The sequence below is a fragment of the Eptesicus fuscus genome, chromosome 15, assembly GCF_027574615.1.
Source record: "Eptesicus fuscus isolate TK198812 chromosome 15, DD_ASM_mEF_20220401, whole genome shotgun sequence".
Classification (NCBI taxonomy): Eukaryota; Metazoa; Chordata; class Mammalia; order Chiroptera; family Vespertilionidae; genus Eptesicus; species Eptesicus fuscus.
The window spans coordinates 73404189-73672396 of NC_072487.1; the positions used below are offsets into that span (position 1 = coordinate 73404189).

General features: G+C 53.5%; 9 protein-coding genes, 2 long non-coding RNA genes, 6 other non-coding genes and 3 pseudogenes across 22 annotated transcripts; 9 read left to right on the plus strand and 11 right to left on the minus strand.

The window, feature by feature from the left end:
- The first annotated feature begins 1405 nt into the window (after positions 1-1405).
- On the plus strand, positions 1406-1524 carry LOC129151799 (5S ribosomal RNA). The gene has a single exon (XR_008558433.1). It is a non-coding gene; the product is annotated as a 5S ribosomal RNA (ribosomal RNA).
- Positions 1525-3380: 1856 nt separating this feature from the next.
- On the plus strand, positions 3381-3499 carry LOC129151801 (5S ribosomal RNA). The gene has a single exon (XR_008558434.1). It is a non-coding gene; the product is annotated as a 5S ribosomal RNA (ribosomal RNA).
- Positions 3500-8348: 4849 nt separating this feature from the next.
- LOC114229853 (uncharacterized) lies at positions 8349-9281 on the minus strand. The gene is made up of 2 exons (XR_008558314.1): positions 9048-9281; positions 8349-8916 (listed from the first exon to the last, which is right to left on the minus strand). It is a non-coding gene; the product is annotated as an uncharacterized LOC114229853 (long non-coding RNA).
- A 4888-nt stretch (positions 9282-14169) lies between these two features.
- On the minus strand, positions 14170-14298 carry LOC129151791 (small nucleolar RNA SNORA65). The gene has a single exon (XR_008558426.1). It is a non-coding gene; the product is annotated as a small nucleolar RNA SNORA65 (small nucleolar RNA).
- Positions 14299-14839: 541 nt separating this feature from the next.
- On the plus strand, positions 14840-18630 carry LOC129151591 (60S ribosomal protein L12-like; annotated as a pseudogene).
- Positions 17496-17624, plus strand: LOC114229854 (small nucleolar RNA SNORA65). The gene has a single exon (XR_003615755.2). It is a non-coding gene; the product is annotated as a small nucleolar RNA SNORA65 (small nucleolar RNA).
- Positions 18631-23232: 4602 nt separating the features above from the next.
- LOC129151804 (5S ribosomal RNA) lies at positions 23233-23351 on the minus strand. The gene has a single exon (XR_008558437.1). It is a non-coding gene; the product is annotated as a 5S ribosomal RNA (ribosomal RNA).
- Positions 23352-34258: 10907 nt separating this feature from the next.
- LOC129151605 (probable ATP-dependent RNA helicase DDX41) lies at positions 34259-36191 on the plus strand (annotated as a pseudogene).
- A 2584-nt stretch (positions 36192-38775) lies between these two features.
- Positions 38776-42924, minus strand: LOC103296193 (60S ribosomal protein L12). Of its 4 annotated transcripts, XM_054726996.1 has the most exons (8): positions 42787-42826; positions 42522-42590; positions 42158-42231; positions 40666-40764; positions 40235-40316; positions 39618-39704; positions 39125-39237; positions 38776-38993 (listed from the first exon to the last, which is right to left on the minus strand). In XM_054726996.1, the coding sequence occupies exons 3-8, from the start codon at positions 42194-42196 to the stop codon at positions 38988-38990; spliced, it is 426 nt and encodes a 141-aa protein (XP_054582971.1). In that variant the 5' UTR covers positions 42197-42231; positions 42522-42590; positions 42787-42826; the 3' UTR covers positions 38776-38987. The 4 variants fall into 4 exon arrangements, with proteins under 4 accessions (XP_054582971.1, XP_054582972.1, XP_054582969.1 ...); XM_054726997.1 differs by lacking the exon at positions 42522-42590 and having other exon boundaries at positions 42787-42924; XM_054726994.1 differs by having other exon boundaries at positions 42522-42856.
- Positions 39788-39916, minus strand: LOC129151790 (small nucleolar RNA SNORA65). Its single transcript, XR_008558425.1, has one exon. It is a non-coding gene; the product is annotated as a small nucleolar RNA SNORA65 (small nucleolar RNA).
- Positions 42925-43027: 103 nt separating the features above from the next.
- On the plus strand, positions 43028-77682 carry LRSAM1 (leucine rich repeat and sterile alpha motif containing 1). Its single transcript, XM_054727285.1, has 26 exons — positions 43028-43088; positions 43469-43623; positions 45308-45411; positions 45830-45886; positions 46616-46660; positions 47512-47589; positions 48683-48751; positions 50823-50907; positions 51846-51967; positions 54096-54186; positions 55821-55951; positions 57068-57097; positions 57468-57590; positions 57842-57981; positions 58827-58871; positions 61832-61902; positions 63086-63185; positions 65079-65166; positions 65606-65680; positions 66943-67023; positions 68550-68645; positions 70705-70803; positions 71475-71606; positions 71836-71917; positions 74183-74328; positions 76912-77682. The coding sequence occupies exons 3-26, from the start codon at positions 45340-45342 to the stop codon at positions 77035-77037; spliced, it is 2184 nt and encodes a 727-aa protein (XP_054583260.1). The 5' UTR covers positions 43028-43088; positions 43469-43623; positions 45308-45339; the 3' UTR covers positions 77038-77682.
- Positions 77683-79470: 1788 nt separating this feature from the next.
- Positions 79471-127790, minus strand: NIBAN2 (niban apoptosis regulator 2). The gene is made up of 14 exons (XM_054726953.1): positions 127585-127790; positions 98645-98775; positions 94498-94626; positions 92610-92715; positions 91234-91401; positions 86476-86591; positions 85790-85894; positions 85544-85706; positions 84239-84426; positions 83308-83463; positions 82693-82809; positions 82369-82476; positions 82098-82209; positions 79471-81598 (listed from the first exon to the last, which is right to left on the minus strand). The coding sequence occupies exons 1-14, from the start codon at positions 127637-127639 to the stop codon at positions 80958-80960; spliced, it is 2295 nt and encodes a 764-aa protein (XP_054582928.1). The 5' UTR covers positions 127640-127790; the 3' UTR covers positions 79471-80957.
- Positions 127791-130061: 2271 nt separating this feature from the next.
- LOC114226769 (iron-sulfur cluster assembly 1 homolog, mitochondrial-like) lies at positions 130062-130517 on the minus strand (annotated as a pseudogene).
- Positions 130518-154551: 24034 nt separating this feature from the next.
- Positions 154552-204001, plus strand: STXBP1 (syntaxin binding protein 1). Its single transcript, XM_008152612.2, has 19 exons — positions 154552-154741; positions 174136-174185; positions 175750-175831; positions 177964-178040; positions 178890-178968; positions 180133-180236; positions 181953-182101; positions 183676-183760; positions 184570-184700; positions 185676-185783; positions 187096-187156; positions 188726-188791; positions 189392-189472; positions 190922-191060; positions 191717-191826; positions 193755-193856; positions 195653-195738; positions 196299-196453; positions 202074-204001. Exons 1-19 carry the CDS (start codon positions 154705-154707, stop codon positions 202154-202156), a joined length of 1785 nt encoding a protein of 594 aa, XP_008150834.1. The 5' UTR covers positions 154552-154704; the 3' UTR covers positions 202157-204001.
- A 3218-nt stretch (positions 204002-207219) lies between these two features.
- Positions 207220-213082, plus strand: CFAP157 (cilia and flagella associated protein 157). Its single transcript, XM_028127351.2, has 9 exons — positions 207220-207420; positions 208829-209100; positions 209776-209929; positions 210614-210881; positions 211259-211389; positions 211579-211729; positions 212105-212262; positions 212419-212605; positions 212896-213082. Exons 1-9 carry the CDS (start codon positions 207257-207259, stop codon positions 212965-212967), a joined length of 1557 nt encoding a protein of 518 aa, XP_027983152.1. The 5' UTR covers positions 207220-207256; the 3' UTR covers positions 212968-213082.
- On the minus strand, positions 212919-214927 carry PTRH1 (peptidyl-tRNA hydrolase 1 homolog). The gene is made up of 5 exons (XM_008152730.3): positions 214521-214927; positions 213934-214153; positions 213611-213710; positions 213420-213465; positions 212919-213323 (listed from the first exon to the last, which is right to left on the minus strand). The coding sequence occupies exons 1-5, from the start codon at positions 214629-214631 to the stop codon at positions 213141-213143; spliced, it is 660 nt and encodes a 219-aa protein (XP_008150952.3). The 5' UTR covers positions 214632-214927; the 3' UTR covers positions 212919-213140.
- A 101-nt stretch (positions 214928-215028) lies between these two features.
- On the plus strand, positions 215029-228811 carry TTC16 (tetratricopeptide repeat domain 16). Of its 2 annotated transcripts, none has more exons than XM_054726718.1 (14): positions 215029-215110; positions 215827-215972; positions 216275-216365; positions 216508-216651; positions 217756-217856; positions 218418-218547; positions 220612-220826; positions 221417-221661; positions 221930-222071; positions 223788-223953; positions 224485-224627; positions 224784-224949; positions 226813-226879; positions 227884-228811. In XM_054726718.1, exons 1-14 carry the CDS (start codon positions 215093-215095, stop codon positions 228654-228656), a joined length of 2547 nt encoding a protein of 848 aa, XP_054582693.1. In that variant the 5' UTR covers positions 215029-215092; the 3' UTR covers positions 228657-228811. The 2 variants fall into 2 exon arrangements, with proteins under 2 accessions (XP_054582693.1, XP_054582694.1); XM_054726719.1 differs by having other exon boundaries at positions 226819-226879.
- LOC129151557 (uncharacterized) lies at positions 219712-221493 on the minus strand. The gene is made up of 3 exons (XR_008558207.1): positions 221430-221493; positions 221103-221215; positions 219712-220511 (listed from the first exon to the last, which is right to left on the minus strand). It is a non-coding gene; the product is annotated as an uncharacterized LOC129151557 (long non-coding RNA).
- On the minus strand, positions 228744-232998 carry TOR2A (torsin family 2 member A). Of its 2 annotated transcripts, none has more exons than XM_008152609.3 (5): positions 232796-232998; positions 231976-232241; positions 230558-230733; positions 229767-229894; positions 228744-229506 (listed from the first exon to the last, which is right to left on the minus strand). In XM_008152609.3, the coding sequence occupies exons 1-5, from the start codon at positions 232953-232955 to the stop codon at positions 229262-229264; spliced, it is 975 nt and encodes a 324-aa protein (XP_008150831.2). In that variant the 5' UTR covers positions 232956-232998; the 3' UTR covers positions 228744-229261. The 2 variants fall into 2 exon arrangements, with proteins under 2 accessions (XP_008150831.2, XP_054582695.1); XM_054726720.1 differs by lacking the exon at positions 232796-232998 and adding an exon at positions 232675-232754.
- Positions 232999-234560: 1562 nt separating this feature from the next.
- SH2D3C (SH2 domain containing 3C) lies at positions 234561-258269 on the minus strand. Its single transcript, XM_008152606.3, has 11 exons — positions 258220-258269; positions 249976-250015; positions 244183-244311; positions 242485-242939; positions 241169-241293; positions 239470-240005; positions 238141-238256; positions 237578-237749; positions 236705-236816; positions 236129-236335; positions 234561-235193 (listed from the first exon to the last, which is right to left on the minus strand). Exons 1-11 carry the CDS (start codon positions 258261-258263, stop codon positions 235018-235020), a joined length of 2112 nt encoding a protein of 703 aa, XP_008150828.1. The 5' UTR covers positions 258264-258269; the 3' UTR covers positions 234561-235017.
- Positions 258270-268208: the final 9939 nt, after the last annotated feature.

Here is a 268208-nt window from a genome sequence, read left to right on the forward strand (position 1 = left end):
TATTAAATTTAAAAAAACAGTATGTTTCTATCACTGCATATTCTTTAAAGCAAGGTTTTTCTAACTTGTATCATAAAATACTGTTATTGGAGAACATTAGAAAATACAGATAAGCACTAGGAAACAAAAAGTGTCCAATCCCACAACCAAAGACAATACAGCTTATACTCACATATCTTCCCAGCGCCTTTCTACAAAAGGAATCATAGTGCAGATTTCAAACATGACTTGCAATTGCTAAGTGTCCCTTGGTTGGCTGTGCTATGGTCATCCCCTCATTACTCAACATTTTCATGTTTGCTTTTCATTTGACAGCTCTGTGTACTCTCAATGGTTCTTTAGGATAAACTCAAATACATTTCGGATATCAAGATTTTCAAGACTCTTGGCACATGCAACCATATTGTGTTCCAGAAAGGTTCCCATTTATGCAGCCCAACCGTGTATGAGATATCCTAGTGCTAAATTCTTCCAATGCTAGGATTACATTTTTTTTAATCTTAATTTTAAAAGGTGAAAAAATTCATGTTGCTGCATTGTTATCAGCTTTTTGGTTGTTTTTTGTTAATCCTCACCCAAGGATATTTTTCCATTGATTTTTTTTTAGGAAGAGAGAGGGGAAGACAAAAACATCAATGTGAGAGAAGCACATCAATTGGTTGCCTCCTGCACAAGCCCTGATCAGGGCCTGGGCGGGGAGCAGCCTGCAACCGAGATATGTGCCCTTGGACCAGAATCGGGACCCTGTGGTCCTCAGGTCAATACTATCCACTGAGCCAAACCGGTTGGGCTGTTATCAGCTTTTTAAACCAGGTAAGCAGAGTGCCCAAAGCCACACTGAGAACTGTGAGACTAGGACAGCTTGAGACTACTACCTACCTAGTAGTATTTGGCAAAAACAGATCATGAGCAGAGAGAAAGAAAAATCACATCTGAGGTAGAGGATTCGGGTCAACTCACCCCTTGGCAGTTAAAGAAAGGGGAGTCCTTTCAGGGAAGCATCTTTACCTGATGGATCATGGACACATCCCCCAGCAGTTCCTTGAGGAGCTGCTGGGGACAGCATGGCACTCGAGGCTGAACAGGTGCAGAGAATGAACCAGCACCCCACCTGAGCTGGGACATGGAGCAGCTGTCAGAAGCCGCCAGCCGTATCCTAGAGTTGGAAAAAGAAAAGCAGATCCTCCAGGGCACAGGCCAGGAGTGGTGGGGTGCTGCCGTGGCCCTGCAGGAACGCAGCGTCAAGTGCACGGAGCTATAGGAGGAGAACCAGCAGCTCTGGATGCAGATAGAAAACTTGGAGATGCAATCCAGAAGGAAGAGGACAACAGTCAGCACTGGGAGACCATCCATAAAGTGCAGTACCAGCCCCTCATGGATGAGCACAGCCGCTACAATGGTTCTAGTCTACGGCCATACCACCCTGAACGCGCCTGATCTCGTCTGATCTCGGAAGCTAAGCAGGGTCGGGCCTGGTTCCTACTTGGATGGGAGACCGCCTGGGAATACCAGGTGCTATAGGGTTAACACACACACACACACACACACACACACACACACACACACACACACACAACACAACACAAAAAGAACACAGCGGTTCTAGAGCACCAGCGAAGCTGACCCCAGACAGCTCTCCGGAGCCACTGGAGGCCACCCCAATCATGCTCGTTCTGGGTGCAAGAGAGAGAGGCCCCCAGCGGGCCACCTCCAAAAGGCTATCTATCTGGGGATAACCATTTAGCCGCTTGGTGCAAAAAGAACAAAAGGAAGAACAAACACAACTCTCGGCGGCCGGCCCGGCATTGTTGAAACGCTTTCAGTCCTGGTCTTCCTTGAACATCTCACCCGCTTCTAAATAGGCTCTCCCTTTTCCAGACACTGGACATTCCTTTCCCGTTACCAGTGCCTCCATCAGATACCCTCCCTCATTTATGAAAAACAACAAAAAAATCCAAAAAGAAAACACATTCTTCTAATCAGTTACACTTGAAAAGGGGTGAAAATTCACCGAGTTACCAGCTGTTAAAGTGTGTGCGCATTTCCTGGAACTCTACATTCTGATCCACTGGGAGTCATTCTCTTCCACCAGAGTCTCATCTGTGTGTACATTTGGGGGTGGTTGGGTGCCCTATACTTATGTTATCAGCTTTTTAAACCAGGTAAGCAGAGTGCCCAAAACCACACTAAGAACTTGCGAGACTAGGACAGCTTGAGACTACTACCTACCTAGTAGTATTTGGCAAAAACAGATCATGAGCAGAGAGAAAGAAAAATCACATCTGAGGTAGAGGATTAGGGTCGACTCACCCCTTGGCAGTTAAAGGCCTTTCAGGGAAGCATCTTTACCTGATGGATCGTGGACACATCACCCTGCAGTTCCTTGAGGAGCTGCTGGGGGACAGCATGGCACTCGAGGCTGAACAGGTGCAGAGAATGAACCAGCACACACACCTGAGCTGGGACATGGAGCAGCTATCAGAAGCCGCCAGCTGTATCCTAGAGTTGGAAAAAGAAAAGCAGACCCTCCAGGGCACAGGCCAGGAGTGGTGGGGTGCCCCCGTGGCCCTGCAGGAATGCAGCGTCAAGTGCAGCATCAAGTTCAGGAGGAGAACCAGCAGCTCTGGATGCAGATAGAAAACTTGGAGATGCAATCCAGAAGGAAGAGGACAACAGTCAGCACTGGGAGACCATCCACAAAGTGCAGTACCAGCCCCTCATGGATGAGCACAGCCGCTACAGACCCTGCTGCGTCGCTCCCTGGAAATGGAGAGCAAAGCATTCAGGCGTAGGGAGCAGGACCAGCTCCAACATGAGGCAGCACTGCGGGAGCTGAGGAAGGAGCTGCGGGAGCTGAACACTGAGAGGGAGGCTCTGAAGCAGGCACAGGAGGCGAATGCCCTGGCCGCCCAAGAGAAGGAGAGGCTGCCACAGGAGGGAGACAGAGTCAGCTTCTGGAATCAGCTGATGAAGGGGCAGCAACAGGAGCTCTTCACCCAGAGCAAAGAGATGCAAACCTCCCTGAGGCTCCTGCAGCGGGAAGCGAGGCTTTGCAGGCGCAGTACGAAGGGGCCAGGGAGGACCAGCAGAGCATGGAAATCTCGCTGAAGAAGCTGGGCAGCCAGTGTGAGGTGCTCTCCCGTGAGAAGGAGAACTTCGAAGAGGAAAATCATAACGTCAGAAGGCAGAGTCAGACGTTGGCCAAGAAGAACAGGCAGCTTCTAAAAGAGAATGTAGAAAAGTAAATTTCTTATGGATTATAAAAGAAGAGGAGGAGGAAACAGTCATGGATTCCTGCGAGTCCCAGGTTCCTGTTCCTAGGAAGGAAAAGTGGTGGATTCGAGGCACAGCCTTCATCAAATGTAAAAACAATGGTTCTAGTCTACGGCCATACCACCCTGAACGCGCCTGATCTCGTCTGATCTCGGAAGCTAAGCAGGGTCGGGCCTGGTTCCTACTTGGATGGGAGACCGCCTGGGAATACCAGGTGCTATAGGGTTAACACACACACACACACACACACACACACACACACAACACAAAAAGAACACAGCGGTTCTAGAGCACCAGCGAAGCTGACCCCAGACAGCTCTCCCGAGCCACTGGAGGCCACCCCAATCATGCTCGTATGGGTGCAAGAGAGAGAGGCCCCCAACGGGCCACCTCCAAAAGGCTATCTATCTGGGGATAACCATTTAGCCGCTTGGTGCAAAAAGAACAAAAGGAAGAACAAACACAACTCTCGGCGGCCGGCCCGGCATTGTTGAAACGCTTTCAGTCCTGGTCTTCCTTGAACATCTCACCCGCTTCTAAATAGGCTCTCCCTTTTCCAGACACTGGACATTCCTTTCCCGTTACCAGTGCCTCCACCAAATACCCTCCCTCATTTATGAAAAACGACAAAAAATCCAAAAAGAAAACACATTCTTCGAATCAGTTACACTTGAAAAGGGGTGAAAATTCACCGAGTTATCAGCTGTTAAAGTGTGTGCGCATTTCCTGGAACTCTACATTCTGTCCCACTGGGAGTCATTCTCTTCCACCAGAGTCTCATCTGTGTGTACATTTGGGGGTGGTTGGGTGCCCTATATTTATGTTCAAAAGGCAGTCACTCTTTTCCTACGACAGTTGATTTATTATTTGTTTCCACTGCGTGCCCATTTTTTGGACCACCTTATGTTTACATTCCATAGGGAGTCATTCAATTTTATCAGAAGTCTGGCCTCTTTTACCTTTCTTGGGGGACACTCTGTGTTTATATTCTATTGGAAGTCGTTCATGTTTATGGAGAGTCTGACCTCTGTGTACCTTTCTTAGGGGACACACTGTGTTTATGTTCTATGGGAAGTCATTTGCTTGCATCGGGGGTCTCACCTGCTGCTGTGTGTATTTGGCCAGGTTCCTGGCACATTGCTTCCTCTTGCTTACTAAAGGTGCTCATTGTGGGATGTACTAAACCTGATGCTTTGGGTTCTATAAAGAAGTCCTCTGCTTGAGCTAATGTACTGAGAAAGAAATGTTAACATGGTCGATTTTCTGAGTGCATTGATTTTGTGTATTAAGTAGCCATTGATTCTGGAACACAAGGACAGGTTTGTAATAAAATGAGATATTGTTAAATTTTTTAAAAAAGAAAGAAAGGGGAGGCTAATGTGAGCTAAGGTCCCTGAGAAGCCATCTTGGTCATTATTCGTGGTTTAGAACAGAAACACTAAGGTTCTGGGTGAAAAGAAGTGAAGCATCAAACCTGCCTGCATTCGAGTTCAGCCAAACTCCTCCAGTCTTTTGTATTTCAGTATTCTCTCTTCTTCTACCAAAGGAACTTATTTAAATTGCCTTTCTATGTCTTTTTCAGACTGGAAGACTGTATGTGTAGAATCATTCCAAAACACAAGGGTAGAGATACCCCCCAGGGAATCAGATCATAGGAACTGTGGACAGGGGAAGAGCTTCCATCTGCGACCAGTCCTTTTCCGGCAACAGAGAGTTTCTAAAGAAGTGAGACTTCATAAATGTGAAATACAAATGAAGAGCCTCAGGAGGAATTCAGACATAATTGAGTCTCCCTGGAAATGGAGAGCAAAGCATTCAGGCGTAGGGAGCAGGACCAGCTCCAACATGAGGCAGCACTGAGGCAGCTGAGGAAGGAGCTGCGGGAGCTGAACACTGAGAGGGAGGCTCTGAAGCAGGCACAGGAGGCGAATGCCCTGGCCGCCCAAGAGAAGGAGAGGCTGCCACAGGAGGGAGACAGAGTCAGCTTCTGGAATCAGCTGATGAAGGGGCAGCAAAAGGAGCTCTTCACCCAGAGCAAAGAGATGCAAACCTCCCTGGAGCTCCTGCAGCGGGAAGTGAAGCTCTTGCAGGCGCAGTACGAAGGGGCCAGGGAGGACCAGCAGAGCATGGAAATCTCGCTGAAGAAGCTGAGCAGCCAGTGTGAGGTGCTCTCCCGTGAGAAGGAGAACTTCGAAGAGGAAAATCATAACGTCAGAAGGCAGAGTCAGACGTTGGCCAAGAAGAACAGGCAGCTTCTAAAAGAGAATGTAGAAAAAATAAGTTTCTTATCGATTATAAAAGAAGAGGAGGAGGAAAAGTCAAAGTACAAATCTTATAACCCACCAAAAGACCCACACTCGGGAGAAGCCACACAGTAACGACTGTGGGAAATTGCTCCGTGAGAGCTCAGCCCTCATTAGACATCACATAATCCACACTAGAGAGAAGCCCTATGAATGCAATGTGTAGCAAAGCATTTAACCAGAGTTCATGCCTTACCATCAGAGTGCATTGATTTGTATATTAAATAGCCATCAATTCTGGAACACAAGGACAGGTTTGTAATAAAATGAGATATTGTTAAATTTATTTATTTTTTAAAAAGGAGAGGCCAATGTGAGCTAATGTCCCTGAGAAGCCATCTTGGTCATTATTCATGGTTTAGAACAGAAACATAAACCACTAAGGTTCTGGGTGAAAAGAAGTGAAGCATCAAACCTGTCTGCATTCGAGTTCAGCCAAACTCCTCCAGCCTTTTGTATTTCAGTATTCTCTCTTCCTCTACCAAAGGAACTTATTTTAAATTGCCTTTCTAAATCTTTTTCAGACTGGAAGACTGTATGTGTAGAATCATTGCAAAACACAAGGGTAGAGATACCCCCCGGGGAATCAGATCATAGGAACTGTGGACAGGGGAAGAGCTTCCATCTGCGACCAGTCCTTTTCCCACAACAGAGAGTTCCTAAAGAAGTGAGACTTCATAAACGTGAAATACAAATGAAATAGAAATGAAAGAAGGCCTTCAGCCAAAGTACAAATCTTATAACCCACCAAAAGACCCACACTTGGGAGAAGCCATAGATATGTAACGACTATGGAAAATTTCTCCGTGAGAGCTCAGCCCTCATTAGACATCATGGCATTCACACTGGAGAGAAGCCCTACGAATGCAATGTGTAGCAAAGCATTTAACCAGAGTTCATGCCTTAGCATCAGAGAATTCATACTGGTGTGACACCCCACCAATGTAGTGTGTGGGAAGGCCTTCAGATGTAGGTCAGCTTTCATTCGACACCAGAGCCTCCATGCTAGAGAGTAACTGTGAACAGGACCAATGTGGATGGGGACCTGATGGCTTGAAAGCCTCTGGAAACATGATTTGTACCTTTAATAAAATGACTATTTCATGTGGAAGGTCTCAGGAACTTTTTTCTCTTTAACATCATCTGTCAACTGCATGACCCAACTCAAATTACTAGTTACCTATATTCATTGGGCCTAAGTGCTTTTTTGTGTATCACGCACTCCAGAAACCTTAGTTTATAAAGCTATGATCAAATCAATGGAAGACCTGGTTTCTACTTAAATGCTAGGTATTTCAGCAATGGTTATCCCTCCTTGAATGGCTTGCAAGAAACCAAAAGAACCAAGAATTCTGGCCAGGAAAAAGATTTGTCTATAATGGGATCAAAGTGTCTGATTTGAGGAACTAAATTCAAGTGGAGAAGACTCTAGGGCCAACTATTTAATGCTACAATTTCATTGAGGGTAGGTGATGAAGGATTCATGCCTTAATGCCAAATATATGAAAACCTATAGCCTTGGCTGGTTTGGTCCAGTGGAGAGAGTGTCAGCCTGTGGGCTGAGTGGTCCCAGGTTTGATTTCGGTCAAGGGCACATGCCCATTTTATGGGCTCGATCCCCAGTGTGGGGCGTGCAGTAGGCAGCCAGTCAAGGATTCTCTCTCATCATTGATGTTTCTCTTTCTCCCACTCCCTTCCTCTCTGAAATCAATTTAAAAAAATTATATATATCCAATATAAAAAAGGCTAATATGCAAATTGACTGAACAGCAGAACGACTGGTTGCTATGATGCGTACTGACCACCAGGGGGTAGACACTCAACACAGGGGGAACACCGCTCAGCCAGAAGCTGGGCTCACAGCTGGTGAGCGCAGCAGCGGTGGCTGGAACATTTCAGCGCTAAGGACCCCTCAGGGGATGTCCACCTGCCAGCTAAGGCTTGCTCCCTGCCGGCAGGCGGACATCCCTCCAGGGGTCCTGGACTGAGAAAGGGCTCAGGCTGGGCTGAGGTACTCCCCCCCCCCCCACCCACAGTGCACAAATGTTGTGCACTGGGCCTCTAATATATATATAAAGGAAACCTATGTACACCCAGGTGCAAGTTAAGTAACACTGCTATACCCAATGTCCACTCTATGAACTGACCTAGTGCTTGTTTCAGCTGTTAAGCCTTGGAAAGGTAGAAGCTGAGGGTGTCTGGGGGCTGAGTTCCTGAAATCTCTCCAGGAGGCACACCCTCACAGGGAGGGACAACCTGAAGAAGCCATGCTCTCCCTGGGCCAGAGGCAGGGGGGTTATCCCTGCTTTCCCCACTGGAGGGCAGTTCCCTTTGCTTTTCCACTTTGCACTGACCTGGGTCCTATTGCTGCCATTTCCACCAACTGGGGTCATCTCATCTCAGCAGTTACAAACCACTGTGTGCTTGCCCTGGTTTTGGTTAGGTATGCGTTTGACTTCAGGGACAGGTTTCCCAGTACTGGCTGCCTGCTATAAAGAAGCTTGTGTCAACTATTCTCACCCCTTATTTTTCCCTCACCTTCCACTAAAGATAGTGTCTTCTCCAACCCTGATTGCACCCGGAGTGACTAAAAACCACCTACTAAAAGGCCTGTTGACAAAAGTTCTTGGGTTAATCATCCCCAAGTGGTGTTTCAAGCTACTCAAGTGTAGCTTATCTCAGTGCCCAGGTGGCCATCCGTTGCATGTCTAATAAAGGAAAAGGGAGTGGTAAGCTCTAATGGTGATTAAAAGAAACAGAGAGATGATGAGGGAAAATGTGAAAACATTATAATCTGTTACTGGCTTAAAGCCAAGAGAATGTTAGGACTAGGCTGTAGCTAAACTTTAGAAGTATACTTGACCCTCACTTTCACATAAACTCAGATCAATCAAGGACACAGGTCAGGTTTCTTTGTTATCCAATCAGTGAACCCCAGCTGTGTGCTGGAATGGATACCACAGTCTGGAATTGCAGGCCCTGGGCCCCAACCCACCAAATGATTTGGTCTAGGATGAAGAACTTCATCACCCATGTAGTTAGGCTGCACTACAAGCTTTCCTTCTGGCCAAGAACTATTTCTTATGAAGAGCTCCAGGAATGTCTACAAAACCTGCTGAGACGTCTTTTCTAGATGTCTTTCATGAGCTGCTGCCATAGAGGGCAGAAATCTGTTACTGGTAAGATAACAGATGCCCAGAATGGTGCTTCCACAGGTTCCCACCTTGGTCCCACCAACCACCTGACCACAAAGAACCAGCTCCCCAAGGAGAAGGCCACATCAAAAAGTCCACTGCTTGTCAACTGATCTTTGAGTCCTTTTCCTTTGTAGTTCTTAACTCTGTAGGAAAGAAGAAAGAAATCCTATCAGTGATATGGAAAGAAGTCTTCTCAACCCCACTACTGACCAATTCTAAAACTCTCCAGCTTTCACCCTGATTTTAAGCAATGAAAAATACAGAAGTCACTTACAGCCGGACATTCCACTGCACCACTGTTGATATCATCTATGATGTCATGAGGGTGGCGGCCATCAACATTGCACCCCACAGACTGGGCAGTCCCCAGGATCTCTTTAATGGTTCCTATAATTAAAGAAAATGTGGCATTAGGTGGGAAACGCCAGCCCCTCACAATCCTCAGACACCACTGGGAACATCCATTTGAGTTCCACAGCAGACAGTGTCATAAAATATCAGAAATAAACACCCCCAACTTCCCTACTTGAGAGCTCTCATTTAGTTATGCAAGGCCTGGATGCCAAGTCTCCAGGGGACCCTTGATACCCAGATTAAATACATCTGGCCCCAAATCACCATGATCAAGCCACATTTTTCAAACCCAGAAAAGATTATACCCCAAATTTTGGGTCTTAAAGAATTAATTTTCGGAGAAACCAAGATGGCGGCATAGGTGAAACACCTAACCTGCAGCCGGGCACAACAATTTCAAAGGCACAACTAGAGGTCAGAACGGACATCGTCCAGAACCACAGGAGAGCTGGCGGACTGAAATGCCCACAGATGGGGGGAAGGAGAAGGCCATGGGGACAATCGGGGGAGCCGTAAAAGCCTGAGGTATGGAGAAACTGGCGGAGACACGAGCACGCGCGCCTGCGGGGAGGATGGAGCCGGAGAGGAAGGGGCAGCTGACGGCCTGGCCGGCGTTCACTGGCAGGAAGGAGATAAAGGCTCCGGAGTGTGCTAAGCGCCGGCTCCGACTGCACTGAGCGCCAGTTCCGGGCGAAACCCTGGGAAGCCAGGCGCAGGCTGGGGGAATGAATCTGGGCTGTGGGGCGCAGGCACAGAGGAGCGGCGGAAGGCAGAGTTCCAGAGGCGCGCACGGGAAGGGGCGCAAAGGACGGACTGTTGCCTGCGCCACTGAACTGCCCTAGCGGGAAGGAGACATAAGCTCAGGACCGTGCTGAACCCCAGTTCCGACTGCACTGAACCCCAGTTCCGGGCGAATCCCTGGGAAGCCAGGCGCACGCTGGGGGAATGAATTTGGGCTGTGGTGGCGGAGGCACAGAGAAGCGGCGGCTCCAGACGCGCGCACTGGAAGGTGCGCAGAGGACGAACTTTTGCCTGCGCCACTGGGTGGCCCTGCTGGGAAGGAGACAGGGACGCCAGCCTGCGCTGAGACCCAGTTCCAACTGCACTGAAGCCCAGTTCCAGGCGAGAATCTGGGAGTCCAGATTCATTAGGGGAGGGACTGGACTGTTTGGCAGTGGGCGAAACTCCAGGGCGCGTTTCTCTCAGAGGTGTTTGCAAGGAATACAGAGGGACACAGACACAGGAGCCTCATAGGGCGGGGCTGACAGGAAGCCAAGGTTGTAGGCTCCACCCTGTAGCTCCGCCCCAGCCAAGCTGAGCAGAAGCTTTTTCCTGCTGAGTGCCTCAGGTAGTGGCTGACCCACACTGCATTGGAGACCCAGAAACGAGGGCATCTAGTGGTTGGTGGGAGATGACACCAGATTTCAATCACTTGCATAAGGGAGGCATTCTAGAGGCAGACTCAGTGAGCGCCAAGGCATTGCTGCATCAAGACCCGGCCCACAAACATGTCTCCTGCACAGCAACTCTTCCTATATGGACAAAGAGGGTCCTCACGGCCAATTGGCCTGGAGGACAATTCCTCCCAGTGACACCAACAACAATCAAGACTTAACTGTACAAAGGAGGACCAAGATGGAGACATAGGGCGGCAGCCTGATCGTTGCCTACCACAACAATATTGAGACTACGACGGGAGAGCAGAGCAGACACCAGCCAGAAAGACCGGGGGGCTGGCTGAGCAGATGCTCTACAACTAGAATAAAAGAGAGGGGTACGCAGGATGATGCTGATGCCGGTGACCCAAAGTCCACACTTTAAGAACTATGGCTCAGGCGACACAATGGTGGCCAGGAACGTGCTCGGCGCAGTTCCCCCGGCGGTCTCCGGCTGAGGGGACGGCTCCACTCGCTGCCGAGCACGGACAGACGAGCCCCTGGGAGACATGGGGTGGGAGACTCCGTGCTTGCTGACCTCCGAGTCCTTCAAGAATCTCAATGCCCCGAAGTGGCCAGGTGCGCACGCTCAGCGACTGGCCACCGTTGCAGACCCAAGGGCCGACGCAGCGACACCGGACCAGCCCACCGCCGGGCACCGGGCACACCGGAGCCTTGCCGAGCCCGCCGCCCAACGAGTTCTGCGGCAGTCGCCCTGGAGCTCGGAGAAAATGACCGAAGGAATTGCTGAGAGGGAATTGACCAACAGGAATTGGGATCAAGAAGACGAAACCCCGCTGAGACCCGAGTCCAGGCGAGCCTGCGAGCCTCTGGGCTCAGATGTGGTCACACGCCTCTGGGTCTAGGTGAGGCCTCACGCCCCTGGGTTTGGGTGAGGCCACGCGCCCCTGGGTCCAGGTGAAGCTGGATTCCGGGTTCGGGTGAGGCCATGTGCCCCTGGGTCCGGGCGAATCTGAACCCTGGGTCCGGGTGAGGCCGTGGGCCCCTGGATCCGGGTAAGGCTGGGTCCCGAGTACAGGTGAGGCCGTGAGCCCCTGGATCCGGGTGAGACCACGCGACCAGGGGTCTGAGAGAGGTAACGCGCCCCTGGGTCCGGGTGGCTTCGTGCACCTAGGTCCAGGTGAGGCCACGTGCCCCTGGGTCTGAGAGAGGCCACGCTCCCCTAGGTCCGGGCGAGACCATGTGTCCCTGGATCCGGGTGGGGCCTCGTGCACCTAGGTCCGGGTGGGGCCGCGTGCCCCTGGATCTGGGGGAGGCCAGGCGTCCCTGGGTCCGGGTGAGACCGTGTGTCCCTGGATCCGGGTGAGGCCTCGTGCGCCTAGGCCCGGGTGAGGCCACGTGCCCCTGGGTCTGGGGGAGGCCAGGTGTCCCTGGGTCTGGGTGAGACCGTGTGTCCCTGGATCCGGGTGAGACCTCGTGCACCTAGGCATGGGTGAGGTCACGTGCCCCGGGGTCTGAGAGGCCAAGCGTCCCTGGGTCCGGGTGCGACCATGTGTCCCTGGATCCGGGTGAGGCCGCGTGCACCTAGGCCCGGGTGAGCCCAAGTGGCCCTGGGTCTGGGAGAGGCCAAGCATCCCTGGGTCCGGGTGAGACCATGTGTCCCTGGATCCGGGTGAGGCCGCGTGCACCTAGGCCCGGGTGAGCCCAAGTGGCCCTGGGTCTGGGAGAGGCCAAGTGTCCCTGGGTCCGGGTGCGACCATGTGTCCCTGGATCCGGGTGAGGCCTCGTGCACCTAGGCCCGGGTGAGCCCAAGTGGCCCTGGGTCTGGGAGAGGCCAAGCGTCCCTGGGTCCGGGTGCGACCATGTGTCCCTGGATCCGGGTGAGGCCTCGTGCACCTAGGCCCGGGTGAGCCCAAGTGGCCCTGGGTCTGGGAGAGGCCAAGCGTCCCTCGGTCCGGGTGAGACCATGTGTCCCTGGATCCGGGTGAGGCCGCATGCACCTAGGCCCGGGTGAGCCCAAGTGGCCCTGGGTCTGGGAGAGGCCAAGCGTCCCTGGGTCCGGGTGCGACCATGTGTCCCTGGATCCGGATGAGGCCTCGTGCACCTAGGCCCGGGTGAGCCCAAGTGGCCCTGGGTCTGGGAGAGGCCAAGCGTCCCTCGGTCCGGGTGAGACCATGTTTCCCTGGATCCGGGTGAGGCCTCGTGCACCTAGGCCCGGGTGAGCCCAAGTGGCCCTGGATCTGGGAGAGGCCAAGCATCCCTGGGTCCGGGTGAGACCATGTGTCCCTGGATCCGGGTGAGGCCGCGTGCACCTAGGCCCGGGTGAGCCCAAGTGGCCCTGGGTCTGGGAGAGGCCAAGCGTCCCTGGGTCCGGGTGCGACCATGTGTCCCTGGATCCGGATGAGGCCTCGTGCACCTAGGCCCGGGTGAGCCCAAGTGGCCCTGGGTCTGGGAGAGGCCAAGCGTCCCTGGGTCCGGGTGAGATCATGTGTCCCTGGATCCGGGTGAGGCCTCGTACACCTAGGCCCGGGTGAGCCCAAGTGGCCCTGGGTCTGGGAGAGGCCATGCGTCCCTGGGTCCGGGTGCGACCATGTGTCCCTGGATCCGAATGAGGCCTCGTGCACCTAGGCCCGGGTGAGGCCACGTGCCCCTGGGTCTGGGAGAGGCCAAGCGTCCCTGGGTACGGGTGAAGCCAGATCCTGGGTCCGGGTGAGGCCGTGTGCCCCTGGATCCATCCGGGTGAGGCTGGGTCCCAGGCCCGGGTGTGACCACGCGCCCCTTGGGTAAGGGTGAGGCCACGTGCCCCTTAGTCTGGGTGACGCCGTGCCCCTGGGTTCGGCCGAGACCAAACCAGAGGGAGTCGGACCTCCATTACCACCATTTGTCCACCATCCAGAGCTGAGGGGTCAGTGCTGACATGTACACATAAGGAACTACTGGACATTGAAATTGGGTCTCAAAAGAACTGTTGGTCCAGGGCGAAGCTCGCTACAGATTGATTCATTTGCCTGTCAGCATAACTATTATTGCTCGTCTCACATTCAGTTCTTATTAGTATATATCTAGTGACATATGATCTCGCTCATCTAGGGGAAATGATGAACAACATAGACTGAGGAACAAGAATAGAACCAGAAGCAAGGAGGCATCGATCGGACTATCGGGCCTCAGCGGGAGGATAGGGGAGGGTAGGGGGAGGGTGGGGGGAGGGGGAGAGTTCAACCAAAGGACCTGTATGCATGCATATAAGCCTATCCAACGGTTAAGTTCAACAGGGGATTGGGGCATGCGTGGGGAGAGGGGTGGGATGGGAATGGGGGGATGAGGACAAATATGTGACACCTTAATCAATAAAGAAATTTAAAAAAAAAAAAAAAAAAAATAAAGAATTAATTTTCCTTTAAAATGGGAAAAAGCTACTACTCAGTGAATATGGCACATATTCCAAGTTGGTTCCATGTTGTCCTGCTCTTACCAGAGAGTTCTCTAGCTAAAGATCGGTGCCGCATCTGTCGGGCAATGCTGACAATCTCATCGAATGTGATATTTCCACTGTGCTTAACTGCAGAAAAAAGAAAACACAGCAAAAACTTTGTCACAACCCAAAGCCAGAGCAGACCACAATGTCCTCCCTCAGCCATTCCTCGTTGTTCCCATGCTTTCGGCACAGAGTCCTCCACATGAAGAAGAACCCGGTTTCCTAAGCTGGGGTTCAGCTTCAGCTCACCACTGGAATGCACCAGCCAACAGGAAGTGGTCAGGTGCAGTGGCGGGTGGCTCATGGCAAAATCAAATCTTCACCAATCTTCACGTGTGACTGTTTCAGAGATGAGAAAAGGCAAGCTTAAGTTACTGGGGTTAATCTATTCAGAGTGTCACCCAGCTGAGAAGGGCTCTCTTAATTCATCATTCTCAGTTGTTTCACCCCGAAAGGCATTCATGATACTGCCTGGCTATATAGCAGCCTGCCATCAAGTCCCCATGCCATCAAATCTCTACTTCTCCTTAAAAAGAAAAGCATGCAGCTAAGTATCAGGCGTTGTGCAGACACCACCACTCACAAACTGCTCAGGGACAGAAAGGCCACTCACTCGTTTTTTTGTTTGTTTGTTTGTTTGTTTTTTGCTTCTTTCTGTCTCTCGGCCCCTCCGCAATTCCTACTTTTACCGCGTCGCGCTTTTAAGCTGCTGCCTAGAGGCCTTTCTGGTGCTGCGTTCGGGACGCCGTGAAGTCCTAGCCAAGCCTCTTCCTCTGTCTGGGCCTCAGCTTCCCCACGTGCAAACGGGGAGGGAGGACCGGAGCACCTGTGGCGGCGATGCAGCCCGCACGCGTAGGGTAAGGTTTGTCTCCGGCGCTTTTGTCTCCGGCGCTTCCCCCGTAGACTGGGTGGGCTGCCAGTCCGGCTGCCTCCACGCCGGCCCGGGGTGGGCCTCGTTAGCCGTTGCCCAACCGAAGACCACGGGGTCCTCGTGGCAGTTGGAACCGTCCACGCCCAAGGAGGGGGTGGCCCGCCGCGCTCCTCCCCGAGGTTCCTGGTGCTGTTTGGAGAAGAGGCGGAGTGTGGCGTGGCCAGCCCGGAGCGATGGGGAGAGGGCTGCGGCTGGGACTCTGCAGAAGGACTTACCGGTTTTTTCCTCCCAGTATACCTGAGGTGCACCGGTGGGGAAGTGGGTGCCACGTCTGCCCTGGCCCCCAAGATCGGCCCCCTGGGCCTGGTAAGTCATTCTCGCGGTGGGTTGTTTCTTACCTGGGAGCAGGTAGGCGCTGCCTGGTCAAGCACAGCTGTGCCTGAGGTGCCATTGGCGCTGGCGGTTTCCATCCCCAGTAAACCTCTGGTGCACTGAACTGCCAGGAGGTGCGTTAGAAAGGTTATCGATGAGCATAGAACCCAGTCCCTGGAAGCGGTGACTTCCAATCCACTGCCTCCTGACCGCTGTGTGAGTGAACCTGAGGGAGAGGCTGGGAGGGCCATGGGGGGTGGGGGGGGGTTTTGAAGTTAGGTGGCTTAGTGACTTTCAGCCTATGTTTTCTTTTTATTGATTTCAGAGAGGAAGGTCTAAGGAGAGAGAAATATCAATGATGAGAGAGAATCGTTGATTGGCTGCCTCCTGCACGCCCCATGCTGGGGACTGAGCCCACAACCCAGGCATGTGCCCTTGACCTGAATGGAACCCAGGACTTTTTAGGCCACAGGCTGACGCTCTGTCTGCTGAGCCAAACCAGTTGAGGCTTAGCCTGTTTTCTAGTGCGGGAGGTGGGGATAATCACTGTTTGGAGGCTTAACTGGGATGTTGGGGGAAGATTCTGGTGAACATGGTAATCGCTTGTGTTTCCTATTCTGCTCCAAACCGACTGGCTAATGTGACCAGCTTTACTTACGACCAGTCTTATTTCCCTCGTAACCCATTTTACTGAAGTTGGATTTCCCCAAATATCATGAGACCTTTGTTCCTTGCACAGTGGTCTCTTGCCCAAGTGTTCTCCCACGTTGGTCTTGCTTAACCAGTGTTTTCTTTCTTTAATTCTTTACTGTTGAAAGTATTACATGTGTTCCCTTTTCCCCCATTGTCCTCTTCCAGCCTTCCCCCCTCCCTCATTGTCTGTGTCCATAGGTTATGCGTATATGCACACATTAACCAGTGTCTTAATACCGTTCTGGGCCCGTAGCTCTGCTGGCACTAACGGGACATGTTTCCTAGAGGTCACTGGGAAATTCTAAAGTAGCAAATGCCCAGACCTCCATTCCCCATAGAGTGACTTGGGTTGGCCTGACACAGGAACCTGATACCTTGAAAGGTCTCCAGATGATCTGAATGTAACCAGTGTGGGAATTTTCTCCCTACGTTATCACATAGGTCCTTCTGAGAGGGTAGGTAGGTAATTTTGGCCCATTATGGCCCTTGGCCTGCAGCTTACAACCCTGAACAAGCCTCACCCCAGCTTAATGTTTCCAGGTTATACTATGCTGAGAGCCTTGCCTTGATTGGGTAAGTACAGTTGTGTGTTCAGTTTCCTGTGTGCTCTATAGGAGGATTTGGGGTATTGGCAAGTGAGTGAGACAGGATAGGATTTCAGGACCCTTAAACTTGAGACACAATATGAGTTCATAACCTTTATTTCCACAGTCTCCAAAAAAGGTTGGTGATGACATCGCCAAAGCAACTGGTGATTGGAAGGGTCTGAGGATTACAGTGAAACTGACCATTCAGAACAGACAGGCCCAGGTAATTGGTGTGAGGGTGGGCAGGGTAGCTACCCTCTGGGATTCCTGGGGGGAAGGTTTTGCTGACGTGGCCACCTACCATTAGTGGTGAGAGCAATGTTATGTGTGGGGAAAGCTTTCCCCGAGAGCAAGGTCAGACGTGCTCAAATAGTAACTCCTGTCACTGTGTGTCCCTGGGCAAACAGCTTAATGTCTCCTTGGCCAGGATGTGGTTTGGATTTTGAAGATTCCTTGAGAATGGACCACAAGTCCAGTGTCTGCCCCATGGTCTGGAAGAAACCAGCTGTGTGGCAGTATCGTCTTCACTGGAGGTTGGGGGAGGGCTTACTCATTGAGAATCTCTTCTGCAGATTGAAGTAGTGCCTTCTGCCTCTGCCCTGATCATCAAAGCCTCAAAGAACTGCCAAGAGACAGAAAGAAGCAAAAAAACAGTGAGTGGCCTTTCTGTCACTGAGCAGCTTGTAAGTGGTGGTGTCTGCATAACGCCTGATACTTAGCTGCATACTTTCTTTTTAAGGAGAACTAGAGATTTGATGGCATGGGGACTTGATGGCAGGCTGCTATATAGCCAGGCAGTATCATGAAGTGCCATTCGGGGTGAAACAACTGAGAATGATGAATTAAGAGAGCCCTTCTCAGCTGGGTGACACTCTGTATAGATTGACCCCAGTAACTTAAGCTTGCCTTTTCTCATCTCTGAAACAGTCACACGTGAAGATTGGTGAAGATTTGATTTTGCCATTAGCCACCCGCCACTGCACCTGACCACTTCCTGTTGGCTGGTGCATTCCAGTGGTGAGCTGAAGCTGAACCCCAGCTTAGGAAACAGGGTTCTTCTTCATGTGGAGGACTCTGTGCCGAAAGCATGGGAACAACGAGAAATGGCTGAGGGAGGACATTGTGGTCTGCTCTCGCTTTGGGTTGTGACAAAGCTTTTGCTGTGTTTTCTTTTTTCTGCAGTTAAGCACAGTGGAAATATCACATTCGATGAGATTGTCAGCATTGCCCGACAGATGCGGCACCGATCTTTAGCTAGAGAACTCTCTGGTAAGAGCAGGTCAACATGGAACCACCTTGGAATATGTGGCATATTCACCGAGTGGTAGCTTTTTCCCATTTTAAAGGAAACTTAATTCTTTAAGAACCAACATTTGGGGTATAATCTTTCCTGGGTTTGAAAAATGTGGCTTGATCATGGTGATTTGGGGCCAGATGTGTTTAATCTGGGTATCAAGGGTCCATGGAGACTTGGCATCCAGGCCTTGCATAACTAAATGAGAGCTCTCAAGTAGGGGAGTCGGGGTGTTTATTTCTGATATTTTATGACACTGTCTGCTGTGGAACTCAAATGGATGTCCCCAGTGGTGTCTGAGGATTGTGAGGGGCTGGCGTTTCCCACCTAATGCCACATTTTCTTTAATTATAGGAACCATTAAAGAGATCCTGGGGACTGCCCAGTCTGTGGGGTGCAATGTTGATGGCCGCCACCCTCATGACATCATAGATGATATCAACAGTGGTGCAGTGGAATGTCCGGCTGTAAGTGACTTCTGTATTTTTCATTGCTTAAAATCAGGGTGAAAGCTGGAGAGTTTTAGAATTGGTCAGTAGTGGGGTTGAGAAGACCTTTTTCCATATCACTGATAGGATTTCTTTCTTCTTTCCTACAGAGTTAAGAACTACAAAGGAAAAGGACTCAAAGATCATTTGACAAGCAGTGGACTTTTTGATGTGGCTTTCTCCTTGGGGAGCTGGTTCTTTGTGGTCAGGTGGTTGGTGGGACCAAGGTGGGAACCTGTGGAAGCACCATTCTGGGCATCTGTTATCTTACCAGTAACAGATTTCTGCCCTCTGTGGCAGCAGCTCATGAAAGACATCTAGAAGAGACGTCTCAGCAGGTTTTGTAGACATTCCTGGAGCTCTTCATAAGAAATAGTTCTTGGCCAGAAGGAAAGCTTGTAGTGCAGCCTAACTACATGGGTGATGAAGTTCTTCATCCTAGACCAAATCATTTGGTGGGTTGGGGCCCAGGGCCTGCAATTCCAGACTGTGGTATCCATTCCAGCACAGAGCTGGGGTTCACTGATTGGATAACAAAGAAACCTGACCTGTGTCCTTGATTGATCTGAGTTTATGTGAAAGTGAGGGTCAAGTATACTTCTAAAGTTTAGCTACAGCCTAGTCCTAACATTTTCTTGGCTTTAAGCCAGTAACAGATTATAATGTTTTCACCTTTTTCCTCATCATCCCTCTGTTTCTTTTAATCACCGTTAGAGCTTACCACTCCCTTTTCCTTTATTAGACATGCAACGGATGGCCACCTGGGCACTGAGATAAGCTACACTTGAGTAGCTTGAAACACCACTTGGGAATGATTAACCCCAGAAATTTTGTCAACAGGCCTTTTAGTAGGTGGTTTTTAGTTACTCCGGGTGCAATCAGGGTTGGAGAAGACACTTTCTTTAGTGGAAGGTGAGGGAAAAATAAGGGGTGAGAATAGTTGACACAAGCTTCCCTTATAGCAGGCAGCCAGTACTGGGAAACCTGCCCCTGAAGTCAAACGCATACCTAACCAAAACCAGGGCAAGCACACAGTGGTTTGTAACTGCTGAGATGAGATCACCCCAGTTGGTGGAAATGGCAGCAATAGGACACAGGTCAGTGCAACGTGGAAAAGCAAAGGGAACTGCCCTCCCCTGGGGAAAGCAGGGATAACCCCCCTGCCTCTGGCCCAGGGAGAGCATGACTTCTTCAGGTTGTCCCGCCCTGTGAGGGTGTGCCTCCTGGAGAGATTTCAGGAACTCAGCCCCCAGACACCCTCAGCTTCTATCTTTCCAAGGCCTAACAGCTGAAACAAGAACTAGGTCAGTTCATAGTGGACATTGGGTATAGCAGTGTTACTTTACTTGCACCTGTGTGTGTGTGTGTGTGTGTGTGTGTGTGTGTATATATATATATATATATATATATATATATATATATATATTTGATTTCAGAGAGGAAGGGAGAGGGAGAGAAAGAAACATCAATGATGAGAGAGAATCATTGACTGGCTGCCTCCTGCACGCCCCCCACTGGGAATCGAGCCCACAATCTGGGCATGTGCCCGTGACTGAAATCGAACCTGGGACCATGCAGCCCACAGGCTGATGCTCTATCCACTGGGCAAAACCAGCCAGGGCTGTAGGTTTTCATATATTTGGCATTAAGGCATGAATCCTTCTTCAACTACCCTCAATGAAATTGTAGCATTAAATAGTTGGCCCTAGAGTCTTGCCTACTTGAATTTAGTTCCTCAAATCAGATACTTTGACCCCATTATAGAGAAATGCTCTTTCCTGGCCAGAATTCTTGGTTCTTTTGGTTTCTTGCAAGTCATTCAAGGAGGGATAACCATTGCTGAAATACTTAGCATTTAAGTAGAAACCAGGTCTTCCATTGAGTTGATCATACCTTTATAAACCAAGGTTTCTGGAGTGCTTGGTACACAAAAAGGCACTTAGGCCCACAGAATATAGGTAACTAGTAATTTCAGTTGGGTCATATAGTTGACAGATGATGTTAAAGAGAAAAAAGCTCCTGAGACCTTCCACATGAAATAGTCATTTTATTAAAGGTACAAAAGCATGTTTCCAAAGGCTTTCAAACCACCAGGTCCCCATCCACATTGGTCATGTTCGCAGTTACTCTCTAGCATGGAGGCTCTGGTGTCAAATGAAAGCTGACCTACACATGAAGGCCTTCCCACACGCTACATTGATGGGTGTCACACCAGTATGAATTCTCTGATGCTAAGGCATGAACTCTGGTTAAATGCTTTGCTACACATTGCATTCGTAGGGCTTGTCTCCAGTATGCATGCCATGATGTCTAATGAGGGCTGAGCTCTCACAGAGGAATTTCCCACAGTCGTTACATATCTATGGCTTCTCCCGAGTGTGGGTCTTTTGGTGGGTTATAAGATTTGTACTTTGGCTGAAGGCCTTCCTTCATTTGTATTTCGTTTGTATTTCACGTTTATGGAGTCTCACTTTAGGAACTCTCTGTTGTGGAGAAAGGACTGGTCGCAGATGGAAGCTGTTTCCCTGTCCACGGTTCCTATGATCTGATTCCCCGGGGGGTATCTCTACCCTTGTGTTTTGGAATGATTCTACACATACAGTCTTCCAGTCTGAAAAAAATTTAGAAAGGCAATTTAAAATAAGTTCCTTTGGTAGAGGAAGAGAAAATACTGAAATACAAAAGGCTGGAGGAGTTTGGCTGAACTCGAATGCAGACAGGTTTGATGCTTCACTTCTTTTCACCCAGAACCTTAGTGTTTCTGTTCTAAACCATGAATAATGACCAAGATGCTTCTCAGGAATCTTAGCTCGCATTAGCCCCCCCCCCCCCCGCTTTTCTTTTAAATTAACATCTCATTTTATTATAAACCTGTCCTTGAGTTCCAGAATCGAAGGCTATTTAATATAAAAATCAATGCACTCTGATGGTAAGGCATGAACTCTAGTTAAATGCTTTGCTACACATTGCATTTGTAGGGCTTCCCTCCAGTGTGGATTACATGATGTCTAATGAGGGCTGAGCTCTCACGGAGCAATTTCCCACAGTCGTTACTGTGTGGCTTCTCCCGAATGTGGGTTATAAGATTTGTATTTTTCCTCCTCCTCTTCTTTTATAATCCATAAGAAATTTACTTTTTCTACATTCTCTTTTAGAAGCTGCCTGTTCTTCTTGGCCAACGTCTGACTCTGCCTTCTGACGTTATGATTTTCCTCTTCGAAGTTCTCCTTCTCACGGGAGAGCACCTCACACTGGCTGCCCAGCTTCTTCAGCGAGATTTCCATGCTCTGCTGGTCCTCCCTGGCCCCTTCGTACTGCGCCTGCAAAGCCTCGCTTCCCGCTGCAGGAGCTCCAGGGAGGTTTGCATCTCTTTGCTCTGGGTGAAGAGTTCCTTTTGCTGCCCCTTCATCAGCTGATTCCAGAAGCTGACTCTGTCTCCTCCTTTGGCAGCCTCTCCTTCTCTTGGGCGGCCAGGGCATTCTCCTCCTGTGCGTGCTTCAGAGCCTCCCTCTCAGTGTTCAGCTCCCGCAGCTCCTTCCTCAGCTGCCTCAGTGCTGCCTCATGTTGGAGCTGGTCCTGCTCCCTACGCCTGAATGCTTTGCTCTCCATTTCCAGGGAGCGACGCAGCAGGGTCTGTAGCGGCTGTGCTCATCCCGACCCTGCTTAGCTTCCGAGATCAGACGAGATGTGCTCAGGGTCTGTAGCCGCTCAACCAGCGGCTGTGTGTAGCGGCTGGTACTGCACTTTATGGATGGTCTCCCAGTGTTGACTGTTGTCCTCTTCCTTCTGGATTGCATCTCCAAGTTTTCTATCTGCATCCAGAGCTGCTGGTTCTCCTCCTGCAGCTCCGTGCACTTGCTCCATTCCTGCAGGGCCACGGCGGCACCCCACCACTCCTGGCCTGTGCCCTGGAGGGTCTGCTTTTCTTTTTCCAACTCTAGGATACGGTTGGCGGCTTCTGACAGCTGCTCCATGTCCCAGCTCAGGTGGGGGTGCTGGTTCATTTTCTGGACCTGTTCAGCCTCGAGTGCCATGCTGTCCCCCAGCAGCTCCTCAAGGAACTGCAGGGGGATGTGTCCACGATCCATCAGGTAAAGATGCTTCCCTGAAAGGACTCCCCTTTCTTTAACTGCCAAGGGGTGAGTCGACCCTAATCCTCTACCTCAGATGTGATTTTTCTTTCTCTCTGCTCATGATCTGTTTTTGCCAAATACTACTAGGTAGGTAGTAGTCTCAAGCTGTCCTGGTCTCACAGTTCTCAGTGTGGTTTTGGGCACTCTGCTTACCTGGTTTAAAAGCTGATAACATAAGTATAGGGCACCCAACCACCCCCAAATGTACACACAGATGAGACTCTGGTGGAAGAGAATGACTCCCAGTGGGACAGAATGTAGAGTTCCAGGAAATGCGCACACACTTTAACAGCTGGTAACTCGGTGAATTTTCACCCCTTTTCAAGTGTAACTGATTCGAAGGATGTGTTTTCTTTTTGGATTTTTTGTCGTTTTTCATAAATGATGGAGGGCATCTGATGGAGGCACTGGTAACGGGAAAGGAATGTCCAGTGTCTGGAAAAGGGAGAGACTATTTAGAAGCGGGTGAGATGTTCAAGGAAGACCAGGACTGAAAGCGTTTCAACAATGCCGGGCCGGCCGCCGAGAGTTGTGTTTGTTCTTCCTTTTGTTCTTTTTGCACCAAGCGGCTAAATGGTTATCCCCAGATAGATAGCCTTTTGGAGGTGGCCCGGTGGGGGCCTCTCTCTCTCACACCCAGAACGAGCATGATTGGGGTGGCCTCCAGTGGCTCGGGAGAGCTGTCTGGGGTCAGCTTCGCTGGTGCTCTAGAACCGCTGTGTTCTTTTTGTGTTGTGTGTGTGTGTGTGTGTGTGTGTGTGTGTGTGTGTGTGTCTGTGTGTGTGTGTGTTAACCCTATAGCACCTGGTATTCCCAGGCGGTCTCCCATCCAAGTAGGAACCAGGCCCGACCCTGCTTAGCTTCCGAGATCAGACGAGATCAGGCGCGTTCAGGGTGGTATGGCCGTAGACTAGAACCATTGTTTTTACATTTGATGAAGGCTGTGCCTCGAATCCACCACTTTTCCTTCCTAGGAACAGGAACCTGGGACTCGCAGGAATCCATGACTGTTTCCTCCTCCTCTTCTTTTATTATCCATAAGAAACTTACTTTTCTACATTCTCTTTTAGAAGCTGCCTGTTCTTCTTGGCCAACGTCTGACTCTGCCTTCTGACGTTATGATTTTCCTCTTCGAAGTTCTCCTTCTCACGGGAGAGCACCTCACACTGGCTGCCCAGCTTCTTCAGCGAGATTTCCATGCTCTGCTGGTCCTCCCTGGCCCCTTCGTACTGCGCCTGCAAAGCCTCGCTTCCCGCTGCAGGAGCCTCAGGGAGGTTTGCATCTCTTTGCTCTGGGTGAAGAGCTCCTTTTGCTGCCCCTTCATCAGCTGATTCCAGAAGCTGACTCTGTCTCCCTCCCGTGGCAGCCTCTCCTTCTCTTGGGCGGCCAGGGCATTCTCCTCCTGTGCCTGCTTCAGAGCCTCCCTCTCAGTGTTCAGCTCCCGCAGCTCCTTCCTCAGCTCCCGCAGTGCTGCCTCATGTTGGAGCTGGTCCTGCTCCCTACGCCTGAATGCTTTGCTCTCCATTTCCAGGGAGCGACGCAGCAGGGTCTGTAGCGGCTGTGCTCATCCATGAGGGGCTGGTACTGCACTTTGTGGATGGTCTCCCAGTGCTGACTGTTGTCCTTTTCCTTCTGGATTGCATCTCCAAGTTTTCTATCTGCATCCAGAGCTGCTGGTTCTCCTCCTGAACTTGACGCTGCGTTCCTGCAGGGCCACGGCGGCACCCCACCACTCCTGGCCTGTGCCCTGGAGGGTCTGCTTTTCTTTTTCCAACTCTAGGATACAGCTGGCGGCTTCTGACAGCTGCTCCATGTCCCAGCTCAGGTGGGTGTGCTGGTTCATTCTCTGCACCTGTTCAGCCTCGAGTGCCATGCTGTCCCCCAGCAGCTCCTCAAGGAACTGCAGGGGGATGTGTCCTCCATCCATCAGGTAAAGATGCTTCCCTGAAAGGACTCCCCTTTCTTTAACTGCCAAGGGGTGAGTTGACCCTAATCCTCTACCTCAGATGTGATTTTTCTTTCTCTCTGCTCATGATCTGTTTTTGCCAAATACTACTAGGTAGGTAGTAGTCTCAAGCTGTCCTAGTCTCACAGTTCTCAGTGTGGTTTTGGGCACTCTGCTTACCTGGTTTAAAAAGCTGATAACAGCCCAACCGGTTTGGCTCAGTGGATAGTATTGACCTGAGGACCACAGGGTCCCGATTCTGGTCCAAGGGCACATATCTCGGTTGCAGGCTGCTCCCCGCCCAGGCCCGGATCAAGGCTTGTGCAGGAGGCAACCAATTGATGTGCTTCTCTCACATTGATGTTTTTGTCTTCCCCTCTCTCTTCCTAAAAAAAAAAAAAAAAAAAATCAATGGAAAAATATCCTTGGGTGAGGATTAACAAAAAACAAAACAAAACAAAAACTGATAATAATGCAGCAACATGAATTTTTTCACTTATTAAAATTAAGATTTTAAAAAATGTAATCCTAGCATCGGAAGAATTTAGCACTAGGATATCTCATACACGGTGGGGCTGCATAAATGGGAACCTTTCTGGAACACAATATGGTTGCATGTGCCAAGAGTCTTGAAAATCTTGATATCAGAAATGTATTTGAGTTTATCCTAAAGAACCATTGAGAATACACAGAGCTGTCAAATGAAAAGCAAACATGTAAATGTTGAGTAATGAGGGGATGACCATAGCACAGCCAACCAAGGGACACTTAGCAATTGCAAGTCATGTTTGAAATCTGCACTATGATTCCTTTTGTAAAAAGGCGCTGGGAAGATATGTGAGTATAAGCTGTATTGTCTTTGGTTGTGGGATTGGACACTTTTTGTTTCCTAGTGCTTATCTGTATTTTCTAATGTTCTCCAATAACAGTATTTTATGATACAAGTTAGAAAAACCTTGCTTTAAAGAACATGCAGTGATAGAAACATACTGTTGAGTGAAAAAAGACTATGTAAGGTTACATGTTACTGAATTTTGTGATATAAACACTGAATGTTTACTTTTGTGTGGTGGGATGATCAGGGATCCTGAAAGTTTGTACTCCTTAATTCCCTTTTTCTGCCCAACACTGACCTTCCTCCCCTCTAAACATGAGCTTGTGCTCTGTTTCATTTTGTTTGTTCATTTCTTTTTTTAGATTCCATATATATGTGAAATTAACTGATATCTGTCTTCCTCTGTCTAACATTTTTCACTTAATGTAATACTTTTTAGAAGTACTTTTTAGCAACATTAATATCGTTGCTAATAGCTAGGTTTTGTTTTTCAGGGCTGAGTAATATTCCATTACATAATATGTATTATATCTTTATTCATCATGGATAATTTTGTTGGATATAGTCTTGGCTGGTAGTTTCTTTCAATGTTTTGAATACATCATTCCACTCACCTGGCCTGTAGGGTTACTGAGAAATCCTATCTAATGAAGAGGGAATATGCTAATTGCCCCTCACTCCATCACAAAGATGGCTGCCCCAAGCTGAGGCCAGGTTCCCACAAGGAGCCTTAAGGAGCAATCAGCAGGGACCTGAGGCTATGCCCTCCCCTGCCGCTGTGGGGCTTGAAGGGACCTCAGGCCGCATCCCTCACCCAGCAGGGCTTGACAGGGGACCTCAGGCCACGACCCCGCCCTGGCATCAGGCTGAGGGGACCTCAGGCCGTGCCCCCCACCCCGGCGCCAGGCCACGGGACCCGAGGTCATGCCTCCCCACCCAGCAGGGCTTGACGGGGGAACCTCAATCAGTCCACATAATACACCATATTAATACAAAGAAAACCCCGCATGATCCTCTCTAAACCAAAAAGATCATTTTACAAAATATGACACCATTTTATGATAAACTAGGAACAGAAGAGAACTTAATTGCATTTGAGATGCTTTTCCCACAAGATGTCTGCCTTGCCACTTCCATTCAGTATTTTACTGGAAGTTCTAGTCAGGCCACTTAGGCAAGGGAAAAGAAAGAGGTATCCAGATTGGAAAGGAATGAAAACTTCATGATTTTTGTATGCATCAAGTCTTCAGGAATCCACAAGCTATCAAATATAAGTTCGAGGTTGCAGGATACAAGAAGAATGTAAAGGGACAACCTCTTTAAAATGGGCAAAAGATTGGAATAGCTATCTCTCCAAGTGTATTTCTAGATGTTAGTAATGAACAATCAAACAATGAAATTTAAAGCAATTCCATTTACAAGAGTATTGAAAGAATGAAATGCCTGGTAATAAAAACAGGAAGTGTAGGCATGTACACTTAAAACTACCATTGTTAAGTTGTTGCAATCCCTATCAAAATCCTAGCTGGCTTTCTTACAGAAAACCAATCTAAAATTTTATGGAAATGCAAGAGACCCAGAACAGTCAATCTGGAAAATGAACTAAGTTGAAGGACTCCTTTGCAATATCAAAACTTTATACAAAAACCATAAAAATATTGCTGTACTGGTACAAGGGCAGACATAAAGATAATAGAAAAGAACTGAGTCCAGAAATGAGCACATTTTATGAACAACTGATTTTCAAGAGTACTAGGAAATTAAATGGGGAAAATATTTTCTTCAAAAAATGGTGCTGGGGCAACTGGACATCCACAAAAAATGTAGAGGCTCTGACTGAGTAGCTCAGTTGGTTAGAGCAGCCGGCACCAACCATTTAGACCCTGAGGACCACTGTTTGGGGACTGCTGGGTTAGAGCATCATCTCTGTATGCCAGGTTTGCAAGTTTGATTCCCGGTCAGGGAATCAACCAATGAATGCATAAATAAGTGGAACAACAAATGGATGTTCCTCCCTCTCTGAAAATCAATAAAAGAATGAAGTTAGACCCCTATCTTGTACTGCTAATGAACTCAAAATGGACCAAAGAACTAATGTAAAAGCTAAAACTCCCAGAAGAAAATATAGTTTCTTAGATATGGCACCAAAAGCACAAACAACAACAACAACAAAAAATGGATTCCATCAAAATTAAAAACTGTGCTTCAAAGGACACTACAAAAAAATGTCAAAAGAGCCCTAGCTGGTTTGGCCTGTGGACTGAAGGGTCCCAGGTTCAATTCCAGTCAAGGGCCCAGGCCTGGGTTGTGGGCTTGATCCCCAGTGTGTGTAGTGTGCAGGAGGCAGCTGATCAATGATTCTCATCATTGATGTTTCTATCTCCTCCTTCCTCTCTGAAATCAATAAAAATATATATTAAAAAAAGTCAAAAGATAATCACAGAATGGGGAAAAATAGGTGCAAAATCATAAATTTAAGCGTCCAATATCCAGAATATATAAAGAATATATAAACAACAAAAAGATAACCCCTCCCCCCCAAAAAAAGAAGATAACCCAATATCAAAATGAGCAGAGGATTTGTATATTTCTCCAAGGGAGAGATATACTAATAGCCAAAAAGTACATGAAAAGAGGCTTAAGCCCTAACCAGTTTGGCTCAGTTGATAGAGCGTCGGTCAAGGGCATGAACCTTTGTTGCGGGCACATCCCCAGTAGGAGGTATGCAGGAGGCAGCTGATGTTTCTGTCTCATTGATGTTTCTAACTCTCTATCCCTCTCCCTTCCTCTCTGTAAAAAACCAATAAAATATATTAACCCTTTGCACTCGCTTGCTTTTTTCTCGATTCCTTTATTCTACTCGGGATTTAATTTTTTAAATACCCCAGATTTTACAAAGCATGGCAGTAGAATAAAAAACTGGAGTTTCTTTTCATACAAACTTATTTATTTTTTTTTTTATATTTCAAATTATTGATACATTCAAAGAGTGATTTTAATCTCGACATCCGAGTGCAAAAGGTTAAAACAAAAAGATGCTCAACATGGCTGATCATTGGAGAAATGCATATGAAACCGTAATGTACCACTTCACACACTAGATGGCTGAAATTTACAGGTGGAAAATAAGTTTTGATGTAGAAAAATTGGAACACTCATACATTGCTACTGGAAATGTAAAATGGTGCAGCCACAGTGGAAAAGTTTGGCAGCTCCTTAGAAAGTTATACCACACAGCAATCCCTTTCCAGGCATACACCTGAGAGTAATGAAAACGTGTCCACACAAAAACGTTTGCACACATGTTCACAGTATTATTTACATACATAAAAGCCTAGGTAACCGTCCGACCAGTACCTATGACACACAATAACCACCAGAGGGCAGATGCTCAACACAGGAGCTGCCAAGCTGTGGTGACTTGGGGAGCAGGCCAGGAACAGGGGAGCTGAAGTAACCTGGCCTTAACTTAATGCTGGCTCCGGGTCATCAGGCGATGCAGGCGTATGGCTTCAGGTTTTCCTAAAAAACCGTTGGGAGGAGGGGGCGTGTGGAGCTCTCACCACGAGTCCTGCTGAGTGGGGCTCCGTGCGGGACCTGCCTCGCAGGGGGCTTCCTGCATCCGTGGGCTGCCAGCAGGTGTCCCTTCTCTGCAGTCAGGCGGACCCATGTTCTCCCACGTGGGACTGCTGAGACTTCGGACCACCTGCGAGGTGTACCGGTTAAGAATGGCAGATTTTGCCCTAGCCAGATTGGCTCAGTGGGTACAGCGTCGGCCTGCAGACTCAAGGGTCTCAGGTTCGATTCCAGTCAAGGGCATGTACCTTAGTTGCAGGCACATCCCCAGTAGGGGGTGTGCAGGAGGCACCTGAATCGATGTTTCTAACTCTCTATCCTTCTCCCTTCCTCTCTGTAAAAAATCAATAAATATATAAAACTAATAATAATAATGGCTGATTTTGTAATCAAAGAAAACACGATAATTTCAAGAGAAACATCAAAAGTGCTTTATTCAAAGTAATGTCCATGGCTAGCTACACATTTCCCCCCTCTTTCAGGTAAATTTGTGGATACCCTCACAATAGAACTTTTCTTGTTTTGAGACAAACCATTCAGAGACCAAATTTTCTACTTCTTTGTATGTTTTGAAGTGCTGATCAGGAAGTGCGTGTGCCATCCATCAGAACAAGTGGTAATCTGAAGGAGCAAGGTCTGGTGAATACGGCGGGTGGTTTAATACTTCCCAGGAAAGATCTTTTAACGTGTCTTTAACTGGTTTTGAAGTGTGTGATGGTGCGTTATCTTGAAGCAAAATTACTTTGCCATGTCTTCTGGCACATTCTGGTCATTTCACAATTAAAGCGTGGTTCATATTATTTGTTGTCAGTAGGGATCAGTATTAACAGTTTCACCTGGTTTTAGAAGCTCATAATACACCACACCTTCCTGATCCCACCAAATGCAGAGCATTGTCTTCTTTCCGAAGCGATTTGGCCTTGCAGTCGATGTTGATGGTTGACCTGGATCAACCCATGATTTTGTGCATTTGGGATTCTCAAAATAAATCCACTTTTCATCGCCAGTCACAATTCGATGCAAAAAAGACTTTCTTTCGTGCCGTTGAAACAACATTTTACTGATGATTTTCGGTTTTCCATTTGTCTTTCGTTCAGTTGATGTGGCACCCCTTTTCCTTCCTTTAAGATCTTTCCCATTGCTTGTAAACAATCTGAAATTGTTTGCTGAGCAACTTTTAATCTTTCTGCAAGTTGTTTTTGAGTTTGACATGCATCTTCATCCAATAATGCTTGTAATTGTTGGTCTTCAAACTTTTTCAGTTGACCTGGGCATTCTTTGTCTTTCACATCGATATCATCACTTTTAAAGCATTTAAAGCAGCATTCAGAAGTATCTTGAGTGGAGCATGTTCACCATAAGCTTCCCGAAGTATTCAGCAGCACTTTTCTTCAAAATATTGAATTAAAACTTCCCGCAAATGCTATTTTTTTTGGCATGAAATTCAACATTTTTAAGCGTAAAAATATCTATGATGTTAACACCTTCAGCAAATTTGACATGTGAAGTTGTGAAGCTGCTGTCAATGAAGATGAGACAGAGGCCGGAAACCAGGACTCCAGGCTTTAGTAGAGGAGAAGGACCCTGCCGGGCTGCCTCCCAAAGGAAGAGAGCACACATGCAGGGGTGAAGACCCCTTTTGAGGGGAGGAATGGGAAGGGATGGGGCTTAGGGCACTCGGCACACGCTGATTGGTGGTTTCATATAAGGCACATGATTAGGCACTTAGGTACTTAGGAATCGGGGGCTTAGGGTATTTGGCAGGTGCTGATTGGTGGTTCAATGTACAGTCCATATAAGGTGCCTGGTTAGGTGCTCAGGAATGTCCAGGCCGCAGGTGCAGTTTACATCATACTCCATCCATCAGTTGGGGGAAGGGAGGATCTATCAGTCAATACAACACAATAGCATACATATCAAATCGAATATATATCAACATATGTGTAACTCCATCTATTGAAAAAAATCTGCATTATTAACTGGTACCCCTAGTACTTCACCTCTCCTCGCCTCAATTTTCTCCTCTGTAAAATGGGCGCAATAATAGCATCCACTTCAGAGGACCATACAGATCCAGTGGGGTAGTGTTTTCAAAGCTCAGAGCCTGGCTCCTGGTAAAGTCTCCCAAAGTGGCAGCTGTGGTTACTGCAGTGCTGCCCCTGGGAATCTGGCCTCGGGACAATATTCGCACCACGCATTTGGGGCGCTATTCCTGTCGTCTGCTTTTCATGTATCTAATCACAGTCATCTAAGTATTGTCTCTAACGATAATGAGTCGCTATTGTTTCCTTGCAGACAGTTGCATCTATAAAAAAGTGTGTCCGTTTAATGGGGGCTCTTTTTTGGTTCAACCGTCTGCGTCCGATTTCCAGTTCTGTTGGAACCAGGCTCCTTACGCGGTTGGTAAGCAAGTCTCTACCTGCATCTTCCCCTTCATGCATCCCCGGACCTGTCCAGGCCTGCGTCACAGACTCGCAGCTTCCGGCTAAATTGCCATCAGTTCTGTGAGGATGGTTCTCAGGTGTTTCTGTTGTTCCCCTTTTAGGACTATTGTCTCCACGTTCCTCCCAGTTCTGAGCACATGATCCTTTGAGGTCAGGTAAATCTCAGCTTTTAGCATCCTTTCGTTTCTGGGCCCCACTCACCTTTTTCTAACCTGCAAGGGCGAGATCCAGACCTGACACCCTGGCTGACGTGAGGGAGGGGAAGCCCCTGCTTCTGGCTCCGTTCCCATAGTTTCGAAGCTTGAAAGTCTAGAACCACAGAAACTCGGGGACTTTGTCCGTCACTGGGATGTCACACACGCATGGCGGTGCCTTGTGTACGTGGTTCAAGATCCACAGCTGGGCACCTGCCCGGTAACAGTCAGATCTGAGCCAAGTTAGTCCTGTTCCTCCGAACAGAAGCATTTATTGAGAGGCGGGCACTGTAGGGACTGCAGGACAGCAGGGGAGCCGGGCCAGACACCAGAGGACCTGGCTGGCCAATGACAGATCAGTGTGGTAAAAAGGCAGGGACGCTGGCCAATGACAGGTCGGTGTGGTAAAAAGGCAGGAGCGCTGGCCAATGACAGGTCGGTGTGTTAAGGAGGCAGGGACAGGGACGCTGGCCAATGACAGGTCGGTGTGGTAAAAAGGCAGGGACACTGGCCAATGACAGGTCGGTGTAGTAAAAAGGCAGGGAGGGCTGAGCTGGCTCTCAGGTTCTGAGCCACACACTGGAGGTCACCTGAGAGGTGGAGGTGAGAGGCCATGTGTGGTAGAACGTGTCTGGGTGAGCCAGGAAAGTGCAGGGGTCCCAAGCAGAGTGCAAAGGGAGGGGCCAAGGTGGAGGGGAAAGGGCAGGAGGGGCCAGTACAAAGGCAAGACTGGGATCCCTGGGCACCAGGGCAGTAGTGGTGTGTGGGAGCCATAAAGTATAAGAAAAACGATGTCAAGAAGAGGGGCGATCTCAAACCCACCGGACCCAGGGACGAGGTGAGGAACAGTGAGGGGTAAGGCCTGGCCCCCGCCCAGGCACACAGGACAGAAGAGGATGGAGCTGACTGATGACAGGGGCTGGAGAGGAGGAAGGCCAGGGAGGGCTGGGCCAGCTGTGGTGTGGACAGTAGGGGGGTCTCCCAGGGCCTGGGCAGAGCCTCTGGAAGATGGGGTTCCAGGACTGCAGGAGGGAAGACGGTAAGGAGACGGAGACAGCGCGCCCCTATCAGAGGCACAGCGTGGCCACCGAGGGAGGCTCTCTCAGAATGGGGGCACAGGCCCCATGCAGTAGGAGAGGCAGCGGGGCACTGGGAGAGGCGGGAGCTTCCGAGAAGTGAGGAGGAATGGGAGACAGCCACGGGGGGGGGGGGGGGGGGGAAGGGGGGGGGGGCTGGAGCTGACGCCCCGCTGCCTTGCAGTGTGTGCTTTCCCGTACCTCCTGGCCTTCACCCCCGACTCCATGGAGATCCGCCTGGTGGTGAATGGGAACCTGGTCCACACAGCGGTTGTGCCTCAGCTGCAGCTCGTGGCCTCCAGGGTGAGCAGATCCCCGTTTGTTTCCATACGCGGGGCTGGGGGGTCAGGCGCCAGGAGGGGGCAGGCGGGCAGGGACTCTCCCAGCCGTCAGGTGGGAATGGCACAGCCGCAGTGTCAGGACGCCAGGGGGATGCGGAGGCTGGAAACGCGTTCCCCCTCCCTCCTCCCGCCATGGGGTCTTCCTGTGCAGCCCGTGGGCTTCAGAGCCTCCTCTTAGTCCCCCGAGCAGTTGTTTGGTGCAGGTGAGGGGGCTGAGCGGGCCTCTCCCGCAGCACCAGGCACAGTGCTGGCCTGGGATGCGCTGACGGAGGAGCTGAGTGAGGACCGAGGCCCCAGCATCCGTGTCTTGTCTCTTCCCTCCCAGTCGGATATCTACTTCACAGCAGCCACGGCCAAGAGCGAGGTCCTGTCTGGAGGCAGCTCCAAGGGGGCCAGTGCCCAAAACTCGCCTCAGACACCCCCGGGCGGAGAGGCTCCCGTGTTCCCTGGGGGAAGGTGAGTCCCGTTTTTACTGTCTTGTTCAGAGGCATCTCGGTCCGTTCATCATCAAATCAGCACGTGACTACCTCCCAAGGAAGTCACTCTTTAAAGCCCTAAGAACTTGTATTCTGAATGCACTGGTTGCATTCTTAAGAAACTTGGGGCAACAGCCCAAGTGCCCATCATTGGACGAGTGGGTAAAAAGCCGGGGTGCGTGTACACCAGGGAATACTATGCAGCAGTAAAAAAGAAGGCTCTCTTACCCCTGAGACAGCATGGAGGGCCCTGGAGAGTATCATGCTGAGTGAAATCAGTCAGGCAGAGAAAGACAAGAATCACATGACCTCACTCATATGTGGAAGCTAATGAACAATAAAAACTGATGAACGCAGTGGATCCAGGGACATTGATTCTGGAACACAAGGACAGGTTTGTAATAAAATGAGATATTGTTAAATTTATTTTTTTAAAAAGAAAGGGGAGGCTAATGTGAGCTAATGTCCCTGAGAAGCCATCTTGGTCATTATTCATGGTTTAGAACAGAAACATAAACCACTAAGGTTCTGGGTGAAAAGAAGTGAAGCATCAAACCTGTCTGCATTCGAGTTCAGCCAAACTCCTCCAGCCTTTTGTATTTCAGTATTCTCTCTTCTTCTACCAAAGGAACTTATTTTAAATTGCCTTTCTAAATCTTTTTCAGACTGGAAGACTGTATGTGTAGAATCATTCCAAAACACAAGGGTAGAGATACCCCCCGGGGAATCAGATCATAGGACCTGTGGACAGGGGAAGAGCTTCCATCTGCGACCACTCCTTTCTCCACAACAGAGAGTTCCTAAAGAAGTGAGACTCCATAAACGTGAAATACAAATGAAGAGCCTCAGGAGGAATTCAGACATAATTGAGTCTCACAGAGCAAAACCATACACATGTAATGACTGGCAAAGCCTTCGGTTACTGCTCTTCCCTTTCACAGCATCAGAGGAGCCACACTGGATGCGTGCAGAAAAGGATGGAGGATTCGGAACCGGAACGGAAGCGGGCTCGTACCAGAGAGGCGACTGCCTCCGGAAGCTGTTCAGAGGCGGAGGAAGAGGATGACGAGGACTATGTACCCTACGTGCCATTGCGACAGCGCCGACAGCTGCTGCTCCAGCGAAGACGCAGGGAGCTGTGGAGGAGGAGCAGCAGGACAGTGGCAGTGACCATCAGGGAGATGAGGACGACATCCCTCTGGGCCTTCAGTCCCATGTCAGCCTCCTGGATCAACACCAGCGCCTCAAAGAGAAGGCTGAAGCCCGCAAGGAGTCGGCCAAGGAAAAGCAGCTGAAGGAAGAGCAGAAGATCCTGGAGAGTGTGGCTGAGGGCAGAGCCTTGATGTCAGTGAAGGAGATGGCCAAGGGAATCACATATGAGGATCCAATCAAAACCAGTTGGACACCTCCCCGTTACGTCCTGAGTATGTCTGAACAGCGGCATGAACGTGTACGGACAAAATACCACATCCTGGTGGAAGGAGATGGAGTCCCACCACCCATCAAGAGCTTCAAGAAAATAAAATTCCCTGCAGCCATCCTGAGAGGCCTGAAGAAGCAAGGCATCCACCACCCAACGCCTATTCAGGTCCAGGGTATCCCCACCATTCTATCCGGCCACATGATAGGCATCGCCTTCAGGGGCTCAGGAAAGACGCTGGTGTTCACTTTGCCCGTCATCATGTTCTGCCTGGAACAAGAAAAGAGATTACCTTCCTCCAAGCATGAAGGGCCCTATGGACTCATTATCTGTCCCTCACGAGAGCTGGCTCGGCAGACCCACGGCGTCCTGGAGTATTATTGCCGCTTGCTGCAGGAGGACAGCGCGCCACTCCTGCGCTGCGCGCTTTGCATCGGGGGCACGTCTGTCAAAGAGCAGATGGAGGCCATCCGACAGGGTGTGCACATGATGGTGGCCACCCCTGGGCGCCTCATGGATCTACTGCAAAAGAAGATGGTCAGCCTAGACATCTGTCGCTACCTGGCCCTAGACGAGGCTGACCGCATGATTGACATGGGTTTCGAGAGTGACATCCGCACCATCTTCTCCTACTTCAAGGGCCAGCGACAGACCCTACTCTTCAGTGCCACCATGCCTAAGAAGATACAGAACTTTGCCAAGAGTGCCCTGGTGAAGCCTGTCACCATCAATGTGGGGCGTGCTGGGGCCGCCAGCCTGGATGTCATACAGGAGGTGGAATATGTGAAGGAGGAGGCCAAGATGGTGTATCTGCTCCAGAAGACACCCCCGCCCGTGCTCATCTTTGCAGAGAAGAAAGCAGATGTGGATGCCATCCATGAGTACCTGCTGCTCAAGGGGGTCGAGGCTGTGGCCATCCACGGGGCAAAGACCAGGAGGAACGGACCAAGGCCATCGAGGCATTCCGGGAGGGCGAGAAGGATGTTCTAGTGGCCACAGACGTAGCCTCCAAGGGCCTGGACTTCCCTGCCATCCAGCACGTCATCAATTACGACATGCCTGAGGAGATTGAGAACTACGTGCACAGAATAGGCCGCACCGGGCGCTCAGGAAACACTGGCATCGCCAGCACCTTCATCAACAAGGCCTGCGATGAGTCAGTGCTGATGGACCTCAAAGCCCTGCTGCTGGAGGCCAAGCAGAAGGTGCCACCTGTGCTGCAAGTGCTGCACTGTGGGGACGAGTCCATGCTGGAGATTGGAGGGGAACGAGGCTGTGCTTTCTGCGGGGGCCTGGGCCATCGCATCACCGACTGCCCCAAACTTGAGGCCATGCAGACCAAACAGGTCAGCAACATCGGCCGCAAGGACTACCTGGCCCACAGCTCCATGGACTTCTAGCCGTCGGTCATCCCTCTCCAAGAGGCCTCATTCTCTGGGTTCCAGTTGCCTCCAACACCAGACCCTGGACAAGAAGCCTGCATCCTTGGCCCAGCTGGCTTGGGCTAGGCTGGGCCTGGCTGCCTGCACTCTGTGCCTCTGGAATGACTATTGCTCCCCTTTATCCCAGTTGTCATTAAAGCACAAGCCTCTCTAGTCTCAAGAAAATAAGAGCCACAATTCAGAGAAGCCCCGAGTGCAGTCAGTGTGGGAAAGCCTTTAGCCAGAGCTCCTCTTATGCAGCACCAGAGGATTCACACTGGAGAGTAACCCTACAAGTGCCAGTGTGGGATGGCCTTCAGACAAAGTATAAATCTTATAACCAACCAGAAGACCTACTCAGGAGAAGCCATATCAATGTAAACAATGTTGGAAATTTGTGAGAGCTCAGCCCGCATTAGACATCATGGAATTCACACTGGAGAGAAGCCCTATGTGTAGGAAAGCTTTTTAACAGAGTTCATCCCTTAGCATCAGAAAATTCATACTGGTGTGACACCCCACCAATGTAGCATGTGGGAAGGCCTGCAGGGGTAGGTCAGCTTTCATTCGACACCAGAGCCTCCATGCTAGAGAGTAACTGCGAACATGACCAATGTGGATGGTTTGAAGGCCTCTGGAAACACGCTTTTTACCTTTAATAGAATGACTATTTCTTGTGGAAGGTCTCAGGAACTTTTTTCTCTTTAACATCATCTGTCAACTATATAACCCAACTGAAATTACTAGTTACCTATATTCAGTGGGCTTAAGTGCTTTTTTGTGTACCAAGCACTCCAGAAACCTGGTTTAATAAAGGTATGATCAACTCAATGGAAGACCTGGTTCCTATTTAAATGCTAGGTATTTCAGCAATGGTTATCCCTCCTTGAATGGCTTGCAAGAAACTAAAAGATCCAAGAATTCTGGCCAGGAAAGACCATCTTACCTTAAAATGGACAAATATGCAAATTGACCACACCTTTGCTACACCCACCAGGAAACGGCGGAGCCCAAGGCTAGGAAAGCCTAGGGCACCAGCGGGGAGACCAGGGGGGGGGGGGTTGCTCCTGTGATGGGTAGCAGGGAGGCTGGGTGCGGTCGAGCCCAAGGCCACCACCCAGGGCCAAGCCCCAACCATGAAAGAAGGCAGAAGGCGGTGGCCACAGCCAAGGACTGGGTGCCCGGTGCCAGCAGAAAACTGGTGCAGGCAGCCAGGTGAATGAAGGTCTACTAGTTTCTCTATAATGGGGTCAAATTATCTGATTTGAGGATGTAAATTCAAGTAGGGAAGACTCCAGGGCCAACCATTTAATGCTATCATTTCATCAAGGGTAGGTGAAGGATTCATGCCTCAATGCCAAATATATGAAAACCTACAGCCCTAGCTGGTGTGGCGCAGTGGATAGAGCGTCAGCATGTGGGCTAAAGAGTCTGAGGTAAGATTCCGGTCAAGGGCACATGCCCGGATTGTGGCCTCGATCCGCACTGGGTGGCGAGCAGGAGGCAGTCAATGATTTTCTCTCATCATTGGTTTCTTTCTCCCTCCCCGTCTGAAATCAATAAAAAATCATATAAAAAAAAAAAAACCTATGTACACCCAGGTGCAAGTTAAGTAACACTGCTATACCCAATGTCCACTATGAACTGACCTAGTGCGTGTTTCAGCTGTTAAGCCTTGGAAAGATAGAAGCTGAGGGTGTCTGGGGGCTGAGTTCCTGAAATAACTCCAGGAGGCACACCCTCACAGGGAGGGACAACCTGAAGAAGCCATGCTCTCCCTGGGCCAGAGGCAGGGGGGTTATCCCTGCTTTCCCCACTGGAGGGCAGTTCCCTTTGCTTTTCCACTTTGCACTGACCTGGGTCCTATTGCTGCCATTTCCACCAACTGGGGTCATCTCATCTCAGCAGTTACAAACCACTGTGTGCTTGCCCTGGTTTTGGTTAGGTATGCGTTTGACTTCAGGGGCAGGTTTCCCAGTACTGGCTGCCTGCTATAAGGGAAGCTGGTGTCAACTACTCCCACCCCTTACTTTTCCCTCACTTTCTACTAGTGTCTTCTCCAACCCCGATTGCACCTGGAGTGACTAAAAACCACCTACTAAAAGGCCTGTTGACAAAAGTTCTTGGGTTAATCATCCCCAAGTGGTGTTTCAAGCTACTCAAGTGTAGCTTATCTCAGTGCCCAGGTGGCCATCCGTTGCATGTCTAATAAAGGAAAAGGGAGTGGTAAGCTCTAATGGTGATTAAAAGAAACAGAGGGATGATGAGGAAAAAGGTGAAAACATTATAATCTGTTACTGGCTTAAAGCCAAGAGAATGTTAGGACTAGGCTGTAGCTAAACTTTAGAAGTATACTTGACCCTCACTTTCACATAAACTCAGATCAATCAAGGACACAGGTCAGGTTTCTTTGTTATCCAATCAGTGAGCCCCAGCTGTGTGCTGGAATGGATACCACAGTCTGGAATTGCAGGCCCTGGGCCCCAACCCACCAAATGATTTGGTCTAGGATGAAGAACTTCATCACCCATGTAGTTAGGCTGCACTACAAGCTTTCCTTCTGGCCAAGAACTATGGGAATGTCTACAAAACCTGCTGAGACGTCTCTTCTAGATGTCTTTTATGAGCTGCTGCCACAGAGGGCAGAAATCTGTTACTGGTAAGATAACAGATGCCCAGAATGGTGCTTCCACAGGTTCCCACCTTGGTCCCACCAACCACCTGACCACAAAGAACCTAGCTCCCCAAGGAGAAGGCCACATCAAAAAGTCCGCTGCTTGTCAAATGATTTTTAATTGAGTCCTTTTCCTTTGTAGTTCTTAACTCTGTAGGAAAGAAGAAAGAAATCCTATCAGTGATATGGAAAGAAGTCTTCTCAACCCCACTACTGACCAATTCTAAAACTCTCCAGCTTTCACCCTGATTTTAAGCAATGAAAAATACAGAAGTCACTTACAGCCGGACATTCCACTGCACCACTGTTGATATCATCTATGATGTCATGAGGGTGGCGGCCATCAACATTGCACCCCACAGACTGGGCAGTCCCCAGGATCTCTTTAATGGTTCCTATAATTAAAGAAAATGTGGCATTAGGTGGGAAACGCCAGCCCCTCACAATCCTCAGACACCACTGGGAACATCCATTTGAGTTCCACAGCAGACAGTGTCATAAAATATCAGAAATAAACACCCCGACTCCCCTACTTGAGAGCTCTCATTTAGTTATGCAAGGCCTGGATGCCAAGTCTCCATGGGACCCTTGATACCCAGATTAAATACATCTGGCCCCAAATCACCATGATCAAGCCACATTTTTCAAACCCAGAAAAGATTATACCCCAAATTTTGGGTCTTAAAGAATTACGTTTCCTTTAAAATGGGAAAAAGCTACTACTCAGTGAATATGCCCCATATTCCAAGGTGGTTCCATGTTGTCCTGCTCTTACCAGAGAGTTCTCTAGCTAAAGATCGGTGCCGCATCTGTCGGGCAATGCTGACAATCTCATCGAATGTGATATTTCCACTGTGCTTAACTGCAGAAAAAAGAAAACACAGCTAAAGCTTTGTCACAACCCAAAGCCAGAGCAGACCACAATGTCCTCCCTCAGCCATTTCTCGTTGTTCCCATGCTTTCGGCACAGAGTCCTCCACATGAAGAAGAACCCTGTTTCCTAAGCTGGGGTTCAGTTTCAGCTCACCACTGGAATGCACCAGCCAACAGGAAGTGGTCAGGTGCAGTGGCGGGTGGCTAATGGCAAAATGAAATCTTTACCAATCTTCACGTGTGACTGTTTCAGAGATGAGAAAAGGCAAGCTTAAGTTACTGGGGTTAATCTATTCAGAGTGTCACCCAGCTGAGAAGAGCTCTTTTATAATTCATCATTCTCAGTTGTTTCACCCTGAATGGTATTCATGATACTGCCTGGCTATATAACAGCCTGCCATCAAGTCCCCATGCCATCAAATCTCTAGTTCTCATTAAAAAGAAAGCATGCAGCTAAGTATCAGGCGTTGTGCAGACACCACCACTCACAAACTGCTCAGGGACAGAAAGGCCACTCACTGTTTTTTTGCTTCTTTCTGTCTCTTGGCGGTTCTTTGAGGGCTTTGATGATCAGGGCAGAGGCAGAAGGCACTACTTCAATCTGCAGAAGAGATTCTCAATGAGTAAGCCCTCCCCCAACCTCCAGTGAAGACGATACTGCCACACAGCTGGTTTCTTCCAGACCATGGGGCAGACACTGGACTTGTGGTCCATTCTCAAGGAATCTTCAAAATCCAAACCATGTCCTGGCCAAGGAGACATGAAGCTGTTTGCCCACGAACACACAGTGACAGGAGTTACTATTTGAGCACGTCTGACCTTGCTCTCGGGGAAAGCTTTCCCCACACATAACACTGCTCTCACCACTAATGGTAGGTGGCCATGTCAGCAAAACCTTCCCCCCAGGAACCCCAGAGGGTAGCTACCCTGCCCACCCTCAAACCAAGTACCTGGGCCTGTCTGTTCTGAATGGTCAGTTTCACTGTAATCCTCAGACCCTTCCAATCACCAGTTGCTTTGGCGATGTCATCACCAACCTTTTTTGGAGACTGTAGAAATAAAGGTTATAAAATTATATTGTGCCTCAAGTTAGAAATCCTATTCAGTCTTCCTCACTTGCCAATACCCCAAATCCTCCTATAGAGCACACAGGAAACTGAACACACAGCTGTACTTACCCAATCAAAGCAAGGCTCTCAACATAGTATAAACTGTAAACATTCAGCTAGGGGTGAGACTTGTTCAGGGTTATAAGCTGCAGGCCATGGGCCATTTTGGGCCAAAATTACCTACCTACCCTCTCAGAAGGACCTATGTGATAACGTAGGGAGAAAATTCCCACACTGGTTACATTCAGATCATCTGGAGACCTTTCAAGGTATCAGGATCCCGTGTCAGGCCAACCCAAGTCACTCTATGGGGATGGAGGTCTGGGCATTTGCTACTTTAGAATTTCCCAGTGACCACTAGGAAACATGTCCCGTTAGTGCCAGCAGAGCTACGGGCCCAGAACGGTATTAAGACACTGGTTAATGTGTGCATATAAGCATAACCTATGGACACAGACAATGGGGGAGGGGGGAAGGTTGGAAGAAGACAATGGGGGAAAAGGGGACACAGGTAATACTTTCAACAGTAAAGAATTAAAGAAAGACACTTGTTAAGCAAGACCAACGTGGGAGAACACTTGGGACAAGAGACCACTGTGCAAGGAACAAAGGTCTCATGATATTTGGGGAAATCCAACTTCAGTAAAATGGGTTACGAGGGAAATAAGACTGGTCGTAAGTAAAGCTGGTCACATTCACTATTCGGTTTGGAGCAGAACAGGAATCACAAGCGATTACCATGTTCACCAGAATCTTCACCCAACATCCCAGTTAAGCCTCCAAACAGTGATTATGCCCACCTCCCACACTAGAAAACATAGGCTAAACCTCAACTGGTTTGGCTCAGCAGACAGAGCGTCAGCCTGTGGTCTAAAAAGTCCTGGGTTCCATTCAGGTCAAGAGCACATGCCTGGGTTGTGGGCTCAATCCCCAGCATGGGGCGTGCAGGAGGCAGATTCTCTCTCATCACTGATGTTTTTCTCTCTCCCTCTACCTTCCTCTCTGAAATCAATAAAAAGAAAACATAGGCTGAAAGTCACTAAGCCACCTAACTTCAAAACCCCCCCCCACCCCCCATGGCCCTCCCAGCCTCTCCCTCAGGTTCACTCACACAGCGGTCAGGAGGCAGTGGACTGGAAGTCACCGCTTCCAGGAACTGGGTTCTATGCTCATCGATAACCTTTCTAACGCACCTCCAGGCAATTCAGTGCACCAGAGGTTTACTGGGGATGGAAATCGCCAGCGCCAATGGCACCTCAGGCACAGCTGTGCTTGACCAGGCAGCGCCTAACTGCTCCCAGGTAAGAAACAACCCACCGCGAGAATGACTTACCAGGCCCAGGGGTCCGATCTTGGGGGCCAGGGCAGACATGGCACCCACTTCCCCACCGGTGCACCTCAGGTATACTGGGAGGAAAAAACCGGTAAGTCCTTCTGCAGAGTCCCAGCCGCAGCCCCCTCCCCATCGCTCCGGGCTGGCCACGCCACACTCTGCCTCTTCTCCAAACAGCACCAGGAACCTCGGGGAGGAGCGAGGCGGGCCACCCCCTCCTTGGGCGTGAACAGCTCCAAGTGCCACCAGTACCCGTGGTCTTCGGTTGGGCAACGGCTAACGAGGCCCACCTCGGGCCGGCGTGGAGGAAGCCGGACTGGCAGCCCACCCAGTCTACGGGGGAAGCGCCGGAGACAAACCTTACCCTACGCGTGCGGGCTGCATCGCCGCCACAGGTGCTCCGGTCCTCCCTCCCCGTTTGCACGTGGGGAAGCTGAGGCCCAGAAAGAGTAAGAGGCTTGGCTAGGACTTCCCGGCGCCCTGAACACGGCACCGGAAAGGCCTCTAGTAGGCAGCAGCTTAATAGCGCGACGCGGTAAAAGTAGGAATTGCGGAGGGGCCGCAGGCCCGACGGGCTGCTGGGAAAACGGATGCCTTCCCGCAGCCCCGGCCACAGTTAAAACACGCACCGACTTTGATCTCGTTGGGGTCGAACTTCGGCGGCATGGCGGAGGCAGCTGGTGTCGGATGAACCCGGATTCGGGACGACCGAGGAAAGTTGCACCTGAGCCTCCTCCGAGCCGAAAGCCGAAAGACCGGAAGGCCTTTCAGCTGCGCCGGATATAGCCCGGAAAGCGCAGCTCTCGCGAGAACTGCCTTCTCCGCCCATTGCGAGAACCGCCCTCTCTGACCAATCTCCCAGCGACGCCCCTGCCGCCATGTTCCTTGTGGGCAGGCGCCAGAAGCTGACAAGTTGGGAACCTGGCACCGGGTAAGATGTGAATGGGTGCTTGGAAGGGGGTTCAGGGCAGTTCGCCCAAGGGAGGCAGACAAGAGAGGGCTGCTCCCAAGATCCCGGTCCTTTCTGTCCCCCATTTTCCCTTGTGATGAGGATCACCCCATGGTCCCTGTCTCCTAATCCCGAGCTCCGCCCCTCCGGAGAGGTCCGCTCATATTCTGGGACCCCAGGGCCACAGCGACCCCGGACCCCCTTTTAACTCCCTCGTGATGTGTGCATTTTAGTTATCAAAACAATTCCGTTCGCGTCCAGATCCGTTCGAACTCTTAATTCCAAAATGCTGCGGTTCTCGGAGTCTCAGACTTCGTCATCCTGGTCTGCATGACTTTCTGAGATTGAGTTTCGGTCCCCAGCTCCTGCGTTTGGGGGAGACCAGTCTCCCGATCCACCGGGGGCCCTGCCAGGTGGTCTGCGGCCCAGCGTCCATGACCAAACCCTACGAGTGATCGGCGTGGCTTCGGGTTTACCCGCGGAAGGAACGTCGGGACCTGTCCACCCACAAAGCCAGGTCGGGCACTCCCCACTGCAGCCAGGGCAAGATGGGTGTGGTTCTCCCGATCTCGACAGCACGTCGGGGGAGGGGATGGACGACGGATGGACATCGGGGAGCAGGTTGGGAAGAGCGGATCTGGAAGGGATGGTCATTGGGGAGGAGGTGGTGAAAGAGGTTTGTCTTTGGGGAGCATAAAGGGTAAGAGCTGGTCATCAGGGAAGGATGGGGGAGGGCTGTTTTTGGACTATTCCTCATCCCTGCAGGAAGATGGGGTGACAAGAGGGGCCTGAGCCAGCTCTGCAGTCTTGGCCGGCTCCCCAGACAGCCCACACCCCTGTGGGCAGAGACTGGTGATCTCTCCCCACCCCGCCACCCTCACTACCCCTAACCTCTGGGCTGGGTGTCTGTCTAGCTCCTTAAATTAAATTGTAGGAGGCCCTGAATAAATGTGGTGCTATGTGGCCAATATTTATTTATTGAGCACTCTTTATGTGGCAGGTACTGTGCTATGGGCTTTACATACATGAAATCACTGGATCCTCATAGAACCGGGTGTTGGTAACATCATTACACCTTACAAATGAGGAAACTGAGGCTCAGAGAGGTGAACCAAGGTGACATGGTTGGTGGGTGTTAGATCTGGGATTCCGACCCAGTTTTATTTCATCCCAAAGCCCAGGCTGTTAACCGTAAGCTTCCCTGAATGCTTGCTTCCGGACCCATCCACGTCCGTCATCAAGCACCGATATTTGCAGATCCTGGGCAGGCAGTGAGCTCCTGGCTTCTGAGTTCAGGACAGTGTACTTAGTGTGTGCTGAGTTATTCCAGCACCGAAGAGTTGGGCAAATCTGCAGGATCGGGACTCAAAAGAGCAGAATTCCAGACTGGTTTTGCTACAATCCAGGCTGTATAACCAGGTCACTGAACTCAATAATCATCAGTTTCATCACTATAAACAGGGCTGTGGTGAGAATCGAATGGAATAATAACAGAGAGTGGCAAGGTGCCTGAGAACTGCTTTCGAATTTCTATTTTAAAAATCTCTCTGGTGATGGTGTAGTTGCGCTCCCCAAGGTCGTGGCTGGCTGATGTCATGCCCTGTTTGATGTGCTGATGCCTCTCTCACAGTGTTTCTAGAAGGGATTCCTCAGGCCAATCTGTCAGAGTCCTCGGGGAGCGTCCTTAGAAGGGACCCGAGGAACCTTCTCTAGGCCACACCCTTGTGGAAAGGTGGGAATCTAGAATGGGGGCAAAAGCATGCCAGAGGCAAATGTGGGCCCAAACCCTGGCCACCCGGCTTGCCACGATGCTCTTTCCACCACATACTGCTGCTTATTGTCTAGTCCAGTGGTCGGCAAACTGCGGCTCTCGAGCCACGTGTGGCTCTTTGGCCCCTTGAGTGTGGCTCTTCCACAAAATACCACGGCCTGGGCGAGTCTATTTTGAAGAAGTGGCGTTAGAAGAAGTTTAAGTTTAAAAAATTTGGCTCTCAAAAGAAATTTCAATCATTGTACTGTTGATATTTGGCTCTGTTGACTCATGAGTTTGCCGACCACTGGGCTAGTCAACAGAGGGTATTGAGCGCCTGCCATGCCTGGCTCAGGACACAGAGTGATGGTGGAGAGGGGTACAGCCCCTGCCCTCAGGTACTGAGAGGCGGTGACAGACTCCCCAGGTCCTAGCTTTTCTCTTGCCCTAGTGCCGCGAAGCTTGCTCCAGGGGAAAGGAAGGATGCCGCTCTTCTTCCGGAAGCGGAAACCCAGTGAGGAGGCTCGGAAACGCCTGGAGTACCAGATGTGCCTGGTGAGGAAAAATGGGTTGCCTCTGAGTTCCTCCCCATCTCCGCCTCTGCCCCATGAAGCAGGGCTCTGCACTGCCCCCCAGACAAGCCGTGCTCCCTCCTCTCAGCCTCCCCCAGGCCCAGAGGAAACCTGTGACTTAGAGCAGACGGGTGAGGCTGCCTGTCAGGTGCTCAGGAGCGCCCTGTGCTTCCCGCCACCGACGGGTTACACCTGTCAGCACTTGTCCATTTGCTCTTCCCGCTGGCCCCGAAGCCCCTTTAAAGCAGGGAGCATTGGCCCACCTACAGACTGGACTGGACTAGTGGAACCATATGCTGTCCATGGGCCCTTGCAGATCCTTAATCCTGTGTTTCTTTGCCTGGTGTGTCCGCTCTGCAAGGATGTTTTGTTTGAAACATAAAAATTATTTTTATCCTTAGGCAAAAGAAGCTGGGGCAGATGACATTCTCGACATCTCTAAATGTGAGCTCTCCGAGGTAAATTGGGGTGGTGCTGTGGTTGTGAATTTGATCTGTCTTTTTTCCCTTGAACCACCTGTCCCTGGGAAAGACAGATGTGGACTGGGGCTTTCTCTTTTTTTTTAATTTTTTTCTTTTCTTTATTGATTAAGGTATTACATATGTGTCCTATCCCCCCATTGCCCCCCCCCCCGACTACCCCACACACACACCACACACACACACACTCATGCCCTCACCTCCCTGGTGTCTGTGTCCATTGGTCAGGCTTATATGCATGCATCCAAGTCCTTTGGTTGATCTCTCCCTGGACTGGGCTTTCAGAAGTCCGGAAGCCCTCGTGCAGAGATGTTTCCTTAGATGTTGTTCCTGTCCAAAAGAATGGAGGTGATCTTTGGCCTGAGCATAGTCTTCAAGAGTCAGAGCCTATTTAGAAAACGTACCACAGATTCCTAGGAGAACCTGGGTTTCTCCAGCCTCTGCAAAGCACCAGAGACCTTTGTTTTGCCCCTGATAGAGGTGAGGATGGGGATGGGGTCGGTGGGCCAGGCAGGGCAGTCTCCTGCCAGCTGATCTGGAGGGCTGACCGTACCCCGAGCCACACTCCTCACCAGCCTTTCCCTGGGCTGAGCCATTCCCATCGGCATTGTGCACTGTGTGTCTCCGGCCCCATCTCTCCCTCGCACTCAGAAAACAAATTAAAAACTGAGGGAGGGGAGGTACTAACTCGTCTTTATTTCATCTTAGATTCCATTTGGGGCTTTTGCAACGTGCAAAGTTCTACAGAAGAAGGTGAGCCAACCCGTTGTAGAGACTTTATTGCAATCCGGTGGGACTTTTAGGACCTCTCTTCCTGGCATCTCTCTTCTCTCAGATTCTCGCCCTTTCAGCCTACACAGGCCTGTTCACAGTTGGGAGAGTCGGCTTTGGCATTGGACAGCCCCAGGTCACACCCTGGCTTTGCCCCTCCGGACTTGGGCAACTTCCTTAAACTCTTCCCTCTCGGTTTCCTCACCTCTGAAGCGAACACATTCATAGCTTTACTCTCACAGAGCTTAGCGAGAATTGAATGAGTGACTGGTAGAGACAGAGATCCAAATGCACAGAGTGTGATGCCTGCCACGGGAAAACCCTGCGCGACCTCATTGTTATTAATAATGAAAACTACACTTGCTTCATTCTGGTCACTGGGGAGATTAAAAGTGTACTGAATGATTGTTCAGAAAGTCTTTGCAGCTTTGAATGCAGCTAGATCAGCGTAATCTAAGTAAATTATCTAGCTGAAGGTAGGTGAGAAGTGTTCCATACCAACAGAATAGTGAGCTCCTTGTCACTGGAAGCATCCACACAGGAGTCCATGCCTAACTAAGGTGACAGCCCGGGCCGAGTGTCCATTAGCTTGTTAGTCATCCTGGCAGCCCACGGAGATTAGGACAACAGCGCGGGCTCCCTTCCCAGAATGGAAGGTAGGTTTAGTCTTCTAAGGTCCCTTTTACCCTTGAAATTCCAGGTCTTGAGGTCATCTGATTCCACTTTGGAGATCCCATCCCATCCCCACCCTGCCCCGCCCAGCCCACCTGCCCTCAGCCTTCCCCACCTGATGCGCTTCAATCTAAGGAGCCATGCCGAAATCTTTCCCACAGGTGTTGATTGTCCACACGAATCACCTCACTTCCTTGCTTCCGAAATCCTGCAGCCTCCTAAGTCTTATAACCATCAAGGTAACGGGGCCCTTCTCCCAGGCATCAGGCTAGAACCACTATCGATGTTTTATTGCATGTCTAGAAGCCTGGAGTTCCAGGTGGCAGCCACGCGTCCCTCGTTCGAGTTTATGCCAGCCAGGCCCAATGTAGTATTCACTCTGGCGTTTGATCAGCATGGTTTACTGGGCGCCTTCCACGTGCTGGGTGTGGGGTGGGGTTACCCAGAGAACCAGCCACAGGCCCTGCCCTCGGGGAACTTGCCTGCTGGGTGGAAAGACAAACCACAGACTCATAGCAAGCGAACTAGCAGAAAGCAGGGAGACCGCTGGTCCCAGGCCATTGGCACAGGACGATGCCAGGCATCATGTGGTCAGTGTGTGAAAGCCTGGTGACTTGGGCGATGCCTCCTGACGGTCAGCACAGGAGGGGATGTGGTACTCACACAGTGCGTGAGGGGTGGCTGCAGGATTGACTGGGTATACACACCAGGAGAAGACCGGCAGCACAGGCTCCCAGGTGTCTTTACGGTTAACTGGTGTGCAGTCCGGGGTAGTTTCTGCTTCTCTTCATTGTCCAACGTGGTTATAGTCAGAAAGGGATAACATTAAATTTTTATGTTTATGTGTACTTACATTTCATATGTATTTCATATATATGTATAGTATAGATACATATGCATATGCATGCATACTGGTATATATATCTTTTATACTCATTTTCACTGTTAAGAAAATTAACAAATGCAGGTAGGCAGAAAATGAGGAAAAACATATTATTTCATACTCCAGAGAACCAACACTCAATATTTTATTGCATGTTTAGTAGTCACTTTCTTTGCAAATATATATTTATACTATGAAGATTTTTTCTCTTTAACATATAAATGTCTTTGCATACTTTTTTCACTCAATAGTAAAAATGAATATTTGACGGATGAAAGGATGAAAGGGGATAATACTTTGGAAGCGGAAATGAGGTGGGATGATTGCTTAGTTGGAGAGGAGAGGCTGGGCGCTGCTCCAACAGCCGCTCGCCTCTCCTCTCGGACCTGAGATGGAGGGGTGGCCTCCGTTGGTCACTGTCAGGTGCTGAGCCTGTCTTCCTTCCGCAGGTTCTGGATCTTCATGAGAACCAGCTGACGGCCCTCCCTGAGGATATAGGGCAGCTGACGGCCCTCCAAGTAAGGCCACAGAAACAGAAAACCCACCTCTGATGCCGAGGTGATCAATTGCAGCGTCACAGGCGGCACTCGGGCCATCCCCTGCCCCTTTGCTGTTAAGACCCCAGGAGGCCCTCGCTGTTGCAGTCTGGGCTGTGGGCATCCCCCACCATGTTTTGGGGCTTGTTCTTTTGGGGATTTCATCATGAGCTTCCACAACTTTGCAGAAAAAGAGGGCCTGTCGCGTGCACCTTTTAAAATGCTGAGCTCAGCCCTGACTCCGCCTCCGTTCCAGTCACTGTCAGTAGCCCTCCACGTGTTGAGTGCTCGCTGCGTCCAGCAAGCTGAGCATTTCCCTGTGTTATCCATCAGTCAGCCTCCCCGTGAGGCAGGTGTTGACTGATCCCATTTTACAGAGGAAGAAGCGGCTTCCTTCCCACTCAGATTAACATGCCTTCTCTGCACTGAGCCCAGTCAGACCCTGTGTGAGGGGTCCATGTCTGCAGCCTCCTCCCGGCTGCCTCCCCTTCGTTCCCTGCAGTCAGCTCCTGACACCCTCTGGCCTTCTGCGCCCACCTCTCCACAGGGCTTTTCCTTCTGCCTGAGCGGCTCATGCTCTCAGCCCCCCTACCCCCCGTGTCCCTGAGGGTCCTCCCCGACCTCCCATCTAAGGAGATCTACTTTAATCGCCTCTCTGCCAACCCCAGATTATTTCCCCGAGAGCGCCAATTGCAGTATAATTACTGATTATGTGTCTATTGGCTTGACCGTCTCCCCTACTAAAATGTAATCCTGTGGGGGCCACGCCCTCACCTCACCACTTGAATGAACAACCCTATGATGTGGGTGATGCCACCGCATTTTAGAGTAGAGAGAACTGTCCAGAGAAATGACTATAACTTGCCCAAAGTCACACAGAGAACACGTGGCAGAACAGAAGTAATTGCCACCACTTAGAGCCACGATGAATGCCTTGGTGTAGGGCAGTGATGGCGAACCTATGACACGCGTGTCAGCACTGACACGCGTAGCCATTTCTGATGACACGCGGCCGCATGCCGAGGATGAAACATTTGCTGCTCCTGAGGATGAAACATTTGCGACTAGAGTCTTGGAGTTAGTTTTTTCCTCAAAGTGACACACTACCCGAGTTATGCTCAGTTTTTTGGCGAAGTTTGACACACTAAGCTCAAAAGGTTGCCCATCACTGGTGTAGGGTCTTTGGGGACATTTTTAGTATGTTTGTTTTTATAGAATTGCTGCATTCACTCTTTTGTAACGTTTGGATACTTGACACTAACTCAACCATCCTTTGGTTCATCAAATATTCATCTGCCACATCATTTTCAATAGAGGCTTAGCTTTCCGTGGTATCTATGTTTAATGGCTACTTAGTGTGTCTTCCTGTTGGCCTTGCTCACCTCAGTAATGCATCCCGGAGGAAGCACGGCCTTCGGAATCCGACCAACCAGGTTCCGACCTGGCCAGCCGCTGCAGCCTTGGAAGCTGGGCAGACCCCACTGCTTGATGCAGCTCAGCTTCCTTTCCTGACCCTGGGGTAACGAGAGCCTTCTCACCAGCTGCCTCACCCAGATCCCTGAGCCTCTCAGTCCTCTCCTCCCTCCCTTCCTGATGGTGGGACTGTGGCTGTGCATTTTGTGGTCCGTGTAAATGATGGAACCTCAGCCAGAAATGCGTTCAGGGTCTGGCTTTGCTCTCTTGGGCACATGGATTCGCTGGTCTGAGCCTCAGTTTTCTCGTCTCTCTATTGGGATAATAATCACAAGGCTGTCGGGAGAAGGTAAAGGTGTGTGTGGAGCCCAGATGATTCCTGGCCCAAAGCAGGGGTGTCACTATTGTCCGTACGTGAGATCTCATCATTTTTTCACAATTATTATTTTTTTTTTATTTATTGATTTTTAGAGAGAGAAAAACACCAATTTGTTGGTCCTCTTATCCATGCATCCACTGGTTGACTCTTGTATGTGCCCTAACTGGCGATCAAACCCACAATCTTGGTGCAATCGGGATGATGCTTCAACCAACTGAACTACCCGGCCACGGTGGGTCTCATCGTTTTTTCCTTTCTTAGGTATTGAACCTGGAAAAGAATCAACTGACGTATCTCCCACGTTCCATTGGGAACCTGACCCAGCTCCAGACCCTCAATGTGAAAGGTAGGAGCCAAGAAGCCCTGTCCATGTGACCCTCAGTCAGCTCTGTCCCAGCCAGCAGCCTCCTGGAGCCATTGAGCATGAGGGCAGCCAGTCCGAGGTGTCACTGCACACTGGACGGACCTCCTTCTAGGTCGGTCTGTCTCCAGGGTAACCATAGATGGGACCTTATGGGAGGAGGACAGACAGCATTGACAGACAGGCCTCTGAGACACACACTTGTATTGATAACAACGAATATGGTGGTGAGAGTAGTGGACTGACAGTGAGAGCGAGTCAGGAGCCTCGGGAATGGTGCCGAGTAGAGCTTCACAATCAGTGAGCAGCGCTTCCACGTTCGGAGGTGCAGGGAGCCTCAGGACCAGTCCGCGAGGTCTGGAGAGGGAGGAGATGTTATCCCCAAGTTACAGATGAAGCAAGTGAGGCTCAGAGAGCGGGGGCTTGCTCAAGACCACCCAGTGTGATAATGACAGAACCAAGATTCCGATGAGTCAGTGGAGTGCCTGCCCCAGTCCTTTCCTTTCTCCTGCTGTAATGCCTCAGTCTACCTGAATGTGGCATGAATAACGATAAAAATAATGGCGCCCCATTTACTGATCCCTTACTATGTGATAGGCACTGTGCCGAGGACCTCACATACATAATCTCATGGAATCCCTCAATATTCCTACGAGGCCAAATGGTATTATAATCCCATTTTACAGATGAGAAGACTGTGCCCCAGGAAGGTAGAGCTGGTTTTCCAAAGTCACCCAGCTAGTAAGTTGTGCAGTGGGAACTTGAGCCCAGGTCGCTGAAACCCCACCGTCATGTTCTTCCTCACAGAGTCTCAGTCAGAGTCAGAGTGAGGCAACCCCTCCCCCCGAGTCCTGGTGGGTGTCAGCCAGGAAGCTGGTGAAGGGGTTTTGGGGTGTTGAGCTGTGCCATTGGGATCTCTCCAGACAACAAGCTGAAGGAGCTTCCAGACACCTTGGGGGAACTTCGAAGCCTACGCACTCTTGACATCCGTGACAATGAGCTGCAGAGGCTGCCGCAGATGCTGGCACACGTGCGGACCCTGGAGGTCAGTGGAGCCATTCCTCCCTGGGGTTCTCCTGCCGCCCACGGTGCTGAGGACCTGTCCTGGTCACAGGGTGCTGGGGTCACGGAGATCTCAACACGTGGTCCTTGGGAGTGACCAGTGTGTGAACAGTTGTAATTACGTGGCTTTGCTGTCATGATGGTGGCATAGGAACCTATTTCTGAAGTGAAGAGATAACATCAAATCCCGATGGGGTTAACACTGTGAAAGAGGTGATATTTGAGCCAGACCGTGAAAGAGAAAGAAGCTCTGAGGATGTAGACAAGGGTAGCAGGAGCATCCCAGGTGCTTACTAAGGCTCAGCACTTGACCTGCATTCGTTCTCTGAATCCTCACAGAAACCCTGTTGTGTCCCTTTGCAGATGAAGAGCCTGAGGCCTGGACCATTTAAGGAGCTTGCCCAAGGGCCACACAACTAGTAATAAATAGCAAAGATGGTTTCAAACCCAGGCAGTCTGAATCCAGGGCCTGGTTCCGCCCCTGGTGCAGGCACTTCTCCATTCACAATGACACTCACCTGACAGCACCCCAGACTCCCCTGATCGTCTGTCAGTGAACTGGCTCGCAAGCCAGACTGCTGACCAGTGGCATCTGGGTGAGGAGCACGGAGATAGCAAAGGGAGGTGACTGACCCCAGGGGCTGGTCCCCGCTGCCATGGTGGACAGCCTAAGGAAGGACAGGATGAGGCCGCTCGCCCTGCGCAAGCTGGAGAAATGGCCAGCACGTGGGCATTTATTCTCTGTGCTTCCAGCAATGATGGAAATGTTTAGTGACGTGTGGCTGGTATGACCAAGGAACCACATGCTTCATTTTATTGAATTTTATTCATCTATATTTAAATAGCTACCTGTGCTCAGTTGCCACCTTATCAGACAGCACAGCTCAGAGCAGTGTTCCTGATTCTAAAGCCATTCTAAGACAGAAAGAGCTCTGTGGTTTGTTTTATAGCGATTCTTTAAACAAAAATCTTTTGGGCTTCTTGGTGGCACCTTGGACAAACCTGTTTTCAGGATGAGACAACAACAGCAACCATTCTTAGTTGAGGCCAAAGTCTTTTTCACGTGTTATCTCCTATTACCCACCTAACGGCCTGCCAGGGGGGTGATATTGTGCCTATTAAGTCTGAGGGACCTTCGGCTCCAGGGAGGTCAAGTGGCCCGTTCCAGGACACACAGCTGGCCCCCTGGTGAGCTGGAGTCTAAAACCAGGGCTGTGTGACTCGGTGCTGTCCAATCGCTGCTCCTCCTGCCGATGACGGAAATGTTCCATAGTCTGTGCTGTCCAGTACAGTAGCTGCTGGCCACCTGTGGCTATAGAGCACTGAACATGTGGCTGGTGCAACTGGGGAACTGAGCTTGAAATTCTCTTTAATTTTAATCAGTTAGCCTTGGCCAAGTAGTTCAGTTGGTTAGAGCATTGTCTCAATACGCCAAGGTTGTGGGTTTGAACCCCAGTCAGGGCACAATTTAAAAAAATTTTTTTCCCAAAATATATATTTTTAGTTGATTTCAGAGAGGAAGGGAGAGGGAGAGGGAGATAGAAACATCAATGATGAGAATCATTGATCTGCTGCCTCCTGCACGCCCCCCAGTGGGGATCAAACCTGCAACCTGAGCATGTGCCCTGACCAGGAATTGAACCATGACCTCCTGGTTCATAGACCCACAGAGTCACACCGGCCAGCTAAAAAAATTGCACCTATTAAAATTTAAACATAAATGGCCACACGTGGCTTGTGGCCACACATGGCTCATGGCCACTTGGAGGCTGATATATACCGCTCCGAATTTTTTTCTATAAATATACTAATCTGAGACTATAGGAGTATTTTTTTTTTTTTTTACAAAAATGGAATCTTATTCTCTATGCTGTCCTATAACTTTCTTTGTTTTGCTCATTCATGTATTTACCCAAAAACATGAATTGAGTGTGTACTGCCTTCTAGTCACTGTTCTAGGAGCTGGGACTACAGATGGAACGAGGCAGGTGAGCTCTCCCTGCTAGGCAGAGGAGATAGTGAGCACGTATTCATAACTGCACCCAATGGTTTTTCATTGTGTTGAGCAGTGGCGTGAACAACATATAAAAAGGGTTCCCTTGTGTCTGCAGACTCTAAGCCTGGATGCCTCGTCCATGGTCTTCCCGCCGCCGGAGGTGTGTGGCGCAGGCACGGAGGCTATCCAGCAGTTCCTCTGCAAAGGTAAGGCCAGGCAGCCTCCTCCTCCACTCAGTGAGCACCCGTGGCCCTGGCAGCTGCCCTGTGCCAGCTCAGGTTGGGGAGGCGGCAGAAACCAAGGAGGTCAGTCTGGCAGGAGAGACGGGCCAAACATCACACAAGGAAGTATCTATATATATAAAAGCCTAAGCGATCGGCCAACTGGTGGACTGGTAGCTATGACATGCACTGACCACCAGGGGGCAGACGCTCAATGCAGGAGCAGAAACCACAGGCATGGAAACATGGAACAGACTGATGAATCTCAGAGGGAGGAGGTTGAGAGGAGAGGGCGGGAAGAGATTAACCAAAGATCTTATATGCATACTAGAGGCCCCGTGCACGGATTTGTGCACCAGTGGGGTCCCTTGGCCTGGCCTGTGCCCTCTCGCAATCCGGGACCCCTCAGGGGATGTCAGAGAGCCAGTTTCAGCCCGATCCCCGCAGGCCAGGTCAAGGGACCCCACCGGTGCACGAATCTGTGCACCGGGCCTCTAGTAATTACATATTGTGGTTATGAGAGTACAATGGTCAGGTGTCAGGTTTAGGGGCCTCAGTGAAACCTGAGGGATGATTAGGACTTAGACCAGAGTGAAGGGTGTTCCTGGCAGACAGAGGTGCATGTTGAAGGGCCATGGAGGGAAGGCTGGGATGGAGCCCACCACCTGGGCATATGCCCTGATCAGAAATGGAACCATGACCTCCTGGTTCATAGGTTGATGCTCAACCACTGAGCCATTCCGGCCAGGCTCTGCCTCATTTTAAATTGCTGTAGAGCATTTCACATGGTGGAGCCCTTGTTGTGAACTTGCAAGTTATTTCCAGTGTTCCGCTCCCAGGAACACTAACCACACCCCCTGGCACTGCAGGAGGTTCCTCTAGGGCAGGCACCAGTGGGGTTGACACAGGGTGGGGACAGGAACTCCACATGCCCTCTGAACAGGTTACCCGAGGTTACATTCCTGTGAGGAGTATCTGCACCACCCAGTTTTAGTATTTCTTGTGAACTGCCTACTTATATCCTTGGGGGGAGGGTAACTTTGACTACATTGAAATCTAAAACTATCTCAAAAGGATAGGATACCATCATCAAAGCTAAAAAGAAAAGTTGCCACCTGGAAGAAAATAGTGGCAGCATATAGGCCCAAGGTTATTAGCTATAATACGTAAAGAGCACCTACAAATCAGCAAAAATAGGGCAAACAACCAAATAAAAACGGATAAATTATGCAGTAGAAAACTGCAGGGCCAGAGAAGGCAAGCGTCTTGCCCAAGGTCTCAGACACAGGAAGTCATGGGTGCAGCTGGGTTTTGAACTCAGCCTTCAACTCCTCATCTCAGGCTTCCTTTTCATCTTATTTCTACTTGGATGTAAAGAGGCGGGTAGTGGTCTGTGTATGTACCAGCTGAAGGTTACGGAGCACTGGCCACATTCCGGGCCAGGCGTTAGGACTGGTGAGCAACATGAGGGCCCAGTCCAGGGCAGGGGAGCAGTGGCCTGACGTGGGGATGGGACAGGATGCCGAGGAGGAAGGAGGAAGGCAAGGGCAGCAGGCACTGGCCGCTCCAGGTAGCTGGGCTGCCTCCTCCCTCCTGGTCAGCTGTGTCATCTCTTGCAGAGTCAGGGCTGGAATACTACCCCCCTTCTCAGTACCTGCTGCCAGTCCTGGAGCAAGATGGAGCCCAGAACTCCCAGGACAGCCCTGACGGGCCCGCGGACAGACTCTCCAGGGAGGAGGTAGAGTGGCAGGTAAGGTGCGCCTGCCCGCTGGCACCTGGAGAGAGGGCCCTGGTTACTGGGGGGATGCTCAGAGCGGCCCATAGACTCCTCCATCAAACTAAAATTCGCCTCCATCAGACCGATGTGCTTGGCTAGATTGCTTTCACGAGGCCAGCCACAGCCCCTGTCCGCACCAGCTCACCAAGCGTCAGCCGCACCGTGCCCCGCTCTGCCGGTCCCTCTGTCTGGACCTCTCCCCACTCACCCTCCCCTGCTCACTCAGCCCGATCCTTCAGTTCTCTGTTTAAACATCACAGCCTCTGAGGAGCCCTCCCCACAAGCAGGCCAGCCCCCCGTCAGTGTTCTCAGAGGGCCCGTCCGTCTGTTTCTTGGGAGCACTTACCGCAGCTCTAAGTTAAATGAAGAACTGCATGGGGAGAGTTTGTTTCATGTCCGTCTGTCCTGCTGATGGAGCTTCGTGAGAGTGGCGACCAAGTCTGTAGTGTTCATTGTCTCTCTCAGCCAATCCTTCTTGCCTCAGTGCCACTCACCGTACAGGACACCTTCACGCTCTCAGTTTTGTGAGGGAGTCAGACAGGCACACGTGTCAGCACCAGCAGCAGGTGGCTTTCCCAGGTCCCTGTCACAGGCCCACATACGAATACAGACGCCCCTCGGAGAGACTGTGGGTTCGGTTCCAGAAACCGAAATAAAACAGAGATCGCAGCCGAGATATTGCTGCGCCACAGTTCACTGAAGAAATCATCTGTTAAGGGGCGTTTGCGTTGTTCCCAGGGCGTTCACTCTTTGCACACTCCAGCAGGAGTGTGTGCAGTCTGTGTTTTGGGGAGTGCGGTGGGCGAGAGCTGGGTGCTGCCGCTGTGTGTGCCGACATCCAAGGGCTCAGATATCCCAGTCTTGGTCTTTTCTGAGCACCAGGCCTTCTCAGAGCTGCATCCCACAACTGTCTTGAAGACCTTCCTACGGGGTGCTGCGTCCCTGGTTCTCAACCTTGGTGTCCCCTAGAACCACCCACCCCTCATCCTCACCCACCCCACCCTTCTGATGGGTACTCTGGGGTGGGCCAGGGAATCTGAATGGTGCCAGGCTGCCCACCTGCTCTGACCACTGTATTTTTCCCCCCAGAACAGGTTCTCAGACTATGAGAAGAGGAAGGTAAGAAAGTGCCTTTGCCCTCTGTCACTTTTCTTCTCATTAAAGATCTCAATAATTATAAAGACCTGAGGAAACAAGTCCTTCCTGCCTCTAAATTAGAGGGTAAAGCAGTGCTTTCCTCACAGCTTTGGTAGGTGGTAGAGTATCCCCACTTGACAGATGAGAAGACTGAGGCTCAGAGAGTTGGAGCTCAAGCTCCTAACCACTGGCCCCTGCCAGCAAACAGCCTATTCTAGTCAAGGGGGGCCCTGAGGGGTTACTCAGCATTACTACCTACAGCCTAAACTATTCAGAGTTTCGGGGTGGGTTCCCATGTCCTAAATGCCCGCAGAGCCTGGGCCAGCAGTCACCAGCCTCTCCATTCTTGCAGGAGCGGAAGATGCTGGAGAAGCTGGAGTTTGAGCGGCGCCTGGAGCTCGGGCAGCGCGAGCACGCCCAGCTCCTCCAGCAGAGCCACAGTCAGAAGGACGAGATCCTCCAGTCCGTCAGGAAGGTTCGTGAGCGCCAAGGGGGACGGGTTCTGTCTTTGCCCACTTCCATACTCCAGGGCCTGGGGGGCCTTTACAGCACCCGGTCCAGCCTCCTTGTGTGCAAGACCTAGCAAGGGGAGGACCCTGGTCCAACGTCGCACGGAAAGGGCTGGCCAGATGGGGACACTTCCTAACCCCACTCTGGGGCCCCTCACTGCACTAAGGCATCTGAAGGGGTCCCAGCTGCTCAGGACCTCTGCCTGCCCTGCCGCAGGAGCAGTCCCGGCTGGACCACGGCCTCAGTGAGCACCGGCGCTACCTCGATGCCGAGCGTCAGCGGCTGCAGGAGCAGCTGAAGCAGACGGAGCAGAACATCTCCAGGCGGATCCAGAAGCTTCTGCAGGACAATCAGAGGTCGGGCTCCCATCCTCCCAGACCCCCAGACCTCTCACATGATACCCTTGGAGGAGACAAAGAGGGGTCCACTTCTCCCTCACAGGCTCTACCCCTCCCCCAGGTTCCCATCATTGGCATCCAGTCTTGGTGCTGCATTTTGCACCAACTTAGAGAGGCTGATCTGACCCGCGTCTCCCAGTTGCCCGTCCGTAAATGAGGCTTTCACAGGATAGTTGAGATCACATCTCCAATATTTTGGGCTCCAGGTAACCTCTAGTGCTGAGGTCAACATTCACCCCAGGGGGAGCTCTGCTTTAACCCCTCCTGCCCAAGTAGGAGCTGCTGAGCGCAGGTCTTGACCGGACTTGGGAGAAAGGGGGCCGGACAGAGACCTCAGGGAGCCTGAGCAGTCTGGTTAGGGACCCTGAGGAGAGTCCAGAAACAGGTTTCCGCCACATCTGTCGCTCCCAGGCTTCCTTTTGCTTTTCACGGGCTCCTCTGCCGGCCTGGGTCAGCCGCTCCACGTGCTCGCCCCACCGGGGTGTCCGGGAAAGCCACCATCCGCCCAGGGCTTCTTAAGTGCCACGCACTGCATGTCCATGTTCTCACTCACTCTTTACCAATACTCCATGAAGTGTTTTGTTTTGTTTTTAATATTGTTTCCGAGGCACAGATGGGGAACTGGGGCTTGCAGTGGTTAACTGGCCCGAGACCTCAGCCCTCCCTCAGGGGTGGGGCTAAGAGCCCCCCTGCCCCCCAGTCACTAAGCCCCCTCTGCACCCCCGGTGAGGTGAGGGGGTGGTTATGTGGGAATCAGGCCTGCTGGTGACGGCTTCAGGGACCTTTCGTGGGTTTCTCTACAGGCAAAAGAAAAGTTCCGAGATTTTGAAGTCACTGGAAAATGAAAGGTACGTTTCTGCTCTGGCGCTTTCTCAGCAGGGCCTTCCTTCTGGGGCGGGGGCGGGGAAGGGGAGGGTGGCTTTGACTTTGGAGGTAGAATGTCTTATGATTCTCAAGGATTATGCCAGAAAGTTTTCCTAAAGCTATAAGGAGATTCAGCTCATTAGGAAACATTATGAAAAATAATCACTATCTGCAAGTTTGTTATAACACATTCCTGACAAAAATTTAGATGTGAATAAGAATGTATCCTATATAATAAAAGCCTAAGATGCATATCAACCGAATGGTGGAATGACTGGTCGAACGACCTGTTGCTATGACGCGTACTGACAACCAGGGGCAGATGCTCAATGCAGGAGCTGCCTCCGGCCCCCAGGCCCTAGGCCAACCAAGGCAGGTGCCAGCAAGGGCCCCCCTATTGCCCTGCCGGTCGCCCCGCAGAAGGAGACAACCGGTGGCGGCGGTGAGTGTCCGGGCTGGCCGGCGAGCTGGCTGGCGCCACCCCCCAATCACTCTGCCGGTTGCCTCCCGCAGAGAGAGGTGACCAGTGGTGGTGGTGGGGCAGGGCCAGCTGGTGAGTGGGCAGCGCCATCCCTCAGTCGCCCTGCCGGTCACCTCCAAGGTGGGTGCCAGCAGGGGCCCCCCCAATTGCCCCACCAGTCACCCCACAGATCGGCTCTGGTTGCTGGTGAGGCCTAGGGACCCTACCCGTGCATGAATTTCATGCACCGGATCTCTAGTATATTATGTTCAACTATATTCTTAGTATTAAAAAATTACCAAAAATCTACATTTCTGTGGGGAAAAAGAATTTGGTCACATGAATTATGTACAAAAGACTAATCAGTAGCTATTTAATATCATGTAGAAGAATATTCCTTATTAAAAGAAATACAGTATATTGCTAAGTGGAAAAGTAGGGTTTACAATCTATAATTTTTAAAATAATTTTTAATTTTTCAATTACAGTTGAGATATTTTTTAAAATATATTTTTATTGATTTCAGAGAGGAAGAGAGAGAGAGAGAGAGAAACATCAATGATGAGAGAGAATCATTGATCGGCTGCCTCCTGCACAGCCCCTACTGGGGATTGAGCCTGCAACCCAGGTATGTGCCCTGACCAGGAATCGAACCATGACTTCCTGGTTCATAGGTCAGTGCGCAACTATTGAGGCACCCCGGCTTGGCTGACATACATTTTTATATTAGTTTCAGGTGTACACCCCAATGATTAGACATTATGTAACTTACTAAGTGATCATCTGGATAAATCTCACACCCATTTGACACCATCCGCAGTTATTACAATGTTATTGACTGTATCGCCTGTGCTATATTTTACATCCCCATGACTATTCTGTAACCAATTTGCACTTCTTAACGCCTCCCCTTTCACCCATCCTCCCAGCCTGGCACCTATCTGGAGTCGTCAAAATGCTTGTTGTATCTAGAGTCCATTTCTGTTCTGCTTGTTTATTTTGTTTTTTAGATTCACTTGTTGATATGTATTTATTGCCATTTTATTGTTCATATTTTTATCTTTTTTTTCTATCATTTTTTTGAAGGCACTCTGTGTATTTTTGTGCTCAGAAAGCAAAAAAAAAACCCACCCCCAGTGGTTTACACTGAACATTTTTAAGAGGTGGGAATTAGAGGCAGTGATATTTTCTTTTTCTTTATGTTTCCAGTATGTTCCAAATTTACTGCATTGAGGTACACCCCTATAGTAATGAGGAAAGGTGACAGCTGGGAGGGGCCACCTCCTCCCCTTCTCCAGGTGTAATGGGATCCCTCCTGGTCCTCTGAGATCCCAAATAGGAGCGTGGACTTTGCTGCTGTTCTTCGCCCACCCAAGGGAAGACCTCCCTCCAGGTGGCACGGCCCCGTCACCCCACCCACTGAAGCTGTGGTACTTGCGGGAGCCAGGAGTGGTCAAGGCCAAGCTGAGCTGTGGGGGTGGCATCGTTTACCTGGCGCACACTCTCACCGCGGGGCCCGGGGTCCGCAGTGCACAGTGCAGCTTCCCTGAGCAGCCTGCGGTCCTGGGCAGGGCAGAGGGGCTCAGATGATACACGCTTCTCCAGTGAAGTAGGACTTACAGAAACGTGACGGATTATCCCTGCAAGCCACTCTAACCTGTTTAGCGTGTGTGTGTGTGGGGGGGGGGGATGCACACACTTGTAGCATGCACATACATGCATGTAATTACCTCTTATATTTTAATTTAATTTTAATTTTGTTTTTTTATTACAGTTTGCATTCGACACTTTAATTTTCATTTATTGTCTCATGGATGTATTTCCATGCCAACAACCATATCGTAATAACTATAGGGTAGTCCTCTATATGATTATAACATAATTTATTTAATTAGCCCTCTGTTCATGGGAATTTGTTTCCGGTTTTTCATAATTACAAATACTGTTACAGTGAATATCTCCTCAGTATCCCTATATGCATTTACGTGAATATTTTTGAAGGAAATATTCAAAGGACATTGGATAGGTATTGCCAAATTGCCTTCCAGAAAACATTTTGCCAGTTTATACTCTTCTCACCCGTCTAGGAAAGTGCCCATTTCGCCACCTTCATTGCCAGCACCTATGGTTATCAGTTTCCCTAATCCCAGCCGGTCTGCTCGTTGAAAAGATCTTACTTCTTCAGTTACCAGTGATGTTACGCATCTTCCCATGTGCTTATTGGTCACTTGTATTTAAGCATCAGTGAAATGGCTGTTTGTGTCCTTTGCCTATTTTTCTAAGGGAATGTCCACCTTTTTATACAGGAAACTCTAACTGTGAAGCTGAAGGTAAACAGGGCTCCGGGTAGAGGGGTGTGATGCAGCAGAGCACACCGAGGTTGGCGCATCAAAGAGGACTTCCTGAAGGAGGTGCTGTTCTTCTGATGGGATTTCCTCTTGGAAATGTGATGTTTGCTGAATAAATGGGTGGATTGTTTTCTAGGATAAGAATGGAACAGTTGATGTCCATAACCCAGGAGGAGACGGAGAACCTGCGAAGACGTGAGATTGCCTGTGAGTCTCAGGGTGGGGAGTGGGAGGGGTCCTGGGAACGGAGCCTGGCTGTTTGGGGGGACAGGGGTAGACAGCCCTGTCTATTGGTCACCTAGACAGGGTGTTGAGTGTTGACCCCTTGAGAGGGGAAGAATTCATGAGAAGTAAGAAGTGGTATATTTAGTGTGATAACATTTTAATTTTTTTGTGGTAAAATATATACAACATAAAAGTTACCATTGTAACCACTTTTAATTGTATAGCTCTGTAGTATTAAGTACATTAGAGTGCTGCCATTACCATCCCCATCTCCAGAACTCTTCATCTTGTAAGACTGAAACTGTACCCACTCAATAACAACTCATCATTTGCCCTCCCCTAGCCCCCGGCACCCACCATCCTGCTCTCTTCTCTCTGAGTCTGGTTACTCTAGGTGCCTCATATAAGTGGGATCATGGTATTTGTCTTTTTGTTGACTGGCTTCTGTCACTTAGCATGTCCTCAAGGTCTATTCATGTCACAGCTTCCCTCTGGATTTCCTTCCTCTTTTTTTTTAAATTTTTTTATTTTTATTGATTTTTCACAGAGAGGAAGGGAGAGGGATAGAGAGCCAGAAACATCGATGAGAGAGAGACATCGACCAGCTGCCTCCTGCACACCCCCCACCACCGGGGGATGTGCCCGCAACCAATGTACATGTCCCCGACCGGAATCGAACCTGGGACCTTCCAGTCCGCAGACCGATGCTCTATCCACTGAGCCAAACCGGTCTCGGCGATTTCCTTCCTCTTTAAGGCTGAATAATATTGTGTGGATCTACCACATTTTGTTAATCTGTTCATCCGCCAGTGGGCATTGGGGTGTTTCCACCTGTTGGCTATTGTGAATAATGCTGCTGTGAATGTGGCTGCACACATATCTATTCAAGTCTCTGCTTTCAGTGTTTTAATTTTCATTTTTTAAAATCTACAAATATGCATTTACATTTCACTGGAAGAATATGTATCAAAAGTGATAATATCTCTGGGTGACAGGATAGGAGATTCTGTGTGTGTTGTTCAGTGTTTTACAATTAGTCGATCTTTCAAACTTAGGTTACTTTTATGGTTTAAAAATAAGATTTCTTTGAAGGGTGACCATCAGGTGGGTGACTAGGTGAACCCTCCGAGGCCGCCCCTTCCTCAGCCCGTCCCCTGTCTCCCAGCCGCCATGCAGCAGATGCTGACCGAGAGCTGTAAGAACCGCTTCCTCCAGATGACCTACGAGTCTCAGAGGCAGAACTTGGTCCAGCAGGCCTGTTCCAGGTAAGGTAAGGAGGGGCGTCCAGAGGAAGGGATTTGGGGGAGCAGGCTCTGGGCCCAGGGAGTCCCCTGCCCGGCCACCCCAGCCTCGGCCATGCTATCAGAGGCAGGTGGGGGCTGGACTCCATGACTTTTCTAGCTGGACCTCATGCCATGTGATACAGTGACAATACCTCATTTCCTTGTACTTCACAGATACTGTGTTTTTTTTTTTACAAATTAAAGGTTTGTGGCAACCATGCCTCCAGCAAGTCTGTTGGCACCATTTTTCCTAAAGGCTCAGATGGTTAGCATGTTTTAGCAAGAAAGAATTTTTTAATTCAAGTATGTACATGGTTTTTTGAGACATAATGCTATTGTACGCTTAATAGATTACAGTTAGGCAAACATAACTCATATATATGCACCGGGAAACCCACAGTTCTTGTGACTCATTTCTTTTTATTTTTTTTTTTTTTATTTTTATTGATCTCAGAGAGGAAGGGAGAGGGAGAGATAGATAGAAATATCAATGATGAGAGAGAATCATTGACCAGCTGCCTTCTGCACGCCCTAACTGGGGGTTGAGCCCGTAACCTGAGCATGTTCCCTTGACCGGAATCGAACCTGGGACCCTTCAGTCTGCAGTCCGATGCTCTATCCACTGAGCCAAACCAGCCAGGGCTCTTGTGACTCATTTCATTGCAGCATGTCCTTTATTGTGGTGGTCTGCAGCCAAACCTGCACCATCTCTGAGGTGCCTGTAATCACCACCACGTCTCACGCCCTCCTGAGTGCCAGGCTCTCGGACACGTGACATGCATTAGCTTATGGGATGTCCAAGGGGCTCTACTGTTACTAGCCCCACTTTACAATCTCAGCTCGGGCTCAGGGATGCCATGTGACACACCCAAGGAAACACAGCTAGCGGCTGGCAGAGCCAGGATTCAAATCCAGGCGGAGTGGTGCACTCATCATCCGCAGAGGTCGGGGTCAGGGATGCACTGGGGGGACGGTGATGGGGTTGCCTTCGTGCTGATAGCCACTCTGGGTCTGACTCTCCAAGTTCCCCATGGCTCTGTGGGTGTGTCTGTTGGGGGAGGCACAGGGGTCTGGCAGAGCCAGGTGAGAAAAGCCCAGTCGATGCTCAGGAGCCCCAGACGGGGACAGGCAGTAGCCCTGGCTGCCCTGTGCGTCTCCTCCCATTGAGGGGGCGCAGCTGCCAGCCTCCCCTGCGTCCTCAGGTGCGGACTCCCGCCCTCTTTCCTGGTGTATGACGTTGTGCTTAGGAGCACGGCACTTCTCTTAGTAACTGTGATGTCTTGGGCACGTTGCTTTTCCTTTCTGAGTCCCAATTTTCATATCAGAAAAAAGGGGATAAAGCAGTACCTTCCCCTACATGGCTGGAGCCTTTAATGAGCATAACGTATGCCACGTAGGGTTCAATAAATAACAGCAGTTTTTATGAACAAACGAACTCAAAGCCAAGACGTACCCAAATATGGACATACATGAGGTTGCAAGTTTGGATTTTTGTGCCCAAATCGCTAGACTTGTTCTGGGAGCTGAGAGCAGACCCACTGCCAGGGTGAGAAACGCCGGCGTGGGGAGTGCAGATGCCAGTGCGGAGGAAGGACAGCCTCCTCAGGGCCTGAGCGGCTCACCTGGGAGGCGGTATTCCGGCAGAGGGGTGGGTGTCTCCCCGCTCCCAGACACAGACTCTGTCACCTCCTTCCAGGCCATGGGATTCAGACAAACTCTGTGTCTGCCCAACCTGGAGCATGACCCCCAGCAGGCGCTCCATAAGTACTGTTGAATGAATAAATGGTTTATCTTGATCTCCTCCAAGGTGCCTGGCACATAGTAGGTGCTCAGAAAATGTTGAGAGAGTAAATGAATGTGCTGTCTTTGTGGCAGCATGGCTGAAATGGATGAGCGGTTCCAGCAGATTCTGTCGTGGCAGCAGATGGATCAGAACAAAGCCATCAGCCAGATCCTGCAGGAGGTAAGCCCTTGCCCAGAATGTGTGTGTGTGTGTGGCGGGGGGAGGTGCATGAAGGGCACGCTGGGGCAGAATCCTGCATGAAGCCCTGTCTCAGATAGCGTGTGAGACCCCACATGCTTAGTACATTTAATACAAACCATCAGGAAGAGAGGGGCAGGGAGAGGCCTCTGGGTGGTGATCTGGTCACTGAAATCCAGAGAAGCACCCCCTTTCCCTGGTTGGCACCCACTCCCTGTGCTGTGGGGGCCCCATCATGAGGACTGAAAGGGCAGGGATTGTGGGGTGATAGCCACTCTGCAATCACACCTCGGAGGAGAAGCCCGCAGAGCGCAGCAGGACCTGGGCTCACCTCCGAGCCCGCCGCACCGTCCGCTCGACTGTGGTCTGCCGCCCACTGGGAAGCAAGGCAGGCCCTGCTCAGCAGCCTGTCTCGTTGCAGAGCGCCATGCAGAAGGCTGCATTTGAGGCTCTCCAGGTGAAGAAAGACCTGATGCATCGGCAGATCAGGAACCAGGTGAGTGGGGGTCGTGGACCCCCTTCTAGACCTGTCTTGTCAGCCTTCAGAGACATGCAGAGGTGGCTGGACAGGCCGCAGTTAAGGTGGAGTCCCGGCTCCTTCACAGGCAGCTCAGCAGGAGGCCTTCCGCAGAAGCTCCCTTTCCGCCCAGAACCTCGGTCAGGGGCTGTTGGGAGGTGCCCGAGGCAGCACTGTGGGTGCCCAGGGCTGAGGGGAAGGGCAGCCTGCGGCCTTGACCTCAGGGGCAGCCTCTGTGCTGAGCACTCCGCAGGCAGCCGGCTCAAGCCCCAGTGACCCCATCAGCTCTGAACTGGGACAGATTGGATTTCCCACCTGAGGGAGCGGGGAGGGCCTGACGTCAGCTGGGCCTCTGGGCTGTCTGGCTCTGGGCTTCCCGAGGGTGAGGTGTGCTCTGTGGGCTGGAGATGAAGTGAGCTTTCAGGCTGTGGGAACGCTCATCGCATCGTACTCAACACTCCTTGAATTTCACATTTTGCATGTGTTTTTTTTTTCTTTTTATTCTTTTCTTTTTTGGCCAAAACCAGCTTACCTTTTTATTTCCCTCTTTAATTTCAATCCCACATAGCCGGACATGAAGCTCATTCCTCTGACCAGGGGTTGGTGGGGACCTAGGAACTTAGGGACAAGGGTCATAGGGTCAGAGGCACAGGGTTAGAACGGGTCTGACCCCCAGGGTTAAAAGTCCCCAGTCACACCCTGGGGTGTGCAGTGACCCCTAGATATTCTCATTGTGAGTGGTTTTGACCCACCAGGCCAGCTGTTCTCCTTTAGACCCTGAGAAGGCACATCCAGGGAAAGGGCTCACTCACGTACCTGCTCTGTGTCATTAGGCAAGTTACTTAACCTCTCTGAGCCTCAGTTTCCTTGTCTGTAAAATGGAGGCAATAAAACCTCCTAATAGCCAGAGGAGAATTGACAAACGGATACATATAAAGTGCCCAGCACAGGCCTAGCATGCAGAATCCTCAATAAATATCTAATACTCCTATTATTATTATTCAGTCACTTCCATGACCCTCTGCTCCTGTCTGGGACAGCTGTGCAGAGGAAGCAAGAGAATTGGTCAACAGTATTGACCAGGAAGGCATGTCCACACCCCTGCCCAAAGCACTCAGAAAAGATTCTAGAGATGCCCAGAAAAGATTCTCAGACCCCATTTGGCCATCAGATAGCAGTGGCACAGAACTGAACTATGGTTAATGTAAATAAAAGAAAACCCTGTCTCATCTTCTGTTTAGATTAAGTTAATAGAAACTGAGTTATTGCAGCTGACACAGCTGGAGTTAAAGAGGAAATCCCTGGACACAGAGGCACTACAGGTATGTAGGGCTCCCTGGCCTGCCCGGTCCCTCCCCTGCGCCCCGTGAAACCCCCACCTGGTGCCCCACCGCCTCTCCAGCAAGCCGGACAGGTCTCCTCCGTGGCTGTGACCTTGGAGGGTGCCCCAATCCCAGAAGGCTGATGGGAGCACAGGCCAAGCCTAGGGGTCGGGTCAGCCTGTTGCCAGGCAGGAGGGTCAGAGGAAGGAGGGTTTCATTGCCAAGGCTCACCCAGGTGACATCTCCATCTCCACATTTTCTTTGTTTTGGAGCGGGGTTGCTGCTGAGCTCCCTGTCTCTTTAAGCCATGCTTCTGGGGCGCTGGTTCGACTCACGGGCTGACATCCTCTGGGGAAGGAGCTTTCTTGGTGTCGCAGGGATGTCTGGAGGAGAGGGCCCAGCCGTTGCTGCGTCGCTCCCTGCAGGCAGCTTCTCTGCGACCTTGGCCTGCTGTCCTGCTCACAGAGAAGGGGCCGCAGGGACTGGCCGGCGGCATCTGGACTGCAAGGCTGGGACCTGGGTTCTGTCCAGCGCAGTCCCAGTCCCGCTGTGTGACCTGGGTGGGAGGGAGAGGGGCGGCCCTTTCCCTTCTCTGCACCTCAGTGTGTCTGGTGGTCCACAGAGGGGCGTGTCGGTGGTGTGTGAGGACGTGTGCCCCATCCCAGGCCTTGAGAAGAGCCGTCTGTTCTCGGGGGCCGTCTGAGGTGGTCTCATGGGCTTCTCCGTGCAGGGAAAGAACACCAGGGTCTGGAGTCCTGGTCTGAGGTCTGCCACGGATGTGCTGTGTGACCTCAGGCAGGTCACTTCCCCTCCCTGGGCCTCCAGCTCTCCCCTCCATACAAGGGAAGTAATCTTCCGGCCCAGCCTGTGTCAGGGCCACGAGAGAGGGTGAGCTGCAAAGGGAAAGTGCAGTGTGAGCCGGAAAGGGTGTTCAGAGAGGAGGGGCTGAGCTCTCAGAGCAGGAGCCCTCGTCTCATGCCCGTTCGAGCTTGCGGGCTCCCATTTTTGGGGTCTCCATGAGATATCCAAGGAAAGAGATGAGTGGAACACGGACACAAGCAAGGGCTCTGCTCCAGTTTGCATGCACATCCATCCCTGTAGAGCCTTCCAGACTTGGGGTGACGGGGTGACACAGCCCTCCCTGCCACACACCTCCCCCACGCGCTGTGGGGTCAGTGAGAGGAGGTCAGGTACCCATGGCTTGTCATTTCCTTTGTTTGCTGTTTCTTACCACTCCACCGACATCAGTCACGAGATTCCATGCCTGGCCTTAGCCCCACAGGGGAGGGAGGTGCAGGCTTAGGAGCAGGTGGGGAGGGGATGCCCGGCATAGGGGCCCCTCGGCTCTGCCCCCTAATTCTCAGCCTGAGATCGTGGGCAGAGACTTGAACCGAGTCAGCCCTCCATGAGCCCCCGGCTGGCAGCTGAGAACTCAGTGCGGGGGATCCCGCCACTGTGACCTGGGACTTGTGGCGCCAGGGCTGCGGGGAGCTTCCAGCGGCACTGGGTGTGGTCTTGTGTTGCAGGAGATGATCGCAGAGCAGCGCTGGGCCCTCAGCTCCCTGCTCCAGCAGCTGCTCAAAGAGAAGACGCAGCGCGAGGAGGAGCTCCGGGCAATCCTGGTGCGTTGGGCTCCCGCGTCAGCACCGAACATGGGTTTGCTTGCCCTCCGCACGCTTGCCATTCTTAGAAACATTTCTGTTGTTCAAATCATTCTTGTTCATCGTAGAAAAATGGAAGTGCAAAGGAAAAGAATCTCACTCCTGAGAGTTGTCTGTGGCTAACAGTGTGATGTACATTTTCCAAATGCTGTGGTGCTTCTTTGTGGCTATGTGTGCACGTGCTTAAACGTAAAACAGTGCAGAACCCTGGGCCACCCGCTCGTTTTCACCCGTTCTTCCCGTGTCACTGAAATACTCCTCTGCGTTCTTTCCATGGCTGCGTTTGGATAGGCCATCATTTGGCCTGTCGAGCTTTTAGATTGCTTCCTGTCCTTTACTTTCATAAGCAGTGCTCTGTCCGTCTTTGCAGCTAAGTATGTGAGAACAGCTGAGCCCAGGAGAGGACTCGCTGTGTCCAGGGCAGGCCTTTAATAAGCCTTTGACAGGAATTACCCAATTGTCCCCTGTTCCCACATGGGTTTCACGCTGGCATGTCATTAGGATGGCAGAGCTGCATTTAGGTAGCAGCCAGGTCACGTCCTCCACATCCCAAGTGCACGTGAGTGGTGAGGACGGAGGCCAGCCCACCAGCTGGGGCTGGAGGACCGGTGACTCCCCTGGTGTCAGTACTGCTCCAGGCACCCTCTGAGCTCCAAGAGCAGGCCCTGGGCAGGGTACAGAGGAGACTGAGACCAGCTCCGAAATTTCCGAGCCCGGCGCAAGCCCCAGTGCCATGCTTGTGCCAATCAGAAGGTGCCTTCCCTCCAGATGCCCAGCTGCATGTGTACAAATTGCAGTAATGTGGGCATGGTGCAGGAGCAGCCATATACTTGGCCCTCGGTTCCTGCCCTCGAGGGGCGTCTAGGGACTCACTAGGGGAGGGAGCAGCACCTCAGCAGAACATGAGGTTCAGGGCCATGGGTTCCAGAAGAGAGGTACGGCCACAGCCCAGGCCAGGAGAGGGGAGCCAGCTAGGCAGGGCCCAGGAGTGACCACCAAAAGGCACTCAGGTCCCTAGAGGGACTGGGGAGGTGCCTGTGTTGAAACCCTGCTCCTATGTCACATCAGACCCCGTGTCCTGGATGGGCCGGCTCCACGGCTCAGACCCAGGCTCCAGAGCAGGACAGGCCCGGTTCTGGATCGTGGCCCTGACACTGGGCAGCGCCTCGACCTGGGGCTGCGAATCACTCTGACGCTCAGCTTCCTCACTGGCGAAGCGCAGCCCCTTTCAGCTGTGAGAATTAGTAAAGGGACGTCTCGTGCACAGCACAGTGGCACGCAGCGCTCTGAAAGGCAGCTGCCGCTCAGTGCCCTTTGTCACTGCTCTGTCCCCAGCACCTGGAACAGTGCCTGGCCCAGGCGGCTGTCGGGGAGTATTTGCTGGGTGACGGGAGGAAGGAATCGTTCCAATAGCATGTTCACGAGTCTCCAGCTTTGTCAGACCGCGGAGGCCACTCCAGAAGCGGAAGGTGTCCCTGGGCGCCTGTTTCCCTCCCTGCCTGGCACCGGAGGCCAGCCCGAGCCTGGGAGAAGGAGGTGGCTGCTCGGCGCTTCGCCATTCCCCAAGCAGATGAGAAAGTGCCCCTCCCAGACTAGCGGTGCACAAGCGAGTGCCAGGTGCCAGCAGCCCGGGGTCAGGCCCCCCCGCCAGGTGTGTGGGGGCGACCCTTCTCGGCGGTAAGCGGGGGTAGTGATGCTCCCTGCCCTTCCTGTCTGTAGTTCACGTGCCGTGATGTAGTGGACAGGGACGCTGTGAGACACCACGAGCCGTGATGCAGTGGACAGGGACGCTGTGAGACACCACGTGCCGTGATGTAGTGGACAGGGACGCTGTGAGACACCACGAGCCGTGATGCAGTGGACAGGGACACTGTGAGACACTACGTGCCGTGATGTAGTGGACAGGGACGCTGTGAGACACCACGTGCCGTCCCCGCGCTCAGAGGAGCACCGTTTAGTCATCATCATCGTCATTGTTTTTACCGATTTGTAATTAATAGCATCCACTTTGTTCTGGCAGACGGAGTTAGAAGCCAAAAGTGAAACCAAGCAGGAGAATTACTGGCTGATTCAGTACCAACGGCTATTGAACCAGAAACCCTTGTCCTTGAAGCTGCAGGTAAGGCCTGGTGGCGCCGCCCGCACCGGGGGCCTCGGGGATACGCTGCTGCGTGACCTTTCCGGCTTCATTCCGTTCGTGCTTCTGGTGGCCAGACCCCGGGGCGCAGAAGTGAGAGGGAGGGTTCACTCCGGTGAGGAGCAGACAGCTGCTGGCGCTCTGCATGCCAGCGCAGGTGGCGACAGTGCTGTCGCCGGGCACTTGCGTGGACAAGCCGGATGTGGTCCTCTCTCCCTGTCTCTGTCTCCTCCCTCCCCCCCCCCAACACTTTTTTTTAATGTTAAATAAGAAAGGAGTCTTTCTATACATACTATTCGGCAGCTTCTTTTTCCTCTTAGCAGTGACGGGCAGCTGTCCAGGCCTGGACGTGTAGAGTCCGCATTGTTTCCCGACAGCTGCATACCGGGGAGCATGTGGATGGCCCTCGTTTATTTAAGCAGTGCCCTCCCAATGGTACTTCAGTTGCTTACTGTTTTCAAGTTCACAAAGAGAGCGACAGTGACATCCTGCACATCTATCTCTGTGTGCTTACACATGCATTTTTGTAGGAAAAGTTCCAAGAATACATTTTACACTTCGGTTATATATATTCACACCCTTTGTTTGCTGCTGTAAATAATGGCTTCTTGCTTTTCTTCCCGTTCATGGTGCCCGCGCCTCTGCCGGTACAGGAAGAGGGCATGGAGCGCCCACTGGCGGCCCTGCTGGTGGAGCTGTCCGCCGAGCACTACCTGCCCATCTTTGCCCATCACCGCATCTCGCTGGACATGCTGAGCCGGATGAGCCCCGGGGACCTGGCCAAGGTGGGCAGCCTCTCGGGGGAGGTTGGCGCAGCGCTGGGCACGGGCCCAACCTGGCCAAGGGTCGCTCGCTCTTCTTGCCGTTCTCGGTGAGGTCTGCTTGAGCCAATGTCCCAGGGCGCCCTGGCTGAAGGTGCCAGCAGCCAGGAGTGAGGCGGCCGCCGTGGCTCTGTGCTGTGTGGCCGGCTCCGGCCCAGCCCAGGCCACAGTCTGCTCTCCTTGGACTCCGCAGGTGGGAGTCTCAGAAGCTGGCCTGCAACACGAGATCCTGCGGCGGGCCCAGGAGTTGCTGGACGCGGCCAGGATCCAGCCAGGTACCGACACCAGACTTGCGTGTGGACTGTGGTGGGGGGCAGTCATCTCTTTACTTTTCAGGTCGAGCCCTAAAGGCTGGATCTAGCCCTTGCCAGTCCTTAAGGTTCCTTCCTAAAGGAACAGGATTTACAAATGAGAAAAACAGGCACAAAAACGGGAGTTTACTTGCAGCATTTTAGGGCCCTCGGCTCCCTGTCCCGTGACCTTCCCTAAACCCACCCTACAGACACTGGGAACCACATACCCGGGTCCTTGGAATCGAGAGAGGAACCAGCTGTATCCAGGGCCCAGCACTGTGGCTGGGTGTCTGTGAGGGTGTTAGGGACGGGGTGTGAGGGTAAGTGCAGGTCATAAAGGCACTCCACCCGTCGGAGGCCAGGAGAGAGCAGGTACCGAGGGGGAGTAGGGGCTGGCATGGAAACCGGGTCTCCTGTGTGCCGAGCATGATGCAGGTGCCAGGCAGTTGCCAACCATATCACGTGTACCATGTGTGTCACCTGTTTCAACCCCATCAGGTGGGTATTGCTATCCTCAGTTGAGGGGTGAGGAAACAGGCGGAGAGAGGTTAACTCGCCTCTAACATCACACAGCCGGCAAATGGCCGAACCACTGGGCTTTGCTGCCCCACAGGAAAGGCCGAGGGGCCTTGACAAGTGGAAGGAAGCCTGGGGCCTAGGACAAAAGTGAGGGAGAGGGCGGGCTGCCAGGCTGGGCAAGCCCACGGGAGGGCAGCGTGGGCAGGATCTGTTTGGGGCAGAGGCTAAAGTGGAGGTGGCAGACCAGACCGAAGGGCTGAGGCAGGAGCTCAGGCTGCCTGGCTGGGTCCCCAGGTGGCAGGGCTGATGGCAGGGCCGTGCCATCTGCAGACGCCAGTTTTCCAGCCAATTTTACATCAGGGACTGACTCTACCTAGAAAAAGTCATTAAACTTCAGCCCGTTAGTATCAAGTATTGTGCAGAATAGCCCCTTCCAGATGTTTGTCCCCCAGCACGGCCCCATCGCTCTCGGAGTGGAGGACAGGAAGAGTTTGGCATCAGGACTTGGGGTCGCCCTAACATTGGCAAACATGCTAGGATGACAACAGTGCCCACCTGATGGGGTTGCAACAAAGGTGACACCCTCGCAGACACCTCCCTGGAGCAGGAGTTGCAAGTACCTTTCACTCCGAGCCCCTCCAGCATCCCAAACCTCTCACCATCTCCCTCCAACCGCCGAGCTAGCAGGAGCTGCTCCCTGCTCGGAGCTGATCCCCATCTCAGGACGTCCCTGCTGCCATGTGTGATGCCTCGGCTGTGCCCACCCCACAAGGAAGGGGGTTGTGGCGGGATGGTTCCTTCTTAGCTCCAGAAGGGACAGGAAATTCTCAGGCATTTTCCTACCAATTCTCTTATTGCTCCCAGGACTCCATATGTGTTATATTAAGTATAGAAGGGCCTCTTGACCATGATGGCTTGGGGCACCCTGATACCCTTAGCGTGTCTAGGGTTGTAATAACCTTTGAAAAATCGTCAGAATTTTTTTCCAATTATAAAAAAACACTATTTGTAAGTCAAACCATAGAATCAGTGAAACAGGAACTGAGATCAGGGTGGGGATCAGGGCTGAAGACAGACTCAGGGATGTTGTGCTGCCCACGGGGTGATGATCAGAAAGACTGCATGTGGAAGGGCCATTCTGACGTCTGGCTTCAGGGCTGGCGGCTGGCTGCAGGGGAGAGCAGTGGGCATGCTGGGGGGCCTGCCAGGGGCTGCGGGGAGCAGCCGTGGGGACTTCTCATTCCTGTCCCTGCTCCTCTGTCACCCGGGCCTCTGGGTGAAGCTGAGAGGGAGGCTCCTCCACCCCAGAGCTCTTAGCTAGGGGCTCCTGTGCTGCAACGCCACCACCAGATGGCGCTGTGGCCTTGGGCAAGTGGCTCCCCGTCTCTGAGCTCATGTCTCACCTCTGAAAGTGACAGAGCCCTACTTGCAGGATGGCCCTTAAAGGTCCAGGGGTGGTTAGGGGTAAGAGACCCCAGTTAGCCAGTGCCGTGGCCCCCCACCCATGTCCCAGCACTCCCCTTTTACAGATGGGGCTGGAGACTCAGAGAAGAGAAATAAGAGGGTATGCGGTAAGGTGCCCCCCCAACACCCCACCCCATTCTGAGATCAGAGCACCCTCACCTTCCAGCTCAGTGTCCACGTGGGGCAGGCAGGGCTAGGGGCAGCCCCTTGGGGTTGGGCTCATTGGGGGAGGCCCTGGCTCACCCCTTTCTCTGGTCCCCACAGAGCTGCTGAAACCACCCCCGGATGGGGTCCTCGGGGCCCTGGAGCCCACGGCCCCTGAGGAGCTTCCTGAGTCTGCGATGCCGTCGGCGCCCCCCGCGGAGCTGGAGGTGCAGACCTCAGAATGTGTGGTGTGCCTGGAACGGGAGGTGAGTTTGGAGCAGGAGCTGGCCGCGCCCCCACCAGCCGGCCCCCTGCCTGCGGCCATCGCCGCCTCTCCAGGGGCAGTCTTCCTGAACACTTTCTCTAGTCATATAAGTATCTGGTGCTCATTAGAAATTGTGGAAGATACAGGAAGTAAACGTGACCCATGATCCCATGACCCAAATATGAGCAATGCTAGCATCATTTTCTGGAACATTTTTTTTTTCAGAGAGGGTGTTTTCCCTACTTAACAAATACATTAAGGAAAATTTCTCAAGTTGTTAAATATCAACAACACAATTTTCTCTGAAGAGGCTATTTTAAAACAGTCTTTTTGAAAAAACCATTACAACATTCACTCTTATTGTAAAAATTAAACAACACAGCATATAAACATTTTTTATGGGTTTTTTTTCCCCAGAAGGTTTTAAATAGATTTTTTATTGTTGGCAGTATTACGGATGTCTCCCATTTTCCTCCCTTTCCCTTCCTCCTCCCAGCCATTACTCCCCCCACCCCAGGTTTTGACCACCCTATTGCCGTGCCCATGGGCTCTGCATATAAGTATCTAAGTTCTTTGGTTTATCTCTTCTTGTCCCCCCAGCCCCACATCGAGATATGTCCGTCTGTCCCATGCCTCCATGCTTCGGGTCTTTCTTTGTTGGTCAATTCATTTTGTTCATTATATTCCACAAATAAGTGAGATCATGTGATATTTGTCTTTTTCAATTTGGCTTATGTCACTTAGCATAATATTTTCCAGGTCCCTCCATGCTATCCCAAGGAGTAAGAGATCTTTTTCACAGCTCATAACTGTCCCACAGCTTTTTTATCCATTTATCCTACTGATGGGCACTTGGGCTGTGTCCAAATCTTAACTGTTGTAAATAATGCTGCTATGAACATATATTCTTTCTGATTGGTGTTTTGGGGTTTTTAGGTTATAGTCCCAGAAGTGGGATCGTTGGGTCAAATAGAAGTTCCATTTTTAGATTTTTTAGGAAACGCCACACTGTTTTCCACAGCAGCTGCGCGGTCTGCGTTCCCACAGCAGTGAACTGGCGCCCCTTTTCTCCACGTCCTCGCCAGCACTTGTTTGTTGATTTTTTTGATGATAGCCATTCGGACAGGTGTGAGGTGATACCTCATTGTGGTTTTATTTGTGTCTCTCTGATGGTTTGTGACTTTGAGCATTTTTTTATATGTCTCTTGGCCATTTGTGTGTCCTCTTTGGAGGAATGTCTCTTCAGGTCTTCTGCCCATTTTTTAACTGGATTGTCTTCCTTTTGTTGAGTGGATGAGTGCTTTATATATTTTGGATTAACCCCTTATCAGGTATATCATTGGCGAATATGATCTCCCATACAGTGGGTTCCCTTTTCCTTTTGATAGTGGTTTCTTTCTTTTGCTGTGCAGAAGCTTTTTATTTTTATGTAGTCCTGTTTGTTTATTTTCTCCTCAGTTTCTTTGCCCTAGGAGATGTATCTGTAAACATATTGCTACGTGAGATGTCTGAGATTTTACTGTCTGTGTTCTCTTCTAAGATTTTTATGGTTTCATGGCTTATATTTAAGTGTTTCATCCATCTTGAGTTTATTCTTGTGGATGGTGTAAGTTGGTGGTCTAGTTTCATCTTTTTTGCATGTGTCTGTCCGGTTTTCCCAGCACCATTTGTTGAAGAGACTGTCTTTACTCCATTGTATGTTCTTGCCTCCTTTGTCAAATGTTAATTGGCCATAATAGTGTGGGTCAATTTTGGAGTCTCTGTTCTGATCCATTGGTCTATATGCCTGTTCTTGTGCCAGTACCATGCTGTTTTGGTTATAATGGCTTTGTAGTATAGTTTGATATCTGGTATTGTGATCCCTCCTACTTCATTCTTCTTTCCCAAGATGGCTGTAGCTGTTCGGGGTCTTTTATGGTTCCATATACAACACAGCATATAAAATTAAAATTCACCCTCCCTCCACCGTGCGATCCTACTTAGAAAAGGCAGCCGTGTTAGAGCATTTGATTTCCCTCGGTCTTTATCACACCCGGGGAAGGCATGATGTGGAAGGACTCGTTGGTTATAAATTTAACCAAATTCCTGCTTTGGGGCCCCATAGGTTGGCTTCCAATTTCATTATTACAAACAGTGCTGAGCTGAGCAGCCTGGAACGAGTTGGGAGCACACAGTCAATTCCTAAAAGGAGGAAACACTGACGCAAAGCGTAGACGTGGCTTCTAGGCCATAATGTTGGAATTGCTGTTAGACTGGGGGCTCTGGGCAAGTGCACACAAAACACAAATATTGGGAACAGCCTTCACGTCCAGCAGCTGGGCTGGTTCGATCCAGAGGGCACCACGGCCGTCACTCTGAGAGGGTGGTAGGCAGGTAGTAAAACATCGAGCATATAATCCAGTTTCATAATAGAAAGAAGGGGTGGGGCTCACGGGCATTTATAGATTGTTAACAAATATGAAGGAGGGCCGAACGGCCAGCAGAGGCAGGTCTAGACGTTCGCCTGCTGCGTGGCGTGTTTCTGGATGGTCGGGAGGTTCGGGACGACCAGTGGCAGAGCCCAGACGCTCCGCTCTCTCCTCAGGCCCAGATGATCTTCCTCAACTGCGGCCACGTCTGCTGCTGCCTGCAGTGCTGCCAGCCGCTGCGCACCTGCCCGCTGTGCCGCCAGGAGATCGCCCAGCGCCTCCGGATCTACCACAGCAGCTGAGCGCCCGCCTGGCCCCTGGCCCTCCGGCCCACGTCCACACCGGCAGGCCCAGGGCTCCAGCTCACCCCTGCTCTACCCAGACCAGTAAGGCCCCTCTGTCCTGGGGCCTACCCTACAGCCTAGGAGGGCGCCCCCCATCTTTGATCTCCAAGCAGCTGGCCGGCCAGGCAGAAGTGAACGTTCCTAGCTGATGACCTGCACACTGTGGGAGAAGAGGGAGCCCTCCTGGTACTGGGGAGGGTGTGGAGAGGCCGCTGTGGCACCATCTGAGCACAGGACTGAGTGTCCTGGCCAGTGTGCTCCACCCATCCCAGCCGACTCTGGCAGGTCCCTGTCCCTCCAGGAGCCTTGGTGCTCTTGTCAGGGGAACACAGTGCTGTCCCGTGCAGCAGGGTGGTGGGAGCCAGGAGGGCCCTGATGTGAGGAGACGAGGCCACAGGCCACCATGGGCTGTCCCATCGGCTGGAATGTGTTCAGTGCAGGCCTTGTGCCACAGGCGACATCAGCCCCTTCTTGCCTCCCTCACTGCTGCCCCCCAACGCTCGGGCCCCTCTGCTCTCCAGATCTGCACCACCTCACTCCATGCGGCTCAAGGGCAGGCAATGAGTTTTGCAGACCCAAAGCAGGACTGCCAATAAACCCACTTCAGCCTGCTGCTTCCGAGTCATCACTGGGGCCTGATGGAGGGGAGGAGTCCAGGGACTGGGTGGGGTCGGGGAGGGCTGCACCTTGGTCAGAAGGAAAGGGAGGAGGCAGAGTCATTCCCCAACGTGAAGTTATGCAAACCCCTGTGACGGGTGGAGACACGGCTCAGAGAGAAGGGCTCAGGCGTCAGCGGAGCAGGTTGTGCTGTGTCAGGCCCAAGCTGTCATTATCCCCGGCCAGGGAGCCCAGGCTGAGGGGCTGAATGCCCAGGACCTGCAGCTGGGACACGGCGGAGCTGGGTGTGATGGAACCGGCAGGCCGTTCATTGCAGTCCCAGGAGCGTGCGCCTTGTTCTGGCTGCAGAGTGGCGTGCTGTCGTGCCTTTTCTGGCAAATGGTTTTGAGCCACGGGCAGAGTTTTCTCTGGGCTGGAGGAGCCGGCTCAGGGTGCCTGGGCTCTGCGCTAGCTGTCCCCCACTGACCTGGCCGCCTTCCGTCCTCTTTCCCATCCATTCAGTGCTGGACAGGACGGGGCCCTGATGGAGACCGATGGTCACCCCAGGTGCAGTGCCCAGAGCCAACTGGACGCAGGGGACAGGCCTGGAGTGGCAGAAAGAGCCCTGGGCCTCAGTTTCCCTACCTCTTGGGACTGTCCATCAGTCCTGTGGGCTGAAATGGACAAAGGCTCCTTGTGTGAGTCCCGTTTTCCAGGCAGGAGCTGGGGCCTCTTCCCGCGATGTCTCCCTCCACCTCCCACTCACCTGCTGGCTTCCCTGGTCAGGAGGCTGAGGCCTGAGGTGGGCAGAGCCATCTGCAGAGCACGTTTGCCCTGGGTCAGTGATGGGCAACCTTTTGAGCTTGGTGTGTCAAACTTCGCCAAAAAACAGCGTAACTCAGGTAGTGTGTCACTTTGAGGAAAAAACATTATTTTGCAAATGTTTCATCCTCGGCATGCGGCTGCCTCAGCGGCCGCGTGTCATCAGAAATGGCTACGCATGTCAGTGCTGACACGCGTATCATAGGTTCGCCATCACTGCCCTGGGAGAAAGGACTTTGGCGATTCCCCTCTTACAGGCGAGGCGCCTGGGGTGGAGTTAGTGACTTGCTGAGGGCAGTGCAAGGCCAGAGGTGAACCCCTAGTCTGTAGCCCCAGAGCCCCTGCTGTTCCACACCCCAGCCCTCGTGGACGAGCCCTCAGCCACTGGCCACCGTGGGCAGCCTGGTACTAAGGAAACCAACATCCGCCACAGCGGTGCTGCCATCTGCCCAGGAGGAACACGTTTTTACCCATGGATGAGGCAAAACCCGTCCCCACCAGTCGTGTGTGTGTGTGTGTGTGTGTGTGTGTGTGTGGTCAGGGGGTATCCCCCTAACCTCAGTTTACACATTGGTGACGTGGTGATGACGGCACCGCATGCTGGAGCTGCTGCCAGGCTCTGGTCCTGGAAGGTGCCGGCCCACAGCAGGTGCTGTGAGGTCAGGAGTCTTGCAAACGTGGCATCGTTGTTCGGATGCAGCATGAGCCCAAGGCCCACCCCACTGTGGGTGCCCCACGGCCAAGTGGCCTTAACCTGCAGGAAGGACACCCTGCCCAGATCTAGCTGAGGAAGCTGAGCTGCAGGCAGGCCAGTCACCTGTGTGCTCTATGTCTTCCCTCTGAGCCTCAGTTTCCTTCTCTGTAAAATAGGGTGATCTGAGTGAGAACTCTGACCTGGAGGTCCTAGGTCAAGTGAGCCCAGAAAGCCAGGGCGCATGGACAGGTCTCCTGCCAGCACCACACAGAGGCCACTGGCTTTAAATAAAGCATTTATTGATTAGTAGAAGCTTAAACAGTTCGCTTAATATTTTCAATACAATGTCTGGGAAGAATGATTGGAAAACCCCAAAGAAGGCACTAGAGGAGGGCATCTTAAGACAGAATGTGTTGGTAGAAGAGGTTTAGTGAGGTGTTTGAACTTGGGGCTGCGGGGTGGGGGCACCTGCACCAACCACTGCCATCCATCCTGGGGTCCAAGGCCCGGGCCCCAGAAAGCAGATCAAGGGAGGGTGCAGGACTGGGTGGGGGCCCCACCCCGAGGACCCTGAAGAAGTCAGTCTGCCCTGCCGACCCTCTCCTCAAAGCAGCAGGGCCGGGGCCTGGGACTGCCAGGTTGGGGGGCTGCCTCAGCCTGACCCTCACCCCCAGGAACAAGAGGCTGAGGACAGTTGGGCCCCAAGTGACTCACATTTGAAAACAGGCCTGGAATGTTTAGGCTGAGGTGACTTGGGGACTCAGGCAGCAAGGGCCAAGCCACAGCCTGACCCCAAGCCCTCAGAGCGGCGACCAGTGGTGCCTCGGGAGCCGTGACCCTCAGGAGCCCTGCGAGCTCCCGCGGTGGACAGCCGTACCTTGGAGGTGGCCCTCGGAAGACAGAATCCACATCTGCTAGCCCTGCCCCTGAGCAGGGCCGCCGCCCTCAGCCCAGCCCAGCAGGCGGGCACGGGCAGGAGCTCGGGGACTCCAGGAGACGGGAGGCAGGCGGGCGGCAGGAGCCCGCTGAGGCTTGAACCGGGAGACAAAGGCCTGAGGCCTGCCCGGCCTCCAGCAACCTCTGCCCTCTGGCCTCCTGCTTGCATGGCTCATTCTTTCCTGCCCTTTTCCTGCCCTCGGACACTTCCTTGCCCCAGACCAGCACATTCCAAGCCTTTCTCGTTCCAGCCCCAGGCCTATGGCCCCTCCCCCCACCCTCCAGCCTGGCTCTGGCCTGAAGACCCTGCCTTGCACTTCCCCTCACCCAGGGTGGGGAAAGCCAGGCCACTCTCCACTCCAAAACTGGCCTCTGGGCCCAGCCTGGAAGAGCAGAGAGGGGAGTGGGCCCAGGGACGGGCCTGGACGCTCCATGTTCTTGGTTCCAATGAGCCCTTGACGAGAGGGGAGGAAATTCATGGGCTCTGAGTCAGCAGACAGTGCCTTTGCCTCCCTCTTCGCAAGGATGGCAAGACCCCTTAGGGAAACGGGCCAAGAGGAAAGGCAGGAGGGGAAGACCGAGAACCGGGGCCACCCGGTGCTCCCCAGGCCCCTAGCCAAGCAGGAAAGCCGAGATCACCCCACAGAAGAGAAAACAGCAACCAAGTATGACAAACCCAATAAAGTGACTTCAGGCGGGCCGGTCCCTGCTCAGCCCTGCCCCACCCCCACCCGGAGGCACAAATCCAAATCCCAGGCGCCAAGCTTGCCAGTGCCTCAGAGGGAGGGGCCTGTGTGCCGTGTCCAACAGAAGCTTGGGGGCGACCAGCCTAGAACTCAGTCTGCACCCCTGCGCTGTCCTCGGTGGTGGTGTGGATGGGGGGCCGGCCACCAGGGCTGGATTCCTGCTCCCCGGTCTCCTGGTCATTGGGCTTTGGAGGCTCAAGGTCCACAGCCTTTCCAGGTGGGAGCTGCTGGAGGGGCGAGGCCCGGGGTGAGGCTGCAGGCGGCGAGGAGGCTGCAGGCGGCGAGGAGGGCGAAGGTGATGAGGGCACGGGGATCGCGGGCAAGGGGGCCCCATTGAGCAGGGGGCAGGCCGGCGGGGGGCTCTCAGCCCCAGCATCCTGGGCCAGCAGGTCACGGACCTCAGTGACACTGTCCGGGGACGCAGGTGATAGTGGCTCACGGCCGACCTCGAAGGGCAGCCCGGCCTCCTCGTCCTGGACCACGGACACCACCTGCTTGGCACGCCGTCGCTTTTCCGAGATGGTGGCTGCTTCCTGGACCCGGGGGCTGGGGCTGCCGCTGCCCCCACTGCCACCGTCACTGCCACCGTCGCTGCCACCATACTCCTCACCCCAGTTGATGGGCGAGCCCTCGGCCAGCAGGTGCAGGTTGGGGTCGCTGTTGTGCAGGACCACGCTGTCCCGGTACAGGTTGTGCTTCCTCTGCACGGCGGCCTCCTTCACGGCTGCAGGGCCGAACGGGCGGCATCAGCACAGTTGCCACGGGGACCACAGCCACCCCCCTCCACGGTGCCCAGATGCGACCAGCATCACCCCCCGGAGGCCTCCCACAGCCTGCGGGGTGCTGTCCCTGGGCCGTGACTCATTCCAGGCCTCACTGCTAGGAAGGAGGAGCCGTGACCCTAACCCAGAGCCCAAGCTGCCAACCACCGTGTCACCCTGTCACTCATCTGACACGCCACGAATCTAAGGCACAGAGACTGGACGCTCCCCTCCTGTGGCTGCACAGCTCACAGCGGGCCTACCCGGCCCACAGGCCGACACCTCATGATGGTCTTTGCAGCTCACTGACCCCACGAGAAAGGCCTCTGGGCGGCCTCCTCCATCACCCTCCTGGCAATAAGAATCCCACCCAACACAGCGGAGGTGGGGATGGCTCCCCCCCCCACTACCCCCCCCCCCGGCTCCCAGCTCTCAGCGGCCCCCCTGGGGGCTGGCACGCACCCTGCAGGATGTCCTTCATGACCGTCTGCAGCACCACCTCCTCGTACGTGTTCTCCACCAGGATAAACCTGGCAAAGTCCTCGAAGATCAGCTCCTGGAACCGGGGCAGCTCCTGCAAGGTGAGGCGGGCAAGGGGCAGAGGGGGGCGTCAGGGCCTGGAGGCAGAGGGGCCGCGGATTCCACCCCACCCGGGCGCTGGTCAGGCTGGCTCCGGCTCCCAGGACCAGGAGGGGGCCGTGGCGAGGGGCTGAGGGGGGCCGGGGCTGCTCACCGACTTGCAGGTGGGGGCCAGCTTCTTGAGCAGGAACGGGATTGTGATCTGCAGCAGCGCCTCCCGGAAGAAGCGCTTCCGCACAGAGCTGCTGTCGTAGTCGTATTTCTGCCGGGAGAGGGAAGGGGGGCTCTGAGCCAGCGGGACCCCTGGCCCTGGCAGGAGGATGGAAGGCGGGTGGTCTGGCCTCAGCCTCGGCGTCCTCATTGGTACAGGGTGGGTGGTGCCTCCCATAGGGGCAGCAATCTGGGTGCCAGCCCAGGGACTGGACTCAGGGCTCGGCCACACGGAGGACAGGTCCGGGGCCGGGGCAGAACCGCTCACCTTCAGCACCCGCTCCAGGATCCGCTGGATGGACTTGCACAGCTCCTCCTTGGTGGGCCCCTTCCCCAGCTCCTGGTGCAGGAGGGTCTCGAAGGTGTACACGGCGTTGTCCATTTGCTGTGGGACACACCAGGGGGCACATGAAGGCCCCGAGTGACCACAGGCCCCGAGGGACCGCTGCGTGCCTCCGAGGTGCCCTCAGTCAGCTGCCCCCAGCTCGCCGGAGGAGCGGGTGGCGTGGGCGCTCTCTGCACTCCCGCCCTCACAGCGTTACTGTGTCCACCGGGTGCTGGCACAGAGCTGGGCACGGGCAGTCCCTGCCTCAAGGAAATAGGAGACGGGTTCTGGGCCCTGCGGGAGGGCTGGGGGAGTAAGGAGGGCTTCACGGAGGGAGGGGTTTCTAAGCTGAGACCTGGAAGACGAGTTTCAATTAGCCAGGTGGACAGAGGGACAGGTGTTCCAAACAGACGGACCGGAGCCGGAGAGCACGCAGGGCTGGGCGTGGCTGCAGGGCGCCCGAGAGGAGGTGGGGCCGGGGTGGGGGACTCTCCCAGGAGATGGGGGCTGTGGGAGGGAGAGGGCTGAGGGATGTGCGGGGAGCAACCTCTGGCCCACCTCACGCATGTGGATCTGGGCTCTCTGCTTGAACACGGATGTGCTGGACACGTCGAAACGCTGCTGCAGCCCGTCGAGCCGCAGCGGCTCCATCTTCTCGTAGCAGCTCTGCATCTTGAGGGGGTGATACGCCAGCTGGGACAGCTTCTCCATGTACTGTAGGGAGGCAGGGAGGCGGGACCTGAGCTGGGGCTACCTGCATGGCAGGCACCCCCCCAGACCCACACCTTGCCTGGCCCTCGGAGCCGAGGCCCTGGGGCTGGGGATCAGAAGCCAGAGGAACGGGGTCCAGCCGCACAACCTGGGAGCTGGGAGCTGGGTCCTGATCCCTTCTGGGTGCTGGGTGACCTGGGCCAGGGCACTCAGCCTCTCTGAGCCTCAGCCTCAACGTCAGATGGCTTCTCCTGACTTCTAAGTTCCTTTCTGGTTCTCAGACTCCATGGTTATGTTGTCTGTAGACTCTCCAATTTAAGGTATAGAGAGGCTAAGATAGGATCTCTCTCTTCACCTGACAGCCACGTGGGCTCCAGGCAGCTGAGTACTCAAAACGGGGTCTGTGGAAGGTGTTCACCCCAAGAACCAGATAACTGAGGAACAGGGAGAGCTGGGCCGTCTGTGTGGGGGGCACATGAATGGCTCACCATACGTACTTCTACCTTGACAAGCACACACCTCGTCTCTGCAGCTTGCCTTTCCTTCCTCCTCTCCTCCCCTCTCCTTCCTTCTTTTCCTCCTTCCCTCCCTCCCTTCTCTGGTCTTTGCTATTTTACAGCCCGCTTGGCTTATAACGGCTGGCGGCAGGGGGCTGGGTTCCCCCTTTCCTCTAATGCCGGCCCCCAACAGCTTCGGCCTGGCGTACTCGGCCCCTCAGCCCCGGTCCCCAGGTTATGCGGGAGGGGAGGGGCCCCCCGGGTCACAGCGAAGGCCTCACCTCGCCCAGCTTGTCAATCCCGCCCTCGTTGATGACGTTCAGGTTCATGTCGGTGACCTCCTTGAAGAAGACGTCCCGCACCTCGGTGAAGCCCTGGCTGGTGGGCACCATGAGGGCCTCCAGGATGGAGGAGATGTAGGGCTGCACGTGGTTCCGCACGCAGATCTCCGCCTTGGGGAGGATGAAGGCTGCGCCCAGAGGGAGCTGGTTAGCCGAGGCCCCCGGGGGCACTCCCAGCCCCCCCAGACCCGAGGCCAGAAGCAGGCTGTTGGGTTTTGTTTGTGTGTTTGTTAAAAAGCCAAAGGGGACACAGCAACAAACAATGGCTCTAGAGACAGGAAAGACACACATGGATGGAGCCAACTTGACAGGGGGCTCTGAGATGGCCCCTCATATTTCTGAAGCGGTGATGCAAGAAACGAGAGGACTGCGGCCTAAGGTGCTGGCCGATTTTCTTTAGCTAGAGGTGGGAGAGAACACCTTTGGGTCTTGCTCACTTGTAGGAAGGAAGGAAGGGAGGGAGGGAGGGAGGGAGGGAGGGAGGGAGGAAGGAAGGAAGGAAGGAAGGAAGGAAGGAAGGGAAAAGAAAGAAAGAAAGAAAAAGAAAAATACTTCAGTAGATCCAATGAGCCTCTGGGTTTTGCCAAGGCTGAGCCCGCCCCTGCTCTGGGATGGTGTGGCCTGCCTCAGCGTGACCGTGCGGAAGGCTGTGACCCTGTGACGGGCTGTGACCCTGTGGCAGGGACCATCTCCAGGACGCCCGCCCAGGCATTTTCACCCTGGGGCTCCGACGCCCCTCCTGCCCCTCTGCCCAGCTCGCGTGGGTTCCACAGAATGAGCGGCAGCTCTCGGTGGCCTGTCCACTCCCAGTGAACACAGCCCGTGAAGAAGGACTCTAGGGCCGTGTTGTTATGGTGACAAGGGAGGGAAAGGATCCCATCTGGGGCGACAGAAAGGAGCATAAACTGACGGAAAAGCTAGACTCCATAGAAGTGAGTCATCCCCCTGCTAAGCCGATCGATGTCTGTGAAAACGACACGTGGCGAGAAGCTGCGATGGCGCGAGATGAGCCGAAGGCTCAGCCTCCTTGACAACATTTAGACCTTCAGGGTCTGGGTGTCTGGAAATAGCTTGGAAAAGCACTGGCTCAGCTTTGGGTTCCATTTTTTAAGCATCAACGAATCAGGTCGTTGCTGTGAGATGCAGATGGACCCATGACACAGACGGAGGGCCGCCTGGCTCCCGGGGCCGGTGGTCCCGGCAGGTCGGCCCGAGGAAGACCATCACGGCGGGAGGCCTGCCCACCTCGGATCTTGCTGGCCAGGTGCTCCTTGGAGGTGATGATCTGGTCCATGTCGGTGCGGATGACGGCCTCCATGGCCGGCCGGGCCAGCAGCAGCTTGGACAGCACCGCCTCAAAGTGCGCTTTGGCCTGCTCGTATACGATGCGGTACACGGCGTCTGAGATCTGTGGGCACAGCTGCGGTGTCAGCACTGGGCTGAGGGTGCTGGGCAGCTGCCGGCCCCCAGCCCCCGCTTCCCTCAACCCACCTGGATCCACTGCCGCTGCCGCTCCTGTGGCTTCCCCTTCAGCCGCGGGGCGAGCTCCGCCTTCAGCTCAGGGCCCAGTTCCTCCATCACCAGGTTGCTCAGGATCTAGGACCGGAGCACAGTCGTGAGGTCAGGGGCTGGGACATGGCCAGGCTGCCCCTCTCCCTGGGCCATCAAGCCTGGCCACGCAGGCCCGACCTCCTTGGAATTCGGCCCTTTGCTCCAGGTCTCCAGTGCCCTCTCTCCTGAGTACCCTTCCCCCAGGCCTCAGCTTCTCTGCTGGGTGTCCTGCAGGATCCTCCGGCTCCAGGGTCACACCCTCAGGGCCTCTGCACACGTTGCCTTCCCGTCAGGACTACCACCCCTCCCCCGTGGCTGCGCATGGAAGTGTGTGTATTTATTTGTCTGGTTCTCCCACTAGACAGAGTTCCATGAGGTCCGGGGCTGTGTCCCTCTTGTTCACAGTGGCATCTGGGCACCTGGGCCAGGGCAGGTGCCCAGGAAATGACTGGACAAAATAGCAAGTATCTCCATCTGCCTGGCTAACTTGGGCCTCCGCCTATCCAAATCTGAGCTGTCTCTGTCCAAGCCTGCAGCGCCCAGAGCCCCATCTCCCCATCTCTGTGCCCAACCAGCCCTCTAGGCCCTGGGTAACTTCTGCATCTATTACCCCCCCGCCAGCTCACCTGCACCTCGTTCCCACACAGCATCTCCCAGGTGCCGTACAGCTCCTTCGACTGGCGGTACATGCGGATGGCGTCCGTGAACGCCGGGCCCTCCACCTTGGAGTCCTCAGGGATCCCTGCCCAGGAGAGGGAAGGAGAGAGGAGGTTAGCCCATCGGCCTCCACCAAGACCAAGTGACTGATAGCCAACGCCCCCCACACACACACACAGGAGTGCACACACACACCTTACACACACACACACACACACACACACGAGTGCACACACATACACCCTACACACGCACACACAGGAGTGCACGGACACACACACACACACACACACCCCACCTGCAACCCCCACCGCCTTGGTTCTAACTGAGCAGGAACAGTTGCAGTAGCAGCGACAGGGATAATAACCACCCCTGACCGCAGCAAGGCAGCCCTCCTTCACACCCTCCTTTTCTCCTTAAGTCCTCCCAACCGCCCCAAGACATGGGCACCGTCATTTACCCACCTCTCAGTTGTCAAGGGCAGGGATGGCAGAGCCAGGACTAGGTGCCACCTGATCCTCCCAGGAGAGGCCGCCCCGAGATCCCGGTTCCCATCCTGCCCCTGCCCTCCCCTAGTCCCGACACCAGGGGCCGGCACGCTCCCTGCCAGGACCCGACAGTAAGTGTTCTCGGCTTCGCGGGCAGATGCTCTCTGCCACGCGCACGCACGGAAGCAGCCACGGACCATCGGTGAAGGACTGTGACTCACAATGTGCCCGTGGGACCTGGACTGCCAAGCCTGGATCCAGGTCACTGAACCCTGAGGGGCCTCCGTTTCCCCTTCTGAACACGGGGAACCATGACCCAGCCGGGCCTCACACATCTCCCGGGAGCCCAGCTCGGGGTGCGTGGCAGTGGCACCTGGCTCGTAACTGCGGCGAGGGCCTGCTCCTGCGGCCATGGGCAGGCCGGGTCTGCCTCGGTCGCGCCGAGTGTCCAGGGCTGACTAGAAAATGCCACAAATACCATTTCTCTATTTGTGTTGGTGGTGGTGGCGGTGGCCCGGATGAGTGTGTCCGCCTCCCCCGTGCTGGCGGCGAACCTGCAGACTGGGTGCTGGGGACGTCAGCTGCAGGAAGTTGCAAAATCTGACTTGGGGAAGAGCGTGGTTAAGCAGCGCAGAGCCACCCTGGCCACATGCCTCCGACCGCTGCGTCCTGGAGCCGAGGGAAGGGAAGCACAGCTCGTGCCCGGCTCCCGCTGCGATGACTCCAGGCTGAGTCACCCGCAGAGAAAAAGCCCCTCTCTGGCTGCGGAGGGCTCCTCCCCCACACATGTGGCCGACCGCAGGAATCACTGCCTGTCGGAGCTGGGAGGGAGCTCCGCGGTGGGGAAACTGAGGCCCAGCCCTCAGCCCTGCAGGGGCAGCTCCCTGGACTGGCACGGGGGCGGGGCAAGCCTCCCCCCTGCGCTTTAGGGACCTGCCGTGAGAAGCAGTAACTGAGGCAGAGCAGGGCTGTTCCGGCCAGAGCATCATGCAGAGCCCCAGGGTGGGTGCCCACCTGGGCCAGGAGCGCAACCCCCTCAAGCTCTTGGGGAGCAAGGTCTCCCGGAGATGCGGGCTCTGCAGTATATGCAGCCTCTCCCACGTCAGGGCATTTATATTCCACAGGCAAGTCAGCGTGCCCGGAGGAGGCCCCCCGCAGGCAGTAGGAAGGTGAGGCCGAGGCTGGGGCTGGGGGAAGGCTCTGGCCAACCAGACCCCCAGGACGTCTCTCGACTTCGAGTACTGAGCTCGAGTTGACAAAAGTGAGGGCCACTCCTCCTGAGCCACTCCCGTGAGCCTGGCTGCTAGGGGCTGACTTGTGTGCTGAAGCCCTAACTCCCAGCACTTCAGAACGTGACTGTATTGGGAGACAGGGACTTAAAAGAGGGAATGAAGGTAAAATGTGTCATCAGCCTGGGCCCTAACCCAGTCTGACTGGTGTCCTTACAAAAAGGGGACATTTTGACTCAGAAAAGGTTCGCACACAGAAGGACCGTGCGAAGACACGGATACGGCAGCCCGCTGCAGTCCAGGGAGAGGCCTCGGAAGAAAACAAACCTGCCCACACCCTGATCTGGGACTCCCAGCCTCCCGCACTGTGAGAAAATGAATTTCTACTGTTTAAGCCACGCAGGCCACTGAGCCAACGAAGACACTGACCCTGGGCCGAGGCCGCCAAACCTCGCCGCATCCCTTCCTCTAATCCAGTGAGGAAGGGCGGTTCTCAGCCCCTTTCCCCGGTAAGAAGAGAGGCTCAGAGAGGCAGTTAACCGGCTCAAGAACACACAGCATCAGGGCTCAGACCCAAGACTCCCCGACTCCAGCCAGACCTGGAGACTTCCTGCCTGTGGGGTCCTCAGGGTCAGGCTGAGAAAGGAAACTGCATTCCTGTCCTGGGCAGCAGACAGGAAGAGGCCTTGACCTCTGCACCCAGGCCCACCCCAAGGGCTCTGCTCAGTGCCCCAGCTGCCTCTTGCCACCCCCAACTGCTCCAAGAATGCAGGATGTGTGTGGGGCGGGGGGTGGGGGGGGGCGGGGAGGAGGCTGCGATGAGCTGGCTCCCACCCAGCTTGGTCTCCTTCCCCACTCACCCCCGCACCCCCCACTTCCTGGCAGCCCTGGAGCAGTGAGCAATTCCAGGCTCCACAAATTCCAGGCCCCGCCCCCGAGCTAAAGGAAGCAGAGCCCTTTCCCACAGTCCTGGGGTGGAGGACAGGCTCGCCTACACCAGCCTGGCAGCTCTGCCCACCTTCCCACAGCAGGACCCCTTCTCCCGCCCCCAGCTCGGCCGCCGCCCTCCTTCCCAGGCAGACACCCCTGGCTGCCCTCGCCTCCCAGCTGAGCACTCGCTGTGTGCCAGGCCTGGGCCAAGTACTCTACCCGAACCCCACACTGTGCAAAGGGGGTCCCAAACAGTGACTTCCCCACTGGGCCTGTGGTCACCCTGCAGGTCAGCCATTAGCCTTAGAAACCTGGAGGGGGAGGGAGGGAAGGAGGAAGGAGCAGGGAGGGTGCCCGGGCCCGGCAGCCAGAGCCCAGATGGCCTCCACCCAGTCCTGGCCCCACAGCCCCGGGGGACCTGGGAACAGGAGGCCCATTGTGGGCGGCAGGGCCTGGCCGGTGGCAGGGGTTGGCCTGGCAGATTCCAGACGGCAGAGGCGGCTCTGGAGAGTTCACAGGACAAGTGGGGTGAGCCCAGGCACCAGGACTGCCGCCTCCGGGCGTGGGTGCCACCCCGTCTGTCCACCTCTGTGTGGAGCCCCGTCCCAGGCGGGCCGGGCCGGGGGGTGGGCGGGGCAGGCACAGTGCCTCCCTCTGCGGCCCCACAGCCAGGTCACTAGGAAGGCAGTTCGGGACCAGGACAGGGTTGTTCCTCCCTCAGGGCCCCACCGTCCCCTCAAGACAATCACAGCCTTTTTGATCCAATTCCGCAGGCTCTCCCGACCACAGTGTCCCCGGCAACCCCATTTCAGGTCACCCCGTCCCCAATTCAGGGCTCCTCTAAACTGCTTCCCCTCTGGGCCCCCCCCCTTACGCAGCGGCTGCCTCTGTCTGGAACCCTCCTCCCTCTGCTGAGGGTCAATTCATCCTTCAGGTCTCAGCTGAACCATCACCTCCTCACAGAGCTCCCCACACACTGCATCAGCACCCCTCCCTCCCCAGTACATTCACACCCTCAAGGCTCCCCGGGCACTCCCGCCCCAGCACCCAGCACAGCTGTGACTGATTCACACCCCTGGTGTTCTCATCTGTTTCACATCTGTCTTCCCCACGGGCTGCCAGCAGCTCGGGTGCTGGGACCACACCTTCCTCCCTTGATGCAACGCAGCCTTAGCACCCAGACACAAAAACGTCTGCTGGAAGAATGGGTGAGCTGAAAGAGGCCTCGTCACCTCACAGATGGGGCCACTGAGGCCCTGAGGGAGGAGGTAGACTTCCCAGGGCACCTAGGGTCCGTGTAAGGGAAAAATCGATGTAACAAAAACAACTTTTTACAAGCATGGAGGGGATGGATTCTCATTGTGAATCCTCACTAGACCTCAGGCGGGGGAGGGATTCTATCCCTATTTTCAGAGGCTCCCAGGGGTAAGTCAGCCTCCTAAGGTCACGTTGCTAGAAGATGGCAGAATCCGGATTGTGATTCTGTGATCCTGGGTCCCAGGGCAGAACAATCACGCCCCTCTGAGCGCAAGTTCAGACTTTTTTCTGAACAACACAGAATTGTTTGTTTGTTGTTTGTTTTGGGTTTTTTAATCCTACCCGGATGATGTGTTTATTGATTTTAGAGAGCGAGGAAGGGAGGTAGAGATTTTAGAGAGAGATTTTAGAGAGAGAGGAAGAGAGAGAGCGAGATATCAATGTGAGATCAACATAGATCAGTTGCCTCCTGTACGTGCTCTGACTGGGAATCAAACCCACAACGTAGGTATGTGCCCTGACTGGGAATCGAACCTGAAACCTTTTGGTGTACAGGACGACACTCCAACAACAAACTGAGCCACCTGGTCAGGGCAACACAGAATTGTTTTCATCAAGGAAGAAGGTTTAAAAAAAGAGAGCAAGAGAGAAGAAAGAAAAAAAAAAAAAAAAGGAAGGAGGTTAAGGGTAGCAACACAGTGGTTTCTTATAAGTCCGGAAGGTAAAGAGAATAGCTCATAGAGCAGGGGTGCCATAACACACTCAGCCAGTAGGTGTCACCATTCAACATCTAACCCAGGTGGTGCCCCTCACCCCCACTCACCGTTGTTGCAGTGCCGGATGCAGTCCTGCAGCACCGCCTGCCACTTCTCCTGCTCCGCCTCCGTCATCATGCAGAAGTAGTAGTGCCGAGCCGAAGGGTGCCAGAGGATGAGTGGGAACTGCGTGGGGCACTTCAGGATGGGGGCAGTGCCTGATTTTGATGTGACCCCTGTGTAAACAGTGCCCTGTGAGCAGCTGCCCTCTGCAAGTTCCATGCTGAGGGTCAACTCGAGCCCAGAGAGGGTTGGCCTGTCCTGGGGAGGCAGCATCCTTTCTTGCTGCGCCCCCCACAGCGTGGCTGAAGGGGCCCGGGCATCTGTTTAGACCCACTTCTGAGAGCTGGTGATGCAGCGCATCCACCCCCTCTTGGGGAAAGTCTAAGCTCCTTGTGGGAGGCACAGATAACACAGGGTCAGAGCCCTCGGGTTCAAAGGCCGAGCATTACCTTCTTGGGTTTCCTTTCAAATGTTAGCTATGGAGGCCAACGTGTGGTTTAAATGTCCAAGGGGGAAGGGAGGCCTGGGGGTGGGGGATAGAAAAAATAAAAAGGCATTTTTCTCTCTTTATTTTGTCTGCATGGATATTTGAGATCCAGTGAGATAAGTGGTCCTGGGCTGTGACCTCGCCGCTGTTGTTAATAATAAAACAATGACGGGTCTTCTTTGGGCCCTGGCTCTGTCTGTGTCCCTGTGCTGGGCTCGGCACACACAGACCTCATGGGGTCCACACAACACCCCAAGGTCAGGCCTCTCAGTGCTGTGTTGCCCAAAAAGACACAGCAAAAACAAAACCAGAGTGCGGGTCGGGATCCAGGAGTGCTAACTCCAGCTCAGCTCTCAGCCACGGGGCGCTGTAGTCCCAAGTCCCATGCAGGGGCCCATGCTGCCCCCCAGGCCAGCATCCTCCCCTCTTTAGTTCCCTGGGATCACCCGAGAGGCAGGTGTGCCCCTGTAAGGCTTCTGGGGGTCTGTGACAAGGTGGGGTGCACAGGACTCGGAGGATAACTCCTCGAAAATGCAGTATTGACTCAGCAGTTTACAAAGCAGGGTCACCCCGATCATCTTCCCCCGGGAGTCTCTCAAGGACTCAGGAAGAGGAAGGATAGACAGCGAGGTCCCCGTGCACAGCTGAGATCATAAGCTTCAGGAAGCAGGGGACTCGGGCGGGGCCCCCACAGGTCCAGCCTGGACTCACTGCATGGCCTCAGGCCGCCTCCCTTGGGGCTCAGTTCATGCTGGGCACCTGCCCGCAGCTCCAGGCCCAGCTGGCCTTTCTGCAAATGGGGAGCCTGGAGCTCCGGGATCAGGGCTGCCCTCTCCCTGGGCCAATCCCTGGGCCTGTGCAGGGCATTTCGGCCTGGGATGGGTGCTCCTTTACCTGGTAAGGAATTGCCAACCAGCTCCAGGTACTGGTCCACGGAGGTGAGGATTTTGTAGCCTGCACTGTTGATGACGGCGCGGGGTGGCACCTGCCGCTCATAGGCCTGAGGAGAGGGCAAGAGAGATGGTCCCTGAGGATTACAGGTAATGCCCAAGCCCATCCCATCTCCAGCTCTGACTCCAGGACCCTCCTCAGTGTGGCTGCCCAAGGCGGGAGGAGAAGAGGGGAAGGAAGCACGGGAGGAGGAAGAGACACACAGGGGGGAGGAAGCGGAGTCTAACCAACCCGGTGACGAGGGTCAACACGGTACAGTGACCTGAACCCAGGCTCTGGGCTCAAATCCTGGCACCACCGAGTGCCGTCTGTGTGATGCTGAAGATAAGGCTGCTCCACCTCCGATGCTCCAGGGTCTTCATCCATAAAGCCAGGATAATAATGACCCCCACCTCGGTAAGTGGATCATCCACATAAAATGATTAGCACAGTGCCTGGCACAGCGGGACAGTGAGCACGCTGAGGTTATTATCATTACTGCTACCGCTGCCCCTGTTACCAGCAGGTACCACCAGCCCAGTGTTCACTGCCTCCCAGGCACTGTGCTCCGGGCACCGCATGCTTCATTTCACAGATCTGCACAATCCAACAGGCGGGCGCCATGATTAGCCACAAGTTCACACAGCTGGTAAGTGGGGACCTAGGACAGGAACCTGGACTGTCAGCCTCCAGAGCCCAGGGTGTCTGACCATTTCCCTGAACTGTCCACCGAGCCCTGGCTTCTGAGCACCAAACAAGTCTTGTGGGGGAGAGTCAGGGCTGGGCACTGCTTCCTTTCCCAGCGGGGAGAAGAGTGGTTCTGCTGCAGTAAGTAGCTCATACAGCAGGGCTGCCATGCTGCACCCTGCCACTAGGTGTCAGTACGCAGCACATTTCTTGAGAGTAGCTCAAACCTGGGAGGCGAGGGGGGGCAGGGGGAGGGCCAAGGGGGGCACTGGTTACTGGCCAAGCGTGGTCCAGACCTGAGAACTGGTTAGAAATGCACATTGAGAGAGATTCCAGGCCTGGATCAAACGGGGGCAGGACCGGCAACCTGTGTTTTTTTAACAAGCCTTCCAGGTCATTCTGATGGAATTCTATCAATTTGTGACCCACTGCCCCGCGGCAACAGGTTGCTCCTGACCCGTCACTTTAACACTGCTTTGCCCCGCACAGGGCTCCAGCCTGTCCTTCTGGCCACTCTGGAGACGTGTCTGGTAGAAGAAACTGGGTCTGTGGCTCAGCCAGGTGGGGCTTCCCGCAAGGGCCCAAGGCAAAGAGAAGTTCACTCGGCAGGACACATCCCTCCGCTGCAGGGCAGGGAGATGCGAGGGGATAACCAGGAAGGAAAAGATTAGACCACCACCCAGGGAGAGGCTGTTGCAGAGCGCGGATGGGAGGGGTCAGAGGAGCTGAGCGGCAGGAAGCCCAGGCTGAGGTTGGAGGCAGCTGAGTTGGAGGCGGCCCTGGAAATGGGGATTTGGAAGAACGTGAGAGAGATTCGGAGGGATGCGTAGGAGCTAGTGAGCCAGTTCTGGGGTATCCAGAGCTGGATGCCTGGATGGATGGAAGTTAGAGGGGACCCTATGGGGAGGTGGGAAGAGTGGTGGTGGGGGTGGGGGGAGGCTGAGGTTCTGCTTTGGCCCTGGTGACAGGACAGGGGATGCTGGGGGGCAGGTGAGGGTGGAGGTCTGGAGGCTCAGATTTAGGAGTAGAGGGCTTGCATGAAGGAGGACAGCTGGGGAGGGGAGGGGCCCAGGAGAAGGGGGAAGAAGGCGTGGCTGGGGCTGGAGGAGGAGCTGGGGGCTCGGTGAGGGCACCGGGCACCGGGCGGAGGGCGTGGCGGCCTCACCACTTTGTTCTCGTAGAGGACCAGCCCATAGTTGTGGGGCACGAGGCTGAAGCGGTTCCGCCACTTCTTGTTGTCCTCCTGGTACTGGAAGAGGTTCCCCGAGAAGATGATGCGCTCATCCAGCGGCACCTGTGGGAGGGAGGAGGGCGGGAGTGAGGCGGGCGAGGCTGTGGGTCCTCTGGCAAGGTGACAGCGGGCCTGGGTGCCTCCGCGCTCACCCGTGAAGGCCTCCGAGGCAGGGCTGTCTCTAGCCCGCTTGGCAAATGAGGAAAGTGGGGCTCAGGGCAGGGAGGGGTCCAGGAGGAGCAATGGGGATGCCAGGACTTGAACCCAGGCCACACACCACAGTTCAGAGCCGAGGCAGGACCCACGCCGTCCTGGCCCTGGCAGACACGGCTCCCCAGGATGGGCCTGGGACTCCCTCCGCAGGGCAGTCACGCGCAGAGGGGACATGCCCACGGGCCGGGCCGGCCAAGGCCCCAGCCAAGTCTTCCCAGCTCTGGGCCTCAGTTTCTCCTCGAGGCAACAAACACTTGGCCAAGGTGGCTCCAGAGAGCCTCCCCACCGAAAGCTGATGGGATGGCCTCCGTGAATCTGGGTGGGGGTGCAGGGGACCCCAGTCTGGAGGGCTCGACGTCTGACCGGCATCCTGGTGACCAGTGTGAGCGGCGGAAACGCCCAAACCTGCCTGCAAAGCCCTAACTTCAACTCTGCCTCTGACCCAGAGTGACCTCAGGCCTGTCACATCACCTCTTTGAGCCTCAGCTTCCTCTTCCGTAAAATGGGACAGTGACAGCACTGACTTCATCTCGGACTCTGAGGTGACGTGTGCAGGTCACACAGGCAGCCGGCACCTGCCGGCACCTGGCGGGTCTGCGCCCAGCTCACAATACACATGTGACACCGTTGGGAATACTCAGTCTGCGTCAACCTCCCAGCTCCAGGACTGACTTCTTGGGGGAGGGGGAGGGGTGGCCCCCGTGAGAGCATGCTTCCAGAGCAGATCAGCGCTCGGAAGTTTCGCCCAGAAGTTTCGGGAAAGGAGACACAGGCCACCAGGAAGCAGACTCACTCCCGGCGGGGAGGAGCTCCGGGCTCCACGCTTTCTGGGCAGCTTCTACCTGTTCTACGAATATGGTGCCTTTTGCAGGAGAAACGTGGACCAGATGTAATCACGGGAGAAGCGTTATTTAATGGTGCCTGGCCCCCTGCTTCCTGGCTCTGCCTCTGGCGGCCCTCAGCTGCAGCCCGGGGTGAGGGGCCCCTCCCAAGCCGCCCCCAGGCCCCGTTCTTCACACCGAGCTTCACACACAGCCCCCTCTTCCCAGCAGCCTCCCTGCTACCCTTCAAGGGGAAATGCCAAAACACTCTTGGAAAATGAGGGCCCATTGTACTTAAACAATAGGACCCTGAGAACTGCTTCCTACCCAGGGATAAAAATATTTACAGGAAAAGAAAAAGATTCCCCCTACCCACCACCCCACACGCGGGCTTTGCCCAGGTCACAGGCTGCTGGTCAGTGGGCTATATTTAGACCAGGGCCCACTCTCATCCCACCTCCCAAACCCCAGGTCTTCTAGAAAGAGAGCTGAGAGCCCTCCTGGCACCCTGCGGAGACCTTGCAGGCCCCAGGCCTCCGCTTAGGACAGGAGCCAGGACTCAGGGGCAGTGGGAGGCTGTGGCAGTTGGGGCTCAGCAACCCGCCCCTCCCACCCCCACCACTCAAGTCCACCCCCAGATCCTGGGCAGCCAAGAATGGGTGGTTGGTTGTGGGTTTGGGTTTTTATTTTTAAGACTTTCAAATGGCAGCGTCGTGTTTCCATTGGAAGGTCTGCAGGAAATGAAACAGAACCGACTGCCCAGGCAAAATATTTTGGATTCTGCAAAGCTCTCCAATACCACGGTGGGACTCGTCGGGGGGGTGGTGAGTGGTCAGCGCACAGACCCTGTTCCAACAGCCCCAGTTCCAGTCCCAGCTCCACCGCCCACGCCAGGGCAGCCTGCACACGCCACGGGACCTCTCCACGCCTCAGCGTCCACAGCTGGACGAACCATGCCCCCTTAAAACACCTGCCACTATTTTATTATTCCTATTCCTATTTTATTATTAGTTTATTGTTGTTTCTTATAAGAACAATGTGATGATGATGCCGACGACGATTAATATCATTATTTCTATTACTGTAACATTACTGTCACGACTTCACATCGTGATGGCCAATTTCCTGAGTGACAAAACGGGACCAAATCTCCCTGCTTCCCAGGGACTGTGGATGATCCCTTTTACTCTTCCTGCTTCCGGGTTAATTCTGTTTTCCTGCAATGAATCTGCCCCCTGTGCGTGCTGAGGGCCCCGCTCACACAGAGGAAAAGCTTGTGCTGTCAGCCAGCCCCCACTTCCGTCTTCGGTTATTGGGACCTGGATCCCCGGGACATTTCTTTCCAAACAGGGTCCATTCCAGCTCTTCCCACGCGAAGTAGCTCACCTGCCTCCTTCCCTGTCACCCAGGTGTGCACCTGCCAGACCCCCAGGCCCCTCGGGGCGCCGCTGCCCTCGTTGTCAGAAGGCCGGAGGTTGCCATGACACCAGGAGAACAGCCCTGGCGGGTTCCAAAGTCAAAGGCACATGTGATGCTCTGACACACAGTCCTGACCTCCCCTCCACCCCCAGCAGGCTGGGCGATGAGGCAGAAAGAGCCCTAAGCCAGGAACTGGAACCTGGCTCAGCGTCCCGTCTCCGCCATCCTGGGCAAGCCATCCAGAGGCTCAGCTCTGGGCCTTTGCAGGTGCCAGTGCCTGATATTCTTTTTCCCATCAGGCCCTCGGCTGGGAGGCCAGGCCCCCACTGTCTGGGTTCACCCCGTGGTGGCACCCACTTGCCTGTGTAACAGCTGTTGACTGTCTGTCTCCTGGAGTGTTTGCCCATGACTTCGGGGCCAGCCAGGGCAGCACGGCCCGGCATCTGACCTGACACAGTCGGTGTGTCCGGGCAAGGGGCCCGCCCGTCTCTCTCAAGGTGATCCCTAGTCTCAGCCGCTCTCCCAGCCCCTGAGCTCATGCCTCCAGCTGTTCCTCCGGCTGAGAAGACACCAGAGAGCCATGAATCCTGAAAGCCAGGCTAGGGACACCAGCTCCTACCCCGCTGGCTTCAGGGTAGACGGGCACATTTCTCAGTCCCTCGTTTGGGGAGTGGGATGAAATAAAATAAAAATCCCGGTGTCAGGCCTTCCGAACCTTTTCTGTCTGCTCCGCTGCCTCCCCTGCCCCCACCCCCACCCCCACCCCCACTGCCTGTATCCATGCCTAAGCCCCATGAAATCCCACCCCTCCACGAAGCTGCCCTGAGTCCTCTGGCCCATGACTCCTCTGTCTGAATGCCATTTCACAGACAGACAAACCGAGGCTCACTAGGTGAAGCCCTGTGTCTGAGGTCACCCAGCAGGTCAGGGCTCACACCCCCTTAGTAATCCCACCTGCCCCCAAACACACACATTTGTCCTCTCTGAATCCTCACCACAGCCCTGCGCAGGAGGAACCCACTGTCAGATGAGAAGACTGAACCTTGGGGGTTGAACCAACCTAGAGAATTTGAACCCAGATCCTCCCGAGTTCTTTCCTACCAGACCACGGGGTTCCAGTCTCCATCCCTCCTCTGTGACAGTGGCCCCAGCACCTCCAAAGGAGCTTCCAGTCCCTCGCTGGACAAACACGTCCTGGACAAACGTAACCCCACTACTAACGGGATCCGGTGATGACAACAGTGTCAGCCAGCGCCACCAAACACCGTCCCTGCTCCAGGCACCCGCTGACTCGAATCTTTAGCCCTTACAGCATCCTGTGCAGGAGGTGTGCTGATCCCATTTTACAGAGGCGTAAACTGAGGATCCAGGAAGTGAGGTTGTCAGAGAAGGATCTGGCTGGACCCCAGGCCTGTCTGTGCAGGAGGGGCAGAGCTAGGGGAGTCACCCACAGTGACCCAGGGGCCTGGACCCCACCTCCAGCTCATCTGCCTGTTCAGAAGCCAGGTGGGGGGCCCTCATGGCAACCACAGGAAGCTGAGGCCCAGAGAAGCAGCCCTTTGCCTGAGACCACATGGTGAGCGATGTCAGAGCCCCACCGGAACCCACGTCGGCTTGGGGCCTCTCACCTTCCGCGAGAGCAGCTGGGCCTGCGGCCCCCCGGGGGCCTCGATCTCATGGCGCATGCTGTTGAAGAGGGCGACGCCGTACTGGTCCTCATAATAGCGAAGGAACTCCGTCAGGATCTTGCCAGTTTTCTCTGAAAGGGAAGGACCAACAGGAACATGAGGTCATCACAGCTACTTGCAAGCAGCGACTCTGCCCCAGGGAGGGACGTCCACACCCCCAAATTCCTGCTTGTAAAACTGTTTGCTTTCCCCGGCGGTGCGTTGCTGGGCAGAAGCGAGTGTTTCCTGCACGCACCTGGGGGCACCTCCGGGCGGGGAAATGGTCGGGCAGTGACCCGAGACAGAGACAGGGTGAAAAGACCCTCGGCCTCTGCGGTCGTCGAACAAATGCAGCCAGAACCAACACTCCGGGTTCCCCGTCGGACCAGAATGCCGGGGACAGGCACCGGGCCGGGGCTGGGGTGCTGGAAACGGGACGGCCTGTTGGAGGGTGGCTGGCAGCCGTGGCACAGGATAAGGCCGTGAGAAGACGGAGGAGGGGCTATAGGTATGAGCATCAACGGGGAGGAGTCCCCACTCTGTCAGGTAGAGAAGAGCGAGCACAGATCACGTGCACTGCCACCTCCTCTGAAGCTGGCCCTGTCTGTGCATAGGAACCTCCTGGAGGTTTATGGGAAGAGGTCGGGAGGGCCACACTCCAGACTGTGGCCACGGGACCTCTGGGCGTGGGAATGAGGAGGGCAGAGTCCACTCCATCTTCTGCTTTATTCACGTTTATAGCATTTAATTAAGTTACGTGCATGACTCTTTTCACAGTAAAAAATAAATATTCCAAAAGTGACTCATCTACCAGGTTAACAGCCTTTTGCTCGCACTGGTCGTTGGCTTCTCTCTCCTGCTGAAGCGGTTTCTGAACTGAGAAAGCGGGTCCTGTGGCCCCGGGCAGGCCGAGCACCCGTTAGACACTCAGTATTTGCACTGCCAGGGCATCCCTCTGTACAGATGGAGAAACTGAGGCCCGGAGAGGGCTGCGACCCATGACAAGGGGGCCTTCTCCTTGGGAAAGACTTCCTGGTGCTGAGTCCCGACCAGGGGTGTGTGCGCTGGCCCATTGTACCTGCTGGGCCTCAGTTTCCCCCTGCACACTGAGAGGCTGGACTCAATCACATACAGGCCCTGCTAACCTCTGACAGCCTCGGATTCCATGTTTCTTAAAGGGAAAGAGGCTGACGTGACTCTGTCCCTCTCGTGGCTGGTCTCTGGGGGCAGCGGGCACCTGGCTAGGACAGCAGTTCACGTAACCCTCCCCATAGCTCTGTGAGGTAGAACTGGGTCACACCATTTTACTTTATTTATTTTTTAAAATATATTCTTATTGACATTTTTATTGATCAGAGAGGAAGGGAAAGGGAGAAAGAGATAGAAACATCAATGATGAAAGAGAATCACTAATCAGCTGCCACATTGGGGACCGAGCCCGAAACCTGGGCATGTGCCCTGACCAGGAATCAAGCCGTGACCTCCTGGTTCATAGGTCGACACTCAACCACTGAGCCACACCGGCTGGGCGGGTCACCCCATTTTACAGAGGAGGAAACTGAGACGCAGAGAGGTCAAGTCTTTGGCACAAGGTCATACAGCGAGCGGGCGGCGGGCGGCGTAGCTGGGATGTAATCCTGGGGCCCAGCAAGGAGGAGGGGTCAGGGAGGAGGCTAAAAGCACGCGTGACATCCGCCCCCTGAGGTCTCAGGCAAGCCATGCCCTCCACGCTGGAGGGGGCTCAGCCCATGGAACCCTGTCCCCGGGCCGGCCCTGCCGGTGTTCCCCTCCCTGGATGAGATCCTGTCTGTCCACATTCTGTTTTGGGGGGAGCACAAGGAGAACAGATGAGGAATTTGCTTTGAATGCCTATTTTTTGAAACCACAAACAACCAGAACCCTCTCAAAGACCATGGGAATTGTTTTGAAAAATGAGGCAAGATGGGGCGTGAGGGTGAGGTGGGGGGAGAGATGGGTAATGAATTGGGGCCAAATAGAGAAAATAGGACGCTAGACGACAATCCTGTAGATAAATCCTGTAATCACCATCACAATAGTTACCATTGATTGTGAACCCGAGCCGGCGGGGGGCAAGTTTTACAGGCTCGATCCCAAAGAATCTTCAGGAAGAGCCTAGGGAGTCAGCGCTATTGTTTTTCCATTTTCTGGATGAGGAGGCTCCTGGCGCCAGAACAGGAGAGCGGGGTTCTCAGCCATCAGCCCACACAGCCTGGGTCTGGGGTTTTGCCCCAGCAGCCCGGCTCCCATGGGCACTCTCCCAGGGTGCAGGATGGGTAGGCGCAGGCCCTCCAACCTCTCGGGTCCTTCAGCCATGTCTCCGGGAGTGTGACCCAGCCCTGGTGCACCCGGCCCCAAACACAGAATTGTTTCTATAAGGGCCTGGATCTGCCCTGACCTCGGGGAGCCAGATCCAGGGGGATGCTGAACCCGGGTCTCAGCTGCCGGTGGTCAGCGAAGGCCAGACACCGTATCCAGGCGGCGTTTAGAAGGCTGGACTAGGGAGGAGTGCAGGAAGGGCACGGCCAGCCAGGTGAAGGCCAGGCATCGCCGAGGGACGCGTCCTGGAGGCCCACGTGGGCTGGGGCTGTGGGCTGGAGAGGAAGCTGGCAGAGGCCGAGGAAATGACAACCCGAAGGAGGTGACCCAGACAGAGCCAGAAGGCGAAAACGAGGCGGACAGACCTGAAACATCCGGCTGAGAGCGGCCAGGGCGAGCTGGGAGGCGAGGATGAGGTTCATTTTAAACCTCTCACATTGTCCAAGGGCAACGGGGGGGCCAGGGGCCAGGAGTGAAGGGCGAGAGGCCTGGGGGAGAGGGGAGACGTCCCCAGGCAGAGGGTGGAGAGAGGAAAGGGTACCAGCACAAACGTGGAGGCCTCACTCAATGGAGCAGGAAAAGAGGAGGCAGCCCCATGCGCCCTGCACCCCCAAACAGACTGCAGCAGCCCCGGCCCCCACCCCACCGCAATTACAGACGTGCCTTACTATCCGAGCTCAAGACTGTACAGACCTGCCCTGTTTTTAGATAAATCCTTTGCTGCCTAAAATTCTAGAACCAAACAGATCGAAGAGCGTGGGGTCCCTCACAGCCCAGCCTTGCTCTCCCAACTCGGGAGCCAAGTAGCTGGGGATGCTCATATGTGTCTAAGGCTTGACTGCAAACCCAGGCGGGGGGGGCTTTTGATCGCCCCCGTGGCCTGGCACAGCAGGTGCCGAGGGAGGGGAGTCCATTCCCCAAATGGTTCCTGAGGGCCTGCTCTGGACCAGGCCCCACAGGACGGGCAAAGGCTGGGTAAGGGGTGGTGGCAGGGGCTTAAGGACCAAGAGGTGGCATCGCTAGGGAGCTGGGCGCTCGCCCGAGTTTGGCAGCAAAGGGAGCGCTGGAAAGGGGAGACTGGGGGGACGCTGTGGCTTCTTGGGAGAGGGAGCCCCAAGCACATACTTGAGAAATGTCCTCAGACAGCTAGGGAGGAACTGCCGGGCTTGATACAAAGGAAGTGCCACAGGAAGGCCGAGGATGAGGACTATGGATCTCAGAGGCCGGAGGGGAGGGGGCCCAGGCCCTCCACGGACAAAGAGCTGGCAGGGGACAGCTCTGGACAGGGTCTCCCTCTCTGGCCAAATGTTGTGGAGAAGGAGGACCCTGCCAGCCCCCTCCCTACAAATGCTACTCTGCACCCCACTTTCCTTTCCGGCCTCCCTGCAGGGGCTGTCTGTCTCCCTGGGGCTGCCACTGGGATTTTACAGCTTGAATTCCCACTGTGGGTGTCTGTGGGTGGTCCCCGAGGCCTCAGGCGCCCCTCTCTCCTCCCCACCTGCCACACCAGCTCTTCTCACTTCCTCCCAGAGCTTCCGGAGACACCACACACCATGGATTTGGGAACTCCAAGACCAAGGCTCACAACCATGAAGGGGACTCAGCCAAAGAGGGTGAGGGGCTCCCCTGAGGTCACACAGCTAGAGTGAGGCACTCAGGGTTCCAGCTGCAGCCTGCCAACCCCCTCCTGACCCTGACTCTGACCACTGTTCCCAGGGCTCCACAGAGCACCCCCCGCCCCTGGGCCCAGGAGCTGAGAGACCCAGGCTCGTTGTTGGGGTCCGGTTGCTGCTGGGAGCTACAGAGATGCTGGGGCAGACGTCTGAGGGTGTGTGCTGGCTTCGGCCACCTCCCACATTCTCTCACCCATTCTCCCTCCCTCCTGGCGCTGACTCAGCCCCAAGTGCTGTAGCGGAGAAGGTAGTGGGACTGAGAGAGCTTGCCCTCCAGCCTCAGGCTCCCAGCCTCCTGGTGAGGAGCACAGGGCGGGCGTTGGAGTCCCAGTTCCGCCAGACCCCAGGCCCCCAGCAGCCTAGCTCTCTCAGAGCCTCAAGTTCCTCGTCTGTAAAATGGGCATAACAGAATCCATTCACAGTGCTCTGCAGGTCAAGGACAGCCCTAGAAGCGCTCAGTTCAGACCTCCATAAATGTGACTTTTAATCATAACAGTTCTCAGCCTATTAACAACAATATAAGAGACTAACATTCTTATTAGCAGGTAAAACTTTTATAGTTTGAAAAAAAATCCAATAAAAACTTTTTTTTAAACAAGAACCAGAAAAGTAATCACAAAATAATAATGATGATAAAGGTGGGCGAGTCTTCAACAGACAACGGTGAGCCCCTGAGGAGGAAGGAACCGCACAGGCAGAGGTGGGGGGTGGGAAAGGCAGGCCAGGTGTGTGCGTGGAGCACCCCGGAACCCAGGCTCCCACTCAACCTTGGCGGGGTCCCTTGGCATAAGCTTCTGCCTCTACTAGTGCCCAGAGCCGATCACTGCCCCTTCTGCGCCCCTCTGCCAGCACGTCCCACAGAATTAGGAGGGCCCAACACACACTCAGGTTCTCCAATGGCCCCAGCGGTGAGGACGGTAAAGCTCTCCCTGTGCAGGTGTATGAACCGAGTCAGAAGCTTAGTGGCTCACGAAGGGCCATTTCTCTGTCAGCCAACAAAAACCTAGTGTGCCGTTCCATGGGCTGTCACAGGAAGGGCCCACCTGATTCCCTCAGCAGCCATGAACTCTAGGGGTGACCTGAGTACCCCACTGTGCTCAACTTCAGGGAGCCACTGCCCACCGGGGCCTCCATCTCCACGTCATGTCTGCAGTACGAGGGTAGTGGGCTCCAAAGAGGATACTTCCCAGGACATGGGGGCCAGGGCAACACACACACACACTCTCTCTCTCTCTCTTACACACTCACACAGACACACACACAGACATTCACTCACACAGACACACACACACACTCACACACACACACACACACCTACTATCTGTGTCACACTCACACACACACTCATACTCACATAAACACACTCTCACACACACTCACACAGACACACACTCACACAGACACACACACACACACATTCACACACACACACACACACACACACGGTTTGTTTTAGATTCAAGCCTTCCTGTGAGCTGGCTGAGTAAGGGATCTTGCATCTTTAAATCTTGGGATCTTAGGATGGCTCTGCCACCCTGAATGCCTGGAACCCTGTCTCCAAAGGGTGTCCCCTTTGGGACCATTGAGGGTGACTCAAGGGGCCTTCTCACCAGCCGGTCCTCCAAACTCTGCCCCAGAAGCCCCCAAGTTCACCAGGTGTGCCATCCTCTGCGAACATATCATGTTCAACAGCAAATGTGAACAGATACTGTTATGCCCACTTTACAGATAAGGAAACTGAGGCTCAGGGAGACCTGGCGACTTACTCAAAGACACATAGCCTGGAAGGGAAAGAGGTGGGGTTCAAGCCTTGTCTCACATCAAAGCCTCTTCCCCCCCTGGCCTCTCACAAATGGAATTTCCGAAGCCCTGCCTTACACTTTCTTGCTGGGTCTTTGTCTGGTCCCAAGAGGCAGGTAAAGCCGACTTTAACTGTCCCCATTTTACAGATGAGGATTCTGAGGTTCAGAGAGACAAGTGACTTTCCCAAGGTCACACCATTGGCTATGCCAGTGGTCAGCAAACCGCGGCTCGCGAGCCACATGCGGCTCTTTGGCCCCTTGAGTGTGGCTCTTCCACAAAAATACCACGGCCTGGGCGAGTCTATTTTGAAGAAGTGGCGTTAGAAGAAGTTTAAGTTTAAAAAATGTGGCTCTCTAAAGAAATTTCAATCGTTGTACTGTTGATATTGGCTCTGTTGACTAATGAGTTTGCCGACCACTGGGCTACGCTATCAGAGCCAGGCCTGAAGTCTGGGGGCTCCATCACCCCTCTGGTCAGAGCTGGCAGGGAACCTTCCCACCTACTGGGTCCTTACTTGTCCATCTTCTCTGGGCCTCAATCATTCCACTTATAAAATGGGGGGGTGGGTCTCTGCTGGCTCAGCTGACCGAATATCTTAATGGCCATCTAATCGGTGTCCTGGCCCCAGGAGCTGACCACCTCCTCTGAGCTGCGGGTGAGTCAACTGAGTGGGAGCTGACCACAGTCACCCCCAGGCTGGGCAGAAGGAGGGGGTGGGGTGGGGGGCAGGACTCAGCACAGCTCCTCCAGGCACCTGAGCTCTGGATTGAAGCCCAGCTCTGCCACCTGCCATCTACGTGGCTGTGGCCACGGCATTTCCCCTCTCGGAGCCTCTGCTTCCATCTCCGCAAAATGGCACGACAGTATACGCCTGACTGGGTGATAAGAAGATCGGTGGGCGAGGGAGAGCAAGCACCGTGCCCTGACGAGAGAAGGTATAGCACTAATGGAGACCCTATTAAGTGTTCTTGTCCAAGGTTCTTCTAACCCCGGGAGAAGCCCTTGAAACAGAGGCCGAGCAACCGCGGTCCCCCATCCCCAGGACCAGCACCAACAGCAGCCAAAGCAGCCGGAAGGACATTAATCTCTGATTTTCCAAACTGACAACGTTAAGGATCACGCTACTTCCTGCACTCAGATAGCGGAGGCTGGGCAAGAACTGGGGAGGCCCCAGGGTGGCCTGAAGTTGCCTGGAGACTCTGGGGTGGGGTAGCAGATGGGGCACTGAGCCCATTGTTCGCATGGGGAAACTGAGGCTCGGAGAAGAGAAAGCCCTTGCTGAGCTGAGAATGGGAGGAAGGAGTGCAGGGTCCTCGGAGAACGGACCCAGACAGGTAACACCCTGCAGAGCTGGAAGCCAAGCTAAGGGGTTCCTTTGCTCTCCCTTCCAAAGCCCAGCACGTGCCACCGCTGAGCGAAGTCTCTGAGCTGGACCATCCCCCCAAATCCTCAAGTCAACACCGGGCCAGCTGGTGTCCTATCGGAGGAACGTTTCAGACAAGGAGACAGAGACCCGGAGAACTGAGACCCCCCTCCCAGAGACGGCAGGATCTGAGCCCAGGCCCCGGGCCGCCCCGCGCTGCTGAGAATGGGGTGCCAGGGCAAAGAGGAAGCTCTCCTCCCCCCCCCCCCCCCGTAAGACCACATCAGCCTTGTGCCAACCCTGGGGGCTTCACGTGGGCCCCAGCCCTGATTTGGCCTCAGCTGAGGGCACTGTGCCAGACCCGCTCCCGGCTCATCCGGTCCCTCCAGTGGCTCCGGGCCACGCCTCGCCACCAGGCCCCGCCCGGTTTCAGGGCTGAGAGATTTGCTTACCTGAAACCCTGGAGGGCGGGGAGGCCCAGAACCTGCCTGCCTAGTTCCCAGGGCGCTGGGGAGCAGGGCCAAGGAGGGAATGTGGGGGAGACAGCCCAGCACCCCAACCCCACCCACCGCAGAGCCACCCACCCCGGAGCTGAAGGAAGAGCAGAGACAGAGCGAGGCAGGGGCGCCACGTCTCTGTGTCACAGCTGTTCAAAGTGCCACCGTGGAGAGCAGGGAAGCCTGAGGTTTAGTGGTGCAGACACTCTCCGAGGGTCACTGGTCGGCTTGCCCGGCCCCAGTGCTTAGCCAGGGCCTTCCTGTATGACACCCCCGCCCCGCCCCCATTACGACTGTTCACACATGGCAGCAACAGCGGTTTGTTCACGCCTCCTCTGTGCCCAGGATGGTGCCACACGTCTGCATGCATTCTTGCATGCACTGTCCCCACTTTACAGGGCAGGACACGGAGACTCAGAGAGGGCAAGTGACTTCCCTAGGGACAGACAGCTTAGCTTGTAAATGACATGCACCCGGGACAGTCGGAGTCCAGCAGGCTAAACCCAAGTTTAGGCAAACCCGTCTCACCCCACCTTCCAGACCGCCAGCCCCTGGGGGCGGGGCTCCCGGCAGCACCGGCCTGTGGGTGGCCGCTGCCAGAAAGGCTGACAAGGCTCCGGCTCAGGACCCGTCATCAGGGGGAACCGGGTGGAGGGGTAAGGACAGCTCCACGGGCCAGCAAGGGACGGGCTGGGCAGCCGGCCTAGGAGAGAGCCTGAACCAGCAGCAGAGCCAAATCCAGGACGGCGGGACACTGCTGCGCCCCAGGCCAGTCCTTGTGCAGAAGGGGACCGGCACCCGGGGGGGAGCAAGGGACTGATCAGGTCACCCCAGGAGCATGCCCTGAAGCAGGGGTGTAGAGCAATGGCAGGTCCCTGGAACCCCACTGGGGGGCCCCCCCGAGAGGATTCCCACACCCATCCCACCCCTGTGCCCTGCCCCCCAGCGCAAGGCCATCAGGTTGAAGCAGGCTTCCTAGCCAGGAACCAGTCCAGCTCAGCCCAGACTATACCAATAGTCCCTGGCCCCCAGCCAGGCCACTCCCAGGTTATGCCTGCCACAGCCCCCAAATCCCTACCTGATCCTCCCCCTTGAAGCTCCCCTGCTCAAAAAGCTTCTGTGGCTCCCACAAACCCCCTGTTGATCTCCTAGTTGGTCAAGGCATGTTCCCTGTCTGACTCCCCCTGGCAGTGCCCACCACATCTGGGACAAGGCCTGGCGCATAGTAGGAACTGAATGGGAAGACAGCCCAGAGCAGGATGCCAGAGGCGGCGATCCGGAGCCAGGGCCGCCCCCCGCAGAGAGACACCGCCCCCATTGAGCAACAAGGCTCCCCCCACACACACCCCCCAGAGATTCCTCACCACAGAACGGGAGGCTTCAGCCCAACCCAGGGCTGTGGCTGGGTCCCAGGGCCGAGAATGTGCACAATGCCCTCCCTTTTCCTGGGGAAGGGGGCGGCCACCCCGAGGTTTCCCTCCCTACCGGCCTCAGGTGCCCTGAAGGGACCCTCTGCTAGGTCACCCCTCCCCGGGGCCAGTTGAGAACAAGGAAAAACCTCTCCCCACATGTACAGCTGCCCGCAGCACACCCAAGGCCCACTGATGACGGCCATCTGACCGCGTGCCAGCTCCGTGCGAGGGACTTTATGTGGCAGATCTCAGTGGCCAGGGGGACGGAGGTTTCGTCATCACCCCAGCGGACAGTGGAAGAACGAAGGCCTGGGGCACTGCGGGAGCCTGCCTAACGCCACACCGCCGGACAGGCGCAAGGCAGCGTCGCCACAGGGGCCAGCGCTCCGCCGGGTGTTTGGCCAATGTTGACCCCACCCCAGGAGGTGGGTCCAGGTATCACCCCATTGAGGAAACAGAGGCCCTGAGGCCCAGCGACTTGTCCACGGTCAGCCAGCTGTCAAGAGAAGGAGAACGCTCCAAACTGGGGCCTGAACCCCGACTCCAGGGCCGTGCAAACAGCAGGAGACGGTCACGCAGGGCACTTGGCAAAGGCTCTCGCTGGCCTCCGACAGCCCGGGAGAGCGTCGTGGGCTCCCCCATCACCTACCCCAGGGCCTGGCAAACCGCAGCCCGCAAACACATTACTCTGAACCGAAGGCAGGCTCCACCACCATCCCAACCGCATTCCCTCCCCACGCCCCGCCTTGCCCATCTCCTACCCGACTCGGGTACTGCCCACCTCCACGCACCCACCTGGGCTGTTCCCCGCGGCGGGCCTCCCTTCCCTTCTCCCACAGTTCCAAACCTTAGCCAGACTCCAAGGCCCGGCCCAAATGTCATCTCTTCCATCACAATGTTCTGCAGTCCCCATTTGCATATAATTATAATAATAACTGGGGCATGAGCTAATGCATGTAACGCTTAGCCCAATGCCAGGCACTGAGGCAGCGCCCCGTGTTAACAATGAGAGCCAAAATTATTTCATTTAACCCTCGCCCGGATGTATTATTAAACCCTGTCTGTAATGGGGACTCTGAGGCTCAGAGGTGACGTGACATCACACAGATGGAGCCTCAGCTCCCTGCTCCATCCCAGCGTCTGGGCCCGCCCAGTCCACGGCGAGAACTCACACAAGTCCGCGTGGACTCCGCTGGGACAGTCCCCACTGGAGGGCAGCTCCCCGGGGCGGGTCACAGGCCACTGGACCTGAGAAGGGCCCTCTGAGATCAAGTCCAAGCTCCCCATTGGACAGATGGGGAAACTGAGGCTGGGGGGGACGGGGAGAACGAAGTCATTGGGAATTCAGTACCCAGAGAGGGAAGCAGGCTCTGGCCTTGGGGTCTCTGGCCTGGAATGCTCTCCCAGAGCCCACCCCGTCCATCTGGCCAGGCGCAAACGTCACCTCTTCCTCCCCAAGCTCCAACGCCACCTCCTCGGGGAACCCCCCACCCCAAGTCCCATCCCCACAACCTCCTACCGCAGCCTCCACCACCCTCGGCACTCTTCCCAGCTGCAATCACTGTCACTGAGAAAGGCTCCTTCCGTCTGGTCCCCCCGAGACAGACCCTGTCCACCACCTCCTGGCACCTAGCTCATGCCCGGCCCAGGTGGGCGCTCAGTAAACACAGGCTGAGTGAACAGCACGCGGTGGGAGCTCATCCCATCTCAGATGCCAAACTGGCTGTGCTGTGCAGGAGGCCACGGGGGCCTGGGCAGGAGGCTCAGCAGGGCAGAGGCTGGCCGGGCCTCCCCGTCACGCAGGCAGCTTTGGGGCAAGGCGGCGGGCCAGGAGGAGCTGGTCGGGAGTTCTCACAGAGCCACCTTCAAAGCTCTTCTCAGTTAGCAAATATTTAACCGAGGCTCAGCTCAGCAAGCCGGGTCTGGCGGGAAGCGTGAGCTCTGAGGCCGGAGGGCCCGAGGAGGGTGGGGGGGCTGGAGTGCAGGCCCAGAGAAACGTCAAAAACAAGGCTGACTGAAGCCCCAAGCTCCCGGGACTGAGCTTAGCTCTACACCTCCAGGCTGCCTGGAGGGAAGCAGTCAATTCCCATCTAGACACAAACAGGGGAACAAAAGCCCTCTCTTCCCCTCCGGCCCCGCCCTCGCTGCCCGTACCCACAGCCTACAGTTGGCGGCTTGTTCTGGAGCCTAGAACCCAGGCGTCCCTGCTCTCTGGGAGCACAGACCCAAGCTGGGAGGGTGAAGAAGGAAGGGGGGCCAAGGCCCCCCTGCAGCGTCCCCCGCCCAGGACAGGACCGGCCTACCCACAGCCCCCCTGGTGCCGGCGCTGTGCCTGCCACGGAGGGCACCACCGCTACTCTCGGGAGCACGTCTCAGGCTGGTCCGGAGGCTGGGGGCCCGCACCGGGGCCCTGACACGGCCAAAGCCACACCCAGGCCAATGGAGTCATGGAGAAAGGATCGAAGGGAGGGTCAGAGGCAGGTGGAGGCTCCCGGAGCTGCAAGGTCACCGGAGGGCCAGCCACCTCGCACTGTGCACCCCTGCTCACCTCCGACGTCCTGCCCCAGAGGGCCCTGGCTGGGGAGCCAGACAGACAGAGCACACCGCAGCTCCGTGCTCCCGCGGCCACGCCGCTGAGCCTCGGGGTTCTCTGCGCACTAGCTGCTTCCTCCTCCGGCTGCTGCCGTCAGGATGGGCACAGAGGCGGCCGACCTGTGCTAACGACAGTGCTCTGTGGTGTGTTTCATGCCAGCAAAGAAGAACCAGAACAGCAGCTACATGCCTGGGTTTCAAGCCTTCTGGGCCCCCGAAGGTTAACTGATCAGAAGGGGAAAATGGAGAGAGAAATGAAGATCCTGCAAGCAAACACCCAACAAGCCACATGCCACGGCGGCCACCAAACCTCGGCGGCCAAACCCCATTTGCTCCGTGGCGTCGGAGGTGGGTGGTTCCTGGTCTCTCCGAGCCTCCACGTCCCACAGGTAGACAAGGCCAGGGGAGAGGCTAGAGGTAAAAGTGCTTTGAACTTCACGAGGGCAGGACCTTGTGCGTCTTGCTTTTTGGTACCTTGTAGTGATACCTTTTTTTTTTTTTTTTTTTCTTATCGAATTGACTAAGACATCCAGATCGATGAAAATCCTCTAGGGTTTCAACATCAATCTTGCTCAGTATTCGATGAATGACTCTTTAAAGGGCTGAGTACCAGGTAGGAGCTGCTCAGGAAAAGAAGGAAGGACTTAGCTCTTCTCCCCACACAAAAAGGGGTGGATAATCCCCTGGGAAAGTAGATGCTGGGAAAGCCCAGCCAGAGCAGGCGAAAGCCAAACTGGAGCCTGTTCTCCAGCGGCAGATAACACCCCAGAGAGGGCTTCCTACCTAAGGTGCCCAGTGTGGGGCCGGAGGCCCTGGGAGGTAGAGAGCTCCCCATCACCGGAGGTGTGCAAGCTGAGGCTGGATGGCCAACTGGCAAGGAGGCTGCAGCGAAGATTCTGCCCCAGGTGGGAGGTTAACAGTAAAAACACAAACTTTGGGACCGGCAGACCTGGCTCTGCTACTGACAATGACTTCCAAGCCTCAGTCTCTTCATCTACAAAATGGGGAGGAAAAGAGTGCACGCCTCAAAGCGTTGCTGTGAGGAATAAGGAAGACAAAGTGTGAGAAGTGCTTGGCACTCTGCCTGACAGTGGGTAGGAGCCCGATAAATACCAGCTGCTGTCCTAATAAGAACCAATCACTAATACATGCCAGCCACTGTGGCCCAATTCTAACAGAGAAGGGCTAGACAGAGGCACAATGCCCCACATTTCATTAGCAGAGTGCCCTCTGATGTCAACATTCCTTACACTGAGTCCAGGCTACACACACACATACACACACACACACACACACCTGCCTGCAGTGCTGGCTCCCTGGGTCCTGAAGGCAAGTGAGATGGGGGTGGGGGGCGGGTTCCTGCCTTTTCAAAGCCAGGGAGGGAGAGGCTGAGGGGGAGGGAGAGGCTGAGGGGAAGGGGGAGGGAGGACGGATGAGCCGATATGAAAATTCTCTGTGTTTGCTGCTGGGCCAGAGGAAACCCAATCTGGGGCAGGAATGCCAGGGACCCAGAGCACGGGGAGGCTTCATGCAGACAGAAGATGAAAAGTTTATTCAAATAACAAGACTCCTGCGGCTGCCCTCTGAGCCGGCAGAGGACGCAGGCCCTGCCCCACCCTGGGTCACCAGCTGCAGGTCTCCTCGGGGACCAGGAGGGGAGGTACCAGAAAAATCCCCTCGGAGGCCCTGCCAGCCGCACATTCCTCGTTCCAGGTGCCCGCATGACCCCTATCCGTCTGTGCTCCCTGAAAAACGGCGCTTAGCAACAGGCCCGAGTTCTGTGTCTGCTTCCCGGGGGAGGTGAGGGGGGGTGTCTCTTGTAGGTGTTTGGGGACAGGCTCATTATCTCCCCTGGAAGCAATGCAGATTCCAGGGGCAGACCCCAGGCGGTGGTGCAGGGCTAAGAGCACTGGGCACTGACTGCCCCGGGTGACCCTGGGCAAGTCCCTCCCACCTCCTGGCTCCCATCTCCTCCTCCGTCCAGTGAAGGGGCTGACTTCATCGCACTGGACCCTCAAGGCCCTGACACCCTCAGACTTGACAGAAGACGGCGTTCCCTCCCCAACACAGGACCATATGGGCAGGCCCGGAGGAGCCCGCCGGTCAGGCTCGATCAAACTGCTCCAAGTTCCACCTGTCGACCTGGGTACTGAAAGCACTGTCCCTGACAGTCACCCCCCGCCCCCCATGCAAGTCAGAACCCCCCATTAGCATCAGCACAACTTTGCTTTAATAATTAACTGGTTAGTGTCTGTTTCCCCCACGAGGGCAGGGACCCTGTCTGTCTCACTCATGCTATATCCCCAGCATGGAGCACGCAGCACGCAGCACCAATATTTGCTCCTGACGGAGAGGTTACACCAGAGTGCCTCCACTCTGTCTCCCAGGCATCGTAAGGCACAGGGAGAGGATGGGGTTTTGAGAAAGGCCAGCTCAGGCCTGGCTGATGTGGCTCGGGTTGAGTGTCGACCTGTGAACCAGGAGGTCATGGCTTGATTCCTAGTCAGGGCACAGGCAGGGGTTGCAGGCTCGATCCCTGGTACAGGCAGGGGGCGTGCAGGATGCAGCGGTGGATGATTCTCATCCTTGATGTTTCTATCTCTCCCTCTTCCTTCCTTTCTGAAATCAATAAAAATATACTTAGAAAGGAAAAGAAAAGGAGAAGACAAGAGAAGAGGAGAAGAGAAGAGAAGAGAGAGAGAAGAGAGAGAGAAAGAGAAAGAAGAGAAAAGAAAAGAAAGAAAAGAAAAGAAAAGAAAAGAAAAGAAAAGAAAAGAAAAGCCAGCTCAGGCCTGTGGACAGACCTTCCCCACCCTCAGGGGCAGCCTCGGCCAGGGCCTCTCCAATGCCAGTAGGGCGCTTCCTGTACAGCTGGGGCCGGATCTGGAGCTGGCCAGGCGAGCTCAAGGTCACACACATCAGCGGCAGAAAAGGTCACCACCCCATCACACAAACCGAGCTGTCACCTAAGCTCGGATCCTCAGTTTCCTCTTCCAGCAGATTCTGTCAAACGATACAGCACCTGCGAAGAGCCTAGAAACTGGAGCCGAGCAGGCCCTGCACTTGAGCCTCTCCTGCCCTCTCTGTGCGGGCACAGGTGGTGGGGGCGGGGCGGGGCGGGGGGACCACGCTGAGAGGCGGAGGCCTGGTCTGCCGACTGACTCTCACCGGGGGCAGGCACATCACCCTGCTTCCGTGGCCCCCACAGAGGGACAGGTGTATGGACACCAAGAAACAACGACCAAAGTGCTGTGCACATGGGGAAGCCGCTGCCATGGCCGACAAGAACCGCGGCAAAACCACCGATTTCTGGGAAATCCTGGTTCCCCCAGTGCCTGGGGTTTGGGCCTTTGCAGAGCTGCCCCTCTGCCCATGGCCCTGTCCTCCTCCTTCAGCCTTTAGCCTAGACACCCAGTCCTCCCACAAGCCTCCCCTGCTGCTCCCCAGGCTCCCAGGTGCCCTCATTCCACCCTGGGCCGGAGCTCCATGCTGGGTGTGTCCTCCAAGAAAGGGGTCCTTGGGAGGGTGAGGACAATGGCTACCTCCCCAAAGGCACCCACAGCCCCACACACGAGCTGGCATTGAGCAAGCTGCCAACCGTAGAAAGAATGGGGTAATCCACAGAGCACTGTTTACCGCAGGGAGAAACACAAACAGCTCAAGTGCCCAGCAAGAGAGGTTTGGCTGAGCAAGCTGAGATGCCCACGACTGGGACATAATGGAACATTCTGCAGCCATTCAACACACCGACGGGGGTGGGGGGGATGGCACCTATGCGGGTGCCCACCCCCACTGTTGATTCTGCATCAGGAAAATGCCTGAACGTCATTCTTTCTGGGTGGCAGGATTATTGGCAATGTTCACCTTCTTCCTATTATCTTTATCTTGTTTTCGCTGGTCGTTAGATATTGTTTATGTAACAACAAGGACAGTTCTGAGGAAGCTCAACGTTGAAAGCTCAGACTCCAGGAACTGAGGGCCAGCCTATGGCGGGTGCCGGCAGGTGGGAGCCACTGTGGGTCTGAGAGGGAGGTGAGAGCTCACGGCTGAGAGACCTGGCCTAACACCACCCTGTCACCGGAGTCCAGGCAGCTGGGCTCCTTCAGGAGGGAACACTGCACCCCAAGGGCAGCAACTCTCTTCTGAGTATTCGCTCTGTGCGGGCACCAGGCGCGTGGCATCGCTCAGAAAGCTCACGACGCCCGAGGTGGTTAAGGCCAGCCCCACTGTTCTGATGGGGAAAGAGCGGAGGTCACACTGAAGACAGGCAGAGGGGAAGCCCTGAGCACGGAGTGCTGATGAGAAAGGGCACTCTGCTCCCTGGTCCCTTCGCCTGGCACTCAAGGCTACACCAGGCAGAGCTCCTGCCCCTCTCTCTCTAGCCACATTCCCCTCCCCCGCAAGGACAGGCAACTGTCTGCACTAAGCCACTCCCTCTACCTGCCTGTACCCCGACTGTGATGGCCAAAATCCATCCTGTCCTTCAAGACCTAACGCAAACACCCCTCCTTCCAGAATCTTCCCTGCTTTCTACCTCTTTCCCAAGCCTGCCCTTCTCAACCCCGTTGGGGTTCCCACAGGCCAGAGTGGCTTAGATCCTGGAGTCAGACAAAAGAATCAAAATTTCCCCCAAAATATGGCCAATAGGACTAGTTTTAAATTTTTAGTATATTTACCATGAAAAAGAAATCAAGGGAGAACGAAGAAAAATAAATAATCCATTATCCTACCACCCCGAAAAAATCTCTATTGGTATTTCGATGAATTTCCTTCTGTATTTTTTTCTACATCTGTACAGACATACATCTGCAGCCAAACAGAACTACATCTTCACCTATGGGCCACATATGATGCCACTGAACATGACCTACTGATTGACATCCTTTTTTTTTCTTCTTGCTGTAACCAATGCTATAAGGTAACGTAACCACGCGGCCACGTTGGGGTACATTCTGGGTGTGGAATGGCAGGGGCTTTCACCAGCGGCTCTGAGCCACCTCTCCGGTGTTGCTCCTCCTGGGGGGGCCGGCCGGGACCACCCTCCTCAGGCGTCATTTCTACGCAGCGTTAGAAGGACCCAGCGCTCTAGTCCCAGAGGCCTCTGTACCCTACATTTCTGCCTCAGGAAGCACGAAGAAAGGATTTCAGGGACTACAAAACCCAGCTCCCCCAAACCTGCAACTCAGCTTTGCAGTCCCTGAGCCTGTGTTTACCGTCCTAAAGCCCCGGAGTATGGGGCCAGCAGTGGCCTGGGGCCAGACAGGTCCTTTACCCGACAAGGAATGAGGTGCCCAGCGGGAAGGCACTGGGGCTGGCTCTCCCGCCCACTCAGAGGGCCCTGGACCAGTCCCTTGGCCATCGGGAGCCTGTTCCCTCATCTGTGACCGGAGAGCCAATAGCAGGCGTTGCTGTGACAACCCCACCATCGGGGTTCTGCGAGGACCCACAAGCGTGAGCGCTCTAGCGGGCGGTCATTTGTCACAAAGACTTGCCCTCTGATAATAATTTACTTAGTGACTGGCTGGTCACCGCTGCTCCCATCTCTCCCTGAGCTCTACAGACTGGGCCCGGGCGAGCCGGATTTGGGTGTCAAACTCGTGTGCCCCTGTGACAGTGAGTCAGTGAGTCAGTGGGGGCCCCAGGACCCGTGTCCTGTCTCCTGCCCGTCACGCCAGGGCTTCAGTCCTGTAGGCGCTGGCACTGCAGAGGGACCAGGAACCAGGCCCAGGACCCTTCCTCTCCCGGACTGGGCATCCCCTCGGGGCTCAAGGACAAGAACAAAGGGCTCAAAGCCAGAGTCAGACTGCGAGGAGCACAGGCCAGGAGGAAGGAAGTCCTGTGCGGCCACCTGAGCTCCGTGCCTGCGGTCACCATGGGGCCCGGACCACTCCTTCCCGAAGGAAGAGGGGAAGTCAGAAGCTCCGCACCCGCGGCATCTGCCCCACCCGCCCCTCTAAACCCCTAGCCCACACTCGGCACCCACCAGACCCTTCATCCAAATGGCCCCGGGACTCCTATCTGCTGCGAGAAGGTAAATCTCGCAAGGCCACTGATTCATTCACTCACTGCTGCGGGATTAAAGCCATGGGAACCAGTAGGTGTTAATTATAGCTACTGATCGCTGGGCATTCACTGTGTCAAATACACGTAAGTGTAACTGTAAACACACAGCATGCCATGTAAACTTGACAACCCAGTGAGTAGTATCATTCCCATTCTGCAGCCGATGACACTGAGGAGTAGGACCAAAGGAACCGTGTGGGGAACCTGGCTAGTGGCTGCTGGAGCCAGCTCTGCCCTCGACGCCACACTGACGGAGCGCTCATGGTGCCGTATCTTAGAGCAGAATCAGAACCACAACCACGCAAGGGCCCAGACTGCGGGTGGGGCCGAGGGAGGCGTGCCCTTGGCCGCAAGCGCTAGTCCATGGGTCCTGCAGGGCCGGCCGGGGTCTGGGACCTCACCCAGCGGGCTTTCCAGAGTCATCCAGCCCCTTCCCTGAGCCCTGGGAAACTGAGGCCCAGAGCGGAGGCAGGACAGAGCTCCCATTCAGAGCCAGACCTCAGAGCCACAAGGGGACGCAGGAAGAGGAGAGGGGGAGCGGGAGGGAGCGGGGTAAAGGCTCTGCCCCTAATCACACAGGAAGTTTGCCGGCCTGCCCGGGAGGAGGGAGGGGGGCTGCAAGGGGGGACGGGGCAGGGGGGGGGGGGGGGGGCTCACAACCAGACAGGCAGCCCAGCCCCCAGCTGTGGGGAAGGCCCAGAAGCAGCTCCTCTCAGATTCTGCCTCGACCTCAACAGGAAAACAGGAAAGCTGAGCTGGGCCCACTCCTGACTGATGGGATGGGAGGCTGGTCTCCCAGGAGCTGGCCGAGGCTCAGGTCACTGAGAAAGTCACCCCTCTGCTCAGGGAGCCGCCGCCTCGGGCCACAAAGAAGTGAAGAGTCTGAGGTCCCCGCGGGCGGAGAGAAAGGGCTCCTGTGTTCCACCACTCGCTCCATCACCCCCCACCCTCCTCGAGAGACAGATCGCTCCCATTTCAGAGACGGGGAACCGAGGCCCAGGGAGCCGGCGGTGCCTGTGCTGAGCCACGCTGAGCCTGGAGGGTGCAGCAGTGGTCACCCTAGCGGGTCCGGCGCCCCCTCTCCCCCTCCCCTTCTCCTGGAAGCATTAAATGTGGGGGTGGGGGTGGGGTGGGAGGGGAGCGGAGCTTTGGCTCTTTTGAATCTGCCAGGACACCTCACCGTCTCACTGTCTGCGGCAGGCCGGGCGGGCAGGCCGGGGCCTCCCCTCAGACACTGGCCTATCTGTGAGGCCAGCACAGAGCCCGCTCTCTCCTCACGGAGGGCTTGTTTACTCGGTTCTCCAAATTACAACCTTCACAGCCCCACCCAGCGCTCACTCCTTCCCTGACCGTCTCTGCTGTCTGGGGCCGGCCATGGGGGCGCAGGGGACCCAGGAATGGAAGGGCTTCACGCTGGCAGCGGGGTTCCGGCCCCTTCCACAGCCTCCGGGACCCTGGGTGCCTCCCCTTCTCTTCTGGGCCTCGGTTTACTCAGTTACAAATGGGGGGAGGGGTGGTCAGGTGACCGCAAAGGGTCCTTCCCGGCGAGGAGGAAGCAGGGTCTGGGCTAGACGTGCCCATCGGACCAGTTCCACACTCCGCCAGGCCAGCTGTGGCCGGCAGACCCAGCAAACCTTCCAGGCCCCTGCGGCTCCCCAAACCTTAAGCTCTGTTCTCTTTTCTCCCTCCTCCACGCCCCCGCCCTCAAACATTCCCCCAAACAAAACAAAACGTGAAACGGAAGTGCGATGGTCAGCTCACTCCCCTCCGGATGGCCCATCACCCCCTAAGTCCCTGCAGGCCAGCTCCCCCCAGAACCCAGCCACACTGGAACTGCCACTTCCCAGGTGGAGGGGACAACGGCCTCCCAGCATCCACACGGCCAGAGGCAGGGTCACCTTCCCATTGCACTGACCGCCGAGGCTCCGAGGACGGTAACAGGCCACGGGGCCCCTCGGTGGCAGAAGCCAGCCACCTCCCGTCAAGGTCAGACACGCTACCTCTGGAGCTGGGCGGACCAAGTGTTAACGCCAGTGTGTACACTTCGCAGAACACAGAGATCCGCTATCTCGGTACGCAAACCACGCTGCGCCCAGCCCGATGGAGCTCCTTGGCTGGCCTGCGTCCCACACGCTCATGTCACCGCTTCATAACCACCACCAAGCTTAGCCCTGAGGCGCCATCCCCACCACCCAGCTCGGGCCCTCGGGCCAGCACAGGACAGCTCTTCCTTCCCCAGCAAGATGGCATCATGCCATGAATATTTTCTAGGCACCCGTGCCGAGCCTTCAATGCAGCCCAAGAGCCACAGGCTCCCAAGAAGCCAGAGCCAGAAGGTCACTCGAGACGGTCCTGTGCCCACTGCGCAGAAAGGCAAGGTGAGGCCAGGGAGGAAGAAGGGCTTGCCAAAGGCCACCTGGCACCAGCCCTGGGACTCTTCACCTCCAGCCTGCACCCATATGGCTCCTGGAAGGTGGCGGGGCCCAGGGGATGAGCAGTTTCCAGCTTAAGGGACTCCTCTTCTAGAAGATTCTGGCTTAACAAACATGGCGGGGCACGAACAGCTCTGTTCTGCGTGGGGTGTGCAGAGGAAGGGCAGCCGCTGTGGTTGGCTTGGCCACAGATGTGTGTGGGGGTGGGCAAGTGGAGTTCACACTTTGCAAACCACAATTCATTCTCCTCTGCCCCCCCTGAATGCCCCGTTGCCCACTGGAGCCCGCGCCCCTGCACATGGACCCTGCACCCAAGCCCTGGCCCAAGCCCTGCACTTTGATCTCCCTGGGAGGAGGGGCTCCCTGGCCAGTCTTATCATGGACTCTGCACAACACTAATAGCTAATGATGATGGGAGTCAACGCTTTCTGAAGCCCAAAGAGCTCTGCCCACATCATCTCATCGATCCCTCACAATCTAGCAGGTCTGAGCTACCTTATGCCCACTTTACAGATGAGGAAACTGAGGCCCAGAAAGGGGAAAGGCCCTGTCAAATAGCAGGGTAGTTGAGACAAGATCTCAAAACTAGGTCCTCAGAACCCAGGCCGAGCCCTCTTCCCACTCTGCCCGGGGAAAGGAAGGAGGCTCTCACACTCAGAGCTGCCTGGGAAGGGAATGAGTCTCCTGTCCCAGGAGGAATGCGCGCAGAGGTGGACCACTGGCTGCCCCGATAAACCAACCCACCGGGGCCAAGAAGAGCAGACACCGGATCTCCCCAACCTCACACATCTCATCACGGAGGCCTGGTTGTTCCATCTCCCCCATCCACACTGCCCGCTGACTGTGCCGCACCCCCATGCACACTGGCCCAGGTCCCCGCTCACCACCGGGTCCTCCTCTCATCTCCCCTCGCGCACAGCCGACCTGCCTGTGCCACTTCCGCCTGAAAATACCTCTGAGGCCTCCCCGTGACCCTCAGGAAAAAGTCCCCTCCTCTCCGAGATCCACTGTGGCTCCCTCTACTTCACCCTCTCCCTCCCTCACCCACTAGGCCACACATACCCCCTCACACTTTCCACGGAGGCCTGACCCTCTAAGAAGGGCAGGGGCCACGCAGGAGTGTGTGCATCAGCATGCCCCTGGTGCCTAGCACAGTGCCTGGCACACATAGGTGCTCAGTAACTATTGAACGAATAAAAGAAGGACCAAGTGTGTCTGGGACCAGAGCTCACAGGCGTGCAGACCGGGACCCTCCATCTCAACTCACACCCAAGCCCACCAGCCTGCCTTTCGAAGGCATCCCGAGTCCCTGAGGAAAGGGTTCTCAGAGGCAGAGAATTCCCAGGCGTAGATACTGGTCTTCGGGTCACAGGTGCACAGAAAAGACAGAGAGAGGCACAGCTGTTGGTCCAGAGTCAACAGGACCAGGCTGGAGACCCGAAAGTCTAGTTCTGGACACGCGGCCAGGCAAGGGGGTGTGTTCCCATCTGTCCGTCACTCATCTGTCCTGTGTCCTGTCCAGTGCCGAGCACAGTGTGGATGATGTGGATGATGTTACCATGGCCCCTGGAGCACCGTCCTCCAGGTACCTGCTGACGGCTGCAGGTGTCCAGAGCCGCGGGCTAGCGCTCCTCAATCTGGGGCATGCCAACTTCCAGGGCACGTGGAAAGGGGCTGGGGGGTGCCTGAGGCCCCAGGACAGACCTGGCACAGCGCCCTCAAGGAAGTGCCAATCAGAGCAGCTACCACCTACTGTTCTCACCACTCACCAGCCCCGTGCTTCCCCGTTCAGCTCTTGATCCTGCCACCCTCTCTCACAGAGGACGCTGAGGCTCAGCGAAGGGGACCCACTTGTCCCAAAACACAGGTCCATCTAGTGGCGGAGCTGGGTCTCGAACCCAAGCAGTCTGACTTGCAGAGCCTTGCCCCGAACCTCCCAACTCCCTTACCATCCTCTGTGTCAGCAGGCAGTGGGCCAGGGGTAGTGTATCTCCAAACCTGGGCAGCTCCCAGCGGGTGGAACCAGGTGCGCTGGAGAGGTAGGTACTTCCTGCTCTTCCAGTTTTAAAATCTCTGAGATCAGAAGATTGCAGCCTTCCTGACTCAGAGCCTAAGATTCTACAGGAGGGGGGCTCGGCTGGCTCCGCAGCTCTGCGAGGGGAGATGAGGGTAGAGGCAGAGGGAGAGGTAGGCATCTGCCTTCATGATTCCTTAGAACTAGCCGGCAACCCTCCTTTCCCAGGGGAGATGAGGGTAGAGGCAGAGGGAGAGGTAGGCATCTGCCTTCATGATTCCTTAGAACTAGCCGGCAACCCTCCTTTCCCAGGCAGGGCCGTGGAGGAGGGGGCGGGGCGGGGGAAGAGGAAAGCAGCTCAGGAATTTGTGCAACCCGCAGGATGATGCTGCTGGAGACCCAGGGCAAAGTGAGTCATGAGCTCTGCCTGCGGAGGAGGAGGGGGCGACGTGAGGGAGAACAGGACCGGCCAAGGAGGGACTTAGTCTCAGAATGAGTAATGACAGAAGGGATAGGTTTGTGCAACCTTCAGGAGCCTCTGACACATGCAGCTCTGTTCCCATCAGCTCCCCCCATCCTCAGCACCCCCGGCCCCAGACACCCTCCCCCCCCGGCTCCCCAATGCCTGCTTCCTGTCAAGACCTTTTCCACGTAGCCCCCCTGCCCAACCTGGTGGTTTTAACAGCTAAGACCTCGGACTCCCAGGTCTGGGCCTGGGCCTGCCACTAGCTTGATCTACCTCCACCTGTAAAACGTTGGGGAGGGGCGCAGAGGGTGAGGATGCGTGAGGTATACAGGCAACGAAAGGCCTGGCACATAGTAAGTGCTCAGTTAAAGGGTGACTTATCTTACAGAGACTGTTCCGAGACGCATACGGCCCCTCCCTACTCCATCAACCACCACCCTCAGGCAGAAGACATATCAATAGAGTCCCTGAAGGTACCAGCCGGGGAAGCGGCAAGTAAGTGGTCACAGACCCCCATGTCATCAGTCCATGTCCCAGCTCACAGGCAGCCCCTTTGAGCCCTCTGCCCTGTGGAAAGATGCTCAGAGGTGTCGGGAGCTCCCAGGAAGGAGCCCCCCTTAAAGGCCCAGATCGGTGTAAGCTGCCAGGGGAGAGTAGGGCCAGAGGATGACTCTGTCCTCAGCAGGAGAGCTGAACAGAGCAGAAAAGGAGGAAGCAAACACAGTGACTCAGTTTGCCCCTGAAAGCCAGCTGTCTGGTCACAGGGAGGCATGGCAATGCCCAGTGTTAGGGGGAAGGCTAAGAAGGTGGCCTCTCTGTATGGATGGCCTCGGGTGGCACAAGAGGCAGCCTTTGGGGGGGGGGTCCAATGACCTATAGATACATCGTTCAGCGGAAGAAGCAAGACACAAAATGAGTCGTGGTCTCAGCAATGCAGAATAAACACAGAGGGGAAAACCACTAGAGAATAAAGTGGGGCCCTGGCCCGTGTAGCTCAGTGGTTAGCGTGTCTGCCTGCCACCAGAGGGTCTCAGGTTCAAGTCCTGGTCAAGGGCACCTACCTCGGTTGCAGGTCCAATCCCTGGCCAGACAGGTGGGTGTGGGAGGCAACCAATCTCTCTCTCTCTCTCCCTCTCTCTCTCTCTTTCTCTCTCTCCCCCCCTTCTTCTTCCTCCTCCCTTCCACTCTCTCTAAAAATCAATGGAAAAAAATATCCTCACTCCTCAGGTGGAGATTAAAAAAAAAAAAAAAGAATAAAGTGGTTATCACAGGATGGCAAGTGATGCCTATTCTTGTCTAAACTTCACTATTCAGAGGCAGGGAGGGAGGGCCGTGGCCCAATTTGGGTCTAGAAAGGTCTCTTTGGCAGTGAATCCGGGAAGAATGGAGGGGTGAAGTGGGAAGGATGGAGGGGTGAAGTGGGAAGGATGGAGGGGTGAGGCAGAAGGCAGCTCCTAGCAGGCTAGGCCAGAGGCCTCAGCAGTGAGAAAGGACAGAGTGGAGGCCGGACAAAGGGGAGGGCAGGGTCAACACCAACAAAAGCACATTATGTAAGAGACACAAGAGCAGAGCAGAATCCCCAGGCGTTTCACCCCAGGGACTGGCCCGGACCTTGGCGAAGGGCAGCAGCCCAGGTGGAGCCGGGCACTGCTTCCGGCCAGCTGGGTCTCTCTGCAAAGCCCAGCAGCAACTGGGCAGCCACCCGCGTGGGTAGGGAGTGGCCGAAGCAGACACCTCCATCCCCCTTCACTTCCAGGACCTACAGCCACTTCCTAAAGTGGAGAGGTGAATTTTTAAAACCGATTTGGAAAAGGGCGTTCATTGTTTTGCTCAATAAGCAAACAAGACACCCGTACCGACCGTACCGACCGTACCGACCGGAAGGGGTGTCCCATGGTAACAGCCTTTTCAGAGGCTGCGCGTCGATACATCAGCACAGGACCCCGGGGTTCCATCTGGAGGCCTCTGTGACCCCGGAGGCAGGCTCGGGATATGGGCTGAGCGGTTCGGGCAGCGCTCTGATTACTAGCCAAACATTGGAAACAACCACATGTCCAGTACCGGGGATGGGTAAATAAACCACGCCTGCACCGAGAGAAACCCCCGCAGGAGGACGAGGCAGACGTGTGTGTCCTGACATGGAGAGATGTTCACAATACACGGAGCGAAAAAAGTCAAACCACAGAAACACATAATGGGACCTCTTTTTATAAACAGAGCTAACTGCGTGCGTACACAGAGCTGGAGACAGCGGCACGCCACACGGGAGTGATTTCTTCTGGGAGTGGGATGGAAGGGAGGAAGAGGGAGGGAGCTTTGGGCTTTCTACCTCACACTCGCGCATGGCGTGTTCGATGCCTCTGCGACCTCACAATGTTCCTAGCGCTGTGGTCGGCAAACCGCGGCTCGCGAGCCACCTGCGGCTCTTTGGCCCCTTGAGTGTTCTAACGCCACTTCTTCAAAATAGACTCGCCCAGGCTGAAAACCGACTTCCGCGCATGGGCCACGAAGTTCCAATCGCACTGTACGTGCGCGCCCGCACGTGGTATTCTGTGGAAGAGCCACACTCAAGGGGCCAAAGAGCCGCATGTGGCATGTGGCTCGAGAGCCGCGGTTTGCCGACCACTGTCCTAGTGGATGCAGAGAGATGGGAAGGACTGGAGGAACTGGGCGTGACTACTAACGGGTCGAGTTTCTTTCAGGGGTGATGAGAATGTTTGAAAACTGATTGTGGTGGTAGTTGCACAACTCTGTGAACACACACACACACACACACACACACACACACAAGCATTGACCTGTACGCTTTAAGTGGGTGAATTGTTTGGCAGGTGAATTATGTTTCCATAAAGCTGCTCTTTCGAAAAAGAATTAGCAAGGGGAAAGGTGAGCCTGGCGGAAGGGAGGGGCACAGGTGCGGGCAGACTCCCTCACCAGCCCTCTCAGGTGTGTGTGTGTGTGTGTAGGGGGGTTCCTCAGCCCCCCCCCCAATCTCATCCTGGTCAACAGAATTTCTACAGCAATGGCGAGTCCTTCAAGGCTGGACTAGAGACAGAGGGCCCCTCCAGGCAACGCCCGGCTTTCTGCTAAAGGCGCAGCACCGGCCCCTACTTGCACATCTTGAGCAACAGCGAGCTCACTCCCTCCCCTGCTCCACGTTGGTTTATGTGGCTGAGGCCATGTGCAAAGAGTCCCCCCTACAGCTCTGACACGGGCCCCCCAGCACCCCCAGGCTCTTGTCCTAGGCCTGTCCTCTGGGCCTAACCCCACCTCTTCACCTCCTAGTTCCTGTAGGGTTCCCACACTGCCCTGCCGCTCCAGATAACCCACATCATCTCACACACGTGCCAACATGGAAGGAACCCAGGCATCAAGGTTTCTGAAAACCCTGGTGAATTCTTGAATCCAGAGACCCTGACCCCGGGACTGCCCAACCCTCAGAGAAATGGGGCCTGACCCACAGCTACCATTGCCCCCTTCAAACTCCAAACACCTGGCCACCCTCCTTGCCCACCAGAGAATCAGGAACAGGGAGACCATCTCCATCAGAGCCATTGTTTGCTGAGCACTTACTACGCCTCAGTCACTCGGCTGCGCTTCTTTCCTTGCTCATCTCGTTAAATCCTTGCAATAGTACTTCGAAGGAAGGGACTATGAGTCCCACTTTACAGATAAGAACATTGAGATTAAGATGCTGGGCCAAGGTCCTGCCAGCTAGTAAGCCGGAGGAGTCCGTGTGAGGACCCTGGGCTGGCTCACGTCTGGAGGCGACTTGTGGGGAAACTTTGGGATTGTTCGGCTCCGAGCTGGGCGGAACTCCAGCCAGCGGGTAGCACACCTCTGCCGTTCTCCACTAGGGAAACTGAGGCCCGGACAGAGCGAGGGGCTGCCCAGGTGACGCAGGCCTCCGGCTCCCGGGCCAGGGCTCTGTCCTCCAAGCAAACTCCCTCAGGAAGGCAGGAGGAAATCGTCCTGCCCCAGCCCCACGGGGCCCCGGTGTGAGAACAAGCAAGCCCCTGCCTGCCAGAGGCTTTGAAATCCCAGGATGAAAGGGCCTGTGACAGCGAAACAGCAAAACAGCACCGTGGGCAGGAGCGCGCCTGACCCCTGCCAGGACTTGCCCGCTGGCATTCACCTGCTCACCTGCTCGCTCGGGGCGGGCCAGCCAAGCCACAGAACCCTAGCAGGCCTCGGAGCTCAGGGCACTGTGGGAAGGGGTGTTCCGAACCTGACGTTTCTACAGGGGCGGCCCCAGCTTTCCTGGGCAGAGAGCAGGCCCAGGTAGGGAGGGCACTGGAATTTTAATTGCCTGGCATGAAAGTGCCCACTGCTCTCTGGGTGGAGAGAGGAGGCGCAGGATCGCTGGAGGTGGCAAAGGCATGCCCTCATTCCCCTCCAGCGCAGATTGCTAAGGCAGCGCACTTCCCTGGGAGGGGCTGGAGGCTTGCTGGCTTCCTCCCCGTCCAACCTGCCACCCCCCCCCCCCCACCTCCCCACCCCCGCTGCAGGAGCCCCTTCAGGTGAGCTCTGACCAGGAATCTGAGGCATCTGAAGGGGGTTATTAATAGCACTGAAGTGTTGAGAAGAGGGAGGCCGCGGGCTCTGAGTGGGCACAGCCCCCTTCCACCCAGCCTGGTGTCCACAAAACAAACCCAACCCTGTCCAGGACAGGACACTTCACCTTTTGTGGTCTCCGCCTCCTCCCCTGGACACGGCAGGGGAGCGGAGCGGGTGCTGGCGGTTCTCAGCCCAGGAGGTGGGAGGAGGGGAGAGCCAGAGTGGGCGTGGGGAAAGGAAAAACCCCACTGAAGAAAGTGCAGCACACCCCACCCAGGCCGGGTGAGGGGCCCCGACAGGAGGTCGTGAATGGATGGACTGTTACCGAGACCGAGACCGACAGGGAGGGGACAGGAAGACTCCGCCCCGGCCTGCCCCCTCCCAGAGTCCTTGTCCGACAAGCAGAGTTCCAGGACTTAACCCCCTGCTGGTCCGGGCTTCAGAGGATCTGACTCATTTCGACATCACCCTCCTCGCGGGCCCAGCCCCAGATTCCGGTATAAAGGGGGAGCTTGGGCCACGGGCCCGGGGCCACAGTCACCGGACAAGCCTTCCCCAGCCCCTTCTTTGAGCCCGGAGGGGGTGGGACCCGGCGTTAAGGGCCACCTGGTCCCTGTTCTCAGGGCCGCACACAGTTGTTGAAACTTCTCTACGGGGCCATCAAGGGACTGTACGCGGACACAGTGCTCCGGGCACAACGGACAGGGAGAGGCCAATACTGTGGAGAGGAATGGTCTCCTCCTCCCCACCCTCACCCCCCGCACCCACAGGGACCAGCTACCTGTGCACGGGTGCCTCCTCTATGCCAGGCTCTGTGCCAAGCAAGCTACGTAAGTTATCTCACTAAGTGTCCCAACAACTCATAACTGAGGAAGAAACCATTCACCCCATTTCAAAGAGGAGAAAACCGAGGTACCAGGACATTGAGAGGCCTGTCCAAGAACTCACCGCGGGGAACCCGACCCTGGGGTTCCACCCAGGCAGCCTCTCCCAGGGCAGGGAGGGGAGCCACAGAGCTGAGGTTCCCAGGTGCTCCCCCCTCCATTCTCTGGGCTGGGGAGGAGGAACCCGGGACTCTGCTGCAGTCACAGGTTCCCCCCAGGGAACAGCAGGAGCACCCTGCTGCCTGAGCCAAAGGATGGGGTTCTGACCCACCCCTCCTGCGCACCCCAACTATTCCTAGCCCCACTGCCCAGGCTCAGTCCCAGGCATTTATGGCCTCATCCCTGGAAGTCTCAGCCACGTGTACTGGGGCCGGGGCCGGGCCGGGGAGAGCTGGGACTGGGACAGTTGGGGAAGCCGGCTGAGTGGGCCTGGAATGACCGCGGGCGGGATATCCGAGGTGGGGGCGGGGGGGGAGTAGGGCCGCCTACGACACCCCCTCCCCCCATAGCTCGATTGGGGTAGTGTGTTGGGGGATCCGACGGGACCCGCTCCAAGGGGGTTCCCTTAGCGGGGAGAGGGTGTCAAGTCCCCTCGGGAGGGAGGAGGATGAGCTCCCAAGAGGTTGGGAAGGGGCGCCCAGACGTGGAGGAGACAAGCTTGGACGAGGGACTTGGTCCCCAGCCATGGCTGCCCTACCCGGGGCCTGGCTCTCGGAGACCCCAGCCCCCGCGCGATCGGCGGGCCGGGGCGGGGCGTGGCCAGGGACCCCGGGCGGACCCCGGGCGCGCGGCGCGGCGCGGGACTCACCTGCGATGTGCTGGCGCCGGGCGTCGTCCAGGTGCGTGGACAGCACGTCCCCCATCGCGAAGGAGAGCCGCGGCCCCGCCGCCGCCCGCCGCTGCCCGCGCTGCTCAGGCGGACGCCGCTGGCGCCATGAAGCCGACCCGCCCTGCTGCCGCCGCTCCCGCCGCTCCCGTCGCCCCGGCTGCGGCCTCCGCTCTGCCCGCGCTCGGCTCCGGCCGCGTCGGTGGGGACAGCCCAGCCCCGGCCCCGCCGCGCCCCGCCCCGCCCCGCCAGGCGCCGCCCCCGGACCCGGACCCGGCCCGAGCCCCGCCCCTCCTCGGCCCCGGGCGGGCGGGGCGCGGTGGCGAGGACGCCGGGACGGCAGGGCAGACGCAGACAAAGAGCCGATCGGAGAAGGGGGACCTGGAGAGACGCGGGGAGGCGCGCCGGGCACGGGCCTAACCGGAGAAAGAGACGGGGCTGTGGGGGCGTCGGAAAGAACGGGTCGCCTGGTGTCCCTCCCTCCCTTCCCTGAGCGGGGAGACAGCCCCGCCGAGGAGGACGTGGGGGGTGGGGGGCTGGTAGGGCGTTTGCGCCCCCTCTTCCCTGCACCCTGCCCTCCGGCTCCCAGCCCCGCCCGCCGCTGCCCGAGCCCTGGAAGTTCCCCGGCCTCGATCCGACCCGCCTGGAAGGTGTGCCCTCCCGTCTTGCACAACAGGCCGGGGCAGGGGAGGGGGCTGGGACGGCCGGTGCTCAAAGCCATTCTTGGTCCCAGTGATGGGAGGACATTCCTTGGGCTCAGCATACGGGTTCTTCCCTCGGGAGGTGGCTCGTGGGACCGGCCCAGTGAGGAATGGAAAACATGATAGCTCTTTCCAGTTTGCCTAAGACTCAGATTCAAAACCCAGGGACCCGCAGGCATGGACTTAGGGTGCCAGGCCTTGAGGGGCTGGGTTGGGTGGATCGCGGGCACCGGAGGAATGTGTTTCAACCCTAACCTCTGGACTTGCCAAGGTGGATAGATGGGTTAACCGCCGCGATCCCAGATCATGGGCTGGGGTGGCGGAGGCCTTGGCTGCTGATGCTCAGACCCCCTGTGCTGCGCCCCAAGGGTCATCCAGTTGTATTCTCTAGGAATGGGGTGGAGGGGAAGTGATTGCAAAAAAATCAGAAGGGAACTTTTGGGGAAGGTGGAAATGGTCTATGCCTTGACTGGGGTAATGGTCATACAGGGGTCAACACTCAACCTATACATATTAATGATGCATTTCATTATATGTAAATAATACTTTAATAAAGTTGATTTAAAAATGAAAAGATGTATGGAGCACCTTTACAGGTGATGGCGATACATCAGTATAACAAGATAATCAAGGTCTTTGCCCCCCAGAGGTTATGGCAGGAGAACGACGGGAAATAAATAGCATGGTTTCAGAGAGCGATAATCATTAAGATAATAAAATAGAATGAGGGGGTAGAGTGGCAGGTGTGGGGGTGCCACCTAGAAAGGTGGTCGAGGAAGGCTCTCTGAGGAGGTGACACTTTGAAAGCTGCTCCGTGAAGATCTGGGAATAGCTACCATTTGTGGATCAGGTGCCACGCCAGGAATCAGGGCCAAAAGGCCTTCGCTGCCTTATCTACCGTCCTCACAATTTCTCTGTTGGAAGAATCACCAATTGTGAAGATTTTTAAAACATGATATTCTATTGTATGCACATAGCAATCCTTATTTAAACACCGAATAGGTAGGCGTGGAGGGGGGCATGCCAGGTAGAGTGTCAGTGTGAAGCCCTGGCCGGGTAGCTCAGTTGATTAGAGTGTCATCCCCATTCGTCAAGGGTGCGGGTTCGATCCCTAGTCAGGGCACATACAAGAATCAACCAATGAATGCAGAAATAAGTGGAACAACAAACCACGGTTAGTCTCTCTCTCCCCCGCCTTCCTCCCTCTCTCTCTCAAATCAATCAATCAATCAATTTTTAAAAATAGTGTCGGTGTAAGACCCGGGGGCCCGGCGGCCAGTCCAAGACGCCTATAGGGAAGAGAAGAGGGGGGTCCCTGCCGCGGTGGGTGGGACCGCTGGGAGGCTCCTGCACCAAAGCACTGGATTGCTGTACCTCATTCTGGGAAGATTGTGAAGTCCTTTAGCAGTTGTCAGCAGCCCACTATTTCATGTTAATAAATCAGGCCAGTTGTGATCTTTGGGTGGGGAAAGAGGGACATTTTTTAAAGGAAGGAAAATTGAATATAGTCATCAGTACTCTATGAGGAAGCGGGAAGGATTAAGGGTTCCAGGAAGTTAGACATCAGAAGGATTTCTCTACTATAAAAAATTGGGAACCCCTGTCCTTCCGCTTGAGAATGCTTTGTTTTGTTTTTCTCGTTCTCAAAATGCATTACTTTGCTTTCCTCACGAGGCACCAAGCATTATAAACCGTAAGCACGTGACAGCCACATGATCCCCCTCAGTGAGCCCCGGGCTCCCACAGGCTTTCTGGATCTCACAGCCAGAGTAGTTCTCGGAGTCCAACATCACCGCCACATGCCCCTTTGATGTCTGGGTTGTTGAACACAAACTCACTGGGTAATTTGTCCTCAACAGAGTCCATTCCTGTTCCTAAAAGCCTTCGCTGCGCTTCCTTGCCGATGACCGCTCTGATTCCATTTGAGCAACGTCTTCATCAGAACCTCCGTGTGTTTTTGTTCTAGGGCCAGCATGTCAAACTCGCGGCCAGCGGGCCACGTGCCTCGCTTATTTACAAGGCATGCGGCCCACCAGCCTCGAGTTTGACATGCTTGCTCTAGAGTGTAAGAAAGGCCATTACGACACCTACGTGTTCAGGCGTATCTTTAAGGAGGTGTTCTGTGTTGTTTACTGCTGACGGTGTCAGGAGGAGAGGGGCCCGGGTGGGCTTGCTCAGAGCCCGGACAGTGGCCCCAACTAATGAAGCCGCCATCCTCCCAGTCCCTGCTCCCCCCGGGGTGTCTCAGGCCAGAACTTGGTCACCTCGGCCTCTCTCCACCGACATGCAGTGCATTCACTTGAGGCCGTTTTGATGTTCAGTTTTTAGTTCTGAGTAATTAAAACATCTTTTCACGCATTTGTTGGCTATTGGTAGGGTTTTTTTAAAAATTCCTATCCTCTGCCAGCTTTTCTGCTGGGATGTCTATCTTTTTTATTGATCTTGAAGCATTCTTTCTATAGGAAGAATTTCTCAAGCCTGATCTTTCCTAGGGCGCTGAGGGCCATCTCTATCCACCAGGCTCTGCCCCACCCTTGCCTTGGCCCAGGCCCCAGGCCTCAAGCCTCGTGGAAGATACCAGGATGTGAACAAAGGCTAGGAAGGGTCCAGATCAAGCGCAGGGAGGGAGGGTTCCTCCTGCCCACCTGCCAGGCCTGCCCCTCCCTACAGCTCCTGATTCACCCGGCCTTTGTCAGGAAGTGGCTTCTGCCAACCTGCCTCCTGCAGGGCTGCCCCGCCCCACGCACCCCACACTGAGAAAGAAGGACCCGAAGGTGATGAATAAGAACACTTCACTGTGAGAGGGAGGATCCAGCAGGCAGGGGCCAGAGCTGGGACAGGAGCTGGGAGAAGAAAAGGGATCTGCCCCAGAACATCCAGGAGGGTCCCCGGCCAGGACCCCTCCCAGTGTCATTGGAAGGAGAAGGACCTCCCTTGACCCCTTGGTCCCTCTCCCTCCCAGTTGGCTCTGAGCTCCGGCTCTGCTCTCCCCTCAAACCTGTCAGACCTGAAATAGCCCAGGAGGAAAAAAAAACAAACACCTCGGGTAAACAACAGGGAGTGTGAATGAATCAGGATTTTGTTTTTAAGAAATATCATGTGTCTCCTGCTGTTTACCCAGTTGGCATGGCCCGTTGTGCGGAAGGGACCCTGGCACCCCGCCCGGACCTCCCCTCTTTATTAACTGTTGGGTGGTGGTGGACGGAGCCTCAGCTCAGCCTGTGCCATCTGTCACCTGGCCTTGGGCTGCTGAACTCCCTTCTTGCTCCTCCGGGCGGCCAGCTCCACCCCACAGCCAAGGCCAGGCCCCGTGGCCGCCACCCTGGCTGACTACTGCCCAGCCCTGGGCTGGCCTCCTGGCTCCGGCCTCCCATGTGTTCCTCACTGGAAGCCACCGGGGTTGTTCTAAAACACGTATGTGACCAGGTGGTTCCCCTGCTTCAAACCGTCTGGCTCCCACTGTCCTCAAGATAAAGTCAGACCCAGACCCTAAACGTGGCTCTGGCCAGCCTCTCCACGGCCCCCTTCCCCTTGCCCTTCTCTGACCTCTCACATCCTCATACAGCCGTGCTCCCTCCTGCGTCAGGGCTTACACGTGCTGACTCCCTTTCCCCATTTTGCCCCACCAAGCACCATTCATCCTTCAGACCTCAGCTAAAACTGCCCTCCACCGAGAGGTCTTTCCTGACCCCGCCTGCCCCGCGTCTTCATGGCAATCAGCACATTTGTAATTACTGTGTCCTCTGTGGGTATTTGCTTCAATGGCTCTTCCTCTCTGATGACAAGGATTGTCCTCCTTCAACGTGACCTTCCTCGTGTCCGGTGTGAGGGGAGCTTGGGTGAGCACCTGCCATGTGCAGAATGCTGTCCTGGGCACTGGGGGGGAATGTGGCAGCGGGCACCCGCCTGGCCCCTGGGACTTGGCCGGCTCAGGCCTGCTGTGGCCGCACTCGTTTGACTGCCCGGGTGAGAGCCTCCGCTTGCAGACCTCCAAGAAGGGGGTGCTCACCACCTTCCCAGGTCACAGACCCCAAGTTGGACCCAACAGCACCCAAGTCAGACAAGGGGGTGTCAGCGTGCCAGCAGGGAGTGAGAATAACCACAGAGGGTTCATGAAAACAACCAAAGCTTCACCCATCGTGGGCTCATGCTGTACCCAGCTCTGGGCCAGCACCCTCTGCTCTTCACGCTTCACCACAGCTCGGTGACAGGGGCCCTGCTGGGGGGCACTCGTCTCCTAGGAGATGAAGGTAAGACCCCCACACAGCTCTGCCTGCTCCAGAGCTGAGCACACTGAGCTGCACAGCCCCGTCCTCGGGACCCAACCCGCCCTCCGCTCACCCCCCTCCCCCCCCCCCCCCCCCCCCCCCCCCCCCCCCCACACACACACACACGCTCCTCTAGTTCTCAGATGTGAAACCGGATTCTTGGCTGTGGCCACTATTTACTCGCCCGCTTTTGGTTTTCACTTAGCGATGTTATAGGAACATCTTCCTACGCCAATGGATTTTTAATTCTACTAATTTTTAAGGGCTGCATCCTACTCCCTTGTAGGGCCCATTAAACTATGTACCTGTGACTAGATGCTTATTTTCTTAATTAGATACATTTCTGGACGTGGTATGACTGGTATGCACCTCCTTTTGAGGTTTTTTGACTCATGTGACAAATTGCCCCGATGAAATGATTATAGCAGCCAGTTCTCCTGGGGCTAGCCATGTGCCTGTCATATGTCCCCCGTCCTACTAGTAATTACCACTAATTGCCACTGTTAACCAATCTTATTATTGCTTTGTTTAAATGATTGCATTTAAGTAAATAATAAATATATATATATATAATTTCAAATAAATGTCAATTTTAATAACACACGCATACATACAAAGGAAAGGAAAGAAAAGAGGGAAAAGGAAAGGAAAGGAAAGGAAAGGAAAGGAAAGGAAAGGAAAGGAAAGGAAAGGAGAGAAAAAAGAAGAGACCCTTGTGTCCTGGTGACTTGTGCATAAGCCTTGTCTCCCATCTCACCCCACCCTCCAGAGTGAGAGCCCCCACAAGCTGGGACCCTGAGCCTGGCCCCGCTCCCTCCCGACTTCCTGGCAAGTCCTGGAGATGTTTGCTGCTGAGCCAGTGCTAACAGTCACTCCCAGTTCCTCTAGGGCCAGCCAGGAGTTTCAGGCCTCCCCAACTGCCACCCATTTCTTCCATGTCAGGCTGGTTTCCTGCTGGCTGAAGCTACCCCTCACCAGCTGGTGATTCAGAGCCTGGCCAGGGTGGCAGGCGCTAGCCTACCCAGCCCTGCCAGTGACTAAGCCTGTGGTGAGGCTGGGCTGGGCCTGTTGGGGTGGGGCCACCTCCGCCCCAGCCTGGCCCTCCTTCCTCTCTCCCTTAAGCCGATTTCTGTCCTCGGGGCCTTCCAGGTAGAACGAGGATAATCCTGGTTTCTGAATGCCCGAGTGTGCCAGCGGTGACAGAGACTTGGTCCCCACCCTCCTAGGGGGCAGAGCCTGGAGGACAGGAGCCTTTGCCCTGAGAGGATCAGAGAAGAAGCCCAGGAGGAAGGTGGGGGGAGAGACGTGCAGAGTGCCCAGGGTGGGGCTATCCTATACAATAACCCTTTAGTCCACAGGCTGTGTGCGTATGGACTGGTCAGGGCCCAGGACAGGGAGCCTGCGGGGACTGGGCTGTCCTACCCCACCCGGTGCCTCCCTCCGTGAGAACTGGCAAAGTCAGTGACAACCGTCGAGCCAGCGCCCCAGCTGGCTTGGCAATGGCAGCACCGGCTGGAATCCGCCCGGCACCCAGGCCATCCGACAGCTCTGCGGGGGGTTGACCTGGGTGCTTACACAGGGAGCCTTGAGCCTGAGCGAGGGGCAGCCGCAGGGGTGGGGCACCCCCGCCCCCGGGGGAGCATTTGGAAATGAGTGTAGGGTGTTTTTAATCATCACGATGCCTGGTGTCTGCGGGGGTGGTGGAGGATGGCTACTGGCATTTAGTACCTGAAGGTCAGAGATGCTGAGCATGCTGCAGAGGTGGCCAGTCCTGCCCAGGGACAAAACCCTTCTCCCCCCACCCTCAAATCCAGGGCTGAGCCCCCTCTGCTGCCCAGTAACCGTGTGAAGAGGATCGAGCTGACTTCAGAAGCACTTCCCACGGTTCCAAGGGGTTTTAAGTTACACTGTCTCCTTCTCCCAAGAAGACATACAAATGGCCAACCGATATAGGAAAAGACGCTCGGCTTCACCAGCTGTTAGGGACATGCAAATTGAAACTACAATGAGATACCACCTCACATCGGTTAGCATGCTGTCATCAATAAGACAGGTAGTAAGTGATGGAGAAGTCGTGGTTAAATAGGAACCCTCGTGCACCGCTAGTGGGAATGTAAACTGGTACCGCTGCTATGGAAAACAGTACGGAGGTTCCTCAGAAAATTAAGAACAGAGCTACTGTATGGTCCAGCCACCTCTCTGCTGGGTATCTACCAGGAAATTAGAAAACATTTATTCATAAAGATGTATGTGCCCCTATGTTCACCGCAGCATTATTCAGGGTGGCTAAGACATAGAAACAACCCACGTGTCCTTCAGTGTGTGATTGGATAAAGAATTTGTGGTCCGAATATACAACGGAATGCTACTCGGCCACAAGATAACATGCTGCCATTTGCAACACATGGGTGGATCTTGAGAACACGGTGAGACCTTGGTTCTCGAACTGAATTCCTTCTAGAAGGCTGTTCAAAACCTGAAGCATTATTTCCCATTAGAAATAATGTAAATTGAATGAATCTGTTCCAGACACCCAAATGATTCCCTGTTTTAACCTTTCTTATGTACAGTACATGTCTCATGTACTACTTAATCTATAAATAAACACTTTAAAAACAAAAAAGACATGAAATGTAAATGAGAGTTTAACAAAAAGGAAATAAAATGTACAGTAAGAAATGAAAATTTAATAATAATAAGCAGCAATAATAAGCGTGGCTCAGTGGTTGGGTGTCGACCTATGAACGAGGAGGTCATAGTTCCATTCCCGGTCAGGGCATATGCCCGGTTTGTGGGCTCAGTGCCCAGTGTGGGGCGTGCAGGAGGCAGCCGATCGATGATTCTCTCCCATCATTAATGTTTCTATCTCTCTCTCCCTCTCCCTTCCTCTCTTTAATCAATAAAAATATATTTTAAAAGAATAGTAATAATAAACAGCAACAAAAACATGAAAATATTCACAGCACAATTTCCTGAGATGTTAACAGCAGCAAACTGACTCATCCTCAAGCATTCTTTGCTTGGTCTGTCGCCTGAGAGACGTGTGACTGACTGACCATACAAGTATCAGCATGAAAGTGTTGTTGGGTTGAGAAGCGAATTCTTCGAGATGGGAGACATTCAAGAACTGAGGTTTGTACCATGCTAAGCAAAATGTGAGACGGAAAAAGTCAAGAATCAGGTGATTTCCACTCACATGTGAGATATAAAAAAACTGAAAGCAACAAATGAACAAACAAGACAAAAAAAACAAAAACTCATAGACTCCGACAACAGTATGGTGGTTACTAGAGGACAAAAGTTTGAGGGGGAGGTAGTAAAGGGTAAAAGGGGTCAAGTATATGGTGATGGGAGGAGATTTGACTTTGGGTGCTGAACACACAATGCAATATACAGATGATGTATTATAGAATTGTACACTAGAACCCTATATCATTTATTAACCTACTAGAGGCCCAGTGCACAAAATTCATGCATGGGTAGGGCCCCTAGGCCTGGCCGGCAATCAGGGCCAATATGTGGGGCGACCAGCAGGGTGATCGGGGGCCCCTGCTGGCACCTGCCTTTGCTGGCCTGGGGCCTGCGGGCTGGGGGCAGCTCCTGCATTGAGCATCTGCCCCCTGGTGGTCAGTGTGCATCATAGTGACCAGTCGTTCCGCCGTTTGGTTGATTTGCATATTAGCCTTTTATTCTGTAGGATATCACCCAATACATTTCATTTTTAAAAGATACACTGTCTTGTCCTGGCTGGTGTGGCTCAGTTGGTTGGGCATCGTCCTGTGCACTGAAAAGTTGCTGGTTCAATTCCCGATCGGGGCACATGCCTGGGTTGCCTTCTCTATCCCTGGTTTGCGGGGGAGGGGGTGTGCAGGAGGCAGCCCATCAATGATTCGCTCTCATCATTGATGTTTCTATCTCTCTCCCTCTCCCTTCCTCTCTGAAATCGATAAAAACATATTTTTAAAAAATAATTCATTTAAGATCTTTTTTAAAAAGGTGCATTGTCTCACTGGTCTCGGGATGCAGCTGATGTTCTCATTCCTCACTTAGTAATCTTGATGGCAAGGAGATGACTGTAAACCCAGTGGCCCTGCCTGCGTGCCAGGCTTTGGACGCGTTATCTTCATGTCAGCCTCATGACTCTGTCAGTTATCGTCCCCAGTTTGCAGATGAGGAAACGCACCCTCAGAGCGGGGAGGGTAGTCACAGGGATGGGAAGTCGGGAAGCCCGTTTCACAACCTGGGTCTACTTCACACCAAAGCCCTACTCGCCATGGGGAAACGGACACACAGACACTCTCACTGCTCCCCGAGTAGCCACCGGCAGGGCCAGGCAGAACCGAGGCGTCTGAGTCTCCGCCACCTCGCCCAGGACCCATGGCTGCGAATGAACGTGGGGCTGATGGACAGGAATAAAAACCCAGGGGAAAGGCCTTTCTTGTGCCTTTTCTCTGCACGCTGCCTGCTTTCTTCAAGTATTTCTGGCTCTGGAATGGTTAAGGTAATTCCTTTTACCTGAAACAACCTTCCATTTTCCCTCTGTAAGGTACCATCCAGTAACTATTTGTTGTTGTTGTTAATCTTCACCCTAGGATATTTTCCAGTTGATTTTAGATAGAGTGAAGAGAGGGAGGGAGGGAGGAAGAGAGGAAGAGAGAGAGAGTGTAAGAGAGAGAGAGAGAGAAGAGAGAGAGAGAGAGAGAGAGAGAGACAAACATCGATGTGAGAAAGACACATCCTGCACACACCCCAACCAGGGCCGGGGATCAAACTTGCAACCCAGGTACGTGTCCTTGACCAGGAATTGAACCCGTGACCCTTCGCTGTGTGGGTCAATGCTGTAACCACTGAGAACACGGGCCAGGGCTCCTACTGTAACTTTGAAGGACTCCAACAACGCTCCGCCTGCGGGGAAAGCCCCTAGCTGCCCTCCAGGTGATCAGGAGTGCAGTCTAGATGTGATCCAACCTTCCTGTGGCCAAGGACTGGCTCCAACTGGCTCTCACCATTCTGGCCTCGGTTTTCCAAAAGTGGAGCTAATAATCCCTAGTTGTAGGGAGGCCATGAAATCAGGCACGTACAGCACTTGGCCAGAGCCTGGCGGGCTCATCAAATGGTAGCTGCTCTAAGGATGATTGTCAGAATTTAGAGTGGAAGACATGTGGGTCTACAAAGGATCCTAACTCTGATGACCAGTGGCCAGAGCCAAGATAGAGGTCTGAGCCAAGGGCCCTGGGAGCCCTGAGCGGGGAGGGTGTGACAGGAGGGCTTCATGGCGGAGGAGGCACTGTTTGAGCTGGGCCACAAGAAATGGGACAGATTTGCTGTAAAGAAGCCACATCTCCCTGAGCTGCAGACCTTGGATTTGTAGGAATTCTCGGGGCTGGGGGTGCTCCAGGTGAGAAAGAAGGGTCCTGTGGGCTGGAAGTATGGCTCTGGGAAACAGGGTCAGGTGGAGAATTTCTTTCTTTTCTTGTCTTTTATTTGTTGAAGCCTAATTTACATATGTCGAAGGCACAGTTCGCAATGAGCTATTAAAACATGCTTTTTGCAGCTTTGCTGAGGTAGAATTAACGCAGAGTAAGCTGCACATATTTAAAGTGTAAAAGGTGATGATTTTTTGGCATATGAATACATCTGCAAACCGTAAAATAAAGATAACAAACTAGCACCACACCCCCAAATTTCCCCTGGTCCCTGGTTATTTCTAGCCCCCTCTTCCGCCGGACGCGCATCCCAGGCAACAACTGATCTGATTTCTATCACTGTAGATTAGTTTGCATTTTCTAGAATTTTATATAAGTGAATCATGTAGTATTACTCTTTTTTAAAAAAAATGTTTTTATTGATTTCAGAGAGGGAGAGAGAGATAGAAACATCAATGATGAGAGAGAACCATTGATCGGCTGCCTCCTGCACACCCCACACTGGGGATCAAGCCCACAACCCGGGCATGTGCCCTTGACTAGAATCGAACCCAGGACCCTTTAGTCCACAAGCCGACGCTCTATCCACTGAGCCAAAACAGCTAGGGCAGTATTACTCTTTTTAAAAAATATATTTTTTTTTTATTGATTTCAGAGAGGAAGGGAGAGGGAGAGAGCGATAGAAACATCAATGATGAGAGAGGACCACCGATCGGCTGCCTCCTGCACGCCCCATACTGGGGATTGAGCCTGCAACCCAGGCATGTGCCCTGACTGGGAATCGAAACTTGACCTCCTGGTTCATAGGTCAACACTCAACCACTGAGCCACGCTGCTGAGCCATAAATCAGTTTTGTTTGTCCTAGAACTTAATATACATGAAATTAAATAATACATTTTCTTTTGTGTCTGGCTTCTTTTGCTCAACATTATGTCTCCAAGAGTAGCCCATGTTTTTGCCTGTATCAGTAAAGTATCCCCTTGTATTGCTGTGTAGTATTCCACTGTAGAGATACGCCACAAAATATTTATCCATTCTCCTGCTGCTCCCAGCGTGGGGCTATCCTATATAATAAAAGCCTAATATGCCAAGTGTCCGACCGTTCCCTCGACCGTTTGACCAGTCGCTATGATGTGCACTGACCACCAGGGGCAGACGCTCCGACTGGTAGGTTAGCTTGCTGCTGGGGTCTGGCCGATCGATACTGGGCCAGATGGGCCTGACATGTCCTGGAGCCCTCCCACAGTCCCTTCCCAGCCAGCCAATCTCCTATGGTCCTTCCCCAGCCTCTAAAATATTTCTTCTAATTAATTTCCTTTCAATGTGCACAAATCTGTGCACTGGGCCTCTAGTTATAAATAAAGATGCTGCGAGTATTCGTTACAAGTCTTTCTGTGGACACACATTTTCATTTCTCCTGGTGCCTGGGTCATGGTTAAGAGTGGAATTTCTGGTTCACAGGGGAAGTGTGGCTTATTACTTCAAACTGTCAAACATTTTTTTCAAAGTGGTTGTGTCATTTTACACTCCCACCAACAATGTCCGAGATTTTACACTCCCACAAACAGTGCCTCCTCCACCAGTTGGTCCGCATTCTTGCCAAGTTTGTTATCGTCGATCCTTTAATTTTAACCTTCCTGGGGATGAGCGGTGGTATTTCATGTGGTTTTGTTTTGCATTTCTCTCATGATTACTGACTCATCATGTTTAGCATTCTTTCATTTGTTATTGGATTTTATTTCTCCTTTTAGCTTTGTGTTATTATAAAAGTAAAACACGCGTAAGATAACACATTCAACTACAGAAGTACATAAAGTACAATGAAAGATTTTACCTTATTCTCCCAATCTTACTCCCTGGCATTAGCTAACAGTTTATTGTATAGTGCAAACAGATATAATTGAACACACACATATTTACATTTTAAAATATATATATTTTCATTGATTTCAGAGAAGGAGAGATAGAAACATCAATAATGAAAGAGAACCATTGATTGGCTGCTTCCTGCATGCCCCCCCACTGGGGATTGAACCCTCAACCTGGTCATGTGCCGGGACTGGGAATCGAACCATGACTTCCTGGTTCATAGGTCAATGCTCACCCACGGAGCCATACAAGCCAGGCCATATTTACATTTTTTAATCAGAAAAAAATCCTCTTGCTTTGATTGAGCACGTACTCTGTGCAGATTTTAGGCTACAGGACTGACATGCATCATATCACTGAATCTGTACACCGTGATAAGTAGATGAGGGTACTGAGAGAGGTTAAGACAGTTGCCATGGTCACACGGCTCATAGATGGCAGCACTTAACCCAGGTCTCTGACTTCGAAAGCCCAGGTGGGTTAACTGAGATGCTGTCCTCTTACAACCTCAGATTCACTCCTTCAGTCATTCGTTTTTTTCATTCGTTCAACAAATATTCTTGGAGCCCATGCCAGGCCCTGCCCTGCCTTTCAGAGCCACGGATGAGCTGAGGAGTCGACAGGGGACTGACTAATATCATTTAGGGAGAAAGGGCTATGATGGGAGAAGTAGGGGGGCAAGGCTGACCCACATTTGGGGTGAGGAAAGGGTCCTGGCAGAAGGATCCCTGAGGGGTGTGAAGAGAAAGGGGGGTCAGGCTGCAGAAACAGCATGTGTGTGAGAGGGTGCAGTGGCAGGAAGCCCATCTGTTCCCTGACGCTGGACTGGGGTCCAGTGGGGGCAGGTGAAGTGGAGGGTGCTGGAAGCAAGACCTTGTGGCCATCTTTAATATATATATATATATTTCAGAGAGGAAGGGAGAGGGAGAGAGAGATAGAAACATCAATGATGAGAGAGAATCAGTGATTGGCTGCCTCCTGCACGCCCCAGACCAGGGATCGAGTCCACAACCCGGGTATATGCCCTGACTGGGAATCGAACCGTGACCTCCTGGTGCATAGGTCGAAGCTCAACCACTGAGCCATGCTGGCCGGGCCTTTGTGACCATCTTAAGGAGCCTGGCTCCATCCTGAGCATAAAGGGGAACAGTGGAAGGGCTGGAGCCACGATTTTCAGATTCCTAGGTTTTAGGATTTCATTTCTTTCCCTCTCCATCCCACAGGATTCCTCTGCAAGCAGCACAGTGTCTGCGGGCGACCCAGAGGCCACTCAGGCAGGAGGCTCCACAGCTGTCCCCTGGGGCAGAGGCCTCAGAGCAGGAGTCGGGCTACCTGGTCCGCCAGGAAGGAACCCACTGCCCCCTGGTGGTGACCAGAGGGAAATCCAACACGGGCAGAAATTGGGGAACTGAGGGCAGGGCAGGGCAGGGCAGGCAGGGGTCCTCAGGTCCGCTCCTCCCCCAGGCCTCGCATCTCAGTCACCAGCATTACCACCCTCCCAGCTGTTAACCAGGGCTCACCCTCAAGCCCCCTCTTTCTCTCATTTCATTTCACCTCTGCCATGTCCCATCCTGTGGCTGCTGCAGGCTGATCCTCCTGCCCTTCTGTCCCCCAACCTTTGTCACGGCCTCCCAGCTGGTTTCTCTGCTGTCTGCCTGGACCACACTACTCTAGTCTCTGCACAGAAGCCAGGGCAATCCTTCGTTGTTGTTATTTACTTAAGTGACACGCGGTAGATTGCACGAGTCGTAAGCGCACAGCTTTATACACTCGTGTGCATGTAATCGCCCCTGGAACACCCACCCACATCAAGATACAGAACATTTCCAGCCCAGGAGCCCACCTGCCCCTCTCCCCCCAAGATAACCAGTATCTCATTTCTATCACCATCTTAGGTCAGGTCGGCCCATGGTTATACGGCAAAGAAATGAGGTTACCATGTAACGTGCTGTCTTTGGTGTCTGGCTCGTGTTTTTTAGATTTACCCGTGGTGTCATGTGTGTATTTGCACGTTGTCCTTTTTATTGTCGGGCAGATTCCGTGTGTGAGTGAGCTACCTCCATTTATCAGTTCTACTGCTGAGGGACATCGGGGCTGCTTCCGGTTTGGGGCTATTAAGAACATGCTGCTACGTGCCTTCTGGTCCAGGTCGTTCGGTCGATACAGCTCGTTTCTATTAGGAGCGTGCCCCGAGGTGGAGCGGCCGGGTCGCAGGGAGGCAGGGCGTTGGCTTCAGTGGGCACCGCTGCAGAGCATTCCGAAGCGGCTGTACCAACTCACAGGCCCCAGGCATGTAGAGAGAAGCGTGATCTTTTAACCTTTCCATTTGGAAATAATTTCTAACTTACAGGAGAGCTGCAAGAATAAGAATAGTGCAAAGAGCACATTTGTATACCATTTACTTAAATTAAACTATTATTTTAATTAATATTTTTATTTATTTCAGAGAGGAAGGGAGAGGGAGAGAGAGATAGAAACATCAATGATGAGAGAGAATCATTGATTGGCATGCCCCACACCAGCAATCGAGCCCACAACCCAGGCATGTGCTCTGACTGGGAATTGAACCGTGACCTCCTGGTTCATAGGTCAACACTCAACCACTGAGCCAAGCCAGCTAGGCTAAACTAGTATTTTATGTCATGGGAATCTATCTATATACCTATGTATCGATCTATCTAGATGCACACATTTGTGCATATACACACATAGCATGGGATTATATATACACACATAAATAACATTCACATATTTTATATATATCCTATCTAATAAAGAGGTAATATGCAAATTGACCCTCACGCTCTCACACAAGGTGGCCGCCCCCATGTGGTCAAAGATGGCTGCCACAAGATGGCCAGCAGGGGAGGGCAGTTGGGGGCAACTGGGCTGGCAGGGGAGGGTAGTTGGGGGCAATCGGGCAGGCAGGGAAGCAGCTAGGCATCAATCAGGCTGGCAGGGGGTGGTTAGGGGGTGATCAGGCTGGCAGGCAGGTGAGCAGTTGGGAGCCAGCAGCCCCAGATTGTGAGAGGGATGTCCCAGACTGGAGAGGGTGCAGGCTAGGCTGAGGGACACACACCCCAGTGCACGAATTTCATGCACCGGGCTTCTAGTTTATATATAAAATTTCTTCTGATCATTTGAGTATAGACTTTATTTATTTATTTTTATATATTTTATTGATTTTTTTACAGAGAGAAAGGGAGAGGGATAGAGAGTTAGAAACATCGATGAGAGAGAAACATCAATCAGCTGCCTCCGGCACACCCCCTACTGGGGATGTGCCCGCAACCAAGGTACATGCCTTTTTTTTTTTTTTAAAAATATATTTTATTGATTTTTTTACAGAGAGGAAGGGAGAGGGAGAGAGACTTAGAAACATCGATGAGAGAGAAACATCCATCAGCTGCCTCCTGCACGCCCCCCACTGGGGATGTGCCCGCAACCAAGATACATGCCCTTGACCGGAATCGAACCCGGGACCCTTCTGTCCAGCAGGCCGACGCTCTACCCACTGAGCCAAACCGGTTAGGGCTGAGTGTAGACTTTATACATCATGCTTCTCTACCCCTAAACACTCCAGTGTGTATTGCCCAAGCATGGGGATATTCCCTTAATAACTACAGTACAGCTTCAACTTAGGTAGAATTCATACAGGCTCGATGCTGCTATTCACTCGACCACTCACATTTGTGTTGTATGAGTGAACCCACTAGCACCTTGCCAGTGTTCTTCGCTCTCCCGCACAAGACCGAGTCCAAGGTCAGGTACTGCACGTTGCGGCCATGTCTCCGCAGGCTCCCTCGGCTGGGAGCTTTTCCACAGCCCTTCTTTGCTTTGATGGCTTTGGCAGTCATTCTCACCTGCGAGCAGTGTCTACCCTGCTGGGGGGCATTTGACAATGCCTGGAGACACTGGGTCGTCACAACCGGGAGTGTCGTACTGACATCTGGTGGGTCGGGGCCAGGGGTGCTGCTAAACACCCTGCAGGGCACAGGCCAAGAAGCACTCGGCTCCAAGGTCAGCAGTGCCCAGGCTGAGAAACCATAGACTAGGCAGCGATGGCGAACCTGTGACACGCGTGTCAGCACTGACACGCGTAGCCATTTCTGATGACACGCGGCCGCTGAGGTGGCCGCAGGCCGAGGATGAAACATTTGCTGCTCCTGAGGATGAAACATTTGCGAAATAATGTTTTTTTCCTCAAAGTGACACACTACCCGAGTTATGCTCAGTTTTTTGGCGAAGTTTGACACACCAAGCTCAAAAGGTTGCCCATCACTGGACTAGAGTGATCTAAAATTGCGACTCACATCCCACCCACTTCCTGCTTAAATCCCTCCAATGGCTTTCCGTTGTTTTTGGAATAAAATCCAAGCTCCTTATCATGGCCTACTAAGACCTATGTGAACTGGCCCCAGACCTCATCATCTCCCTCCCTCTTCCTCCTTCACGGTTTTCCAGCCACAACAATCTGGCTGCTCCATTAACGTACCCATCTTACTCCTACCCCAGGGCCTTTGCCCTCCCTGTTCCCTCTGTCTCGAACACTTTTCCTCCAGATGTCCACTTGGTAGATCCCTTCGCATTCAGGTCATTCAGGGCTCATCTCAAATGTCCCCTGTTCAGAGAGGCTTCGTGATAACCCAGATTTCCTACCCCATTACCCTGCTTTAGTTTTTTTTATAATACTTTTGTTATCTGAACTTATCTTGTTTGTTTAATTACATGTTTATTGCTTGTCTTCCTCACCAGAGTGAATGCTGCCTGATGGGGGAGGAATTTTAAATCATTTCCTTCACTGCTGTATCCCAGCCACCTAACACAAGTCCGGTCAGATAGCAGGCATGCAAAACATGTGTTGAATAAACAAATATGGCCTAGGGATTACAAGAATGGGTGTTCGTAGGTGCAGTTTTCTTCGGTTGTTCTGAATCTGGGTTCATCTGACATCAAAGTTCATCCCCAACGAGATCAGAGTTCCATACCTGAGGTGCACTGGGGGGGAAGCCGGTACCACTTCTGCCCTGGCCCCCAAGATCAGTGCCTGGGCCTGTCTCCGAAAAGGACTGGTGATGTCATCATCACCAAAGCAACCGGTGATTGGAAGGGCCTGAGGAGTATGGTGAAACTGACCATTCAGAACAGACAGGCCCAGATGGAGGTAGTTAGCACCTTCGGCCTCTGCCCTGTTCATCAAAGCCCCGAGAGACAGAAAGAACGATAACATTAAGCACGGTGGAAATGTAACTTTTGATGAGATTGTCAACCTTACCCAGCAGATGTGGCACCAATCTTTAGCTAGAGAATTCTCTGGAACCATGCCCAGTCTGCTGGCTGCAATGTTGATGGCTGCCACCCTCATGACATCATAGATGGCATCAACAGTGGTGCCGTGGAATGCCCAGCTAGTTACTAGTAAGACCTACAAAGGGAAATATTTCAATTACAGCTCATTTGAAAAACAAAAACGAATGGGCGTTGAGTCAAGTCAGATGAAAGCATTGCTCTGCCAGTTACCAGCTGTGGAACTTGGAGTAAATGACTTCACATCTCTGAGCCTCAGTTTCCTCATTTGTACGTGAAGGTAAAAGTGGTGCCTCTGTCACAAGTGCGTTTAACGCTTGTAGAATATTGCTGGGCACATGGTAAGTGCTTGCTAACGTATTGTTTGTGGCTCAGACATAGACAAGGCAGCAGGTATCCGTGGGAACTGGGACAAAACCCATCCAAATGTGTTTTCTCCCATAATCCCACATGCAATCCTTCGGCTCTTGGCCATGTAAAGCTCTTGTAACACCTTATTGCATTGTTTGGATGCCTCCTTACTTGACAACTGCCTGAGGGCAGAGACACCCCCTGTCTACTTAAGGCAGCACCTGGCACAGAGGAGCTGGGAAGGAAGAAAGGAAGGAAGGAAGGAAGGAAGGAAGGAAGGAAGGAAGGAAGGAAGGAAGGAAGGAAGGGAGGGAGGGAGAAAGGGAGAGAAGGAGGGAGAGAGGGAGGGAGGGACGGAGGGTCTTGCCTGGAGTCTTACAGAAGAGGTGAAGTTCTCTGATGAGATGCCAGTGCTGGGTTAGGGGAGGAAATGAGGAAGGGGGTGAAGATCAGGTTTTAGGAGTATAAGGTGATGGGAATGGAAGGCAATAAGGTTCTAGTCTAGGGTGCAAAATTTAAGGGTGTGTGTGTGTGTGTGTGTACCCAAAACCTTAGTAATCAAGGTAAATAATTGATATGATAGTTTTTCAATATATTTTTTATTGATTTCAGAGAGGAAGAGAGAGAGAGAGGGATAGAAACATCAATGAGGAGAATCATTGATCGGCCACCTCCTGCACCCCAACACTGGGATTGAGTCTGCAACTCAGGCATGTGCCTTGACCAGGAATCAACTGTGACTTCCTGGTTCATAGGTCGATGCTTAACCACAGATAGAATATTTTTTTTAAAAAAAATCAAAATTAGTGCCAAAAATTTCATGATGAACAAAATATCAAAATTTTAAGCAAAACCGGGATTGATCACAACACTGTGCCTGTCATATTGGACCTGTTGCAAAAGGACAAAATCTGGATACCATTACCCTAGTCCTGGCCTCAGGGGCCTGCTGTTCCTCCTGACTACCGGCAGGGGGCGGGAACAGCCTGGTGTGGGGAAATTGTCTCTGCTTGGCCTAAATTCTCTAGATCCATGGGATTACTTAAAAGCGGATGCTGACGGGCTGGGTGGGCATCTCTGACCTTGGGTAAGTCCCCTCTCCTCACTGGGTCTCCGTTTTCCCATCTGTAAAGGGCCAGGAGTTCACATTTAATTTCTAGCTCAAACAGCTCAGCCCTGACTTCTCATTCATCCTCACTCTTCATGCCCCGCCATTGGGAATGCACTGTTTTCAATTAGCACCGATCACTGTGTCTCATACACCACCATCCGGTTGACTGGACACTCAGTTACAAGGAACCTGTGAGTTTCTGGAGGGCAGGAGCTCCACTGTACGAACCGCCGTGTCTAGCATGGTACAGGTGCTCACTCAGCTTAAATACGTTTTCTGGTCAAAAAGTCACTCATGGTTTTTCTTCTTTAACTTGTTTATGTAATGAATCAAGTTGACTGTCTTCCTCGTGATGAAATACCTCATTCATGGGGGTGAAGCAGGAGAGTCCAAAGTGAAAATGGTCTATGGTTTTACTTTTTAAAAAATATACAAATATGTTTTGGTACTAAAGTAAGGTTATTAAAATGGATCGGAAGTTTCTATATTTTTGTATAATCTAGAACAGTTTGTGTAACAGAAATAATCCGTTATGCGAACTATTAATCTGTTTAAAGACTTGAGAAGCCCTGGTTGGTGTGGCTCAGTTGGTTGGGCATCGTCCTGGGCACTGAGGTGTTGCCGGTTCAATTCCTGGTCAGGGCACATGCCTGGGGGTTTGGGCTCAATCCCCAGAGGGGGCCATGCAGGAGGCAACCGATAGATGTTTCCCTCTCACATCAATGTTTCTCTCTCTCCCTCTCCCTTTCCTTCTCCCTCTAAAAAATCAATTTTAAAATCTTAAAAAAAAAAAAAAGACTAAGCAAAACTCAGAACTCAGCTGTAAAACCATCTAGGCCTAGTGCCTTTTTCACCTTCAACTTTTTATTAAAAATTTAAAATCTACAGAAAAGTTGAAAACTCTTCAGCTAGATTCACCAACTGTTAACATTTTGTCACATCTGTGCGCGCGCTCTCTCTCTCTCTCTCTCTCTCTCTCACACACACACACACACACACACACACACACACACACAATCACACACAGTCTACTCTGTACTGTGTCAGCTTAGCTGGAACCGAGTTTCCTAGAATTCTCTTCCCTGTGCGGTTCCAAGTTGGGTTGGCCACAAAATACATTGGCTCACGATTTGGAAGGAGCAGACATCTTTTCTGCTCTGTGCTTTGGAGGAAGGCTCAGGCTCTCCTGGCCTGGCACGTGGTTGTCCCTGAGCTGTTCGCCTGCCTTATTATTGGTTTGGGGCAACACCTGGGCATATGTCTTCTCTGGCTCCTGCTAGGTCTCCTCCTTCGGCTTCTCTGAGCCCTGGGCCAGGTCCGTGTGCAGCTCTGCAGTAAAGGACACCAGTTCTCCTGCAGGTCACCTGTGTCATTGAGGCTGGAGAGGGTGAGAGACACAAGTGTCCTTGCTCTCCCCCAGCATGTCGATCTCTCCTTTCCAACTACCGGCAGGTGCAGAGGCCTTGCACAGTCTGTTCCACCAGCACCCACAGTTGCATGGGGTCTAGTCCCTGTTCCCAACCCCGTATCTTATATCACTCATAGTGGTCCTGCTTCTCTGAATCAAACACACACACCACATTTAAAATTATTTTTTAAAAGGTATTTTTATTGATTTCAGAGAGGGAGGGAGAGGGAGAGAGAGATAGAAACATCAATGATGAGAGAGAGTCAGTGATTGGCTGCCTCCTGCACCCCCCACACTGGCAACTCCTGCATGTGCCCTGACCGGGAATCGAACCATGATCTCCTGGTTCATAGGTCGACGCTTAACCACTGAACCACGCAGCCGGGCTGTCCATTCCCCTTCTATCTCCTTCTGGGCTCTGCTCCCTTCGCTCAGCCTTAAACTGGGGTGCTTCTCAGGGCCCTTCACATGACCCTCAGCTCCCAGGTCATCTCAGTCACTCTTCCTGGTGTCATCCATGTCCTAAGTGCTGACAGGAAGGCCCAGATCTGGCTACTGACTTTGAACTCCTATCCAACCACTTCTTAATGAAGCCCAGCCTGCCTGTCCCCTTTAAAATACAAGTTGTCCAACCCCCTAGTCCTGATCACCTCACCTATTATTACCACAGCACTTAACACCCTCTAACATACGATATAACTTAGCATTTACTTTTTCATTGTCTTTCCCCCTCTACAATGTCAGCTTTTTATCCACAGGGAATTGTCTCTTTTGTTCATTGCTCTATCTCCAGTGCCTGGCACATAGTAGGTGTTTAATAAATATTGCTGAGTTACTGAATGCCACCACACTTTGCCTGTGCCAGAGGTTCCCAAACACGGCAGCCTTTCTCAGTAATTTTTTCACAGTTCTAGACCCAAATGAAAACCTAACAGCTCTGCTTATTAAGTAGTTAGGACCTAACAACTTGGTAACCATTTGAAAAAAATAATACCCACAGATTGAAAAAATATGTTAAATATAATTCTTTTAAAATAATATATATATATTTATTGATTTCAGAGAGAAAGGGAGAGGGAGAGAGAGACAGAAACATCAATGATGAGAGAGAATCATTGATCTGCTGCCTCCTGCACGCCCCACACTGGGGATCCAGCCCGAAACCTAGGTATGTGCCGTTGGCCTGAATTGAACCTGGGATTCTTCGGTCCACAGGCCGACGCTCTATCCACTGAGCCAAACCGGCTAGGGCATAAATATAATTCTTAACTAATCACCGTTACCGACTAATGGGATGTGTACACCTTCTCAGACCTTGGGAGCACACAAGACAGCACACATTCACAAGAGCCTAAGCTCTTTCCTTTGAGTGGATTTGATCTTCTCTTTCTTCTCGGCCTCCGGGCTCGGCTCAAATGCCACGTCTCCCGTGAAGCTTTCTGGCCAAGCTGGCCGGAAACAGAACACACCTGAACAAAACCATTTCCCCAGTTGGAACGAAAACCCCCTCTGGGATTCCACAACACTTTAATGTGTAAGAGGCATGAACTGTTCTCTGATACCCAAAGTGTAAAAAATGCCGTATTTCTTTATTGTTTAAAATCGAATAAAACCAGCTGTAAGTCCCCACTGTCTGAGGTCTCTGAGACTTGCACTATCTGGCATTTGGGGGTGACTCCCTCCTTGGTCTTGGGCATGTCCCAGGGCTCTGGGGCTGTAACAGTCCCCTCAAAACCGAGCTGCCCGCATCAGCTGTCCTCCGAGGCTTCCACTGCAGTTGCTCTTCAGTCCATTTGAAAGCGGCTGGCCACCCTGGCCAGTGTGGCTCAGTGGACAGAGCGTCAGCCTGGGGACTGAAGGGTCCCAGGTTCGATTCTGGTCAAGAGCACATGCCCAGGTGGCGGGCTCGATCCCCAGTAGGGGGCGTTCGGGAGACAGCCATTCAATGATTCTCTCTCATCATTGATGTTTCTATCTCTCTCCCCTCTCCCTTCTTCTCTGAAATCAATAAAAATTAAAAAAAAAAAAAAAGGCGGCTGGCTCCAGTCTGCTGCCCCAGAGCCAGGCTGAGCAGAGGTACTTGCTCCTGCCTCTCCAGGGGGAGGGGGAAGGTCCTGGTTCTTGCTGCCCACCACTGCCCCTGTCTGAAACCTCACCCACCAGGCCCCTCTATGTGAGTCAGTGTGTCTCCAGGAATCTGCTGCTTGGGAGAATCCAACCTCTCCCAAGAGGTCTTAGTCCACAGTTTGCATGCAGGTAGCCTGGAGGCTAGAAATGTGTTTTGTTTGGTCAGTGTGGTGTTCTTACATTTAAAAAAATCTGTTGGGCCCTGACTGGTTTGGCTCAGTGGATGGAGCGTCGGCCTGCGGACTGGAGGGTCCCGGGTTCGATTCCGGTCAAGGGCCTGTGCCTTGGTTGTAGGTGCATCCCCAGGGGGGGGGGGTGCAGGAGGCAGCTGATGGGTGTTTCTCTCTCGTCGATGTTTCTAGCTCTCTATTCCTCTCCCTTCCTCTCTGTAAAAAATCAATAAAATATATATTTTTTTAAAAGAAAAAAATTAAAAAATCTGTTAGAACTTAAACATTGGGAGATGTCACGTAATTCCTACAGTCAAGGCCCTTAGTCATCACTGGTGGGAGCTGAGTAGGCACGGCCCCGCTGAGCCAGGCATGTGCCCTGCAGTTGGCCAATCTGAGAATCGGAGGGGTTACCGTGACTGCCTGGCCCCTACAGTCCTTTTGAGTTTGAGAACCTGGCCTAGGCTTTTGAAAACAAAGCCTTTTTGATAATATATTCTGATAAAAAACACAAAAAACGGTTAAGTTACTCTGGGGGACAAGGATGTACCAGACAAGCTCTCCGGGCCCAGCTGCTCTTTGGACGGGGTGCGGGGCAGCAGGGGTGGCTGCAACGGAGACAATTACTCTCCTTTCCCTTCTAATGAGTCTACAGCAGCAACAGAGGCAGGACACAGACTGAAATCTCCGCAACTGTATTTGGAGCCTCAGTCATGTCATTTTGACCCTGTTCACAGCTAACGTTAATTGGCTCCTTACTGGGTTCTCAGCATTAAAGATCCTCATAAATATTACCTTGTTGAACTCTTTAAAAAACTGCTCCTAAAAGAATGTAGCAGAATCTCAAGACCCAGCAGCCAAGAAAAGGGGTGAAGATGAACAGGAAAAAAATGCAACCGCTGCTGCTACTTAAGAGTAGAAGAGAGGGAGGTGCAAGCCCCAGACTGTCAGAGAAGAGGCCCAGACTCTGGACCCAGGCCCTCCAACAGGCCCGGGGGGGGGGGGGGGGGGGCAGGGAGAGGAAGCCAGTGGGTCCGCGGTATCAGTAGGTCTGATGGAGGCAACTGCACCCGGTTACTGCCCCATTGCCTACTCTGGCTCGCTCTTCCTCTCTCTCCATTCTCAGTCCCTCCAGGCTGCTCCCTGCTTCTCTGGTCTGAGCCCAGCTTCTTCCTGCTCCTCTCCGCATCCGTCTTCCCACCTGCGTGACAACTGGCGCAGTGGCCAACCCCTCACGTGACCCGTGCGTGCATCACAGGACTCTTCCCACCCCCAGCAACTGGCCAGCACCCGGCTCTGCAGAGGCAGCAGGCCGCGCATGCGCAGCAGCAGGTGCACCTGCGCGCCGGGCAGGCGGGATGGAGGACCAGCCCAGAGCATCCCGCGAACACAGCCCCGTCCCACTCCCAGGCTGGGCCGGGCTGGGGTGGTGGACCCGCTTGGGTCCGGACTCCCGAGGGATTCTGGCTGTCGTTGCTGATGCGCTCCCAGCAAGCTGTTCACACAGCCAAACCTCTCCTTAGGCCAAGGCCCTGGGGCTGCGCCTGGGCGCTGGACGGTGTCCCCTGAGCATCAGGACGTCAGAGCGGGGACCCGGGTCTGCACTTACAGCCGGGTGACCTTGGGCGAGCGACGCACCTCCCTGCGCCCCAGGAAAATGGGGTAATAATAGCCATAGTGAGAATTCAGTGAAAATTCATGAGAGTCCTTTGCGAGGTGTCTGGCATGAATCAAATGCATATGCAAATAAAGAATACAGAGCACAGGGCACTGTGCAATGACTGAGGGAGGATTTTACCACCTGGGGAGTGAGGCCCTGAGCTCTGTTGTCTCTGTTTCAGAGATGGAGAAACCAAGGCTCAGAGATGTCGGAGATCTCCAATCAGGTCTTGGATTCCACGTCCAGAGAAATTCCAATCCGCCACCTCAGTCAGGGGTTCCGGAGTGGGCTCAGTCTATCAACCTCCTGCTCTTTCAACCCTCCTATTTAAAATAACATCCGTTCTAAGTACTGCCATTCCCAGTGAACATTTCAGGTACGCTTCGCAGGAAGAGGTTTCTTTTTTGTCTCTGCTCCTGTAGAAACGAAGGAGCTGCCGTATTTTATTTGCCCTGACTTTGAGGAGGCCTCAGGCAGATCCACCCACTAGTCCTGGAGCTCTGCAGCGAGGTCTGCCCCTGGGGGCTGTTCTTTCACCCTGCCCCTTGGACTCTCTGCCCCCCTCTCTGTTCCTATGGTCTTTGTACCTTCCATATATCTGCCTAGGACACTCTCCCAGTTCCCTCTTGCTGCCTTTTACTCATTTCAGGGAGCCTGTGCGGACTGTCCCCCTCCTCCCCCACTGGGTCAGGTGCCCTGTCCTTCACTCTCACAACCCCTTGTCCTTCTGCTCCAGCACTAATTAGAATAGTAACTCAGCGCTGCATGTGACTTCTTGATTCCTGTCTAGAACCCCAGCTCCTTGAGGGCCGTCTCTGCTGACTTGAGCCATCTGGCCAAGGAGGGAGCACGTGGCATCACAGATGCATCTTAAGTCCCCTCACATTGGCAAACTATCCCGTCCTCCTCCAAATGCACAGAAGCTATCAGTATCTTCCCCGGGTAAAAGGGTGAGCCCAGACATAGAGGTGACAGGTGAATACTTTCTCCGAGAAGCCGTATGAGGGTTCTGTTGGGGTATATTGGGGCAGCAATGTCAACCCTTCACGCCCTGGGGCTGGTGCTTGAACTAGGACATGTGGCCTCTTGTCCTCACTGTTCACTGCATGACCATGGGAAAGTGTTCCTTTAGGCCTCGGCTTCTTTACTTGTGGCTCATATAAAATAAGGGTTCAGAATTCAGATTTAGAATTGGATCTTTCCTTTGTCACTTACACAAAGTACTTATCTTCTCTGAATTTCAAGTTTCTCACCTGTAAAACATTACATTTCTTTTTTTGGTGTGTGTGTGTATGTGTGTGTGTGTGTGTTGTTAATCCCCACCTGGGAATATTTTTTCCAGTGATTTTTGGGGAAAGTGGAAGGGAGCGGGAGAGACAGAGAGAGAAACATCGATGTGAGAGAGACACATCGACTGGTTGCCTCCTGCACTTGGCTAGGGCTTCTTAATATTATTAAGAAAAAGACCCAGCTCAGAGAGCTGTTTCAAAAACTTCATGAATGAGTACTTATTAATTTTACGACTACTAGCTCAGTCCTGTCCTTTTTTATTTTTAATCGGGCTCTACTCTATTTGTTGTTGTTTAAAGCCAAAGGTGAGCCCTGTCCCATATTTCAAAAGTAATAGCTCCCAACAGAGACATTCCAGCAAACACTGACCAGGGACCACTTAGATGAAGGTGGACTTCAAGAAGGAGATACTAAGACTAAGAGTAGTCCTACAGCATATTCTTATCTGACTTGGGATTTAAAATTTTTTTAAACTTTGAGTGCCCAAAAACTAGGATCTGAGTCAGGCTTGTACATGGCTGTAGCTCCAATGTCCAGAATAGCGGCTTACATACAGTAGTGAGATAACAATAAATATTTGCTAATGAATAATATACAGCCTGAGAGCCACGTCTAGTGCTCAGATCTCCGAGCCTCAGTTTGTGTTTTTCATCTGAAAGTGGAGATTAAAAACAATGCCCAGTTATTATGCGAGTTTAATGAGATGATGCGTGTCAGGGGCTTAGCTTGGAGCTGGACACCTAACAGGTCAGTGAAAGGTGGATGTATGAATAGATACCCAGAGAGATGGTGTCAGTAAACATGCTGTGGTTGTGGCTGGGAGTGGGCACCACTACTGAGAGATGGAGCCTCGGAGCTCCTTTTATGGGCAGGGGAGAATGAAATGCCACCAAAAAGAGGGAAGACAGGACCATAGCTGGACCTCAGGGAGATGGAGCGTGTCAGTAGCCTGTGGCCAGGGACTCAGGTGCAGAGGCAGCCGAGGGGACTCTAGGACCCGGAGCTCGGGGAGCGTGCGGTAGCCGGCGGCGCGCGGCGCGTGAGGCGAGGGGGAGGGCGCGGCTCCCGCTCCAGCCAGAGGCCGCCTCGCGCCCAGCCGCATCTCGGCGGGCGGGGCCGAGCCCTCGGGCCGCAGTGCGATTGGCGCAGCCGCGTGGGTGACGCAGACGGCTGGCGCGAAGCCCCGCCCCCCGCCGGCCCCCCCCCGCCCCGCCCCCGCGCGCTCACGCCGGCGGGTCGGCAGCCTCGCTCTGACTGGAGCGGCGCCCCCGCGCGGAGTCCGAGCGTCAGTCGGTCCCGAGAGCGGCTTTGGGGCGGCAGGCGGCGGCCAGCGGTGCGCGCCGACCCGGGGAGCCGGCGGTGTCCGCGGGCGTCGCGTGAGGAGGCTCGCAGCCCGAAGACTCGCGCAGCGCGATGGCACCCATCGGCCTCAAAGCCGTGGTCGGAGAGAGTAAGTGGAATCGGGGTCTTCTCCGCGGGCGGGGCTGCGGCTGCCCGGTAGGAGCCCGGCGCCGTACCTGCCCACCGCCCCGGCCTGCGGGCTGGCTGCTCGCCCCGCCCGGCCGGGGGCTTGTGGCCGGGAGGGCTCCGTTATTCCGGCACCGCCCTCCGAGGGCAGTCCCTCCGGCCTCCTGCGGCCCGCGTCCGCTTCCCTCTCCCCCAGCTCTCCCCATCCCCTTCCACACCCTGTCCCTCCCTCCCCTCTGCACCCCACTCTCCCCTCCGCCCATCCCTCCCCTGTATCCCCATCCCTTCCCTTCATCCCCGTCCCTCTCTAGCCTCCACCCCCTTCACCCCATCTCTCCCTTCTTCACCCCCATTTCTCTCCTCTTCACTCCTCCATTCCTTTCTCCTCCCTCTTCACCCCGGGCCCCATCCCTCCCCTTCACCTCGCCGTTACCCTCTGCTGTTCATCACCCTCCCCTTCTGCACCTCATCACCCTCCCTTGCACCCCATTCTTCACCCCATCACCTTCCCCATCTCCCTACTCCCCTTCCTTGCTTTCTTTATTCCCTAAGCCCCCTGATTCCACTCCCTTTTCTTGCTCCAGTCCCTCCCTCTCTCCCACCCTCCTTCGTGAATCGTGACGAGCGAAATCCCGGCCTGTGTCCTCCACCTCCCCCGCCCTCCCCTCTTCCTCCTCCTTCCCGGGGAGCCGGAGCCGCGGTTCCCGCTGCAGGGACCCACCTGGGAGCGGCTCCGCGCGCCCAGCCCGGGCCACTCCCGGGAGCCGGAGGGAAGCGTTCCCCAAAGGCTTGGCTCTGCGGGGCCGAGGCCACCTCTCTCCTCCTCCGCTTCCCGGGTCTTGGTTTCCAGGGCGGGATGTGATCAGGGTCCGGAGCCCCCCTAAATCACACCAGCGGCGAGGAAAGCTGTCTGTGCGGCGGGAGGAGTGGCCCTGCCCAGCACCGCAGTCTGCAGTCTCCCTGTTTGCACGACTCAGCCCTGGCTCGGCTGCACGGTTCGGGCCGTTCCAGCCTCCATTGCAGGGAGGAAATGGTTGTTTATGCGTTTGGATGAAAGGCTCTAAGTAAATGGGTTTTTAAAAAACGGATGGTGGTGAGTGCGGAGCGAGGACTGATGTTGGTTATATTTGGAAAACGGAGTCCTCGGTGCTGAGATTGGTGCTGTGTAGACTAACTGCCTCTTCAGGATTTGGGCTATTTCTTTGAACAAAAACTGTAAGGATTGCTGTGGGTTTTGCTGCCTCTTTTGGAATTAAGAGAACGTTAAAACTGGGCTTTTCTCTGGAGGAGAGGATAAGAAAGGACATAGAATAAAAATGGTGGAGATTGGTTTCCCTTCCAGTGGTTCTCTCCTGTTGCAGCACACATTCTCCTCTACATCAGAAGAAAACTGTTACAAAAACTGAACCCCAAATGAGCAAGTTTTTTTTTAAGTGCCCACTATAATACCTGCCTTCCCCTTGCAGTAAAGGTGAATCAAGGTGTTTAGGGCTGGAAGGATCATAGGGATCCTGTAATGTCAACACCCTCATTTTAACTGCTGGGGGAGGGGGGATGGAGGCTCAGAGTAGTTAAGTGACTTGCCAAAATCAGTGTTAATTAATTTTTAAAACTCAGTGTCTATTTCCTTGCAACATGAGTAAATAAAAAAATAACTTCCTTCCTAATTCCAGATATACTATTTACTTCCAGTGCCCTTTATAAAGTGTTATGGGCCCTGGGCAGGTAGCTCTGTTGGTTATAGCATAGTCCCAACGTTATGGGTTCAATCCCTAGCCAGGGCACATATAAGAATCAACTAATGAATGCATAAATAAGTGAGACAACAAATTGATGTTTCTCTCTCTCTCTCTCTCTCTCTCCTCTCTCAATCTCCCCCCTTCCTTTCTCTAAAATCAGTCAATAAAATAAATAAATAAGTGTTATGGAATATGGAATAGGAAGAATGTGAATGTTACATTACAGTCTTTCAAATGTTTTGAATAAGGTGTGTTTAAAACAAAATCCTTAAGTATTACAGAAATCAGGGTTTGGCATCCTTGCCACTTGCCAAGACCTTGTTCATGCAGGTGGCTCCTTAGTCCTCCCCTCCCCTTCTTTTTTAGAAGCAAGCATAAAGGTAAAAATAAATCAATATCTAATATGGCCAAAATTTCTTTTCTGAAATAAAGCAAAGCCACCTTTTATGAAAATAAAACCAAACGAATTTTACATATAGTTGGGAATGTGTGAACAATGTTCTATTCCTTTAACAATTGAGTTAGGTATACATTTTGGAAATATTATTGTAATCCTTTGGCAATAACAAGGTTAACGCTGGCTCCTAATTTTGCATGGGGTTTCTAGCTTCCCCTTTTTCCTCTAAAAATAAAAGTGAAATAAAGGTGTGTTTTTTTTAAATACCCAAATGCACCACTTTATTTATTTATTTTTTAAAATAAATTTTTATTGATTTCGGAGAGGAAGGGAGAGGGAGAGAGAGATAGAGATAGGGGCCTCCTGCACGCCCCCTACTGGGGATCGAGCCCACAACCCGGGCATGTGCCCTTAACTGGAATCGAACCTGGGACCCTTCAGTCCCCAGGCCGACGCTCTATCCACTGAACCAAACCAGCTAGGACAAAATGCACCACTTTAAATGTCATTGTCAAGCCTGGCCTCCCAATATAAGTTAAAAACTCATGGTCACTGTTTATCATATTTCCTCATTAATTTTCTTATAGGACTTAAATGATCTGAAGTGATCTTCAGTGTTTTGTTTGTTTGTATATGTTTGATTGTTTCATTCCCGTGGAATGTCCAGTAGAGCAGGGTCTCTGTCTCACAGGTTCCCCACTGTATCCCCTGCCAAGCTTGTGGCTGGCTCATAGTCGGCAGTCAGTGAATACTGACTGGATGAATGAATGAAGGATACGATGGAGAGTAAAATAAATGTAGTCTTGGCTTCTTGTCTCACCTCTCTGAGTTGAGTTTTGGAATGGCAGTAGGTACAGGCACAACAAAAGTAGAGGAGATGGGTCAACTTTAGTTGTTCACTCAGTAAATAAAAGTTTGTTCAGAGCCTGTGAGGAATTCTAGGGGAATGAAAGGTGACTAGCATATGGGGCACTGTCTTACTGTGTGACAGGCTGAGACAGTCCTGAATTCGGAGGTGCTTTCCCTGCCCCAGGTTTTCCCTGTCACTTCCCTACACACTTAGGGTATACTCTGTATTGCACTTGTTTGTGTTGGTCTTGCCCAACTAGACCAGAAGTTTCTTTTTTGTTGTTGTTCTTTTGGTTAATCCTCATCTGAGGATATTTTCCCATTGATTTTTAGAGAGAGTAGAAGGGAGGGGGAGAGACAGAGAGAGAAACATGGATGTGAGAGAGACACATCAATTGACTGCCTCACTCAAGTGCCAACCAGGGCCCGACCAGGGCCTGGGATGGACCAGGGCCGGGGATTGAGCCTGCAACCAAGGTATGTGCCTTTGACTGGAATCGAACCTGGGACCCTTCAGTCCTTGGGAGGCTGACGTTCTATTCTGTGAGCCAGAACGGCGAGGGCATGACCTTGCCTTATTTTTATGTCTATCTTTAGTGTTGTTTATTAGGTCTTGGTACTCAGTAAATATTGAATGAATGACTTAATCTGCTGTGTAGCAGATCAGAGAATGGGCTCTGGAAGCAGACTACCTGGGATAAATCCTGATCTACCACTTATTAGCTGTGTGATTTTTGCAAATAATGGAACCTTTTTGTGCCTCAATTTCTTTATCTACAAAATGGGTAATAACAGCACCTACATTGTGGGGTTCTATAGTATTAAATGCTATAATGCAGGTATAGCATTTAGCATAGTTCTTGGCGTGCAATAAATTCAGTAAATATTATCATCATGAAAATACACAAAGAGGGTCAGTAGGAGTGTTAACAGTATTTTGAGAAGAGACACACTGCCTCTATCCTGTGGGGCCCGAGTTTTGGGGGAGAAAGTAGAGTCTCGAATATATTTCTTGAAAAGGTACAAATGATCTGGAAAATGGAAGAATGGACCTGAAGAACATATGGACGATTTGACCCAATTTCTTTTCCCAGTCCTATTAATTTATTTACACTTCCCCCCATAAATGTTGTTTTCTTCTGCTCGCTATAATGAGATTGTAAGAGAAAGGACAATGACATCTTTTGTAGAATTTTTATATATTTTTTATGTTACTAGATTATGTTTCAATTATATAAATCCATGTTGTATAACCCAGAGTTTATTCCTGTTCCCTGAAGTTTTGTCAGTGTGTTACAAAGATGCAAGAATTACAAAATGTACTGTTTGTTTTTCTTTTTTAAAAAATCATTTTACTTTTATTTATTTTAATTTTTAAATATATTTTATTGATTTTTTACAGAGAGGAAGAGAGAGGGATAGAGAGTCAGAAACATCAATGATAGAGAAACATCGATCAGCTGCCCCTTGCACACCCCCTACTGGGGATGTGCCCGCAACCAAGGTACATGCCCTTGACCGGAATCGAACCTGGGACCCTTGAGTCCGCAGGCCGACGCTCTATCCACTGAGCCAAACCGGTTTCGGCAAAATCATTTTACTTTTTAAAAATATTTTTTTTATTTCAGAGAGAAAGGTAGAGGGAGAGAGATATAGAAATATCAATGAAGAGAGGGAATCATTGATTGGCTGCCTCCTGCACACCCCACACTGGGGATCGAGCCCACAACCTAGGCATGTGCCCTTGACTGGAATCAAACCTGGGACCATTCAGTCCTCAGGCCGACGCTCTATCCACTGAGCCAAACCAGGTAGGGCCTGTTTGTTTTTCTTGTTGTTTTCTAGCTATTAGCAATTTCCCTTCATATTTGCTTATCAAAATCATATTTTTTTGGAAAATAATGTAGTTGCCATGTGTACATTAAACACATACCTTTTTCAGATGGGGCCATGATTCATAGGATGTGTCACAGTTGAGAAGTCACCTCGATAGAAGCAGTCTTCATTCATTTCTTATGCTTTTTTTTTAAGAAACAGAAAGTATATTTTGAACTCTATTAAGTATATGTTGCATTTTTTCCATTTTAAAATTAAGGTATAATTTACACACAGTAAAATTCACCCCTTTTAGTGAACAGTTCTTCAAATTTCAGCCATTACACACTCATGTAACCACCACCATTATACACTCATGTAACTACCACCATAGGCAACCAAGAACACACAGAGTGGAGAACCCGAGGACAGACTGCTGTCTACACACCTCGAAGCTGACAAATGTCTGTCTGAGCCTCACCAGGCACATGGCAGAAACCCAGTAAACCCAGGGCATCCACATTGCCATCAAGAATGGATCTGAGCCCTAGCCAGTTGCTCAGTGGTTAGTGTCAGCCTGCAGACTGAAGGGTCTCAGGTTCCATTCCGATCAAGGGCAGGTACCTTGCTCGGTTGCAGGCTCGATCCCCAGCCCCCATAGGGGCACGTCTCTCACGTTGATGTTTCTCTCTCTCGTCTCTCCCTCTTCATTCCACTCTCTCTAAAAATCAACGGAAAAATGTCCTCGGGTAAGGATTAACTGAAAAAAAAAAAAAGGAATTACAAAGGAGTGATACAGAGCACTATATGATTACATATAACTGGGAGGCTTGGCATAAGACAGGAGATTAGAGAAAGCTTCCCTACGGAAGTGACATTTAAACAACTTGCTTTTAGTTCCAGTTTGCTGAGTTTTTGTTTTTAAAATCAGAATTAACTTCTTTTTCAGTTTCTTTAGAGATCCTATAGTTTTAAAATTTTAATATAATAATGGAATAGAATTAATTCTAATATTGATCAATCATTACACTTTTTAAATAAACTTTACTTGATAGTTATGTATTGTTTTTGTTTTGTTTTGTTTTTTAATATATTTTATTGATTTTTTTTACAGAGAGGAAGGGAGAGAGATAGAGTTAGGAACATCAATGAGAGAGAAGCATCGATCAGCTGCCTCCTGCACACCCTCCACTGGGGATGTGCCCGAAACCAAGGCACATGCCCCTGACCGGAATCGAACCTGGGACCCTTCAATCCCCAGGCCGATGCTCTATCCAGTGAGCCAAACCAGCTAGGGCTTTTTTTTTTTTTTTTTTTTTTTGTATTATTAAATTTTACTCTTTATTTTTGCATCTATACTCATTAACGTTTGAGCCTTCTTGTTCTTTGAGCATTCCAAGGATGGTCCCATCTCAAGGCTTTGTCTTTGCTGTTCCTTGTGTCTGAAATGTTCTTCCTTCAGACGTCTGCATGCTTGTTTCCTTAATTCCTGAAGGTCTCTGATCAAACACCACCTCACCAACGAGGTCTTGTTTGAGTACTTTATTTTATTTTATTTTTTAAATCCTAGCCCGAGGATATTTTTCCATTGATTTTTAGAGAGAATGGAAGAGAGAGGGAAAAACAGAGAGAAATATCGATGTGAGAGAAACACATTGATTGGTTGCCTCGTGCAAGTGCCCTGACCAGGACCTGGGCCAAGATGGAGCCTGCAATTGAGGTATGTGCCCTTTAAATTGAATGGACCCCAGAATGGAACTCGGGACCCTTCCGTCCGCAGGCCGACGCTTAGTCTATCCACTGAGCCAAACCGGCTAGGGCTTGAGTACTTTATATAAAATGGCAACTTTCCTTGATTTTCCCCAGAATTTCCTATCCCTTACCATTGCTGAATTGTCAAATCTCACATTTCATTCTCACTGGTTTGTTTGTTGATCCCTGCCTCCACCAGCCAAACGTAAGCTCCGTGAGAGCTTAGACTGTTTTGTTCACTACTGTGTCCCCGGCACCTAGAACAGTGCTGGTACATAGTGGGCCTCACTAAGTATGTGGAATGGACAATTGAGCTCTATATTATACATAATATTTCTTTCTCTCTTTAAATCTGTTTTAGATCTTCAGCATCAGAATTTCTCCTTAAACTGATTGGGAAGGTCCCCATCTTTTTACATGTCCCAGAATAGATCAGATAACATGGAAATCCCTTCTTTGAATGTTAAAATGATTTATCCATAAAACTATTTGGGGGAGTGGGAGGGCAATGGGGGGGATAAGGACACATTTATAATACCTTAATCAATAAAGGGAGAGAAAAAAGGAAAAAAAAACCTATTTGAATTTGTTGCTCTTGTGGGGGAAGAGGATTAATATTGAGCAGCCTTTTACATTTGTTTTATTATGATTTGTTTATTTAGGCTTTCTATTTCTCCTTGAGTCAGTTTTGACAATTTATATTTCCTTAAAAAGTAGGCCTTTCAACTTAAATATTTCAAACTTATTGACTAAATTAAATTTGTAGGATTTAAAAAAGATATTCTGTATCAGTAGTTGTGATCTCCTTTCTCAGTCTACCCTGCTTGTTATTATTTTATGAAAATACTTGCTAGAGACTTGTCTATTTTAATTGTTTTTGTTTTTTAAAGAAAAAACAGTTTCTTACACCTATGTTGTGGGTATATGTTCTTAATTAAATTCTAATTGTTTGGTTAATTTTTTTCTTCTAATAAAAACATCAAAGGCTGAGTACAAATCCCATAGGTTTTGTTCCCAACCCCCTCCCATAGTTTTTAATATGCTATATCCTTGCCATTTATTTCTAAATATAGTCTTTCTTTGTATTGAACTAGATGTTACTCTTATGGAGTAATAGTAGTTTAAACTGGGGCAAAATTTCCATAAGAGGTGATTTGGGACTCAGGTATCATTCATGTACTAACCATCAGATGTCAGAGAGCTAAGGTCTGCGACAGGGTCCAAAAAGGGCTGATGGAATATGCTCTGAAACGTTTCCCCTCTGGCTCTTTTTGCACACAGCATCTCCTAGGCCAGTGGTCAGCAAACTCATTAGTCAACAGAGCCAAATAGCAACAGTACAGCGATTGAAATTTCTTTTGAGAGCCAACTTCTTCTAACGCCACTTCTTCAAAATAGACTCACCCAGGCCGTGGTATTTTGTGGAAGATCCACACTCAAGGGGCCAAAGAGCTGCATGTGGCTCGTGCGCCGCAGTTTGCCGACCACGGTCCTAGGCAAACAGGTATTTGGCAGCTAATGAAGTATCTTTTCTTTAGTGGAGTAGCCAGGCCAAACTTTATAGTTATCACTGGCAACTCAACAGCCATAAATTTTGAACCCTACTCCTGTGGTTGCCTTTAGGGGAACTGCTTGGAGAGTCCCCAACTGGATCCTACTCTTTGATTGCCTCAGTCAGCTGCTTCTGTGCAGGGCCATTGCTGTTGCTAGACAGGGTGGGTATCTACGACTTCGTTTTAATTCCAGCAAGTATGAGTTTTACTTGCATATTCCCCCCATGCTCATTTAAACATTTTTTTCTTAAATTAGCAAGAAGCAGTGTTGGGTATTGGGAAAAGTTCTGGACTAGAAGTCAGATTCCAGCTAACAGTCCCAGTTTTAATGCTTAGTGGTTGGGTGACCTGGATGTGTTATTTAACCTCTTTTTAAATTGAGAAGTCTAATCCCAGCATTGTAGAATTCTTTTAAGACTCACATAAAATAATATGCAAAAACATTGCTTGGGAAACAAGAAAGAGTCACTATAAGGGGTTATTATTATTTTACAGATATAATTACAGAGATTAGTATACCTGCTCAAGGTTACTGAATAAATCATTAGAAGAATCACGGAAATGAGTAACTTTTTTGATAGACACATAATCTAATAATCGCTAGACAACAGCCAGCTATTGCCTACTCTGATGCCCTTTGGGGAGGTTTGCATTGGTTAAAACAAAGTAATTCATTCTGATGCACACTAATCTGATCTTAATATACGTCTCTGGGGCTCTAAGCAAGAATAACTACTGATAGCTCAAATTGTAAGCTCTCACGGGGCAGATTTCCAATAGTCCTTTCTTTCTGTTTTTTTTTGTATGCCACTGACATTTTGCTTTAAATGTCAACTAACTAATTATTTGGTCTAAGAGCTGACCTTGTAGGAAGTGAATGAGATATTAAGTATTTATCACACTAGGAAAGCCTATTTTATTCTTGAGGGTGGAAATAGAGGTGGAGAAAAGTAGAGAAAAACAAATTTTAAAAAAATCATTGGAGCCTGGGAGGGTTCTGGGACCAAGTTTTCCTTCATTTGACCAACATTCATGCAGTGTCTCCTGCTTGCCAGGAGCTGTGCTAAGGGCAGCAGATACAAAGCTTAAAAGCAGACCTGGTCCTAGTGGGAGTTAGACAGGCAGTGGTGATACATCGGTGAGGGCCCTGCGGGGCAGGTGGTGTGACGACTTTGTTTCCAGTGTTGCCTTTGAGAAGTTGGGAGACATTTGATTGCAGTGCCTTTGTATGTGTCCCATGTCTTCCCCTCTGACACCTTCGATCTAGCCCCAGTGTTCTGGACTTCCATAGCAATTTGCCTTGGCACTTGCCTGTTCTTATCCATTGTGTTAGACCAGGGTCAGAACATTTTTTATTTTTAGTTGGGGGTAAAGGGCCAGGTAGTAAATACTTTAGTTTCTGTGGTCCAGGTATGGTCTCTGCCACACATTATTTTTTTTTTTTTTTTTTTTTTGTCGTACCACTTTAAAGTCTGAAAGCCGTTCTTAGCTTAAAGTGTACAAAACCAGCCTACAGGCTGCATTTGGCCCCCGGGCCGCGGCACCTGGCACCATTGACTTCTTCAATGATTTCACTAGTTTCTCCTGAGTTTTCTCTTTATGGAATTCCTCCTATTCAGATGTTAAACCTCTTGGACTTGTCCTCTAATTTTATCTTTCTCTTCAGTTATTTCTCTCTTTGGCTCTTTGCCTCAGCTTTATCTTCCAGCCCTTCTATTTAATTTTTAAGTTTCTGCTGTCAGGTTGTGTAGACATTCTAATAGCTCTTTTTAGTTTTCTTTTTTACAGCCCCTACTCTTGTTTCATGGATGTGGTGTCTTCTTTTATGTCTCTCTCTCTCTCTCTTGAAAAACTTCTGCCTGGTCTCTTTCCTCCAGGTTTTATTTACTTTGGTCTCTACTTCCCATGTAGGAACTTTCCTCGAATGTGACCCACACCTGGCTGGCTGCTTGTGATTAGGAATGAGAGACATACGGAGACATACGCTGACTGGGAGTGCTGACCTCGTGGATGGCTCTGACTTGGGTGGGCTGTTTGTGGGGAATCTCCAATGTCAGAATCTTTAGATTTCCTTCTTGGGCTTGATTCCCCAGAGAAGTCTCTTTCCGGCTCCTGCCTGGGGGATAAAGGTCAAGCTGCCCAATTCTGGGAGCTGAGTGGATGAAGAGGGCCAGGGACGGAGGGTGGTTCTCACAATCCCCACATATGCTCACTTAGGCCCTGTTTTCAGTATTAGACTCATGCTCTCAACTGTGCTTGGTCCCCGGTCCAGGGGCTCTCTGCACTCAGGAGGAAGGTTCCGTGTTCTGCTATGTTGGAAGGACCATCACCCAGGGAAGGGAGGTGGTAGAGTGGCCCTGGGATGTGACTGTTTCTCACTTGCCTTTCTGTCAGCGTGCCTATGCCTCCTCCTGTTCTTTTAAGTTCCAGAGGTGCCTGGCACTGCCAGTTCCCCACGCTGGTGAGGCATTTTCTGTGTACGTTTGGTTGGTTTCGTGGCCCTGGCTCAGGACTCCACTTCAGCTGGATTCCGCTCTCCTGGGCCTGCTGTCAGCTACCACACGTTGTTGCAGGAAAGCAGACCACAGAGTTGGAGTTTTAAAAGAAGGCTTTATCATTGGTAAGAACTGTGTTCCAGGAAGGAAGGAGGGGAGTGGCTGCCAGCCAGAGGCCGGGGACCACCACACCCTGGTTCCTTAACAGCAAAATGACTGGCTCTTTTGGCCGCAGTGTTCCTTTCCCGCTGACTGGAGTTCTAGGGCCAGTTGTCTGGGCAGCGAGCAAAAGTCTAAGTGAACAGAGACAGCTTGGAAAATACTTGGGACACCCCAAGTCCAGGAACTTCATTCTGAGTGGGCTCACGAGCTCCCTGGGAAGCAGGGAATCAAGTGAAGCCTGAAGGCATGTCTTCTGATACTGGGCACCCCCTCATAGACCCCAACATACATCCCCAGTGGCGTGGTCCTTGACATAGAACTCTTCACTACATTATATAATTTTGAGAGACGGCTTCCCCAGTCAGTTCTCCACCACCCCCCCATCCCCTAGCAGAAGGCAGAGCAAAACCGTTGTCCCAGCACACATTCAGAGGGCAATATTCAAATAATGCCCAGGTAAATGGGGGAGGGACAAAGAAGGCCCATCTACATTGTCATACAAATAATGACCAGAGAGAATTGCCTCTGGTCTAGGTGATTTAAGCAGAAAAGAAAAAAAAAAATCAACAAAACATTTTGTAAAAGTTTGATCAGGAAAAACAACAGAAACATGGCATAAAGGCTCAGGTAAAGAATTTGTTTTTTAAGTCACTCTCAAGCATAAAAATGACAGTCCGAGAGCTCACATGTCAGGTAACGTGAAAAATCAGAACGAAGTGGGAAATGGGCCAGCCAGGCCAACGAAATAGAAAACAAAACGTGATGGCATGGCAGAACTAACAAACCCATTTAAAACATACGAAGCAGAATGTTTTCTTTAGAGTATGGGAGGCTGACGAGGAAACCACCCGGTCTGCATATCCAGTGAAAGTTCGTGCAGACTCAGCTATTTCTTTTGGATTTTCTGGTGTTCCTCCTCTTCTCAGAGCTCCGCCTTCTTCCCCATGCATCATCCTGACAAGCCCAACCGGATGTTTGCTTTTCCTGGTATCTTATTGTAACCACTTACATGGGTTTGGGGACAGGAAGCGGCCCTCCTGAAACTAGACCCTTGTGTGTGTTGGGGTACGTGGGTGGGGGAACGTTTTCTGCCTGTGGAAGCCCCCCTGAGATGTCATGTCAGTGTAATGCCTCTAGACTGGCTGTACTGAAGGTTCCAGAGGGGGCTTGAGCCTGTGGTCTTGTCATGCTTTGTGAGACTAAACCTTTTTTAATATCTCAGACCTGAAGCAGGTTAAATCTTAGAGCAGAACAGATTGGGCTGATCAGAATCTTGGATTTCAACGTAAGAGGATTCCTACCAGCACGGTCATGGACAAGTCACTTGATCTCCCTCGGATTCACTTGCTTTATAGAATTGATGAGGTCAGGGCTTCCCGGCCTCGGCACTATTGACGTTTTGAGCCTGTGCACTGTGAGATGTGTAGCAGCATCCCTGGCCTCTCCCCAGTGGGTGCCCATAGCTCCCTCCAATTGTGACCATCAGAAATGTCTCCAGACATTGCCGAGTGTGCCCTTGTGGGCGGGGGGAAGGTCACTCCCTATAGGGAACCACTGGACTAGATGATCCTAAGTCCCCGGTCTGTTCTGGGTTTTGGGGATTGCATGAAATATTCCATTCTTTCCCCCGCTTTTCAAAGTGTAGTTTTCCTAACCCTTTAGTCCTTAGGGAAACTCACACTTAACTCAAGGGATGTGATTTGGAGCCATTAAATGCCACATCTGCCAATTTAAGATGCTGGCCACAGCTTGGGTTCCTGCCGAGATCACGATAGATACTGATTCTTGGTCCCTCCAGTTCAAGGCGGAATCACTGTAGTCATCATAGAGTGCGGGTTAGGAGGAGGCCGAGCTTTCTGCAGAGAAACAGACACAGGCTGACAGGCCAAATGGGCGTTAGCAGCTGAGCTCTAATGTGTAAGGCAATGTGCTTGTTCCTCTAGTAAAGGTAAAGTGCTTCCCATGCCTGCCTGGTGGTATCACTGTCTTGTCTGACAATGGACCTCATTAGTGAGGCCTTTAAAAAAGTCTTATTGCCGAAACCGGTTTGGCTCAGTGGATAGAGCATCAGCCTGTGGACTCAAGGGTCCCAGGTTCGATTCCGGTCAAGGGCATGTACCTTGGTTGCGGGCACATCCCCAGTAGGGGGTGTGCAAGAGGCAGCTGATTGATGTTTCTCTCTCATCAATGTTTCTAACTCTCTATCCCTCCCTCTTCCTCTCTGTAAAAAAATCAATAAAATATATTTAAAAAAGTCTTATTTGCAATAATAGTGCTTTCTGTCCTGGAAGACTAATTGCCATTTTAGCATTTTTTGTTTTTGTTTGGTCTCTTTGTTTTAAAATCTATATATATAAAAAGCCAGCAACCAGAAAGCTGTAGTGACCTAAAAGCTGTAGTGACCGAATGACTGGTCGCTATGACACCCACTGCGGCCAACAAACCAGCCCAATTGGGGGTCGGGCTGGCCGGCCAACTTCCCGCCATTTCCTCCTCCCAACAGGCCCGGCCCTGATCCACCCCAATGGGGCTGGGCTGGCCGGACCCCACCCGTGCATGAATTCATGCACTGGGCTTCTAGTATTAATATAATTCAATAGTATTTACTACCATAAGCAATTGATTTTAAGAAGATATAAATTATTTTGGTTTTCTTTTGTGATTGATGTTTCCATTTGCGTATTTTTGGTAATTTCACAGCTCCGTTTACCCATGGAACATCATGTTTAGGCAACCTCTGGAGAAAAAATAGCTGCTTTGGAGCTGTCGCATCTGAAGTGCAGCCGGGAAGTCCTATTTCTAATCTCCTTTTGTCCCCAGTTTAAGATTTCCTTTCTAATCAGAAAAAGGTCCATGGGCTTTGCTTTAGACTTCCTAGCTCCTTAACCTTTAGCTCTAAACCTTAGGAAGCAGAATAGGGAAAACTAGATAGAAAATGAGGATTTCCTGTGGACAAGAAAGTGAATAGTCACTCAGTAACTCTACCAGCATCTTCATGAGCCTGAGGTTAGGATTTGGGCTCATAAAGATGCTCGATAGGGTACTGTTGAACTGGGGACTTCTGCCCAATAGTTTTCTCGGCTATCAGGCATTTGTTTATGACCGCGCACTCCTCTCAAATCCTGGCAGCAGCCCACGGCTGGTGTACGACATTGGACATTTGAGTCTTATACAGTCTCGGTGTGCTTACAAGGGCCGTGGCATCAAGTCATCGTCACCCATCTCTGCACAGTCTAAAGCTGTGACCATTCCAAACAATGGGCCTCCTCCTTTCTCTCCCACTCCCCACCCCCGAAAGTAAACCTGAAGAGGAGCATTCTCAGCTTTACCAATTGCCCGCCAACAGTTATGGGCAGTGGGGCCCTGCTCTTGCCCTGTGGCTGACAATTTATGCTCTCTATTTTGGTCTCTCTGACTTCCACAAAGTCACAATTTAGATGGAAGTTTATAGGAAATTGTAATTTTAGATAATGAAATTATATTTTATAGGAGTAAGGAGGATACCTGTCTTCAGATGAAGACACTATGGAACAGTTTTATATTAAGCAAAATTGCATTTGTGTTTTGAGTTTGAAGGGTTCGTCTAAAATTCTCTAATGACTTTAAAAAAACACCAAACAGCTTTCGTGATATATGAATCACACACCATGCCATTCATCCATTTAAAGTATACAATTTTAGTATAGTCACAGAATTGTGCATCCGTCATAATTTTAGAATACTTTCATTACCCGCGAAGAAACTCTGTAGTCTTTAGATATCATCCCCAACTCTCCCCCAGCCCTAGGCAACTACTAATCTACTCTCTATCGCGATGGCTTTGCCTATTCTGGACATTTCATAAAAATGGAATCACACGGCGAGTAGGAGAGGCCGGCGGGAGGTCAATGGAGGGGCGGGGGGGGGGGGCGGGGAAGGAGACATATGTACTACTATTTGTAATACCTTAAACAATTAAAAAAAATGGAATCACACAACTTGTGGTCCTTTGTGGTTGGCTTCTTGGGCTTAGCATTTTTAAAGGTTTGTTCATATGTAGCATGTGTAAGTACTTCATTCCTTTTTATGGCTGAATAATATTTCACTACATGGCTATACTTCATTTATTTATCCCTTCATCAGTTGATGACCATTTGGGGTACACTTTTTGGCTATAATTAATTCACAGGGGGTGGTTCCCGGGCCCCAGCCCAGTACACACTGGTAACCAGTGCAGCCGTCTTCCTAGCAACTCTGTTGCCTTATCAAAGTCCTCTTGGTTTCTTTGTAGTTACTTTGTATCTGCCACCTCTCTAAATGCTTTTATGTTTCTAGTAGTTTTTCAGTTGATTCCCATGATTTCCTAAAGCAGATATTCTGCATCTTTCTTACCATCATTCTATCTCATTTTGTTTGCCCATCTTAGTGAAATTTCAGAACAATGTTAAGTAATAGCGAATTAAAAATATAGTCCTGTGTGCCCATGCTGTGACATGAAATGTTTTACCTGCTGTGGGCCCTGCCCGTGATTCCACATTGATACATCTGTTCCTAAATAAACAGAGGTCCCTGTCTGCTCAACAGGGGATAAGGATTCTCATGTTCAATTTTGTATTTACATTTAAGGTTTATGTGCATTGGCACCATTATTTCAAAATGTATTCACATATGGTTAGAGAGGTTTTAAAGTTTTTGGTGAAATACCCAGAGTTTGCTTTTAAATGCTTTTGTGATTGTTTTAAAGCTGTATTTTTAATATTTAATTACTTTTAATAGGGTTTTTACATTATATGAAAATTTTTGATTGGTGGAAGTGATATGTCATAGTTCTCTTGTCTGTATGAACAACATTTTTATAGTGATATTGTAATCGGTGCCTTTTGTTGAATGCCTCCTATGTGCCTGTTCTAGGCATTTTATCTCATTAGTCTTCACAACAGGTCATTAGAGTATTATAATTTTTAAAAAATTTATCTTTATTGATTTCAGAGAGGAAGGAAGAGGGAGATAGAAACATCAATGATGAGAGAGAATCATTGATTGGCTGCCTCCTGCACACCCCCTACTGAGGATCGAGCCCACAACCAGGGCATGTGCCCTTGACTGGAATTGAACCCGGGACCCTTCAGTCCACAGGCCGATGCTCTACCCACTGAGCCAAACCAGTTAGGGCTAGAGTATTATAATTTTAATTTTATAGCTGAGAAAACGAAGTTGAAAACATTTTAAACTTGCCTATGGTCACAGCCAGCAAATGCCTGAACTGGATTTTCCATAGTCTGTCTAACTTCAGTGCTTCCCTTGGCGTTTTTCTTAATCATGAGGGTGGGGATGACCTCTGCCTGAGTAATTAGCGATTACCCTCACACCACCACGGTTTATTCAGGAGGGTGCCTTTTGGAAGACCTGGGGTAACTGCAGAGTCTGTGCTGTGGATTGGCCAGAGGAGAGCAGCTGTGAGCGGAGCCGGGTGAGTGGAGGTGCTTCTCCTCCCAGCCTGGGCCCCCGGCGCCTGGTGCACCTGCTCAGGGCAGCGTGGCGCTCTGGGGCTACAGAGCGGAGAGTATTTGGTTTTGAGGACTTCGGTGATGCTCACATTTCCGGCTCATCTGATACTAGTCCTGCTTTTTCTGGTGTTTTGGAGTGCCCTGGGCTCAGGTGTCCTGATACGGGTCACTGCGGAGGGCGGTCATTGCCAAGGCTGTAAGGACAGGGCTTCACCAGGTGGGAAGGATTTGCAACTATCGCTAGAGTCTGAGCTTTGGGACTCCAGCTGGTATACCGGGTGCACCTGAAGAGGTCCCAGATAATCTGAGCACCTGCTGTTTTTCTCAGGACTTGTTGAGTTTGGGAGTCAGCTAGGATCTAGAGGGTGTGGTTGAAGGAACCCACTTCCTTTCCCCTTTGGCAATGGGGGAAGCCGAGTCCACCAGGACGGTGGGCTCGTACTTATGGAGAAGTTGAAGCTCCCTGGTCTCCGTTGTCCCGTCTCCATTGACAAGGTGGTGGTGGAGTGATGTTTTGGCTGTAGGTACACGTGATTTGGCGCACAGAAATGAGACCAGCTGGCTTGGACCAGTGTCAGAGGCTTTATTCTTTCTTTTCACATAAGAGAACTTACAAGGGCAATAGACTTGATTGGCAGCGGATTATTTGTGAGGAAGTAGCCCAAGCGACTTGCCTCTCTTAATACTCAAATGGGCTCTAATCCTTGTTTCCTCTTTGGTATTGGATTAGAAGAATGTAGGGCAGGATTAGAATTGGCTGTTAACAACACCACGACAAATATATGCCCGAGAAGTTCAGAACAGGTCGGAAGGGTTGGAGTGGCAGCTGTCAGTCGGTCTTTGCTACTTGTGATACTTGTTTTGATTTTTTTGATTCTACCTCTGTCTTCCCTTATCAAAAAGTGACTTGAATTTAAAGCCAGTGAATGTAAATTAATTTTGTGTGGTAGCAAAGAAAAAAAGTATTAATCCTCAGTAATAAAATAAATTCAAATAAAAACAGTGAAATATACCATTTTCTGCTGACACATTAGCAAAGATTAAAATAAGCACACCTCAAGTTATTATTTTATCAGTATGTTAATTTGTAAAGTACTGGTGAGTGTGTGAAGTACTGGTGAGGGTGTAGATTGTGCTTTTTGGAAAATAATTGAGAAGAATTTATCAAGAGCCCAGAATATTTGTACTCTGCCTGTTCATTCCATACCCAGAAAACTCTAACAGTATCACTTACATTATTTTTAGACCATTTTTCCTATTACAAAAAATAATATACACTCAATGCAGAAAGCTGGGGAGAACATAGGAAGACAAATTAGCAATTAAAGATTAATCATAATCTTACTGCACAAAAATAACATTTTGGTATAACTTTTCTCTAATTTTTCCTGGTTTTGTATACTTTTAAAAAATAGTTGTAACATGCTGTTTTCCCCCCTCTATTAGCCATATATTTTGAGCAATTTCTCCCTCTGTTGTACTCACCTGGGGAAACCCTAACCCTAAACTAGTTGAAACTAACTCTTCTTCCTGGCCTGTACCTGGATAGACGAACATTGTTTGAAAAAAACACACACAAAAAAACACAATTGAGCTGCCTGGTTTCACATTAAATTCATCGTCATGAACCTCAAATTAGCCCTTAATACTGTCCAGAAATGCTAACACATCTCTAAATTCACTCTCCCAGACTTCGGGCAGATATTCGATACCCCCTTTCTTCAAACCTTCATATATGAGACCACTCTGCCCACTCTTAGCCAGGACCTCATCTCCAACAAGGAAGCCCTCACCTCTGCCACCAGGTCTTCAAGCCCACCAAGGTCTCCTCCCTACTTCCCACTGGGTGCCATATGGTACCCTGCTCTTGGTCATGCCCGATGCTTAATGACTGGCCAACAGTGGCTACTCAACAAATGTTACTGAATGAGTGAATGAATGAATCTGTATAGTTCCTGTATCATTATTTCTAATGAATAAATAGTATTCCATTGTACAAATGTAACCTAAATGACTTACCACTGCTCTATTATTGTATATATTTGTTTCTAATTTTTCATTGCACTGAAACACAGGAAATAATCTAAATGGCTATTGGGAAACTATTGACTATTATGGTTGCATTTTAAATCCTAGGAAGCATTTTTATTAACCTGGGGAAATGAGTTTGGTGACTGAAAAAAAAAAAAAAAAAGCATAATCAAAATTATATATATACCATGATTTTAACTGTAAAAGTGCATAGAAAAAGCTAGTAGGAAATAACTAAAATGTTCATTAAGCATTTCAAGTTGACAGGATTACAGGTTATTTTTATTTTATTTTTTAAGTAAACAAGTAATACATGGTATTTTCTGTGTTTTCCAAGAGTACTGCCGTGAGTGGGCTGTTACAATCAGGAATACAGGTCTTAAACATTTCAGAACACGTTTACGGCACATCAGATTACTGCAGTAGTCAAAAGCAGAGTTAGGAACCTCTGTACTCTGGAGAATGACCTACACGTTTGAAACACACTTGCTAACAGGCCTGCTTACTGCCTGGGTCAGGAAAAAAGTGGCATTTCCTATGAAACCTGCATGGCTGGGTACACACATGTGTAAAGGGAATGATAGAGACTAACCAAACACCCTTTGGGAATCTCAATTTCTAAAAGTGTAAAGTAGTCCTGAGACCAAAAAGTTTGAGAACCACCAAATTAAAGAAACAGGAAGAGAACTCTTTTTTGTTGTTGTTGTTAATCCTCACGGATTTTTAGAGAGAGTGGAACAGAGGGAGTGGGAGAGCGAGAGATGAAACATGGATGTGAGAGGGACACATTGATTGGTTGCCTCCCGCATGTGTGGCCGGGGACCAAACCTGAAACCCAGGTGCCCTTGACTGGCCATCGAACTTGTGACCCTTTGGTTCACAGGCCGAAGCTTACCACTGAGCCACACAGGCCAGGGCAGAAAGAAAACTCTTTACGGTGGCTTGAGTCTGGCTCAGTGAACAGACTGGTTGAACAATGAGAACAAAGCCTCTGGGGAGAAAAATGACCGGGTCTAGTAGGCAGGAGTTGAAGTCCTTGAAATTACATTAAAGTTTCCTTTCTCCTTTTCCTCCTCCCTTTCTCTGCCCTCCCTTTAGAGATCATGCATGATGTGATAAAGAAGGTAAAGAAGAAGGGGGAGTGGAAGGTAAGCAGAGCAGTATAATTAATGGCCTTCAGGCGAGTTCATGTGGAAGGAATTACAGTGGGGGGAAAGGTGTAGAGGCAGAGTGTGAAGACCTTGGTTGTGTCCAGAGAATAAAACTAGAAAAAGTAATCTGCTTATGCCTCTCATTTGATATGATCCTGGTTATGAAATCTCTTGGTCATAACGCTTATCTGAAAGATCATCTGCTGAGGCAGGTTCGCAGTGGAACTCTTTTATTCAAACAAAATCTTAGCTGGAACCATATATAAACAGGACAGGGCGGAGTCCACCCACTGTGGGAGAGAAAGGCAAGGCCCTTTGGCCCCTCTGGCAGCCTTAAAGCATCTCCATGGAGCCCACACGACAGTGTGGAAAGCCCCCAGCTGTCAGTAACTCCATGTTTATTCATGTAACTTGGAGAACAACGCTGGCTGTTTCTCATATAATGTACATGAAACAAGTATTGAAGTCAATCAAACTAATTCTGGCCTCAGTTCCTGGAGCGGGTGACTCGAGGAGTGGACAGCGTGCTGCCCTCCATTCAGGAAGTCAGCGTTTTAAGGGCCACTTGGTTGTCTGGGGCTGGGCCTTACACTGGCCAGGAGAGCATCAGTTTCGCTTGAACTTCCCCGTGTGCTATTGAAGTTTATTCCAACCACTCCTGCCTGCAAGTTTTTCAAGTGCATTGGCCGGGAGCAGCAGAGGTGACGGCACAGGAGGGTTTTGAAGTCTCCCCCGGGACTTGTAGGGCTGTTTTAGCCGCACACCCCCTCACCACCAGAGCAGAGGCCGTCTGGTGGGAACTCTATGTCTGTCTTTGTGGACCTAGGAGTTTTAAAAGGATCTCGGGGAAGCCGCTGCATAGGATGAAAACTGCAGCAGGGTACTTTCTGGGCCACATCGTGTCTAGCCTCTGTTCCCTCAGTTTATATCATTAAAGAGGGAGAGGACTAGCCTTGTTTTAACTGCATCCCTCGGTCCACCATGGCTGAGTGGAGCTAGGACAGGTTAGCTGAAGAATTGCAGGCGGGAAACTTGGGCCCGATGGCACGTCTGTTCCTGTCTGGACTGAAGCACAGTTTGCTCCCAGATGATGTAAGTGCTGGTGAAGGTGCGTCCAGATGACAGTGTAACAGTCCCCGCCTTCCAGACTGTCCTTGTGGCGGGAGTGCTCCCTGTCCCTTTAAGAAAAGGCTATGCCCTGAGAAAAGACGCTCCAGTTTAGCTTCTCTGAGTGTGGGTGCTATAGATTATTTTTGTCTCTCTCTCTTTCTTGGCATTTTTATGAGTAATTGATCTCTTTATCATGAAAAATAAAGAGGTTAATTATTTTTAACTTAAAAAATTAAGTCAAGTCAGTAAGAGCAAGCTCTTAACTCCCAAGTTAGGTTAGCGTGTGGGAGAAAAGCTAGCATGCATTTCAGCAAACTTCTGCTGGCCCCTAGGAAATACTGAATCTCAGTGTTCTGCACTTGTGGGGCTCATGTTGAAGTCTGACGCGGTGAGCTGATGAGAAGAGCGAGAAGGTGCCATACGGGCTGTAAGCTGGTCTCTCTGCTTCCAGGTGCTGGTGGTCGATCAGCTGAGCATGAGGATGCTCTCCTCCTGCTGTAAGATGACGGACATCATGACCGAGGGGATAACAAGTGAGTGCACCATTCTCTCTGCCCGTTAGTGACACTCAGCCTTCCCTTCGTGCCAGCTTTCCTCCTCCCTATTCAATGTTATCTACTTGACGTTAGATTCTTCCACCGACCTGGGTGGTAAGACTGTGAGTTCCTGAGAGAGACCCACGGCTTCTTGTTCATCACTGAATCCCTAAGCCACTGCTGGGTGCTCATTTGGCATCTGTTAAAGGATGCCAAAGGAAGGCTAAATCCAGGGAAAAGGCAGGCCATCCAATAGGAAGAAGAAAAAAAAATGGGCAGAAGACCTGACCAGGCACTTAAAGAATAAATCCAAAATGGCCAATAAATACATGAAAAATTGCTTGCCCACTTTAAGGGCCAGGGAACTACAATTGAAGCCAGAGTGAGATATGGCTGTACACTCACCAGACTGGAATATTTAAACCCTGATACTGCCAAGTGACAGAGAGGATGTAGAAAAACGGGAATTCCTGTATGACGGAGTGTCAGTGGTACAGCTCCTTTGAAAACACTTGGCAGTGTCTAGGAGAGTTGAAATGTCCTATGGTTAGATGTTTTGAGCTTACAAACTTATTTTCATTAATTTTTTAAACTATATTTTTCTCTATCAAAGCAAAAAAATGTACAAAGGTTAGGGGAGGAGAAAGCCAATGGAGAAAGCCAACAAGCTTCTAGCAAAGTGGCAGCAATGCCCTGCCCCACTCTCTTCTCCCCGACCCCCCAGGCCAGTCACCCCAGAAACAGCCACCTTGCTCTTGCTTCTGGTTATCTTTTTTATTTTTCTAAATAAATACTTATACACTGAGTGGCCAGATGATGATGATCTCTGAACGCATAATAATCTGGCCACTCAGTGTATATCCTATATAATAAGAGGCTAATATGCAAATTGTCCCCTCGTCCAGGAGTTCAACCAGCAGGCAGGCCGGCCAACGACCCATGTCCCCTCCCCCTGGCCAGGCTGGCCGGACCCCACCCATGCACGAATTCATGCACCAGGCCTCATATATATATATACACATATGTACATATATATATATAGTATGTTATGTTATGTTATGTTATGTTATGTTATGTTATATTATATTATATATATATATACACTGAGTGGCCAGATTATTATGCATTCAGAGATCATAATAATCTGGCCACTCAGTGTAATATTATCTCCTGATCCATCGATGCTAGACATTATCTATTGACTTCCTGTGGTGTAGATGAGGGTTCAGCTCTCTCCTACTGCACCCAGACTCTTCCCTACCCCAAAGGTAGCTTTTTAAAAGTGCCCTTATTTGGCAAAATTTAGAAGTTAGCAACCCTATGATGAATCCCAAAACATTTTCGGGGAAAGTATTATTGGCTTATGAAACTCAAGAATGTACAACCCCTGGTGAAGTAGATGGGTTGAGGGGTTCGGTATTAGTTTGAACATTACTTGGGGTGAGAAGTCTTTATAAATGTTTCAAGGGATACTTCTGAAGTGATGCACTTATTTCCCTCAACCGCCTGCATCGGAAAGGGCCCCACGGTGCTGCCCTCTCTGTGCCCGCGGTGGTCCAGCAGAGGGAACTCCTGAACTCTGCCGGTGACTCAGAGGGCGGCCTCCCAGAGCTCTTCTCTCTCGGTGGTGACACAGCCAGGAAAGAACAAGTGACCAAAAGCCCTGCTTTGCTTTAACATGTAACGTTTTGCCTGGGAACTGTTGAGAGGCTATGTTTGGAATGGCCTCATTTGATATACAGAGGAAAATGATAAAACTGGCCAGCGGTTGCTAAATAAACCCAGCATGGGAATTCTAAAGGAACTTGGATTTTGGGGGACAAATGAACAACAACAGCAACAAAACCTGGAGGAAGGGGCAAATTTTCCATTTTCAATCAGAGCAGATCAAGGCATTTACGGAAACCGAAATGGGGAGTGGGGAATATTTAGTGTGATAGGTTTCAGGTTTTCTAAAATCTTGAGCGCTGTGGGACAGGGGAAAGTGGTGACTCTCAGGAAGGGGCAGTGACCCCCCCCCCCCCAGGTGTTTATCTGTGCTTGTCTGAGGTAGCCTGGCCTGTCACTTCCAGTCTTGTGATGACCAGTTGCGTTTTCTTATTCACGCGGGCTGCTGTTTTGTTGTCTAGTTGTGGAAGATATCAACAAGTGCAGGGAGCCGCTGCCCAGCCTGGAGGCTGTGTACCTCATCACTCCGTCAGAGAAGGTAAGTCCTCCCCCGAGAAGAGCTAAGGTCACACGTGCTGGCATGGCATCTGCGCAGCAGTGCCTGCCGTTTCTAGGTTAAGCACGCATTTAACACACTGCTCTGCTTAACCACGCAGCTCACAATCGGGAGGGGTGCGGGACAGGGGGTGGGGGGAGGCAGAGAGGAGTGGAGAGAGCCTGACGCTTTCTGAAATACACCGCTGTCCAGAAAGCCAGTGCCAGGCCATTCAGCTTCCCCCTTGCACTCTCTCTCTGGGTAGGAGTCCACTTTATCTAGTTAGGCATCAGTCTTTCGAACTCAGGTATTTTATATTTTCAGGTTGAATGCATCAACATCCCATTAGTGTTCGGAATTACCTGTCTTATCGTTTTGGAGGGTTGGTTCAGATCAGCATCCAGACAAGGTCCACCTCCTGGCTTTTGGCTAATGGTTGTCTTAGGCCTGTCGCTCAGTCCATACGTTGCCCGCAGTTTTCACACTTTCTTTTCACTTGTAAAAGCTGGCTTACGTGTGAGTTTCCGAAGATGCAACTACATTGTAGAACTTCATCGGTGTGAATCTCCTGGGAAGTTTTGACCAGTTTCCTCTTTTGTGGGTCAGTTCTTATGTTGGCATCAAAGAACTGACACTGTCATTCTGGAATGATCTAAGAAGGCTTTTGTTCATCTAAACTCCCAAATAACCCTAGTTGCAAATTCCCCAACATGAGTTAGAATTATACATTAAAAATCCCCTGCTATTTTGTGCAAGTAGCTTGAGCGCCCTCTTGGATTTAATTTTGACCAGATATAGGTTCCATTTGCTTATAGAGTTGGATTCAGTTCCCTTTTTCATCCCTCTTCACAGTCTATCCGCTCCCTCATGAATGACTTTAAGGACCCACCGACTGCTAAGTACCGGGCTGCCCATGTCTTCTTCACGGACTGTGAGTACGGCTGTCAGATGCTGCCCCATCCTCCAGGGTAGCCTTTCTGCGTGGCGCAGCTGAACCAGAACCAAGCCAGGGCAACAGGGAGGAAATGGGTTGTTGCCATGATTGTCCTGATCTTTTCTTTTCTTTTAGAAGAAAAATTGCATAAGAGACAAAAATAAGCACATACATATGCAAACCCTCTAGCTAGTGCAGTCCTTTCTGATAAAAAACAGCACTTCTTCTTAGGACTAGAGGGTTTACTGCTGAGCACCATTTCCCGGTGCCAGCCTTGGTGTTCCACCGTATGGACTTCCAGATGTCACTAAACTACAGTGTATGTCCATCCGTTTTCAACCACAAAGATTTCATCCGGTCTTATCTCAGCTAGACTGGAAGCGTTGTCCTGGAGTCCGTTCTGTTACTTTGTGGATTTGTGTGCAAGGAGCCAGTGTACTAACATCTTGGTCAATCTTTACCAGCAGAGAGATGAGTAAGGCGGGATCGCTAAAGAGCGCACAACAATAGCAGATTCCCTAGTGTTCTTCTCTGAAGGAAAACCGGCTAAACTTCCCCCGAGAAAGTGGGGAAAGGTTCTGGCAAAGAATACTTTTATACTATTTGAATGGGGGTGACAAGGAGAGCAGGTAGGCAGCAGAAGTAACAATGAAACAAGAATGCATTTCTGGGACCCTGCACCCGTGTTTGGCCCAGGAGAGCTGCGTGAACCGTGGTTCCCACCAAGTGGGTCCTGAGCGGCTGAGTTCCTTCGAGGGTCCAGGAAACACCAGCATCACATTGCCCAGTGATTGACTTTTCGTTATTTTATTTTTCACGAGCATGTCAGATGCATGGTGTTGTGTATATTGCAGGTCTTTTCCCAACCCTTAATCTCTTCTGGGTTTTTCCCTCCCTCTCCTCGATATCAGAAAACAGTTTTTATTAGCTGTCAGTATCTCAGTCTTTATTGCCTTTGTTTCTCTGTTCTATGTTGAGGGCCTTGTGGGTGTTTTTATATTCCTTTTATAGCCTAGAGGTAGTGTATATTTTAGGAAGGAATTAACTTTTTATTTTCTTTGTTAAAATGCTAATAAATGAAGAATCCACCAGACACATGTGACTATTGAAATTAACCAGCAAATGGACAGGAAAACCTAGTGGCTTTTGTCATTCCTGCAGCTTGTCCAGATGCCTTGTTTAACGAGCTGGTAAAATCTCGAGCAGCCAAAGTCATCAAGACTCTGACGGAAATCAACATTGCGTTTCTCCCCTACGAGTCCCAGGTGAGGCTGGTAGGGAGCTCATGGAACTCTGCATCCTTGTTGTTCTGTCAGGAGCTCTGAGAGGGTGGGGTAGGGGTGCAGTACACAGAGTGGGGAGGGAAGGTGTCATATTCCGGAAGACTGAACGAGGGGTTGTGAGCGGATGTTTATGTAATGGAAAGAGGCGGTATTCCTTAGGGGTCTGCCCGGCCTTCATCTTACCCTGCATTTATTTCTGACCCTTTAATGCCTTTGTGTGCACTTCTCCGTGCTCCCAGCATTCACCCCAACTCGCTGAGTCCCGATAACCAAAAGGTAGCCAATCCAAAAAGAGCATGGAAGGAGAGATGGGAAGGGATCCGACAACGCCCATCTGCTGTGAAGGGACTGTTTCTATGTAGAGATAACCTCAGCCTGTCATGTGCTGAGCGAGCAGATGGCAGCCGTCGTCACTAGCCCTTAACACTGCCAGTGCCAGGAGGGCGGCAGCAAGCCGCCGCTTGGAAAACACCAAGTTGTTAAACCAGCAAAGGAGAAGCTGATTGTGAGAGGGTGCAGAATGTATGTCTTAGTCTTTTCAGATTTGTTAAAAGGTCTTCCGGCAAACAAAGAAATGAGGTAACAGGACATTTATGCATTTTGTAGAGATAAAAAATGATTGTGGCATCTGGCAGCGGTCGCCAACCTTTCGGACTTCACGGACCACCCATGGTCCGCGGACCACCGGTTGGCGACTGCTGGCATATGGAATCTTTATAGACCGGCTTCTAAACACCAAATAGTGACCTGTTCTCAGCTAAGGAGGGATGGAGAAAGTACAGCGTGAACATTTAAACACGGTCTCCTTCCCAGCTCACTTGGCCCAAAGCCATTCCCTGAGGGCAGCACATTTTTTTCCTGTGAGCGCTGTCACCACCTGGATTGAACAAAATCCACCTTTAGCATGTTCCAGCACACCGTATCTCATAGATTTTAAAAAGCAATACACTTCAAAAACAACCCTCCGGTTTTCTAGATGATCAGGGAGGTTCATGTCAATGAGATTCTGAGAAAATACTTAGCTGGTAGGCTAGGTAGTTTAAGAGAAAACTTTAAACTTCCGGAACTCTCCAAAGAAAAAGAAAAGTGATTAGAACATACCCCTGAGGATACAAAATTGTTCAATCAAAAAGCGCCATTTGCACACAGTCACAGCACAATTTCTAGCTTATCCCTTATTTACTTAACCCTCTAATGGCCTGTGAAGTCTAACACTAGCCTCCTCTCCTGCTCTCCTCACCGTCTCCTCATTCATCAGACACGCTTGCCTCAGGTTTTGGCCCAGCCATCCCTCCATGGGGACGTCCCCCTGCTGGTGAGAAACTCCGCACCTCCTTCAAGCTGTTCAAACCTTAGGAGGCCTTGTCCTCCCTGTCCAGCCCATCCGGGCATTCTTTCCCTGCTTTATTATTTTCTCATACACACCAGTTTCTCACATGCCATACAACTTACTTGTCATTATGTTTATTGTTTACTGCCTGCCTTCCCTTCACGCACTCCACGAGGATGATCATGTTTTGGTCACGAATAGTTCCCATGTGTTTAGCACAGCGCCTGGCCCAGCAGACACCCAGCCCAGATTTGAAGGATAAATGAAAACATGCTCTGTAGACTCGCGATCAGGTTTGGAGAAAATTCTGGCGTTCAGCATCCTGGATGCAAACACTGTATATGTGTATATTTTTGCCTCTTCCTCAGGTGTATTCCCTGGACTCGGCTGACTCTTTCCAGAGCTTCTACAGTCCCCACAAGGCTCAGATGAAGAATCCTATACTAGAGCGCCTGGCAGAGCAGATCGCAACTCTGTGTGCCACCCTGAAGGAGTACCCAGCCGTGCGGTATCGTGGGTAAGGCAGTGCGCTCGAGAGCAACTGTCCCAATTCCTCTGGCCTTAACATTCCTTTGCCAATTGTCTCAGGGTCAAGATTTGAGTGTCTTGCATTTATAATTTTCTTCCAATAGTTTTGTTATTTTTTAAATTTTATTATGAACTATAGTAATACATACAGAAAAGAGCATGAAATATACATACATATTCAGTTATGAGTAACTAAAATATGAACCCCTATGTAATGGCCACCCAGGTTCCCTATAGTTTTTCATCTCTTTCTAACCTTTAAAAACAAACATCATCTTTGCAGAAGATGTTTCAGAGTAAGGTAAAATACAAAGAAGGAATTCTCTAAAGGACACAGTCAGGTTTTATAAAGTCATCCATGCATCACTTACCTGCTGTGTGCTAAGTGCTGGGGAGACTCCACCTGAGGACACAGCCCTGATCTGGGCGGGCAGGGAACATCCCAGCAGATGGCCATAAGCTGTGCACACCTGCCTGTAAGCCCTGCGAGATATGCCTAAGGGCAGACCAGCCAAGGGCCCTTTAGCCCTTCGAGCTGAGGGGACCAAGAACAGCTCAGACTAGAGGGGACGTTTGAACTAGGTCTTGAAGGACAGGTTTGGATTTCAAAAGACCGATGAGGACCAGAGGGCCTTTTCTGTGGACGGTTGGCTTTGCCATTGGTATGAGCAAAATCGTGGAGCTGGGGAAACCAAGGGCAAGTTTGAGGAGGATGGGCAGTCTAGCACAGTGTGTGCGTAGGGCAGGGGCGAGATGGGGCCATTTCTGGAGGCCTCGAATGCCAGCTTTGGGATTATGTCCGTCAGTGGCTGTCCCCGGGAAACCTTTGGGGGGTGGACGGAGGAGTGAACGCAGGAGTCAGGTGAGGAGAAAGTGGAGCCAGAGGAGCTGAGGCCTGAACCTGGAGTGCAGGGGTCAGTGTCCCAGCCAGCCTGTTACCTTTGTCTGCTGGACGTGTAACCGTAGAACAACGCCTCCCTTGCTCTGCCCCAGCGTCCGGCCCCCTCTGTTGTTGGTGTTTCCTGACAAAAGCTGGAAATGGGGGCCGAGGCCATCTCTCCTGACAGAGGAGTGGCGGATTGGCGTTCGTTCGTGGGAGGGCTGGGCTGGGAGCAAAGGCGCTTCAGCCCGAGCCTGGCCAGGTGGCAGGCGGCACCACACTCTGTGTACAGCCGGGTGGGGCCCCGGAAACGCGGTCAGGCTGAGCCCAGGGTAAGGTTCAGAGGTTCTCACTTGCCAGCAAACAAGACCCAAGGGGATTTGAGTTGAGGGAAGTGAGACTCAGGTGGGTCAGGCTCAGATGGCCGATCACGGGGAAAGGACGGATGGTCAGGACCCTCTGCTGATGTGGGGCTGTTCATCGGAAGCTGCTTTTCACTCGTTTCTGTTCCCAGAACAGAGATAAAGATTTGATTCTGTTTGTCCTTTTTAATTATACACGCATATGTGACTATATTCTCATTGTAAACGAGCAATGCAGGTGAAACACGCGTGCCCCTTGACCTGCCCGCACTGCCCTGCCTCTTTCCCGAGGCCCGTCACCATGTCTCCCCTCCTCGGCAGGGAGTACAAGGACAATGCGCTGCTGGCCCAGCTAATCCAGGACAAGCTCGACGCCTACAAAGCCGATGACCCCACCATGGGCGAGGTAAGTGGACGTGGACCACGGGGTTCTCTCACCGGGTGATTGAGTGCCGCTGGGGTGGCAGTCCTGGGCACAGCATGGTTGTCACAGAGCAGGCGTCAGTGCCGCTGTCCCAGCTCGTGGCCTCTGGTGACATGCTCAGCCCCTTGGGCAGGCTGATTGAGACTCTGATCAGTGTAGCCAGGGTGACGACTCGTTTCTGTTCTCCGGGACGACCCCAGATATAGCACTGAAAGCCCTGTGTCCTGGGAACCCCCTCAGTAGAACAATGTCAACCCCAGAAAACGGACCTTGTGCAGATTTCACTAGTTTGTACGTGTGTGTGTGTGTGTGTGTGAGAGAGAGAGAGAGAGAGAGAGAAAGAGAGAGAGAGAGAGTTCTCTTTAATTGTATCACATGTATAGATTCCTGTAAGCCCACTGCAGTCGAGGCACAGAGTTCCTCATCATCTCGGGTTTACAACCATAAGTCCCAGGGCCTGGAACCCCTCGGCCCCGGGCACATGCATGGTGGGCCGCCCCGTTCGTAGCTGAACCCAGTGGTGCTCTTCTTTGTGAGCTCACCGTGGACCCCGCCACCGTTTCAGATCTGCCTCAAAGGACACTCACTGTGAAACAGACATACTGGGTTCTCTACACGTGTGGGCTGGTATTCTTGTCAAGCAGTAAAGGGACTGTGTTCCGCGCTGTTTTAGTAGGTTTTGTCTCCGAGTTCACTTCCTGCTGCCCCCTTTTACAGGAGGGCCACGCGTGTTGCAGAAGCCAGCACTGTACGGAGTGGCTTGTGAAAGTCCCCCGTGTCCTTCCTTCTAGGGCCCAGACAAGGCTCGCTCCCAGCTCCTGATCCTGGACCGCGGATTCGACCCCAGTTCCCCTGTCCTTCATGAGCTGACCTTTCAGGCTATGAGTTACGATCTGCTGCCTATCGAGAATGACGTGTACAAGTAAGTATGCTCACCCCGGAGGGACTGCAGCTTTACAAATGAACCAGAAACACCTCTGACTTAGGGAAAGGGTGTCATCGATCCTAGGAAAAGTGGGTGCTTCCATAGTCTTGTCAGTTAGCCTGCAAGCTTGTCTGTGCGTTCCCAACATCCTCACAGCACTTCTAGCCAGGAACTCGGGCCCTTTTGGGGGAGAACAAGGACTTAGTTCCCCGCTCCGTAGTCTGCTCTCGTGTCAGTGTGTCGATTTGGGCATGTGTGCATGTTGAATCTTACTTGCAGATGATCACCAAATCTGATGACAAATACATCCACAGGAGTTTCTCACTGAACGCATTTGCAGAGGAGCCATTTTCTTCATTACATTTTTCTTGGTAGCAATCATTAGAAATTCAGTTTCTAAAAACTAATTTTTATTTTTATGGAAACAGGCTGCACTGTCCTCATGTCATTTACCTTGAGCATAAAGGTAGTGGTTCCGAATGAAGGTTCTGAAACCATGAGTGGATCTCTGCTCTTCTCCCTTTGCCACGTGTGGTTCTTGCCTTCTTTAGGTGTTCATGCTTCCACAGGAGTCCTCGGCCGAGGGCCTGTGCAGGCCACTGCTGAAGGTGTCAGGCACCCCGCATTGGAGGATGGTGCCCAGGCCTTTCTGAGGGAGGGACAAAGGGTGGTCTTTGTCTTTCCCTTGTAACTCACCTATAACCTGACTTCACACCCTGAGCCACATGGCTCAGGTGGCGCTCAAGTAAGCTGTCCCTGAGGCATGTAAAACAGAGCTCCGTGTCAGTTGACCTTGATTGGAGCTCTCTGCCCGAGGAATTGCAGCCATTAGTGCCCATTCCGCAGACACCAGATGGACATGGAGCTTGTAAAGTCATTCCTGGGGACATCTGTCAGCTGAGGACAGTGAGCTCTTGGCTGTTGCAAACCAGAGGGGACTTGGATGGATTGTGTGGGCCCTCCCCTCTCTAGGTATGAGACGAGCGGCATCGGAGAGGCGCGAGTGAAGGAAGTGCTTCTGGACGAGGACGACGACCTCTGGATAACGCTGCGCCACAAGCACATCGCAGAGGTGTCCCAGTAAGAGCCCTCCCGCCCTCCTCCGGGGCGACGTGTTTCTCTCTCCCCAATGCAGTTTCCAGCGTGTGCTCTGGGCAGCTGGGGTGGAGCTCATCATTGTTGAACTCGCTGCCTCAGCAAAGTGGCCAACATGCTAACCTCTGATGATAAATCCCTTCTGATCCCTGAGCTAGGGCTCCACCAGCTTCAGGAAGTTAGAAAATTCATTCTGTGTTAGGGGGACTTTAGGATTTTTGGAAAGCATTTGTACCTCTCAGCAAAATCCTATATAATAAAAGCCTAATATGCGAAGTGTCTGACCATTCGACCAGTCGCTATGCCATGCACTGATCACCAGGGGGCAGACTCTCCAACCGGTAGGTTAGCTTGCTGCTGGGGTCTGGCCGGGCAAGACAGGCTGGACACACCCTGGAGCCTTCTTGTGGCCCCTCCTCAGCCCCAATCGTGCACCAGTGGGGTCCCTCGGCCTGGCCTGTGCCCTCTCACAATCCGGGACCCTTCGGGGGATGTTGGAGAGCCGGTTTCAGCCCAATCCCTGCAGGCCAGGCCGAGGGACCCCACTAGTGCACAAATCCATGCACTGGGCCTCTAGTGCTTTATAAACACTAAGCATGTAAAATGAGTTTGTTCCATTTAAAGGTCCAGACCCCACTATGCAATTCTCTTTTATGTAGCTGGTGTGTGATCTTCCTCTTCTGTTGTCATACCTAAAATTTCTGAGCAAGAACTCTCCACACACAGAAGTACTTCGCTCTGAAAATATTTCAAAATGTTTCCGATATGTAAACATTCTTATAAGACCTTTAAACAGTTCTGTTTTTGGAAAAAGACACCTTCTGCCACAGGAGTTGGTGATACCCTCAGGAAATTCACAAGGAATCATGAGAAAATAATAGTCTCGGATAGCTCTGCTGTTTAGAAGTGGTCTCCACACTTTACGGATCACTCAACTTTAGAAAAATGTAGATTCGTGTTTCCAGTATTGCTTTGCTGTACTAATGTACAGCATATACAAAAACATAAATTTGAAAAGGATGAAGTAAAATAAGCATAAGTAGATGTCCTAATATTTTCTTCTCTCTTCTGGAGTCATCTCACGCACCCCACTCTGGAGAACCCTGGTTTAGAACATTAGCTAGAAAAACATTGTCTGTCTGTCTGTCTCTCTCAGAAAGTCACTTTAAATGCGTCCCTTATGACAGGAGAAGTCACCACATTTTCCTAAAGGAAGACTCTTGCATTATTCCAATATCATTCATACAGAGGCCCATGGTGCTGCTTTGAGACTTAGCTGCCTTCTTCTGTCTTCCAGGGAAGTGACCCGTTCTCTGAAAGATTTTTCTTCCAGCAAGAGAATGAACACTGGGGAGAAGGTAGGCCCACGCTGCTGCTGCAGGGCCCTTCAGTTGACCCTGCTTTCTCCCTAGGAGCAGGGAGGACGTTTCCGGCATCAGGCTGGGGAGCTGGGAGCCATAGTCCTCCCTTCACCCGTAATCGTTTTGTCTTTCTTTTGCATTCGAGATTGAGATCCAGAACCCCGTCTTCTGATGTTTATGGAGAGCTTCTTTTTGTTACTCCGAGGATCCATATTTGCTGTTTTGGATCATGATTCATTTTAAGCCAGAAGAACTGTGAAGCCTTTTTTAGCTTGTGGAGGAATTAGAATTCATGACCTAACTTTCCTGGGCCTCTCCGTATCCTGCTGTTTACAGAGGTGGCTTACCCATCAGCAGAGGGAGATAAGCTCTGATGGTGTCACTCCCTGGCTTAACACCTTTTAGTGACTTCCCGTTCAGGAGAATCAAGTCCCACCTGCTGGTACATCGTATGGAACCTGGGTCATCAGGCTCCAGAGGCTCTCTGATCTCGGACATCTCTGTCTCCCTCCTTCTTGTCCCCACGACCTTGCTGCAGCCACACCTGAGCTCCTTCTCTGGGCCTTGCCTTGTGAAGTCCCAGTCCTTTGCTCGGGTGTTGTGTTTTTTTGTTTTTAAATATGTTTTTATTGATTTTTAGAGAAAGAGGAAGGGAGGAGAGAGAGAAACATCAATGAGAGAGAAACATTGATCCACTGCCTCCTGCATGCCCCCCTACTGGGGATCGAGCCTGCAACCCGGGTATGTGCCCTGACTGGGAATTGAACCGGTGATCTCTTGGTGAATGTGACAATACTCAATCCACTTAGCCACACCGGCCAGGTCAGGTGCTGGTTTTTGTGGGGAGGAGCAGGAACCTTCCCTACTCCTCCCTAGACTGGTGAAGTGCCTCTGCTCTGTGCACCCACACTGACACCCACAGAGAGCGCCAAGCCACTCACCTGGATAGTTCCTTTGCCAAATGTGAGCTCCTTCAAGGCAGAAATACTTGAAATTCTTTTTTTTTAATTTTTGGTCCTTCTATGTCCAGCACCTAAAAGTGTCTGGAATGTGGTAGTAATTCAATAAATTTTTGTTGGATAAATGAGTGGGATTAGGTGGGTCACACAGAGAGTAAGCAGACCCCTTTCACCTGTCAGGATGCAGATTCCAGCCTTTTCACCTTCTCCCTACTGTCCCCCTGTCTACTCAGCTGCAGCCTTTCAACATGAACTTGATGCCTAGAGCGCTTAAGCTGGGGATGCAGAGAGGCAGTGGATGGACAAAAACGTGTTCTTTCCTGGCAAGAGTTATGCTCTCAGTAACTTTCTAGTCCAACAAATAAAACATAATTGCTGGGCTCCAGAGTCCATTTCTCCACCTATAAGACAGTCATGCTATTTGGGTCAATAATTACTTGAGCAGAGGCTTGGCACTCTGAACACACATGATCTTGTGTGTAATGGATTCATTTTGAGAGTTACAGAACACACTTGGGGCTTCGGTGCTGGCTGCTGTCCTGTCCGGCACCCACCACACTTGCTCAGCCTCCTAGGTCAAGGCCACGGGCGTTTTCTTTCCTTACAGACCACCATGCGGGACCTGTCCCAGATGCTGAAGAAAATGCCCCAGTACCAGAAAGAGCTCAGCAAGGTATGGCGATCCAAAGTGATTGAGTGCGATCGTGAGTGTAATCAGCTTCAGAAAATCGTCTCAAAGTCCTAGCACACTAACCGGTTCATTGACATCCACGGATCTTCAGTCATCTCCCGTTCTTATTAGACAAAAATGGGAGGCTGGGGTAGACAGCTTCTTTTCTATGACTTTTCTCCTCTCCATCTGTTTCTCTTCATTCTTCCTATTCCTCTTCTCATCAGCCTCACCACTGGGCTGCTTGAGTGTCATCACAACATGGCAGCTCGCTTCCCCGGAGTGAGTGACCCGGGAGAGAGAGCTGGAAAGAAGTCACATGCCCTCCCCGTCCTGATCCGGGATGTCACACATCACTTCCTCCGCACTGTTCCTTAGAAGCGAGTCACTAAACCCAGCCCACACTCAAGGAGGGGGTTGGGGGGAGCTAAGCTCCTCCTCCTGGAGGAATAATGTCGAAGAATTTGTGGGCACATTGTGATGGTTATGTGCCGGCCTGCATGAGGCTGGTGATTCCTTGGTGTCTGGCCCGGTGTTTATGCATCATAGGTAGGTGTCACACATATCAGTGAGTAATCTTGATCGCAAACTGCTTTTTCCTAGTACTCCACCCACCTGCATCTTGCCGAGGACTGCATGAAGCATTATCAAGGCACCGTGGATAAGCTCTGCCGGGTGGAGCAGGTAGGACCCTTTCCTTCTCTTCCTGCCGTGACCACTTACCCAGCAGAAGTTTAACCTCTGACCTTGAACATCCTGCAGAATCATAGGAAGTAGAGACGGGAAAGCCTACGAGATCGTGTGGTCTTACCTCTCGAGCCAGTGCCGTATACTCTCAAGGGTAGGGACTGGGTGGTCTGGAATGCCATGCCGTTTGGATTTTGCATGTCTGGCTTTCCCAAGGTTCTGAGCCCTACAGGGCGGGGCCGGCTGAGTTTTATATCCGAATGCATTTTCCTCCTGCTGCAGCCACAGCAGCTTCGGCGGCCTCGGGCAGTGCAAGAGCAGGTGGCGAGTTTGCCCCCGCCTCACTGATCACAGTTAGGGCTGTGAGGTCAGAGTTTGGGATTTGAGTTGTGTGTCTGTCACAGATTTGTTTGCTGTGCCCATTTCTCTCTGTATTTTCTTCATCTGCAAAGGTAAATACAGTGCTGCCATGACTTCTGGGGGTGTGGTGTGGTGTGGGGTCAGTTCTTCAGTGTGATAACGTGACGCAGCCAGGGGCAGCTTCTCAGGGGAGAGAGGGCACTCAGCAGCAGGCCCCTCTTCACAGTAAAAACAGCTCAGGTTCTCAGTGTGATGCTGGATGTACATCTTTCGGTTTGACGTGATGGGCTCAGCTTGGGTTAGAAAGACCTGCCCCGATTCACTGCCTCTTCGAATGGAAGCAGCCCCGCTAAACCCGTCAGTTTCCCAGGTGACGCTGGCAGACACAGGCCCTCCTTCACGCCAGAGAGGTTATCTCTGCATCAGTCACAGCGCAGTCGGGATTAGTCCTCGGAAGTTAGGTTGTTTCAGAGTGCTCAGTGGTGTTTGGTGAACTAGTTACATTTAATTTGCCTGTTGGAAAGGGTTAGAATCAGGTCCTGCTGAACAAACATCCGTGAGGCTGGTGGTGGGACTGAGGTGAAGGGGTCTAGGAGAGGTGCCCTGCCTTCCTCCGACCCAGACTGGGAAGAGGCCATGAACTTGAGGTCATAATTGTTAGGAACTCCTGGGATCTTGAGGGAAAAAAGGAAACGGTCAGGCGCCTTCTGTGAGAGCCACAGAGGACATTGCAGCTGCTGGTCGCTGAGAACAGGACCAACAGTTCCTGACGGCTGAGCCTGCTGCCCTGGCTCGAAGCTTCCCCTGAGGCTGGCACAGGTTCACTGGCACCTCCGAAAGGAACAGCCACCTTGAAACAAGATGGCAAGTCATCGAAGTGAAACCTGGAGCTTTTCCCCACTGATGGTCTGGAAACCGGTGCTAGTTACACGGGTGCTAGCTGGCGTCGTGAGCGTAGAAGTACCTGCACAAGACCTTCGCCAACCCAGCCACAATCCCAGACATTTATGGACCAGCAGTTTCCTAATAGTTGCCGCCTATCCAGACTGTCACCAGAGTGGGGCCAACGCAGTGTGTTTTCTGCAGGACCTGGCCATGGGCACGGATGCTGAAGGCGAGAAGATCAAAGACCCCATGAGAGCCATCGTCCCCATTCTGCTGGATGCAAATGTCAGCACTTACGACAAAATCCGCATCATCCTCCTCTACATCTTTCTCAAGAATGGTAGGAGTCGGGTGTATGAGGAGGGCAGCTGGGGGGACCACGCAGGCGGAAGGGTGGTTTAAAGGAGTGGAAAGGGCATTTGACAAGAAGATCCCAGGGGCTCTTTACGTTTGGGGAAATGTAACGTAGGCAAATCAATTTCCACTGGAGGCTGTGCCCCCCAGTAGTTCTAGGGTTAACCAGTGATATGGGACTCACAGCCGAGGACCGAGGGCCAGGCAGGGGAGCCCTTAAAGCAGGGAGCGCGTCTGCCAGACACCTTGAACTTGCACCACTTGTATCCTGTGCCTTTAAATAACTGATTTTTACCCCATCATAGTTGCCCATATGTGTCCATTGTGCAAAAAGATGGGCACAAAGACTCTTGCCCACGTTGACTTGGATGTGGGCCCAGGGTGGCAGGGGTGGCTGAGAAGCAGGAGACGAGGGAAACATAGACCCTGAGGGGGAATTGCCGATGGTCGCAGCCCGGGATGGGGTGGCTAGTGTGGAACAGGAGTCCTGGTCCTCGCCTTACGGTGAAGTTGATGCAGTGAGCAGGTTAATTTCCACCAGTGCTGAGGAGAAGGGGCACTGCCCCCTCCCGCCAGGCGGTGGGCGGGCCTCTGAGTGTGCACTGTGCAGGGCAGGCGTGGTGACGGGTTTTGTTCTCTCAGGCATCACTGAGGAAAACCTGAACAAGCTGATCCAGCACGCCCAGATCCCCCCGGAGGACAGCGAGATCATCACCAACATGGCGCACCTGGGCGTGCCCATCGTCACCGACGTAAGCGCCAGCCTTGCGCGTGATGTGGGGCGGGGGGCAGGGGGGAAGCTGGTGGGTCTTTCTCTTCTCCCCTAACATACTTAGGCAGCTTATGAGGCACACGCTCAACACTGAGAAAGAGGAAGCAGGTGAAATCAGAGGAATAAAGATAGCGAGATGTGAGTAACAGAGGGTTAGCGCCGGGAGCCCCGACGTGCACATGCGGGCGTGGAGCACAGCCGCCGAACTGAGCCGCACCGTGGCCAGCCCACAGCAGGAGCCACGCCTGCAGGTCGGCCTGGCTCTGCCTTTGGACACCCAGACACAGCTTCTTCCGTGAGAATCAACACTGCCACTGACCTAGGACCAAGTCAGGGCAGCTTGTCCGGGAGGCCCAGCCCACAGCGGGCTCTAGGAGAGGCTGGGGTGGGGGGCCCAGGATGAGGAAGAGTCCTGAGCACTCTTCACAGCACCCCGCTAGGAGCCTCCAGGCAGGGACCCGGTGGGTGTTCCTCCTGTGGCGGTCAGCTCTGCCGCAGTGCTGACCAAGCTAGAGCTGCAGATGCCGTTCCGGAGCACCAGACCAGAGAACTGGCGTTTTTAGACCCATGTTCACAAGGGACCAGAGTGAGAATGGAGAGGATGCCTTCAGTACAGCCTGTGCTGTTGAAACAAAACCAGAGAGTAAGTCATACCCAAAGTAGGGTTTTCTCCTGGTGTCAGTCGACAGCAAGCTCCTCTTTTTAACTACCTGGATTTTTTTTTTAATTTGACCTGCATCTGCCGTGACTTTAAAGAGCCAAGTTTGGCCCTGGCTGGTGTGGCTCAGCTGGTTGGGCATTGTCCCGTGCACCAAAAGGTTGCCAGTTCAGTTTCCATTGGGGGCATATGCAGGCTCAATCCCTGGTATGGGGCACGCAGGAGGCAACTGATGAATGTTTTGCTCTCACGTCAGTGTTTCTCCCCTCTCTCCCTCTTCCTTCCTCTCTCTAAAATTCAATTTAAATATTAAAAAATAAGCCCTAGCCAGTTTGGCTCAGCAGATAGAGCATCAGCCTGTGGACTGAAAGGTCCCAGGTTCGATTCCGGTCGAAGGCATGTACCTTGGTTGCGGGCACATCCCCAGTGGGGGGTGTGCAGGAGGCAGCTGATGGATGTTTCTCTCTCATCGATGTTTCTAACTCTCTATCTCTCTCCCTTCCTCTCTGTAAAAAGTCAATAAAAAAAAATAAATAAATAAGCCCTAGCCAGTTTGGCTAAGCAGATAGAGTGTCGGCCTGTGGACCAAAAGGTCCCAGGTTCAGTTCTGGTCAAGGGCACATACCTTGGTTGCAGGCTCCTCCCCAGCACAGGCCCTGGTACAGGAGGCAACCAATCGATGAGTTTCTCTCACATCGATGTTTCTCTTTGTCTTTCCCTCTCTCCTCCACTATCCCTAAAAATCAATGGAAAAGCCGAAACCGGTTTGGCTCAGTGGATAGAGCGTCAGCCTGCGGACTGAAGGGTCCCAGGTTCGTTTCCGGCCAAGGGCACGTACGTTGGTTGCAGGCACATCCCCAGTGGGGAGTGTGCAGGAAGCAGCTGATCAATGTTTCTCTCTCATTGATGTTTCTAACTCTATCTCTCTCCCTTCCTCTCTGTAAAAAATCAATAAGATATATATTTTTAAAAATCAATGGAAAAATATCCTCAGGTGAGACTAACAACAAAAATAAAAAAATAATAATAAAGTAAAATATTAAAAAACAAAAAGAAAAAAAAGAACCAACTTTGCTCCAGCTCCTAGAAGGGCATACTTTTGGCTTTTCCAGGGAAAACACTCCCACTCGTTAGTGCTTGCCCATGCTGCCGTTCTGAAAGGGTCCTTGGGAGAGAATCTCCAGAGGCCAGCAAGGTCCCCTGCGGTCCACGTGGCCCCTGACAGTCTCATCTTGTATGTTTGCATTCAGTCTACGTTGCGTCGCAGGAGCAAGCCAGAACGGAAGGAGCGCATCAGTGAGCAGACCTACCAGCTGTCACGATGGACCCCGATTATTAAAGACATCATGGAGGTGAGTGATGGGTGGGGGGGTGGAGACAGATGCCAGGCCTGATGCTCCCAGCTCCATGGCTAGCAGGGGGCGGTGACACCCAAAGGCCTGGCTCCCGGGAGCTCTCGCAGGCCTAGCAGCATGTCTTGTCCTGGGGCTAATGAAGAGCAGGCCCAACAGACTGCCAGGTGCAGGTCCCGAGACCACGTGATTTCTAGGCAGCAGGAGGTAGAGACCTCAGTGGTACCGCACCCAGAGGAACCAAACAGATCACAGCATCAAAAGGGCCGATGAGTAGCCAGTTCCATACTGAGGTGTGGGTGGGCCTCTGGAATGTGAGCCCAGCCTGCCCCCCCCTTCTCCCACTTACCCCGTCCCTCAGTCCTCCATGCCAGCCAGAGACCCTGCCAAGCATATTTCTGCTTCTACTCTTCTGTTCAAACCCACCCCTTTCTGGAATGTTCTCACTCTCCTTCCTTCAAAGTCCCCATCCCGTCTCACTGTGCCATCCACCACCACCCCTGTCCAACCCCGCCCCACAGGGGCCGCCTGGACTCCAGGAGCCTGTGTTAGGGAGGTTCTTTGTGCATGCACGCTGCTTGGTGTTTGGCTCGTCTTGTTATACCTTGGTCCTCTGCCCATGCTTTGTGCATAGTAGGTGTTTCACGTTTGTAAGGCGCCTGTCCCACCCATCTCTTCTTGTAGATCAGGGAAGCCTGCGTAGAATCCCACCTGCTGGATGTTGGGGGTGGGATTAGAGGTAATTTGTCCAACTCCTCACTTGACAGGCAGATGGACTGGGGTCCGAGAATGAAGAGACTTGCTCAGAATTCCTTTGTTGACTCATTGCAGAGCAGGTGTTCGTACTGAATTGTACGTTAAAATAAATATATTTTAAATATATACAGTGAGTCAGCTTCCTATTTTTAAAATTCACAAACCAAAAGGCTGGGTGAACATGAGACATCTAGAAACCAGCTACAGTTCTTGGCTTGCCGCAGAGGGAAAGCCAGCCCTGTCTCCTCCCTCCTTTGTTCTCTGCTCCCTTTCCTGCCCCTCCTTCCTGGCCCCCCAGGGAGACATGTACGCTTGGCCTGGCAGCTCGAAGGGGGCGTGTAGGTTCCTAGGCAGCAGGAGGTGGAGAGCTGGGATCTACCACCAGATAATTAGCCCCTTGGGCAACTGAGGGCGGAAGGCTTTCACTGGCCTGGGAGACTGCCGGTGCCTGGTTTCTACAAGACTGATGGCGTCGGGAATTTATGGACAGAATACAGCACAGTCTCACATAGAATGCAAAAGAGGGAGAAAAAAGAATTAATTGCAAGAAAAATCAATGCAAGTTTTTAAAATGTCTCTTAACAAGCAAACCTACAGACTAACCTCAGCATGTCGGCGGTTCTGGGGCCTCCTCTCCACACCGGGCACTGCCCTGGGCAGCGGCCGCGGCAGCAGCAGCGGAGCAGGGAGGTGTCTGGGTGCTGCAAACCTGGCATGGTTTTCACTAAGTGACTTGTTCTTCCAATTCTCACCTGGGTTCCGTCAGCCCTTTCCCAGCAGGTGGCAGACCTAACATTGGTCTCTTCTTTTTATATATTTGTATTGATTTCAGAGAGGAAGGAAGAGGGAGAGAGATAGAAACATCAATGATGAGAGAGAATCATTGCTCGGCTGCCTCTTGCACACCCCACACTGGGGATCGAACCCACAACCCAGGCACGTGCCCTGACCCGAAACAAACCATGACCTCCTGGTTTATGGGTCGATGCTCAAACACTGAGCCACACAGGCTGGGCAATATCAGTCTCTTTTCTTTCCAGGACACCATTGAGGACAAACTCGATACCAAGCACTACCCTTACATCTCTACCCGCTCCTCTGCCTCCTTCAGCACCACCGCTGTCAGGTGAGAATCCCCGAGCAGGCCAGGCGGCAGTGAGGGGACTGGCTCTGGTGGCATGTCAGCTACATGGTAGTCCTGTTGTGACACAGCATGGCCGTGAGAACCCTCTCGCTGTGCTCATCGCAGCCAGGTGCAGGCGGCCCTGACAGCGCCCCCGCCCACGAGGCCCTTCCTCTCAGCGCAGGGAGGCCGGCCCAGTGCGGCATCTGCACTTTGTTGTTCCTTCGACTCTGTTGTTCCTGCTCGCCGCCAGCAGAGCGCCCGTTCAAGCCCAGGAACATGTACCTGGGGGTAGACTCCTGGACGAACAGCACGCCGGAGGAGCTGTTGAACTTAACATGTCAAACAGTAAAGCCGACCTGAACCTGGCTGCCGCCTGCATGTTTCTAAGAGGCTGGCAGGTGGCAGCAGGCGCTCGTAGCGATTCTGCTCCCGGCCCGCTGCGGCTCACTCACAACCCTCACTACGCAGCTTCTCTGTGCTCACCGTGTACAGAACGAACATGTAAACGCAGGTATGACGTGCAGGTGAACATTATTAATCTCTCTCCCCTCCCCCCTCAGCGCCCGCTATGGGCACTGGCATAAGAACAAGGCCCCGGGCGAGTACCGCAGTGGTCCCCGCCTCATCATTTTCATCCTGGGAGGCGTGAGCCTGAGCGAGATGCGCTGCGCCTACGAGGTGACCCAGGCCAACGGCAAGTGGGAAGTGCTGATAGGTGAGTGGGCGTGTTTCCCAGGGGGAGGGGCTGCTGCTCGCACTGGGCTCCATTCCATGCTTTGGTGTTTCATTCTGTCCTCGACTCCGCTGCCCCTGCCCAGCGTCCTCTCTAGAGCTGTTCCTGGTCGGCAGAAGCTAAGGGGCGAGGGTTCCTTCCTCGTGTCTGCGTGCGGTGGGAGGGGCCTGACACAGACCCCAGCAGCCCAGGCCCACTCTCTGCTCTGCCCCTGCCTGTGGGTCACGTGGGCACGCGCCCCACCTCTCCAGGCCGCCATCTCCTTATCCAACCAAACAGGCTAAGAACACGCACTTACAGTCCCAACTAGGCCTGAGGAGGGATTGTCCATGTCCTGGCATTGGGCCTCCACCTGGTGCTCAGTGAAAGGAAGGTAAACTCTGACCCCTCCTTACCTCTCCGTCGGAGAGGGACAGACACGCGTGTGAGCAGATACTGCCCGAGGGGTGCCGGCCTCTGCCCAGGGTCCCCCTCCGGCCCTACTACTTCTCGGTCTCTCACACCCTGTCTGCAATTTCCTGATGGTTTTCCAGAAGAAAGGAAGCAACTCACAGGAGCTGACTCAGTGCAGCGGGAGGTTTCTCCTTTCATGCGTGTAGGCACGCCCACAGTTCTAGGGCTGGAAGAGAAAGAGGGAGCTGAGAAAAATCTTGCTTTCGCCACGTTTTCCTCAGTCCCTCCTTTCCCTTAACAAAATGGAGTGGCACTTGCCCGGATGGCTCTTGGCAGTAATTGGCAAGAGGCTATCAGCACATACTACCTGGCCGGGTCCTGCCCTCTCCCCTTACCTCGACAAGATGTGTCAGCTTCACGCCTCCCCTTTGGAGTGGCCGAGTCACAGTGCCCCCCAGGCTCTCGGGAGCAGGTTCTACACACCATCACGTGGTCGTCCCTGGTGTCTCAGGAGGGACATTCAGAGGGGAGACTGTATATTCTTCTTCCCGTCCCCGCTCCCTGGAGCTCCCCCATCTGGTCGCCATTTCTCTCTGTATTGTTTCCTTCCTTTTCGTAACGTAGGCCCCCTGCGATGAAGCTCTCTGCTCCCTGCTTGCATACGTGTTGCATGCGTGTGTTGGATAATTCTTAGCTCAAACACAGTTTTCCTGGGCAGAAGCTGTCATAGCCGGGCTTGGGGGTAAATCTCATCTTTAGCTTTGGCCCTGCCCTGAGGTTCCCCGTTGGGAGGTGGTATAACCTGGGGAGATGAAGTGGCCCACAGATTTGTGGAGGGGCCTCGCTCAGACAGCCGACGTCCGCTGTGTGGCCTCACCTGCTTTTGTGCATGCCAGCCATCCTCGCAGTACGTGTGCCTGTGTGCGTGCGTGTGCCTGTGTGCGTGCGCGTGCGCGTGTGTGTCTTGCTTTCTCATATCTCACTGGCTGCATAAAACGTAGGCCTAAGTTGGCATGTTCCTGTTCCGTACCTTTGTTCAAGCAGTCAGCTGGCCTCTGTTCTCCCGCAGGTTCTACTCATATTCTTACTCCCACCAAATTTCTCATGGACCTGAGACACCCCGACTTCAGGGAGTCCTCTAGGGTATCTTTTGAGGATCAGGCTCCAACAATGGAGTGAGAGCCAAAGAAACAAAGTAAAAGCAGCTTATTACAGAAAAGAAACTCTTCCGCTCTGAAGGGTTTTCTTTGATTATTCCGTCACTCTTTTTATTTTTTCTCTTTTTAGTTTATTATTTATTTGATTTTCCTTTAACAAGAAAATGCTTGCAGTTCTTAACACCGATTGAAAATGTGTCCGATGCTGCCTTCACACACTGGCCACGGAGCCTCCAGGCCAGCCCGTGGGCTCTTTCCTGCCCTGGGTCCCCTGCTGCTCAGCCCCCAGCGGCAGCCCCCAGGGTTTTAACCTGAGAATGAGAATAATGTGTGAACAGCCCTCCAGACGGGTTGAGGGATGCCAGAGGGGCGCGCCCAAGCCTGGTGGTTCAGAGGGGCGTTTGTGGGCACGGGGAAGAGAGCACCTTGTCCAGGTTGGGGCGAGGTGTGGGAACCTGAGCACGAGGCCAGCAGGCTTTCAAGGGACACCCCTGGGTACCCGATTGTGGGGAGGCTCTGCGGAGAGCGTCCGAGTAGACTCCAAGTCAGTGGTAGACATGTAATGCCGCCTTCCTGGGACAGGCACTTATCCTAAGGAACAAGTTGGGGTCACCAGCCACCAGGTACGTGGTGAACTCCTGCCGGCCATGGGAAGAGCTCTGTCTCACGTTCCTCTGGGGAAACGGCACTTATCAGCCATTTGCTCTTTCAGTCATTGCTTTTATTTTAACCTCCTGTGACCCTTCCGAGAGCGGAGTAGTCACCCTCCTCGCCTACGGAACCTCTCGGGCTGAGAGCCTTTGAGTAGAAACCTCTCTCCCACCGCACTGCACCTGCTCAGTCACCCAGGAACCGCTGTCTGTTCGGTAGATTATCCGGATCTTATTCTTGTCCTCGTTCCCTCCTCTCTCCTTCCATTCTCCATACGGGCTGGGACCCTCCTTGGATGCGTTTAAATGGCAGACTGATCCAGAACGCCACTGTCTCGTTACTCAGGCCTTAGCTCCGCTGCCCATTCTGTGATGAGGCCACAGTTTGTGTCCCTGGCTTCATACACTCCATTGACATGGGCCCTGAAAATGCGCCCGCCCCCTGGGCTGAGCTGTGGCCCAGTGAGTCTCAGAATGTGAGTCACCTTGAGCAGTGGGGAGGCCTGGACTCCGGCCCCAGCTCTGCCACAAGGACCTGTGGCCAGGTCATTCCCACTTCCTGGGCCACAGTGTATGGACCACAGGGAGGCTGGACCGTAGGGTCCCAAGGCTCCTCCTCAGATTGGTGACTCCAGCCGTGCAGCCCTCCCCATTCTCGGCTCCCTGTTGACCTCAGGGCAATGCCATCAGCACCTTGGCTAGGAAACCTGAAGGTTTATGTGAAGGGAGTCTGCTCATCCCTAAAGGACTTGCTCTAAAGGCAGGCCATTTATCTCCTCTTTCCTACCCTGGGCAGACGGCTGGCTGCCCAGGGCAGTAGTGAGGTGAGAAATAGCAGGTGGCTGTGAGCCAGGACACGGGCTGGCCATGGCCCTGAGCACCTCCCATTCTGCCTTCCCAAGAAAAGCCAAACCTGGGGGCTGAATAAACAGTCATTGTTCAGAAGCACCTTGGGAGGTTGGTAATCAGAGTCAGAACTGTCTAGTTCTGTGTGCAGGTGGCAGGTGGGTGGATGGCATTTACTGCAAGATGTATTTTTTTAATTGATTTTGAGAGAGATGTGGATTTGTTGCTGCACTTATGCATCCACAGTTGATTCTTGTGTGTGCCCTGACTGGGGATAGAACCTGTAACCTTGTCTGTCAGAACGATGCTCTAGCCAGCTGAGCACCCGCCGCCAAAGAAGGGTTTGTCCCAGCAGACCTCTGTCTGCCCACAGCGTTGGGCCTTTTGGATGGCTTTGCTCTTGGAGACCCATTCACATTTCTCAACCTTCCAGTTATGTAGACTAAGAGGGACCCTCAGAGCAGGGGGACCCGCTTGCTGTTCTAGAGGACCTATGTGGTCAGCTACCTGTGAGTTCAAAGTGAGAACATTTGCAAATTGTGGTTTAAACCCACCCCACTCAATTAGCAATATTTGTGGTGGTGGAAAGCCTAACCAAGTATTAAAGCAATACAGATGATTGGGTGGCAAGAATGGGCACTCAGCTGCTCCGGGTCCTTTAAAGAGACCAGTGAGTGAGGGCCCAGGACCATGCCTGGTGCAGAGTCCTACAGTCCTCTCTAGTTGCCCAATCCTCTTGGTCCTGGGTTTTCTTCTTTCAGTCAAAGACTGGGAACACCAGATGGTCAGTGACCAGATAATATCAGAAAATTCTAGAGCGTGATGGAGTCCTCAACCTCTTTTTGGCCTCCCCCAAATCCTGAGTTTGCAAGTAAGCAAGGGCAGGGGGAGCAATGGGACGGGCACCTGATCAGAGGCCTCCTCTTGACTTTTCCTCTAACTCGAGGCGGCCTCCTCATTTCCTGGAGCTCAGTGGATGGCCTGGAGGAGGGTGTTAGGGATGGTTTTCTCTGGCACGTGGGCTGCTGTTGTCTCAACCTAGGATGCCCTTGAGCTAACCTGCACCCAGAGCCCAGGCTGTCTTTCAGGGTGTAGACCCACAGTCCTTGTCGATTGACATTGGAAAGCCCTCATTCTCACACGGTTTACTGTTAAAAGCTTCTAACATTTAAGTCCTGCTTCCCATTTGTAGAGTCTTTGGCTTTCTTTAGGACTCGCAGTAAGACTGGTAGTCACAGAAGTGTGTACTCTGGGGGAAAGGAGCACCATAATGACACCCAGGGACGTGCTGCGGAAGCCTCTGTCACGTTTGCAGGAGCCTCAGTGTGCAGGATCATGCATCGGCTTTAGAGCTGGGGACTGGTGCCTGCTGCTGGGCATCACTCAGCACGGTGGCCAGTAGCTGCTCCGAGCTGTGACAGGCACCTGGGACTTGAACTGCAGGGAATGGGACGTCGGGAGGAACCCCTCACACCAGGGAAGGCTTTACCATTTGCTGCTGGTTTGCACTGACCAGGAAGGTCCAAGGCCTGCAGCTCCAGCAGTCATGGGTCAGCTGAGCAAGTAGTGGTCAAAGGCACAGGGACCCTGGTGTGTGAGATCACGCCCAGCAAGCCAGCCCAAGCCTTCTTTGCCTGCCCTCGCTCGGGGTGGGAACCTGGCATCCTGAGGTTTCTGTTCCCTCGTCCCATGAAGGCCATGCGTGCACCCGCATCTCCAGGGAGGCACATTTTCAAGTACGGGTCTCTTTTGTTCAGTTCTTCTCCCACCAGGATCTTTCTTTGACGGCCCCTGCTGCATGCGTGCAGGCCTCATGCTCACACACCAGCCACTTCTGTTCTGTTTGATATGTTCATGTCCAAACCACACGATCCATGCATCTTTTTTCACTGCACTTACTAGATCTCTCTCCTTATGAAAAAGGACTTCATTTATTTTTATTTATTTAATTTTTTTTTTGTGGTAGAAGTTATACCTAATTCCATTAGCTTAAATTTTTGCAAGCATTTCTAATCTCTTACAATGCACGGTCTCTATAAGGTAAGGCCTCAGGTCCCCCGCCCTCTCCCTTTCACACCTGAGGTCCCGCCCACCACGGCAGTTCCAACCATCTGCTCCCAGAGGTCAGTGGCTTCCCCCAGGGTGTTCTGTCCACCGGCTGCCTCCCTCCCAGGCACCGTTCTTTCCACACACAGGCCCCTCATAGCCCCTGCCCATTCCCAACCTTTCCCTGCCATGTGGTTTGGAATTCCTCTCCCTGCTTCACCTTGAGTTCAAAATGCAGCCGCCTCACCTCCTGCAGATGGCGCTGAGCCCTGAGGGAGAGGCCTGCTCCTTCCTCGGTGCAGCCTGGGCCCTTGCCTGAGCCAGAGGATGTTTTGTTTATCCCCAGTCCCCAAATGTCTCCCAGGTCCCAAAGCCCAATCCCCAACCCCCTCCCTGCCTCCACTGACCACACCAGGGTGGGGCGGGGGAATGGGTGCAGGTCTGAGCAGGGAAGGAGAAAGTGTCCTGAACTAGAGCCGGCGAGCTCACTGTCTTCTCTGCCTCCCTCAGGATCCACGCAGATTCTCACCCCACAAAAACTGCTGGACACGCTGAAGAAACTGAATAAAACAGATGAAGAAATAAGCACTTAAAACAATAAGCTGCCCCTCCAAAAAGCGAGCCCTCTGCCCCCTGCTCTGCAGCCCTGCCGCTGCCCGCAGTGGCTCCTTTGCTGACCCTCTGCCCCTCCCTGCCTCCCCGCTCTGCACGCCCTAGTCGGCGCTGTTGCCGCTGCGTTCTCGTGTTTAATGATGCCCTCTTCTCTTTGAAGCAAAAGAAAATAATGCATTGTGTTTTTTAAAAAGACTATCTTCTCTACGTGCCCTGAGAGGAGAGGTTCGTGTGTAAGTGGCACGCTGCTGGAGAAGTTTTGGGACTGTTCAGAATGAATGGACACCTTCTCCCCATTAGTTATGATTCCGTGACCTTGTACATAACCTGGTGCGACACGTGCAGATTGCTTGAGTATGGGAAGGCAGATGCTTGAGTGTTTTTAAAAACCTGTCTTGGGTTGTTTCTGTTCTTATTGGGACGCAGATGTCTGTTCCGGGAGTATTTCACACTGAGGCTCGCTCTGTCCTCTTCACTCGGGTCCCCGCCCCAGTGCCTGCTCTCATCAGGCAGGCTGGGCAGTGAGGACCAGGTGGCATCTCGGAGGCTGGAGCCAGAATCCACCTCTTTGCTTTCCTCGGTGGCCCATATCCCCAGTGCTGTGGCTGTGGCTGTGGCTGTGGCTGTGGCTGTGGGTGGGGCTGGTGTTCAGCTTGTCCCTGCGCCCTCCCTGGCTGCATCCACAGCACAGTGACCCTGAGGGAAGTCGCTCTGTGGTCTAAGTCACTGTGCCCAGACCAGTGAGGAGCAAGCTCCCCCTGGAGACTTTGGTCGCCAGAAGGGGTTAGGCCTGATCTTTTGATCAGAGAAACTCTTTCTTAGTGGGGTCAGCCTGGGAGAGCTCAGGGGTCAGGAATGGACTAGGACAGAGTGGGCTCTGCAGGATGCTGTCAGAGGGCCTTCCCTGTAGAGAGGGCCCGCCCCCTAAGACGTCCGATGGCCGGAATCATAGCCCAATGGATTTATACCGACCTTTGCCCACTCAGATGATCCTCAGTGGAAGATACTTCCTAATATCTTATTTTTTTGTAGTGCAGGGTCATATGTTGTTGTGCTTGTAAGAGAAAATGATCATTTTATTCCCTGTATAAAAACCTAGCTGTATAAAACTTAGCTCTAAGGCGAAACTTAAAGAAGCAAATGCAGGCAGGATGTCTCATCATCCTCAAGACTCAGCAGTTCTCGTTCTCGGGAGTGAGCACACTGTTCTGCTGCTGTTGTCATGAAATATAATGACAGTGGAAGTCACAAAAATGTCCCCTGTCCAGCCCCCGCCACCCTTTTACTCCTGCAGACCGCGTGTATATTACTGTCTCGTGATGTCGTTGCAAACGTGGTGTGTGCTAGTTTAACTCGCCCGCTCTCCTTTCAGAACTTGTTCCTCGCCCGCCCGGTAGATGCCTGTGGTGTTCTCTCCTCACGGCCTGGAAACCTCTCTCCCCTTTGCACTCAGATTAGTTTTCAGGTCTGTCTCCCCTCGCCCCTCACGATACCTTATTTCCTTAGGACAGAACTGTAGGCACTTGCATTGGTTGGTTTCTTACTGTTACTGCTTGTTTTGTCCCCTCCCCGTGACCAATGCTCACGCTTCAGGACTTTGTTTGTCGAACATGTTGGTTTCCTTTTCTCTGTTATTTATAGAAAAATAATTTATCAAAAGGATATTTTAAAAATCTAGTCTGTCTTGAAACTTGTTTACCTTGAAATTATCAGAATTTCAGTGTTTGAAAGTATCGAAGCACAAACATGTATCATCTCTGTACTGTTCTGTACTGAAGTACTTGAGTCTAATAAATAAATAATTCGGCGCCCATTCATGGTGTCCAAGGTGACTCTGGGCTGGTTTCACTGTGGAAAGTGGAAAGAAAGGCTTCTGCAATGGTCCATGGCAGAGGAGTCTCCTGGATCCGGGTCTCCGTTACTTACATTAAGATCTGTAGCTGTTGCACATTTGGGGACAATCCGTGAAGCTTGTCTTGGTCCCTAGCAGCAACAGCAAGCTACCTGTAGATAATAGGGTCCTTCCATCGCCCTATTTCTCTGTGTCTAGAATGTCTCCATCTCAGAGCCTGCATTTTGGAGGTCTCTGCCAGACCCTGCTCAGGTGCCTGTACACCCACGTTGGTGTGACACCAGGCTTTTGTTCCTGGGAGGCAGAATGGCAATGACTAGGAGCACAGACCTTGGCATCAAGCAGGCTTGGCTCAAATCCACATGACCTTGATGAGGAACTGTGTCCCCTCCTGTGAGTGATGCCTGTGGAAGAGTGATGCTGAGCGGAAGGATAATTTTGCTAGATATAGAATTCTTGGTTGACAGTTTTTTTTCTTTCGATACTTTCTCATTCTACTGCCTGTGTGGAAACTTAGATTTTCTTTATTGTTTTGTTTTTAAATTTACAAAAATATTTTTATTCATTTTAGAGAGGAAGGGAGAGGGAGATAGAGATAGAGACATCAATGATGAGAGAGAGTCATCAATTGGCTGCCTCCTGCATGTCCCCAACTGGGGGTCGAGCCCACAACCCAGGCATGTGTCCTGACTGGGAATTGAACCATGACCTTCTGGTTCATAGGTGAACGCTCAACCACTGAGCAATACCAGTGGGCAGATTTTCTTGAATGTTTTCCCACTTTCTATACACCCTTAGAACAATTTTCAGACATTTTAAATAATTTTTTTGTTTTTAAATCTTCAATTAAGTTGTTGTCTTGCTGAAGGGAGGGTGGATCGAGCTCCTTACTATGCTATTCGGGAATCCCCTCCACGTGTGGTCTGACAGTAAGCAGATGTTTATGAATGCCTACTATGTGCCAACTTCCATCCTAGGCTCTAGGAATGCAGCCACAAACAAGGCAGACGGGGTCCTCATGAGCTCACACTAGTGGGCGGTAGTACTGTATCACACACACACACACCCTGGATGAACAAATCTCTTATGTCATGTGCTCCACAGAGGTTGGCAAGATGTCAGGTATGTTTAATGATGCCTGCCCGCCCTGTCTCCATTGGTCCTAGGCTTCCTTCCCTCCAGAGCCTTCTAGAGGTGGCAGTGCCCCAGCCCACCGGCCACTGCCCCGGACTGATGCTGCCGCCTCCTGGGCTGTGTGCACTGCACCTGCTCCTCTCAGAAGACTCAGATCACGAAGTCAGGAGGCTCTGCGCCCACCACCACCAGTCCCCAGTGTGGACACAGTTTAAGCAGCAGCAATGAGATGGTGTCACTGGGAAAGGTGAGAACCTGTGGCCCCAGAATAGGGAGCTTTGGAGAGACTGCAGGCAAACTCCAGAAAGGGGTACCTTCAACCTGCAGCATTCCCTTCCCAATCCCACCACCCAGAAGGCCGGCCGGAAAGTCCAGCTGGTCACTCTTGCTGTGTGACTGCAGCTGCATTTATAAACCTGGCCCTGACCCCCAGGAGGAAGTACAGGCCCAAGAGCTGATACCTTCTGTGGGCTCTGGGCAGCCCATCAGGCTGGGAATCAGAACTACCCCCTGAGATGGGCCTCCGGTAAAAGGGTAGCAACCTGGGAGGCATGAGGAGGGAGAAGGCAGCTGGGGGTTCAGGCTCCATGGGGACCCTTTGCTTGGGCGAGGCTCCTGTGGGGGAGCCTCCCAGGTCAGTGAGGCAGCGATCTCCAGCCGGAGGGATGGCCATTGCTTTAGGCTGCAGGGCCAGTCCCACTGCTGGCCCCAAGTTTTGGGCACTGGGTCAGGCCGCTCTCCCCTCTGGGCCTGTATTGCCCTGTCTGCAGTCCAGGGCAGACAAACTCCAGCCCACCTTTAACCAACCACTGCTCCAAGCTGCCTCATTGCCAAAAGTAAACACCCACCTCCCTGTTTCTGAATCCTCCCTGTCCCCTGGCACCCACTGCAAGGATCTACCGCTCAAACCAACCCCGAAGGCTGAAGTAATAGGGTTTCACCCTGTCTAGCCTTCAGACTGCCAGGATGGACTGTGTCATCTCTTGCTAAGTGCCAAGCCCTAGGACAACAGGGGTGAAGAGGACCCGCCCCTGTCCCAGGAGTGCCTGGGCCACAAGCGTTGGGTGAAGACTACAGGCCTACAGGCATGGTCTCCAGGAGAGGGGAGGAGATGGAGCATGAGGGGCCAGCCAGGGCATCCGCCAGCTGGACACCTACTGCTCCCTCTGCTCCCCCTCCCCCCAGCCCCAGGACGCTGCCACCCAAGGCAAAGCTCCAGAGTAGGTCTTTTTTTGCCGGGGTCAGCGCGGGACAAATGGAGCATTTTCACTGAGCCATGTGGAAAACTGAGCCAGCCTCTGGACAGGGATGTCCTGGGACCCCGGTATGGGAGCCTCCTATATAAAATATCTATTTTTTTAAAATATATACTTTTTTTGTGTGTGTTTCAGAAAGGAAGGGAGAGAGAGAGATAGAAACATCAATGATGAGAAAGAATCATTAATCAGCTGCCTCCTGTGCCCCACACAGGGGATCGAGCCCACAACCCAGGCACATGGCCTGACTGGAATCGAACCGTGACCTCCCACTTCGTAGGTCGATGCTCACTAAAATACCTGTCCTTACCGTGCTGCCTCCCCACCTGCTTTGGGTGAACCAAGAGGATGATTCTGCTATGTAGCTGCATCACCAAAGAATTAAGCTGGTCTCAGGCCTCAGGGGAGGGGTGTCTTGGCCTGGGGGCCTGGTGACCAGCTTCTTCTGGTCCTGGGGAGCTCTGGGGCAGATGTCCCCTCTGATCAGCACAAAGGGGCAGGGTAGTGACTTCTAGGGCTCTGAACTACTGTAATATTTCTACATCACTTACTGCCACTTGGGAGAGAAGGGGTCTCCCCAGAGCCCAAGAGTGTGCTGAAAGCCTGGCATCCTGGTCTGGAGACACCAGGGCCTAGGAAACCCCAACCTAGAGCCTCTATGGAGGTGCTGTCAGCCTTGGAGGTGAAGACCGTTTGCCAGTGCCAGCCTTGCCCAAAATAGGGCAGGGCCCCTTTAAGCCTTGTTTCATTCCTTCAGTTTGTTGCTATGTATGAGACCAACTTCCTTAGCAACCACCTGGTCTTTTAAAGGAGCCCTGAGGTAGTGGTGGCTAACAGCCATGGCTCCCAAAAAGAAGGCAAACAAGGGGGCCAAGGAGCTCGAGGCCAAGAAGAAGAAAAGTGCCAAGAAGGAACCCAACGTGGTCATGGATACGGTTTTAGCCGAGGAGTTACGGGAGTTCTACCACATCCAGATCCGAGACCTGGAGGACAGGCTGGCCCGGTGGGTGGGCACATAGAGGCTGGTCCCGCGGGGTCAGAAGCTCTGCCCAGAGCTGGCCACTGTGCAGGCTCAGCTGGGGATGGAAGTGTGTGTGTGTGTGTGTGTGTGTGTGTGTGTGTGTGTGTGTAACTCTTCCAAGACATGTTCATCTGGCCATTTTTCTTATTTTCAAACCAAGTTTCCTCCCAGTTATGATGCACTGGCTCAGTCTCAGGGTCACCCCTAAAAGACCCTTTGGTTGACTCCTTCATGTGTGCCAGGTGGGTCCTGTGCTGGTGCTCATTGTGTCCCTGTAACAGGGCATGAGAGGTCTTCATGGCAGCCCTACTGCACAGATGGAGGGTCTGAGGCTCAGAGAGGGCAAGTCACCTTCAGGAGGAAGAGGTGGCAGAATGGAGCTCTGGCCCCCTGACTTCCCTACACCAGGCTGCTTCCTTGCTCCACAAAACAGGTCATTCAGTTCTGCACCCTGCATGGCCCTTTATGCAGTAGCCATTCAAAAGATGTTAGCTGGGTAAATTATGAAGTAAAACATCTTTCCAAATAATTTCACCAATTATTCCCTTGGAAACCAATAGATCAATCAGATGATACTCTTAAAAATTCACACGCTTCCTTCAAGCTGAGACACTGGATCGAATGTATTTGGGGAAAATGCATTTGGGAGACAGTATTGGGTGCTTACTATTTGCTAAGCTCCTCTGCCAGGCCCCAAGAATATAGTGGTGAAGGAGGTCAGAGGTCAGCCAGGTGGTGAAGACAGACACATCAGGTCTTGACTGCCCAGTGAGACAAGGGCCAGCCTCCTAAAGGGCACCAAAGAGAGGGTCACAAATATGGCTCAGAGCCAAGAAGGCTCCACTGAGGAGGTAACGCTCAGTGCACGAAGGTAAGGAAGCTAGCGGGTGCAAAGGCTAGGGAGGGCACAGGGCTGGTCGACTTCGGCAGTAAGTGTGGTGGCTGAGCCTTGACTTTGGGGTCAGATTGACTTGAGTTCAAATTCTGGTTTTGCCACTTACTAGGAGTTTCTTTATCCCTCTGAGCCTCCGTTTTCTCATCTGTCAAATGGGTATAATCATCATAGTATCACTTCCTTATGGGCTGTTGTGAGAATTCCACAAATACAGAGTATCTGCTATATGCCAGGCACAGTCCTAGGTGTTGGGGACACAGCTGTGAACACGAGAGAAAAGCTCTGCCCTCATGGAACTTTCTAATGATGTGATGAAGGTAATGCACTGAGCAGACACTGGCTGTGGCCATGAGTGCAGGTCAGGGGGAGAGGAGGCTGGATTCTGACCATGAGGAACCTCAAATGCCCCTCTGTGGGAAGGTCTTGAGGAGGTTGGCCCAGTTGCAGAGGCCTGGCATGCCCAGACCCTGGAGCTCTGCCCCGCCCTCGCCTCAGGTACCAGCACAAGTGGGATGAGCTGGCCGTGCAGGAGAAGCTGTTCCGCCAGGAGTACGAGCAGCTGGCCAACAATAAAAAGGAGATTGTGGCCTTCCTCAAGCGCACGCTCAACCAGCGGGTGGATGAGATCGCCGACCTCAATGAGCAGCTCCAAAGCCTGCAGCTGGCCAAGGAGATGGAGAAGGACGCCTTTGAGGCCCAGTTAGCCCAGGTGCGCCATGAGTTCCAGGAGACCAAGGACCAGCTCACCACGGAGAACATCATCATTGGTGAGGGGGGCCTGGGGGCACCTGCCACGGAGACAGGGAATCCAAGACTCTGGCTCTGGGGGCTCAAGTCCTAGCTCTACCATTATCTATGGCCCTGGGCAAGCACTTCTCTCTGACCCGTTTTCTCACCTGGGAAATGGGGATATGTCTACCTTGAATAACAACAGCTATGTGCTGCTTCCTACACATTCATTGCCTTCCATAATGAATGTCCCAGCAATCCTGAGGCAGGAAGTGCTATCTCCCCATTTGTAGGTAAGGGAGCACCTTAAGAAGGTGAAGTGTCTTGGCCAAGGTCACCCAGATGGCAAGGGTTGTCTGAGGCTCAATGACAGCATGAATGCCTGGCCCAGAGAAGGTGTTCAGACTGAGTGGTGGTTGTCACCACTGCCTTCATGAGACAGGAGTGGAGGAGTGTCAAGCACAGCTGCTCAGAGGTGAAAGCTGAACCAGTCTTGCCAAGATTAGTGGAGGGGAAGAGAGAGCGTTCCAGACTAAAGCAGTAACGATGGGCAGGACTGGGTGTAGGGCAGGGGTCTGGCTCTACTGGATCAGGAACCGTAAGGCAGGCAAGAGGAAGTGGGGAGGGAGGGGCATTGCTCCAGGCCCTCGCTGCCCCTGGGACCTGCCCTCCCAGGCGGCCCCTCACCAGGCCTGTGTCCTGGGATGGGGCAGGGGGGAAGCTGGCAGCCCTGGAGGAGTTCCGGCTGCAGAAAGAGGAGCTCACGGAGAAGTTCACATTGCTGGAGGACCAGCTGCAGAGGCAGGAGAAAGAATACAAGGACTACATGTACAACCTGGAGAAGAAGTCGGTGCTGGACAGGGACAGGTGGGCAGGCCGGGTGCTGGGAGCCTTTATCAGTGGGGCAGGCGCAGCCGGGTCCTCAGACCTGTTTGCCTCACTTCTGATTGGGGAGACTGTGCTAGCTCATCGACTCCCATCCTGTGCTCCTCGGGATCCTGGCAGGTGTATGGAGGGTGTGAGAAAATAGCCAAGCTCCCCAGCTCGCCCTCACACTGGCATTGGAGAATCCTTCAACTTCCTTTTGCCACGTGTTGTGACTCAAGTCATATTTATTTCATAGGTAATACATTGATTTGGTTCATAATTCAAGGTACAAAGGGTGCCATAGAATGTTTTGCTCAGTGGATAGAGCATCGGCCTGTGGACTGAAGGGTCCCACGTTTGATTCCGGTCAAACGCACATGCCTGGGTTGTGGGCTCAACCCCCAGTAGGGGGTGTGCAGGAGGCAGCCAATTAATGATTCTCTCTCATCATTGATGTTTCTCTCCCTCTCCCTTCCTCTCTGAAATCAGTAAAAAATATACATATTTTTTTAAAAGGTACAAAGGGTCTACAGTGAGAAGCCTCCTGCCCACAGCCCACCCCCTCCTGGAGGGACGAGCAGAGAGGTGGCCCTAGGCACTCTGGGCACCTCCACATAGGAAGGGGGTGCCTGAGGTCTGTGCCCACTCTGCCTGACCCCCTTCATTCCCACCCATCCTGAGTAGAGTGAAGAAGGAGATCATTCAGCGTGTGAACCAGGTGGCCATGGACTTCCACAAGGTGGCCACTAGCCAGATGTGGGACACAACGAAGCAGGCCATCCTGGAGAACAACACTGTGACCCTGCAGCTGTCCAGGGTCTCCCAGCATGGCATGCAGCTGCTGCGGGAGAACGACCAGCTCAAGTGCAACCAAGACAAGCTGTGCAAAGAGCTGGAGCTGCTGGAGACCACCAAGCAGGCCATGGCCAAGCACAGCAGAAGCCACCATAAGGTGTGCCTGCCAGCCCTCGTCACAGGGCGTCGGCACCTAAAGCTGAGGGAATCCCAGGGGCCCTGCCCTGGGGGCAAACACACGCTTGGCAGGGGTGTACCTGGCCTGGAGCCAAGTCCCGAGGGAGCCAGCTGCGAGGACCGGCTCTGCTTGTGGGGGCTCCGGGGTGCTGGCCCCAGCTCATTTTCCTTTATTTGATTTAAAGCCCCTATAACTTGTTGAAGTGGAACCCCCTCCCGGAGAGCTGGGGGCTCTGTCCAGCTGCTCTCCAGGGATGTGACCTCTCTGTGCAATGGGGTGAGCCCTGGCTGAGTCTAGAACTGGGGGTGTGGGGTTGGCTATGGGTCCGGGGTATGGCCATCCGCTCGCACCCACAGATCATCCTCATGCTGACTGAGAAGTACCACAAGCAGCAGGAGGACAGAGCGGAGGCCAATCAGCTGCGCTTCCTGCTGCGCGAACTGGAGCAGAAAGTCCTGCAGCTGCAGAAGGACAAGGAGACACTGAGGTGGGGCCGGGCTCCATATGGCCACACGGCGCAGGCCAGTGACTTCCTCTCTCTAGAAGGGACTCGAGGCTTCCTGTCAAACAGGCTGAGGCCTGGGGCTGGAGGAGGGGCCCTGTGGGCTAAGGAGCAATGGCAGGGCCCAACACCCGGGAGTAGGGAGGTGGCTGACTCCTCTGGTCCCACGACCAGGAGCCAGAAAATCCAGCTGTGCCAGCAGCTGGAGCACCAGCACACCGAGGCGCAGCGGCTGCAGCACGAGCTGGCCAAAGAGCAGAAGGTGCGGGCAAGCCTGGGGATGGCCCTGGCCCAGGCCACCCACTTCCTACAGAACGTTATGCAGGTGAACAAGAAGTGGGTGAAAGTGGGGGTCGGGGTGGGGGGAGTCGGCCAAAGACAGAAACTGCTCCGAGATAACTGGGCCCACGGAGAAAGCCACGCCAGGGCCAGATGCCCCACTTTTCCCTGAGAGACTCCTGGCAAGTCTGGCCTTTTCTGAGTCTGCAATTCAAAGATCCCTTCAAGGTCTCAAAGAAACTGGATGCAGTCCTTCTCTGAGGCCCTGGAAGGTCTTGGGCCTCAGTCTCCCCATTTGGAGAATGGGTATCCCACCACAGCCAGGGAATACTTTAAAACAGGCACTGGGGTTGGAGTTTCCCAGAGGTGGGTGTTGGGGCCACTATGGGCCTGATCCAGGGGCCCACCCCACCCCTACCAGCATCTGAAACCAGAGGAAGAGGACGGCAACTACGAAATAGTGTTCCAGATGCACTGCAAGGAGATTCTGAGGCAGCTGCTGGCCATGCTCAGCCCGGCCGTGGTCCTAAGCCCGCACATGGCTATGGGTCCCCACCACCGTCACGACCTCAAGGAGAGGTGAGTGACCTTGTGTGACCTCAGAAGCAGCTATAGGACTGGTCAAGGGCTGACTCAGTGACCCTGGGCCAGAATTTGGGCTCCCCAAAGCCTTTCTGAGCCTCAGCCTCCTCATCTCTGAAATGGAGGTGATTACACCCACCCCCCTCCCCACAGCCAGTCCAGCACCCCGCCACGCAAGACTGGGTCAGTGCTCCAACGGCTGTCCGACTTCCCAACCTACCAGCTGATAGACCTGGGCCTGGTGCCTCGACAGGTCCACATCTCACCCAACCCTGAGGACCTCAGGATGCTCTCACACGTCACTCGTATGAGATCATTCCACACACTCAGCAGCTCTGAGGTGAGAGTGCCTGGGACCTCGATGACAGCAAGATGACAGCCAGCCCTGGATGCCGATCATGGCTTAGTCGTCACACTGCAGCTGTGTGGCCTCGGGGATATGGCTAGACTTCTCTAAGCCTCCATTTCCCCATCTGTGAAATGGGCTGAAGAAAGATGTGACAAGGCCTCTGTGGCCCAAGGCACAGCCCCTGGGAGGGGGGCTGCAGGGTCCCTCCTCCACAGGCAGGAGGAGGGTCGGAACGCCCTGAGGGAGCTCCAGCTTCCGAGCAGGCATCTTTAATCTTACAGATCCAAACCTCCGAGTCGTCAAAAAAGATGAAAAAGTTTAGTCTTCCTGAAGTTTCCCTATTTTCCAAGTAAGACACAGAGAGACGACCAACCCTCATCCCCAAAACGACCGATCCAGCCACAGTCCCTTTTAATCCCAGGAAGCCTGGAGTAGTCCAGAGAAGAGTTATATAAAAAGTGGATCCCACAGGTTGGCGTGGCACCTCTGTGGATGTGGCTGGGTATTTGGGCGTGGCAGGTGAGTGTCAGGTGCCGGACAAGGGCCCCTGGCTCCGCTCACGGATGTGGTCCAGGAGCAGGTCTGCGGCACGCTCCAGCACTGGAGGCAGCAGTTCCTGCTCGGATGGGGAGAAGCAGCCCAGCACGTGTGCCTGCACTGCATCAGGGTGCGGCGGGCGCCCGATGCCCACCCGCAGCCGGGGCATTGCCTGTGAGGGGCAGAGGGGCCCAGGCAGCTTTGGTGAGGGGCGTTGGGCCCCACGCCAAACCACCCACCCAGGGCAGAACCAAGGGGGCGGACTCACATGGGAGTTGAGGCAGCTAATGCAGGAACGAACTCCATTATGGCCCCTTGGAGGGATAGGAGAGGGGCAGTCAGTGCTTCCCTGGGTCAGCACCCTTCCCTCTCCCAGCCCAGGCTGGGGTCAGCACCCCTACCCCACTCCAAATGGGAGGCCAACTTCCCTGTCCCATCCAGACGGGCTTGGGGCCTCACCTGGCGCTTCCCCCCAGCTTCAGAGCCAGTTTCCCCAGCGGCTTGTCCAGGTCGTCATGCACCAGGTAGACCTCCTCGGCAGTCAGCCCCAACAGCTCCGCTTGGCACAGGGAGAGGTGGCCCCGGTTACCGCTGACCTGCCCAGGGGGCGTTTTCCCAACTCCCAACTCCCGAGAGAGGCCACAATTTACAGAAACCGAGGCTCCCACAACACCCGAGGCCATGCGGCAACTGGAACCCGGGAGGTGAGCCGTGGCCGCAGCCCAGAATCCCCTCTGGCCCCTACGCCCTCCAGGCAGGCTCCCTGGGCGCCCTCAACTCACCGGCCCGGGCCACGCAGCGCCCGTTGGCATTCATGAGCCGCCGCGGCCGAAGCAGGACCAGCTGGGCATCCCCTAGCGCGGCCAGGGCGAGGTCGGCGGCGCAGCGGCGGTCACGGGCCCAGCTCTCCGCCACCCCCAAACGCCGCGCCAGCTGCCCCAGCACCGCCATCCCCACGCTGTGCCGCGTGCCGGGCAGTCTGGGGTTCCCCAGGCCGGCCACCTGCGGGCGGCACCAGGGAAACTGAGGCCCGACAGCTCGACCCCCTGTATCTCACAATGCCCCCCTGGGACCCAAAGCAGGAACGGAGTGGGGAAGGGGCGCGAAGAGGGGGCCCAGAAACCCCGGAGACTCCAGAAGGCTTTGGGGGAACTGGCGCCCCGCGGGCTGGGCGGGCCGGACACGCAGGGCGCGAGGGCGCCGGGGCGGAGTTCCTGGAAGTTTGGAGCCCGTCGGAGTACAGGACCCATTTCTACATTTAAAACAGCAGCACTGAGGCAGAATCTGGGGGACTCTGTCCGGGAGACAGTGGCAAAACCGGAGTTCGGTCCCCGGGAGCCCCTACGTCGCCCCCCCTAACTCCACTCACCAGCCACCGCTTCCCCGCGGGTCGGGGTTCCAAAACGCACCCGCTCATGGCCCGACTCAGCAGCAGCCCCGCCCGGCAGAGGCCCGGCGGCGGGCGGCATGTTGTTCCCATCCTGAAACAGCCCCACCCCCGACGTCACCACCCCTCGACCAATCGTGGTCGCCACCTGCCGCCAGCGTCCAATCCTGGGCGGGCCACGGGGTCGCCACGCTTCTGAGGGCGGAAGTGGCGGGGCAGTGGCCGTTCCAGGGCGCCCGGCGCATTCCGCGGGGCGGCGTCCCCGGGTCCCGATGGGGTGTGTTGTGGGCCTCGCGGAGCCCTTGCTTGGCCTCCGGGTTTGGAGGAGGGAGCTCTGTTCTGGCCCCGCTGCGGTCCTGCCTCGCTGTCGGTCCAGCCTCCCCGGCTAACAAAAGCGTGTTGCCCTTTTTCTGGCTCGAACAGTTCTTGGAATCTGGGGGCGTGGCCAGAGGGGCGGAGCCTGTGGGCGTCGTGGAGATGGTGCCTAGCAACGTGGAGGGAGAGGGCATAGAGGGAGCCAACTCAGTTCCACAGGCCTCCCAGGGAGGGACCTCATGGCAGACTCCAAAGAGGTGCGGGAGAATCAAAGCAAAGGCAGAGGTCGGGAGAGCAGAGACCAAGGCTGAGTTCGCAGGGAAGATTTAAGAGTACGGGAGAGGCAGGATCGGTTGTGCAATTCAAGAAAGTGCCAGGTCGCAGTGCGGAGAACAGGAGTGTGGCCGGTGGGAAGGTCCGAGGGGTGGCCGATGCTGGCGTCCTGGCTGTGATGGCATGGGCCCAGAGGAGAGGGTGAGAGAAGAGGAGGAACTAGGAGGTCGTGAGGAAGTGGGGCAGACAGGACTTGAGGACTGATGATGGGACATAGGGCTCTGGCTTCAGAGAAGGTGGACTCCCCGAGGTGGGAGAGCTAGAGCAGAAGTCAGGTGCGGTGGTCCGTTGGGCCTGCTGGGCACAAGGATCACACGGCAGCTTGGGGCAGGGCCTGGGCTGGAGGCATTAGTCTTGGGTACAGCTGGAGGTGAGTGAGGAGGGGGACCAGGAGGAGAGCTGAGGACAGTATGCGTATGAGAATCCTAAACCCTGACCTTGACCATAGGAAAGGGAGAGAGGCGGGCCTGGAGAGAGAGGTTAGAACACTCCTCAGAGGCTGGGGTGCCACCCAGGTTTTGCCTCCTACCAGGCCTCACTCCCACCTCTCCTCCATCCGGTAAAACACCTGAGAAGCGTGTATAAGTGGAGTGGGGGTCATCTCCGAGGCCTGCTCCAGCTTGCTGTCCATTGGTTCTAGGAGTTTCCGGAGCCAAAGCCATGGGTGAATCCACTCCCAAGGGAGACCATACATCGCATCTTTGGGACCAGCCAGGCGTTCCGAAGCTTTGATGAAATAAGACCAACACTCTCTGGGTTAACAGTTCCTCTCAAAGTCAGGGAGTAGTGAGTGACTACCTTGTCCCAAGGTCCCTGGTTTCTAATCTGCACAGTAATTGACATGCTGTGCAGCTTTGGGCCAGTTCCTCTCCCTCCCTGGGCTCCACTGAACACAACTGTGTAATAGGGCTCATCTGCCTCAGTGAATCAAAGGCCGCTACTGGCCTGGATGAGCTCCAAGAATCTCTGTCTACTCTTCTGGTCTCTCCACCCAAGGGCCTCCCACCCACTTGCACAGTCCCAGCTGTATGCCCTTGGGCTGGTCAAAGTCAGGGCCACCTCTCTGCCTGTGCCCCTTGCCCCCACAGCTACCACCGAGGCCACTGGTGCTTGGAGCGAGAAGACTGGGAAACAGCTGTGTTGTTCTTCTCCCGTGCCATCCACCTGGACCCCCAGCTGGTGAGGGGGAGGGTTTTGGGGGCCACCCCCAGTCTGTAGCACACACTTCCCCCTCACTGCCATGCCTTCCCGGTCCCTGGTCTCAGGGCCACCAAGTCCCTGCTGGTAACTGAGCGTCAATCCTGAGTCCCCTCTCCCTCAGGTCGACTTCTACGCCTTAAGAGCCGAAGCCTACATCCAGCTCTGCGACTACTCCTCGGCTGTCCAGAACCTGCGGAGGGCCCACTCCTTCCAGCCCGATAACACCCAGTTCCTGAAGCGCCTCACCTTGGTGCTTTACCTGCAGGTGCCTGCGGGCGCTCAGGCCCACGCAAGGCGCACACCTCCCACCCAGGCCCGCTGGCCCTCCCCCCAGCCACGGGGGCTCTCCTTGCTCCTGGGACTAGTTCTGACTTCCTGGGGAGTTCCCTGGCCCTGTGTCTGTTCCCCACCTGCTGCCCCTCTCAGGACCTCTCCCGCCTCCCAAGTAGGCTCACCACTAGGGCTGGTAAAGTTTAGTAACATTGTCCAACAGAACGCTCTGCAGTAATGACAATGACCCACTCGGCACTGTACAATCCGGTAGCCATTCGCCACGGGGGACTGTTGAGCCCTTGAAATGTGGCAACTGTGACTGAGGAACTCATTTCTAAGCTGTATTTCTTTTAAGTTAAATTTATATAGCCACATGATGCTGGTGGCTATTGTATTGGACAAGCTGTATTTCTTTTAAATTAAATTTATATAGCCACATGATGCTGGTGGCTATTGTATTGGACAGTACAGACCTAGAATCTAGAGACTCTAAGCACTTAAAAGGTAATACCAGCCCCATTTGCATTTTTTTAAAAAAACACACCAATATTAAACCATAAATACCAACAAAGTCCTATTTTTTTTTCCATTTTGACAACTTGGATATCTTTTAATGTCACTAATTATTCAATTCTTGAAACATCTGGGCTACCCAAACCACATACTTCGTCTGTCTGTTAGGGTCCCGAGTCCAGTGCTAACACTTCCTGTGTGACCTTGGGGAAGTGACGTCACCTCTCTGAGCCTCAGCTCTTTCATCGGAAAGGGGGCTGCTACTTAGTACCAGTGAGATTGTACGTTCAGGTTCTTAACACGGGGCTCGGAGCCTGTTACTGTTGGCTCTGCTGCTCTTGCTCGCCTCTCACATTTGCTCTATTTCTCTTTGTTGCTGTGTCTCTGTAGTGCTGGCTGTCTCTCCCTAGCTCTGTATCTCTTTCCATCTCCGTGTCTCTGACTCTTAAAGACTCTCCAGATCTAGAGAGCTCTGAGCCTCTCTCTCGTCTCTCTCCTCTCCCACCCCCATGTTGCCTACCCCTCTCATGAGTGCTGCTGGGCCGGGGATGCACGCAGAAGAGACTGTCCCTCGTGTCCCCAGGGCCAGTGCCTGTTTGAGCAATGTGCCTTCCTGGATGCCCTGAATGTCTTCTCGCAAGCCTTCGAGCTCCAGCCTGAGAAACCCAGCTTCCGTTACCGATGGTGAGTGGCCCACTTGTGTCCTTGCCAGCCCTGGCTCTCCAGTAGCCCCTTCCGGGCCTCTAGCACAGCTATTTCCAGCCGGTGTGCCATAAGAATCTTTAAAACATGCAATACCCGAGTATTTAGTCAGGGGCACTGACCTCTTTTCCCTGAGGTTGTCAAACTTAAAAAATGACAACAGCCAACACAAAAATAGCCTTCCAGCCTGGCTGGCGTGACTCAGTGGTTGAGTGTCAATCTATGAACCAGAAGGTCACGGTTCGATTCCAGGTCGGGGCACATGCCTGGGTTGCAGGCTCCATCCCCAGCGTGGGGCGTGCAGGAGGCAGCCAATCAATAATCCTCTCTCATCATTGATGTTTCTATCTCCCTCTCCCTTCCTCTCTGAAATAAAAAATAAAAATATATTAAAAATAAAAGAATAGCCTTCCAGTGAGAACAAATCAAAATATATTGTTTGGTGTGCTGCAGAATTTTGGTCATTAGTTTATGTGTGCCATGAGCTGGAAAGGGTTGAAAATCGCTGCTCTGGTAGACAGCACCTCCGCCCTTTGTCCGCAGCATGGCCTGTCTCCTGGCCCTCAGACGATATAAGGACTGCCTCTTACTGGTCATCAAGGAGGTGAAGCATGGCACAACCAACGCTGACATCTACATCCTCCGAGCCAGGCTCTATAACTTCTTCGGGAAGGTAGAACGGGGAGGGTAGGGAGGGGGGGGCCCTTCCCCCAGCACATCCCAGCATTATAGGAGGCCGCCAGGCCAGCAGCCAGCAGCCACCTCCCCTCAGTGCAGTGGGGATACTGTCCTCTCCGGGCAGATGCCCAGTCAAGTATTATCCCATTGTCACTAAGCCCTGGCTCTGTGCCAGGCCTGCATTGGCCCCGGAAACCACAAGATAAGAGACTTATGCCACCACCGCCATCCAGAACTCACAGCCCAGGGAGACATCCCTAAGCAGATACTTAGGTGAAGAATGGCTTCATGAGTCTGAAACCATGAGCGATCCACTAGATAAAGAGGCCCTTCCTTCCTCCCTTCCTTCCTTCCTTCCTTCCTTCCTTCCTTCCTTCCTTCCTTCCTTCCTTCCTTCCTTTATTCGCCTCAGTAAACATTTTCTAAGCACCCCAGCTGCTGCACTCCATGGGCTGGGCATGGGGACAGATAGTACAGGGGACAACTTAGGGGCACGGGAGACGGAGTCACAAGGGAGGAGGGGAATTTAGTATGTGAGGGTATCAGGCAGAGCCTTGTGAACTCAGGATGACCTTGACTTCTTCCTGCGGACAATAGGAGCCTCAAAAGGGTGTTCCCTGGGGCAGTGGGCTTTAGAAAGATCCTTCTGGCTGCCAGAGGGAGTGTGGGCTGCAGGGGGCAAGTCTGGAGACCAGGAGCCTGGAGAGGAGGCTAGGTGCCATCCAGCAGAAGAGAAGGGGGCCAGGGGAAGGATGGGCAAGTAGGTATCAGTTCTACCATCCTTGGAAGTCAGGACCAGAGACTGGGGGAGTGCAAGAGGGAAGGAAGGATCCAGAACAATGGGCGGTGTTCTGGCTTGGCCTGGTGCCTCGGAGCTGGGAGGAGCTGGGACGCTCAGGAGGGGAAGGAACAGGGGTGGGTGGGGCATTCTGGGGGTGGTGGGAAATGTGAGCCTCCCTATGCTGAGGGCTGGGCTTCTGTGATCAACAGTGAGTCAGTGGGAGAGTCTCCTTCAAAGGTAGGAGACTAGTAATTATTGATGATTGTTGACTGTTGGAATTTTAGCCACGCCCACCACTTCAGCCCTTGCAATGCACATGCTAAGCTCTTTACTCATTTTTATCTTTCTTAAAATTGATTTGAGAGAGAGAGATTTGTTGTTCCATTTATTTATGCATTCATTGGTTGTTTCTTGTGTGTGCCCTAAATGGGGATCAAACCCACAAGTTTGGCGGATCAGGACTACGCTCTAACCAACTGATCTACCCCGCCAGGACCTACTCATGTTTATCTTAAAGGCTCACAATAACTGTTTCAGTAGATACAACCCCTTGTCCTCTTTTTACAGGTGAAGATACAGGTCCAGAGAGGCTGGGTGACTTGCTCAAGGTCACACAGCCAGTTCTCAGTAGCTATGCCCTTGAACCCAAGTCGGCCTACTTTGAAGTCCTGCCCCTAGCCTTTCCCATCTTTCCCCTCTCGACTTCCTGGTGTCCACTGTTTGCTCTGCTCACCCTTCCACCAATTACCTATAGGACAGGGGGTGCTTGCCAAAACTTTGTTGACTGACTGACAGACATGCTCATCTGGTAGAAGGTATTTGCTGGGAATGTTTTCTGCTCATGTCCAGGCCTGAATCTGTTCTTGGCCAGAGTTATGTTGGGCTTAAAGGTCAAGGGAGTCAGGGAGGAAAGGATAGGAATGCACAACAGTCACAATAAGGAGGCCACACCCTCCTCCCACCTCAAGTGAGTTTCGCAGAAGTCCTCCAAGGAGGCAGTCCTCCAATCCCATTCCATGGCAGAAACCGCCCAGGGTGACCCTCGCTCACCTGAGGTCACATCTGGAGGGGCCGGTAGGGATGAGATTTCCCCACAATGTTCCCCTCCTCTTCAAGGAGGCAGGACAGGTGGAACAGCAAAGCGGGCACTGAGGATGGGTGGCATGGTGCCAGCCGACCTGAGAAAGGCCCCTATAAGCCAGGAGGTCTGCCTCCCCCCACTGGACAGGGTAAGGCTCAGCTTGGCTGTGCCCCTGATGCTACCCCTGGCCCCTGCAGCCCCACCTCTGCTATCAAGACCTGCACAGCGCCTTGGTATTGGATCCCAAGCACCCACAGGCAAGGGTGCTGCTCAAGATGATGGTAGACCAGGCCCAGAAGTCCTACCGAGATGCCAGGATCCTAGCCGTGCAGGGCAAGCTGCAGCATGCAGTGCAGTGTGTGAACTGTGCCATCGACAACAACCCTCTGGACCCCAGCTTCTTCCTCTTCAGGTACTGGGTGGGGAGGTGCCAGGAGTAGGTCCAGCTGTGTGGTCCCAGGAGAGCTCTTGAATCTGTGTAGGCCTCAGTTCCCCCATCTAACTAATACTAATCTTTCCCTACTCCCCATTGGGATCAAGGCATCATGGGAGGTGGTCACTGCAGGCAGCAGCCTCGGTTAAGCAGGGACCCTGGACCCCCAGGCCTGCTGAGCGGGTCATGCTGGGAGAATCAGCCTGGCTCAGTGGACAAGGCCTGGGTGTGAATCTGACCCCGAGAAGGACTCACCACATGATTCAGGACCATTTAACTTCCTTGAGCCCCGGGCTTCCCATATGAGCAGTGGAGGTGAAACACCTGTCCGTGTACAGAAAGGCCGTAGCATGGAGGCTGGCGTGCCCCTGCTCCCAAAAAGGGAGAGGGAAGCTGTTTTTGAGAAAAAATGACTAGTGACTAAATCCAGGCCCCATAGGCCAAACCTCCTGAGGGTTGGGGGAGCCCCCACCCCCACCTCCGCGGGTCAAAAGGCCCAGAGCTTCAGCGGCTTGCCCAGCCACCCCCGGTCAGCGCCCTGCTCTGGCCCCCATGTCCCTTCCGCACAGGGGCACCCTGTACCGCCGGCTCCAGGAGTTTGACGCGGCGGTGGAGGACTTCCTGAAGGCGCTGGACATGATGACGGAGCACCAGGAGGACATGGTGCGGCAGGCGCAGCGCCAGCTCCTGCTGGCCTACAACGACTTCGCCGTGCACTGCTACATGCAGGGCGCCTACCAGGAGAGCGTGCTGCTGCTCAACAAGGTCCTCAAGGACGAGCAGCAGGAGAAAGGCCTCTACATCAACCGCGGCGGTGAGGGGGCGGCGGGGGCGCCGGAGGCCCCCCAGGGAGGGAGGGAGGGAGGGAGGGAGGGGGGAGAAGGAAAAGAGGAAACATTTAAGTCTCAGTGTCCCACGGACACACCTGGGGAAACGTTGCCTTCAAGAAACTGGCTACAGCCTGTCTCAGGGCCGCTCAGAAATCAGGCAGGTGTACCAGCCGCCAGTTTCAGGCCCGCCCTCGGGGGTGGGGGGTGGAGAAGGCTGAGCGAGGCTCCTGGACACCGGGGTTGGGGGCCCAGATTGCTTCTTCCAGTTGGGCTACCTGAACTTTGCCGAGGCGGACTACCAGGAGGCGCTGACGCTGAGCCCGCGGGACGAGGGCGCCAACCTGCGCATGGGCCTGCTGCAGGAGAAGATGGGCTTCTGCGAGCACCGGAGCAAGTGCGCCGGGGCCGGGGCGGGGCGGGGGCTGGGGCCGGGGCGGGGCGGGGCCGCGGCGGGGCGGGGGCTGGGGGCGGGGCCGCTGGGGGCGGGGCCGCGGCGGGGCGGGGCCAAGTGCTGGGGGCGGGGCCCGGGCTTGAAGCCGCCTGCTGGGATCCTTGGGTCAAGAAGCTCTCCCAGTTATGTCCCCTAAATATAGGTTTTAATTTCCACGTTTTTGCAAAAAAAAAAAATCTTTCACTGTTTTCCGAATATTATGGTAATTGTGCTTTTTATAGAAAACTTAAGGTTTCAATGATTTATAACTCAGAACATGGAAGTTCCTTATGTCTATCAACCTCCCAATGCCTCCCCACCCCATGAGTTTGGCAAAGATTCCTCCGGATTGTTTCCTATGCATGTATTAGCAGTTATTATCATTTTACAGAAGTGTTTTCATGCTAAATTGTGCTTTTTTACTTGCCATGGCATTAATATGGGACTATCTCATTCTCTTGTTACTGCTTGCCTAGTGTTCCATCCTGTGGAGGAGCCATAGAGGATCGATTGCCTTTTACTCATTTAGCTACTATACTGCTGATGAACATTTGGGCTGCTTTCCGTTTTTTCTATAGATAATGCAGTAATGAGCACCACACATATGTTTTCATGCACTCATACCAGTAACACTATAGCTAGATTGCTGGAAGTTAAATTGTTCGATAAAAGAGTGTGAAAATTTAACATTTTAAATAATGTCCAAATGTTCTCTAAAAACAGTGAACTAATATCAACTTTTCTCCCAGGAAAAGAATCTTGGTTTCCCAGACCTCCCTAGTGTGAGGTAGTAAGACTGTTTTTCAACTCTGCTAACCTAATAGGCAAAAATAAATAAATAAATATAAATAAAAATGCTCTTTCGCACTTGATCTTGCATGTTTAAGTCGCTAGTGCAGTGCAGCGTCTTCTATGTGTTTATTGGTCGTTATGTCCTGCCCAAGTCTTTTGCCCAATGACCTACTAAATTGCTCATTTAAAAAAAATTTTTTGTTAAAGGGTTCTTTGTGCCAATAAATTAAATTTAAAAAAACATTTAAAAATAGTTTTTTTGTAGGTTAGGAAAGTTAGCTTATCATCTGCCTTATATAGCAAAATATATATCCTATTTATTGCTTTCCTTTGTGGTGGTGGTGGCGTGTGTGTGCGTGTGTGCGTGTGTGTGTGTGTGTGTGTGTGTGCGCGCGCGCGCGCGCTTAATTTATTGATTTGAGAGAGAGAGAAACATCGATTTGTTGTCCTACTTATTTATGCATTCATTGGTTGATTCTTGTATGTGCCCTGACCAGGGATTGAACCGGCAATCTTGGCATAGTAAGTCGATGCTCTAACCAACTGAGCTACCCAGCCAGGGCTTCTTTGTGGTGTTTTTGCTACTCAGTAACTTAGGACTTAATCACAGCCAAATTAATTTTTTTACTTTTAGCTGCTGGGTGTATGGCATTCTCAGAAAGACCTTCCCTAATCGAAGATAAAAGAGTGCCCACTTATGGTGGGGTTTTATACTAGCATTTGAGTGTTGGGTCCATCAAGAGCGTAGCTGGTAGAAGGAGAGCGTGGGGCATGGTGGCGGGGAGCAGAGACCAGCCTGGTTTTCCCCACACTCCTCCGTGGGGCCGGAAGCTGCTATTTCCCCCCAGGTGGCTTCGCTCACTGCAGCCTGTGGCTGCTGTCTTGTAGACAATTCCAGAAGGCGGAGAGCCACTTCACGATGGCCATCCAGCACAGTCCCCAGGTGGCTCAGTACTACCTGCACCGTGCCAGGAGCCGGCAGCTCATCCAGAACATTTACGGGGCCCGCCAGGACGTTGCAACTGCCCTGCTCCTTGACCCTAAGCAACCGAAGGTGGGTTCCTCCTGGTGGCCAGGAGGGTGTCTGCAGAGTCAGTACTCCTGGCCTCCTAACGATACTCCCTGCCTGAAAAGAAACGTGGTTTCCTAGCAACTAGTACAAGCTGCTAATGCCAGAGCACTTACTGTGTGCCAGGCACTGTTCTAACCTCTTCAGCGCATCACTCTAACCCTCTCCAGCCCCTAGGAGACAGGTAACGTTATCACCCGCCAATTTATAGACCAAGAGGGTAAGGCTCAAAGAAGCCAGTTCCCTTGTCCCAGGTCACACAGCTTAGAGGTTAGACCCTGATCTGTCTGGCTCCAGAGTCTACGGCTAGCCACACCCCATCAGTGTTTCCTCTCTGAATAGTCCCTTTTTCATGGCCTCCTCACAGTTCTGGAGCAAAACAGCCCTTTAAAAACAACAATTTGTAAATGCTTCCCTCCTCAGCCCTGCAAAGGGACTCTGCAAGGGCAGGGCAGCATCAGACCACCGGCCCCTGCCCTGGCCCACACCTCGCTCTGCTCATCCCCTTTCCCGCAGCTGCTCTCGCTGATAACCAACCTCTTCCCCGGCATGTCAGTGGAGGAGGTGCTTGGCAGCCAGGTGGGCCTCCTGGCCAAGATGCAGCTGAGCCGGGTGCTAGAGAGCAGGCTGCAGAATAACATCCCTCAAGGCATCATGGGGTAAGCTCCTCGAGCAGGAGCCACAGGCCAGGAGCGGGAATGGTTGGGCTCAAGGCTCCTCTGGCCCCCGCTGCCTCCTCAAGCCTTTGTCCAGTCCTGGGGATGGTGGGAGGGGCAGGGGGACTTACCCAGTGCTCTGGGGCCGTGGCTGGGCAGGCAGCTCTATAAGCAAGAACTAGAGCGCCAGAAGGCCCGGACCCTGCAGCTTTCGTGGAAGAAGGAAAAGCTTTTGTGTGAGACCTCGCAGAAGCTGGACTCCACACCCCAGACCGTGCAGGAAGAGCCAAGACAGCCGGAAGAGGCCGTGGATGCCGAGGAGGAGGTGAGTGGGCCACAGCGGACCTGGAGCCCTTGACGTCTGGTGAAGTGCGCCGCAGGCCTGGCTCTGCCACCACTCAGCTGTCACTTGGGCTGGGACTTGCTGCTGTGCGATGCGGATGGTACCAGTCAGGGGTCCCCCTGGGGGCGTGCACAGGACATGGGCCCCTCAGGGAGAGGCCGCCTCAAACCTTGCCCACACTCACCTTCATGCATGCTGATGTGTGCACTGGCCACTCGTGCCAGAGTTTTCTTAATTCTTCAATTCCTTTCTAAAAACTTGTATTGAGCCTGGCTGGCATGGCTCGGTGGTTGAGTGTTGAACCAGGAAGTCACGGTTCGATTCCTGGTCAGGGCATTGCAGGCTCGATCCCCAGGGTGGGGCATGTAGGAGGCAGCCGATCAATGATTCTTTCTCATCATTGATGTTTCTATCTCTCTCTTTTTCCCTTCCTCTCTGAAATCATTATATATATAAATATATATATATATATATATATATATAGAACTTGTATTGAGTGTAACATAGGAAAGTATACAAATCATAAAGGAACTGTTTGATGAATTTTCACAAACTGAATGCACCCATGGCATCATTACCCAGACCAGGAGAGAACACTCCCAGCTCCCCAGAGGGCCCCAGGAGCCCCCTTCAAGGCCCCTCCCTCAGCCCAGCCCACCCACAAGGCTGTCCCGATCGCTCACACCGAAGATGAGCGTGCCTGGTATTCAGGGGACAGATCCGTGTGCCCTCCGGTCTCTGCTCCCTTCACTAAACCGCTTCCGTGAGATGCACCGGGCTGACTGCTCACTCTCATTGCCATGGTGAATCCCATCTACCCCACAATGTACCTACCCACCTACTGCTGTTGGACAGCACGCCAGCAGTGTCCCCAGGAAGCTCCACACAGGGGAAGTAAATGGGCTCCCCGAACCCCTTGCCATAAACGGAAAAGGCCAGCCTGCCTTCTTCCAGGTCCCATTAGAATACAAAATACAAAACTCCGGTGCCTGTGCCCCTGGCGTCACCGTGGGTTCCCCCCTCGGAGCTGTTAGCTGGTGCCTGTACATTAGTGCTGCTGGTGCCCCGTACCCCTGCCCAGCCCCCCTGGCCGCAGCTTCTCTCAGCTGATGCCTTGGGCAGGCTGCTTTGGTGCTCAGAGCCTCGGTTTCCTGGTCAATGAAATGGTATCAGCGGCAGTTTCCTCCCAGGCATGTGGGGAGGAGGAATGGGATACGGCATGCAAAGCGGGGGAAGCTCCTCAGTTCCTCACTGGCCATTGCCCAGGGCACAGCACTTTACAGTTTACAGAAGCCTGTGCAATACTTGAACTAATTTACATGCTGCAGATGGGGAAACTGAGGCCCGTGCAACCTCTTTTGTTGTTGTTGTTGTTAATCCTCACCTGAGGATTGATTTTTAGAGAATGGGAGGGAGGAGGAGTGACAGAGAGAGAGAAACATCCATGTGAGAGAAACACATCAATTGGTTGCCTCCTGCACGTGCCCCGACGAGGGCCTGGAATGAAGCCTGCCACCTAGGTACGTGCCCTTGACTGGAATTGAACCCAAGACCCTTCAGTCCACAGACCGACACTCTAACCACTGAGCAAACCCAGCCAGGGCCCATGCAGCCTCTTGAACACTGCCTTGCTCACAGCAGCATGCCTCTCTAGGCTGGCCACTCCCCCTCCTGTCCAACCTTAGCCTCTGCATGTCCCCACCCAGCCCTAACCTGGGACCCCTAAGCAGCTCCAAGCTCAAGGGAACCGTCACTGGAGGTCCCAACGCCTGCAGGCCTACCGGACGGAGCTCAGCCCTGGCCGGGGCTGCCTGCACCCACTGCCTAGCCCGTGTCTTGCCCTAGGAGCAGCCGGAGCAGTCCCGGTCCGCCAGCTACCTGGACCAGACCTCGTCAGGCTCCATGTCAGCCTGTAAGTCCCCGGGGCCCCTTCCAGTCCTGAGGGAGCCAGAGCAGCAGAGTGACAGAGGTCCGGGGTCAGACTCCCTGGCCTGGGGAGAACGGGGGCTCTGCTGCTTGCAGCTGTGCGGCTAGAGCAGGAGTAGATTCCCAACTTTGCAGGGGGCGTGCTGAGCCCTCGGGGAGGCGATGCCCGCATAGGCCCGGAGCAGCCTTCACTGCGGGCACTTCACAGAGGCTGCCTGCTCCAGCCTCACGCCCCCTCGGGCCCTTTCTCTCTCTGCCCTCTTGCCTCTCCCTAAAATAAGCTCACATGTGCATGTCCAAGGGGCTTTTACCCCCAATTCTGCCGAGCACCAGCATGGAAGGGACAAGTCATATACCCAGGAATGCAGGTCCTATCAGAGTCCCAGGGGCAGGTGTGAGCAGTCCAGGGCTGGGACAGAAATAGCGGCGGCCAGCCCTGTCCTTCCATTCAGTGCAGTTCAATAAGCCATCGAGTCCCAGGCTGGGCTTTGCCACACACTGGTCACAGGCATGAGTAGCCCAGTCCCCGCCCCTGGGAGCTCTGGTCCTGGAGGGAAGAAGGCACGCAGATAAACGGGTAACCAGGACAGTGCAGATGTGCACTGGAGGGCTGTGGGTGCACTGAGCCCCCTTTGGGGACCAGTGGGGACTTCCAGGACCTGAAGGAGGAGTAGGGGCCAGTCAGGTATGAGAGGGTGGGGCAGGGCGAACTACAGGCTGTTGGTTGTGGCTGGAACGCAGAGGACGAGGAGCAGCCGGCACAATGGAGGCCAGAGATAGGCAAGTAGGACCCTCAGTATCTCCCCCTTCCCTTACAGCCCTGGCCCCCCTTCAGAGCGCAGGTTGCTGAGGAGGGCTGGGCTGGCAGGCCTTGCCCTTGGCCATGCAAGGCCTCAGGGATACAGGCCAGGGGGAGGCCTAGAACCCTCCTTTTCCTGGAACTGCCTAGGGAAGGTGGCCTGATGGGTGCTCTTGGCATACCCTTCCCAGTCAGGATCCGGTCTACCTCCGAGACGGAGACGTCCACCACCTGTCAGGAATACAGGAGCACCTCGGCCACCCCTGTGCTCACCTCCGATTCCTCCCTGCTGAGGACGCAGTCCTCAGACCTGGGAAACGACAAGGAAGACCTAAGCCCGAACGACAGTCCCATAAACAATAAGGCTTTCTGGAGCCAGAGCCAGGTGTTCAGCAAGGCCGAGGTCATGAGGAGCCAGAGCCAGAAGCCCACCAAGACCGAGGCCACCCAGGGCCCAAGGCAAAAGCCCACCAAGACCGAGGCCACCCAGGGCCCAAGGCAAAAGCCCACCAAGGCCGAGGCCACCCAGGGCCCAAGGCAAAAGCCCGCCAAGGCCGAGGCCACCCAGGGCCCAAGGCAAAAGCCCGCCAAGGCCGAGGCCACCCAGGGCCCAAGGCAAAAGCCCACCAAGGCCGAGGCCACCCAGGGCCCAAGGCAGAGGCTCAGGAAGACCAAGGTTGTTCACAGGCGGAGCCCCATCAAGGCTGAAGTCACCCAGGGCCGGACCAGGGGACTGATCCGAAGTTCCAGCAAGACCAAGACTGACTATGACCCGAGCTGGAGCCCCAACAACACTGAGGCCACCCAGGGCGAGGGCCAGTGGCTCGTCATGGCCAAGGTTCTCCAGAACTGGAACCCAAGCACAGAATCTAGCAAGACTGATGTCATCCAGGACCTGAGCCAGAACCCCAGCGAAATCCAGGCTAGCCAGAAGCCCAGCCCTGACAGTGTCACTTCTCTCTGAAGGGGCCCCTGAGCCCCTCACTTCTTGCTGGAGATGGGAGATATCCCACCACATTGGCATTCAGCAGTTAGACTGCTGACATTACTCTGACCTCGTGGCTAAGTTTATTGTATTTGTTCTCTTCTTTTACAAAATTAAAAACATTAAAAACCAGGCCCAAGTGGCAGCTTGAGTCCCTTCGTCCATGGGGACTGAGAAGTCTCAGCCCGGCTCACAATGCTGGGAGAGGGTGTGGGATATGGCGGCAGGGCGAGGGGTGAGGGGAAAGGCTGAGGAGGGAGGGAGCAGCCAGGAGCCACGGTCCCTGAGTTACAATTCACATGTAAGAAGGCTCAGGCTGCAGGGTGAGGTCGACTCACTGAGTTCTGGGGTGACCAGCACTTTCCCCCGGGGCAGGAAGCCAAGGCCAAGATGTCCTCAGGCCAGCGAAGAGGCCAGGGCCCACCTGACCCTCTGTCTCATGGCCTAGCCAACACTTCTCCTCGTCTTCAATTTGCGCTCGAGGTCCCACTCTCCAGGTCAGGACAAGGGTCCCTCTGCCAAAGGCCCCAGGGCTTTCCTGCGTGGCCTGGCCAGGCGGAGAGGGCAAGGATGCCACCTGAGAGTCAGAGGAAGAAGGCAATTCGGGAAGCCACAGTCTTGCAGCCATTGGAGGAAAAGAGCTGCTCGTCCTCAGGGAAGAAGGTGGTGCTGTCCAGCACGGCCTGGATAACCTCGTCCCGTGGCTCCAGGCCCAGCTGGGCCAGCTCGTTGAGCACGCAGTGCCGCACATGGTGCCGCTGGAGCGGTAGGAAGGGCACCAGGGCGTCCAGGAGATGCTCTTCCATGATGCCCGAGCGCCAGAAGCCGTCTGCGGAAGGGATAATAGGGAAAAGAAGCTGAGCTTCACAGAGCTGGGTTTCTACCCCCCAAAGGCCAGTGTAGTACACTGTTCTCAGCCACCTTCCGGGCAAAGGGCTCAGGGAGGTTCTGGGACAGCCAGGAGCTCAGAGCCTGGGCTGAGAAGTACCGGGTCAGTGGGCAGAGCATCAGATCCCAGCCCGATGGATCTGGGTGTGAAGCCCCACCCGCCGAAGCCCTCCCCAGGGAGGGGCTTCTGACCAAACTCACGGTGGGGGTTGTCCAGCACAGCCTGGGCGATGACCGGCTCGAGCTCCTGTAGGCTGATCTCCTCGCGGTCCCGGCGGCTGCGCCACGCCTCCAGTACCACCTGGTTGATCTGCTCACCACCAGTGTTGCTAAAACCATGGGGAGCCGGGCCGAGACTCAGGCAGTGGAGGTGGCCCTGCTTCCCACATGCCACCTAACACAACCTGAGCCTGGGGGCCCAGCTCAGTGCCAGCAGGAGCCAAACCCACCAAAACATTCCCAAGGAACCACTTCCCCTTTCCAGAGCGTGTCCACAACCATGACCCCTAGAAATTCCCCTCTAAGTGCCATGCACTTTTCAGTTTACAAAACACTTTTAAGACCCTCAACGGACTTCCCCTCACCCAGCTTCTAGGACAGGGGGGCGTTCACTTGGCCCTGCTGTTCAGAGAGGAGAGGGGAGCTCAGAGAGGTGAAGTAATCTGCCTGAGCAAACATAGCAAGGACTCTCGGAGGTGATCCTGGAACCCCAGTCTGTTTCTCCCGGGCCCGTGTCCTCCTGGCCACAAAAGTGGGGAACCTTGAGCTAGCAGCAGGGCTTTCACACAGAAACGAGGACCAAAAAGCCCGAGCCCGGAATGGGCTTCCAGATGGTCAACGGGGGAGTCAGCCACCTTGAAGGACACCATCAAGAGGGCGAGGGGCTTTGGGAAAGTTTGATTGGGCCCGGGGGGACAGTATTCTGCTGTGGGACCACAGACCAAGACTGGATAGCTGAGACCTCTAAGTGTCCCCGTCACAGCTGCACCCACCTGATGAAGATGAAGATGGCTTTTCGATAGTTGGTCCCATACACAACCCAGGAGGAGCCCAGGAAAGGCTGTAGGACCTCCATCAGGCCCGGGGTCAGCTTGTCCATCTCATCAAAGAGGAAGAGGGAGCGGCCACAAACAGTGAGGTTGCCCTGGATCCAGCTCTTAAGATCCTTCTGCAGGAGAGAGGCAGGAGTTTGAGGGGGACTGGAGAAACTCCCCCAGCCCCAGACTTCTTCCCAAGCAAGAATTAATCCCCTTCCCTGGAAGATATGGACTCACAGCGAGCACCAGTCCCTTAATGGGACTGATGGCAAAACTGTGGCCCTGAGAGGGGCAGAGTCTTTTCCCAGTTCAAACAGCAAGTGAGCAGGAGAACAGGGACTCAAACCCAGGCCCTGCACCTGCCTTCAGGGCTCCTTCCCTGACATCTACTGCTTTCTATAAAAGGGGAAGGCTCCTTCCTGCCCCATGAACTTTCTCAGCAGTTTTGTTGGGGTTTTTTTCCTTTCCATTTTTAAAAATATATTTTTACTGATTTCAGGGAGGAAGGAAGAGGGGGAGAGAGAGAGAGAGAGAGAAGCATCCATGATGAGAGAGAATCATGGGTCGGCTGCCTCCTGCAAGTCCCCCACTGGGGATTGAGCCCACAACCCCGGCACATGCCCTTGACCGGAATCAAACCTGGGACCTTTCAGTTTGCAGGCCGACACTCTATCCACTGAGATAAACCAGCTAGGGCAATGTTTTGTTTGTTTTTTTTAATTGATTTGAGAGAGAAAGGAAGGGAGAGGGAAAGAGATAGAGAGAAACATTGATCGGCTGCCTCCTGCACTGGGGATCAAACCCGCATAAGGCATGTGCCATGTCGGGGAATCTAACCAGTGACTTTTTGGTGCAAGGGAGGAGCTCAACCAACTAAGCCACACAAGCCAGGGCTCTCGGCAGTTGTGACAGTTAGCTCAGCCTGGAAAGCGCCTTGCAATCAATAACAACAATAATAATAGTAGTAAAAAATAATAGTAATAGTAGCAGCAATAAGAGCTTGTAGTTACTAAGTACTTACTCTGAGCCTCAAATTGGGGCTAAGTGCTTTACAGAGAGAAGATAATGCAGACTGGCAAAGGTAAGTGCTCAATAATTAATTTCTGTAATTCTATAATCTCATGCTCTTCAGAACAACCCTGGCAAGTAGATACCATTAATGCCTCACCCCCAAGAACTAAAGCGAGAACTCCCTGCCAGGTAGAATGGCATCATCCCAAGCTCTGTTCAGGATGGGTCCTGGGGGCTGGCTCCCACTGACTGTGTGGCCTACAGCAAGTGAATCTCCCTCTCTGGGCGTAGGACTCCCTCCCTTCCTAGGGTATGGCCTCCCTGATGCAGGGGGATGATGGTCCAGGATGCAACCAGCCTACCTTGTAGCGCTCCAAGTGGCTGGGATGGGGGAAGTGGATGACAGGGGAAAAGTGGTGCACATAGGGGCTGCGGAGGCCACCCCGGAAGAGGTAGTGTGCCAGCAGGGAGCTGACATAGGACTTGCCAGTGCCTGTCCAGCCGTGCAGGGAGAGGACCAGCGGCTTAGTGGGGGCCGGGTCCTGCACGAAGGCCTTCAATGCCTTCACCACCAGCGCCTTGGCCAAGTGCTGGCCTGCCAGGTGCTGGGCCAGGTCACACTCCAGACCTAGGGCCACAAGAAGGACAGTGTCAGAGTTGAGGACACGCTCCCGCCGGAAGAGGTTCAAGGGGGAAGTGATGTCTGGAACCCGGTCTAGGGATCCCTAAGGCCTGGGACGCTTTCACAAAGGAGCCCCCGCTGCAGTTGTCACCCTCAGGCCTAATTCAGCTTGGCAGCGCCCCCTCCAGGCCTACCTCTGAATTGTACTCAGCCCTCAGTGGGTGCCAGCGGTCAGCAGGGTCTGCCCCAGAACCCTCTGCCTATTCCCAAGGTAAGACTCTCCCTTGACGGCCATTCCCCTGTGGAGGCCTAACCCGGCCCCGCGGCCCCGCTGTCAAAGGCCTCCCTCCATCCTGGCAGGGCTCTGCCTGGGCCCAAACAAGCATCCCCAAACCTGGGCCCCAGGTCCCGGGCCCCAGGCTCTCCACACAGGACCCACTTCCGGCCCGGGCCGTCCAGGAGTCTGGGGTCCTTCCGGCCCTCGGTTCCACCCTCCCGGTCCAGTCCCGGAGTCCGTGGGGCCTCCGGTCGGGCCGCCCCGTCACTCTTCCGCTCCTCACCCTGGAAGTCAGGCTGGAAGTCACATTCGCAGAAGGTGCCGAAGCTGCAGCGCAATGAAGTCAAGTCCCAGGCGGCGGCCGCGACCGAGACCGACACCAGCCCGAGCAGCCCGAGGAGGCGCGAGCCCCACGGCCGGCGGCCACGCGAACCAGCCGCCATCCGGGTGAGGCCCGAGCTAGGTCCGGGGCGGCCAACCGCCTCTCCCGAGAACTACAGCTCCCGGCATGCATCGCTCCGCGGCTGCCACCTCCCGGGGCCTACAACTCCCAGCTCTCCTCTCGCCCCTCTCAAAGGCCCGCCCAGTCGTCCCGCTGCAGGACCGGAAGGTGACCTCCAGAGGGAGCCCGCGAACTGTTCAATTCGGGATGGAGGGCCGCGTTTCCATAACCATGGTAACTAGGGGACCATAGTAGTAGTTCCAAAAAAATAATAAGGAATTATGACCACAAGGGTAATGTGACAACTGTAGTGAAAACTTGTGCGGCACCTTACACTTTGTAAAGAGCCTTTTTCATGCTTTTAAAAAAATATGTTTTTGTTGATTGCAGAAAGGAGGGGAGAAGAGAGATAGAAACATCAATGATGAGAGAGAATTATTGATCAGCTGCCTCCTGCGAGCCCCACACTGGGGATCGAGCCCACAACCTGGGAATCAAACTGTGACCTCTTGGTTCATAGGTCGACGCTCAACCACTGAACCACTACAGCTGGGCCTTTCATGTTTAAGAATACGAATAGCTTTTGGTGAGCACCTACTGTGTGCCATTAGTATTAGGTACCTTATATATCCTATATGATAACAGTACCTGTCATACAGGAAAATGGTGATATTTCAATGAGGTACAGGCACATAAAGTGTTTTGCCTTAAAGTAATCAATAAATGATCATTGACAATCCATCATGTATAAAACATAGTGGTTCCTTACCTAGCAACTACTATGCGCTAAATGCTTCAATAGCAATCCTAAGAGATTAATTCTGTTATTGTCCCCATTTTTTTTGAGGTAGAAACGGGAACCCGAGAGGGTAAGCCTGATATCCACGGTTACTCAGCTAGTAAACAACAGAACGGAACCCGCGTCTGGCTGCCGCCACAGATCTAATGCACTGTGTTACCCAGCCTCTCTCGGTCAGGATTCAGAACGGAAAGGACCCCAGATGTTTCACACTCAGTGAGGGGGCTCCCCAGACTTCCATCCTGCCAGGGCTCTGCCTGGTCCACAGGGTCTACCCCTCCACCTATGAAATCAAGACAACCGTGTTCATGCCCCTTTTCAAAGATTATCTACCCCACTCTGCACACGCACCCCACTTCTGAGGCCACGTTTCAAAGCCCGAAACTTAGTAGTTCCCATTATTGAGGAGAGAGACGAACTCCCGTCAGGACACCCAAGTTCCAGCCTCCCTCATTCTGCTGCTGTGACCCAGGTCACAGTTCTCAGTTTCCCAGAGAGGTAGATTCCTAGATTTCAAAAAAGCCCTTCCATCCCAAACATCTGGGATCCTTCATTGTGCATTTGTGGGAACCTTTGCTACGGCTTTCCAGGGGCGGGGAGTGGAGGAGGAGGGGGGCAGGTCAGTATTCCTCCCACTGGTTGAAATTGGCTGTTTATCTCCCCTACTGGCTGTGATCTCCTCCGGGGCAGGGACTGGGGTTCAGCATTAGCAGTAACTCTGGCTCCTGGTACAATCTGGAATGTCCCAGGTGCTAAATAAATATTTGTGAAATGGATTTTTCCCCTAAGAAAAGCTGATTCCTTCCACCTCAGGGCCTCCTGAGAGACAGAAAAAAGAGACATAAAAGTTTATTATATGAAAGAAAGAGCATGGCTTCTGTACATCTATTTACAGAACGGAGACTTATTTACAGCCAGATGGAGGCCTGGGTGTCGGTGGGGAGCAGATGCCTGGAGAAGAGTGAGGAGGCGTGAGGAGCCTCCCGTGGCTCAAACACGGGGCCCCTCAGCAGGAGGGGAGAGGCAGGAGCTGGAGGGAGGAACGGGGTCCTGGTTCTTCCTGAAGGGAGATGTGGTGAGCATGTAGCAGGTGGGACAGAGCCCAGAATCCACGCAGAACCCTGGAGGCGCAAGGGAGATCTCGGCGTGGAGTCCGGTACATTCTCGGGCTGGTCACAGTGTCCCTGGGGTGCTCTGGAGGAAGGGCTGCGCCCCTCTGTCCCGCATGCTGCCCGCAGCTGCCGAGGGGAAGGGTCCCCGGGGGTCACAGCTCGCTGGAGCGGACGGCAGGCTCCAGTTTGTGGGACAGGGCGGTGAGGACCTTGTCAAACTTCTCGTAGCGCCGGGCCTGGCTGCTGCAGGCGCCCTGACTGCCCCAGAGGAGGCGCATCTGGAACTCGGTGCTGAACACCTCCAGGAGCTCGGGCCGGGCCTGGAACCCTGCAGGGCGGCACAGGCGTTAGGGGACCACCGCCCAGCTAGGGAGGCTGGGGCTCTCGCAGGAGCCCCCACATCCCTCAGGGCCCCCTCCAAGGGACACCACCCCCACCTCCGCCAGGGATTCAGCAAGGTTTATTGATGGACATGGCCTCACAGTTTAGTACCTAGTCTTTGCCCTACTATTTACAACATGTAATTTTAAAATGACTGGAAGATAAAATATTAATGTTAATTGGGGGGCTTGACTGCTTTTTCTTTTCTTTTTTGTGTTTTTCTGTAAGTTCCAAAATTTTTCCTAAGAAACATATATACATTTTGTAAGTCAATGCAAAAAAACATGTTTTTTGTGTGTGTGTTTTTTTCTTTCTGAAGAAGGAAAAGGAAAGACATGCACCGGAATGCTCACAGCATTTACCTCTGGGTAATGGTGGGTGACTTTTTTCACCTTGTTTTTGCTCAGCTTTGATTTCCAGTTTGTCTATAGTAAACTTGTATGACTAAATAATGCCTAAAGCAGTAAAAGATGGATCGTCTGAAGCCACTTTCTCTGCTCCTTTTGTGAGAGTTCTCCCTTTCGCCTGGGCTAAGAGCTCCTGGAAGGCAGGGCAGGTCTGTCTCAGCCCCAGGCCCCCAGGCATAGCACTTCGCAAACAGCCTTGTAAAGTAGGCCTGTTAGGACACCCACTTCACAGATGAGAAAACTGAGGCTCAGAGAAGCTAAGACACACAGCTCTGATGCTCTTTGAATCATCTGTGGCTACCTGGTGCCTGCCACTAACAATTGCTTCTTGAAATGATGAGTGAGTTAGAAAAGGGATGAGAAAAATGAGTCAGGGAGACAGGGCAGGAAAGAGGGGTGGAGAAATGAGAATGAACATTTGGAGGGAAGAGGAGAGCAAGGCAAGCGGAGGGCGGCCCAGGCCCGAAGGACTCACCCTGCAGCTTGACCTCGGCGTTGGTGTGGTACAGGCCTCCATGGTGTGCCACCATGCGGGCAGCCTCCAGGTGGGCCAGCACCACCTCCACGCCGTGCTCCGTGCTGCCCCAGGGCTCGGGGCCCTCGGCCGGGGTGGTGTCACACTCGAGCAGAGTGATGAGCGGCAGTACATGCGGAAACGTGGTGTTGCTCAGCGGCGGGCCTTCTGCAAGGAGGGAGACAGCAGGCTCTTAAGAGACTCTGAGGCCCCCACGGCCCACTGCGGCCCCAGAAACGGAGACACAGAAGGGGAAAGGGTGGGGCCTGCCTGAGGTCCCAGAAAACCCCCAGGGCTCCTGACTCCTGGACAGACCTTTCCTTTCAGATTCTTTCAACTAAATCTATTGCACCCTTGGCCTGGCCCCAAGGGCCAGACCTGGACGGGCTGGCATAGTCGCCAGGTGCAGAGTGAGTGCAAGAACAGCTCGCACAGAGCTCAGCCAGGCTCTCATCATCTTCCACACCGGGAAAGTCTTGCCTGGCCCAGAGAGGGTTGAAACCTGTGCAGGGTCACACAGCAACATGGGGGCGGTACCTTTGCCCTCATTGAGGCTCTTGAGAAACGGCTTGAGCTTCTTCTCGTAGAGGATGGCACCCTCGGTGTGTCGCTGTCGCAGAGTCATCCATGTCTGCTCCAGCCGGGCAATCTGGGGAGACCAGACTGTGAGCGACCAGCCAGGAAAGCGGCCAGCAAGGGCCACAGGCTCCTGCTGAGTGGATGCCCAGATGTGCGGTTAGGAGGATCCCCATTCATGTGTCAGGGCCGGTGCTAAGTCCTCATGAAGCCCCCCCACAGCCCATTTTACAGATGGGGAAACGAAGGCTCAGAGAAGGGAATGACTTGCCCAAGGCCATTCCAAAAATAAGTGGTAGAGCTGGGAGTTGAACCACTGCCTGTAGGACCCCATTGTTACTATTGACTAGGCATAGGAGAGGAAGTGTAGTGTGGATGAGGTTTGGGCTACGAAATTAAGACAGACCTGGTTCTAATCCCAATTTCTTCAGCCTCTGACTACATGACCTTAGGCAAGTACTGCTCTGCCTCAATTTCTCCATCCGTAAAATGGGGACAATAAAGACATTTACCTCATGAGATTGTTTTGAGGAATCCGTGCTTGTAAAGTACTCAGTGTGGCACTAGCACCAGCATATAGTAAGTGCTCACTAAACGATCGCCATTTTATATGTATTCCTTAGACTCCCATAGGCACCTCATGTGGGAAGACTGAGGCCCAGAGAAGGGAAAGACTTGGTGTGGGAGCAGCTCAGCGCTTAGAGAACCCAGCTCTTCCAGGTGCCCCTTCCCCAGTGCCGCTGAGTTCTTCCGCAATCACTACACAGCCATCCCACAGGAACGCAGCCCAGGGTGACAGTCCACCTGAACCCGCTCTGCCAGGGCCCCCCGTACCTGGGCCATATCCAGGGCGCCCATGACCGCAGCGAAGCTGAACATGTTGCCCATGGTCCCCCGAAGCTCCGCGGCCAGCTGGATGGTCTTGTGCAGAAGCGCTGCCCGCTCCTCAGCAGAGCCGGTGCAGCCCAGGATGTCCACAGCCAGCATGATGGACATGGTGTGGAACCTGTCGCAGAGGCCAGGTCAGGGGGGCGGGGCCAAGGGCCCAGGGGGGCGGGGAGGGTTCCTGCCACTGCCAGGGGTGAGGCCCCCCCCCCCCCAGTGGGTAGAGAGCAGAGCCCAAACTGCCAGGTGGTAGAGTCCATGAGGTTAGGGGGCGAGAGAGCTGATGGTCGGAGCAAAGATTCATGGACTATGATTGGTCAAGAGCATGCAAAGGTGAATCCCTAAAGGACTGGGTCTTTGAGAAGCCAGAATTGCTTGGAGCAGAAGAATGACAAGTTGCACTTGGTCAGTGGGATAGGGGGCGTGGCCAGAACCCCTGGGAGCCAGCTGAGAGACTGTGATTGGCCAGCTGGCCAAAGCAAAAGGCGGGGTGGGGGGCGTGTTTCCCTTACCTTTCCAGCAGGTCTAGTCGTAGCTGCCGGCCATGGGGGAGGGTGAGCAGCTCCATGCCCCAGCGGACTCCCATTAGGGTCTGCATCTCCTTGGTAACGCCCAGTATCCTAGCAACCTGCAAGGACGCCCAGAGGGCTGATTAATTTCCTGTCTGGGCTGGCCCAAGCCATCTGGGAGTCAGAAAGCTTTATCTAGGAGGGCAGCCTGGCTGGGAGGGCGGATTTGAATTCCAGCTCCACTGCTAACCCTCTGCTGTGGAGCAAATGAGCCTCCTTTTCCTCATCTGCGAAATGAGGGAGAAATGGGAAAATGCCCAGAGGTGCCTGACATGTTCAATTCTCGGTTAAGGTTAAGGACCAGGACTGCCTTATTCCAGAAGGCCAACCTGAGTCCCAAGGAGAGAAAGGGTCAGTCCAATGTCGCACACAGGGCCTAGAACCCAGGGCTGCTCCCTTCACACCTTAGTGCTCTTCATAGGACAGCTCTGCACTCTCTTTTCTTACTTCCTGAGCTTGGAGACCAGTGCAACCACGTAATCAGTGCACTCCAAACTTCAGAGGGCGAAAACGAGGTGCAGAGAGAGTTGGGGTTCTGAGAGGAGCAGAGGCTCATTCAGAGCAAACACTCTGGGCTTGCTTTGACCGTTTATGGGCCCAGGTAATGAGTTTTGCTTATTCTGTCCACCAGGGGTTGTGGGGGCGGGGAATTGGGTCATTTACTTTCCCTGGACCAGCCCGGACTTAGCCAGACTCGAACAGGGCCCCCGGAAGTCAGACACCACTGGGTTTCGGGACCGCCCAGTTCCAGTGCCAAGCTGACATCTGGAGGAAGCAATATCTTGCTTTTTGCTTTTTTAAAGTCTCTATAAGTTTATTTTTTAACATTTCTATTGGGTTTTGTGTTTTTTTTTAAGAGAGGGAGGAAGGGAGAGGAGAGAGAGAGAGAGAGAAGCATCCAAGTGAGAGTGAGCCATCCATCAGCTGCCTCCTTCACGCCCCCCATCGGGGACCAAACACGAAACCTGGGCATGTGCCCTGACCAGGAATCAAACCTTCAAACCTGCAACCCCTCGGAGCACAGAATGACACCCAACCAACTGAGCCACACAGGCCAGGTCAACTTTTTATAAAAGGGGAAAATGGAGGCCCAGAGAGGCAAAGTGATCAGCCCAGAGTCACACAGCAAGTAAAGGACAGCCATGAAGCCAGAATCCAGGCCCACTGGCTATATTTGGGGAATTTAGGGGCCAGCTCCTCACCACCCTGATCCCAGCCCTAAAGCCGGGGGCCGGGGTGCTGCTCCTGTCCCAGAGTGCGCCGAGCACCTACCAGGCAGTCAACCTTGGTGACGTGCTGAGCCAGCGTCCGGGCGTCCACCTCTGCCAGCAGCTCCTTGACCTTGCGCAGCAGGCCCACCTCCAGTGGCCGGTTATCCTTGGGGATCAGTTGTGACTGGAAAGTGGCTGGGTTGAAGGAAGAGGTGGCTTCTATGATGGGGACTGTGAAGGCCCTGCCCCAGTCCCCGTCGGGGGCCCCATTTTCTGACAGTTCCTTTAGCCTCTCTCCGTAGCTCTTGGCCTGCCGGCTGGAGGCCTCAGCTGCTGCCCACTCGCGGCTGCCACGGACAGGAGGCTGGAGCTGGCAGTAATGGCCAGAGTCCGGGTCACTGTAGCTGCTGAGCGATGGCGATGGGGAGGCCTTGCAGAGGGTGTGGGAGGGACTGGCATAAGGGCCCTTGTCCAACTCTCCAGGGGGCTTTGGGGCACTTCCGGGACACAGCTGGGGTTCACTGGAGCGGCGGGTGACGGGGGAGGCGGGCAGCACTGTGGCTGAGGGGGCTGCGGGGGCGGCATGAACGCGGGTCACTGCAGGGAGAGAAAAGGAGAGGACGAGTTATCATGGCTCCTCCCAGTGTGGTTCCCCACCTCCTTCCCGAAGGACAGCCTCCATCTACCCTACAGGTGACAACCCTTTTTCCAGGCCCGGCAGACGCCTGCAAAAGGAACAGCCCTCAGCGAGGCTTGGCAATCACTGGCCCCCAGGAGTCTGCACACGCCCACCCTGAGCTGCTGCAGCCTTGGGGAAGCACGGGACTCGGGGAAGCTAGCACTTGCTGGAGTTCAGTGTGCCACATGGAATTATTTCTCGATGGATTAGTAATGATGACTTAGTGAGTTCGTGTGGCGATATGTTGGAGATACACTGGTCAACTACAGTAAAACCATCATCAAAATGAGAGGTGGTGCTAATTGAGCCCTTACTGCCTGCGAGACCCTTCTTGGCACATTGGTCCATTTAACCTTCTCAGTACCCTGAGAAGTAAGTACTGTTATGATCCTCGTTCTGCAGATGAGAAAACTGAGGCTCAGAGAGGTGAGCTGACCTGTGCAAGGTCACCCAGCCAGTAAGTGGGAGAGCTGGGTAAAACCTGGCTCCTGGGTCCTTGAGTCCACCATGTTGCTTAGAAATTGTCCAGTTGATAATTTCTGACAAGGGATTTTAACTTTCACACTCAGGCAGGTTGATTTGAAGCGGGGTAGTTATGACAAAGTTTCTGGTCCGTGTTTAGGGACTCAAACCATTGCAATGAGCAAGCCGTGGATCCGTTTGTAAGTCAACATCGATAGCTCTGCCAGAGCTCCAGTCGGTGTGGCTCAGTGGACAGAACGTCGGCCTGTGGACTGAAGGGTACCAGGTTCGATTCTGGCCAAGGGCACATGCCTGGTTTGCGGGCTCAATCCCCAGTGGGGGGTGTGCAGGAGGCAGCCGACTGATGATTCTCTCTCATCATTGATGTTTCTATCTCTCTCTCCCTCTCCTTTCCTCTCTGAAATCAATAAATATATTTTTAAAAAAATAGCTCTGCTAGCAGGTTCTTAGTGTAAATTTTTCAGGGCCTTGCTCTCAGAAAAGAGGCAGAAGCACACATACTCACACACAGTAACAGAACTCATCAAAAGCATGTGCACACACAAGATCATTGCCACCAGATCCGCCCACTTGCCCCTATGCCCGCCGCTGGCCATACCGGTACTGTAGGCGGGGGAGCTGGGGCTCTCGGAGATGGGGGACATAGGCGAGTGCAGGTCTGGGATCTGGTCCATGCTGAGCGCACAGCTGCGGATGGATTCCCGGGGGTGGGGCAGTGATGTGCTGTGGAGCAGACATCTTCGTGAACAGAGAGCCCAATTCGGGACCTCAGCCAACTTAGGACCCCACCTCTGCTTCCATCCCAGAACTACTGATCCTCAGAGGCAAGAGAAGGCTTGGAGATTACCAAGTCCAACCTCCCAGTGAGCAGGTAAAAGACAACCCGGAGGGGGAAGGCTTCCGCAGGCCACAGCCTGCACACACGCTCTGTTCTGGGGACCTTGCTCCCAACTCGGACGACTGTCGGGGGCTGGGGCTGGTGGGAAGCATGAGAAGCCCAAGGGAGTCAGGCCGCCGCGCTGGGCCCTCCTCCCACTCTGTGCTAGATGCCTGGGCACACACGGCCTGTGGCTCTTGGCACCATTACAGTCACTGCTTCCAAACCACAGGCCAAGTGGCTGCCGCCGCAGGGTATCCAGCCATCACTTCCTTGGCCGGCAGCACCCAGCCCAGCCCAGCCCGGCCCAGCCCAGGGAGAGGAGACCTCGCCAAGTGCTAGTGGCTCAGAACAGCTGGTCTCTTTGCAAACAGCCAGGGAAGCCACAGGAATTAGGAGCACTGACTGGAGTCGCAGACCTGGGTTTGAATCTCAGTTTTACCACGCACTAGCGAGCTGCTTCCCTTCTCTAGGCCTATTTCCTCATCCATCAAATGGGGGCATGGACAGGAGCCACCACCCAGGGCGACGGGGAGTTGAAGATACGGGGCAGGGAGAGCACTCAGCAGGCTAGGTGCACAGGGGCCCCCGGGAACGATTCGCTGCTGTGGCTTCTCCTGGGACCCGGCCTGGTCTCATCAGGATTCCACTCCCTGTGTGGTGGTTTGCACACAGCAAAGCCCTCCACTCTGATGCCTGCCTTGGCCTAGCTGGAGGGGCGGGAGGGGTAGGTGGGAAGAGGGGGAATAGGAGGGGAGGGGGAGGGGCGGGGAGATAGGTGGAGAGGGGAGGAGGAGGGGAGGTAGGTGGGGAGGGGAGGGATAGCACCAGGAGCAGGGACCAGGCCCCCCAGGGGGCTGAGTGAGCCGTGTGCCGCACACCACCGACCCTCCTCCGGTCTCCTGCGCACTGAGGCTCCAGGGCAGTCATCCCCCAGGTCAGTGTGCCCGGCCTCCCCTTTCTCACCAGCGCGCTCATTACTGACAAGCCCACTTGACAAATGGGGAGACTGAGGCAGAAGGAGGGTCCTGGCTTACCTGGTGGGGCAGCCATCGCTGCGGGTGACCTTGTCGGCGGTGAGCCCGTCGGTCATGGTGACGCTGCGCCGCTTCATGTGGCTGCCCTTGGGGCCCGCGGGGCTGGCGGGGCCGGCCGCCTTGCCCCCGCCCTGGCCCAGGCCGTAGCAGGCCTCCAGGTAGCGCAGTGGGAAGGTGCGGTTGACCGGGCAGTAGATGATGGCGCCGCTCTGCTCCGACACGGCCTTGCGGCTGCCCACGTGGTACCGCACGAGGGCGGGCACGTGGTCGAAGCTCTCCTGCTCGAACAGGTACTGGATGTGGGTGTAGCTCTCGCCCGCCTTCACCACCACCTTGTTGATCTTGAAGTGCAAGGCCTGGTTGCGCCAGCGGCACGTGAGCACGTAGTCGCCCAGGCTGGTGAGCGAGTCCCGGATGAGAAAGTCGCCGTTGCGCTGCACCAGGGTCTCGGACACCTGCAGGGTGGAGGGTCAGGCGGTCAGGGTCAGGTGGGGCAGGGGCAGGCGGGCAGGGTCAGGCGGGGCAGGGTCAGGCGGGCAGGGTCAGGTGGGCAGGGTCAGGCGGGGCAGGGTCAGGCGGGCAGGGTCAGGCGGGCAGGGGCAGATGGGCAGGGCAGGCGGGCAGGGCAGGGGGGAGAGGGTCAGACCTGGGGTCTTGGGAACACAGTGGACAGAGATATCTGAATCTTGGGAGGGGGTCCCAATGACGTGGATGCAGAGGGGGCCACTGGGGACAGGGGCAGGCCATAAGACCCTGGGATGAAGTCACAGGAACAGGGGGTCTGGGGAACTCAGGTCTCAGACCTCCTCCTCCTCAGGGCTCCTGCTGGGCAGAGTGAACTCCCAATCCTCGCTCCTCCAAACAGCCCGTGCCCCGGCATATCTCTGGGTACCCTCCCGCTGCTTTCTCTGCCTGGACCCTCCTGCCCACCCTGCCCACCTGGCGAACTCCTATCCATCTCACAATGGCCCCGCCCCTCAGTGCCCCTCCTCAAGGCTCACCCACATTCCCCGCTGGGCTCTTCATTCTTGCACTTCTCCCACTGGGCTCTGACTGCCTCCTGTCGGCGCCTACCCTGGACTACCAGCCCTCCTGTTCCCTCCGCATCCTTGGAGCCCAGCACAGGGCCTGGCAGAGTTGATTCTTGACAAAGATTTAAGTACGAATGAAAGAGGAAATGGGACTATCAGCCCCAGTCTGAGCCTCAGCCTAGAACAGTGGTCACGTGGACCACCGGTTGGCGACTGCTGGCCTAGAAGCTCAACTTTGCCAAAACTGAGTAGCCTAAGGACTGATACTCGCTAACCAAACACGCAGGAGGCTGATGTACAGACCATATAACAAAACATTAAAAAACAAGTAATAACAACAACAAAGGACAATGTTCATTGAGCTCGCTGTCTGTCAGACATCATGTTAAGCACTTCACCTGAATTATTTCATCAAATTCTCACAACATTCCTTTGAGGTAAGTACTATTGTTATCCTCCATTTTATAGATGAAGAAACTCAGGCTCAGAGAGGTCAAGTGACTTGTTCAAGGTTGCACAGTCAGTAAATGGCATAGTTAGACCTCATCCCAGTAGTCCCCTGGGATTGAACCCACCACACACCAAGTCAGAGCCTCTCTGGGCTGGGGCTGGCTAAGCAGCGGGTGGAAGGGTCTAGAAATGAGGCCCCAGCTCAGAGCCCACTCACCTCTCGGGGGATGCGGCCATGGTACCAGGCGTGGCTGCGGAGATCTGTACTGCTGAGTTTGAGCTCTTCCTCCAACTCCTTGTGTAGTTTCTCAGGCGATGAGTCCAGGATGTACTTCTCCTTGGAAAACTGGGCAGAGACAGCAAGAATTGGCAACCAATCCGAAGCCCTGTTTCTTCTTCCCCTCCCAATCCTACACCAGGTGAACTCCTTTCATCCTGGGACCCCGGGAACACTTAGGCATGGATGCCAGCAAGGTCCTCACCCAGGAGTCCCTATCCTGGCAGAAGTAAAGAAATCTCAGTTAATTCCACCAAACCGTGCCTACTGTGTTGCATGCCCTGTACTATGTGCCACGGGTAAGTAAGTGAGGCTATAAACAACCCAGGCTATGTCCTCAAGGAAGCCCCTGGTCTACGAGGAGAGGAAAAGCCACCGGAGCATTTGAGTAGACTGCGGTCAGCACCACAGCACTGGACAGCGGCAAAGAGCGCGCAGGCTTTCAGAAGGAAGATGAAGCCTAGGAGAGGTGGAGTGGTCTAGGAAGCCTTCATGGACGAGATGGCAATAACAAAACACTCGTTATGCACCAAGGACAACCAACTGATCTTGAAGTGGGGGGAGGGAGGAGTTCTACGGGTAGATCTGGGAGGTCAGGCAGCAGGTTCCCTGGCAAAGGCATGGACCAAAACAGGGCTGGATGGACAAAGAAACATTCTGGGATAGTGAATTACAGTGGAATGGCAAAAGAGGCAGCTGTAAATACGGGAGCCGAGCCCCCTCCACACACACACACACACACACACACACACACACACAGACATCTGTGTTGTCCTTTAGGATTCCCAAGGCCCTTTCCTCCTTGCCATCTCAAGCAATTCTTGCCAGATGGGGAAACCGCAGCCCAGCAGGGAAGCCCAAGGTCACTCACTGGAGATCATGCCCAGGACTCCCCCTCCCACCTGCCCGAAGGGGAAGATTTCTGGTTTCGTGGCTACTGTGACTGGGGTAGGAGACCTCAGGGCAATGGGAGGGGAGCCCTTGCTGTCAGGTGCACGCCCCCCCCCCCCCTCAGAGCCCAGCCCAGTCCTCGCCGTGCCATGGGAGTGCTCTGGGCCTCGTTTGATGGGTATGATGATAAAATCTGCCTCACCAAGTTGGAAAGATGAAAGGAGGCAATACTCCAGAGCAGCGGTCGCCAACCTTTCGGACCTCACTGACCACCAGTGGTCCATGGACCACCGGTTGGTGACCGCTGCTCCAGAGTACTGTGGCTAGTCCACAGATGTCCCCCTCACTGCGAGGACATGTGACATTGCTTCCTCTTCCTTCCCCCAACTCCAGGCTCCCACAGTGACTGCTCCACAGCTGATAGATCTAGCCCAGAACTGGCCAGATGCAGGTCAGGTGAGGGTGGCACGGAAGGGCCTGGCTTTGGCCCAGGTGACCGTCTCCCCAGGAGCACCTACTCCTTATACCACACCCCGAGGAGGGAAGAGGACACAGGCCTTTTGGGGTCCTTCTCCTTGACAAAGAGCAAGCAACTGAGAACTTGCCCCAGGACCACACCTGCAGCAAGAGGAACATGGGGCAAAGAAGGGGAGGGGGCTGAGTGCTAAAGACCCTGGCCCCAAGACTCTGCCTGCCACTGTGTGACCTTGAGTCAATTCCTTTCCCTCTCTGGGCCTGAGTAGCCTCATCAGTCAATGGGGAAGACTGGGCTCCACTTTTCCAGCCATAATCAATAGTCTGGAAGAATCTGGGGGGACCTCCCACACACCCGAAGGTGGGGAACCCTAAGGTCCTGTGCCCTCCACCTCACCCTCGACCGGGGGGGTCGCCAGCTCCCGGGAGGGGGAGGGCTGGGCGCGAATGCAGCATCCCCGATGCTCAGCGCACTGCTATTGGCTAGAGATGATCTCACCGCCTCCCGGCCTGCGCGTGCCTGATTGGCCGGCGCCGGGATGCTGCGCTCAGCCGCGGCCGTCATTCAGGCGGGCTCCGAGCGTGTGTGAGCCTGGGGAGCGCAGAGGTGATGCGCCTGGCGTTCCCCAGGGACCCGGGAGGCAAAAGCACGGAGACCCCGGGTCAGAGCCTCTTCCCACCGGCCAGCGCCCACAAGGCCTTTCTAGTTCCTCTAGTCTCCTAACCCCGAGCAAAGCCATCCCAGATGATGCTCCGCAGAGAGGCGGGGTCCGGGTCCTCCCCTCCACCCCCTTCCGTTTAACCCTTTCACCGCCACGGCGTCGTCCCGCACTGCCCGGCCAGCTGAGCTGAGAGCCCCGCGCCCGGAGCACGCCCCAGCCCACCCAGAGTGCAGGAGGGCGGCGGGCGCTCTGGCCCCCGCAGCATCCTCTCAGCTTCGCGCCCCTCACAGCGCCTTCTGACCCCAGCCCAGCGCCCGGTACAATGGGGAGCCAGGCTGCCCCGGTCAGCCTCAGGGACCGGAGTGCGCGCTGGAGGACCAGCAGGACACCGGGACCCCAACTCCTGACACCCCGTGCCCCAGCCAGCTCCCTCCTGCGGAGAAGGCAGGACCAGAACGGCAGCCCCCACAGTCCCGAGTCCCGGGAGTGGCAGCTGGACCCTCACCCCTAGGAGCTCCCAGAGGTGACGCTGGGATGACCCGCCCCCTCCCACAGCCCTCACCCCCTGCCCGGCCGGACCCTGCGCGGCGTCACGGGGCTGCAGCTCCCGAGCCGGACAGAGATGCCGGCGTCCCAGCCCCGAGCGCCTGGCGGGGCCAAGCCGCCCCCTCACCTGCACCTGCACGAAGGAGCCTCGGTAGAAGCAGCAAGCAGCGGCCGACAGGGCGCTCCACAGGCTGCAGCGCTCGGTCATGGTGGGGCCGGGCAGCCGGGACCCGGACGGTGCAGGGGGCGGCGGCCGGCGGGGCAGGGGCACGGGACTGACCGGGCTGGGCACCGGCTGAGCGTGCTTCTCAGCGGCGCGATTACCTCATCGCCTTGTCGGGGGAGGAGCAGGGAGGCGGGGCGGGGAGACCCCACCCTCCAGCCGGCCCCGGGAGGGGAGGGGGCCATTGTTCCTCCCTCCGCCCGCCCCTCGCCCCCCCTCCCGCCCCCACGCGCTCCAGCCCCGAGCGCCCAGGCTGCCTGGAGTAGGGGGATGCGCAGCAGAGGACCTGACAAGGGGGCATCACGAGGGGTAGTGGGATGGGGTGGGGACCCCTGGGCCGGCGGGGGCGCTCCTGCCTCCCCCACTCGCTGCACCCCTCACCGACCCAGAGCAGGCAGAGACTTTGAATTAAATCCTTTCCAAAGCTGGAAAAATTCCTGTATGCGGTTAACGAAATCCTTTGTGGCCCCAGAAAATCTCCCAGAGCCCAGGACTTCCCGTCTCTGATTTGGAATCAAGGACTCTGCTGAGAATCACAGGATGGTCGGCTGACAGCAGCCGCTGGGGTGCAGAGAGCCCGTGATGCTCAATGGTTAGGGCACCCACCTGGGTTCAACTAGCTGTGTCCCCGCCTCCAAGCTCACCAGTCCCTTCTCTTGGAGCCCAGATGTATTCATCTGCAAAACATACCTGTGCTGACCTCACAGAACTCTTGTGAGCATGGGCCAGGCCTAAAGTAAGTACTCAATAAATGCATGCTATTACTTTCAATCTTAGTGTCAGGATCCGGACTTTTTGTCCTAGAATTATAGGGTCTTCAGTGCAAAGGGAGTCATTACTGGGGTTCACATCCTTTTGACAGGCGGTGTGACCTCAGGCAGGTGACCTCAGGCCCAGCTCTCTGGGCCTCCGTTGTATGTGAGTGTTTTCGGTGAACACATCTGCCGCTCTGCGTGTGGCACTTGGAGCTGTGCGGCCTGGGAAGGCTAGAACTCTTGCCTTAGAGGAAGTCTCCACTTCCTGGTCTGGGAATCCGGGGGTCCTGCAAGCTGAGAACCTCAAGGCAGAAACCGGCTTTTGAACACTATTGATTCCACCCTCGTCTGAGGCTTAAAGCTAACATTCCTCTGACTTCATCCTTAAGGAGACCGTTTAATCGGTTTCGGCGCACAGCTGTAATTTCTTTTGTAACATTTTAATTAATTTTTAGCACCATAAACTGTAAGAAAAACACGAAGCCTATAATCCTCACAGGGATCTCGCCACGTCAGTGATGGGATCTCACTGTCTTTCCAGACAGCTGGCCTTGTGGGGTGCTGAAATATGCCCCCGTGTGCTGCCGGCTGGCTTTGGTGCTGATTCTCCTGGGGCTTCTGTCCGCTGTGGGGTAACGCTCCGGAGGAGGAGCCGGGGCGCAGGTCCCAGGAGCAGCCCCTGCTCGACTTGCTGCAGCCTTGAGCTGCACTTCCCGGGCTCCCCAGCTTCTCTCTGACCTTGTCCACACTCTTGCCTCTGCCTGGACCTCTTTGCCGCACATCTCTGCTGACTTTTCTCTCCTTTCCAGCTTTTCTTTCGGGGAGAGGATGTTAGCGAATGTTCCTGGTCCACTGCGATGGCTCGGATTCAATGTCTCCTCCTCCGGAAAGCCTTCCTTGATCTCCCACTCCCAGCTCCTGAGCTGAACGTCACCCCCTACTTCTGGAGCTCCACTGGCTTCTTACATGAGCCTTCTGGTGATGGTGGGGGACAGCAATCCGAGCACGTTCCGTACTGCCTCAGCACTAGTCACTTACACAGAACGGTACCGGCAGCGTCTCAGGTGATGGATGTCCCCGGGGCCAGGAGCCAGGCCAGCCTGCTCTGTTTCAGGCCCAGCTCCTTCTGGACCCATTGAGCCCATAGCAACTCTGGGTTGGAGGTGCCACTGTTACCCCATTTCTCAGAGGTGAACACAGAGGCTCAGAGAACTCGCATACACACACCCCGTCATGTGGCAAATAAGTGGCAGATCTGGGACTAAAATTAGGAGCTGCCGGATTACAAAGCACAAGCCTGAGCCATTGTGTGGTTCTGCTCTGGTCCCGACACGGACCAGGAGCCCTTTGGACACGGGGCCTGGTGCTCCTCGCCCTCTGCTGTGGTTCTGTCTCCGCAGGAGCCCTGGACGAGGGTGGGTGCTCCTGAGGTGGAAGGTCAAGGGCTTTGTCCCTGGTCTTGGCATTAGGTAAACTTGGACGGCAATCCTAGCCCCCTGCCCCGCCCCCACCCCCACCCCCATAGTAGCTGTGTGGCTATGAGCAAGTCACTGCACTTCTCTGGGTCTCCAGGTTCCCATCTGTAAGTGGCCACAGGAAGGCCTTCACTGCCCAGTGATGAGGGAAGAAGTAAGACCTCATTCATGCCAAGAGCTCAAAACTGTCTCCCTTCCAGGGGCACAGCCAGCACAGGGCTCTGTGCACAGTAGGCACTCAAAATGTTATGTTGGATTATTGTTGTCGTCATCATTTCAAAACTGCATTTTCAACACTCCCAGCACCCAGAACATAGGAAGCTTGTGATAAACGTGTCTGTGATGACGAACAGGCATCCTTCCCTGCTCCCACCTCCCAGCGCCAGCACATGCGCAGAAACTGGGTGGGACTGGAGTATGGCCTTTGCATAGAGTCACCCTTGGGGTGCTGCCCGGCCAGCAAGGGGTGAGGTCTGCTGGTAACAAGCATTGGGATGTCCTGAGTGTGGGGCCAGGACAGAACGATGGCCCGTGTGGGAAGAAGATGCTTGGAGGGTACCCAGACCCCACATGTTGCCCCGACCCCGAGACCCCTTCCTCCTGGGGACGGACAGTGAGATCTGGCTCCTAAAAAGACTCAGAAAATGATTTTGCCCTTCTGGAACAAGCTCTGAGCCCTCCAGTGGCCCCTGCCCAGCCCCTCCTACCTTCACGTAGTCCCCGCCAGCCTCCGGCTCTCCAGCAGCCCTGGAGGGAAAGAAGAGAGGTGAGTGTCCCCAGCCCTTCCTGGCTCCCCAGCTGCCTGCCTGGTGCCAGCACCGGCCCTCAGTTCTCCGGAGGCCTCATCCTGAAGGCCGAGGGGCACAGCAGCTGAGAGCGCTGGCTGGGATCCTGGGATCCGCAGGCGTGGCTGCTCCTCCCCTCTCTAGCTGCGGGACCGGGTGCATCCCTGCCCCTCTCTGCGCCTGGGTTCCCTGTGAGGAGGGGCCTCTGCCTCATCGGGTTGTCGTGAGGATTTAAGAAGCTGATGAATGTTTGGTGCTTAACACAGGCCTGTTCCTGGTCACTGTCTTCACCCCGCTGTAGGCCACAGCCGCCCCGCCCCCACCCCCTCCCCCATGCTCTCCCTCCACCTGGCCCTGACTGGACCAGTTGGAGGCCCCAGGCCGGGCCTCAGCCTCTTCTCCTCCCGCCCTGTACTGGTCCCCGGTGCGGAGTAAAGCCCCCCATCCCTCCACCACCCCCCACACCCCCCACCCCGCCTCACACACACCCCCAGAGCTGCCTAGGACCGTGGTCGGCAAACTGTGGCTCGCGAGCCACATGCGGCTCTTTGGCCCCTTGAGTGTGGCTCTTCCACAAAATACCACGGCCTGGGCGAGTCTCTTTTGAAGAAGTGGCGTTAGAAGAGTTTAAGTTTTAAAAATTTGGCTCTCAAAAGACATTTCAATCGTTGTACTGTTGCTATTTGGCTCTGTTGACTCATGAGTTTGCCGACCACTGGCCTAGGACACTGTGGTGCCACTGTGGGAACAGTTGCTTCGGAATTGATCCCCTCTGTCTCCAGGGTGGCCAGGATGGGGCCTGAAGGGGCCTGAAGGGGCCAGAGGCCAGGGTGTCTGTCTTTCCTGGTGCTAAACGAACATCTCCTGCCTCAGGAGGGCCACCGTGAGTCACTCCCCCAGGCCCTGGCCTGCAATGGCAGCCCCTCCCTGCTACAGCCTGGACCTGTCCCTGCAACACGGGACTCCTAAACCCAGCTGCCTCCTTGGCATCTCCTCTTGGATGTCTGCTGTCATCTTGAACTTGCCACATCCGCAACAGGACCGCTGAGTCCTCCTGCACCGCGCCCCTGCTCCCACACCCACTTCCCATATCAGTTCATGTCAGTTTCATTCTTCTCGTTGCTTTGTTTGGCCAAGAACCTCCGGCCATCTGCGCCTCCTCTCTCACTCACACTCCACACCCATCCATCAGGAAATCCTGCGGTCTCCTTCCAAAATGGATCCTGACCATGTCTCTCCCTATGTCAACTCTGCCCCACCTGAGCCTTCTCACTGGCTGGCTCTCACACCCCCTAGGTCAGCTTCCGCTCCACCACCAGCCCGCACTAGGGTGAAAACCTAAGCAAATCAGGAACACACACCACCCCGACCCTCCCATCTCTCAGAACAAAACCTAAACCCTTCTCCGTGGCCTGCAGATGGCTGGCCATGTCATGTGTCATCCAATCCAGAATGCTTCTTCCCCTGTGAGAGTAGAGTGCCATTATTATGCCCGAAAAAATGGGCATAAACTGGGTAACATGCTCCCCAATCTCTAGGGCCCTGTGTGGCCTGGAGGTACCCAACCACCCATCTTGCCAACCCCGCCCCACATGCCTCCTCTCATTCTGACCCTCCTCCCACCCCAGCCACATGGGCCTCCACACCAAGCTCATTCTTGCCACAGGGTCTTTGCACTTGCTGTTCCTTCTGCCCTGCTTTATGTTTCTCCCACATCAATCCCTACCGAAACGACCACCTGACATTTATTTGTTGACTGTTAGTGACCTGACACCTCCACTTTGTCTTATTCATTGTTGAGACCCCCGCCCCCAGCCCAGTGCCTGGCACCTAGTAGGAGCTCAAGGAGTATTTATTGCTTAAAGGAATGCATGAGTACTAAACACTCGAGCAATGTTAACCACTGTCCTTATGAATCCCATCAGGCAGGGCCCTGCTTCTCTAGCTCACACAGGCCTCAGCACCTATTTCCAGCTGCAGAATAGGGAAGAAGTTTGAACACTGGGGAATTGCTTCCTCCCATACAGAAGTGCAATATTTAAATTTAAATGTAGTAATTTTAATAAGATAGATTTAAAACATAAAAAAAATCTGAGCTTAAAAAAATAATTGTGGTTAAGGTATGTGTTCCCAGGGCAGAATTCCTGAGGCCGAGGGCGAGGGGCAGGGGAGGGGGGGCGGTGGTCCTCACTGAGCAGCAGTCCGACAGCCCTCCTTATTGCAACATTCTGTAGTCTCTGTTGCTCACCTTCCCTCCTGTAAAGTCCTACCTTTAACTACAGTCCCTCAGGCTGCAGCCCGGCCACAGCAGGCTTCTCGGGTCCTCTCTGTCCAATGACGGGGGACCCCTGCCCTGCTTACATCCACTGCTCTTCCCGGGTGAGGCATCCCATTCCCGTGTTTCCGGCCATTCAAGCCCGGAAATCCTTCGACTGGTGGGAACAGATTGGCCAGGACACTGGGATCACCCCAGCACTTCCTCCGGCTTCCTGTCTACTTCCCCTCAGGCTGTGGGCAGGAGGAGAGCCTTGGGGAGGGAAGGCTGAAGGAGGGATCAGGAGGGATGGGGTGCCCAGGGCAATGGGGGTGCTCAGGGCAGAGGCCCGGAAGCTAAGGGCCTGGGCAGCAGTCAGCCCCCATCGCCTGCCCCCGCCGCTCTACAACACTCCAGGATTTCCAAGACAGAAGGCGGCCATGTCTGCTGCCACCCACGGCCGCCACTTGTTCAGACGGTGGCCACCACCTCCTCGCAGCCTCCGCCTGTGCCTGCGGCTCGTTCTCACCCAGCAGCCCCAGCAGTCCCGTTAAAATAACAGTCAGATCATGGCTTTTCTCTGCTCCAGCCCCAGGAGGGGCCCCGGTTTCACTGAGAGTAAGAGCCAGAGTTCTCATGGCAGCGTTCACAGCCTCCCCGCCTCTCCCACCCCTGCTGACCACCCTGCTCGGCCACGCTGGGCTTCCTGCTGGATGTCACCCCCGCCGCAGGCCTTTGCACTTGCTGTTCCCTCTGCTGGAATACTTTCCCCAGATATCCAGTGCGCTCCCTGCCCACCTGCAGGTCTTTACTAAAATGCCCCTTCTCAGCCAGGCCTCCCTGGCCACCCACCTAAAAATGTGTCCTTCTGCAGGCTCCCCCCGCCCTGCCTGCTCACTTCCTCCCGGAGCATCTGACTGGCCGTGGGCCTGACTCAAGCGCTGACTGTGTCTTCTCACTATACCCTCCGCTCCCCAAGGGCAGGGATGGAGACCTGCCCACAGCAGCGCCGGGCACCCCGTAAAGATGTTCATGAGTGAATGAAGGTCACAGCAGCCCCTGCACCCCAAGGATAAAGCCGAGTCCTCACGGTGGCTCCTCGCCCTAGGAGGGCCCTCTGCCGGCGCCCCTTCTCTCTCCTCTAACTCTCCCTTCCTCTCAGGCCACCTCACATCCTCCCAAGTGTGCATCTCCCTCCAGCCTCAGGGCCTTTGTACACGCTCTTTCCTCTGCCCGGCTCTGCCAGGCATCTCCTCTTTGCCTCAGGGCCAGGGGAATTCCTACGTAGACTTCAGATCTCAGTTTGCTTGGAGATTTCTAGAACATTCGCCCTCTAGTTGTAACGAGCAAACCAGGAATCAAAGCTTTCATTTCTAAACACTCAGCTCCATTAATTAATTAGCTTATTCAGTATTTTACGGATTTGAAAGGCACATCCCCTCTAATATTAGCGGTGAAATCAATTAATAAATAATAGTGACAACTGAGCTAAATCAGTCCCATTAATCAGCTGCATTAATTATTTAAATAACCAACCCCTTTAATTGCCCATATTAACTGATTTGTTGTGATAACTGATACCACTCAGTGCATATATTAACTTAGTTAATTGGATTAATGAGCAGTAATTAAAGCCAATTACCTTTTATTCCCCTGATGCAGGTTTAAGTCTGAGCGTCACCTTCAGGACCTCCATCCTGGCCCAGGGGAAAGGGCACGCACCCCTGGGCTCCCCCTCCCTGAGGAGAGGCAGTGGAGGGGCTGCCATCCTGTCCCACCGGGCCCTCCCTCCCCACAGGCAGCTTTGCCCTCTGCCCGCTGCCCTCTGCCTGTCCCCTCGTTTGTCCCCTTGGGCCTCGAGGCCTGCTCCGACGGCCCTGAGTGGAGACTTCCCCGCCGCTGCCTCCTGCTTCTTGGCTTCCCTTTGCCTTCCCCCCTCTGAGGGTCAACGTCCTCCATGAAAGTGACTCATTAGACCTGTCTTCCCAGAGGGGCCACAAGGATCGGTGAGAGGGAAGGGTTCGAGGTTCCTGAGCCCACGTGGCTCCTCTCTGCCCCAGCCCCCCTCCCCGGAGCTCTCCCATCCTGCCCTGGGGCACGAAGATTCTTCCCTGCCTTCACCTTGGCCTTCACGCAGCCCTGGCCGAGAAGCAACACTGCTCTGTGCTCCTCACGCTTTAAAGGCCGCGGGCAGAGAGGGGTCTGGGGCAGAAAGCCCCGGCTCTCCGGGGACACCCTGCCATGGGCCTTTGGCATCTCCTGCCAGGAAGGCTCTTGGCATTAGCGCCCGCCCGGCCCCACCACCTCTAAGATGGGCCACCACAGTCCCGGAGACAAGCCTGCTCCTCTCCACCATTCTGCACCTCAGACTTCTTGGCAGGGGTGAGCTCGCAGCGGGCGCTCAGAGAGGGTGGTAGCCTTGTAAGAAGAGGGCAGAGCCAAGGACTCTGAGTTCTGAGGCTGCTGAGTCTCCGAAGCTGCAGGAGCAGCGCAAAGGGAGGGCACCCGCTGGATGCTGACGAAGGCCCGGGATCCGGAAGCCCCATGTTCTAGGGGAGGAAAGGCAGCTTGGGACTTGACCCTGGACACACGGCTGCGCAGACCAGGTCGGGGTCGGCTCTGCTTTGTCCCTTGCATGAGGGGGTCTCCCCAGAAAGCAGAGGCTGCTCCTGGTGGAGAGGGGAGAAGCTGGGGAGGGGATGGCAAAGAAAAACATTTCATCCAAACCGGAGCCCAGACCCGATGTCAGAAAGAGGAAAGGGCATGTGGGTGCAGAGAGAAGACCCTCGGGCTCTGGGGAGGGCCCTTGGCTGGGAGGGAGGAAGCTGTGTGACCCCGGGCAAAACCCCCTCATGGGGCCTCAGTTTCCTCTTCTGTAGCATGGGCATGGTGGTATGAACGGCTCCCGTGTATTGGTACTTTCTTGGGTCAAGCCCAGGGCAAATGTTCCACCTGCCACACTCATCCAATCCCCACAGCAACCCTGTGAAGCAGCTGCTGTTAATTTCCCCAGGCTATAGATGGGGAAACTGAGGCTCAGAGAGGGGAGTTGAGTTCAAGGATGTGCAGTCAGTGGGACTCTGAGCTGCTGATACATCCCACCCCTGTCCTCCCAGCCCTCACCCCCGACATAGGTGGCGCATTCTGCAAGCAGGGTCCCCTGAGGGTTTAGGGGATGTGTCTCAGTTGGGGGCAGGGGCAGTCCATCTTTCCTGAACCAGCACCGTTCCCACAGCCGGAGGCGTCCGGGGGTCTCGAGGACTGTGAGAAAGTCTCCACAGGAAATGAGAGCCAGGAGCAGCTGGGCCCCTTCGGAAGACAAGGACCAGCCGCCCTGAGCCTGAGGAGGCTGAGCGGGCTGGGCCCCCACACCCCCCTCCCCCAGTGGGTAATCACTACCACATGCCCAGCAGCTGACGTCACTCTGCAGGGCCGAGAGGGTCGTGGGACTCTGGGGAGCACTGGGAATTCTTGGACCAGAATCAACATTCCAGGAGGAAAGGGGGGAGCTGGCCTGTACTCAGTGCCTGGCATCAGGGCTGGGGTACAGGCAACACAGGGTGCCCCGGCTCCCCCATGACTCAGTTTCCTTCTGAACAGCCCTAGGAATGGGGGTGGAGGGGTCGGGTCTCTGGGTGGGAGAAAAGGACACTTGGGTGGGACCTTTACAATGAGTAGAACTGCATTCAGATCCCCCTCAAAGGAGAGGCCCTGGTCACACCCAAGTCACAGTGGGGCCCTCCCGCGCTCCAGGCCAGCAATGGCCGCACAGTCACAGCAGGGCCTGCCCGGCCTGGCAGGCCTTAGGTTCCCTGAACCCATTTCCTCTCCAGCCTGTCTCCTACCACTCCTCCCCGCTCCCCCCCCCCCCCCTTGTTCTCAAGTATGCCCAGGATGGCCCCACCTGGGGACCTTTGTCCATGCTGTTCCCTCGGCCTGGTACACTCTCCCCCAGATAGCAAGTGGGACCGTTACCTCATCTTCTTTGTTTAAGCGTCATTTTCTCAGAGACGCTTTTCCTGGCTGACCTCCCTAAACTGCCACCACTAGCCGCTCCCCCCAAGACCAATTCCCTTCCTTGATTTAAACCTTTCTTCCTAACGCTTTTCTCCTCTGACGGTATACCTCATTTTCTCATTCATCATCTGTCTTCCCCACCCTGGAATGGGGGCTCCGGGAGACCGGGGTTTTGTCTGCTGTGCTCACTGCTGTCTCCCCAGGCCCTGGAACAGTGTCCAGGCCATAGTGACATCTCGGCAAATATTAAAACTCCTAAAATTCCAACCCAACTCACTGTGTGATCGCATGCAAGCTGTTACCTTTACAAAACCTCAATGTCTCCAACTGTGAACTGGGCTCCTAGGATCTCTCTCCCGGGGGGTTATGGGAAGTCGTTTGAAATAATGGTAAAGCTCCAGGGTTGGAGCTTTTTACTTGCAGGCGGTGAGACGTGGCCTCATGGGTAAGAGCTTGGGATCAAATCTAGGCTCTGACACTTAATCGCTGCAGTCCCAGGAGAACCCCTTCCCCTCTCTGAACCTCAGTCTCCTCACTGATGAAATGTGGCAAATAGAAGCTTCCCCCCCCCGCCCCCCACACACACACACGGCCTATGTGGTAGACAGCGCCCATTGGGCGCTCCGGACAGGGCCTGGCCAGTTATGAGCCAGATCTCGATCACCTCTGCTGGTGCCCTGGCCTGCCGATTCCTGTGTGGGTTGTTGGGACCCTCCCTTCCCTCCCTGGGCCTTGGCTTCCTCCGCTGTAACATGGACTGAGAGGGAAGGGTGTCAGGGGTCTCTGGTCCGGCTATTTCCCTGCAGAGGGTGCTGGGGTGGGGCAGGCTGGGCTGACACTCTCCTAAAGGCGCTTCATACCCTGAGTTGTTGGCCCCTCCCTCCTTCCTCCTCATCCCATGATCTCAACAGGGAACTGGGCACCAGGAAACCCCTGCAGCCTCACCTCTTCCCCTTCCTTCCTTCCTTCTGCTCCAGGTGCGCCCTGCCTCCCCAGGGGTGGGGGAGGGACAACCAATTTAGGCTGCTCTCTGGACAACCACTGGAAACACCCCCTTGGGACCCCCTATGGGAACGAGACCCCAGTCTTGCTCAGCGACAGTTCTCAAATGCCTTCCTCCCCAAGCTGGGTGGATCCTCAGAAACCATCCCAGGCCCATCTGGGCTTCTGGGGAGACTGAGGCCCAGAGCAGGGCAGGGCAAGCCTGAGGTCACATGGGCAAAGCAGCACTCCTGACTTCGGCTGGCATACAGGCCTGGGCCTCAGGAGCTCCCGAAAATGTTCAGCAATTCCGGGCTCCTCCTTGGCTGAAAGGCAGCGTGGGACACTGGGTCCCAGGACACAGGAGGGCTCAATCTGACCTGCAAACCCACCCCCTCGGCCCCCTGGACACTCCAGATGATTAGAGGATGGGGGAGTCTGTTTCTCTGACAGCTTTAGGCCATGCTTGATGCCAGAGGCACTGCCAGGACCACCAGGCTCCTGCCACAGGGGAGGAAGGCTGGGTCCCAGACTTGGCATTCCCAAGGTTTCTCAAGAGCATCCTTCTCAGAGGCCCCAGCCCTGCTGGAGAGGAATGAGTTGCCCAACCCTTAAGGGCACAGGCAGGAAGGTGGAGGTAAACCCTGGCTCCGACTTTGCCACCGTGTCAAACCGGGCACAGTAAACCTCTCTTCCCTCATCTGTAAAATGGGAATGATATAGTGTCTCTCTCCCGGGGCTGTTCTGAGGAATAAATGCCCAACTTGTTTCGAGACAGAACGGGACAGAGTTGCACCAAAAGTCCCTGATGCTAAACCAGCTCCGGTTTGTCATCTGCGCCAGGGGGGGCACGGATGTCCCCTCAGACCACTACGGTCCCCGCCAGCCCGCCCCGCGCCCCGCTGGCCACTCACCCTCTGGGTCCTAGTGTGGGGCACCTTCGGCCCACGGCAGTCATGGTTCCCCGTTTGCAGCCTGAGGACCTCCTCAGCCCAAGGGCTCCCTCCTTTCTCAGGCCACAGAGCTCCGGAGCCAGAGCAAGACTTCGGGGGCGGGGCCTGAGGCTTAAACCACGCCCCGACACGCCCCCCGCCCTCTGCCGGCGCCGCTCCACCGGCTGGGAAGGACACGCCCACCTTGGACACGCCCCTCCGCCTCCGGCCTCGCTCCGCCCTCTCCCCCCACTGTCGGCGTCCGGGGCCGGGAAGCCACGCCCCCTGGCACACACCCCCTCCCCGCCCGGCCCCTCCCCTCTCCAACCCCCACGTCCCCACTGTCCGGGTGCAGTGTGGAGAGACCACGCTCCTCCACCCGCCAGTCCCGCTCCCCCAAACGTCCAATGTACCTCTCAGACTTTGCTTTGCCTCAGAACGCCCCTCCCCTACATGCAATCCTTGCTGCTCCACGCCCGAATGAGGCTGAATTTAGGAGGGAACGGCAGCGCATCCCGGATGGTGGGGCAGCCAGGGATGGCGGAAAGCATTCCTGTTATCAATCATAAATGTAAGCATTCCCATATAGTGTTTGTGGTGTGCCAGGCACTGTGCTAAGATTTTATAAGTATATTATTCTTGAATTATCACCACAACGGTACAAGGTCGGTGCTATCGTTATGCCCATTTATCAGGTGAGAACACTGAGGTTCAGAAAAGGGAGCAGACGTGTCCAACAGCACGCAGTCAGTTGGAGGCAGAGTCTGGACTGGATTCATCCTGCAGATTTGCAGAGTCCTGCTCCCCCCATTGAAGGGGGTGGGTCTATGTTCTGATATCTTAGCACACAGAAGCTGTGCTTTTTTGTCTCAGGGCAAAGCCACTCCAGAAAGGTCCCAGCACCAGCCCTAGAGTTACTTTTGCTCGGCTATTTGTTTTTTCCTTTATCTCAATAGGCTCATCTGATCCGTGTGATTACACAAAGGCCCTTCCGGTTGAAGAGGTTCCTTTGGTTGGGGTGGAGGGGGTCTCCCAAGGGCATGAAGTACATGGCTGTGGGGTTTAGGAGGGGGCGGGTACAACGGGCTGGATGAGTGTGCAGCCCCTGCAAGCAAGCCATTTCCTGTCCAAATCCCAGCTCTGCAGCCTGGGCTGAGGCTCAGTCTCCCCACCTGGGAAATGGGGCTGATCATAGATTCTTTTACGGTTTTCAGCGAGTAACCTCTATTTTGACAGCCAGTAAAATGGGTGCTTACTAAATGGGAGCTACGGCCATATCCCCACTCTTTCTCTTTTTCCATGAACTCAATTCACCCTATCACCAAGCTAAATGACAAGCAGTTTTCTGGAGCAGGTGAAGCAGTGTTGCCCAGCAGAAGCAAGGGTGCTGATTTCCGAGTGATGGCCCTGGGCAGGGATCCAGGGATCAGGCTTGGAGTCCAGCCAGCAGCTGAGCCCGTGCTGGAGGCTGCCTGGGGCTTTGGAGTCAGGTGGGTCTTCGTTCAAATCCTGACTCTGTCCTTGGTTAGATGTGCAACCTGAGGGGAGCAGACCCTCCCTCTCTGAATCCGTTTCCTCAAATGGACAGAACCTATCTCCTCCCCAGTTTTGTTTTGTTTTTTCCTTGAAAAGTAATTGCAAGTGGAGGGCTCAGCATAGTGCCTGGTTTGCAGTAGGCACTTGGTTAAGGCGTGTTTACTTAGATGTGTGTGTGTGTGTGTGTGGGGGGTCCTCTCCAGGCTCTAATAGCAGGAGACTGGAGACCCCATCCCTGCAGGTCCTGCCCTCACCTTCCCCTGGTGGGCACCTACCTTTCTGGGGGCGCATTCCTGGAGTCTGTCTCCTCTTCTGTGTCCGTCCTGGGGTCCTCGGGCTCTCCCGTGGGGCTCGCCTCCACTGCTGAAGGGTTGGGCTTCCCCTCTGTGTCCTCCAGGGGGGCTTCGGTCTCCCCCACCTTCTCTTCGGCTGCCTCCATGCCTGGGGGGTCAGGCAGGCCTCGGGGCACCAAGTGGGGCTCAGGGCCCGCCTCCTGGGTCTCCAGGGCAGCCTGCCGGTTCTGGGACTTCTTGATGCTGGGCCGAGGCATGGTGCCCATGTGGCTGTACATGTCGCTGGAACGGGCATAGGCCGGGGGACTCTTGGGGACGGTCACCATGTCGTCCTGCGTGGCCTCGAAGATTTCCGGCTTTAGATTCGGTCGGATGGTGACGGGAGCCGAGGACCGTCTCAGAGTGAAGGACCGGGGGAGATTGGAGAGGCTCCCAAAGCCCTTGAACTTGAAGAACTCTGGCGGGGGGAGGAGAAGGGAAAGGAGTTAGTGGCAATGCCAGCAGCAATAATGACAGATACTAGGTACGTGCTGTTTGACTCGTTGAGGGTTCAAGGAGGGCACGCCTCACTAATTCTTATGGTATAACTTGGCAGCTTTGGAGCCAATTCACCAAATCCCTGCTCTTCCACATCCTTGCTGTGCAACCTCGTCAAGTCACTTGACCCCTCTGAGCTGCATTCTCCACATGAGTGGAATGAAGATTATAACACCCACCTCCTACGGTCGGCGGGAGGATTGAAGGAAGGCATGTAACTGACATGCTGACCATGGTGCCTGGCACACAAATAGCCTCAAGAAGTAATGAAGGGCCGAAACCGGTTTGGCTCAGTGGATAGAGCGTCGGCCTGCGGACTGAAAGGTCCCAGGTTCGATTCCGGTCAAGGGCATGTAACTTGGTTGCGGGCACATCCCCAGTGGGGGTTGTGCAGGAGGCAGCTGATCGATGTTCCTCTATCATCGATGTTTCTAACTCTCTATCCCTTTCTCTTCCTATCTGTAAAAAATCAATAAAAAAAAAATACTCATATGCCACTTTAAAAAAAAAAAAAAAAGAAGTAATGAAGGGAAAAAACAACAGAAGTAATGGAGGTGCTGGTCATGATGGTGATGCTGCTGCTGATCGCGACAATGCCTCTGCCCTGGTCAAACCTGCAGCACGCATTCCCTCACTGAGTGCTCAGCACAGCTCCACGGCGCAGTTGAATCCCCCGTTTTCCAGGTGAGGAAACTGAGGTTCAGAGACGTGACATGAACGCCCCCTCCCCCCCGGGTCACACAGCCTGCAGGTGAAGTTGCATGTGTGTGGGCGTGTGTACGTGTGTGTTGGGGCTTGGAGGGGGTGGGTGTTTAAGCACCTGGGGCGAGGGAGAAACGAGAAAGGGATTGTCAAGAGCCTGAGGGTCCCAGTCCCTGTGGTTCTCTCCTTCCTGTCAGCTGAGCCCTGGGTCTAACTCAGGCGGCGGTGCTCAGTGCTCGGGTGATACCATCTCCTCGTTTCTGCAGGGGGGCGTGTGGATTCCTCCTTCCGGTCCCCAGCGGTGGGGCTGCCCCTTCTCGCAGCCACCACCCCTCTGACCTCCAGATAAACACAAAGGAAAAACTCTAGCATTTCCCACTTCCTCAGCACCCTCTGCCTCCTCTGGTCCTCACAAGCACGCTGGCATATCGGTAAGATGCCTCTATTTGACGAGGGAGGAAACTGAGGCCCAGAGAGGGCAAGGGACCTGCCCAGGGTCACACAGCAAGGCTGAGCCTGGACAACGGTCAGTGCGTTGGGGCTTTCTTCCAGCCCTGCCCACCCCTCACTTGGTCTTAGCCTCTGCCTCCTTACAGACGTCAGAAAACACCAAGCTCCACTCTCAGAGAGCTCTGCCCTGGGGCAGGAATTGTGCCAAAAGCCAGAGGGGGGCCTCCCTTCTCAGCCCCACTTACTTGTCTCCTGGGCACCAGGGATCTGGAGGGAACAGCAATGGGGCAAGGAGGGAAACTGAGGCCCAGTCCAGGGACATGAGATTGAGCCCCGGTCTATAGCCTCACACGATCTCAGGCAATTCTCTGGGTCTCAGTCTCTTCATTGTGGAATGCAGCCATAAGCCTTGCCCTGGCCACACACACACACACACACACACACACACACACACACACGGTGCTGTCAGATCAAAGAAACCAGGGCCCAGGGCAGGCAGAAGTCAGCTGGGACCAGGAAGGGACTGACTTGGGGAAGCAGCCATGGGTGGGTGTGGCCCTTCCTTGAGTTGCTCTGGGTCCCAGTGTCACTGCTGGTGGGGACATGGGACAGCATCCCATGGCACGCGCGCACACACATACACACACACACACACACACACACGCCCCTGCCCTAGCCCAGTAACTCCCCAGCTGAGACCCCATGAGGACCAGGCGTAGAGATGGAGTGTGCAGCGGACTTCCCGGGCTCCCTGGACCCGCAGATGAGTGGAGAGACTGAGTCGGGGTAGGGAGAGACAGACACACAGCAGCACAGAGATGGAGAGCCAAACCGGCCAGAGAGAGAGAGAGCGACACTGGCCCAGAGTGATGGAGAGATGGTGACATGGGAACCCAGAAGCAGAGACCTCCGGAGAGAGACAGACATGGACCGAAAGAGAAACAGGAAGGAGACAGAGCCGTAGAGAGCAGATGCAGAGAGAAGCTGAGGTGCAAGGCCGGCGGAGGGACGCAGGGCCGGGCACTCACTGAACTTTCTGCTGGCCTTCTTGGGCCTCTCTGTCATCTCGGCGAGTCGGGCAGTGCTGCTGGCCTGCGGGCAAGAGGCTGCTCGAGCCTCTGGACATCGACGTTGCCTCCTCACCTCCCCTTCCCCTTTCTCACCCTCTCACCCGCTTCCTCTGTGTATTTTTAAACCAGTGAAACTCCCACAGCCCTACCCTCCCTATCCTCTCCGCAGGGGGCGGGGGCTGGGGCCTCCCTGAGTCCAGGCCCCTGTGGGCCTCCTCCTTGTCCTCAGCAGCAAGCAGGGGGGTGGGGGGTGGGGGGGGAGCAGACCACAAGCCCGTGGGACTGGAAGGTCTGGGGAACAAACCACTGGCTCTGGGAACAGAGCCCACTGGGCCGGGGACCGCTGGGGACCTGCCAGCAGCTGTCAGGGGGTCTGGTCTTTGGGCTGGGAGGGTGCAGGGAGTCAGGCCTGCGCAGAGGGCAGTTTATTCTGAGCCGCCTGGGGATGGACTGGCAGCAGTGCTTAGGCCTGTGGGCTCTGGGACTACCCAGACCCAAGTTCAAGTCCTGGCTGGCCACTGTGTCACTGTGTGATCCGGGCTAAGGCGCTCACCTCCCTGAGCTGTTTCCTCCCTGTGAGAAGGGTACTTGCCATGCCCACCTCACAGAGTTCAGGCTTGGTGCAGAGCCTGGCACTAAATTGGTGCCCACCAAGGCATGGTCACGCCTGTTCAAGCTAACCAGGGACGCAGTGATCATTTGGTCCACCCCACTGATTGTACAGAAATGGGGAAACTGAGGCACAGACAGGCAGAGGGATCGCCCCAGGCCATACAGTGGGTTGGTGGCACAAACTGGGTTACAACTTGCCCTTTGAAGTCCCTTAGCCCACAGCCTGGAGCTTCCCACCGTCCGACCCATGTGTGTGCGTGTGTGTAAGCTCTCATGGGCGGGACAGAGATGAGGAAATGAAACCCCCTAAACAGGTGAAGAGGATGGGGTGGGGCCACCAGACCCTGGGCTTCAAGTCCTACTTCTGTGGGCCACACACCAGCTATTGGAGCCTCTGAAGCAAGCGTGTCAAACGCAAAGGCTAACACGGGGCAAACAAACAAGGTTCAAGGTTAAAAAAAAGCCTCCATTTTCATAGAAACGTAGGTTTATTTCGATAGAGACATGCTGAATACAAAGGGCTGAAATAAGTGAGTCATCGTTAACATAAGATAATAGAACATTTTAATAAAATTAATATTTTTCTTGAACATTAACTTACCAGACACTAAATAACTGCACAAATTAATAAGCGTAATGCAATGCAAATAAACCTATTTTTCTTGTTCTCCGAAAGCGAAACATTTCCTGTTGCACATACGAAACCAGTCAGTACAAGACTAATGACGTGGCCATCGGCTGCTAAAATATTCGCTGCTGGTATTAGTGGAGAGAAGTGGTGCGCCTGCGCGTAAGGCGCGTAAGGGAAACGAATGCAACATGATTATAGTAATCAGTCATTAGCAAACGTTGTAGTTCGTTATTAATAATTATGTATAACAGGATATTGTAAAAATTAGGTTATGAAATTTTTATTAAAACGTTTCTTACATACCGTTATATTGGCTGGGCCGCAAAAATATTCGCCGTGGGCCACGGGCTGCGAGTTTGACATGCTTGCTCTGAAGCCTCAGTCACCTAATCTCTAGAATGGGCACAAGTGCAGGGTAAGCAGACAACCCACAATGGCGTGGCATTATTATCCAGGCCTCTGGCGCTAAACTAGGGCTGTGAGGAAAGGAACACAGCCCACGAGGCCAAGGCACCAGACAGGCATGGAGCTAGAAGCTTCCACTGTGAGGCATATCCTGGTACTGTCCCATTTCACAGATGAGGAAAGCGAGGCTAAAGAAGACCAGAGACTAGACAGACATGCAGGTGCCCTAGCTCCCAGGCTGGTGCCCCTCCCATTTCTGGGTTGTTGTTAGAAGAGGGAGAGGGGCCTGTGGCCTGGCAGTAGCTGAGGGTCCCTGGCTTTTGTCCCAGGAGGCAGCCCAGGGACTTGGACTACCTGCTGAGGCCGTGGCATCAGCCAGTGCTGGCTTCCCGGCCAGGCCCACTCTTACTAAGTGATCCTTCATGAGACTTGGCCGCTCTGGGTCTCAGTGTCCCTATCTGTGAAATAGGTCTCACGGCTCCGACTGCCTGGGGTAGTTGGATGAAAGGAGCCAATGCTGGCCCAGGCCAGCACGCTGTGGCTTCAGCAAACCTTGGCAGTTGGTGCTGAGGGACGGGCATGGGTTGGGCCAGGAAACCCCAGCCTCAGGCACACGGTGCGGCCACCTCGAGGCTGTGTTGGGGGGCGGAGTTGCCTTGTCAGAGCTGGGGGCCCTGGCGTTGGCCCTGGCGCCAGGGCAATTGCAACATCCCGGGGAGAATGAATGGGGCTCAGTGTGGCGGCTGGGCCGAGCTCAGAGCCCCCTTTGTGCTGCCTCAAGTGGCCGTTGGGAGTGCGGCTGGGGACCTGCCGGCGGGTGGCTGTCCCACAGGCCCTCCTCAGCCGGTGCCGGGGCCAGCCACACTCGGCCCCACAGCCCCGACCCACAATGCTCTCCGTCCCTGCGGCCTCGGGCCGGACCCACACTAGAATGCGGCTCCCGTTGAGTCCTGCAGGTCTAGATTGAGCCACACTGCCCCCGGGAACCCTGCTCTGATGGCCGTCCCCTCCTGCGTCCTCAGTCTGGGACTCAGTTGCCTGCAGTTTGGCCAGGTCCTGTTAGGCCTTCAACTTCACAGTCAAAGGCATTTGACTCAAGCAACCCTGAGTTCAGACCGCACCTACATGATCTTGGGCGTGTCAATCACCTTTGAGCATCATTTTCCCCATTACTAAAATGGGACAAATATAACATCCCTCGCATGACCCTGTGGCAATGAAGTAAAACATGTATACTGAGTATCATCATCTGACTTGTGTCTTTATCTGCACGTTCCGGACAGACCTCGGGCCCCGGAGAGGAACTGGTCTTATGCATCCACACTGGCTCAGTGCCTGCTGCAGGCCTCAGTAGATTCCTGTCCCGGGCTGGCCCAGTTGTCTGGTTTTGGGGGCAGTGGAGGGTGATGGTAAATAACCCCAGCCTGTGAGAGGACCTGGCTTTGAATCCCAGCTCCTGGCTGTGTGGACTTGGGCAGGCCACTTCACCGCTCTGAGCCTCAGTTTCCTCTTCTGTAACTGGGGGCCAAAAATAGGAACCTCCTAAGAGGGGTGCTGTAAAGTTCCAGGGGTACAACCCATATCAACACAGGGCCAGGGAGAGTCAGGACCCCCCTAGTTGGGGCAGAATGTCCGAGGTGGTTTAGGGCTGTGGATACCACACAGCCATTCTCGGTCCTGTACCCCTCTATCCGGAGACCCCTCATTTCCCGGACATACCAGCAGCCAAGAGCAGCCCATTCCATGAGCCAGTCTTCCCCGTCCCTCCATACACCCCGCACGCTGTCCCTGGTCATGGGGAGAAAAAGGAGGGTCCAGGCCAGGGTCTAACAGCTGGCCAGTAGCTCCCTTTCCTATCCTGAGCCTCAGTTTCCCTAACTGCAAGATGGCAGCAAGACCAGAGGCTCTCTCAGAGCCTGGTCAGTCAGCAAACATTTACTGAACACTGGCCACATGCCTGGTCTCACTGGCTTAGCTGATCCATGGAAGCAGGAAACGCTTCCCTCAAACCAACAAATCGGTCGGTGAGAAATCCTTTCCAGGTAGAACCTCACTTCTTCTCTTCCGCCTGAGTGGTCTGGAGTCCCGGCCTTCTGAAGGGCTTCTGACCCCTCCTGCCTGCCCTCCTTCCCCTGGGAAGGCTGGGGGCACAGGGCCCCGAAGGGAAGTGACTGGCAATGTTGGGGTTCAGGCCAGAGACGGTGGGGTGGAGGTGATGACACCACCGGAACCTTCGCTGAGGCTTCTTCTGCCCACAGGATGTGACTTGGGGAGGGCTGGTGGGAAGTAGGCAGGGGCCCTGGCCTAAGAGTCTGCCAGTGAAAGCCACCCAAACCATGGCAGACCCCGGCTGCTGCTATCCCCTCCCACCCCCCATCAGCATCCAGGGCCCCCCTCCTGGTGCTGGGCCATGACTGTGCCCTAGCCCCATGCCCAGCCCACATGGGCAGGGTCCTGACATGGGTACGTGCTTGGGGTTTGTGCCAGACTGACCTGGTTCAACTGCAATGTGGCCCCAGGCCAGCTGTTTGGCTCTGGCCAGGGGATGTCACCTCTGAGTTTCCGCGTCCTTATGTGTACAATGGAAGTGATAAAAGTACCCGCTTCCTATGGCTAGGTGAGAATTGAGGTAATTCTCATAAAATGCTAAGTGTACGGCTCGGATCCCTTATTTTCCCTCAATAAATTATAATTACTACAATTATGTTCTCCCCTCTTGCCCTCGCCACCCCCAATTTAGCATTGGTCTGCTTTCTAATAGTGCACCCATGAGGCTGACCCCAGGTCACTCCCTATGTCACTCGACTGCTGGCTCCACACTACCCTCAGGAGAGGGCTCCCTGCTCCTCACCCCACCCTCAAGGCCCTCTCTGGAAGCCCCCCTCCCCCCCCCCCGCCCCAGAACAGGGTCTCTTGGAACACCAGGGTCACCAGACCCACTTCTGCCTCCTCCTGGGAGGCTGCTTCAAGGCCTGGAGGGTTTCCTGCAGGTAGAGAGGTTCTGGGGTGCAACCAGGGAGCACAGCGCTAAAGGCAGGAAGGGCTGGGACGTTAGGAAACAGGAGACGGTGTGGCCACAGCCTAGGAGGGGAGCTGGAACGAGCCTCCAATGTCGCAATTGGGTTTTCCCCGGAGACAGTGGAGGGAAATGCATGCAGACTCGCCTCAGAGTGATCTGGTGGGTGCTGTGAGGGGGACTGACCGAGAGGCCAGACCGGGAGGCCAGAACTAGCCATCCATGGGCAGAGGACTGGAGAAGAGGTACAAAACGGCTTTGCTGGGGCTGATAGTGGAGTAACTGGAGCTGGAGGAAGAATCAGGAGGCCCCCGGAGCCAGGGAAATATCAGAAAGATGCTGGGGAAAGTCGGGTCAGGGGAAGGGGGCACAGGGTCCCGGGGAGACCCTGGGTGAGTAGTGGCTTGGTGCTTAGCGTGAGGATAGTAGGCCTCCCACAGCACCATTGCTACGTTCCTGGCCAGACTGAACAGCCTGCTCAGGAGGATCCTCTTCACACAGACTAGGTTTGAGTCCCAGCTCTGTCGCTATGTGAACTTGGGCAAATCACCTCACCTCTGAACCTCAGTGGCCTCTTCTGTAAAATGGGTTTGTGATCCTAGGAGGCTGTTGATTCGGGATTCAGCAGGAACGCCTAGCACTTCTTGTGCACACAGGGCTGCTGAGTGAATGCTAGCTATTTTTGTGATTACTGACCCAGGGCTGGACCGGCTCCAGCT

Bases quoted from the DNA above. Each gene is read 5' to 3' on its own strand.
- LRSAM1 (XM_054727285.1), top strand. From the start codon at position 45,340: ATGCCGCTCTTCTTCCGGAAGCGGAAACCCAGTGAGGAGGCTCGGAAA. The intron at 45,412-45,829 runs GTGAGGAAAAAT...TTTTATCCTTAG, and splicing joins TGGAGTACCAGATGTGCCTG to GCAAAAGAAGCTGGGGCAGA. The intron at 58,872-61,831 runs GTACGTTTCTGC...ATTGTTTTCTAG, and splicing joins AAGTCACTGGAAAATGAAAG to GATAAGAATGGAACAGTTGA.
- CFAP157 (XM_028127351.2), top strand. From the start codon at position 207,257: ATGGCTCCCAAAAAGAAGGCAAACAAGGGGGCCAAGGAGCTCGAGGCC. The intron at 210,882-211,258 runs GTGTGCCTGCCA...TCGCACCCACAG, and splicing joins ACAGCAGAAGCCACCATAAG to ATCATCCTCATGCTGACTGA. The intron at 211,390-211,578 runs GTGGGGCCGGGC...TCCCACGACCAG, and splicing joins AAGGACAAGGAGACACTGAG to GAGCCAGAAAATCCAGCTGT.
- TOR2A (XM_008152609.3), bottom strand. From the start codon at position 232,955: ATGGCGGCTGGTTCGCGTGGCCGCCGGCCGTGGGGCTCGCGCCTCCTC. The intron at 232,242-232,795 runs GTGAGGAGCGGA...TTGTGGCCCTAG, and splicing joins CTTCCAGCCTGACTTCCAGG to GTCTGGAGTGTGACCTGGCC. The intron at 229,895-230,557 runs GTGGGTGCAGCT...CCATGGTTTTAG, and splicing joins GCCATCTTCATCTTCATCAG to CAACACTGGTGGTGAGCAGA.
- LOC103296193 (XM_054726997.1), bottom strand. From the start codon at position 42,823: ATGCCGCCGAAGTTCGACCCCAACGAGATCAAAGTCG. The intron at 40,317-40,665 runs GTACTTGGTTTG...TCTCTTCTGCAG, and splicing joins TTCAGAACAGACAGGCCCAG to ATTGAAGTAGTGCCTTCTGC. The intron at 39,705-40,234 runs GTGAGTGGCCTT...TTTTTTCTGCAG, and splicing joins CAGAAAGAAGCAAAAAAACA to TTAAGCACAGTGGAAATATC.
- TTC16 (XM_054726718.1), top strand. The intron at 217,857-218,417 runs GTGAGTGGCCCA...CTTTGTCCGCAG, and splicing joins CCCAGCTTCCGTTACCGATG to CATGGCCTGTCTCCTGGCCC. The intron at 224,628-224,783 runs GTAAGCTCCTCG...GTGGCTGGGCAG, and splicing joins ATCCCTCAAGGCATCATGGG to GCAGCTCTATAAGCAAGAAC.
- PTRH1 (XM_008152730.3), bottom strand. From the start codon at position 214,631: ATGGGAACAACATGCCGCCCGCCGCCGGGCCTCTGCCGGGCGGGGCTG. The intron at 214,154-214,520 runs GTGAGTGGAGTT...TGCCGCCCGCAG, and splicing joins CCGCGGGGAAGCGGTGGCTG to GTGGCCGGCCTGGGGAACCC. The intron at 213,324-213,419 runs GTGAGTCCGCCC...TGCCCCTCACAG, and splicing joins TTAGCTGCCTCAACTCCCAT to GCAATGCCCCGGCTGCGGGT.
- NIBAN2 (XM_054726953.1), bottom strand. From the start codon at position 127,639: ATGGGGGACGTGCTGTCCACGCACCTGGACGACGCCCGGCGCCAGCAC. The intron at 85,895-86,475 runs GTGAGCTGGCGG...CTCCGGTCCTAG, and splicing joins TGTGTGGGAACGAGGTGCAG to ATCCTGAGCAACCTGGTGAT. The intron at 84,427-85,543 runs GTGGGCAGGCCT...CTCTGGGCGCAG, and splicing joins CCTGGCCAGCAAGATCCGAG to CCTTCATCCTCCCCAAGGCG.
- SH2D3C (XM_008152606.3), bottom strand. From the start codon at position 258,263: ATGACTGCCGTGGGCCGAAGGTGCCCCACACTAGGACCCAGAGG. The intron at 241,294-242,484 runs GTAAGCCAGGAC...TCTGCTCCACAG, and splicing joins AGCGATGGCTGCCCCACCAG to CACATCACTGCCCCACCCCC. The intron at 236,817-237,577 runs GTACGGGGGGCC...TGGTCTCCCCAG, and splicing joins GCGCCCTGGATATGGCCCAG to ATTGCCCGGCTGGAGCAGAC.
- STXBP1 (XM_008152612.2), top strand. From the start codon at position 154,705: ATGGCACCCATCGGCCTCAAAGCCGTGGTCGGAGAGA. The intron at 174,186-175,749 runs GTAAGCAGAGCA...CTCTGCTTCCAG, and splicing joins AGAAGAAGGGGGAGTGGAAG to GTGCTGGTGGTCGATCAGCT. The intron at 180,237-181,952 runs GTGAGGCTGGTA...CCTCTTCCTCAG, and splicing joins TTCTCCCCTACGAGTCCCAG to GTGTATTCCCTGGACTCGGC.